Below are 288358 nucleotides of genomic sequence, written 5' to 3' on the forward strand. Positions count from 1 at the left end.
ATCACAAAAACAATAACTCAGGGAAGAGACTCAAAAAAGGATAAGAAGCTAATATTCTCATTAAGACCTTTTGGGGTGAGGGTCCCCAAAACAGCAATCCACCTTGCCTCACAACGGGCCAAAAGTTTTTTAAGGTTTCCACCCCTGTTGCCACCATGAATAACATCGATACCCCTCACCTTTAATGAACTAGGGTCACAATTGTGATGATTCAAAAAATGATGTGGCAAAGTCTTAAGAAGAGAGGCATCTTCCACAGACCTAGCTGCCCCAATATCCCTCACATGCTCCCTCACCCGTACCCGGAGCTCACGGGACGTGAGACCGATATAGATGAGGGAGCATGCACATGTGGCAAAATAGACCACATGGGTTGTGCCACATGAGATATGATGTCTAATCCCATAGACACGTCCGCCATCGGCGGAGTGAAAATTGGCACTACGGAGGACATTGGGGCACGCTACGCAGTGGCCACATGGGAAGCAACCATGATTCGGTCCCCGACTACCAAAGGGATTCCTAATGGGGGGAATGTAGTGGCTGTGAACCAGTACATATCGTAGATTCGGCGCCCTCCGAGAGGTCATAGATGGAGAGTCAGTAAGGAGACTAGATAGGACAGGGTCCGTTCTAAGGACCGACCAATGCCGTTTAAGGACAGAACGCATAATGTTCCACTGTGCATTGTAGGTACTAATGAATCTAATCACCGGATCTTGCGTAGAGGTTCTCTTTTTATACTGCAATAACTCGTTTCGAGGAGTATTTTTAGCTCTTAGATACCCATGTTTAATATTGCGTTTACTATAACCTCTATCCAAAAAACGGTGACACAAATCAGTTGACTGTACCTCAAATTTTTCCGGAGTGGAACAAATGCGCTTCATGCGCAAAAATTGGCCAGTGGGGATGGCCCGGATGGTCGAGGGGTCATGGGCTTAGGATGCATGTAAAAATGCATTAGTTGAGGTACTCTTCCTAAAAACAACCGTTTGTACCATATTACATGAGTCCACCGCAATGTTGATATCAAGAAAATCTATATGGGTTTTGCTAAATTTATACGTTAACCTGATACCAAAATCATTGCGGTTAAGATTCTGCATAAAAAGCTCAAGCTCCTCCATTGTGCCCTACCAAATCATAAAAATGTCATCAATAAAACACAGCCAGCACTGCACATGGGCACTGGCCTCCACGCCCTCGTCACCGAATACCAACCTCTCCCAGAACCCCAGGAAGAGGTTGGCGTACGAAGGCGCACAGGCCGCGCCCATCGCAGTGCCGCGCTGCTGAAGGTAAAAGACATCCTTAAAAACAAAAAAGTTGTGCGTCAGGGCAAAACGGAGGAGCTCCACGACCAAATCGACCATCCCGCCATCACGACCAGCAGCCTCCAAGTAAAAACGCACTGCTGCCAAACCATCCTCATGTCTGATGATGGTATACAACGTCTCCACATCTGCTGTAACGAAATACATATCATCCTCCACAAAGACACCATCAATCCTGGTTAGGACGTCCGTAGTCTCCTTGACAAACGAGGGCAGTGTGTCCACTAATGACTTAAGATGGAAGTCGATGAATTTACATACAGGATCACACAAACCCTCGATGCCAGACACTATCGGACGCCCCGGCGGAGTGACGGCATCCTTGTGGATTTTCGTAAGGAGATAAAATGTGGGAACACGAGGATATTTGACAGCAAGGCCCTCAGCCATTTTTTTTATCAATAATACCATCATCCACAGCTTTAGTGAGGATCCCTTCCTTTTTTTTTTTTTTTTTTTCATTTTAATTATGTGCAGAAGATCTGATCTGTAAGTAAGGCTTTTGCTGTAAGATGACAGGAGTAAAAAGTTGACTTTTCACTGCGCAGTATCTATATCACATCTGGTAAGGGAAATTTACAAATGTTATTGTTTACATGAGATTTGATAAAGAATGCTTTTATAAAAAAAAACAAAAAAACAAAAAAGCAAATCCCAAAACAATAGAAAACTGTACAGAAATGTTTATTATCTTCAGTATTTATCTATCTAGATAGATAGATACTAAAGATAATAAACATTCCTGCGCAGCGATCTATCTATCTATCTATCTATCTATCTATCTATCTATCTATCTATCTATCTATCTATCTAACTTTTTTAAAAGATAAAACTCATGATAAAACTCACCTTTAACTTAATATTTTGTTGCACAATCTTTAGAGGCAATCACTGCAATCAAACGATTCCTATAACTGTCAATGAGACTTCAGCACCTCTTCACAGGTATTTTGGCCTACTCCTCAAGACCAAACTGCTCCAGATGTCTCGTGTTTGTGTAAAACCCCGGGGTCGAAGTGATTTTCACCCGACACGTCGCCGGGCCGGGGGTGCAGATCCTCTGCGTCGTCACGGGCTGGCCTGGCCCGGTTTCGTGATCCCCAGATGGATAGGAGGGAGGAAAGGCAGTGGATGGGAGAAAGGATGGTAGTTGGGGGTGGTAGTGACGGTTATGAAAGTCTTTTTAAGTCATGACGCCACCTGTGGCACGTGGCCAGGGATGGGTCGCCGCTGCGGGTGCTGCTCTCTGGGGCTGATGGTGAGGGTCGCAGCCGGGATGGTGTCGCTCCCCACAGGCGGAGCGGGATTACCTTGGGGAGAGTGATGGAGGATGGACGGGAGTGGTGGTAGTCCCCGTTGGCGCCGCAGCACTGGGTGCCGGCGCCATTAAAGGAGAGGCAGAGACAGGGGCTGCGGTTCCAGGTCTTTTTACTCACAGGTAGTTTAGGCGCTGCCCCAGAGTACCGGTCTTTGCCACGATGGGCTGCAGCCGATCCCAAATCCGTGGAATGTCAGATCCTATGTGTGTCAATCTATGGACCCTTCCTCCTTTGATGTGCAAAGTATCGGATCCCCGTGGCGTGAATCACTTGGTGATCCCAGTGTCATTAAAGTGTCCCGTTCTGTATGCTGATAGCGCGGTTGCGATGTGGGGCCGGTTGAAGACCTCAGCCCTTGATCTTATGTGCTATTTAGCTGCAGACTCAGTGGGACAGGTCCGGTGACTTTTCTAGTCGTTGCCGCAACCCTTGCAGAGTTGGTAGATAATGTGAAGCATGCCTGCCCTAGGGTTCTGTACCCCGACAGCGCCTGTCCTGTAGAAGCAGCCACCTACTTCTCCCCAGCGACTGTGTTGAACGCCTTGGCCCACAGAGCTGCTCGCAGCACGTCCGCTCTGCTCTGTGTCTGAACCGGTTCTCTCCTAGTTTGTTGTAGTTTTGTGTGTTCCAAGCTGTTGCACCCAGCCGCTGCCACTGGCTGGTTCACTACTTTCACTAGGTTAACCTGCTCTTCCCACTGTGTGCTCCTGACTCCCCCTGGTGGTTGCTTCTCCCTGACCCTGAGTCCCCGATTCCAGTGGATCGGGGAGCCCCTGGTGCGGTAGCATCCTGTAAACCCAACCGCTGTAGTGATCCCATACTGTGACCCGATCCTGGCCTGGTCCCCATTGGGGAGGGCAACCCAATGGTACTGTGTGTATGTGTGAGTGGAAACCGGTACCGACCTTCCTTGAACCCAGGATAAGTACTACACCCTGATGGAGGTGCAGTACCCTGTGGCGCCTGAAGCCTCAGGGGCACCACATTGCACAATCTTTAGAGGCAATCACTGGAATCAAACGATTCTTGTAACTGTTAATGAGACTTCTGCACTTCTCCACAGATATTTGGCCCACTCCTCACGACCAAACTGCTCCAGTTGTCTCATGTTTTTTAAAGGTGCCTTTTCCAGATGGCATATTTCAGCTCTTTCCAAAGATGCTCAATAAGATTTAGGTCAGAGCTTCATAGAAGGCTGCTTCAGAATAGTCCAATGTTTTCCTCTTAGCCATTCTTGGGTGTTTTTAGCTCTGTGTTTTGGGTCATTATCCTGTTGCAAGACCCATGACCTGTGATGGAGACCAAGCTTTCTTACACTGGGCAGCACATTTCTCTCTAGAATTCCTTAATAGTCTTGAGATTTCATTGTATCCTGCACAGAGTCAAGATACCCTGTGCCAGATGCAGCAAAGCAGCTCCAGAACATAACAGAGCCTCCTCCATGTTTCACAGTAGGGACAGTGTTCTTTTCTTGATATGCTTGATATGCTTCATTTTTCCTTCTGTGAACATAGTGCTGATGTGCCTTGCCAAAAAGTTGCATTTTTATCTTATCTGCAATAGGACATTCTCCCAGAAGCTTTTTGTCTTGTCATCATGTAGTTTGTCAAATCCCAGTCTGGCTTTTATATGTTTTTTTTTTCAACAGTGGTGTCTTCCTTGGTCGTTACCCATGAAGTCCACTTTGGCTCAAAGGACGGATGGTGCGATCTCACACTGATGTTCATTGAGCTTGAAGTTCACCTTTAATCTCTTTAGAAGTTTTTCTGGGCTTCTTTGCTACCATTCGTATTATCCCTCTCTTTGATTTGTCATCAATTTATATTTATCTCCTGCGGCCACATCCAGGGAGGTTGGCTACAGTCCCTTGGATCTTAAATTTCTGAATAATATGTGCAACTGTAGTCACAGGAACATCAAGCTACTTAGAGATGGTCTTATAACCTTTACCTTTAACATGCTTGTCTATAATTGTTTTACTAATCCCCTGAGACAACTCTTTCCTTCGCTTCCTCAGGCCCATGTTGAGTATGGTACACACCATGTCACCAAACAGCACAGTGAGTATCTGTACCCTATATACAGGCCCACTGACTGATGTTAAATCAAGGTGTGTCCACTAATTAGCATCACAGGTGTCTATAATCTTGTAATCAGTGATTACAAGATTATAGACACTTGTGATGCTAATTAGTGGACACACCTTGATTTAACATATCCCTTTTGTTACATTATTTTGAGGTGTACCATCATTTCTGTCCAGACCTATTTCATGAGTTTTATTATTTTTTTTAAATTTTGTGGAAGCAAGGTTGGAAAACAATGTCTGACTTTCATTTGTTCATTTTCATAAATTGTTTTATTCATTATTACTTTTGTCAGATTCAAGGTATTTCTGTGACCATTGTGGGTTTTTCTTTCATTAAATGAGGGGTACCAACAATTTTGACCACATGTGTATACAGTATATAGATATATATATTTTACATGGAATGGGAGATTGGATGAAGGCTGAGTTTATTCTTTGGCATTAAATAAAGACTTTTGGTTGATAGAACTCTCCAGAGAATGTATTTGAACTGTTTTATGATCAATTCTTTATGAAATAATGATTCTTTTCTAATCGTTTCTAACCCAACCCATCATGGATTATTAGTTGCTTCCCTTAGATATCTCCAATTATACATTTATCTTTTCTAACTTCAGCCTCTGCTGTAATTCTATAGTAAGCGAATATGTCTGGCTCACTGTGTATGCAATAGGTGCCCAGAAAAAATAGGAGTCAATCAGAAAAGTAATAGTTCTATACTATAATATATATATATATATTATATATATATAATAATAATAATAATAATAATAGTTCTGGCACACTAAGAGGAATGAGGACATGAAAAAAACTTTTTCTTGAATGCAGAATCAATTTTATTAGTGCAAAAAACAGGACTAATTCATCCAACGTTTCGACCGTCTTAGTCGTTATCAAGGATAGAATTATCTACCAAAGAAAATCATAGAAAATACATCAATACATGATATTACAAAACATATACAAAAGAATTCTTTCACAGTAAGCATCATAAAATGGCTGATGCCATTAACAAACAAATCATCTTATGTAGCACATGATTCTTGGTGATATATGAAAAAAGCGTTACAATGTATGCATTACCTATTGGGCTAAAAAATGCATGATGTTAATAATATGAGTACAGCAAGCATAAACCCACCTATATCATAAGGGGAGAATGTACGTTCAATAGAAAATGGTCATCACCATTAGGTATGAGAGATCAGGAGGTTACGATCCTATGTCTAAAAACAGGGAATGAAAGATATGTGACACATCACAAGACTAGAAAACTAATAAGACACATTCTTGTCGGTATATGACGTCCAGCGAGTGAACGGATAAAAATGTCTATACCTCTTGCACTGGTCTATGGTAACGAGCAAAACCAAGCTGGAGGCAATCTATGGTTGTAGTTGTTTCTAGATGGGGTTTAACATGGATATAAACATCACTCAGGTGTACAGTACAGTGGACCATATGATGAAAGAGGTAACGTGTAAGAACATACAGTCAGGGCCAGAAATATTTGGACAGTGACACAAGTTTTGTTATTTTAGCTGTTTACAAAAACATGTTCAGAAATACAATAATATATATAATATGGGCTGAAAATGCACACTCCCAGCTGCAATATGAGAGTTTTCACATCCAAATCGGAGAAAGGGTTTAGGAATCATAGCTCTGTAATGCATAGCCTCCTCTTTTTAAAGGGACCAAAAGTAATTGGACAAGGGACTCTAAAGGCTGCAATTAACTCTGAAGGCATCTCCCTCGTTAACCTGTAATCAATGAAGTAGTTAAAAGGTCTGGGGTTGATTACAGGTGTGTGGTTTTGCATTTGGAAGCTGTTGCTGTGACAAGACAACATGCGGTCTAAGGAACTCTCAATTGAGGTGAAGCAGAACATCCTGAGGCTGAAAAAAAAGAAAAAATCCATCAGAGAGATAGCAGACATGCTTGGAGTAGCAAAATCAACAGTCGGGTACATTCTGAGAAAAAAGGAATTAACTGGTGAGCTTGGGAAGTCAAAAAGGCCTGGGCGTCCACGGATGACAACAGTGGTGGATGATCACCGCATACTTTCCTTGGGGAAGAAGAACCCGTTCACAACATCAACTGAAGTCCAGAACACTCTCAGTGAAGTAGGTGTATCTGTCTCTAAGTCAACAGTAAAGAGAAGACTCCATGAAAGTAAATACAAAGGGTTCACATCTAGATGCAAACCATTCATCAATTCCAAAAATAGACAGGCCAGAGTTAAATTTGGTGAAAAACACCTCATGAAGCCAGCTCAGTTCTGGAAAAGTATTCTATGGACAGATGAGACAAAGATCAACCTGTACCAGAATGATGGGAAGAAAAAAGTTTGGAGAAGAAAGGGAACGGCACATGATCCAAGGCACACCACATCCTCTGTAAAACATGGTGGAGGCAACGTGATGGCATGGGCATGCATGGCTTTCAATGGCACTGGGTCACTTGTGTTTATTGATGACATAACAGCAGACAAGAGTAGCCGGATGAATTCTGAAGTGTACCGGGATATACTTTCAGCCCAGATTCAGCCAAATGCCGCAAAGTTGATCGGACGGCGCGTCATAGTACAGATGGACAATGACCCCAAGCATACAGCCAAAGCTACCCAGGAGTTCATGAGTGCAAAAAAGTGGAACATTCTGCAATGGCCAAGTCAATCACCAGATCTTAACCCAATTGAGCATGCATTTCACTTGCTGAAATCCAGACTTAAGACGGAAAGACCCACAAACAAGCAAGACCTGAAGGCTGCGGCTGTAAAGGCCTGGAAAAGCATTAAGAAGGAGGAAACCCAGCATTTGGTGATGTCCATGGGTTCCAGACTTAAGGCAGTGATTGCCTCCAAAGGATTCGCAACAAAATATTGAAAATAAAAATATTTTGTTTGGGTTTGGTTTATTTGTCCAATTACTTTTGACCTCCTAAAATGTGGAGTGTTTGTAAAGAAATGTGTACAATTCCTACAATTTTTATCAGATATTTTTGTTCAAACCTTCAAATTAAACGTTACAATCTGCACTTGAATTCTGTTGTAGAGGTTTCATTTCAAATCCAATGTGGTGGCATGCAGAGCCCAACTCGCGAAAATTGTGTCACTATCCAAATATTTCTGGACCTAACTGTATAGGCATACTACCTGGAATAATGCGTAATAATTGATAGTAGAAAAAGGGAAATAATAGGATTCCCTCACTGAATAGTTCTCAGTTACCTCCAAGACATGCATATGCTGAAAGTAACATGTACAAGAAAGGAGATTCATACAAGGACAAGTAGCACCAACATGAGATACATTTGTACAGGTCTATACCTCTTGTGCCGGTCTATGGTAACCGAAAAACAGAGCTGAAGGCAATCTATAATTGTAGTTGTGTCTAAAAGGAGATCAACATGGATATAAATATCACACAGGTGTACATCAGATAGCATGACAGGGAGGGTAACATATAAGCAAGTATACGAGATAAACATACTACCTGGAATACAGTGTAATAATTGATAGCAGAAAAGGGGAACAAAGAGATTCCCTCACTGACTGGTTCTCAGTTACCTCCAAGACATGTAAATACTGAAAGTGACATATACAGGAAAGGAGATTCATACAAAGGCAAGTAACACCAGTATAAGGTACATTTGTATAGGGATACGCTGAGCAATTAATCTATATTACCTTTATGTGGCAATCAGGGGGAAGCCATAAGGAGCTGTTACCATAAACAGAGGGATATATGTCCCTGTGGGACTAAATAAGGAAACCTTGAATAAGAGATTCAGTCAAGAATCATATACAGAGAGCAGGAAAGACCCAGTGACATGGCACTAAAGGAAGCACATACCTGGAGAAATTCACTGGACAAAATAGGTAAACTGTCAGGCAGTAGGGTGAAAAAGCTTCTAGGGGGAGATAAAGGACACAATAAGTGGTAACCTGTCAGGCCGAGGTGAAGGGGAAAGTAGATAACACATACCTTGTGATGGTGGCATAGGGTATAGGCCCCTAGAGAAAGTGCGACCTGCTGTGTCGCGGGGGCTTATTTATATCAAGAGGAGGTAAGCGTCCACAACCCTACTTCCTGGTTGTGGAACGCAGTGTGCTGCCCGTGGAACACACGCCGCGCATGCGCAGTGCCGGCATCAGCACCGCGCATGCGCAGGGGGCGAACCGCAGGACGGGGAGGCGGACGGAGAGCAAGGGGCGTGTGTGCAGGCATACTGGTTGTGAGATGAGGGTGAGCTGGCCTGTGGATTGCGTGCAGCTTCCGCGCCGTGCCTGGCTATTTGCACAACGCACGAGCCGGGCACAGAGCACAGGTCAGAGTGTATGGCTGTTAATAGTGTCAAGGGATAAACGTTACAGCTACATCCATAGTGCCTGGTGACGTTCTTTCATAGGTGAAGGTGGTGATTATACTGTGGATAACCGATGCTGGTGCCAATGGGTGAGGGGTCAAGTAGAAGGTGCCTATAAACAAAGAGAAAGAAGGTTAGAGGCAAAGTTTCTATATGTAAATACCATATCATGATTCAGTCCTTATACTGGAGTTTTACAGTCCTTATACTAACATCTGACAGTCAAATATATAAAGAACATTCTGAGTTACCATCAAATGCACTTAAATATCGCAAGACCCCATAGAAGGTGTAAGTGTCACTAGAAATGCAGAGGGAGTTTCATCTAACCATCATAAGCAAAGGGGACAAAATTGCAGAACACATAGCATCATAAACACATATCATGTTCCCTATTGAGACCTTTGGGTTCTAGAGTATTCAGGTTAAAAATCCAATAAGACTCCCTCTCCTTAAGGGTGCGTATACGGTTACCGCCCCTTCTGGAAGGAGGGACGTATTCAAGTACCTGGTACTTGAGCGATGGTGTGACCATGTGTGATGAAATGGTATGGGATGGGTAAAAGGACTTGTTTGCATCGTATCGTGGATTTGTGTTTACTAATGTGGTCTCAGACATGTTGGGTAGTCTCCCCAACATACCCGAGACCGCAAGGGCATTTGATCAAATAAACCACAAAGGAGGATTCACACGTGAAGAATCCACGTATAGGAAAGATGCGGCCCGACAGAGGATGAGTGAAGGTGTCCCCCTTGGTGAGATTGTTACACTGTACGCAGTGGTGACAAGGAAAGTTTCCCTTTCTGGGGGTACCAAGGAAGGTTTGTTTCAATATAGATTTATTGGAACCAATGTCAGCCCTGACAAAGTTATCCCGGAGATTGCGGGGTCTCTTGTTGCAGAACAAAGGAAGTGAATCAAATTCCCTAACATCAGGGTAGGATTTACCAAGGAGTGGCCAATGTTTACATATAATACCCCTAATCAAGGGAGAGAAAGGATGATAAGTATTAACGCATGTGATGCGAGGAGCCATCCTATCACTAGTGGGTCTATGGGAAGATTTCCTATCCGCAATCTCAACTGGGTATTCCCTTTGGAGGAACTTTTCACTCATCTCTAAGGCTCTAATACCCCGTTGTACCAGATCAGACACTATCCGCTCAACCCGTCTATGCTGGGAAATGGGGAGTCCTTGTTTCGTGTGACGGGGATGGCAACTAGTGTAATGTAACAGGCTGTTGCGATCGGTCGGTTTAACAAACAAGTCAGTGCTAAGGGAACCCCCTGATAGTATAACCATGGTATCAAGAAAATTAATTCTGTGATCGTCATGATGTATGGTGACGGAGAGGCCTTGCTTAAAGGAATTCATGTCAGTGTAGAAATGCAGTAGAGAAGTAAGGTCACCACGCCAAATCATGAAAATATCGTCTATATACCTTTTCCAACTCACAGAGTGTTCCAACCACAGGGTATGTTGGTAAACGAAAGATTCCTCAAAATGTTCCATAAAAATGTTAGCATAGGGGGGTGCTAAATTTGAGCCCATGGCGGTACCCCGTTTCTGTAGATAGAATTGATCTTGGAAAAGAAAAAAGTTATTCTCCAAAACCAATTGGAGAAGATCCAGGCAAAATCTATTCTGTGAGGAAGAATAGGTACTATGTTTGGTAAGAAACCACTTCACTGCCTGTACGCCATCATGATGTTAAATACTGGTGTAGAGGCTATTAACATCAAAAGAAACTAAGAGACAATCGGGTGGTAACGGTCCAATGGATTGCAAGTGTGACAAAAAGTCAGTCGTGTCCCTCAGATATGACTTAATTCTAGGTATGAGAGGGGTGAGGATTTTTTCAACAGTAATGGCGAGTAGAGATAAGACAGACTCGGTTGAGGCCACAATCGGGCGTCCAGGGGGTTGATTCATGTTTTTATGGACTTAGGGTAGTGTGTAAAATACTGGTATTACAGGGTGGATTTTAATAAGAAAATCGGCCAATCCTTGGTCGATGGTATTATTAATGAGATAAGAGTCTACAATACCCTTGATGAGTCCTTGTATGCGAGAAGTGGGGTCCCGCTGAATGGGTAAATAAGTGTCAGTGTCCCCAAGTTGGCCCAGAATCTCATTGATATAATACTTCTTATCAAGTACCACAATGGCCCCTCCCTTATCCGCCGGTTTGATAACGATTGTGGAATTATTCCTAAGATCCTGAATGGCACGGCTTTCCTCAATAGTGAGGTTGTGTTTAATTTTGAAATGCCCATCATTAATTGACTTCAGTGTGTGGTCAATATCTCTGGAGACTAGGGTAACATAGGTTTCTATCGGATGGTAGGATTTAGGGGGACTAAAAGAGCTAGGGATCCTAAGATCCAGCTGTTTAAGTCAAAACATGTTATCAGAATCAACGTGAGTAGTGACCGGGTTAGGATGTGTGTGTCCGCCAGTGCTAAAATGGGCCTTTAACCGAAGGGACCTAAAAAATCTCCTCATCTCCTGATTCAATGCAAATGTGTCAAGAGATGGAGTAGGACAGAATGAAAGACCTTTCTGCAATACCAGAGACTCCGTGACAGACAAATTATAGGATGAAATATTGTACACTAGGTTTGTACCTGTGACCGTGTTTGTACACGGTATGTCGATGCGGGTCCCGCGGCCCCTCTTACTGCGCCTCGTTTTCCTCTTTGACTGGAACGCTGGGCTAAAAAATGAGGTGGTCGGGAGGTATACTGGTCTGTGTCGGATCCTGATGATGATTAGTCTTGTTTTTTGCACTAATAAAATTGATTCTGCATTCAAGAAAAAGTTTTTTTCATGTCCTCATTCCTCTTAGTGTGCCAGAACTATTACTTTTCTGCTGTAATTCTAACTGAAGCGCTGGACTATTAAATGGATGATTAAGGAAGAGAGTAAAATTTGAAACCTTCCAAGAAATGGGTCGTTCTTAGTAGATGCTATAGAAAGGACCTATATTTGGATGGTTTCAGTTCTAGTGAGGACTTTGAGGGCTTTGGAAGTGGAGAGGTTGATAACTCATTCACTATCGCTTCTCCTGATGGAGGGAATAAGGGAAAGCCATTTTTTACATCCGAAGATATGGACAAGTTGCTAATGTCTATCATGTCCACTAAAAATACTGAAGATCTGAAATAATCTAGGTGTAGACAGAATGTTACGCTTGGAGGATTATAAACCAAAAGTAAAAGGTCATTTTTTTTCTTCATAAAACTGTTTCTGCCTTGATCAAGAAGGAATAGAAAAGAGCAGTTAAAAGGGCTTCATTCCAAAAAGTGTCTAAGGCCTAAAACACACTTCCGCAAAAAAAATGTCCGTGTGACACGGTCCGTTTTTTGGGTCCGTGTTCCGTTTTTTTGGGGCGTTTCTCCGGTACGTATGGCATCCGTGTTATGGCGTATGCGAGCCGTGTGTACGTGTAAAATGTCCGTGTTTGTGTGTAAAATGCCCGTGTATGTGTACGTGGAATGTCCGTGTGGAATGTCCGTTTGTGTGTTGCACAATGTCGTTGATACATGTCGGCTGACAGCAGACAGAGTTGCGCGATGAGAATGAACTCGGGTGAACTTCACCCGACTTCATTGTCATGCCGCGGCTCTGTCTGTGTGCCGCGTACTGATTAGCGGTCACCTGTGAAGGATTCACCAGTGACCGCTAATCCCCCGAGTGACTGAAGTGAGCAGCCCTCTCTCATACTTACCGCTCCCCGATCACCAGCGCGGCGAGGAACAGCTGTGCAGAGAATACGCGGCAACAATTACTTTGAATATGCCGGCCGCTCATTAATCAATCTCGTATTCCCTGCTTTCCCCACCCACAGACGCCTGTGATTGGTTGCAGTCGGACACGCCCCCCACACTGAGTGACAGCTGTCTCACTGCACCCAATCACAGCAGCCGGTGGGCGTGTCTATACTGTGCAGTAAAATAAAAAAATAAATAATTTAAAAAAACGGCGTGCGGTCCCCCCCAATTTCAATACCAGCCAGATAAAGCCATACGGCTGAAGGTTGGTATTCTCAGGATGGGGAGCCCCACGTTATGGGGAGCCCCCCAGCCTAACAATATCAGTCAGCATCCGCCCAGAATTGCCGCATACATTATATGCAACAGTTCTGGGACTGTACCCGGCTCTTCCTGATTTGCCCTGGTGCGTTGGCAAATCGGGGTAATAAGGAGTTATTGGAAGCCCATAGCTGCCAATAAGTCCTAGATTAATCATGTCAGGCGTCTCCCCGAGATACCTTCCATTATTAATCTGTAAATTACAGTAAATAAACACACACACCCGAACAATCCTTTATTAGAAAAAAAAACACTTTTGCCTTGTTCACCAATTTAATAAGCCCAAAAAAGCCCTCCATGTCCGGCGTACTCCAGGATGGTCCAGCGTCGCTTCCAGCTCTGCTGCATGAAGGTGATTGGAGCTGCAGAAGACACCGCTGCTCCTGTCAGCTCCACGCAGCTAATGAAAGGAATAGCGCGATCAGCTGTATTCAGCGTTGGCCGCGAGTAACCTCAGTGACAGCTCAGCTGATCGCGCTATTCCCTTCATTAGCTGCATGGAGCTGACAGGAGCCGCGGTGTCTTCTGCAGCTCCGGTCACCTTCATGCAGCAGAGCTGGAAGCGACTCTGGACCATCCTGGAGTACGCCGGACATGGAGGGCTTTTTTGGGCTTATTAAATTGGTGAACAAGGCAATTTGTTAGTGTTTTTTTTTCTAATAAAGGATTGTTCGGGTGTGTGTGTTTATTTACTGTAATTTACAGATTAATCATGGAAGGTATCTCGGGGAGACGCCTGACATGATTAATCTAGGACTTATTGGCAGCTATGGGCTTCCAATAACTCCTTATTACCCCGATTTACCAACGCACCAGGGCAAATCGGGAAGAGCCGGGTTCAGTCCCAGAACTGTCGCATATAATGAATGCGGCAATTCTGGGCGGCTGCTGACTGATATTGTTAGGCTGGGGGGCTCCCCATAACGTGGGGCTCCCCATCCTTAGAATACCATCCTTCAGCCGTATGGCTTTATCTGGCTGTTATTGAAATTGGGGGGGACCGCCCGCTGTTTTTTTTTAATTATTTATTTATTTTACTGAACAGTATAGACACGCCCACCGGCTGCTGTGATTGGGTGCAGTGAGACAGCTGTCACTCAGCGTGGGGGGCGTGTCTGACTGCAACCAATCACAGGCGTCTGTGGGTGGGGAAAGCAGGGAATATGAGATTGATTAATGAGCGGTCGGCATATTGAAAGTAATTGTTGCCGCGTATTCTCTGCACAGCTGTTCCTCGCCGCGCTGGTGATCGGGGAGCGGTATGAGCCGGGGGAGAAAAAAACCAAGCGCCAATGTAAGTATGACTGAGAACAGCAGAAAAAAAGGTAAGTATACTGACTTTAATTTAAAAAAAAACAAAAAATAAGATCGCTAGTGTAAAAACGCACACGCACGAAACGTGCTGAACACGGACATACTCCGTGTGCGGTACGTGCAGGCACGGACCCATAGACTAAAGCGGGTCCATGCCTGCGTGCTGCCGGCCAAAAACGGACACGTCATCCATGTAGAAAAGCGCACACACGCACTTACCACACGGTCACACGTTCCGTGTGATTTTACGTGTGTGTGCCATCTACCATTGAATAACATGGGTCTCCGTGTGTACGTGTTTCCGGTACGTGCAAATACGTACCGCACACGTACAAATTAAACGGATGTGTGTTGCGGGTCTAACATGAATCATTGCTCAATTTGAAGAAAAAGTCTCAGCTATCTGGGAAAGGGCTTCAAAGATTGATTTCCCATTTCCAAAATTTCAAGGAAGATATTCCTTCCAGTTGATTACATAGGATTACTTAGGAAGCCCATTGAGAGGAAGGTAAAAGTTTTCTGAGGGGTGCTTGTGAATTTTCTTTTAGAACTAGTATTTGTAACTGTACATTTGCCAACTCAAAGAAAAAACCCTAAAAACAATATCTTTACTAAATAAATGTTAAAAATAGTGGACACTAAAAACTAGACACTTTGGAGTGTAGGCAAGCAGTGAAAGGATAGAAACATTCAAGCGTCAAGAGGCAAATAAACAATATGTCTAATGAGGTAGTGTAGATATGGAAAAGGGAGTATATTTTTAAGTATCCCTAGGAGTGTCCCTACCTAACCGTTGAAGTTGGAATCTTAAGATAGTGATACGACACCCCCACTCGATGTTGTCTGACATTGAGTGGCCCTAATGAAAGACCTGTTGACCAACTATTACCCCTAAAGAAAGCATGAGGAATATAATGAACTCTTATGTGCATAGCAGGGACCCAAATTCAACATAAGTATCTGTTACATCTCGTGGCTCTCCTGAGGCAAGGACTGAGGCAGTCTCCCATTCCTTGCCTGCCACGAGCACTCCTGCTCAGCAGCGCCGAAGGTCGGCCAGACTGCGCAGTGTGCAGGAGATACCTTCTCATAGAGGCAGCAGAAGGGTGACACCTAGTGGTTCTCCTGTCGCAAGGAGTGAAGCGGTCTCCCATTCCTGGCCTGCCTCAGACTCTCCTGCTCAGCGGCCCCGAAGGTCTGCGAGGCTGCGCAATGTGCAGAGGTGTACTGCTCAGGGAAGCAGTGAGATTCCCGTTATCTCTGCACATTGTGAGACCGAGGATCCCGCCTCTATTTCCCAGAGGCAGGAGGGTGAGCATGTGCAATGCGTGGTGGGTCCTGATTCGCTCACTGACGTCACATGGCTTGATGACAAGGCTGGTGATGTGGTGAATCCTGACTGGCCAGGCTGGGACGTCGTGGACCCTGATTGGGTCAGGTCCGTCATCTCCGCCTCGCGCCCGCCCTCGGGTGGAGCTGCACCTCCTTAAAAGCTCCCCCTGCCATCATGGCGGCGCGCAACCGTCCTTCTATGTTTGGATGTCTGGCAGCGTGCTGCCACGCCACTGCTCAGGCATTACTGTCTCTTGTGGGCTTGGCCCTTGCTGCTCCGGCAGTACCTCGTTTGCAGGCCGTGTTCCTGCCTTGCTGCTCCGGCAGTATCCCCTTCAACAGGCCGTGTTCCTGTCCCAGGTGAGCTCCTCGAGTCTCCACTGGACTCACCTGGTTATTGAAAGCACACGTGCGTGGGCACCTCTGTGCTACCCTCGTGCCATATTCTCGTGACTTCCACTGGCACACGTGCGTGGGCACCTCTGTGCTTCCCCGTGCAACAGGTACACCGAGCCGTGAGATCCGTGCCATACAACCCTCACGGGTTAGGGCAGATCGGTGTACATAGATCGTCTGTGACATTCCAGACGATCGCTAGCAGCAACCCGCTCACTCTTCACCCACCATAGCGGCGGTCCCTTACACCGCACAGTGGACCTTGACCGGCGGAAGCTGTCCATTTCCCATCTTGGCACGCTTCCCCGGGTCCCCCTCGTAACAAGTATCTCCATGAACCGATTAGACAAATGGTGAAAGACCAATAGATATAAATATTCACAGTAAGTGTAGGCTATCACATTAATGTTTTCATAACTAACAAGATGATTTCATGCCAGTATAAAAAGTCGAGATGAGTGAACCCGAACTGTTTATGGCTGGCTGCATGTTGGCAAAGAGCTGAACTGCCCAATTAGTGATTTCCAATGAGGCTCAGGTCAAGTTCGGCTCCAATGAGGCTCGGGTCCAGAACAGAATTTTATCTAAAGTTTGGCTGAACCAGCGTTTGTGATTCCAAGCAGTCAGACACTCTGTCACACAGGGTGGGGGCGCGGGCTGACTGCATTAAATCACAGATGTCGGGACTGCCGGTGGGTGGGAGAAGCAGTGCATATACATGAGGATTAAACGGAACCTGTCATCAGAAATTTAGCTATAAACCTAAAAGTTTCCCCCTCTGCAGCTCCTGGGCTGCGTTCTACCAATGTTCCTGTACTTTTTGTGGCCCCTTTTAAACCAAATTAAATACTTTATAAACTTGTACCTTTTGCTATGTAAATTTTGTAAATCGTCCATGGGGGCGGGCTCTCTGGTGACCGTTGCTGTTCCTCCAGCAGATTTACGCCGCCCCCAACGCTGAATTTCATATCTCAGGACGCCGCCCCTGTTCGCCCGTGGTCCCGCGCATGCGCTGTGCGACTGTAGCGGGACTGTGCACTGTGTGCACATGTGACCGCTGGTGACGTTTTGCGCAGGCACGAGGTTATGGGCGGCGCTGTGAGTGTCATCAGCAAGTGCCACCCATAACCTCGTGACCGCACTTTCCCCTCTTCCTCCAGCGTTCTGCGCAAGCGCTTGCTGGCAAGATGATCGGACGTCACCTCCTTCCCATCCTGCCCTGCTGCAGGGTAAGATGGGAAGGAGGTGACGTCAGGTCATTTGGCCGGCGAGCGCTTGCGCAGAACGCTGGAGGCAGTGGGGGAAAGCACGTCTACGAGATTATGGGCGGGCACTTGCGATGCAATCACAGCGCCGCCCATAATCTCGTGCTTGTGACACACGTCACCAGCGATCCTGGCGTGGGCGGCACCTCGGGCGCAGTGGGCGGCGTCCTAATGGATGAAATGGAGCGTGGTGGGACGGCATCAATGTGCTGGAGGAACAGCAACGGTCAGCAGAGAGCCCGCCCCCATGGACGATTTACAAAGTTTACATAGCAAAAGGTACAAGTTTATAAAGTATTTAATTTGGTTTAAAAGGGGCCACAAAAAGTACAAGAACCTTGCTAGAATGCAGCCCAGGAGCTGCAGAGGGGGAAACTATTAGGTTTATAGCTAAATATCTGATGAAAGGTTCCCTTTAATGAGTGGCCCCGGAAATAGTGTTAAAGTCATGTGGGAGACTCGTAAGTATAATGTGCCAGCTCTAATCCCTCGAGTCCTTTCTACCACCATTTTAAAGCGCATGATTTAAGTCCCCATAGACCTATATGGTTATCGGCATCTAGGTAGATTTAAAAAAAAAAAAATCTGGTTGGATTTGGCAATGCCAGATATCTGCGGGTTCTTCCATCATTATTAGCTAACAGAATTTAGATTCTGAAATTTCATTTGCTGGCAGGAGCATAGATTTAGCAAGCAGTATTTAAATGCTGAAATGTCTATTTGTGCCAGGAGCACAGAGTTATGAATGTTAATTTATCTGCAGTGATATCTATGCTGCAGGAGCACCCTCCCTAATCTGTCACAGTCTCAAAATGGCGCCAACGCTGTACGTCCGCTTCTTATATGCAGAAGGACATGTGACTTAGGCAGCCAACAACACAAACCCTTGTGTCTGAATGTTGTGAATGTTTTTTGCGCCCTGATTGGCTACCGGAACAACCACACGATAAGTTAAGAAAAGAAAACAAAAAACTGTCCTCTGCTCTTCTGACAGCTCTCAACTCCCTCCCCTCATCAAACACCTCCCCCCTCATCATACAGCACCACTATCCTAGCCAAAGTGATTATACGTTAAAAGAAAATCATTAGTGCAAATGCGAACAGTTACCAAGCAAAGGTCTAATTTTACCGATTTTGAGAAAAGTGCTCGGGAATTCGAATCCGAATGGGCAAGGCTCGTGCTGAACTTGAGATCTGTGAACCTTTTTCGAACATATTCGCTCATTTCTACTCATAATCTTTTAGCCCTTCTAACTTCCTAACAAAAAAATAGCATTTCAGAAATGGAGCTGATGTAAAGTAGATATGTGGGAAGTATTATTTATTAACTATTTGGTGGGACATAATTCTTTGGTTTAAAGGCATACAAATTAAAATTTAAAAAATTATAACATTTACAAATTTGTCACCAAAATTCCGAGATTTTCACAAATAAACATAAACAAATGTCAGTAGGTTTATGTTAAAGGGAATCTGTCACCAGTTTATTGGTAGATAATCTCAGGGCACCATAATGTGGGAGTAGGGTTTCTGATTCCAGTGATGAGTTACTTCCTGTGCTTTGTTTTGCCGTTTCAATACAATCAGTGTTTTATCAGCAGGAAATTATTGCTACAGGACAACTGGGCTCATGCATCCTAGTCCAGCCACACCCTCACTACTGATTAGCAGCTCTCTGTCATTATACAATGTACACAGAAAGCTTTGTTGTGGGCAAGGTTAAACACAGCTCAACTAGTGAGCTGCTCTGCTAGATCTGCAGTAGAGAAAACTGCAACTTTCATAATTGCTGCATCCACTATACTAAGTGATGCATCACTGGAATCAGGGTCTCTCTCACTTCCTCGGGGTGCTGTGACATTACTTAGCAAAAACGTGCTAACATATCTGTTTAAGGCCTCCGACACACTCACGTGAAAATCACGCATGTGCCGAGAGACACGTATTTCCCCTGCATGTTGCGTGCAGGTAAGTACGTGTCTCTGGTACGTGCGGGCCACGTGTGTTCTCCGCATGCTATCCGTGATAACTTACGGAGAACAGGTTATTTACATACTCACGTGGTCCTTCCTGCTGTCCGTGGTGCTGATCTTCGGTCTCCAGCCCTGCCGTCTCCCCGCTGCTGCTGCTTCCAGTCGCAGTGAAGTCAATATTAAATGAGAATACTGAGCGGCGGTCGGCAGCAAGTGGCAGCAGCGGCAGAGACAGGAGGGCAGGGGAAGGTGAGTTAAGGTTTTGTTTTTTTTCTCTGACGTGTGTTTTCTCCGGCGCGTGTCACACGGGACCGCATCCACACTACACCCGTGTGGTACGGGTGCGGGCCGTGTGACACCCGTGCTGCCGGAGAAAACACAGACATGTCAGCGTGTAGAAAAACGCACACACGTACAAACGCACACGGACACACGTTCATTGTGGTTTTATGTGTGTGTGCCTGCTACAATACGGTAGCATTGCTGTACGTGTCTCCGTGCCGCTGGTACGTGTAAAAAATGGCAAACACGTCCTGGCGGCACGGATGTGTGTCGCAGGCCTAAGACTGATTTTTATTAAAGCTCCCTGTCCAATGTCTTTTGTTAAAAATCATGCCCTGGATTTGTAGCGCCCTTGAACCCATGAGGAGCTACAAGGTACTGCAACCTATCAAAGATGCTGGGCCTACCCCCAGGAACCTGGAAGACCAGTGTCGGTAACACCAAAACATACTATAATGCCAGTTTTCCCCCCATCCCCAAGGACTGGTGACAGACTAGAGTTGGACTCAATGGATGTTTTTATACACAAAAGATTGCCCAATCAGTATTATTTCCCCACATCTGTGGTAGAGCTTCAAATTAATCATTAAACACCAGGTTTGAGTAAAATATATCAAACCAATAAAGCTACAGAAATAGATCAGTATATTTAAAAATATCAAATTTTATTCAACAAAAATTATATTAAAATTGTATAAAATTCATATCAGGTGATACCACATTATAACAACCAGGAACGTAGACAAATATAAAACATAATGGTTTAGAATGACAGTGATAATATCCAGCAATATACCAAGTGTAAATATATGAAAAATTGCAAAGAGCTTAGTAAAATGACATATATGTGCAGGTTGCAAAGTGTACAGTGCTGATAGCTCTCAAAATGATCAGTAATATACTTATAAAGTGAGCAGTGCTTATAGGTATCAGCAGCGTGTATTGTCAGATCCCTATAGCCTGTTACAAGAAAAGTGCTAAGTGCCGTGTTTGGATCACTGGAAATCAACCACCCCGTTTTAAATGGCAAGGTATGCCGATATTCATGCTCTGCCCTGTTTCAGGTAAATAACCCAGCCATATATGATCATAGAACATGGGAGATGCAAAGAAAGGCATATACCTACTCAAAGTTACTGCAGTCCACATCCCGTCACCCCAACATGTTTCGCCACTGCTTCTTCGGGAGGCGTAATGGATGGCCACCTAGGGGTGGAGCTGATCCAGTCCATTAGATGACAACCAGGTGGGGGCAGGCAGTCAGTAGAGTCAGTGGCGACCTAGGGGTGGAGCTGATCCAGTCCATTAGATGACAACCAGGTGGGAGGGGGCAGGCAGTCAGTAGAGTCAGTAAGTGGAAGTGAGAGGAGACGGACGTAACCGCACTGACTGGAGTGTGTGATGGTGACCTGAGGGCCCAGGTGTGTGGTTGCCGGGGGAGTACGATGGAGTACTCCTGGAACATAGCACTGACAGGATACAGAGCCCTAGGTCAGGAAAACGCTCCAGGCAGACCTGATAAAATCTGCACAGTGAGGGGACCATCCAGGACTTCACTGACCGTAAAGTCCGGGGGCTCCTGGAATGACGGGAGAACCAGGGATCGGAACAGAACACCGACCCTACAGGGTTCAAACTGCCACCATACAGACTAAAGACTCAGAGACAACTAGCAGGGGACCCCATAGCCCTGGGGCAGTACAGATTCTAATCTGCCCATTAGTTTTTATAGTTGAAAGGCTGGATCCATGAAGGGTTTTGTAGTACCATTCTTAATGGAATAGATGTGTGTATGCTTACCCACCCCTCAAATAATTTTCTATGAGAGTGAGAAAGCAGTGGGCTAATTCCACAAATTCCATTGACAATTAATGTACCTGAGGTCAAGCTGCAGAGCTCCTTTCATAAGGTTTTCCAGCACTGTTATTGAGATCAATGAAGGTCATAGCTGTTAGACCTCTAGAGATCACCAACATTTTTTTTTTTAGAAATAACTTTTTAACTGGAGAAAATTAGAAAGTATAGCTGAATTGATTAATTATAATTATAATTAAAGGGAACCTGTTAGGTGATTTATGCTTAGCAAACCACCAAACCACAAGCAACATGAATCACAGGCCAGCTCCTGCAATATAAATGTAAATATTTACTTCGAAACTCAGCGATGTTTCAGATCAAAATATAGTTGATTTGAATGTGTGATCAGGAGGACTAGTCTCAAAGGCAAGTCTCCTCCAGTTTTTCCCACCTGCTCAGCTAGACTGATAGTTGTGTGTGTGTGTGTGTGTGCGTGTCCGTGTATGAGTGTTTGTGTGTGTGCGTGTCCGTGTATGAGTGTTTGTGTGTGTGTGTGTCTGTGTGTGTAGAGAGATCTGTCAGTCTAGCTGAGTGTGTAGGGATACATTGATGGGGTTATACCTCTGAGACTAGTTGCCTCATGCCTGGCTGAACATTTAACTTTGTTTTTCTCTGAAACATCACATTTATGTAAAGTAAATCACAGATGTTTGTAATGCAGTCTCTGATTCATGCTGCCAGTGGTTTGGGTAGCATCAGCCAGCTGACTGGTTCCCTTTAAAGAAGTTAACCACTAATTTGAACAATTGTTTTTGGGACCTGATCTTGTGATACTTGAATGTAGCCATGCAATGTAGTAATTCTTTCTAAGGTCATGTTCATTTATATTTTTTTGCTCTGTTATAAAAACATGAATAATGAATTCACACCTGGAAAAAGACAATCAACTGGTGGACCACATCGTCTATAATGGATCAACTGTCCATGACACGTCCATCAGTTTTCTGTCGTGGTGTCTGCCAATATACCAGAAAAAATATAAAATATTGCTCCATGCAGCATTATTTTGTAATTTACCTAATCTAGCCTGCCATATACAGTGGCATGCAACAAATTGGCACCCCTGGTCAAATATACTGTTTATGTAAACAGTTAAAGGGAACTAACCAACAGGTCTTTAACATATAAAGTACAGGCAATACCATACTGGTGCTAGGATGCTGATTAATGTCATACCTTCAGTTTAGAGATTGCATGCTTGATTGCAGAAAAATCCTTTATCAAAGCTTCATATATGACACTATTGATGGACTGGCTGGAGCATCGGGCTGGTGCTGTGTGTGTCGAGTCAAGTGTAAATATTCATCCCCTATGTATTTAGCTTGCAGTTATGTAAATTTTTCTCCTCCATTATAGTTATGGCCGGCTCGTGCTCTGTAGAATCTTGACTTTTTCCAGGAACTCTTCAATTAAATGACATCAGAGTTAGCACATATCCATACCATTATCTCAGGAGCCATTTTATTGAAGACACTGTCCTCCTGTTTTTGACTTGTTGAATGATCATTCTGTGAACTGTTGTGGCTGCGCACGCTCCCATGGTGTTGACAAGGGCAGAGGACACCAGCCCGTATGTGCTGACCATGACATGAGCATTCAACAAGTCAGAAACAGGAGGACAGTGTCTTCACTAAAATGGCACTGGTGATAGCGGTATGCACATGCGCTGACTCCAATTCCATTTTATTGAAGAGTTCCTGTAATACTTAAAAATTATACTTCATATGCACCGGCCATAACTATAATGGTGGTGCTGGAGGGGAGAAGTTTACATAACTGCCAGCCAAGCATATAGGGGAGGAATATTTACACATGACCCGACCCACATAGTCCCGCCCCAATGCTCAAGCTACTGCACCAATAATGTAATTTCGGATGCTTTGATAAGGGATTTTTCTGCAATCAAGCTTACAATCTCTAAGCTGAAGGTATGATTTGATTCAGCATCCTAGCTGGTTGGATCCCTTTATGCAAGGTCAAGATAAAATTATTTCTAAAAGGCATAACGTTAAAGATGACACTTTTCCTTTGTATTGTAGGCAAAAAATATATACATTTTTATCTTTAATATTTTTAAATTAACAAAAAAGGAAAATGGACCAAGGCAAAAGTTTGAGCACACTTCATGGTTAGTACTCACCGTAGTAGCACCCCCTTTGGCAAGTATCATAGCTTGTAAATGTTTTTTTAGCCACCAAGAGTCTTTCAATTTTTGTTTGAGGGGTTTTATTCCATTCTTTTTTAGAAACGTTTTCCAGATCTGTGAGATTCCAGGTCGTCTTGCGTGTACTGCTCTTTTGAGGTCTAGCCACAGATTTTCAATGATGTTCAGATCTGGGGACTGTGAGGGTTATTGTACACCTTCAGTTTGCACCTCTTGATATAGTCTACAGTATATGTGTTTAGGGTCATTATCCATTTGTAGAAGCCGTTATTTTTTCAACTTCAGCTTTTTTACAGATGGTGTTAATGTTATATCCAGAATTTGTTGAAATTTCATGGAATACATTCTTCTTTCTACCCATGAAATGTTCACCATGCCACTGTACCATTGTATGCAACACAACCCCAAAGCATGATTGATACTCCCCCATACTCAATGGTTGGCGAAATGTTCTTTTCCTGAAATTCTGTGCCCTTTTTTCTCCACGCATACCTTTGATCATTCTGGCAAAAGTTCTATTTTAAACTCATCAGTCCACAGGACTTTTTTTTCTATAATGAATCAGGCTTGTTTAGATGTTCTTTCGCATATTTCTAAAGCTGAATTTTATGGTGAGGGTGCAAGGGGGCAGGTTTTCTTCTGATGACTCTTCCATATAGGCCATGTTTGTGCAAGCTATCTCTTAACAAAACAATGTACCCCAACTTCAGAGTTTAATATATCTTCCTGAAGGTCTTTTGCACTCAAGTGGGGGTTCTTCTTTGCGTCTCTAGCAATCCTACAAGCATCTCTCCTGAAATTTTGCTTGGTCTTCCAGACCTTATCTTGACCTCCACTGCTACTGGTAACTGCCATTTCTTAACTACATTTCGAACTGAGGAAAGGGCAACTTGAAAACACTTTGCCATCTTCTTATATCCTTCTCCTGCTTTGTGGGCCTTTACCATTTTCATTTTCAGAGTGCTAGGCAGCTGCTTAGAAAAAAACATGGCTGCTGTTTTTTGTAACACAAGATTAGAGGAGACTGGGATTTTATGTAGCTGGGAAATTTGGATCACCTGGCCGTTCCTATGAATGATAGTGAAGATGCCATAACTCTAAAAGGCTAATTAAGGTCTGAACCTTTTGTCAAAGTTATCTGAGCACACAAATCTCCAAGGGTGTCTAAACATTTGCATTGGCCCATTTTCCATTTTGTAATTTTTAAAATGACAAAGATTAAAATATATGTATATTTTTTGCCTAAAATACAAAGGAAATGTGTCATCTTTAAATTTATGCTCTTTAGAGATCATTTCCTTTTCATCTTGCTTAACTGTTCCCAATAACAGTATTATTTTTTTTTTATCAGGGATGCCCAAACTTTTGCATGCCACTGTAACTCTGAAGAGAGCCTAACATGATATAATGTGACAAGTAATGTATTTTACAATTAAGCTTTGAGACATAAGATTTTTTTTTATCACCCTGCGGATATAAATAATTTGTACTGAACAATATAATATTAAAGATAATGTTCACCAAACTACTACCATTATTATTATTAGTAGTTAGACTGTATATTTTACAATTAATTCATAAAATGTAAAATCTGAAAAAATATGGCCATGAAATGAGTTACTAACCATTAACTCTCTGTGCTTTTAGGTTTTTTTTTTGTTATTTTTATTAAAGCGACTTATTCATGGATTTGTGAAAGAGAAGGCTTCTTGATACATAGACAATCTTGCCCTGGGATCTGATCTCTTACAATGGATGTCTATGCAAGCCAATTGCTCTTTATTCATAATGAAATTCCACGCTGTTATGCTATTTTAATTCCGTCATTAACCCTTAGCATTCTGAATAGGATATTAAACCAACGTGTTTCAGGAACATCCAACAGCATCTAAAGAGACCACAATTTTGATCACATTATAGCTTTATATGAGGGTAATGGAGCAAGACAATGCCCAAATGTCAAATTAAACTGCACAGCTCTGTAATCACTCAGTCTGACATGGCATAAAAGGATAATTAGTAGTTCATTACATGGAACCTTGTTTGTTCAGCTAAATTGATTTCTCAGCTGCCCATGTTTTCTGTTTACTTAGTAAGTGAACTGTGCACATTTATATTTGAGAGCTAGGAAATCCCTACCCCTGGACTTTTTTTTTTGATCAGCGGCGGTGCGTGTGTTTTTAAATGTAGGTAAAGGTGGTTGAACCTGAGAAATTGCATACAGGTGTACAGTAACAATCAGCAGTGCAGATTGATCTCTGATACAAACAAGCTGTGGTTAGGGATCTGCGTGACTGCATGGAGAGAACCCAGCTCACCCATCTGCTTTGTAGGTGGAAATTCTTTTGTTATTTGTTTGCTTTTCAACTTACAGTGAACTTCCCTCTCAGAAAAGGCTGTAATCCCTCACCACTCAAAACGGAAATTCTGCTAGTTTAAACAGAGCGCGCAACAAAGTCTTCTTAAAACCTCAGTTTTGCACATTAATGCCAGTATAAATGGGATGGTTCTTGTTTTAAATATTCTTTCTTTTTCAGTTGGCTTGAGAGAAACTATAAACACCTGACTTCAAAGGTTGGAGATCTTGCTACCTCATAAAAATGTAAATATTAGTTTCTTAGACGCCAGGTCCATAGGTAAAGTGTAAGTGGATACATCAAGTTGGTCATGATAGAAGCTGCTTGTTTCTTTACATTGTTCTACCAATGTCGGAGACTGAATCAATTTATTTTGAATCTGTGATATTACTGTATGGATCCCCACTGCTTTTGACCATTTTGAACCTTTGTACTGTAGACCTGTATTGCAATCTATCTCATTGCACCCGCTTACATGCTTTATATTCTAGGCGATGAATCACAAGATCTCCACCCAACTGTAGTACTTGTGCATGTCTTGTACTGCCAGACATATGTAACTGAAGAATGGGATGTATTTAGGCCTGCAAGAGTTTAACTGGCAAGCTTATTATAAAATCAAGTCTTCTTTGAAGGGATCTCATTTTATGGAAGTGGGAGCAAATAATAAGTAATTATTTAGTATAGCTACTAAAAGCACAGTTTGACAGCATCTGGAATATGCAAGAAATAGATCTATGCTGCTGATGACATTCCACCTGGACAATAGTAATCTACAAATAATTAGCTCTCAATCTATCTTGGCAAGAACGTGATTGAGGAAAGTGACGAAATATCTATGTGACTCTAATACGCATCCTTGAAAAGTGATTCCACCTGACACTAACATTAAAGTTGTAAAGAGGAGACTGAACTCTTATTTTAATTTTACTTGCATATTCTGAGTTAATTCCTTGTTTAGGATCCTCATCTGTTGGCCAGAGTAGAAAGCAGATACAAAATACATCTCTTAAGGCCATGTCTCACTAAGCGACATCGCTAGCGACATCGCTGCTGAGTCACGGTTTTTGTGACGCAACAGTGATCTTGCTAGTGATGTCGCTGTGTGTGACATCCAGCAACGACCTGGCCCCTGCTGTGAGGTCGCCAGTCGTTGCTGAATATCCTGGACCATTTTCTTTAAAGTCGATGTCCTGCTGGGCAGGACGCATCGCTATGTTTGACACTGTGTGACAGGGTCCCAATGACAGCAGAGATCTTTATACAGGTCGCTACTGCGACCTGTATCATTGCTGAGTCGTTGGTAAGGTCTGACTATGTGACATCTCACCAGCGACTTACCAGCGATCCTTATCAGGAAATATTGTTGACGGGATGGCTGGTAAGTCGTTGTGTGTGACTGGACCTTAAGGGCGGCTTTGCATGCACGTGCGATGTCGGTGGGGTCAAATCAAAAGTGACGCACATCCGGCGTCACTTTCGACATCGTAGGGTGTGTAAATCTTAGATGATACGATGAACGAGTGCAAAAGCGTCGTTATCGTATCATCGGTGTATTCTCCGACATTTCCATAATGCCAGTGCCGCGACAGGTACGATGTTGTTCCTCGTTCCTGCGGCAGCACACATCGCTGTGTGTGAAGCCGCAGGAGCGAGGAACATCACCTTACCTGCCGCCGGCAGCTATACGGAAGGAAGGAGGTGGGCGGGATGTTTACATCCTGCTCATCTCCGCCCCTCCGCCGCTATTGGCCGCCTGCCGTGTGACGTCGCTATGACGCCGCACGACCCGCCCCCTTAGGAAGGAGGCGGGTCGCCAGCCAGAGCGACGGTTGCAGGGCAGGTGAGTGCATGTGAAGCTGGCGTAGCGATAATTTTCGCTACGCCAGCTATAACAAGATATCGTACCTGCGACGGGGGCGGGGACTATCACGTGTGACATCGCAGCATCGGCTTGCGATGTCATAACGTGCAAAGCCCGCCTTAGTCTAGATGACCCATGCTGTCCTGCATTGCACAGACAACCCATTTACATTTTGTGCACACTGTGTAAGGCTTATTTTCCAGGGAGGCTGACCAGCCATGGTGGTGAGTACATCGGCATTTCTGCTGAAAGGAGGAGGTGGGACAGTGCAGGGATGTTGGCATTACATCGCTAATCAACGCGTCTCAGTGCCAGCTGCAAAGCTGGAAGTGATTAGTGATTAGCGGAGTGAAACTACATAGCTTCTCCAACTGTATAGTGGTTGTAGCAAGGTATTGCACATACACCCCTATTAAAATGAATATGCGTGGATGGTCAGTTCCTGGGCACTACCACTATAGAATTGAAGGTGTGTAGTGCCGCTCCACAAGTGAGCACATCCGGCCATGGCCGGCATTGTGAGCTGCTTATTGGTGGGTGTGTTGGGTGTTGCACCCTCACCAATCTGATACTATTGACCTATCTTAAGAATAGGCCATCATTAACCCCTTCAGCCCCGGGGCACTTTCCGTTTTTGCGTTTTTGTTTTTTGCTCCCCTTCTTCCGAGAGCCGTAACTTTTTTATTTTTCCGTCAATCTTGCCATATCAGGGCTTGTTTTTTGTGGGACAAGTTGTAATTTTAAATGAAACCATAAGTTTTACCATATGGTGTACTGGAAAACAGCAAAAAATTCCAAGTGTGGAAAAACTGCAAAAAAAGTGTGATGGCACAATAGTTTTTGGGTTGTTTTATTCACGGTGTTCACTATATCGTAAAACTGATATGTAGGTATGATGCCTGAGGTCAGTGCGAGTTTGTAGACACCAAACATGTATAGGTTTACTTGTATCTAAGGGGTTAAAAAAATCACAAGTTTGTCCAATAAAAGTGGCGCACGTTTTGCGCCATTTTCCGAAACACGTAGCGTTATCATTTTTTGGGATCTATGGCTCAGTGACAGCTTATTTTTTGCGTATCGAGCTGTCGTTTCTAATGGTACCATTTTTGCGCAGATGCTACGTTGCTACGTGCGGCGACCAAAAAACGTAATTTTGGCGTTTGGAATTTTTTTGCCACTACGCCGTTTACCAATCAGATTAATTGATTTTATATTTTGATAGATCTGGCATTTCTGAACGCGCCGATACCAAATATGTGTATATTTATTTATTTTTTAACCCTTTAACTTTCAATGGGGAGAAAGGGGGGTGATTTGAACTTTTAGGTTTTTTGTTTTTTTTTTTTATTTTTAAAACTTTTTTTTCTACTTTTTTTTTATTTTACTAGTCCTCCTAGGGGGCTATAGCGATCAGCAATCCGATCGCTCTTAGGCTAGTTTCACACTTGCGCTATTTTGACGCAAACGGAATCCGTCACTAATGTAGTACAGTTCATTTATTTACAGTGGAAGCACGTTACTATGGCGCATATGTGTGTCATGCAGTACCCGCTTGTGTCCACATGATGTCGCACTTCCACTGTAAATAAATGAATTGTACTACATTAGTGACGGATTCCGTTTGCGTCAAAATAGCGCAAGTGTGAGTGAGCACTTATCTATCTGCTGATCACAGCTATACAGCTGTAAACAGCAGATTCAGTCGCTTTCTGTTTCTCTCTGCTCACGGCTGAGGGAAAACGAAAGTGAAACATGATATGACCCTGTGCTACGATGGCAACCACCGAAAGTCACGTGATCACGCACGTGACTTCCGGTGGGGGCGGCGGTAAGTAAAAAACATGGCCGTGCGCATATAAATCTTGCTGTCTTTGGCAGCGAGATTTAAAGGGTTAATGGCCGCGGGTGGAAGCAATTCCACCCGCGGCTAGCAGGCACACATGTCAGCTGTTGAAAACAGCTGATATGTGTGCCGACCGCCGCCGCCTGCCCGCAGGGGGCGGGGCTTAACGGGACACGCTCCATGACGGATATATCCGTCCATGGTCGTGAAGGTTTTAAAAAGTACTGGACAACCCCTTTAAGAGCCTATTTCTTACCATAAATATGTCATATTTTTTACTAGGTGTAAATATGATCTCTTGAGTAGTGATTAGCGAACCCGGACTGTAAAAGTCCATATTATGATACCCAATGCAGATAAAGCATAAAGCTGAAGGCTGCATCCCCCAGCTGTGTGCTTCTCTTGGCTTTGGATCAAAATAAGAGGGACCCCATGCGTTTTTTTTAAATAATTTTAAAAACCAGTATGTGTCCTCCCAGCCATGATAAAACCAACAGTAGGGTGCTGGTATCCTCAGGCTGGGGAGTCCCATGGTTATTGGGCACCCCCAATCTCAAAATAGCAGCCTGCAGCTTCCCAGAATTGTCACATCCATTAGATGTGACAATCCTGGGACTTTACCCAGCTCATCCTGATTACCCTGGTGAAGTGGCAATCAGGGTAACAAGGGGCTAATGACAGCTCACAACTGCCACTAAGCTCTACATTAGTAATAAGGAGGGTTTATGAGACCCATCATTACTAATCTGCGGTGTTTTTTTAAGTCACTTTACTTTTTTATCTTGTGGTATTAGTTGCTGCTCATAGCACGAAATTTATCAAAATGGTGCACATGATTTGTGAATATGGCACAAAATTAAAAATATGCTTTCTTTTTGTTTTGAACTGTTTTTATTGCAAAAATACACTGGTAGGGTGACTGGTGCGAAGTTCTAAATTTTCCAACTTTTTAAAAAGTCACAAATTGATGAATCAGGCTAAAATAGTTGGAATTGCTAGACTATGCCCACAAAGGGGAAAATAAAGATACAAGTGAAAATAGACTTAAAAAAAGGCACAAATAGAATAATTAGGTGCAAACAAAAAAAGGTGCAAAATAAACAAAAGTGCAAAAAAACAGAAGCAAAAGCAATCAGGGCTTTGCAATAGATGAATAGACTTTATTGGCTAGATCTACTGTAAAGAAAATATAATGAGAACTATTCTTCAAACATACCGTGCCTTAAAAAAGTATTCATACCTCGTGAACATATTTTTTCACGTTACACTCACAAACTTAAATGTATTTTTATTGGGATTTAATGCGATATACCAAAACAAAATAGCAAGTATTTGTGAATTGGTAAGGTAAATTAGACATGATTTTCTAAATATTTTAGATATATAAATCTGAAAATTGTAACATACATTTGTATTCAGCCCCCTGTAGTCTGATACCCCTAAATAAAATCCTAATTGACCAATTGCCTCTAGAAGTCGCCTAATTAGTAAATTGAGTCCACCTGTGGGTAATTTATTTTCAGTATAACTAAAGCTCTTGTGTGTTGTGTGAAGGTCCCAGAGGTTTGTTTGAGGACATCAGGTATCAAACAGCATCATAAAAATCAAGGAACACACCAGACAGGTCAGAGATAAGTTGTTAAGAAGTGTAAAGCATGGTTAAGTTATAAAAAAATAGCCTAAGCTCTGAACATCTAACAAAGCACTGTTAGATCCACAACTGCAAGCCTACCTAGATATGACCATACACCTAAACTGACATCCTAAGCAAGATGAGCAGTAATTAGAGAAGCAGCCAAGAGGCTTATGGTCACTCTAGAAGAGCTGCAGAAAGCTCAGGTATGAGAATCTGTCTGCAGGACAACTATTTGCTGTAGACTCCACAAATCTGGCGTTTATGTAAGACTAGCAAAAAGAAAGCCATTTTTGAAAGTAAGCTATAAGAAGTCTCATTAGTTTGGAAAAAGGCATGTAGGAGACACAGCTAGGATGTGGAAGAAGGTGCTCTGGTCAGATGAGACCAATGGAGAAGTTTTTGGGCTAAATGCAAAACATTTTATTCTGCAGAAAACTAACACTGTATATAATCCTGAAAACACCTTCCCTAACAACAATCATGATGGTGGCAGTGTCATGCTGGGGGGATGCTTTTCTTGAGGAGGGACATGTATTTTGCAAAGAAGAATGGGCAAAAATTTTAGTCTCTAGATAAGCAAAGAGGCATACCTCCAAAAACTTGCAGCAATTGCAGTTAAAGGTGTATGTACAAAGTATTGACTGAGGGGGCTGAATATAAATGCAAGGCCCAATTTAAAATGTTTAGAGAACCATGTATCATTTCCTTTACATTCACAAATATTTGCTACTTAGTGTTGGCACATCACATAAAATCCCAATAAAATAGATTTAAGTATTGTGAAAAAGTGTGGAAATGTTCATGGGGTATGTATATGTGGCGCCCTGGACTAGCCAGGTCATCACAGGTAACACTCAAACACCCCCACCCCCACTAGACAGTAACATTAGCCAAACAAAAATCCTTGTTGCCTCCCTCCAGGGTCTGATGTCTACACCAGGTGGGGCAGAGCCAAGCAGTTGGCCCCACCCACCGAGGAGTTCACAGGCCTGGAGACGGGAAAAGAGTCAGTTCAGTTCAGGAGTTGAGTGGAGTTGGAAGTGTGAGGAGCAAGCACTTGAGTGTCTGGGTTTGTGGCCCAGGCACTGACAGCAAGGTTGGCAGACAGTGGTGGCCGTCTGCAGGAGTGGTGAAGCAACGCAGAACCGTAGGACCGGGGTCGGGCGTTGGCCCGCTGGTACCGACCGGGGAGCGAAGTGAAGCGAGCACACACAGGCAGGGCCATCGGACCCTGACCAGGCTTGGAGCCGCCGACAATAGTCAAATCCGAGTGTGACCGGAACCCCAGGGGTTTCCTAACAGCCAAAGACCCGATAGAAGGCAACCGCCCACACCGTGAGGGTATACAGCTACCGCCTAAGGCTAGAGACCCAAGGGCCAGCGCCTGCGGGCAAGCGGGCTCCTCCGGTATCCATACACCGGGGAGCGGACTACCGTTGGGGATCCATAGTAGTCAAACAAGTACATCAAGGTGCAGGGAAAGACAGCCGCCATCACCTGTCCGGGGAGAGACACTGCAGCTGCGGGACCCGTCCATCCAGCCGTTTGGTTTACCGAGGATTTTGTGCACTTCTTACTGAATGAGTACACCCGTGCCATCCGGCACCGCGCCGCGCTGTCCCTGCAACCCTGCACCTCACCAACCCTGCCTCCCCGTCACATCATCGGGCCCCGGGACCACCGACCCCTACCCACGAAGGGGGAAAAACAACATCCCAGCTGCTCCCTACCATCGCTCCCGGGATCCCTGTCACCAGCAGCGGTGGTGCCTACCTTCACCACAACCCGTGGGTGGCGTCACGGACTAAATCCCCCAAACCAACCACCCTTTTCACTCACGGGCGAGGAGCGCCGCTTGAGTCCCCGGATCCGGCACACCGCTCGAGCCACCGAGCAGCAGCAGTAGCAGCGCCGGACCCGAGCGTTAGCGAGCGCGCAGCGGCGGCGTCCTCCCCGCCCGCGACATATACTCTTTCAAGGCACTGTACATAGGTCCATGAATTCCCTGTGCAAAAAGCTTATCCATGGGTGCTTACATTTTTAAAACAAATAAGTCAAGAAGTTACTTAAATCAAATGTAATCTTATATTCTAATAAATTACCACAGAGACAAAAACTAAAAAAAGTTAGGTACCGTATTTTTCGCTTTATAAGACGCACCTGATTATAAGACGCACCCCCAAATTTGGTGAAGGAAAAGAGAATTTATTTTTTTAATGTTAAATGGGGTCCGTCTTATAATGCCAGTGTCCGTCTAACAAATCATATAGGGTATATGTCTCTTATAGCCCCCCCATCCTATAATTAGCCCCCTTAATCTGGATATGGCCCCCTTATATTGAATATAGCCCCCTTGTGCTGGCACACATGCAATACAGCTGGCACAGGTCTCATATTGCTGGCACATATGCAATAAAGCTGGCACAGGTCTCCTATTGCTGGCACACAAGTAATACAGCTGGTACAGGTCTCCTATTGCTGGCACATATGCAATACAGCTGGTACAGGTCTCATATTGCTGGCACATAAGCAATACAGCTGGTACAGGTCTTCTATTGCTGGCACATATGCAATAAAGCTGGCACAGGTCTCCTATTGCTGGCACACAAGTAATACAGCTGGTACAGGTCTCCTATTGCTGGCACATATGCAATACAGCTGGTACAGGTCTCATATTGCTGGCACATATGCAATACAGCTGGTACAGGTCTCATATTGCTGGTGTCGCGGGCGGAGAAGGGGACGCTGCGCTCTCCCACTGCTCGGGTCCGGCTGCCGCTGCTGCTGCGGCCTCTGCTGCTCGGTGGCTCGAGTGATGGGCCGGATCCCGGGGACTCGAGCGGCGTTCCTCGCCCGTGAGTGAAAAAGGGATCGGTTTTGGGGATTTATTGTCCGTGACGCCACCCACGGTTGTGGTGATTGTGTGGACACCACCGCTGCTCTGTATGGGGATCCCGGGAGCGGTGACAGGGAGCAGCTTTGTTGTTATTTCTCCTCTCCGTGGGTAGGGGGTTGGTTGTTGGTTGGATGGTTGTCCCGGGACCCGGTGATGGGGTAGGGATGGCTGGCAGGCCGGGTGCGAGGCCTGTTGAGGTGCAGGATCGCGGGGGCAGCGTGCCGGTGGTACTCACTCAGCCTGAGACGTTGACACAGTTCTCGGTAAAACACACGGCTGGAAAGACGGTTCCCACGGACGGCTGCTGTTGCTTTTCCCCGGTAGTTAACGGTGACTGTCTCTTTCCCTGCACCTTGTGTAATGTTGGTAGCGATGGGTTCCCACCGGTAACCTGCTCCCCTACTTGGATATGGGCCGGAGGAGCCCCTCTTTGCCCGCAGACGCTGGCCCTGAGAAACTGGTGCCTTGGCGGTGTCTCTCTCATACGGTTGTACTGTTGCCTTCAATCGGGACTTAGTTGTTTGGAGACCCGGAGTTCCCCTTCACTGACGGATTTGGCAAATTCACGGCGACTCCTAGCCTTGCCGGGATCCGAAAGGCCCCTGCCAATGGTGCTGGCTTCTCCTTGTGTACCGGTCCGGTACCGCCGGGCCACAACCCGTCCACGGTCCTTACGGCACCTCCGATTATGGCCTTCGCACCTCCACTACTCGAGGAGACGCTCGAGCGGGAACTTTTCGCGCCAAAGATGGCGGCTTCTGAAATTTTTTGGCCGGACACCTCTGGCGGTAACAAGGCGCACCTCCACCAGATGTCAGAGCGGTAAGATCCTGTTCGTGACGCCAAGTTGTCGCGGGCGGAGGAGGGGACGCTGCGCTCTCCCACTGCTCGGGTCCGGCTGCCGCTGATGCTGCGGCCTCTGCTGCTCGGTGGCTCGAGCGATGGGCCAGATCCCGGGGACTCGAGCGGCGCTCCTCGACCGTGAGTGAAAAGGGGATTGGTTTTGGGGATTTATTGTCCGTGACGCCACCCACGGTTGTGGTGATTGTGTGGATACCACCGCTGCTCTGTATGGGGATCCCGGGAGCGGTGACAGGGAGCAGCTTTGTTGTTATTTCTCCCCTCCGTGGGTAGGGGGTTGGTTGTCCCGGGGCCCGGTGATGGGGTAGGGATGGATGGCAGGCCGGGTGCGAGGCCTGTTGAGGTGCAGGGTCGCGGGGGCAACGCTGTGCCGCACGGCACGGTGGTACTCACTCAGCCTGAGACGTTGACACAGTTCTCGGTAAAACACACGGCTCGAAAGACGGTTCCCACGGACGGCTGCTGTTGCTTTTCCCCGGTAGTTAACGGTAACTGTCTCTTTCCCTGCACCTTGTGTAATGTTGGTAGCGATGGGTTCCCACCGGTAACCCGCTCCCCGACTTGGATATGGGCCGGAGGAGCCCCTCTTTGCCCGCAGGTGCTGGCCCTGAGAAACTGGTGCCTTGGCGGTGGCAGTGTCTCTCTCATACGGTTGGACTGTTGCCTTCAATCGGGACTTAGTTGTTTGGAGACCCGGAGGTCCCCTTCACTGACGGATTTGGCAAATTCACGGCGACTCCTAGCCTTGCCGGGATCCGAAAGGCCCCTGCCAATGGTGCTGGCTTCTCATTGTGTACCGGTCCGGTACCGCCGGGCCACCACCCGTCCACGGTCCTTACGGCACCTCCGATAGGCCACTCCTGCAGACGGTCATCGCCGTCTGCCAACCTTGCTGTCTCAGTCCGGGGCACACACCCGGACCAACTTCAGGCTCTGTTCCTGTCACTTTTCTCTTTCCACTACAACTCCTCTCACTTGCTCCTCTACCACTCAACTCAAACTTCAAAACTCCTCTCCTGGTTTTCCCGCCTCCAGGACTGTGAACTCCTTGGTGGGCGGAGCCAACCACCTGGCCCACCCCCTGGTGTGGACATCAGCCCCTGGAGGAAGGCAACAAGGATTTCTGGTTTAGCTTAGGTGTACCTAACCGGGGTGTAGGGTGTGGTGATGTCATTACCTGTGACCCCTGGCTTGCCCAGGGCGTCACACTGGCACATATGCAATACAGCTGGTACAGGTCTCATATTGCTGGCACATATGCAATACAGCTGGTACAGGTCTCCTATTGCTGGCACATATGCAATACAGCTGGTACAGGTCTCATATTGCTGGCACATATGCAAAACAGCTGGTACAGGTCTCATATTGCTGGCACATATGCAATACAGCTGGTACAGGTCTCATATTGCTGGCACATATGCAATACAGCTGGTACAGGTCTCATATTGCTGGCACATATGCAATACAGCTGGCACAGGTCTCATATTGCTGGCACATATGCAATACAGCTGGTACAGGTCTCATATTGCTGGCACATATGCAATACAGCTGGCACAGGTCTCATATTGGTGGCACATATGCAATACAGCTGGTACAGGTCTCATATTGCTGGCACATATGCAATACAGCTGGTACAGGTCTAATATTGCTGGCACATATGCAATACAGCTGGTACAGGTCTCATATTGCTGCCACATATGCAATACAGCTGGCACAGGTCTCATATTGCTGGCACATATGCAATACAGCTGGTACAGGTCTTTTATTGCTGGCACATATGCAATACAGCTGGCACAGGTCTCATATTGCTGGCACATATGCAATACAGCTGGCACAGGTCTCATATTGGTGGCACACATGCAATACAGCTGGTACAGGTCTCATATTGCTGGCACATATGCAATACAGCTGGTACAGATCTCATATTGCTGGCACACATGCAATACAGCTGGTACAGGTCTCATATTGCTGGCACACATGCAATACAGCTGGTACAGGTCTTCTATTGCTGGCACATATGCAATACAGCTGGTACAGGTCTCATATTGCTGGCACACATCCCCGTGTTAGATATGGCCCCCAGGCTGCTGCCCATAGTAAAATAGACTCTTTCCTTACCTTCTCCAGCGCTGTAATCCCTCGTGTCTTCCTCTGTGGGGTTGAGCTCCTCCTCTACTTCCTGGTTCTCCTGCCGGTCATGTGATCGGCACAGCAGAGTGACATGATCTCTGCATGCCTGATCACAGACAGCAGCAGTGAGATCGGGGAGACACCGGGAGACACGCTGGAGGGGGTAAGTAAAGAGTTTTTTTTATTTTAGAATGGCCAGCAGCATGGGGGCCATATCTAACATGGGGGAAGGGGGTATGTGCGATCAAAGGAGGGCGCAGGCAGATATAATATGCGCTGCTCCCCCTGCCCATCGCCGTGGTTCAGTTTCAGCACCACGGTGATGGACAGCGGCTGTGCATATTATATGAGCGGGAGCAGGAGATCTAACACTGCTGCCCGCAGCTTCACAAGCCTCTACCAGCCTCCACCAGCCCCCCCCAGCAGCCCCCAGCACCGCTCCAGAGTTGCCTTTACCTCCCCTGGACCCGTATATTCGGATTATAAGACGCACCCCCTACTTTCCCCCAAAATTTGGGGGAACAAAAGTGCATCTTATAAAGCGAAAAATACGGTAATTGTAATATTGTTATTCCAAAGACTCTTTTTGACAAAGAAAAAACCTACAACCACCGATGACTAAGATGGCCTAATGTGCCCCTTAGTTAAACTTTCTGAGAGCTAATTTCACATGGTCAGACAAATTATAGAGCCTGAACTTGAATAATTTTGCCCTCGGCGTCAACCTTCTGGTGCAGTCATAAGGCGTATGTGGTGGTAACTCCTGACTTCCTTTCTTCCCCTCTGAGAACACATCACTAAAATCAAAGAGGGGACCAGGAAGAATTGTGGTAACCACCGAAGCACAGGTTCCCAGACAGTGGTCTTTACACTATGTGCTCCATTTTATTATCTCTTGAGTTTGCCAGTCAACAGTGGGGTTATATAATGCTAAAAAGGGAAACCCCAATACAATTTGTGCATGAAGGTCCTTGAGAACATAGCATGATATGAGCTCCAAATGAAGAACCCCTATACGGATGTTATGCCCTTATGAGCATCCCTGCACTGTCTTGCCACCCTGCCTCGGCAGGGATGCTGGCACTCTCACCTTCCTGGCCACACAGCGGAGGCTACTCCAACTCTGGTCCCTGCCGCTGTCTAATGGGGCCTGTGCATGTTGCACAGGCCTCCTGAGAGTGCTCTTGGGGCGCGCACACATTGTCTTGAAGGGCCGGTACACCCTAAACCCGATAGTGCCTTTCAGCCTATTGCTGAGAGACATGAGGTATTTAAGGCATCTTTCCCTTTTGGGAGGAGCCTGGGCAATGAGGTCTATACGTTGCTAGTTCTCAGGTCCCTAATGCTGCTGCTGTTTAATGCCATGTTCCACATTGGTAATAGCTGTTCTGTGTTCCAGTAACTGATGTATCTGCTGCTGCATAGTACCATGTCAGCCAAGTCTGCTATACCGTCTGATGCTGCACCATACCCAACCAACCCAAGTCTGCTATACCAGCACTACTGCATTGTAACCCATTGGTCAAGTCAGCTGTACCGAATGATGCTGCATTGTACCTTTTTGGCCAAGCTTGCCGCATCAGCCATCCTGGCTGCACCTACCATATCAGTGACTTTCATGTCCATACCTCTGGTGCTAGCTGCTGAGGTATTGACAGACTCTGGTGGCTATCTATCAGCGCAAGCCTATTCCCACCACCTGTGGCTTAGTGAAGTCTCAGTAACCATTCAAGTACGCTCCCCCATGCCAGAGATCGGTGTCTTGGTCCAGTGTGTTCACTCCCCGCTTGCTTCCACGACCTTTACAATGGAGTCTCTAGCTCCTGCACACACTCAAAAAAGCCCCCTGTGTAAGAGGTGACAAATCAATGGCAAATATCTGCACTGGATTTGATATTGCCTTAAAATCTAACCCTGAGGAATGAGCAAACTGTTCATCAATCATTTTTGCCCCTGAACCACTATCAAGAAAATAGACACTTCAAGGACCCCAATCTTAAGCCTTTTGGGTATTAAGCATTGAGACACCATTGTGGAGAATATGCCTTAAAAAAATTCTCTCTGTCATTATTCTTGCATTTGGAAAATATAAATAACTAACTGTAGTACCCGGGCGTTGCCCGGGATAGTTACTGTCTCTCTGTCTCTCTCCCAGTCTCTGTCTGTCTCTTTCTGTCTCTGTGTGTCTGTCTCTTTCCCTGTCTTTCTGTGTGTCTGTGTCTGTCTCTATTCATGTGGGTCGTTTCTATTCATGTCTATCTGTCTGTGTCTGTCTCTCTGTGTCTATCTCTCTGTCTGTCTCTGTATCAGTTTCTCTGTCTCTCTCTATCTCTGTGTCTATCTGTGTCTGTCTGTCTCTCTCTATCTCTGTTTCTGTCTTTCTGTCTCGATCTCTTTGTCTGTCTCTCTCTTTCTCTGTGTCTGTCAGTCTCTTTCCCCATCTGTCTCTTTCCCTGTCTGTCTCTTTCCCCGGCTGTCTTTCCCTGTCCGTCTCTTTCCCCGCCCGTCTCTTTCTCCGTCCGTCTCTTTCCCCATCCGTCTCTTTCCCCATCTGTCTTTTTCCCCATCTGTCTCTTTCCAGGTCTGTCTCTTTCCCGGTCTGTCTCTTTCCCTGTCTGTCTCTTTCCCTGTCTGTTTCTTTCCCTGCCACTGTCTCTTTCTCTGCCTGTCTCTTTCCCTGTTTGTCTGTGCCTGTCTCTTTCCCTGCCTTTCCCTATCTGTATCTGTCTGCCTCTGTCTCTTTGATTGTCTCTCTCTGTCTCTTTCCCTATCTGTCTCTTTCCCTGTATGTGCCTGTCTTTCCCTGTCTGTCTCTTTGAATGTATGTCTGTCTCTCTCTCTGTCTCTCACTGTCTCTCTCCCTGTCTGCCTCTTACACTGTCCGTTTGTCTCTCTGCCTGTCTCTTTCTGTCGCTCTCTATCCATCTCCCCACTGACATCATATTACCTCACACATAAGCTTCTTATACTATAAATGCCCTTTGTTCCTATAGCAAGCAGTCACAGCTGCTATTAATAACTTTTAGATCGCAGCTCCATTGATATTAATGGAGGCAGGTTTTTTTGGAGAGTAACTGTAAAGCGCTGGGTTAAATTTTACCATCAAAACATAGACTATGACGTTCCCTGAGTCACATGGGGCGTCTCTGCAAAATTTCGTGATTGTAAATGCGACGATGCAGATTCCTTTAGCGGACATAGATACACACACACACACACACACACACACACACACACACACACATACGCTCAGCTTTATATATTAGATTTTGGTAATCCCAATTGACCTAAAACAGGAAAGGTTTATACTGATTTCATGTCAGATAGTGAGAAAAACATGCATATGTGTCTTTTTAGATAGTGTATGTAAACTTCTGGTTTCAATTGTACATAGACACAGGTTGGGATCCACCAAACAACTGGAGTCTAGAAGTTTTCTGGCTGCTGTCTTTCCTTGGGCACTGAGGGACAGGCAATGACAAGTTATCCGTTTTTGCCACAGGAAAACAAACACTACCCTTTTTAATGGAGTGGAGTTTCTTCCCCCACAGGACGTCCCTCCAAAATGCATGGGTTCGGGTGAGGCCTCCAGAGATGATAGTACAGAAACATCTTCCCACAAAGTTTTGGTTTCATGGGACCTCTGATGAAGTCCGCGATCAATATGTATTACCAGAGACATGGCGCACTCTAAAGAAGAAGTGTCATACATAACTAATGCTTCCTTTACCCTCTCATACAAACCCTGGAAAAGCTAGCTTTTAAGCAGAGGGTCGTTCCACTGTGTGTCTCTGGACCAGCGCCAGAATGCAGAGCAATAATCCTCTGCAGGCAGAATCCCCTGTTGTAGTGTATAGATTTTAGACTCAGCTAAAGATTTTTTATCCGAATCACCATAGATGAGACCGAGTGCCAAGAAAAACCCTTCCCCCGTCAAGAAAAGGTCAGAGGGCAAGGAAAAGGACCACACTTACGGGTCTCCACTCAAGAGTGAGACAATAATTCCAAACCGCTGTTCTTTACCACCAGAGGAGTTGTGACATAAACTAAAGTATAAATTACACACCTCTTGGAAAGTAACAAACCAGCTACATTCCCTGGAAAATCTTTCCGGGAGAGGTAGTTTGGGTTCAGATGATCCAGCTACCAGGCATGATTGCTTATGTGTGATGGACTGAGTTTGCTGCTATACCGCCCTCTTTAATTCAACCACCTGAGCAGACAAGGTCTCCAGTTGTCTCACCAGTGCAGCAAATGGATCCATGCTGGAATGGAAAAAAGGTTGGGCATCTATAATGTCACAATGTGACTGTAGGAAAGAGAGGGACAGGGGCTCTTATGCTGTCCCTAAGGCCTCTTTCACACGTATGTGCCTCCGGTACGTGTTTGGCAGTTTTCTCACGTACCGGAGACACGTACACACGTAGACCAAGGTATTCCTATGGTTTTGGACACACGTAAGTATTTGCGCATGGAACGTGTCTCTGTTCCATACTTACGTGTGTCCGTGTGTTTCTCACGCCGACATGTCCGTTTTCTCTCCGGCATCATGGGTGTCACACGGAACGCAAACATGTCGGATGTGTTCCGTGTGACATGCACCGGATTGAAGACATGTGTCTGTGAGGAAAAAAAAACAAACTTTTACTCACCTTCTCCTGCCCTGCTGTCTCTGCCGCTGCTGTCACTTGCTGCCGACCGCCGCTCATTATGCTCATTGAATATTCACTTCACTGCGGCCGGAAGCAGCAGCGGGGAGTCGGCAGGACCAGAGACCGAAGTTCAGAACCACGGACAGCGACGCCAGGGATAGGTGAGCAGAAAGTTCCATTCTCCGTGTGTTATCACGGATAACACATGGAGAACACACGTGTGCCATAAACACATCTCACGGAGGGCAAAACGCACCTCTGACACGTCCATGAAAAACGTGCATGGTTTTTCACGGACATGTGAGAGAGGCCTTAAGCTGGGCGGTGCCTAGACTACCCCTAACCTCAGGGTTACCTCTAATGGTGGAGATACCGGAGACCCGTGCCTGGCTAAGCTCCTGACCAGAACTGATTTGATAACTTCCTCCCACCAGGAAAGGAAGGGGTAGGAGCAATGAAAAGACAGATAAAGGTTAACGGAGGAAAACCAAAACTCTGCCAAACTGCAGACAAATAAGAACCAACAATGAGAGACTCAGGTGAACAGCCAGAACAGGAAGGTAATGACAAAAAGACAACAAGAGTTAACTCTACAACTGCACACAACACCTAGTACTACAATCACCAGTTAGTCTGGATCACAACACATCACCAAACCAGCTAAGATAAGCTATAGCCGGTATCAATGGATGTGTCCAGCCAGCATATATAGGAGGGGAGCAGATGTGATTGACTTCTCCACAACACGTGATCAAAGATGACTAACAAGCAGACCAGCAGAAATTAACTCTTGCTAGCCTGCTTATGAACTACCAATCTGTTTGACTCACGAGTCAGCCTGCGCTGATTATAGATCTCAGAGTAGTTATCAGGCGGAGTGTTAGAATCAATAGTATGAACAGCTTCCGATGTCGCCATGACAGTCAGCGATGTTTGTGAAAACCTCTTTGTGACACTTGCCTGGTTTTTCAGTACACAGGGGAGCTTGTTCTGCTTGTGTTCTCTATTAGAGCTGCTGCCAGACATCTCTGGCGGCTTAGAAAACAAAAGTATTGTCAGTCCAAATTGGGATATACCGGATTTTTGTGCCCAATAGCCCAGTTTCGTCCCCCTTTTCAGAGTTAATAAAAAATGGCGTGAGGTAGCCTAAACTGACATAATTTTAGTACAGCCTTATTTGAGCTAAAATGTTGCAATTTTGTAAAGCTTTTTACACCAGAATATTAATGTAAAAGCTTTGATGAAGTGGGTCCATTTTTTACAACTTCCAAAGACACTTGCTAGGATCCCAAGAAGTAAGAGCTCCTTGTACTGATGTAAAGCATAATGATTAGTTCTGCGGTATAATACATTTAAAATGTACTATTTTACTGTGGTAAAATGTTTACTAAAATGTACTCAAATCATCTAGACTTCAAGACTAATTTTTTTGTGATGAATTAAAATTGAACTTTGAAACACATATTAGTGGATGATCGCATGTAGTATTATCACATTCACGGGCTTGATGAGATTCATTCCTTTAATTAAAATAATGAAGGTGAGAAACAGAGTAATAAAACAATGTATTTGATTACACCTAACCATTTATAAGCATTTATTTCATTTTGTGCTAAACTGATTTATACTTGTCCCTTTCCTGGCAGCTAGGATCCATCACTGGGTCCTAGTTGCCATCTTACTTATATGAATACACATCTTTTGCTCTTGTTCGTGAGTGACAACAATGGACAAATTACTCTACTTTCAGGCAGGTTCAATAACAGACACCAGGGCAGTAGGCACAAGGAAACAAGCCATACACAATCCAGTTGATAAAACAATTTAGTATCTTTAATATGACCACATAGGAAAAACAACACATCATATCGGCACTCAGGGAGAGCAATTCTTCTCTTAGGGAGGAGCTCAGTGTTTGATCCAAAAACACGTAACAAGCTTTCATCTTGCAAAGTTGTTCTTGGTTCTCTCTTTTATTATTTCAAACAAAGCCGGTCTCATTGACTCATCTAGAACAGGTGCTGACAAAAGTTTAGGTTTCTACTCAGACCCTCCACAGTTCCCAGTCCACTGCCTTTTTCTTCCTCCAGATTTTGTAGTCTCAACCCACCTTCTACAGAATATTGTGGTCTCTTAATCCACACTCAATGGCCTTGTTGTCACTATCCTTACTACAGCATAAGAACAATTTTTGCACGAATCAGCTTGGATTTTCCCGCAGGTGTTGTCTTCCATTCCTTACACGCTTAGGCCTCATTCTGTGTTGCAGGTACGCTTTGTATCATTTTTTTCACGGATGCAACACGTAACCATTATTGTATATGGTGCTATTCACATGTCCGTGCTTTATCAAGATTGTCTGTCCATGCAAAACTCACAGTGACATGTCTTTTTCTGGTATCATGGATAAAAAGTATCACTATAAGGGCGCTTTTCCGCTTGCGTACCGCTTCCGATGCGGGAGCATCGGAAGCGATATACTAATGACTTTCTGCTGCGGTGTCAGACGAGGGTTATGCGACTGTGATGCAATTTTGCTATTGTCAGCCGAGGGTCATGCGACTGTGATGCGATCTTGCTATTGTATCAAATATTTTTTTTCCCAACTGAAGGTGTGTGCTGCAGTCCAGCAGGCTTGTAATGTGGCGCTGGGTGGTATCCTTGGAAGAGGTATCTGTCTCTTACGCCCCAGCATGTTACATGTTGTTGATGGTCCTAGCCTGGTGTGTGGACTTGTATTACAGGAGTGTTATGCCCTTCCAAACTGCATGATGCCAGTGAGGGAGACCACCAGTTCTTTAAAAACAGTGTTTTACTAAACAGCCACTTGACGACAACTACCGTATGTACAATAGACAGCAAGTACATAACTTTTCATGCTCTTCCACAGAGAGCATTTCTGGTACACAGCTCCTCTATGTCCTCAAATTCAATTAGTCCTGCCTCCACCAGACTCACTTGCATCACCAGAACCCAGCTTAAAGGGAACCTGTCAGCGGGTTTTTCTCTTATGAACTGCGTCGAACACCAGTGAGCTCTTATATACAGCATTCTAGAATGCTGTATATAAGAGCCCAGGCCGCTCTGTAGAACATAAAAAACACCACTATTGTACTCACCTAGTGGGCAGTCCGGTCCGATAGGCGTTGTTGGTCTTAGTCCAGTGCCTCCTCCTCCATCTTGTGCAATCGCTATCCTCTTTCCAAGCCCCATGTGCATGACGTGTCCTCCTTTTCTTCCATAGCCATAGCTTTTTTATTTTTCCATCAATATAGCTGTATGAGGGTTGCTTTTTGAGGGACGAGTTGTACTTTTGAATGACAGTATTCATTCTGCCACATATTGTACTGAAAAATGGGAAACAAATTTTAAGGGCAGTGAAATTGCAAAACAGTGCAATTTCACAATAGTTTTTGTGGTTTTATTTTTACCATGTTATCTTTATGGTAAAACTGACCTGGTAGTATGATTTGCCACATCAGTACAAGTTTGTAGATACCAAACATGTATAGTTTTTTTTTAAATTTAAGTGGTGAAAAAAATTCTGAAATTTGTCCAAAAAAAGAATTGCGCTTTTGACATCATTTTCTGAGACCTGTAATGTTCTCATTTTTCATGATCTGGGGATGTGTGAGGCCTTATTTTTTTGTGTCATTATCTGACATTTTAAATGATTAAATTTTGGTGTAGATATGATGTTTTGATAGCCTCCTACAGTCATATGAAAAAGTTTGGGCACCCCTATTAATGTTAACCTTTTTTCTTTATAACAATTTGGGTTTTTGCAACAGCTATTTCAGTTTCATATCTAATCATATCTAATAACTGATGGACTGAGTAATATTTCTGGATTGAAATGAGGTTAATTGTACTAACAGAAAATGTGCAATCCGCATTTAAACAAAATTAGACCGGTGCAAAAGTATGGGCACCTCAACATAAAAGTGACATTAATATTTTGTAGATCCTCCTTTTGCAAAAATAACAGCCTCTAGTCACTTCCTATAGCTTTTAATGAGTTCCTGGATCCTGGATGAAGGCATATTTGACCATTCCTGTTTACAAAACAATTTCAGTTCAGTTAAGTTTGATGGTCGCTGAGCATGAACAGCACGCTTCAAATCATCCCACAGATGTTCAATGATATTCAGGTCTGGGGACTAGGATGGCCATTCCAGAACATTGTAATTGTTCCTCTGCATGAATGCCTGAGTAGATTTGGAGCGGTGTTTTGGATCATTGTCTTCCTGAAATATCTATCCCCTGCGTAACTTCAACTTCGTCACTGATTCTTGCACATTATTGTCAAGAATCTGCTGATACTGAGTTGAATCCATGCGACCCTCAACTTTAACAAGAATCCCGGTGCCAGCTTTGGCCACACAGCTCCAAAGCATGATGGAACCTCCACCAAATTTTACTGTGGGTAGCAAGTGCTTTTCTTGGAATGCCGTGTTTTTTTGCCTCCATGCATAACGCCTTTTTGTATGACCAAACAACTCAATCTTTGTTTCATTAGTCCACAGGACCTTTTTCCAAAATGTAACTGGCTTGTCCAAATGTGCTTTTGCATACCTCAGGTGACTCTGTTTGTGGCGTGCTTGCAGAAGTGGCTTCTTTCGCATCCCTCTCCCATACAGCTTCTCCTTGTGCAATGTGCGCTGTATTGTTGAACGATGCACATTGACACCATCTGCAAGATGAAGCTGCAGGTCTTTGAAGGTGGTCTGTGGATTGTTCTTGACTGTTCTCACCATTCTTCTTCTCTGCCTTTCTGATATTTTTCTTGGCCTGCCACTTCTGGGCTTAACAAGAACTGTACCTGTGTTCTTCCATTTCCTTACTATGTTCCTCACAGTGGAAACTGACAGTTTAAATCTCTGAGACAACTTTTTGTATCCTTCCCCTGAACAACTATGTTGAATAATCTTTGTTTTCAGATCATTTGAGAGTTGTTTTGAGGAGCCCATGATGCCACTCTTCATAGAAGATTCAAATAGGAGAACAACTTGCAAGTGGCCACCTTAAATACCTTTTCTCATGATTGGATATGTAACGACTGAATGCCAGTTGTTATGACTATTAAGATACGATGGCACTATAGAAAACCCAGGGACACAAAGATGGGGGATAACAATTTTCATTATAAAAAAAAACAGTTCTCTTACAATGTATGGGCCACAACAGCCTGGAATAAACAATGACAGTTTATGCAACTCGGAGGACTTCAAGTGTCGGTCTGTAGGGATGAACTGGACTATATTTCCCCCCCCCCACTATACCGATCCCTCCCTTATCTATTAATGGGGCTTACCCGGGTGCACTACTACAGATAATGGCACGTGATCCCTCCAAGGATATAATCTTACAACCACCTCCCCTTATGTTTACAATTCAATCAGGGTACCCGGCCACCTTCCCATATACAGTCAGAAACAAGTAAATATATGTACATGTACCTTTATACCTGTACCTCTATTCAATATTCGGTACCTCACTGCCGCAGACAGTGTGAGGAAGCAAAATATCTATCTGTCCCTGACTGACTATTATACACCGATCGGTCTCAGGTCAATTGTTACTCATTGAAGTCTTTCACTCAAGATGGCGTCCGTCCCCTCAGACTGCTTCTGATTCACTCTTAGTTGATTTTGTCCAAACAGTTTCTGGAGAAAAATTCACTCAGATGAATTCCCCTCGTCAGGGGCAGTAGGAGTTCAAAAAAAACAAATAAGCAGTCCATAAAAAGAAGGAAAAAAAACAGGCAATCCTACAAATCCGAACACGGAAAAATGACAGACGTCTTTCTCTTGCACAGTCCCTCAGATCCTGACTGAAATTTTTTTCAACTGTCTCTCTGTGTCTACGTTACCAGGGAAACCTAATGTAACTCCTTACTGTCTAGCAGTGTGCCTGCCCTCTAGTGACACCTAGTGACCATTTAAGTTATAGCATAAATATATATATATATATATATATATACACATTAACAAACATGCAAGTTTATCTTATGTACATTTTCACCCTGTTACACTCCACCCCACTTAAGATTTGGCGTCCCGACAAATCAATTTCTACATCTTACATGCAGTACATATTCTTCAGGGTTGTACCGTATCGGAGGAACACCAGCCGTACTCCTTTCAGATCTTCGTAATTCAGTACCTGTTGTGTTCGTGGGGGCGATTTCCATGTCTGGCGGAGCAACGACACTTGGAGGTAGCTCTGGAGCAACTGGAATCTGCAATGTCGGATCTTGGTCATCTGGTGCCCTGTTGCTGAAATCATCACAGCAGTCACACACAAGGTTATTTAGTGGACCTGTGATTGGTGGTTCAGGCGAGACAGGTGGGCATGTAGGTGTGTCGGAGATACACCTTTTCAACCAGTTCCGGTGCAACGTACGACGGGGCCCGACACAGCCTTCAGGGATCACAGTGAACACACTTCCCCCTGTAAATGGTCTGTCCACCACAGTGTAAGGTGTAGCCTCCCACTGATCGTCCAACTTTCCACCTGGCCGAGTAACTCGTACAAGCACCCTATCGCCCACTAGGAACTCATCTCCATGCACCAGTCTACGATCTCGATGGGGATGGTCCCGTACTCGTTCCCCCACTATCCTGTGGATTTCCCGCAGCTTCCATTCGTGACTCTGAACCCATTCACTGGCTGTGCGATACTCGAGTTCCCCAGGTACTGACAAGTTCAGTTACTCGACCTCCCTCCCAGGCCGCCCAAACATCATCATGTAAGGGGTAAACCCGGTAGTGCTATGGACTCTATTGTTATAAGCCCACACAAGTTCAGGGATGAACTCAGTCCACCTCGCCTTCTGTTGCTGTTCAAGCGTCCTCAACATCTGTAGCAGCGTGCAATTGAACCGCTCACAGGCCCCATTTCCTTGCGGATGGTAGGGTGTCATTCACGATTGTTTGATGCCATAGACCTGCAGAAACTCAGTCATGAGTTTACCCTGGAAGCAAGCCCCTTGATCTGAATGTTGTGGACACCCGTAGGTCGGGATAAAATGTTTACAGATTGCTTCTGCTGCGGATTCAGCGGTTTGGTCCTTGGTGGGGACAACCCCGGCAAATTTTGTGAAGTGGTCAGTCATCACCAGGCACGAAGGATGCCCACTCCTAGAATACTCAATTGTCAGGTAATCTACCATTAACACCTCCAGTGGGGCGGATGTCACGATGGTTTGAACAGGAGCCCTTTGTTCAGGGGACTTATTCAACTCGCAGGGTCGGCATCTAGCACACACCTCCCTTACAACTTCTTCTAAGCCAGGAGTGTATACAAATCGGTGCAACCATCGATACGTTTTCTCAGGCCCAAGGTGAGCACCCTGGGTATGGGCCTCGTGAGCAATGTCTGGAGCTGCCGAGGATGGGATTACCACCTGCCATCGGTATCCTAACTCAGCCGGCAAGTAGATCCAGCGATACAACACTCCCTCCGCTATTGTCAGTCTGTCCCACTGCCGTAACAACTTTTGCTCCTCCGAGCTTAGCTGAGCTCTAGTTTTCACATCAAGCCAGGTTTTCTGATTCACCCACCCCTTTACTCTTGACAGCCCAGGGTCTGCGTTCTGTAGATCAGCCCATTCTTGACAAGTCATCCCAAGCAATCTGGCTACTCCTGTCACCACCCCACTTGAACGTGCCAGATCTACAAATTCAGGCAATCGCCTCAGGTCAGGAATCTCGGTATCCTCGAGATCTTCGTCTACCTCATGCCCTGGCGCATCTCGCGTTACCCATGACAGGGCATCTGCGTTGGAGTTCTCTTTTCCGGACCGGAACCGAATCTGGTAATTAAATTTGGACATTCGCACCACCCATCACTGTTCTAACGCTCCCAGTTTGGCGTTCTCCAGATGAGCTAGCGGGTTGTTGTCTGTCATTACAAGAACCTCTGACCCTGCTAGATACTCAGAAAATTTTTTGGTCATGGCCCACACCAGGGCTAACATCTCCAATTTGAATGAACTATAGTTATCAGGGTTGCGCTCAGTGTCCCGCAAGGACCGGCTGGCATACGCGACAACCCTCTCCCGTCCCTCTTGCTCTTGGGCCAACACTGCTCCCAGCCCATGCAGACTTCCGTCTGTATACAGAGTAAAGGGTCGGTCAAAGCGAGCATATGCCAACAGAGGTGCCTGTACGAGAGCGGCACGAATTTGATCGAACGCCTGTTGTTGTCGGTCGGTCCATCGAATAGGCTGATTCCTGGGGCCCTGAGATGTCCCCCTCAATAACTCATTCAATGGTTCAGACATCTTAGCGAAGTCCTTCACAAACCGACGATAGTATCCAGCCAAACCAAGGAAGGCCCGCACGTCTCTCACAGTCCTGGGGGTGGGCCACTCCTGGATAGCCTCTATCTTGCTCTCGGTCGGACGCACCCCATCCGCTGACACCACATGTCCCAGATATTCAATCTGAGTCCGGAACAAGCGACACTTCTTGGGTTTGATCTTGAGGCCATTGTCTTTTAGCCAGTGTAGCACTTGCCGGAGCTTCCTAAGGTGATCCTCAAACGAATCTCCAAATATAATTACATTGACCTCCAAGTGTCGTTGCTCCGCCAGACATGGAAATCGCCCCCACGAACACAACAGGTACTGAATTACGAAGATCTGAAAGGAGTACGGCTGGTGTTCCTCCGATACGGTACAACCCTGAAGAATATGTACTGCATGTAAGATGTAGAAATTGATTTGTCGGGACTCCAAATCTTAAGTAGGGTGGAGTGTAACAGGGTGAAAATGTACATAAGATAAACTTGCATGTTTGTTAATGTGTATATATATATATATATATATTTATATTTATGCTCATTAACAAACATGCAAGTTTATCTTATGTACATTTTCACCCTTTTACAGATACACCTGCCTATGAAGGTCAAAGCTCAATGAGGTTACAAAATCAATTTAGTGCTTTAGTAAGTCAGTAAAAAGTAGTTAGGAGTGTTCAAATCAAGAGATTGATAAGGGTGCCCATACTTTTGCACCAGTCAAATTTTGTTTAAATGCGGATTGCACATTTTCTGTTAGTACATTAAACCTCATTTTAATCCAGAAATATTACTCAGTCCATCAGTTATTAGATATATGAAACTGAAACAGCTGTTGCAAAAACCCAAATTGTTATAAAGAAAAAAGGTTAACATTAATAGGGGTGCCCAAACTTTTTCATATGACTGTATTGCATTTCAATGCAATTTATGTGATAACCAAAAGACTGTAATTCTGGCATTTCGATTTTATTTTCTTTTTATGCCTTTTTCCAATCAATAACTATTATTTTTTTTATATTTTGATAGATCAGGCATTTCTGAACTTGACAATACCAAATATATGGGTTTTTTAAAGCTGTTTTATTTTCAATAGGACAAAAAGGTGATGATTTCAATTTTTTTAAAATTTATTTATATTTTTAAAACCTTTTTTTTTTACACCTTTTATTGTTTTTTTTTTAAGTCTTCTTAGGGGACTTGAAACTGAGATCTTCCGATTGCTTGTGCTCTATAGAGCAGTGCATCAGCACAGCTCTGTACAGCACACATGCTGTCTTCCTATGAATGCCGGTGCTTAGACAGCGTTCACAAGAAGTATGTCATGACAGACAGAAGGGTCATGAGCTGACTTCTGGCTGTCATGATAACCCATTGACGCTCTGTGATCACATCATGGGGCCACCGATAGGAGAGGGGAATAATGCACTCCCTGTCGACGTGTGTTCATTCCCGCTGTCAGAGATTGACAGATAGATTTAACTAGTCAACAGGCGCAGTTGGATCTTTGATCCACAGCGCCTTTTAGAGGCACATGTTGGGTGATCAGATAAGCCAACATGTAAGGAAGCATGTAAAGAAAATGCCACGTAAGCCAGCATCAAGAGGAAGTTCACGACCTATGAGTTACCAGTACGTCTTAGGTCATGAAGGGGTTAACATACATAAAATAAAGAAGTAATTCCATTATTCATGCTATCTTGCTGGCACAAGACCCTTGGTAACTCTGTCGGACTTATGATACGCGATGGGGGTTCATTCTCAAGGAATTCAGAATCAATATGTTCAGTGAGGGGTGGCTGAGAGTCAACAAGTTCATGTCGTGGGTAAAAAGCTTGTGGATGAACCACTACAAACAAGGACCAAATGGCCAGCCAACAGGAAACATATTACATTTACATCCTGTAGCTGTCTCTGACCTTTCAGTGGGGGTACCTTTGGAATGGCAGTCTTTGCAGGATTCTCCCTTGGATGGGCTCTGAAGTCATCTTGTGGATGTTTGGTGATGTCATGTCTGCTGTCATATCTGGAGGGACTGACTAGAGTGTACCACCTTGGTTGTCTCTTCATTCTCTTTAAAGATTGTGTAAAATTTTACTCCAGGTAGAGGGATAGCTTGAATAATAAGGGCTGGTATCCCACTTTTCATCTAGCTTGCTACTTTGATGATTCCTCCTAAACCAGACTAAACTATTGGCACACGGTGTCTGGCTCAAAACTTGTCAAGTGTCAGACCTACACAGCATAGTCTGACACTGCATACGATGCTGATTTTGAATTGCACAGACAGGGTCTGGCTTCGACCGGCTATGCTCTTGTTAGCAATCTGACTTGCAGGAATTTATTTCTGCTAGCCTGTGGATTACTGCTTGAATCACATGTGGCAGGAGAGCTATCACAGTTGCCTTTGCCCTTTTTAAGATGGTGAAGCCTGGACCCCCATGCCGATGATAGCTTTATGTGATCCCGGTCCTTGTGCTTGGAGATCCGGTTGATGGTGAATCTCTGTGTGCTGTTTGGTGTGTTATGGAAATACTCTTCTCTGATTATTTCCTCCCTTCCTTTACTTTCCTGCTGAGCATATATTGTCTATACATCTGTGAGTGATTTGCTGTGACTTTGACTTTTGTTTTTTTCCTCGGTCTGTTTATATTTGCGGGATTCATCACTCCTGTCCCAGCCCTCTCATGGGTGGAGGGAGGAATCCACTACACCAAGGTTGTTCTAGAGATAGGGTTAGTAAGGCGGCCCAAATATCGTCACCTTCAAATGTATCTTTGGGGTAAGGGTCAGAAAAGGTTCCCTTAGTCTGAGGGCAGTTTAGGCTCCCATGTTCCTAGTAATTCTGTCAGACCCCATGACAGATATGCAGTTATCCACACTTACAGCCATAGAAGCTACATAGTTCTGGCGCAATTTAAATTCAAATGCACCACCTCTATCAGTTAAAATCTTTTCTGGGTAGCCATAAATTTGTACTTAAGTCTTCCAAAAGATTTTGGTTGTTGTTTTGCTGTAAGATCTTTAACTGACTGCAGCAGCAAATTTGGCATAGTGGTCTATGATAGGCAGGGAGTGGAAAACACCAGTTGCACTAGGCTGTAGTTTCACATGATCCAATGCAACCAACTCCAAAGGCTTGTGAGTGACTATTTTGTGCAAAGGTGCTTTATGGTCAGAACTTTCTCCAATCTCAAGGTACAAGTAATACATTCTTAGCATCATTTGTCTATATCGCTTCTTACCCCAATACAATAGAATCTCTTTTAGATATTAACCTCGGTCTTGTCACAACCAAAATGTCTGGATTTGTCATGATAGGCTTCTAGGATAATTTTGGCATTTTGTCTTGGTACAATGATCTAAACTGCTCACTCATGGCTTTGTAGGACATTGGATCCTTGAATATGTAAAGGGAGATTGTCTGTGACGCCACCCGTGGGTTGCGGTGATGAGATGGTGGCACCGCCGCTGCCTCTGGGGACCGTGCCTGGGACTGATGGTGTAGGGGCAGCAAGGTGGGATCCCCTCCACGGGTAGGGGAGTTTTAGTCCCAGGGCCCAATTGGGAGTTGTGGTGGGGGCAGGGCTTGCAGGGATCAGCACACTTACAGTTCTCTTGTCCTGGTGTTGGATGAGGCTGCTTTCATGTGTAGAGTCAGGAAACACAGAATCTGTTTTTTCAACCAACTTGCTAAATGGCCGGTCACCTTTGGCGGCTGTCTTCGGGTCCCACAACCAGATGTACAGCCAGGGCCCTTCTTTCCACACTCGCTGTCTGTCTCTTTCTTGTCTGGACTAGTCCGTTTGAACGGCCTCCGGATCGGGTCCCTCTCCCAGCACTGGCAGGCTACAACCCTGTCCCGGATGCCTCAGGATCCCCGCGACCAGATCTCCATCGCCTGTGGCCCTCACAGCCACCTAGTCTGGTAGTCCAGGGTTCCAACCCCAGCGACCACCTTCTCCCGGGGAGCTCCAAGCTTCCCTTGTCAGCGCTTCACTGACTACTGCACAACTGAAACTAAAACTCTCTCCACTTCCTTCGCTCCTCTCGCCCGCCCTCCCTTTTCCTGGGGAGGGGGTGAGTAGGGCTTGATTGGCTAGTGTACATCTGTGTGGGGATTGTGTAGCTGCCAAGGAGGATTAACTCTTTCTGTGACTACCTGGTTTTGCCAGGGCATCACACTCCCCCTTGGTTGAATACACCACCATGGCCACTGACGTTTATTTTAACGGGAAAAGAAAAAGTTAACACATTACAACCATACATCTACCCACATCGGGAGGTACGTTTGCTTAACCTTTAACTATCCTGCCACCCCCCACCTGCTGTGCAGATGGCATCCTCCGGGAACTTGAGGACGTTCAACAGGGGTGACAGTCCATAAAACAGTCATTCTTTAAACTTGCAGGTAGCCGTCCATGTTCCGCTACCACTGCTGCTGCTGCCGCCACTCCCAGTACGGGGCATGGGTTCTATGCTCTACCTCCTGCTCAGGAGCCATTCCCAATCGGATGCCCTCAGCGCCGGCTACAACCGGCCTTGCTAACTGCTGAGGGCCCCATCGCTCAGTGGCCTGCTCCTCCTCTCTGCAGGTGCACTCCGGCTGCTCCACAGCCGGGACGGGGCATTTGGGAGCTGCTGGCGCTGCAGCTGGGGGCGATTTCAGGATGGGTGCTGCCGTCATTGCGGCCGGCCGGACTGCCAGAGCCGACGTCATCACCGTTGCGGCCGGGCGGACTACCGGAGCCGACATCATCACCGTTGCGGCCATGCTCGGGGCCGGGTGAGATGTCACCCGGATTGCAGCCTGGCTCGGGGCCGGACGGGATGTCATCGGGGTTGCAGCCTGCTGTGACATCTTGCCGCTCTTGTGTCCAGGAACGGAATTTTGCAGAGTCCTGGCGTCCCTGCACTTTACAATTCCGGTTACATGCCACCGCTTCTCTGCCCGCCCCCCCTTGGTCTTTTGCGAGCACTCCTTCCACCCGTGTTCCCAGGGGGCGGGGCTTCAACTTTGCGCCATTTTCAGGGAAGAAGAAGATGGAGCCGTTGTTTTGGTGCCAAAACTAGCAGGCAAGATGGCAGCAGGTCAAAATTTTTCAAACAGTTCACACAGTACTCAGAACCGGGCCAACTGGGTCGCTTCTAGAGGTATCACGGTGGCGTGACCCAGTCTGTGATCCCAGGCTCCCCAACAAAAGGGGAGTATGTAAGGGGAGATTGTCTGTGATGCCACCCGTGGGTTGCAGTGATGAGATGGTGGCACCGCCGCTGCCTCTGGGGACTGATAGTGTGGGGGCAGCAAGGTGGGATCCCCTCCACGGGTAGGGGAGTTTTAGTCCCGGGGCCCAATTGGGAGTTGTGGTGGGGGCAGGGCTTGCAGGGATAAGCACACTTACAGTTCTCTTGTCCTGGTGTTGGATGAGGCTGCTTTCATGTGTAGGGTCAGGAAACACAGAGTCTGTTTTGTCAACCAACATGCTAAATGGCCGGTCACCTTTGGCAGGTGTCTTCAGGTCCCACAACCAGATGTACGGCCAGGGCCCTTCTTTCCACACTCTCTGTCTGTCTCTTTCTTGTCTCGACTAGTTTGTTTGAACGGCCTCCGAATCGGGTCCCTCTCCCAGCACCAGCGGGCTACAACCCTGTCCCGGTTGCCTCAGGATCCCCGCGACCGGATCTCCGTCGCCTGTGGCCCTCACAGCCACCTAGTCTGGTAGTCCAGGGCTCTAATCCCGGCTACCACCTTCTCCCGGGGAGCTCCAAGCTTCCCTTGTTAGCGCTTCACTGACTACTGCACAACTGAAACTAAAACTCTCTCCACTTACTTAGCTCTTCTCGCCCGCCCGGGGGTGAGTAGGGCCTGATTGGCTGATGTACATCTGTGTGGGGATTGTGTAGCTGCTAAGGAGGATTAACTCTTTCTGTGACTGTCTGGTTTTGTCAGGGCGTCACACAGACAACAGGTGGAAATCTGGCATCTTTACTTCTTCCCTTCATCACCTCTTGGCTCTTGACAAGTAGGAAGGTGGGATAACACATCAGAACTTGTGTTAGATCTTCCTGCTCTGTTTTTGATAGTGAATTGATAATTCACCAGTTTTGATGCCCATCTCTCCTCTGGGGCTTCTAGTCGGGCGTGTTCAGGTGTGAAAACTGGGTAGTTTTCTATTAAGAATATGAAGGGAGTAGCTGCCAAGTAGTCTTTGAACTCTTCTGTAACTGCCCATACTAATGGAAGGAACTCAAGTCTGAAGGAATGTCGTTCTCTAGATTTCTTCTGTTGATCTGAGGGAGCAACTCACATATGCATTTACCTTCCCATATATCTCATATACTGGGTACCTACTCTAACACCTCTCTCTAAGGCCCCTTTCACACGTCAGTGATTCTGGTACGTTTGTGCTTTTTTTTAAACGTACCAGAATCACTGACATACACAGACCCATTATAATGAATGGGTCTGCTCACACGTCAGTGATTTGTCACTGCACGTGTCTCCGTGCAGCGTACCCGCGTGTGCGTGATTGCCGCACGGAGACATGTCCATTTTTTTCTGGCATCACTGATGTTCCACGGACCACGCAGTGGTGTGGTCCGTGAAACACGTGCCAGAAAAAAACGTGCATTTAAAATAATAAACATTTTAACTCACCCGGCTTCAGGCGCGCTCTCTGCAGCCCGTTCTCCCTGCTGCTTCTATGCCGGCTGATTACTGTCGCACATATTCATTATGCGCGACACAGCCGACCTGGAAGCAGCTGCTGCAGGGGTCACCGCCGGCCGGATGCTGCACCGCGGGAGGATTCAGCACCAAGGACAGCGGGAGAGGGCACAGGTGAGTTGATTTCTAAGTGCAATCACGGGCCACGAATAACGGAGCCCGGATTGCACTTAGACAACCCACGTGTGCCGTGATTCACGGCACACGCAGGGACATGTGCGTGTTTTACACGCCAGTGAAAAACGTCACTGTTTTTCACTGATGTGTGAAACGGGCCTAAGTTAGAAACCTCCTGTGTATGGGCAACTGGGAACCTGCTATTAGAAAATAAAATCACCTGTGTCTAATGGTGGAGGGGTGCACGGTCAGAGGGCATGACTCCATAAAAAAGACTAACATAACTTCTAACATGCAGTCTGATTTCCTAGATTTCCATAAGCAGTAATGCATGTCTATATTCTCACATTCATGGTTTGCATGCTTTAGCATTTCAGAGTGCAACTGTCTTTTTTTGTTATTATATGTCATGTTCAGTTTTCTACCTGTTCAGACTGCATGTTGGGAGTGCCATCAGTTTTTTTGTCTAGATTATAGGGTCATGCCTTCTGACTGTGCACCCCTTCCCCATTAGCCACAGGTGATGTTAATCTCTAGTAGCAGGTTCCTACTCACCCATACACAGGAGGTTTTTAACCCAGAGAAAAGCGTTACTGTAGGTACCCAGTATACGAGATATGCCTTGACGTGGCTACTGGGCAGATATAGAAATGGCAATTTTTGTATGCTAAATATCTCAATTTTTCCTAGATTTCCTTAAGCAGTAATGCATGTCTATATTTTTACATTCACGGTTTTCATGCTTTAGCATTTCAGAGTGCAACTGTATTTTTTTGTTACTTTAATGGGTGTTTATTCTTTGAATTACTGGGCTAGTAATGTGGGTGTCTGATAGTCACCTGTCCAATACTAACACCAGAGCTTGATGTTAGCTGTGTTTTTGGACACTTCACAGCTGACATCAATGCCAAGTAACTTTACCCCAATTGCCAAGGCACCAGGGCAATCAGGAAGAGTCTAAATGAAGTGCCAGAATTGGAGCATCTGATGTGATGCTCCATTTCCTGGGCGGCTGATGGCTGGTATTTTTAGGCTGGGAAGAGCCCAATAATCATTGACCTTCCCAGCATGATAATAGCTCACAGCTGTCTGCTTTACCTTATGGGTTGGACTCCATGTTGTTTGTTTCATTTAACTATTTATTTGGTTAATACCTATTATATTTGCCCATCTTTAAAACATAAAAATTAGTCATTTCTTGAATGCATTTATTTCTGGAACGTTTCACATTGACAGCACACGGATTTCATCCATGTTCTGCATGTATTTACATAGATCTATTGACTTGTCTGGATCTGTATTTTCTGGACATGGACATGGACATGTAAGTAACCTCATAGATTACAATGGGTACTCGTATATGTACCACCCTGAGAGGGGCCCAGCCGCTTCCTCCGCTTGCTCAGGCCGAGCCGCTCGAGGTCCGGACTCGGGTTGTCGGTGGCACGAGCGCCTCCGGACCGGGGGCCACGTCGCTCTGTTAGAGGGGAGAGGTAGTGAGGTGGTGGTGATGGGACGGGGCGCGCAGCCGGGGAGAGCCGCGCTGTCGTCTGACGGGTCGTGACGCCACCCACGGGTCATGGTGATGGGATGAACCACCGCTGCGGCTGAGGCGATGGCGGGCTCGTCCGAGATCGGTGTTGCGGCCGCAGCCGAGATGGTAGCCCCCTCCGTGGGTAGGGGCGGTGTGTCCCGGGGCCCGGCTTGGGGGATTGCAAGCGCTGATGTTGTTGTCGGGGTACAGGGTGCCGTGCCGCGGTGTAGTGTTGTGCCCGGATGGCACTGGTGTACTCACGATTAATTCACACTCAGAGTCACTGGTAAACCAAAGTTCGGATGTGGTCGGTTCCCGCGACCGGATGCTGATGTCCGCTGTGGGGTTGATGGTGGCCCCTTTCCCGTGCACCTCTGGTAGTTGTGTTTCGACTCCCCTGCCTGGGCAGTGGTAGCCCGCTCCCCGGCGTTGAGCTGCCAGAGGAGCCCTTGGTTGCCCGCAGGCACTGGCCCGTTGGGTGTTTGGCCCTTGGCGGTGGTGCTCACCCGGTCTCGGTGGGCTTTTGCCTTCTTTCGGGACTTTGGGTGTGGATGAACCCGTGAGGTCCAGCCAGCAGTCAGTCAATTTGCCTATACTCAGTGGCTTCTAAGCTAGGACGGGGTCTGAGTACCCGGTTTCTGGTGCTCCGGTTCGGGACCGGCGGGCTCCAACCCAGGCCTGGTCTGTACGGTTCCGTCGGTTGCTGTACCGGTACTCCTGCAGATGGCCACCACCGTCTGCCTGCCTGACGTTTCAAGGGGGCCCAGGCTCCTACCCGGGTCCCTGACAGCTGCTCCACTACCACTGACTGTCACTTTACAAACTCTACTCAAAACTGTTTGTGTTCCCTGCCTCAGGCCAGTAGTCTCCTCGGTGGGCGTGCCTTTCCACCTGACTCCGCCCACTTGGTATGCCCTACTGGCCCTGAGGGAGGCATCAGGTCTCCCTTTCGGGTGACTGGTGTGTGTCCTCACAGGGGGTGGGGGTGTGTGTGTAAGTGGTAGGTGTTATTACCTGTGACCCCAGGGGTCCAGGGCGTCACATATATATGTGTCTCCAGTACATGTGAAAACAGATGCCATAGGTACCGGAATAATAGACATGTGAAGGGGGCCTTATACACAGTTTTCCAGGTCGTGCTTGTAGTCATTCAAGATTTCCCTTTGCTTACAGCAAAGGGATTATAATCTGCACCGGTCATATGCATTTGATGATCACACAGGTGCACAGCATATCACGCTCTGCAGATTTGCAAACATTTCTGTAATCAAAAATCAGTTCTATTCATCCAAATAGGGCTGATTTCTGCAAGTCCTATTAAGATGAATAGGATTCACCAATATACATAATTAACCGATAATCAGACCTGCAGCTGTGTGTCCATCACATGACCAGGACAGATTTTTTTACTCACATTGAAGGTGTTTATTGAATGACTGCAAGTAAGCAGAAATATTGAAAACCATGAGAAATTAGTAAAAAAAAGTATATTGGAATCTCTTCCATTAAACTCAATAATAGTTGTTTGGAGAATTCTAAAAGTTGATCTCTCTAAGTATTACAGGTTCTTCTCCAACTTATTAGTACACCCTGCAGAGATACTGGCCACAAAATGGCCACGGATGGGGTGACCTGTCCATCAGTCTCCTCCAATAAAAATAACCCGTCACATATAAAAGGAATTATCTGCTATTTTGAGAATAGGAGAGCTTTGTAGTCTGTAAGGAAAGTGTCACTAACAAGTGCAGGATGAGAACCTTTATACTTAAAGGGAACCTGTCATCAGAAATTTAGCTTCAAACCTAAAAGTTTCCCCCTCTGCAGGTCCTGGGTAGAGATGAGCGAACCGGTCCCGGTTCGGCTCGAGGTCGGCTCGCTGAACGGAGGTCCCGTTCGAGTTCGGCTCGTCGAACGTTCGACGAACCGAACTCGAACTGCATAGGAAACAATGGCAGGCAATCACAAACACATAAAAACACCTAGAAAACACCCTCAAAGGTGTCCTAAAGGTGACAAACAACTCACAACACAACACAAACACATGGGAAAGTGACAAGGACATATACTCATGCGAAAACAAAAGAGCAGGACAAGGAAAAAGAGGAGACACAGATATAGATATGGCACGCCCTTCTAAAATCATGTAAAACACCGCAAGGTGACTCCAAGCGTAGTCTCCCTTTTTTTCCAAAAATTGTGCCCCACACACACCCACCCATTCAGTGGCAGCACTTGTGCCCTAGTTGTGCACTTCACAGCTAGATTTGCATCAAGCACATTCAAAAATACGCTATTCTTAACCGTCCCCAGGATGACACCAGGGTAGGTAGCAAAGTCTTTCCTGATCCCAGCTCTGTTCATCTTGGCTTCTTTTAAAAACACAGCAAGCAAGGGTTACTCCAAGCGGAGTCTCCCTTTTTTTCCAAAAACTGTGCCCCACACACACCCACCCATTCAGTGGCAGCACTTGTGCCCTAGTTGTGCACTTCACAGCTAGATTTGCATCAAGCACATTCAAAAATACGCTATTCTTAACCGTCCCCAGGATGACACCAGGGTAGGTAGCAAAGTCTTTCCTTATCCCAGCTCTGTTCATCTTGGCTTCTTTTAAAAACACAGCAAGCTAGGGTTACTCCAAGCGGAGTCTCCCTTTTTTTCCAAAAATTGTGCCCCACACACACCCACCCATTCAGTGGCAGCACTTGTGCCCTAGTTGTGCACTTCACAGCTAGATTTGCATCAAGCACATTCAAAAATACGCTATTCTTAACCGTCCCCAGGATTACACCAGGGTAGGTAGCAAAGTCTTTCCTGATCCCAGCTCTGTTCATCTTGGCTTCTTTTAAAAACACAGCAAGCAAGGGTTACTCCAAGCGGAGTCTCCCTTTTTTTCCAAAAACTGTGCCCCACACACACCCACCCATTCAGTGGCAGCACTTGTGCCCTAGTTGTGCACTTCACAGCTAGATTTGCATCAAGCACATTCAAAAATACGCTATTCTTAACCGTCCCCAGGATGACACCAGGGTAGGTAGCAAAGTCTTTCCTTATCCCAGCTCTGTTCATCTTGGCTTCTTTTAAAAACACAGCAAGCTAGGGTTACTCCAAGCGGAGTCTCCCTTTTTTTCCAAAAATTGTGCCCCACACACACCCACCCATTCAGTGGCAGCACTTGTGCCCTAGTTGTGCACTTCACAGCTAGATTTGCATCAAGCACATTCAAAAATACGCTATTCTTAACCGTCCCCAGGATTACACCAGGGTAGGTAGCAAAGTCTTTCCTGATCCCAGCTCTGTTCATCTTGGCTTCTTTTAAAAACACAGCAAGCAAGGGTTACTCCAAGCGGAGTCTCCCTTTTTTTCCAAAAATTGTGCCCCACACACACCCACCCATTCAGTGGCAGCACTTGTGCCCTAGTTGTGCACTTCACAGCTAGATTTGCATCAAGCACATTCAAAAATACGCTATTCTTAACCGTCCCCAGGATTACACCAGGGTAGGTAGCAAAGTCTTTCCTGATCCCAGCTCTGTTCATCTTGGCTTCTTTTAAAAACACAGCAAGCAAGGGTTTCTCCAAGCGGAGTCTCCCTTTTTTTCCAAAAATTGTGCCCCACACACACCCACCCATTCAGTGGCAGCACTTGTGCCCTAGTTGTGCACTTCACAGCTAGATTTGCATCAAGCACATTCAAAAATACGCTATTCTTAACCGTCCCCAGGATTACACCAGGGTAGGTAGCAAAGTCTTTCCTGATCCCAGCTCTGTTCATCTTGGCTTCTTTTAAAAACACAGCAAGCAAGGGTTACTCCAAGCGGAGTCTCCCTTTTTTTCCAAAAATTGTGCCCCACACACACCCACCCATTCAGTGGCAGCACTTGTGCCCTAGTTGTGCACTTCACAGCTAGATTTGCATCAAGCACATTCAAAAATACGCTATTCTTAACCGTCCCCAGGATTACACCAGGGTAGGTAGCAAAGTCTTTCCTGATCCCAGCTCTGTTCATCTTGGCTTCTTTTAAAAACACAGCAAGCAAGGGTTACTCCAAGCGGAGTCTCCCTTTTTTTCCAAAAATTGTGCCCCACACACACCCACCCATTCAGTGGCAGCACTTGTGCCCTAGTTGTGCACTTCACAGCTAGATTTGCATCAAGCACATTCAAAAATACGCTATTCTTAACCGTCCCCAGGATTACACCAGGGTAGGTAGCAAAGTCTTTCCTGATCCCAGCTCTGTTCATCTTGGCTTCTTTTAAAAACACAGCAAGCAAGGGTTACTCCAAGCGGAGTCTCCCTTTTTTCCAAAAATTAGGCCACACAGACACCCCATCAGTGGCAGCACTTGTGCCCTAGTTGCAAACATGATGTTTTGATTTGCATCAAGCACATTCCAAATCCACAAGCATTTACTCTCCCCAGGATGACACAGGGGTAGTAAATTCCTTCTGGATCCATGACTTGTTCATTTTGATGAACGTCAGTCTGTCCACATTGTCACTGGACAGACGCGTGCGCTTATCTGTCAGCACACACCCAGCAGCACTGAAGACACGTTCAGAGACAACGCTGGCAGCTGGACACGACAAAATCTCCAAGGCGTAACTGGAGAGCTCTGGCCATTTTTCTAGATTTGAAGCTCAAAAGGAGCAAGGCTCCATTTGCAAAGTCATGGCATCGATGTTCATTTGGAGATACTCCTGTATCATCCTCTCCAGCCGTTGACTATGTGTCAGACTTGTTGTCTCTGGTGGCCTTGCAAAGGAGGGTCTAAAAAAATTATGAAAAGATTCCATAAAATTGCTGTTACCAGCACCAGATACGGTCCTACTGGTACGGGTAGACTGTTGAAGATGACGAGACCGTCCCATGTTTGTCAAGTTACAACTGGGAGATTCACTCCCTGCACCTGCACGGTTGTTTGGTGGAAAAGCCGAGCTAAGATCGAGTAACAGCTTCTGCTGATACTCCTGCATACGTGCGTCCCTTTCTATGGCTGGAATTATGTCACAAAATTTGGACTTGTACCGGGGATCTAATAGTGTGGCAATCCAGTAGTCATCATCACTTCTAATTTTGACAATACGAGGGTCATGTTGGAGGTAGTGCAACAAAAAGGCACTCATGTGTCTTGCGCAGCCATGCGGACCAAGTCCACGCTGTGTTTGTGGCATAAAGGTGCTAACCGTTCTTTCTTCCTCTGACATCTCCCCCCAACCTCTTTCAACTGAAATTTGACCAAGGTCTCCCTCATCCGCTGAGTCTTCCATGTCCATGGACAGTTCGTCCTCCATTTCTTCATGTTCTCCTGCACCTTCCTCAACATTTCGCCTGCTACTATGCGCCCTTGTTGATCCCTGTCTCCCATGGTCCCATGCCTGCTGCGTTGGTGATGATGAACGTCTGGACCTTGGTGATGTTGTTGTTCCTTGCGCATATGAATCCTCCTGTAGTTCCTCCCCTTCCTGTTGTCCCACCCCCTGACTCCGAATAGTGTTTAGCGTGTGCTCCAGCATGTAAATGACTGGAATCGTCATGCTGATAATGGCATTGTCAGAGCTAAACATATTCGTCGCCATGTCGAAACTGTGCAGAAGGGTGCATAGGTCCTTGATCTGAGACCACTCCATCAGGGTGATCTGCCCCACCTCTGCATCTCGTTGGCTCAGGCTATACGTCATGACGTATTGCACCAGGGCTCGGCGGTGCTGCCACAGTCGCTGTAACATGTGAAGAGTTGAATTCCAGCGTGTCGCCACATCGCATTTCAGGCGATGAACCGGCAGGCCGAAAGACTTCTGGAGCGATGCAAGTCGCTCAGCTGCGGCGCTTGAACGGCGGAAGTGAGCAGACAGTTTTCGTGCCCTGTTCAGAAGGCCATCTAGGCCGGGATAGTGTGTTAAAAATTGCTGGACGACAAGGTTCAACACGTGAGCCATACAAGGTACATGTGTCACCTTGCCCAGGCGAAGGGCCACACCCAGGTTTGCAGCATTGTCGCATACGGCCTTACCAGGCTGCAGGTTGAGTGGAGACAACCATTTATTAAACTCGGACCGCAGAGCTGACCACAACTCCTCAGCTGTGTGACTCTTATTCCCAAGACATGTCAAGCTAAAGACCGCCTGATGCCGTTGCGCTCTGCTGCCAGCATAGTAATGAGGAGTGCGTGATTCCTTCTGCGCAGTGAGAACGCTGGTGGCCTGACCAGGCAGGCTTGGGGCGGAGGTGGAGGACCCAGATGAGGTGGAGGAGGCAGAAGCAGTGGCGGAACTTGGACAGACAGAGGATTGACACACAAGTCGTGGGGACGGCAAGACTTGTGCAGCAGACCCTTCACCATCTATCACCATAGTTACCCAGTGCCCAGTCAGCGACATGTAACGTCCCTGTCCATGCTTACTGGTCCAAGTATCGGTGGTGAAATGCACCCGTTCACACACAGAGTTTCTCAAGGAAGCGGTCATGTTGTGTGCGACATGCTGGTGTAGCGCGGGCACACCTTTCTTAGAGAAGTAGTGGCGACTAGGCATCTGGTACTGGGGCACAGCGACAGACATAAGGTCTCTAAAATCCTGTGTGTCCACTAGGCGGAAAGGCAGCATTTCGGTAGCCAAGAGCTTACAGAGGGATAGAGTCAACCTCTTAGCTTTGTCATGGGTCGCAGGAAGTGGCCTTTTATTTGACCACATCTGAGGGACAGAGATCTGGCTGCTGTGTGTAGACGGTGTTGAGTAGGGTGTCCCTGGAAAAATGCAGGTTTGTGAGGAAAGTGCAGGCGGAGACATGATGTTGCCTTCATCCAACGTTGGTGCTATCGATGTCTGAGAGAGCTGTACACACTCACTTGTTTCCCCTTCCAAACCAACTGACGACCTACCAAGCAAACTGCCTGTTGCGGTTACAGTGGTGGAAGTTGTGCGTGGAAAAACAGGTGTGACAGCTGTCCCCACAGTCCTAGAAGATGAAGAGCGCGCGGATGCACTGGAAGGGGCAGGCCGTGGATGGTTCGCTCCGCTAGGCCGCATTGCAGCACAGTGAGCTTCCCACCGGGACCTATGATATTTATTCATGTGACGATTCATGGAAGAAGTTGTCAAACTGCTGAGGTTTTGACCTCTACTAAGAGAACCATGACAAAGTTTACAGATCACATAATTTGGGCGATCTTTTTCTATGTCAAAAAAGGACCAGGCTAGGTAAGGCTTAGAGGCCATGCGACCTGTTGATCCACCCCGAATAATGCTCATAGGCAGAGTGGTGGCTGAGGATGCAGTTGTAGACGTGCTACCAGTGCTCCGACTCTGTCCAGGAAGGCGCAAGGTAACTTCGTCGTCGGTTGCATCCTCCTCCACCGCCTCTGTTGACCTCCTCGAGTGCCTGACTTGGGGTTGACAGTAGGTGGGATCTAGAACTTCATCATCAATTGTTGTGTTTGCACTCCCCTCCCCCTCAGACCGAGCCTCTTCTTGCCCTGACCGAATATTTAAGTTGTCATCCCAATCGGGTATCTGCGTCTCATCTTCATCAGTATGTTCCTCATTGTCTATAACCACAGGTGTTACAGTTTGTGACAAAGGGTCAACATTATGCTCAGAAACTTGGTCCTCACGGCCTGAATCAGAGTCACAAAGGTTCTGGGCATCACTGCAGACCATTTCCTGTTCTGTACTCACTGTAGCTTGGGAGCAGACCTCTGATTCCCAGGCTATAGTGTGACTGAACAGCTCTGCAGACTCAGCCATCTCAGTTCCACCATACTGTGCAGGGCTGATGGAGACTTCAGAGCTGGGAGAAAGCAAGTTTGATTGGGATGACAACTCAGAGGACTGGTGTTTTTTGGATGCGGTACTTGAAGTGGCTGAGAGGGCACTTGTTGGACCACTTGAGATCCATTCAAGCATTTTCCTTTTTTGGCCATCATCTACCTTTGTTCCTGTTGTTCGTGTCCGTAAAAAAGGGAGCACATCGGATTGTCCACGGTAAGTAGTAGACATCTTACTTTTGCTGGTAGATGGTCTATCTTCAGCAGATGATAATGGAGCTTTGCCACCTTCCCCACGGACAAAACCTTTTTTTCCTTTTCCACCACGCCTCTTCCCCTTTCCACCAGCATCTGTCAGTTTGCCACTCATGTTGATTGCGACAAGATTGTGCACTTAAAATGTGGTAGTAAAAATTGAGAGGTGGTGTAGATTGCAGCGGTGGTCTAGCTTTATTAACAGCAGAATAATAAAGAATAAATATCCCTGACAATGCAACTACGGCCCTTAAACTGGCAGCATCAATTGCTAGTATAATGGCTTAGTTATAATGAGTTGGAGTGTGCAATGCAGGTAGAGGTGCTGCAAATGTCTTTGCACTAGTGGGACTATAGCAAAGTCCAATAGCCACGTTTAGGATGCCACTAGGTACACTGAGTGTTTGCTAGTATAATGGCTTAGTTATAATGAGTTGGAGTGTGCAATGCAGGTAGAGGTGCTGCAAATGTCTTTGCACTAGTGGGACTATAGCAAAGTCCAATAGCCACGTTTAGGATGCCACTAGGTACACTGAGTGTTTGCTAGTATAATGGCTTAGTTATAATGAGTTGGAGTGTGCAATGCAGGCAGACGTGCTGCAAATGTCTTTGCACTAGTGGGACTATATCAAAGTCCAATAGCCACGTTAAGATGCCACTAGGTACACTGAGTGTTTGCTAGTATAATGGGTTAGTTATAATGAGTTGGAGTGTGCAATGCAGGTAGAGGTGCTGCAAATGTCTTTGCACTAGTGTGACTAGACAAACGTCCAATAGCCACGCTTAGGATGCCACTAGGTACACTGAGTGTTTGCTAGTATAATGGCTTAGTTATAATGAGTTGGAGTGTGCAATGCAGGTAGAGGTGCTGCAAATGTCTTTGCACTAGTGTGACTAGACAACAGTCCAATAGCCACGTTTAGGATGCCACTAGGTACACTGAGTGTTTGCTAGTATAATGGCTTAGTTATAATGAGTTGGAGTGTGCAATGCAGGTAGAGGTGCTGCAAATGTCTTTGCACTAGTGTGACTAGACAAAAGTCCAATAGCCACGTTTAGGATGCCACTAGGTACACTGAGTGTTTGCTAGTATAATGGCTTAGTTATAATGAGTTGGAGTGTGCAATGCAGGTAGAGGTGCTGCAAATGTCTTTGCACTAGTGTGACTAGACAACAGTCCAATAGCCACGTTTAGGATGCCACTAGGTACACTGAGTGTTTGCTAGTATAATGGCTTAGTTATAATGAGTTGGAGTGTGCAATGCAGGTAGAGGTGCTGCAAATGTCTTTGCACTAGTGGGACTATAGCAAAGTCCAATAGCCACGTTAAGATGCCACTAGGTACACTGAGTGTTTGCTAGTATAATGGCTTAGTTATAATGAGTTGGAGTGTGCAGTTGCAGGCAGAGGTGCTGCAAATGTCTTTGCACTAGTGGGACTATAGCAAAGTCCAATAGCCACGTTAAGATGCCACTAGGTACACTGAGTGTTTGCTAGTATAATGGCTTAGTTATAATGAGTTGGAGTGTGCAATGCAGGCAGAGGTGCTGCAAATGTCTTTGCACTAGTGGGACTATAGCAAAGTCCAATAGCCACGTTTCGGATGCCACTAGGTACACTGAGTGTTTGCTAGTATAATGGCTTAGTTATAATGAGTTGGAGTGTGCAATGCAGGTAGAGGTGCTGCAAATGTCTTTGCACTAGTGTGACTAGACAACAGTCCAATAGCCATGTTTAGGATGCCACTAGGTACACTGAGTGTTTGCTAGTATAATGGCTTAGTTATAATGAGTTGGAGTGTGCAATGCAGGTAGAGGTGCTGCAAATGTCTTTGCACTAGTGTGACTAGACAACAGTCCAATAGCCACGTTTAGGATGCCACTAGGTACACTGAGTGTTTGCTAGTATAATGGCTTAGTTATAATAAGTTGGAGTGTGCAGAGGACAGGAGGGTACAGTGCCAGGATTGTGGGGCTCTGGGTAGAGGAAAGGAAGCCTGCCTTTCTATTCCCTCCTAATAGGGAAATGCAGGGAGGAAATCCCTGACCTTTGCTACAAAGACGCTGTCGCTGTTTTCAGGACCTGTCACCTATGGCTCTGACCCTGCCCTAATAGGACTGATGGAAAGTGCTATCCCTATGCTGTCCAGCGCTGTGTATGGAGCGCATACAGCTGTATCAGTGATAGGACTCAGGACGGAGCTGCGCCAGTGATGTCTGACACCAAGGACGCAGAAGAGATAATGGCGTCCTGGAGGAAAATGTCCGGTTTTATAATGCAGGGACATGTGACATGGACATCCTATCACACATACCGTTGCTTCTCTGGCTAAAAGTCCACTTAGCTGTGTGTGTGTCTGGGATTGGCTGACATGCTGGCCCGCCCCACAAGACGCGCGCGCTTAGCGAAGGAAGACAAGGAAAAAAAATGGCGATCGCCATTATACAAACAGGAGTGATCTGAAGGCGCTGTTCACGCACACTATACACTGAAATGTCATAATAGTGTGAGTCACAGAGTGACTTACACTATTACAGCGGAAAGCCAGCTAGGAATTAGCTGTTTTTTTGCTGCTAGAACCGTTCTCGAACGTTTCTAGAACTATCGAGCTTTTGCAAAAAGCTCGAGTTCTAGTTCGATCTAGAACAGGCCCCAAAATCACTCGAGCCTAGAACTGGAGAACCACGAACCACGAACCGCGCTCAACTCTAGTCCTGGGCTGCATTCTAGCAAGGTTCCTGTACTTTTTGTGGCCCCTTTTAAACCAAATTAAAATACTTTATAAACTTGTACCTTTTGCTATGTAAATTTTGTAAATCGTCCATGGGGGCTCTCTTATGACCGTTGCTGTTCCTCCATCACATTGACGCCGTCCCCCCACGCTCCATTTCATCCATCAGGACGCCGCCCAGTGCGCCCGAGGTGCCGCCCACACCAGGATCGCTGGTGACGTGTGTCACAAGCACGAGATTATAGGCGGCGCTGTGATTGCATCGCAAGTGCCCGCCCATAATCTTGTGGACGCGCTTTCCCCCACTGCCTCCAGCGTTCTGCACAAGCGCTCGCCGGCCAAATGACCTGACGTCACCTCCTTCCCATCTTACCCTGCAGCAGGGCAAGATGGGAAAGAGGTGATGTCGGGTCATCTGGCCAGCAAGCGCTTGCGCAGAACGCTGGAGGAAGAGGGGAAAGTGCGGTCACGAGGTTATGGGCGGCACTTGCTGATAACACTCACAGCGCCGCCCATAACCTCGTGCCGGCGCAAAACGTCACCAGCGGTCACACGTGCACACAGTGCACAGTCCCGCTACAGTCGCACAGCGCATGTGCGGGACCACGGGCGCCCAGGGGCAGCATCCTGAGATATGAAATTCAGCATTGGGGGGCGGCGTAAATCTGCTGGAGGAACAGCAACGGTCAGCAGAGAGCCCACCCCCATGGACGATTTACAAAATTTACATAGCAAAAGGTACAAGTTTATAAAGTATTTAATTTGGTTTAAAAGGGGCCATAAAAAGTACAGGAACCTTGCTAGAATGCAGCCCAGGAGCTGCAGGGGGGGAAACTTTTAGGTTTCAAGCAAAATTTCTGATGACAGGTTCCCTTTAAATTTTATTAAATGCCACAAAATCATATCCCAAGCACATTTGTTAAAATATTGATAGATTGGTCAGCCTATTTAAGTAATGACTTGGTCAAAACTTTGGTAATACTTGCCAAATTTCATGAAGTGTCTTGGAGTAGCCTGGAAAACTGGGAGGCCTCGTGGACTCTTAGTTGAGTTGGCAACTCTCCTGGGAAAACTGCATTGTGGTGGAGCATAGACCCGGTGGGCTCCCTTCTCTTTTAACTATTCCAGCTAGCCCAAGAATGCATTATGTCTCTTAACTGCCAGAAGTCCTTTGTTCACGTCGGGCTTTAAGCAGTGAGATGGTGCCACTCCATTGCATGACCTTGGCTGGCCACAGACTGCAGGGTACAGAAACATCCTGTGGAAGATATCACTGCTCATCATAGGAGCAGGGTGAGGTGAGTTTACATTTTTTACTATGTGAGGACACAACGGGTGAATATTATTGTATGGGGGCACAAATGGAGGACATTGTGGTTGAACAAAAGGAGGACGTTACTGTCTGTGGACACTATATTTACTGTGGTGGCATAAGTTGGTGACAATACTCTGTGGAGGCACTATTATTGTGGGCGCATAAATGGGGGACTGATATGGTGAAGAGCTAATATTTTGTGGGGGCACACATAGTTGACATTATTGTACAGTTGACCATATGGAGGACAATACCATATGGAGACATTATTATTGTGGGAAAAAAATGGGAAACATGATTATGTGAAGATACTATTATTGAGGGAACATAATTCGGGAACATTAACATGTAAGGATACTATTATTGTCTGGGGGCACAAAAGTTGTACTATGACCACATAGAGGTACAGAGAGTGCATTGTTAATACACGGAAGCACAGAAAATGCACCATCACTGATGGAGTAGGGCACTGTTACCATGCAGGGCACAAAGCAGGCAATTTTGCTATGTAGGGGTACAAAGGTTGTTCTATTTCCATGTAAGGGCACAGATATGTCACTATTACTATTTGGGTCATAAAGTGGCTCTTTTACCCTATGGATACACAAATGGGACACTACTACAACAGGAGGGTACTATTGTACTATTACAATGTAGAATAACAGGCAACCATCCATTATTACTGCCTTAGGTACTGCCAGACAAATCATTAATGCAAAATGTAGTGCAAAATGTCCTATTCAAAAATAAAAAATGACCATAATTGGTATTGCCATTTCTGTAAAAGGATGAGCTATCATATTAAAGTTGAAATTATTTAAATTATATGCTAAAACAATGTAAAAGAAAAAAATGAGATGCGAAAATGTTTTTTTTTAATCTTGGTCCCATTATCCCTAAAAACAAAGCGGTAAAAATTGATTAAAACGTTGTATGTACTCCAAAATAGTACCAATAAAAACTACAGCATTATCAACAAAAAATAAATAAAAACATTAAAATACAAAAAAAAAAGTTCTATCGCTATAATCATATGGACCTAAAGAATCAGATTGAACAGTCATTTTTACTGCCCATTGAATGCTGTAAAAGTTAAGCTCAAAAAACAAAGTTGGCAAAAATGCATTTATAGTAAAGTTGATTGTTTCCTCAAAACTACAAATCGTCCTTGCAAAATGATCTCTCATTTGGTTATATCAACACAGAAATTGAAAAAACTTTTGGTACTTATGGAAGGGGCAGAAAAAAGTGCAAAATGTAAAATGAGATCAAATGATAAGAGGTCAATATATATATATATATATATATATATATATATATATATACAGGGCCGGACTAAGGTTGGTGGGGGCCCCTGGGCAGAAAATCTGGTGGGGGCCCCATAACGTTAACATTTTTAGCCATAACAGTAAAGCGCGAACTGTAGCATTTAGATATAAATCCAATGAACATGTGTCTTATCCTGTTCTGCCACATTCAGATTTACAGTACTACAATACAGACACAGTCCAGGATCACTCACAGCTGTCCACTTATACACAGAAAGATCGAGGATCGCGCTGTTCCCTGCCGCCATCGGTGGCCCCTTGACACGATCACGGGAAGTCGATGGTTGCTATGGTAGCGGCAGGCCATGTAATGACCCCTGTTGCTATCATGACATATTTTCTGACACAGTCGATAGAGCGCCGACTCACACAGGAATGCTGTATTTCTGCTAATCAGAGCTGTACAGCTCTGATCAACAGGGATGCACAAGCGATCAGACTGCTGATCCTTATAGCTCTCAAGGGGACAAGTAAAATAAATACAAAATGTAAAAAAATAAATAAAAAGTTCAAATCATGCCTCATTCGCCCCACTGAAAATAAAACAGTTAAAAAAAAATACACATATTTGATATCTCAGAGTTCAGAAATGCCCGATCAATAAAAATATAAAATCAATTAATCAGATCGGTAAATGGTGTAGCGAGAAAAAAATCCAAATGCCAAAATTATGTTTTTGGGTCGCCACAAAATTTTTAAAAAGATCCAATAACGGGCGATCAAAAAGTAGCAACTACATAAAAATTGTATAATTGAAAACACCAGCTCAAGACGCACAAAAATTAGCAGTCACTGAGCCTCACATCCCAAAAAATTAGAACACTACGGGTTTCAAGAAATGGCACCAAAAGCACAATTCTTTTTTTAACAAACTTCTGAATATTTTTTAACCCCTTAGATAAAAGTAAGAGTATACCTGTTTGGTATCTATGAACTCGGCATCATACTGACATGGTAGTTTTACAATATAGTGAACATGGTGAATAAAATAACCCAAAAACAATCGTGCAATTGCACTTTTTTTGCAATTTTATCGCACTTGGATTTTTTTCCCTGTTTCCTAGTACAATATATGGTAAAACTGATGATTTCACTCAAAAGTACAATTTGTCACGCAAAAAATAAGCCCTTATATGGCAAGATTGACGGAAAAATAAAAAAGTTACGGCTCTCAGAAGAAGGGGAGGAAAAAAACAAACAAAAAAAAAAAAACAGAAAATCGGGGTGAAGGAGTTAAATTTTGAGTACTATAATACTATGACAAAATTTTATGAAGTCAATATGAATAACAAAACTGATAGCTGTCAGTGAATGGCACTCAGCAATACGTCTGGCACATGTACATGGAAAGAACACATTAAACTCCGGGGGGGCATCATTTTACTGCAAGGGGTGTATGTAATTATACTCCAGGAGGCGGTTATATCACAATAAGTTAGTGTATGAATATACTATATATATAAAAGGGGATAATGATTATACAGTAGTCAAAGGGATGGGGGACATTATTCTATGATTATACTCCACTCTAGGGAGGGGGCGTTATTTTATGATTATACTCCATTAGTGAGGTGTTTTACTCTATTATATTCCAGGGGAAGGAGGGGGCATTATTTTATGATTGCTCTCCAGGTGAGGGGAGTGTTATCCTATGATTATACTCCAGTGGGGGAGGGGGCATTATTATATGATAACAATCTAGTGGGGGAGGGGGCATTATTATATGATTATAATCTAGGGAAGGGGCTTAAATTCTGATTATATGAAAAGGGAATAGTGCAATTAAGGAGGTGTAGGTAGGCTTAAACAATGATGGGTGTCAGTGACTATACTGCAATGTAGCTCCTATGTAGGTCATTCATACACACTTCACCTCTTGCAGTAAAATGACACCCCCCCTCCCCCCCCAACTCCAGGAACAGAATATACACCACTTGCAATAAAATGTCCCTGTCTCCACCTTTCATGTGCAGCTATATACAGTTATTCCCCCTTACTGATTGCTCTGTTTTGGAGTTACTTGGAGAGCACTGTAGCCCCCTCTACACCCCCCTCCCCCTGCCCTGCTGAGTGACCTTACTCTCACAGCTGACATCCCGCGCGTCCTTCTATCACAGCCTGCATCTCTCATGGACGGTTCAGGCTCTAGCTGCATCCACAGCAGCAGAATGGCCGTGCCACATCAGAGACGATGAATTTCCCGCCCCCACAATCCTCTCGGGCAGATAACAGCCGCGGCAGAGAGGAAACACGCAGTGAGGGAGCAGCAAATCAAAATGACATCTGTCTCCCTGCACCGCCCCCCTCTGGAGCCTGGCGGACGGCACACTGTGCAACTGCACTACTCACATATAGACAAAGCCAGCTATGATCATGGGGGCCGCCAACACAGGGAACGGAAGACAGATGGTGGTGGGGGCCCCCTTGGAGGTTCTTGTGGTGGGGGCCCCTGGGCGGCAGCCCCGCCTGCCCTGCCGATAATCCGGCCCTGTATATATATATATATATATATATATATATATATACACAGTACAGACCAAAAGTTTGGTCACACCTTCTCATTCAAAGAGTTTTCTTTATTTTCATGACTCTGAAAATTGTAGATTCACATTGAAGGCATCAAAACTTTAAATTAACACACGTGGAATGAAATAGTTAACAAAAAAGTGTGAAACAACTGAAAATATGTCTTATATTCTAGGTTCTTCAAAGTAGCCGACTTTTGCTTTGATTACTGCTTTGCACACTCTTGGCATTCTCTTGATGAGCTTCAAGAGGTAGTCACCAGAAATGGTCTTCCAACAGTCTTGAAGGAGTTCCCAGAGATGCTTAGCACTTGTTGGCCCTTTAGCCTTCACTCTACGGTCCACCTCACCCCAAACCATCTCAATTGGGTTCAGGTGTGGTGACTGTGGAGGCCAGGTCATCTGGCGTAGCACCCCATCACTCTCCTTCTTAGTCAAATAGCCCTTACACAGCCTGGAGGGGTGTTTGGGGTCATTGTCCTCTTGAAAAATAAATGATGGTCCAACTAAATGCAAACTGGATGAAATAGCATGCTGCTGCAAGATGCTGTGGTAGGCATGCTGGTTCAGTATGCCTTCAATTTTGAATAAATCCCCAACAGTGTCACCAGCAAAGCACCCACACATCATCACACCTCCTCCTCCATGATTCACGGTGGGAACCAGGTATGTAGAGTCCATCCATTCACCTTTTCTGCGTTGCACAAAGACACGGTGTTGGATCCAAAGATCTCAAATTTGGACTCATCAGACCAAAGCACAGATTTCCACTGGTCTAATTTCCATTCCTTGTGTTCTTTAGCCCAAAGTCTCTTCTGCTTGTTGCCTGTCCTTAGCAGTTGTTTCCTAGCAGCTATTTTACCATGAAGGCCTGCTGCACAAAGTCTCCTCTTAACAGTTGTTCTAGAGAGGTGTCTTCTGCTAGAACTCTGTGTGGCATTGACCTGGTCTCTAATCTGAGCTGCTGTTAACCTGCGATTCTGAGGTTGGTGACTCGCATAAACTTATCCTCCACAGCAGAGGTGACTTTTGGTTTTCCTTTCCTGGGGCGGTCCTCATGTGAGCCAGTTTCTTTGTAGCGTTTGATGGTTTTTGCCACTGCACTTGGGGACACTTTCAAAGTTTTCTCAATTTTTCAGATTGACTGACCTTCATTTCTTAAAGTAATGATGGCCACTCGTTTTTCTTTACTTAGCTGCTTTTTTCTTGCCATAATACAAATTTTAACAGTCTATTCAGTAGGACTATCAGGTGTGTATCCACCAGACTTCTGCACAACACAACTAATGGTCCCAACTACATTTATAAGGCAGGAAATCCCACTTATTAAACCTGACAGGGCACACCTGTGAAGTGAAAATCATTTCTGGTGACTACCTCTTGAAGCTAATCAAGAGAATGCCAAGAGTGTGTAAAGCAGTAAGCAAAGCAAAAGGTGGCTACTTTGAAGAACCTAGAATATAAGACATATTTTCAGTTGTTTCACACTTTTATGTTAAGTATTTCATTCCACATGTGTTAATTCATAGTTTTGATGCCTTCAATATGAATCTATAATTTTCAGAGTCATGAAAATAAAGAAAACTCTTTGAATGAGAAGGTGTGTCCAAACATTTGGCCTGTGTTGTGTATATATATATATATATATATATATATATACACACACACACATACATACTGTATATATATGCTAGACTAGAAACAGGCCCGATGATATCGCGTACAGAGTGCGGTGAAATGAACATCTGTCTATGCTTAGTGGTGCTGACAGGAACAGTGGTGAGGGGAGCTGGGGGCATAACAGATTTGGTGGGGGGCTGGTATACAGATTTGGTGAAAAGGGCTGGGTGCATACAGATCTGGTGATGAGGGGGCTGGAGCATACAAATCTGGTGAGGGGCTGGGGGCATACAGTTCTGGTGGGTGTGGCTGAGGTGGGGGGGCTGGAGGCACACAGATCTGATGGGGGGAGCATACAGTTCTGGTGAGGGGTGGCTGGTGGCATACAGATCTGGTGAGGTGGGCTGAGGGCATACAGATCTGGTGGGGGGGCTGGAAGTATACAGATTTGGTGGGGCGGCATACAGTTCTGGTGGGGGGGTTAGAGGCATACAGATCTGGTGAGGGGGGGGCTGGAGGCATACAGATCTGGTGGGAGGGGACTAGGGACATACAGATCTGGTGGGGGGCTAGGGGCATACAGGTCTGGTGAGGGGGCTAGGGGCATACAGATCTGGTGGGGGGCTAGGGGCATACAGATCTGGTGGGGAGTTGGGGGCATACAGATCTGATGGGGGGGCTAGAGGCATACAGATCTGGTAGGGGGAAGTAAGGGGCATATGTGCCGCCCTGGTGTTAGTCAGGCTGCTCGGGCCGAGATCATCGTGGCTGGAGGGTTCCAGATCCGGCTTGGCGGACACTCTTATCCGTAAAAGAGGGATATTTACAGGGGGAAAGTTCGTGACGCCACCTGCGGGTTGCGGTAATGGGAGTACCGCCGCTGCTGGAGAGAGGACAAGGGCAGATGGTGTGAAGCTACAAGGTGTCAGTCCCTCCGCAGGTAGGGAAGGCCCCGGGCTCAGGTGGTTGGTACCTTTAGGAGGACAGGGTGCAGGGACCAGGGTACCCACTACGGGTAGTCGTGGTGTTGGATGAGGTGGAGAAAGGAGACACACACACTGTAGGTAAACCAAAGTCTCCGAGTACAGCTGCCGCTGCCGAAAGTCTGTCCAAGTACCCGGTCCCACCGGTGTCACTTAGTGATTCAGAGCCTGCCTCTGTGCACAATTTGTTGTCCGTTGATGGTCTCCTTGGCTTGAAGCTGTTGGGGGCCCTGCTCACTATGTATAGTGTAGCCATGCTTTTAAGGGCTGGAACTTGGGACCTCAGTGGGTTGCTGTGTCCGGAAAAACCCCGTCCCCCTCGTTGTGCTGATGCCCTCAATCTCTGAGCAATTAGGGAAGTCCTTGAAGATCCTCTCCCTTTCAGGTGAATTGTCAGGACGTTGAATCGGCTCCTGAGCTAGGGTCCTGTACCCCGTGATGCTCGGTACCGGTCAGTTCTGTTGGGCCCTTCTGGTGCCGACAGTCTCTGAAAGACTACGTCCGTCACTCCCCTGTCGAACGTCCCTGCAACCAGTCCCCGACTCCTCTGGACCCGGATCACTGCTTGTGATCCAATTAGTTTTCCTTAGCTCCCCAGGAGCTAACTCTCCCAGCTCCTCACTCTCTGGAGCTCACTTCTTCACTTCCCCTTTTCAGTCTGCCCAGTTCCCTAGTGGCTGGCACATTTTCCAGCTAGTCCAACCCCCCTGGTCTGTCTGGCAGTGGCTGATGTGAGAAATTGGGTTTTGTGATGCAGATGGGAGTGACACCGGTTTCTTGGGTACCTGGAACCATGGAGGGTAGGCCCTGTACCCTGGGTAAGGATGCAGTTCCCTGTGGCACCCTGATGTATTCAGGGGCACCACACATACACATCTGGTGGGGGGGGCTGGAGGCATACAGAGCTGGTGGGGGCTAGGGTCATACAGTTCTGGTGGGGGGGTTTAGGGGCATAGAGATCTGGTGGGGGGCTGGGATCATGCAGATCTGATGTGGGGGGACTGGGGGCATTCAGATCTGGTGGGGGGGCTGGAGGCATAAATATCTGATGAGGGGGGCTGGGGGCATACAGATCTGGTGGTGGGGGGGTGATGTCTCCTGCAGTAATGAGCCCATTGTTTAGTAATGTGCTCCTGCTGGTTCCCTTCTGTCCCCTATTATGCCGTGTCTCACCTGTCCTCCATGCCCTTGTAGCCTCCAGCTGCAGCACACAGACTCCTCCATGATAGCGTCCGGTATACGGAGCGGCCGATGACAGATATTGTCATGGCTTTACTGCAGTTGAATGCTTTACGGCGCTACAAAGCATTCAACTGCAGTAAAGCGCTGACAGCTGAAGCGGCGGCTGCGGCCCTGGACAGGTGAGTATACAGCAGTGTGTGTGTGTTCAGTGTATACATGCATGTGCGCTATGTGTGTGTATGTGCTCGGTGTATCCATGTGTGTCTGCTATGTGTGTACGTGTGTCTGTTTGCATGCAGTGAGGTTCTGGAAGCCGGAGGATCATTTGAACTGTGGCTGCGCAACTGACAGTGCCACGGTGCATGATGGAATAGGTGGACAGACACAACTGTAGATTATGTATGTAGATATATATAAAAAATATATATAATTTTTTTTTATTTATTTTTTATTTTTTTTTAAATATGGTACATATAAATTCCTGAATTATGAATAGTATCTTTAGTATCTTCTTACCCCTTTGATACAAATTTTAACACCCATAAATAGAATTACACACCAATATTGGTAGTATGTGTACCCGTGTTCATAAGTGCATATTACCATTCAGGCAGGTTAGAGGAATTGTCTACACACTATTTAATTGATTTTTTTATGGCGGTGAGATAATCCTGAATGAAAAGTGTCTGCTTAGTTTGTTTGCCACAATATTCAAAAATCTGAATAAATTAGTCAGTGTGTGTTTCTTGTCCTACCTAGAAAAGTTCAATGGGGTTATCCATGCTGGCAATTTGCCCGGTAAAATATCAAAAGCCTCCTCAGATACAAAATTAACAATAGGCTGAATAAATATATTTTTTTATCCCAAGCATGATGGTTTTGGATATAGCCCAAGGATTAACTCTTTATGTTGCATTCTAATTTCACAGTATGTCACCTCTGAGACTTTTCATCATTAATCACTGACATGATTGGAGGCTTCAGACAAGCCTAGAGGCTTTCCCAGGATCTCCTGCTGTTAGGCAGGTGATAGATTCAGGGCCAAGGGCTCCTGAAATGGAGCCCAGGTAAAGGATAGCTGTGGGTCATTCTCATAGCAAATCTAAAGAAAACCACTGGAAATCCCTCTCCCCTAATAAAATTTGAAAACCTTTCTCCCGCCTCAGGGGTCTGTTTTTCCAGCATTGGCGTTCTGAAGTGCGTTTGTGCTTGGAGTGGAGTTGACGCTTTTTTAGTGTTGTTAAACTTGCTCAGCTCCAAGTTCTTTTTTAACTACTTGATAAAATAATAGGGAAGGTGAAAAAAGACAACAAGCTGGTTCTGTACGGGGGTTGTGAGCGCTGTTGTGAGCACATTTTTAAATCTCTCAGCAGGAATACTGAAGTTTTCCAAAGCATCACCTAGCAACAAAACCTCAGCATAACATTAGGGAAGCCTCTGTACTGTGGCCATGCCTGGAAGTAATGCTTTGCTGGCGGCTGATCTCTGGAGCGGATGTTTCACAAAGTTTAACCACTGCAGAGGACTGCTCTGTCTGTGATATTCAGGCAGAGACATTTTTGGAATTATTAGAGAGCTAAATTTCAACATTAGGAGCACAGTCACATGGTCATAAAGGGGGCTTTACATGCTACGATATCACTAAAGCGATCTCATTGGGGTCACGGAATCTGTGACGCACATCCGGCCACTTTAGCGATGTCATTGTGTGTGACTCCTATGAGCGATTTTGAATCGTCGCAAAAACGTTCAAAATCGCTCATCGGTGACATCCCCCCCCTATTCCCAATTGTCGTTGCTGGTGCTTGGACGATGCAGTTCGTCGTTCCTGCAGCAGCACACATCGCTATGTGTGACACCGCAGGAACGAGGAACCTCACCTTACCTGCGGCCGCCCACAATGAGGAAGGAAGGAGGTGGGTGGGATGTTACGTCCCGCTCATCTCCGCCCCTCCGCTTTGATTGGGCGGCCACTTAGTGATGTCACTGTGACGCCGAACGAACCGCCCCCTTAGAAAGGAGGTGGTTCGCCGGTCACAGCGACGTCGCTAGGTAGGTAAGTAGTGTGACGGGTCCTAGCGATGTTGTGCGCCACGGGCAGTGATTTGCTTGTGTCGCAAAAACGATGGGGGCGGGTACGCACGCTAGCGATATCGGTAACGATATCGCAGCGTGTAAAGCGGCCCTAAGACTCGTCGGAGGATTGCACTGGCAAGCAGCTCTGCTGACCTGAGCCCAGGGTCGAACTGGGGTGTGTGGGGCCTACAGGAGAAATTGACTCTTGGGATCCACTCTACAGCTATATGCAAATACCTGTTAGCCATTATCTCCATTATAGTGGAGCGTCGAATGAAAAACATAGGAGACTCCTGCACATCTACTGTGTGAACACAATAACTGGAATGTACAATTCTGGTGATTTGCGTTAAAGGGGTTATTTGGTGAAAACAAGTTATCACCAATACATGGGATCCATAGGATCGGTGATAACTTATTAATTTGTGCAATCTGACCATTGGTAATTATACCGATCAGAAGAACACAACACTTTTATCCCTGACATGGCACTTTTAATCCTATTTTAAAATACAGCTGCATGTCGGATGTCTGACCACTGCTCCATTGGCAGATACAGCCTCTTTCTACAGTTAGGTCCAGAAATATTTGGACAGTGACACAAGTTTTGTTATTTTAGCTGTTTACAAAATCATGTTCAGAAATACAATTATATATATAATATGGGCTGAAAGTGCACACTCCCAGCTGGAATATGAGAGTTTTCACATCCAAATCGGAGAAAGGGTTTAGGAATCATAGCTCTGTAATGCATAGCCTCCTCTTTTTCAAGGGACCAAAAGTAATTGGACAAGGGACTCTAAGGGCTGCAATTAACTCTGAAGGCATCTCCCTCGTTAACCTGTAATCAATGAAGTAGATAAAAGGTCTGGGGTTGATTACAGGTGTGTGGTTTTGCATTTGGAAGCTGTTGCTGTGACCAGACAACATGCGGTCTAAGGAACTCTCAATTGAGGTGAAGTAGAACATCCTGAGGCGGAAAAAAAAAAAAAATCTATCAGAGAGATAGCAGACATGCTTGGAGTAGCAAAATCAACAGTCAGGTACATTCTGAGAAAAAAGGAATTGACTGGTGAGCTTGGGAACTCAAAAAGGCCTGGGCGTCCACGGATGGCAACAGTGGTGGATGATCGCCGCATACTTTCTTTGGTGAAGAAGAACCCGTTCACAACATCAACTGAAGTCCAGAACACTCTCAGTGAAGTAGGTGTATCTGTCTCTAAGTCAACAGTAAAGAGAAGACTCCATGAAAGTAAATACAAAGGGTTCACATCTAGATGCAAACCATTCATCAATTCCAAAAATAGACAGGCCAGAGTTAAATTTGCTGAAAAACACCTCATGAAGCCAGCTCAGTTCTGGAAAAGTATTCTATGGACAGATGAGACAAAGATCAACCTGTACCAGAATGATGGGAAGAAAAAAGTTTGGAGAAGAAAGGGAAAGGCACATGATCCAAGGCACACCACATCCTCTGTAAAACATGGTGGAGGCAACGTGATGGCATGGGCATGCATGGCTTTCAATGGCACAGGGTCACTTGTGTTTATTGATGACATAACAGCAGACAAGAGTAGCCGGATGAATTCTGATGTGTACCGGGATATTCGTTCAGCCCACATTCAGCCAAATGCCGCAAAGTTGATCGGACGGCGCTTCATAGTACAGATGGACAATGACCCCAAGCATACAGCCAAAGCTACCCAGGAGTTCATGAGTGCAAAAAAGTGGAACATTCTGCAATGGCCAAGTCAATCACCAGATCTTAACCCAATTGAGCATGCATTTCACTTGCTCAAATCCAGACTTAAGACGGAAAGACCCACAAACAAGCAAGACCTGAAGGCTGCGGCTGTAAAGGCCTGGCAAAGCATTAAGAAGGAGGAAACCCAGCGTTTGGTGATGTCCATGGGTTCCAGACTTAAGACAGTGATTGCCTCCAAAGGATTCGCAACAAAATATTGAAAATAAAAATTTTTTTTTTGGGTTTGGTTTATTTGTCCAATTACTTTTGACCTCCTAAAATGTGGAGTGTTTGTAAAGAAATGTGTACAATTCCTACAATTTCTATCAGATATTTTTATTCAAACCTTCAAATTAAACGTTACAATCTGCACTTGAATTCTGTTGTAGAGGTTTCATTTCAAATCTAATGTGGTGGCATGCAGAGCCCAACTCGCGAAAATTGTGTCACTGTCCAAATATTTCTGGACCTAACTGTAGTTGAAAAGCTCATCATATCGTACAATTCCACCATACATTGCAGTGACTGAATAGTACCACATACAAGAGAGAAATACAGCCAAACCATGATCAGACCACATCATATCACCACATAGTGACCAAATAATAGAATACTGATCATGAATTGAAACCACAATAATAATAACACTAATTACCACCATTAAACACGGGAGCTCTAAATATAGTGAATAGTATACACAGGGGTGGACATATCATTGATGCAACCTGCAGAAAATAACACATACACATCTATAACCAGGGGCATAATGTTCACAGTCGCAGAGATCACAACCACGAATGAGCCCAGGGAAAACAGTGGCGTGCATCAACTGGATGTGCACTCTTGGAAATGCATTGCAGCACAGAGACCTGTTGTGTCCCTGTGCTGAAATATGAGCTGCCAGCCTGCAGTTGACATCGGCGGTGGGGGTTCATGGCGGTTGGGAGTGCATGTCAATGATGTCATGTGCCATGGCATGCACTCTGATGTCACCTGCCAGCCACTGCGTGCTAACTACAGAGGATGCTGTGTGACGTGCGAGTGGAGGGAGGTATTTTTTTTATGCATAAGAGATAGAACGGGCAATGTATATATCAGGAAGGCGCCCAGAATAAGCAGATATATACCAAGATGGACTTAGGATGGGGAGCATATATACCAGGATAAGCCCAGGATGGGGACATATATATCAGGATGGGCCCAGGATAGAGACATATATACTAGAATGGGGACATATATACCAGGATTGGGGGAACACAATGAGGACATATATACAATGGGCCAAGCATGGGGATATACAGTCATATGAAAAAGTTTGGGCACCCCTATTAATGTTAAACTTTTTTCTTTATAACAATTTCAGTTTTTGCAACAGCTATTTCAGTTTCATATATCTAATAACTGATGGACTGAGTAATATTTCTGGATTGAAATGAGGTTTATTGTACTAACAGAAAATGTGCAATCCTCATTTAAACAAAATTTGACCGATGCAAAAGTATGGACACCCTTAGCAATTTCTTGATTTGAACACTCCTAACTACTTTTTACTGACTTACTAAAGCGCTAAATTGGTTTTGTAATCTCATTGAGCTTTGAACTTCATAGGCAGGTGTATCCAATCATGAGAAAAGGTATTTAAGGTGGCCACTTGCAAGTTGTTCTCCTATTTGAATCTCCGATGAAGAGTGGCATCATGGGCTCCTCAAAACAACTCTCAAATGATCTGAAAACAAAGATTATTCAACATAGTTGGGAAGGATACAAAAAATTGTCTCAGAGATTTAAACTGTCAGTTTCCACTGTGAGGAACATAGTAAGGAAATGGAAGAACACAGGTACAGTTCTTGTTAAGCCCAGAAGTGGCAGGCCAAGAAAAATATCAGAAAGGCAGAGAAGAAGAATGGTGAGAACAGTCAAGGACAATCCACAGACCACCTCCAAGACCTGCAGCATCATCTTGCTGCAGATGATGTCAATGTGCATCGGTCAACAATACAGTGCACGTTGCACAAGGAGAAGCTGTATGGGAGAGTGATGCGAAAGAAGCCGATTCTGCAAGCACGCCACAAACAGAGTCGCCTGAGGTATGCAAAAGCACATTTGGACAAGCCAGTCACATTTTGGAAGAAGGTCCTGTGGACTGATGAAACAAAGATTGAGTTGTTTGGTCATACATAAAGGCGTTATGCATGGAGGCAAAAAAACATGGCATTCCAAGAAAAGCACTTGCTACTCACAGTAAAATTTGGTGGAGGTTCCATCATGCTTTGGGGCTGTGTGGCCAATGCCGGCACCGGGAATCTTGTTAAAGTTGAGGGTCGCATGGATTCAACTCAGTATCAGCAGATTCTTGACAATAATGTGCAAGAATCAGTGACGAAGTTGAAGTTACGCAGGGGATGGATATTTCAGCAAGACAATGATCCAAAACACCGCTCCAAATCTACTCAGGCATTCATGCAGAGGAACAATTACAATGTTTTGGAAAGGCCTTCCCAGTCCCCAGACCTGAATATCATTGAAAATCTGTGGGATGATTTGAAGCGGGCTGTCCATGCTCGGCGACCATCAAACTTAACTGAACTGGAATTGTTTTGTAAACAGGAATGGTCAAATATAACTTCATCCAGGATCCAGGAACTCATTAAAAGCTACAGGAAGCGACTAGAGGCTGTTATTATTGCAAAAGGAGGATCTACAAAATATTAATGTCACTTTTATGTTGAGGTGCCCATACTTTTGCACAGGTCAAATTTTGTTTAAATGCGGATTGCACATTTTCTGTTAGTACAATAAACCTCATTTCAATCCAGAAATATTACTCAGTCCATCAGTTATTAGATATATGAAACTGAAATAGCTGTTGCAAAAATCAAAATTGTTATAAAGAAAAAAGGTTAACCTTAATAGGGGTGCCCAAACTTTTTCACATGACTGTATATACCAGGATGGGGGACATATATACCAGGATGGGGAAATACATAGCAGGATGATCCTAGGTTGGGGACATACATACCAGAATGGGCCCAGGATGATGACATATATACCAAGCTGTGGATATGCATACCAGGATGGGAACATATATACCAGGATGGCCTCAGAATGGGGATATACATACCAGGATGGTGAAATACTGTCATGGGGTATGATACAGTAATTAGGAGTAGGAGCACCTAAACTGGCCCTCAGACTAGTGACCCTAAGCTGTCCCTTATTCCAGAGGTATGCCAGATGGCAGCAAGGTCTAGACTGCCAGCGTAGCCCTGACTTTCGAATTGCCCTGATCTAACACCCTCGAAGAGGGCTAGGACAGGAGTAATGAATACCACAAATACCGAGAGACAGGAGAAAGCCAAGACTCAAACTGACTGCAAGCACATACTGGGGTAAAGGCAATATGTGCTTAGGGAGAAATAAAGTACAGGGATGAAATAAACAAACAACAATGATATTTCCACCACACACCAAATAGTAAACAACAGTTTACTAACAACTGGATCGCCACGTACAAAGATCAATATCGCCGGAGCAAAGCTAGAGCTATAATCGTCATGAGGCCCAGGTTACACCGTTTTTTAAAGAGTGGAGCCGAGACGGCTGTGATAGGTTTTCAGCAACCTGTATACTCATCAGCAGTTCACAAGCCAGCAGGAATTAACTCTGGCTGGACCGATCACCAGTGAGCACAAAATCGGTCAACACCTAGCTCTGACAGAGTAACTCAACAGTACCCGGTGTTGTGTCAGACTCTCCAGTGTAAGCAGAGTCTGAAGATGCCAAGACACCTGATGAGATTAGAGTAGAACACCACATGACACATACATACCAGGATTGAGACATACATACCAGGGTGGGCCCAACATGAAAACATATATACACGAGGATGGGGACCAAAATAAGGACATATATACCAGAATGGGGACATATATACCAGGATGTGGTCATAGATAAAGGATGGGGACAAATATACCAGGATGGGGGACATATATACCGGAATGGGGCCTAGGATGGGGGACATATATACTAGGATAGGAAACATAATGCCAGGATGGAGGACTTACAGTATATACCAGGATGGGCCAAGGATGGGAGACATATATACCAGGAAGGGTTCATATTTCCTAGGGTGGGGAACATACATACCAGGATATAATTCATATACCAGGAAGGGGGACATATACTGTATATCAGGATGGGGACATATTTACTAGGATGTGGCCTAGAATGGGGAATATATATACCAGGATAGGAGACTTATATACCAGGATGGGAGACATATATACCAGAATGGGGACAAATATACTAGGATGGAGGACATATTTACCAGGATGGGGGATATATTTATCAGGACGTGGCCCAGGATGGGGGATATTAGTACAGGGTGCGGGTTATTACTACATATTGAAGGGGGAGGGGGCACTCATATGTCTTTATAGGATTGAGAATGCTACAATTGTCCATACATCTGACTAACATGTGACAGGGGCAGGCCAAACTCCGCACCGGGGCCCATCGGACTTTTGTTACACCACTGTCTATAGCTGTGCTAGATAAAGAAAAAAGTGACAGTGCCGCCCTGCACAGTAAGGCTATGTTTACACATTGCGTTTCTTTAAAATATAAATTAAATGCTGCTTTTTTCAGCACCAGGAATACTGAATTGGAAACCTGCTGCGTTTTTGAAAACTGTTATATGTCAATTCTTTCAGCATTTTTGTAGTGTTTTATCACCAGATGTAGAAAGCAATGAATGTGCAAAAATTGTGCAAATAATGCAATCATGCGGTTTTGCTTCTTTTTTGGTGAAGTAAATTAACTTTATTAAACATGTACTGTAGACAAATGACACATAATCTGTATCAACAATGCAGCAAAAAAACAGCAAAACCTGCTTTTTATAAGCAGGTTCTTTACTACCAACAGAGGAGGTTTTGCCTGCAGCAAAAAAGCAACATGTGAACATAGCCTAATAGGAACTCCCTTTTGTCTACCCAATGAACAGTATCCTCAAAGTAAGGGCTCACTCACATGCACATACTCAAAAGAGTGTTAGCTGATGTTACAGTATATCTGATAGTACTCATTCCAATGTTATACTATGGGAAAGTGCCGACCAGCACTTTTTTTTTCATGCTGCTTCAACATGAGAAAAAAAATTGCTGCATGCTGTGATTGGCAGCTTATTTTGGACAGCATGCACCCATAAAAGTGTATGGGTGTGTGGCACCCCAGTGGTCACGGGAGCCACAGTGGCATTGTTCTCCTTACCGGGATCAATGCTATACTTGGAGACAGCGTGGGGACCTCTCCTTGTCAGGAACATCACATGCAACATCGCCTACTCCAGGCCAGCAGGGGGAGCTCATAACCTGTTTTGAAGGGAGCCTCTCTGTACATGCTGACCTGGGGGAAGGGTTAGAAGGAACAGGAAGGAAGTCAGCCAGAAAAGTGCAGGCGAGCAGAAAGGGCAGTCGCTGCTGTTTGACAGCTTATGTGTGAGCTTTCCAGGACCGAGCGCTAGAACGGGACACCAGGGTCCTCTGTTACTGGGTGCTAATGGCCCAGTAGCAAAACCCGGAGGGCAAGAAATTCTACATTCCTGGCCCACCATGGTTCCAAGATGAAGCCGCAATACAGAACCCGGGATCGCAGTAATACAAGCATTCACGCTGCCCATCACAGGGGACAGTCATCTTCAAGTAGATAGAGAGAGAGAATGGGACGCTGGGCTGCTCCAGGCCACAGTGGCTCCCACCAAGAGCGCATTAAGGAAAGCCTCCAACCCGTCAGGCAAGGAGAGACCCACACTGCTTCTGGGCTGACCAGACCACTGTAAACCTGGACCATAACATCTGACCAGTAAAGGTAAAGAGGAAACTACCACCTTGTGTCGTTCAGTTTCTCCGGGAATCCCAGCCCTGTACCCAATTGCACCACTACAACCCTCACCATCCTCCTGAGGCCCACTCCACCTGTGGGGAGTGATCACACCTGAGCTGCACTACCACCAGCCCCAGAAAGGAACCCTGCAGCGGTGGCTAATCCCTGGCCATATGCTACAGGTGGCATCACGACAAACCCTCTCCAAATACCCCGCTTCCCCACCGATTACTGTATGCCTCGGGGCAACGGAACTGGGCGAGGCCACCCATGACAGCGCCTAACTCGACCTGAACCGGCCCGGCAAAGCGTAGGTTAACTACCTGCCCCGTGGAACGCTACAGGTGCATGTTAAACATGTGACTGCATTGATGCCATCCAAGAGCAGTCCGATATATGACAAGACAAGTAATGGAGAAGACGGAAAAACTAAGATCTCTATCTTCCCTGCATTTGTGATCCGATTCTGGCATGCCAGAGAACTGGAGCACAGTAGACTGACACTCGGTTCACTCTCGAAGCAGAGTTTGAGCAAAGTGTCATTTGCACATAGCATCCGATTTTCTTGCATGAGAGAACATAAGCCAGTGTGAATGGGCCTTAAAATATATTACATCAGATAAAATGTCTCCTAATTGACCCCTACAGTAATTATGTACTCCAAAGGCCACCAGAAACTAATAATATATGTCCCTCATCCTAGGCCTCTTTATTTATTAATGTCCCTTATCCTGTAATAATGTTAAAGGACTTGTCCAGTCTATAGTGAAAACTCTGCAGTCACTCTCTCTGCCACTATATGTGACTGCAGACTTGTGAATCCTCCCAGTGCACAGGGCCAGGAATGTCGTCCAAGTATGTTACATCCACATTTCCTGCCAGAACCCGACTAATGGACGCAAGATCACCCAACGCAAGTGTAGTCCCCCATTGACAGTATTAGCCATCACATAGCCCTCTATGTAAAGTATGAGCCTACACACAGACCCGTATAAACAGCCTGGGCCCCCACATAACCCCACTATATACAGTATGATCCAACACAAAGCCCCCTATATTCAGGTTGAGCCCACACATTGTCCCCTAGATACAGTATGAGCCCCCACATAGACCCTCTATTTACAGTATTAGCCCCCACATAGCCCACTATATACAGTAAGAGCCCCCAAATAGCCTCACTATATACAAAATGACCCCACACATAGCCCCATATAAAATATGAGCCCTACATAGTCCACTATAGACAGTATTATCAACCACACAACCCCTATAAAAAGCATGAGACCTCATATAGCCTCCTAAATACTAGGACACATATGGGAAAAAAACCCCAGAAAATAAAAACAACACCTTGCTCCTATTCTCGAGCGGTGTCCTCTTGCTGGTTCAAATCCAGCTAGATTGTTAAGATGGTCACTGTCATATCAGAGGCCAGTGGCTGATGTCAGTGCTGGGTGCATGGCAATAAAGCCACTGCCATGTGCCACCCACTGACATCGGCTGCCAGCCTATAGGCCGTTAGCTATTTTAATAACCTAGCAACAGTTAGCGGTTGGCCCCCTCTACGTCTGGCTTGGGGGCCCACCAGAGTATTGTCCAATGTCCAGGTGGGTCAGACCAACGCTGCTCTACCGTGTCAGCTGCATAGAAATACATGCTGACATGCTCGGGTCAAGAGAGCCAGTCCGAGCATTGCTATGCGATCATCAGACAAATCATACATCCATGTGTCTGTACCCTAAATATGATACACGCAAGGTTAAAGCGCACCAATCAGCAGGATCTTCCTATATAACCTAAAGCCAGTGCTATACTGTCTCTATCATACTGATTCTATACACACCTTTACACTGTGTGCAGAATTATTAGGCAGGTTGTATTTCTAGACAATTTTTTTTATTATTGATCAACAACTATGTTCTCAATCAACCCAAAAGACTCATAAATATCCAAGCTTAATATTTGTGGAAGTTAGAGTGGGTTTTTTTAGATTCGGCTATCTTAGGAGGATATCTGTTTGTGCAGGTAACTATTACTATGCAGAATTATTAGGCAACTTAATAAAAACCAAATATATTCCCATCTCACTTGTTTATTTTCACCAGGTAAACCAATATAACTGCACAAAATTTAGAAATAAACATTTCTGACATGCAAAAACAAAACTCAAAAAAATTAGTGACCAATATAGCCACCTTTCATTATGATGACACTCAACAGTCTACCATCTATAGATTCTGTCAGTTGCTTGATCTGTTTACGATCAACACTGCATGCAGCAGCCACCACAGCCTCCAAGACACTGTTCCGAGAGGTGTACTGTTTTCCCTCCCTGTAGATTTCACATTTTATGAGGGACCACAGGTTCTCTATGGGGTTCAGATAAGGTGAACAAGGGGGTCATGTCATTATTTTTTCATCTTTTAGACCTTTACTAGCCAGCCACGCTGTGGAGTAGTTGGATGCATGTGATGGAGCATTGTCCTGCATTAAAATCATGTTTTTCTTGAATGAAACCGACTTCTTCCTTTACCACTGCTTGAAGAAGTTGTCTTCCAGAAACTGGCAGTAGGTCTGAGAGTTGAGCTTCACTCCAACGTCAACCTGAAAAGGTCCCACAAGTTCATCTTTGATGATACCAGCCCATACCAGTACCCCACCTCCACCTTGCTGGCGTCTGAGTTGGAGTGGAGCTCTCTGCCCTTTACTGATCCAGCCTCTGGCCCATCCATCTGGCCCATCAAGAGTTACTCTCATTTCATCAGTTCATAAAACCTTTGAAAAATTGTGACGCTCTGGCCAGGCCAGGTAGTCACAGATAGGGCCCCGCATTACACCGTTCCCTAACAGGTGACAGCAGCCAAACACAGAAAACCCTAGTCACCTCCCTCAGTGCTTGATGGACCCACCAAGGGGGCGGAACCATGCGGTTGGAAGACACCCACCCAGGAGTCTCAGACAGCCTGAGGCGGGAAAGTTTAGTTCTGTTATAGAGTTCAAGTCTAGAGGTCAAGTGGAGAGGTGTGTGGGCTGGAGCTGTGTGCAGCTCCAGCAGAGGAAAGACCCAAACTGAACTGATGCCAGGGTAGGAGCCCTGGTACTGCTGGCTAGGAGGCAGACGGTGGTCTCCGTCAGCAGGAGCCGGGAAGATGGCTCGGTGGAACCGTGGTGGACCAGGACAGGGTAGTGGCCTGCCGGTACCGACCTGGGGAACCGACTTGGAAACCGGAGAACAAAGGGGGGTACTCAGACCCTGAAGCTAGGTCCAGAAGCTACTGGGGGCGGCCAGGACTAGAGGTCCTGTCCCACCCAAAGTCCCGACTGAAGGCAACAGCCCAACGAGGGGGTTAGAAAGCCACCGCCATGGCACAAAGATCCCATGGGCCAGCGTCTGCGGGAAAAAGGGCTCCTCAGGCAACCACAAGCCAGGAGCGGACTCCTGAAGTTGCAAGCGCAGGTAGTCCACCATCACAAACAGGTGCAGGAGAAAGACAGAGACCACCAACCGGGTGGGGGACCAGACTGTGGTCGGCTGCAGGCACCGACCACCATCACCTTGGTTTACCAGAGACTCATGTGTTTACTAATAGTGAGTACATCAGTGCCCTCTGGCAGCCCATCTCCTTGCACCGCCAAACATCCCCCAACGGGTCCCGGGGCCACCATCCCTGCCCACGGAGGGGTTAACAACTTGCTGCGCAACATCTCCCCCGGGTGCCCTGTAACTGCAGCGGTGGTGTCCACCTTCACCACATCCCATGGGTGGCGTTACGAACTTAACACAGCTCCGGCCGTACACCTATGTCCCCAAACCCCTTTTTGATTGATGTGACCGCAGGACCCCCGGGTCCAGAGACCCTCGAGCCACCCACTGAAGGTCCGGACTCGAGTGGCTTGGCTGCCGAGCATGCGGCGGTACAAAATCAGTCTTAAGTTATTTCTTGGCCCAGTCTTGACGTTTTATCTTATGTTTCTTGTTCAAAGGTGGTCGTTTTTCAGGGTTCCTTACCTTGGCCATGTCCCTGAGTATGGCACACTTTGTGATTTTTGATACTCCAGTAATGTTGCAGCTCTGAAATATGGCCAATCTGGTGGCAAATGGCATCTTGGCAGCTTCACGCTTGATTTTCCTCAATTCATGAGCAGTTATTTCGGGCATGACCGGCTTGGTTGGTGGGCGTGGTTATGTTTCCCCTATAATGATACAAAGGGGGGCTTTGTCCCCCCTGCAGCCCCACATAGGGGTCTTACTCCCAGACCCCTGATTCTATTATAATCAACTCCATGCCCACGTGGACTTGTATCAGCTCTGTTGGTGGAGGCCCCTTCTGGTCATATGGGTATGATATCAGCAAAGTCCTTCTAGTCATCTTAGTGAAGATATTAGGAAAAGGTGGCTAAAATGACCTCTGCTGATGTCATACCCATGTGACCAGAAAGGGCAGGGCCTCTGCCAACAGAGCGGATATCAGGAAGCAACCTTATTTTTCTAAGTTTACATGGGTATGGAGTTGATTATAATACAAGTAGGCGTCTGAGGGTAAGACCACAAGATGGGAGGTTCCAGGTGGTGGCAAAGCCCCCCCTTTGGATCATTATAGTGGACGGAAGGAAACATCACCATGCCCATTAACCAAGCCGGTGATGCCCACTAACCAAGCCAGTCACGCTCACTAACCAAGTCAGTCATGCCCAAGGTACTGCACTTCACTTAAGGTGCAGTATTCATCTCGGGTAAGGAGGGGGTTAACCACCGGTGTTTCCACATTTCACCTTACATACAGCTTAGGTACCCTCCCACTAAGGACTGGACTAGGGTAGGCTGGGGGGTGGCCATCACGATGCATGGGACTTTTCCGGTCACTAGGACAACCACGTGGGGGGCGGGCACCACTTGGGGTAGAAGTAGGAGCAACCTGGATACAATCTTCAGTCAAGTTGGGACTTCAGTTCTGGCAGCACGACACCACTCTTCTTTTTTTTCTTCATGGAGCCCGAGGCTTGCATCGGGAAGCTCTGCCCGGGTTCCTCACTTCTGAAGGGACATCCCTTGGGAACGTACACTTTCAAATACTGGTGGCTACCTCTAACTTATGTGGGATCGGCTGGAGCCCATCATAGCAGAGACCGGTACCCCCGGGCAACCAAACGACAGTGAGTAAAGACCTGAAACTGCAACTGCTGTGTCTGTCCTTCATTGCTGGCACCGCCGCCTCGCGTTTCGGCGCCAATGGCCACTACTACCACCATCATCCTCCCTGGGGCCTAGCTTTGCCTGCAGGAAGCTGAACAACTCTAGCTGCGACACCATCCACCCCAGAGGACTCCGACCGCAGAGGCAGCTAATCCCTGGTCACATACCTTAGGTGGTGTCACGAGATAACTATCCCCATCATCCCATCCTCCATTCATCCCTTTTATTGTACACCTCGGGGCCACGAAACCGGACAAGGGCCACCTGTGACATCCCTCTGACCTGACATCACCCTCTCGGTGATGAGTACTACAACCCCTTACCCCGTGGGTGCTATACATACAGTATATATATATATATATATATATATATATATATATATATATATATATATGTATATATATATATATATATATATATATATGACGCCCTGGACCCCAGGGGTCACAGGTAACAACACCTACCACATTACACACACACCCCCATCCCCTGTGAGGACACACCCGTCACCCGAAAAGGAGACCTCTCTCAGGGCCAGTAGGGCACACCAGGTGGGCGGAGTCAGGCGGAAAGGCACGCCCACCAAGGAGACTACTGTCCTGAGGCAGGAAGCACAAACAGTTTTAGAGAGGAGTTGTAGAGTGACAGTGAGAGGAGTGGAGTGACAGAGCTGTCAGGGACCTGGGTAGGAGCCTGGGACCCTTGAAACGTCAGGCAGGTAGATGGTGGTGGTTGCCTGCAGGAGTACCGGTACAGCAACCGGCGGAACCGTAGGGACCAGGCCAGGGTTCGAGCCAGCCGGCCCTGAACCGGGGAGTCAACCGTGTACCGGAGCACCAGCGACCGGGTACTCAGACCCCGTCCTAGCTTAGAAGCCACTGAGTTTAGGCAAATTGACTGATTGCTGGCTGGACCTCACGGGTTAATCCACACCCAAAGTCCCAAAAGAAGGCAAAAGCCCACCGATAACGGGTGAGAGCCACCGCCAAGGGCCAATCATCCGACGGGCCAGTGCCTGCGGACAACCGAGGGCTCCTCCGGCAGCTCAACGCCGGGGAGTGGGCTACCACTGTCCAGGCAGGGGAGCCGAAAAACCAAAACAAGAGGTGCAAGGGAAAGGGGCCACCATCAACCTCACAGGGGACATAAGCAGCCGGCTGCGGGACCTGACCATACCCGAACCTTGGTTTACCAGTGACTCTGAGTGTGAATTAACCGTGAGTACACCAGTGCCATCCGGGCACGACACTGCACCACAGCACGGCACCCTGCACCCCGACAACAACCCCGTCGCCAGCGGTTTCCCCCAATGGGCCCCGGGACACACTGCCCCTACCCACGGAGGGGCTAACATCTAGGCTTCAGCTGCAACACCGATCTCGGACGAGCCCACCTTCACTCCAGCCGCAGCGGCGGTGCATCCCGTCACCACGACCCGTGGGTGGCGTCACGACCCGTAGGACGACAATGCGGCCCACCCGGCTGCTCGCCTCGTTCCACACCACCACCACCCCGTTGCCTCCCCTTTAACAGAGCGACGTCACCCCCAGTCTGGAGGTGCTCGTGCCACCGACAACCCGAGCCCGGACCTCTTTATATATATATATAAAAACATTGATTCTTTATTGTTCCTCTATTTTGTACTCCTCTAATGGGATTTGAACCACATATCATATATTTGTTGAATATACTGTGATACCACATTATATAGAAGTAACAGTCTCCTCCTGGCAGTGAAGGGGACCTTCTGGATCCAACCATAAGAATAATTGTTCACCAAAATGTTTTTTTTTGTGATCAAAAATGTTTTTCATAATGGAGATTTTATTTGTTATAGAAGATAAAAAAAAGATAGTTTTGATGTTAGCAGAGATCGTAAGGCAATGTTCACCTGAGACTTATCCACTATGAATTTTTCTTCATCAGTAAATACACAGACCAAGTGTAATTATATAATTCGCACCAAATTATTAAAATTTTACTCTAGAAATGCTGCGGATTTACAACATACTGTATTTCATCATGTGTGAATGAGCGATGCTACAATTAATACTGACATTGGCATCTATGGAGTTGCTGTAAATAGCCAGTTGCAGGTGGCTGACAGCTGTTAAAGCGGCTTGCACCTGCCATGTTAATGAGGGGGTACCCAAAAATAATGAGAATTATTTTCTGTAAGCAAGTGGATTGACAGTGCTGCCCTCTCTAACTAAGGTAAGTGTCGCGGGCGGAGGGGCCGCGCACGCTACGCTCGGGTCCGGGGCTGCTGCTGCTCGGTGGCTCGAGCGGTGGGCCGGACCCGGGGACTCGAGCACCGCTCCTCGCCCACGAGTGAAAAGGGGGTGGTTTGTTTGGGGAGATAGTTCGTGACGCAACCCACGGGTCGTGGTGATAATGGGCACCACCGCTGCTGGTAACGGGGATCCCGGGAGCGATGGCAGGGAGCAGCTAGAATGTTGGTTCCCCCTCCGTGGGTAGGGGTTGGTGATCCCGGGGCCCGGATGGTGGATACAGGGAGGCAGGAAGGCCGGGGTGCAGGGTTGCAGGGGCAGCGCGGCGCGGTGCCGGATGGCACTGTTGTACTCACTCAGGCACAGATTCACAGAGTCTCTGGTAAACCAAACGGCTGGATGGACGGGTCCCGCAGCCGGCTGCAGTGTCTTTGCTCTCCCCGGACAGGTTGATGGTGGCTGTCTTTTCCTGCACCGTTGTGTATGTATTGACTCCGATGGTTGCCCACTGGTAGTCCGCTCCCCGGCGTGTATGTACCGAAGGAGCCCGTTTTGCCCGCAGGCACTGGCCCTTGGATCTCTAGCCTATGGCGGTGGCTTTTTATCCTCACTGTGTGGACGGTTGCCTTCTGTCGGGTCTTGGGTGTGAGGGAACCCCTGAAGTCCCGGTCACTATCTGATTTGACCATTGTCGGCGGCTCCCAGCCTGGTCGGGGTCTGATGGCCCTGCCTTTGTGCTTGGTACAGATCTGCTCCCCGGCTCGGTACCGGCGGGCCACCGCCCGTCTCCGGTCCTACGGTTCTGCTGACTTGTACCACCTCCTGCAGACGGCCACTACCGTCTGCCGACCTTGCTGACAGTGCCTGGGCTCCTCCCCAGACACTAACAATTTCTGTCCTCTCACTTTCAACTCCAAAACTCAACTCCCTCCCTACTGAACTGAACTAACTGTTTTTCCCGCCTCCAAGCCTGTGAACTCCTCGGTGGGTTGGGCCAACCGCCTGGCTCTGCCCCATCTGGTGTGGACATCAAGCCTGGAGGGTGGCAACAAGGATTTTGTTTGACTCTTGTTGCCTAATGTTGCCTAACCAGGGGAGTTGTTGTGTGTGGTGTTATGTCTGTGACTACCTGGCTAGTCCAGGGCGTCACATAAGCTTCCCAGACACTACCACTGATCAATTGGTCAAGTAGCGTTCATGAGAAATCATCAAAGCGGACAGTGTGATTGTTTTCTTAAGCCCTTCCCAATGCTCTCAGCTATTTTTTGATGACAAACTTCAAGGAGCAACACTCCAACATTAAATTTTGATTCCTGTTAAAGAAAACAGGGGCAGTGTACCGTCTGATAGTGGGTCAGTGATTGAAAGAAGAGGCACAAACTGAATCTGATTTTTTTGTTACCACAGGGGATGAATCTTGGTGGTACGACTATGATCCTGAAACAAAACAGCAGTCCAGCCACTGGAAGACAACTTCATTGTCCAGACCAAAAGAAGCACGGCAAGCGAAATCAAATTTGAAGGTCATGAAAGTTTGTTTTTTTAAAGGAGTTGTTTAGGAGTTTGTTCCTCATGGCTAGAGATGAGCGAACCGGTCCCGGTTCGGCTCGAGGTCGGTTCGCCGAACGGAGGTCCCGTTCGAGTTCGGTTCATCGAACGTTCGACGAACCGAACTCGAACCGCATAGGAAACAATGGCAGGCATTCACAAACACATAAAAACACATAGAAAACACCCTCAAGGGTGTCCAAAAGGTGACAAACAACTCACAACACAACACAAACACATAAGAAAGTGACAAGGACATATACTCATGTGAAAACAAAAGAGCAGGACAAGGAAAAAGAGGGGGAGACACAGATATAGGCATGGTACGCCCTTCTAAAATCATGTAAAACACCGCAAGGTGACTCCAAGCGGAGTCTTCCTTTTTTCCAAAAATTGGGCCACACACACACCCACCCATTCAGTGGCAGCAGTTGTGCCCCAGTTGTACAATTCACAGCTAGGTTTGCATGAAGCACATTCAAAAATACGCCATAATTAACCGTTTCCAGGATGACACCAGGGTAGGTAGCAAAGTCTTTCCTGATCCCAGCTCTGTTCATCTTGGCTCCTTTTAAAAAACACAGCAAGCAAGGGTTACTCCAAGCGGAGTCTCCCTTTTTTCCAAAAATTGGGCCCCACACACACCCACCCCTTCAGTGGCAGCAGTTGTGCCCCAGTTGTACACTTCACAGCTAGATTTGCATCAAGCACATTCAAAAATACGCCATAATTAACCGTCCCCAGGATGACACCAGGGTAGGTAGCAAAGTCTTTCCTGATCCCAGCTCTGTTCATCTTGGCTCCTTTTAAAAAACACAGCAAGCAAGGGTTACTCCAAGCGGAGTCTCCCTTTTTTCCAAAAATTGGGCCCCACACACACCCACCCCTTCAGTGGCAGCAGTTGTGCCCCAGTTGTACACTTCACAGCTAGATTTGCATCAAGCACATTCAAAAATACGCCATAATTAACCGTCCCCAGGATGACACCAGGGTAGGTAGCAAAGTCTTTCCTGATCCCAGCTCTGTTCATCTTGGCTCCTTTTAAAAAACACAGCAAGCAAGGGTTACTCCAAGCGGAGTCTCCCTTTTTTCCAAAAATTGGGCCCCACACACACCCACCCCTTCAGTGGCAGCAGTTGTGCCCCAGTTGTACACTTCACAGCTAGATTTGCATCAAGCACATTCAAAAATACGCCATAATTAACCGTCCCCAGGATGACACCAGGGTAGGTAGCAAAGTCTTTCCTGATCCCAGCTCTGTTCATCTTGGCTCCTTTTAAAAAACACAGCAAGCAAGGGTTACTCCAAGCGGAGTCTCCCTTTTTTCCAAAAATTGGGCCCCACACACACCCACCCCTTCAGTGGCAGCAGTTGTGCCCCAGTTGTACACTTCACAGCTAGATTTGCATCAAGCACATTCAAAAATACGCCATAATTAACCGTCCCCAGGATGACACCAGGGTAGGTAGCAAAGTCTTTCCTGATCCCAGCTCTGTTCATCTTGGCTCCTTTTAAAAAACACAGCAAGCAAGGGTTACTCCAAGCGGAGTCTCCCTTTTTTCCAAAAATTGGGCCCCACACACACCCACCCCTTCAGTGGCAGCAGTTGTGCCCCAGTTGTACACTTCACAGCTAGATTTGCATCAAGCACATTCAAAAATACGCCATAATTAACCGTCCCCAGGATGACACCAGGGTAGGTAGCAAAGTCTTTCCTGATCCCAGCTCTGTTCATCTTGGCTCCTTTTAAAAAACACAGCAAGCAAGGGTTACTCCAAGCGAAGTCTCCCTTTTTTCCAAAAATTGGGCCCCACACACACCCACCCCTTCAGTGGCAGCAGTTGTGCCCCAGTTGTACACCTCACAGCTAGATTTGCATCAAGCACATTCAAAAATACGCCATAATTAACCGTCCCCAGGATGACACCAGGGTAGGTAGCAAAATCTTTCCTGATCCCAGCTCTGTTCATCTTGGCTCCTTTTAAAAAACACAGCAAGCAAGGGTTACTCCAAGCGGAGTCTCCCTTTTTTCCAAAAATTGGGCCCCACACACACCCACCCCTTCAGTGGCAGCAGTTGTGCCCCAGTTGTACACTTCACAGCTAGATTTGCATCAAGCACATTCAAAAATACGCCATAATTAACCGTCCCCAGGATGACACCAGGGTAGGTAGCAAAGTCTTTCCTGATCCCAGCTCTGTTCATCTTGGCTCCTTTTAAAAAACACAGCAAGCAAGGGTTACTCCAAGCGGAGTCTCCCTTTTTTCCAAAAATTGGGCCCCACACACACCCACCCCTTCAGTGGCAGCAGTTGTGCCCCAGTTGTACACTTCACAGCTAGATTTGCATCAAGCACATTCAAAAATACGCCATAATTAACCGTCCCCAGGATGACACCAGGGTAGGTAGCAAAGTCTTTCCTGATCCCAGCTCTGTTCATCTTGGCTCCTTTTAAAAAACACAGCAAGCAAGGGTTACTCCAAGCGGAGTCTCCCTTTTTTCCAAAAATTGGGCCCCACACACACCCACCCCTTCAGTGGCAGCAGTTGTGCCCCAGTTGTACACCTCACAGCTAGATTTGCATCAAGCACATTCAAAAATACGCCATAATTAACCGTCCCCAGGATGACACCAGGGTAGGTAGCAAAATCTTTCCTGATCCCAGCTCTGTTCATCTTGGCTCCTTTTAAAAAACACAGCAAGCAAGGGTTACTCCAAGCGGAGTCTCCCTTTTTTTTCCAAAAATTGGGCCCCACACACACCCACCCCTTCAGTGGCAGCAGTTGTGCCCCAGTTGTACACTTCACAGCTAGATTTGCATCAAGCACATTAAAAAATACGCCATAATTAACCGTCCCCAGGATGACACCAGGGTAGGTAGCAAAGTCTTTCCTGATCCCAGCTCTGTTCATCTTGGTTCCTTTTAAAAAACACAGCAAGCAAGGGTTACTCCAAGCGGAGTCTCCCTTTTTTTCCAAAAATTGGGCCCCACACACACCCACCCCTTCAGTGGCAGCAGTTGTGCCCCAGTTGTACACTTCACAGCTAGATTTGCATCAAGCACATTAAAAAATACGCCATAATTAACCGTCCCCAGGATGACACCAGGGTAGGTAGCAAAGTCTTTCCTGATCCCAGCTCTGTTCATCTTGGCTCCTTTTAAAAAACACAGCAAGCGACTTCCGGTTCCGGTCCTGGCCGCGGTGGAGGCATAAAGGAGAAGCTCCTGCCCCCCCCGAGAAAAGCAGTCAGACAGCAGCCCCCCCGCATCGGAGTCCGGGACGGGAGGGACCCAGCCTGAAAGCGGAGATCTGCAGCTATGGACAGATACCTGCTGAGGAGCGCCAGCGGCGGTGAAGGGCCCGGGAGAGGCGGCGACGCTGCGGACATGAGGGGAATGGAGGAGAGGAACATGGCGCCGATGAGTGGGCCGGGGGCGGAGCCAGAGGTGCGGGGAAGAGACGCGATGGAGCCGGGTCGGAGCGAGGGATTAGCAGAGGACACGGCTGCAGAGGCAGAGGACTGTGGAGCTGGAGACAGGTGGCTGCAGGGGTCGGAGGAGGGCAGCTCACAGTGGGAGGACGAGGGGGAGGTGGGGGGAGAGACTGGAGAGGAGGACGCTGGCGTTATGGAGGGGAGCTATGGAGGAGCAGGAGGGCTGGAGGAAAACGAAACCCAGCGAAGTAGAGGGCCCAGAGGGAGACAGCCGCAATACAGGAGGAGATCAACCTCAGGCACCCCCTGTAAAGGAGGAAAAAAAAAACAACAGCAGGATCCAATGACATCTCAATTTTACAAGACATCTGAGGGAGGCAGAGGCTCAATGCAAATAAGCAGATCTAAGAAAGCAGCTCCATCTGCTGACCAAAACAAGCAAGTGCAAGAGTTCCATATGGATTACAAAAAACTGGCAGTAGAAGTAGCATCTCACTTGTCCAAAGACATAAAAATAGCTATTGAGGTAGCCGTACAAACTTCACTAGCTGCCATGCAGAAGCAATTGGCTGATCATTCAAAGAGACTCACAGAAGCAGAGCAAAGAATCTCTAACTCTGAGGAGACAATCTTGACCATGCAAGCACAGATAGCAACTCTTGTAAAATCTAATGATTACCTGAGAGACAAGGCAGAGGACCTAGAAAACAGATCGAGACGAAACAATCTTCGCATTGTGGGGCTGCCAGAATCGGTAACACTGGGACAGCTGGACAATATTTGTGAGGCGGAACTACCACAGGCGCTGGGCATAAAGGCGAAATTTAGAGTGGAGAGAGCCCACAGAGTGGGACCATTGAGGCAGCAAGAGGCGAAGGAGGGAGAAGGGCAAAATTCAAGCAATAAACCGCCCACAAGAGCCAGACAGGTGATAGTCAAATACCTTGACTACAAGCACAAAGAGGAAATTCTGAAAGCCTTTAGAGAACGAAAGCGACCTTTACAATACCAAGGAAATAGACTGCTGATCTTTGGGGATTATTCCGTTGATGTGTCCAAACGGAGGAAGGACTTCAGTAAACTGTGCACATTTCTGTACAATAAAAGAATAAAATGCCAACTACTCTACCCGGCAGTGCTGAAGGTCAGGAACTCCAATGGTTCGTTCTCATATTATAAAGATCACAAGGAGGCGGAAAATATTCTCATGTCAGAACATAAAGGGAACCGGACGGAGGGGCAGGAGAGGAGATCCAGTGGAGGAGAAAACTTCAGAAAAGGTTCCCCAACGGGTTCGAGAGGAGAGGGTGGACAACGAGGAAGGCAAACACAACCTGAGGCCAGTGGAGAGGGGAGATGCAGTCCAGCCCAGCAGTTTAGCCCAGGGATGGGACCCAGGGAGCAGCGTTCTTGAAAGACACCAAGACACAAGATGACTCTTGAACTGATCTCTACTGGCCCTTATCGATCTACCCCCCTGAGTGAGGAAGGTGGCCGAGCCGAGGGGGACGAGCCAGCGTGAAGGGGACGGAGGGGAGACTGAACAAGTCACCTACTCTCCCTCCCCCTCCTCCCCTTTTTTTTTTTTTTTTTTTTTTTTTTCCTTTCTCCCCTTTTTCTCCTCTCCCCCTCTCTTCTTCCTCTCCCTCTCTCTTTTCTTCCCTACCTCCTCCCTTCTCTCCCCTAATTTGTCTCTGGTGTGTTCTCCCTTCTTTTCTCTTTCTCCCTTCCCCTCTTTTCCCCCCTCGGTGCTTCCCCCCTCTCTCTCTCTATGCCCTCCCCGGTTCTACCTCTCTTGCCTTTTTTCCAATACTACTCCTCGCTTCTTTCTTCTCTTCTCCTCTGCGCTGTTTCTTCCCCTCTCGTGCTTCTTGGCTATGATATCCTTTATCTATTTCTATGCTGGGCTCTTTTGTCTCTTTGTCTCTGCTCCGTTGTTCTTCTCTCTTTGTGGATTGCTTTGCAGGTCCAAATACAGTGGGCACGAATGGGTCAGCAGGAAGGTCCCACGAAACTAGGACTAACCCAGTAGATGAACTCTCTTTAAGGTCCTACCACTTATAACATAATGTTTTAATCTCTGTATATTACTTCAGATCGTTATGTTTTACGCGGGGGATAGAGCTCTGAATCTGTCTATTGGGGGGGGACTAGGGAGACTCATATTTTGGCCAGGAAAAAGGGAAGCCACTAGCATGGCAAAAAGTGCCGAAAGTCCCACCAAAGGGACAACTTGTTATACTGTTGTAGGATTTATACTTTGCATATGTTGTTTAAGAGTTTACACACAAGTTGGGGAAAAGAAATGCCATTCTGGGGAAACCACGTGTGAAGGATATAATGATAGTCGTGTCTCTTCTACAGCTGGGGACCTGGGGGGTGGTATTGATAAGAGCAAATTACCCAGACAAACATGGTGCAACTAACGACATGGAATGTTAAGGGCCTAAGATCACCTAACAAACGAGCAATGGTACTAAGACACTTGAAAAGATTAAAAACAGACATTGCTCTATTACAAGAAACTCACTTGGGGAAGGAAGATTTCTTTCGCATGAAAAAATACTGGGTGGGCTCAGTATATGGGGCAGCGGCGCAAGGAAGGAAGGCGGGCACAATGATTTTGATAAACAAGCAACTTAGACATGAAATAGTGGCTCAGGAAGAGGATGACCAGGGAAGATGGCAGCACATAATAATTAATAGCCCAGCGGGGACACTCAGCATATATAATATTTATGGCCCAAACTCGAAGCAGAATCAGTTTCACGACACCATAAAAGCCATAATTCTCTTGGACAAGGAGCCTAACATCATAGTGGCGGGGGACTTCAATGCAGTGCCAGACTCGGTGGAGGATAGAAGCAAGGGAGAGGGGGAGCCAGGATCCGGGGATAAGGGAACAAATCACAGAGATGTATCACTGGAGGATGTAGGCCTAAAAGACATCTGGAGACTAACTCACCCGCACGATAGAGAGTATACGCACTTCTCTCACCTGCACAACAGTTGGTCTCGCATAGACCAGATCTGGTTATCTATGGAACTTGCGAATGGTGTGCAAAACTGTATGATTGAGAATATGGTAATCTCAGACCACAGCCCGGTGAGAGTGGACCTTAGAGAAAAATTCAAAAGGGGATCAGATATTATTTGGAGATTCCCGACGTTTCTCCTTAGACAGGACAATTTTCGCAGGATAATAAAAGAATGGTGGGAGGAGTTCTCAGAGGATAACAAGGATCACAGGGTGACCCCGATTTTGTTCTGGGAAACTGCAAAGGCGGTCTTGAGAGGACGCTTGATGGGGTATGCTGCCATGGTCAAACGGAAGACGAATGCGAAATACAACTTGCACAGTGAGGCAGTACGTCTAGCGTATACTAATTATCTGTCAGACAGGTCTAGCAGGGCAAGGGAGAGGTGGCTGGCAACCAAGAGAGATTTTGACGAGTGGGCAAAAAAAAAGGAGCAACTATTTTGGTCACATAAAGAGGCAGATCTTCATAGATTTGGTAACAAGGCGGGGAGGATGTTGGCAAATCTAGCAAGAGGCAACAGAAAAATGACAGTAATTTCTTCATTGAAAACGAAGGATGGGGGGATGACTTCGGATCCTAAAGAAATTAACAAGGTGCTGGGAGAATATTATAGAAAGTTGTACGGGCCAGGACAGAATGACATGACTGACGAATCGGAGTGGCTACGACAAGCCCAACTACCTAGCTTAACGGAGGAGGAAAGGGAGGCCCTAAATACAAACATCACGGAGGAGGAGGTCTCAAGAACAATTGGGGAACTTAGCACTAACAAGGCGCCAGGGCCCGATGGTTTTAATAGTGAATTTTATAAAGCCCTCAAGGACCAGATTTCGCCGGATTTAACCTCAGTCTTTAATGCGATACTGGGAGGAGCAGAAATCCCTAAAAATGCAAATATAGCGTACATTAAATTAATTCCTAAGGGAGCCAAGGACCTGGACGACCCCTCGAGTTATAGACCCATTTCGCTCATCAACCAGGACTTAAAAATAATGTCTAAAATCATGGCTGACAGATTGGCAGCAGTCTTACCTAGATTAATTTCAGAACACCAGGTAGGGTTTATAAAAGGAAGAAATGCAGTGACCAATATTAGAAAGACGATTTTAGTGGTTGATGCGGTTAGACTGGGGCGTACAGAGGGAAAGGCAAGCCCTGCTTTAGTCACGCTTGATGCTGAGAAAGCGTTCGACAATGTTAACTGGAACTGGTTGGACAAGGTGATGGAGGCCGCAGGGATAGTGGGTAGGATGAGACTTTACATTAACAATTTGTATGCCAACTCGGGAGCAAGGATCCACACACCGGGATTTTTGTCTGACGTGTTCCCCCTGATGAAAGGGACGAGACAGGGATGCCCGCTATCCCCCCTACTTTTTAACCTTGCAATAGAACCCCTATCAAGAGTGCTGCAGGGTCACAATAGTTTTAAAGGGATCAAAATAAGGGGAAAAGAGATGAAGTTAGCGCTGTTCGCCGATGACGTGATTTTGTATATGGGGGACCCTGTTGCGGACCTACCCTGGACACTTGATATGATTGGAAAATTTGGTGCCTTTTCAGGCTTTAAGTTAAACAAAAAAAAATGCGAACTCTTATTCCTGAGCGGAGGTAAAGGACCAACTGTGGGAAGCCCAAGTGAGGGTCATGTGAATGGGATCCCTATAGCGCACTCATCAGTAAAGTACCTGGGAGTACATATAGGGAGGACGACGGAATTAATTTATAAATTGAATTATGGTCCATTGATTAGAAAAATCATTAACCAGTTGAGGGGCTGGAAGGGGCTGCCCCTGCCACTATTGGCACGATGTCACCTCATAAAAATGATGAGCTTCCCTAGGCTGTTGTACCCCTTTCAGACGATCCCGCTATTGATAACACTGAAAGACGTCAACAGACTTAATTCAGCGTATGCAGACTTTGTTTGGAGGGGAAGGAAACCCAGAATAAAGCTGCGCACGCTGATGAAGTCAGTGGAGGAGGGTGGGATAAATTTCCCGGATGTCAGAGGGTATAACATTGTATGCATTATGAGACATGTGATTGACTGGCTGAGAGGAACGAGCAGGCATTCAGATTATGGAACGGAACTCAAGTATGCAGAACCATGGGACCTGACGTCCATTTTACACTCCCCAATGTCTAAGGTTGAAGGTCATATAAGAAACTCGGTTATATTTCGAGACACCATGTTGGCCTGGAGATTGGTTAGACGGAAATTGGGACTCTCCTGGAAGGTATCAAAATACCTAAATCCTTGGGCGTCACCAAACTTTCCCCAGGGGAGAGAGAATAAATTATTCCTCAAATGGAAAGAGAGAGGCATTAGGAGTCTGATAGATGTCATGAATGTGGAAGAGAGAAGATGGATGACAGGTCGGGAGGTGCTTGATAAGTACAATCTCAACGGCCTCCACATTATGCAGTACGAACAATTGAAACATGGAATACTGAAAGAGCTTGGTGAGATTGGAAGGGAATTGAACAAGAGCATGATTGATGAGCTCATGGGATGTAGCGTAACAAATGTAAATGTTTCCCGAATATACCAAACATTTAGAGGTGTGCTAATATCCAGGGAAGATAGTCGAACACTTCTAGCATGGGAAAAACAACTGAAAGGACAGGAAGTAGTGGAGGTCATACTGAAAGGATGGGTTCAGATGAGGAAACAAGTCACTAACGAGAGCTGGAGGGACACCCAATTTAGGATATTACACAGGGCGGTTTTGGGCTTCAACATTCCGGGCAGAGTGGCACGGTGTCCTAAGTGCCACAAAGAAAAAACAGACATGCTGCACGGTTTGTGGGAATGCAGTCCAATAAAGAGGTTTTGGAACCAAGTCAGAGCGTTAGTTCAAACAACATGGAAAATTTCCTGCAAACTAGAACTAATGGTGTGGATCTTCCACTTTTTGGAGGGTGGAGTTAGAGGGGGATTGAACGCTCAGGACAAAAAACACATTTGTAATAATACATGACATAGCCATGATAGCTAAAAGATGCATCCTAAGGAACTGGATACAGGAGGAGGCCCCAGCCATAGGGGAAGTCATCAGTGAACTGCACAACCTTTTGAGGCTGGAGAAATTAGAAGCAGAAAGGGACAAGGATAATTTGACAACCAAGTTTTTTAGGAGGTGGAAAACTTTTATAGAAGTTCATTACAAACAGGCGGACATAAGCCATTTAGTGGCACCCTTCAGACATACGGAGTGGTACCTCATAAATGAAATCCAGGATAGTCTGGGAAAGCTGAGGACTAATTAGCAGGGACCCAGGTGAGGGACAAAGGCGAGACAATATGACGTCATCAAGACATGACATTGGCACTAGAACTATTAGAGAATGGCACAGGGGTTCAGGGATTTGTTTCATTTATGTTATTTTTTAACTCTGATTCATTATTTGTCAATGCAATCTGAAGCGGGATTGGAGATAGAGAGGGGATTCTACCCCTTCCAATGATACTTATCGACAGCTGCAATCTTGTCTTTTGTAAATCATACTACTTTTGATACGATATTGAAATAAGTTTGTAAAATCAATAAAAATTGTTTTGAAAAAAAACACAGCAAGCAAGGGTTACTCCAAGCGGAGTCTCCCTTTTTTCCAAAAATTGGGCCCCACACACACCCACCCCTTCAGTGGCAGCAGTTGTGCCCTAGTTGCAAACAGGATGTTTTGATTTGCATCAAGCACATTCCAAATCCACAAGCATTTACTCTCCCCAGGATGACACAGGGGTAGTAAATTCCTTCTGGATCCATGACTTGTTCATTTTGATGAACGTCAGTCTGTCCACATTGTCACTGGACAGACGCGTGCGCTTATCTGTCAGCACACACCCAGCAGCACTGAAGACACGTTCAGAGACAACGCTGGCAGCTGGACACGACAAAATCTCCAAGGCGTAACTGGAGAGCTCTGGCCATTTTTCTAGATTTGAAGCCCAAAAGGAGCAAGGCTCCATTTGCAAAGTCATGGCATCGATGTTCATTTGGAGATACTCCTGTATCATCCTCTCCAGCCGTTGACTATGTGTCAGACTTGTTGTCTCTGGTGGCCTTGCAAAAGAGGGTCTAAAAAAATTATGAAAAGATTCCATAAAATTGCTGTTACCAGCACCAGATACGGTCCTACTGGTACGGGTAGACTGTTGAAGATGACGAGACCGTCCCATGTTTGGCAAGTTACAACTGGGAGAATCACTCCCTGCACCTGCACGGTTGTTTGGTGGAAAAGCCGAGCTAAGATCGAGTAACAGCTTCTGCTGATACTCCTGCATACGTGCGTCCCTTTCTATGGCTGGAATTATGTCACAAAATTTGGACTTGTACCGGGGATCTAATAGTGTGGCAAGCCAGTAGTCATCATCACTTCTAATTTTGACAATACGAGGGTCATGTTGGAGGTAATGCAACAAGAAGGCACTCATGTGTCTTGCGCAGCCATGCGGACCAAGTCCACGCTGTGTTTGTGGCATAGAGGTGCTAACCGTTCTTTCTTCCTCTGACATCTCCCCCCAACCTCTTTCAACTGAAATTTGACCAAGGTCTCCCTCATCTGCTGAGTCTTCCATGTCCATGGACAGTTCGTCCTCCATTTCTTCATGTTCTCCTGCACCTTCCTCAACATTTAGCCTGCTACTATGCGCCCTTGTTGATCCCTGTCCCCCATGGTCCCATGCCTGGCGCATTGGTGATGATGAACGTCTGGACCTTGGTGATGTTGTTGTGTCTTGCGCATATGAATCCTCCTGTAGTTCATCCCCTTCCTGTTGTCCCACCCCCTGACTCCGAATAGTGTTTAGCGTGTGCTCCAGCATGTAAATGACTGGAATCGTCATGCTGATAATGGCATTGTCAGCGCTAAACATATTCGTCGCCATGTTGAAACTGTGCAGAAGGGTGCATAGGTCCTTGATCTGAGACCACTCCATCAGGGTGATCTGCTCCACCTCTGCATCTCGTTGGCCCAGGCTATACGTCATGACGTATTGCACCAGGGCTCGGCGGTGCTGCCACAGTCGCTGTAACATGTGGAGAGTTGAATTCCAGCGTGTCGCCACATCGCATTTCAGGCAATGAACCGGCAGGCCGAAAGACTTCTGGAGCGATGCAAGTCGCTCAACTGCAGCGCTTGAACGGCGGAAGTGAGCAGACAGTTTTCGTGCCCTGTTCAGAAGGCCATCTAGGCCGGGATAGTGTGTTAAAAATTGCTGGACGACAAGGTTCAACACGTGAGCCATACAAGGTACGTGTGTCACCTTGCCCAGGCGAAGGGCCGCACCCAGGTTTGCAGCATTGTCGTACACGGCCTTACCAGGCTGCAGGTTGAGTGGAGACAACCATTTATTAAACTCGGACCGCAGAGCTGACCACAACTCCTCAGCTGTGTGACTCTTATTCCCAAGACATGTCAAGCTAAAGACCGCCTGATGCCGTTGCGCTCTGCTGCCAGCATAGTAATTAGGGGTGCGTGATTCCTTCTGCGCAGTGAGAACGCTGGTGGCCTGACCAGGCAGGCTTGGGGCGGAGGTGGAGGACCCAGATGAGGTGGAGAATGCAGAAGCAGTGGCGGAACTTGGACAGACAGAGGATTGACACATAAGTCGTGGGGACGGCAAGACTTGTGCAGCAGACCCTTCACCATCTATCACCATAGTTACCCAGTGCCCAGTCAGCGACATGTAACGTCCCTGTCCATGCTTACTGGTCCAAGTATCGGTGGTGAAATGCACCCGTTCACACACAGAGTTTCTCAAGGAAGCGGTGATGTTGTGTGCGACATGCTGGTGTAGCGCGGGCACACCTTTCTTAGAGAAGTAGTGGCGACTAGGCATCTGGTACTGGGGCACAGCGACAGACATAAGGTCTCTAAAATCCTGTGTGTCCACTAGGCGGAAAGGCAGCATTTCGGTAGCCAACAGCTTACAGAGGGATAGAGTCAACCTCTTAGCTTTGTCATGGGTCGCAGGAAGTGGCCTTTTATTTAACAACATCTGAGGGACAGAGATCTGGCTGCTGTGTGTAGACGGTGTTGAGTAGGGTGTCCCTGGAAAAATGCAGGTTTGTGAGGAAAGTGCAGGCGGAGACATGATGTTGCCTTCATCCAACGTTGGTGCTATCGATGTCTGAGAGAGCTGTACACACTCACTTGTTTCCCCTTCCAAACCAACTGACGACCTACCAAGCAAACTGCCTGTTGCGGTTACAGTGGTGGAAGTTGTGGGTGGAAAAACAGGTGTGACAGCTGTCCCCACAGTCCTAGAAGATGACGAGCGCTAGGATGCACTGGAAGGGGCAGGCGGTGGATGGTTCGCTCCGCTAGGCCGCATTGCAGCACGGTGAGCTTCCCACCGGGACATATGATATTTATTCATGTGACGATTCATGGAAGAAGTTGTCAAACTGCTGAGGTTTTGACCTCTACTAAGAGAACCATGACAAATTTTACAGATCACATAATTTGGGCGATCTTTTTCTATGTCAAAAAAGGACCAGGCTAGGCAAGGCTTAGAGGCCATGCGACCTGTTGATCCACCCCGAATAATGCTCAGAGGCAGAGTGGTGGCTGAGGATGCAGTTGTAGACGTGCTACCAGTACTCCGACTGTGTCCAGGAAGGCGCAAGGTAACTTCGTCATCAGTTGCATCCTCCTCCACCACCTCTGTTGACCTCCTAGAGTGCCTGACTGTGGGTTGACAGTAGGTGGGATCTAGAACTTCATCATCAATTGCTGTGTTTGCACTCCCCTCCCCCTCAGACCGAGCCTCTTCTTGCCCCGACCGAATATTTAAGTTGTCATCCCAATCGGGTATCTGCGTCTCATCTTCATCAGTATGTTCCTCATTGTCTATAACCACAGGTGTTACAGTTTGTGACAAAGGGTCAACATTATGCTCAGAAACTTGGTCCTCACGGCCTTAATCAGAGTCACAAAGGTTCTGGGCATCACTGCAGACCATTTCCTGTTCTGTACTCACTGTAGCTTGGGAGCAGACCTCTGATTCCCAGGCTATAGTGTGACTGAACAGCTCTGCAGACTCAGCCATCTCAGTTCCAACATACTGTGCAGGGCTGATGGAGACTTCAGAGCTGGGAGAAAGCAAGTTTGATTGGGATGACAGCTCAGAGGACTGGTGTTTTTTGGATGCGGTACTTGAAGTGGCTGAGAGGGCACTTGTTGGACCACTTGAGATCCATTCAAGCATTTTCCTTTTTTGGCCATCATCTACCTTTGTTCCTGTTGTTCGTGTCCGTAAAAAAGGGAGCACATCGGATTGTCCACGGTAAGTAGTAGACATCTTACTTTTGCTGGTAGATGGTCTCTCTTCAGCAGATGATAATGTAGCTTTGCCACTTTCCCCACGGACAAACCCTTTTTTTCCTTTTCCACCACGCCTCTTCCCCTTTCCACCAGCATCTGTCATTTTGCCACTCATGTTGATTGCGACAAGATTGTGCACTTAAAATGTGGTAGTAAAAATTGAGAGGTGGTGTAGATTGCAGCGGTGGTCTAGCTTTATTAACAGCAGAATAATAAAGAATAAATATCCCTGACAATGCAACTACGGCCATTAAACTGGCAGCATCAATTGCTAGTATAATGGCTTAGTTATAATGAGTTGGAGTGTGCAATGCAGGCAGAGGTGCTGCAAATGTCTTTGCACTAGTGTGACTAGACAAAAGTCCAATAGCCACGTTTAGGATGCCACTAGGTACACTGAGTGTTTGCTAGTATAATGGCTTAGTTATAATGAGTTGGAGTGTGCAATGCAGGTAGAGGTGCTGCAAATGTCTTTGCACTAGTGTGACTAGACAAAAGTCCAATAGCCACGTTTAGGATGCCACTAGGTACACTGAGTGTTTGCTACTATAATGGCTTAGTTATAATGAGTTGGAGTGGGCAATGCAGGCAGAGGTGCTGCAAATGTCTTTGCACTAGTGTGACTAGACAAAAGTCCAATAGCCACGTTTAGGATGCCACTAGGTACACTGAGTGTTTGCTAGTATAATGGCTTAGTTATAATGAGTTGGAGTGTGCAATGCAGGCAGAGGTGCTGCAAATATCTTTGCACTAGTGGGACTACAGCAAAGTCCAATAGCCACGTTTAGGATGCCACTAGGTACACTGAGTGTTTGCTAGTATAATGGCTTAGTTATAATGAGTTGGAGTGTGCAATGCAGGTAGAGGTGCTGCAAATGTCTTTGCACTAGTGTGACTAGACAAAAGTCCAATAGCCACGTTTAGGATGCCACTAGGTACACAGAGTGTTTGCTAGTATAATGGCTTAGTTATAATGAGTTGGAGTGTGCAATGCAGGCAGAGGTGCTGCAAATATCTTTGCACTAGTGGGACTATAGCAAAGTCCAATAGCCACGTTTAGGATGCCACTAGGTAAACTCAGTGTTTGCTAGTATAATGGCTTAGTTATAATGAGTTGGAGTGTGCAATGCAGGTAGAGGTGCTGCAAATGTCTTTGCACTAGTTTGACTAGACAAAAGTCCAATAGCCACGTTTAGGATGCCACTAGGTACACTGAGTGTTTGCTAGTATAATGGCTTAGTTATAATGAGTTGGAGTGTGCAATGCAGGCAGAGGTGCTGCAAATGTCTTTGCACTAGTGTGACTAGACAAAAGTCCAATAGCCACATTTAGGATGCCACTAGGTACACTGAGTGTTTGCTAGTATAATGGCTTAGTTATAATGAGTTGGAGTGTGCAATGCAGGCAGAGGTGCTGCAAATATCTTTGCACTAGTGGGACTATAGCAAAGTCCAATAGCCACGTTTAGGATGCCACTAGGTACACTGAGTGTTTGCTAGTATAATGGCTTAGTTATAATGAGTTGGAGTGTGCAATGCAGGCAGAGGTGCTGCAAATGTCTTTGCACTAGTGTGACTAGACAAAAGTCCAATAGCCACGTTTAGGATGCCACTAGGTACACTGAGTGTTTGCTAGTATAATGGCTTAGTTATAATGAGTTGGAGTGTGCAATGCAGGCAGAGGTGCTGCAAATATCTTTGCACTAGTGGGACTATAGCAAAGTCCAATAGCCACGTTTAGGATGCCACTAGGTACACTGAGTGTTTGCTAGTATAATGGCTTAGTTATAATGAGTTGGAGTGTGCAATGCAGGTAGAGGTGCTGCAAATGTCTTTGCACTAGTGTGACTAGACAAAAGTCCAATAGCCACGTTTAGGATGCCACTAGGTACACTGAGTGTTTGCTAGTATAATGGCTTAGTTATAATGAGTTGGAGTGTGCAATGCAGGCAGAGGTGCTGCAAATATCTTTGCACTAGTGGGACTATAGCAAAGTCCAATAGCCACGTTTAGGATGCCACTAGGTACACTGAGTGTTTGCTAGTATAATGGCTTAGTTATAATGAGTTGGAGTGTGCAATGCAGGTAGAGGTGCTGCAAATGTCTTTGCACTAGTTTGACTAGACAAAGTCCAATAGCCACGTTTAGGATGCCACTAGGTACACTGAGTGTTTGCTAGTATAATGGCTTAGTTATAATGAGTTGGAGTGCGCAATGCAGGCAGAGGTGCTGCAAATGTCTTTGCACTAGTGTGACTAGACAAAAGTCCAATAGCCACATTTAGGATGCCACTAGGTACACTGAGTGTTTGCTAGTATAATGGCTTAGTTATAATGAGTTGGAGTGTGCAATGCAGGCAGAGATGCTGCAAATATCTTTGCACTAGTGGGACTATAGCAAAGTCCAATAGCCACGTTTAGGATGCCACTAGGTACACTGAGTGTTTGCTAGTATAATGGCTTAGTTATAATGAGTTGGAGTGTGCAATGCAGGTAGCGGTGCTGCAAATGTCTTTGCACTAGTGTGACTAGACAAAAGTCCAATAGCCACGTTTAGGATGCCACTAGGTACACTGAGTGTTTGCTAGTATAATGGCTTAGTTATAATGAGTTGGAGTGTGCAATGCAAGCAGAGGTGCTGCAAATATCTTTGCACTAGTGGGACTATAGCAAAGTCCAATAGCCACGTTTAGGATGCCACTAGGTACACTGAGTGTTTGCTAGTATAATGGCTTAGTTATAATGAGTTGGAGTGTGCAATGCAGGTAGAGGTGCTGCAAATATCTTTGCACTAGTGGGACTATAGCAAAGTCCAATAGCCACGTTTAGGATGCCACTAGGTACACTGAGTGTTTGCTAGTATAATGGCTTAGTTATAATGAGTTGGAGTGTGCAATGCAGGCAGAGGTGCTGCAAATGTCTTTGCACTAGTGTGACTAGACAAAAGTCCAATAGCCACGTTTAGGATGCCACTAGGTACACTGAGTGTTTGCTAGTATAATGGCTTAGTTATAATGAGTTGGAGTGTGCAATGCAGGCAGAGGTGCTGCAAATGTCTTTGCACTAGTGTGACTAGACAAAAGTCCAATAGCCACGTTTAGGATGCCACTAGGTACACTGAGTGTTTGCTAACATAATGGCTTAGTTATAATGAGTTGGAGTGTGCAATGCAGGCAGAGGTGCTGCAAATATCTTTGCACTAGTGGGACTATAGCAAAGTCCAATAGCCACGTTTAGGATGCCACTAGGTACACTGAGTGTTTGCTAGTATAATGGCTTAGTTATAATGAGTTGGAGTGTGCAATGCAGGTAGAGGTGCTGCAAATGTCTTTGCACTAGTGTGACTAGACAAAAGTCCAATAGCCACGTTTAGGATGCCACTAGGTACACTGAGTGTTTGCTAGTATAATGGCTTAGTTATAATGAGTTGGAGTGTGCAATGCAGGCAGAGGTGCTGCAAATATCTTTGCACTAGTGGGACTATAGCAAAGTCCAATAGCCATGTTTAGGATGCCACTAGGTACACTGAGTGTTTGCTAGTATAATGGCTTAGTTATAATGAGTTGGAGTGTGCAGAGGACAGGAGGGTACAGTGCCAGGATTGTGGGGCTCTGGGTAGAGGAATGGAAGCCTGCCTTTCTATTCCCTCCTAATGGGGAAATGCAACGACGAAATCCCTGACCTTAGCTACACAGACGCTGTCGCTGTTTTCAGGACCTGTCACCTATGGCTCTGACCCTGCCGGTACGAGCCCTTAAAAGGACTGATGGAAAGTGCTATCCCTATGCTGTCCAGCGCTGTGTATGGAGCGCATACAGCTGTATCAGCGATAGGACTCAGGACGGAGCTGCGCCAGTGATGTCTGACACCAAGGACGCAGAAGAGATAATCGCGTCCTGGAGGAAAATGTCTGGTTTTATAATGCAGGGACATGTGACATGGACATCCTATCACACATGCCGTTGCTTCTCTGGCTAAAAGTCCACTTAGCTGTGTGTGTGTCTGGGATTGGCTGACATAATGGCCCTCCCCACTACACGCGCGCGCTTAGGGAAGGAAGACAAGGAAAAAAAAAAAAAATGGCGATCATGGCCATTATGGCCATTATACAAACAGGAGTGATCTGAAGGCGCTGTTCACGCACACTATACACTGAAATGTCATAATAGTGTGAGTCACAGAGTGACTTACGCTATTGCAGTGGGAAGCCAGCTAGGAATTAGCTGTTTTTTTGCTGCTAGAACCGTTCTCGAACGTTTCTAGAACTATCGAGCTTTAGCAAAAAGCTCGAGTTCTAGTTCGATCTAGAACAGGCCCCAAAATCACTCGAGCCTAGAACTGGAGAACCTCGAACCTCGAACCGCGCTCAACACTACTCAAGGCACCAGAGTGAACCAATATTGCTATCTGAAAGTGCTGAACTTGCTGAAACGATTGCGTGAGGCAGTAAGAAAAACACAATCTAAATTATGGAGATCAATTGTGACTGGCCGCTTCATCATGACAATGCGCCTGCTCGCACAGCATTGAAAATTAATCAGTTTTTGGCAAAAATGACAACGGTTTTGCACCCGACCTTACTCGCTTGACCTAGCCCTCTGTAACTTCTTTTTATTCCTAAGAATGAAGAAAAATGTAAACGTAAAGCATTTTCAGGATGTAGAAGAGGTTAACAAAAAATAGAATCCCTTAGCAGCATTAGTTCAGAAGAACATAAAAACATGCTTTGAACAGGGAAAAAACTTTGGGACAAGTACATATCATCTAAGGGACAGCATTTTGAAGGGGATCAAAGGGGTTATTCACTACTTTAACTTTGATGGCCTATCCTTAAGATAGGTCATCAATACATGATTGGTCGCGGTTCAACACCCAGCACCTCCACTAATCAGCTGTTCTTGGTGCCGACAACAGTAGTAGGTGGCCAGAAATACTCAGTTCCGGAGCTGCCCCATCTTCTGGTAGCGGTTGAGAACAATTGCTCAGAATAACTTCAGAAAGTGTTTAACTTCTACATATCCAAGCACAGAAAAGCACTGCATTAATACTAAAAATACAGAATGTATGCTTGGTCCAGTCATCTAAAAAGCTGGCTGTCATGACATGAACCTGCTTGAGAGCCTATAATCTTGCCCATGTCATGCCAGCCAGCTTCATAGATGAGGTAAAAGGGCAAGATAAGAGCACTCCGCTGATGGATGGGGCTCGGTGGTGGATATTCTGGACGCATCAGTTTTGCAGACTTTGAGTACTGTACTTGAAATTCCATTTATATGTATCAATGGGGAAAAAAACATTATTTTAGCAGCACCTTGGAGGCTGTCTTATCAGCTACTTCTAATGGAATCTTTTTGTTCAAAGTAGACACATAAGGTATTACTTCGTAGACTTAAATTCATGACCTAAATATCACATAAAGTCAGGCTAATGCATTTTTGCCATAATAAGCTCTAAAATAACTTACGTACGTATGGGAAACTCACCAGGTTATTTAATGTGCAACTGAAAATGAAATAGGATTTTAAAGCAATTTTCTGTTATAATGACGTAGATCTTCAATTAACATGTTATACATAAAACTAATTGGGAATTTCTACTCCAGAGAGATTTATACAGTAATGCATAGTAGTACAGCAGTTTCATAAAAACATAAATGATTAAATATACATAGGTAATACATCAGCCATCCTTGTCAGACAGATGCCACATTTTCTTTTTCTTGTACTGACCTTTAATACTCTATGTTAATAGAATTACATGATTCAGATTTATAAATGCAAACTTGCAAGGAATTTAAATGTGGAAATCTAGTGAGTAAGGAAGTAAAAAGTATTTAATAGAGAATTGCAAAAAATTTTGCTTTTTAGTCTATTTAATTCAAAATGATTTTAATGTAAAACATAATTTTAAATTCTTAGTCAAACAAAATAACAGAATAAAGGTCACGACATTTTCATTTTGGAGGGAAAGGGTAGGGAAATAACTTGTTTTGAAATGTTACTGTCATGATTCCTATGTGCAGAACATTCTGTATTGTTCTGCTATGCTTTCCTGCAGAGCCGTTATATGTTGCCTATGGTGCAGAGTGTTTTGCAGGATGTTAGCTTAGGATGCCGCTAGTCATATTTCCTGTTTACAGTTGTGCTGTTGGCTCCTGTGGTGCTCAGTTTAGAGATTTTGGTCTCTCGATACTGGACTGTTGTTCACCCATCTCTGCCTGTCCTCCCCTGTTTCTGTTATGACTTCCCGGCTTCTGACCTTGGACTTCCTCCTGACCATGTCCCCACCTGCTCCTTGTATTTTGTACATACTCTCCTGGAACCCTGACCTTCAGCTTGTATCTTGACCTAGTCTCTGTCTGCCCCCCCCATGTACGATCGTGCCTTTTTTGTTTATGCTCTCGGCCTGTCTGACTACCGCTGCATTTATGGCATACAAGTAGTGTCTAGTGCCACTTTGTGACAGTCGTCATAGTTACTATATTACAAAGGAGGCAAATATAAGTGTTCTTGCAGTACAAGCCCATATGGTGGTACTCTGAGTAGGTACAGCTCAGTATGATGGATCTATAGGCACTCTGTGAGCAGCAGTATGGTATCTCTAGAATCCCTAGAATCCATAATGTTTCGATCATGTCTGAATTTTCTCACAGATTGTGAATTTACTGCACAGACAATGCTCAGGTCAATAGCTTCTATGGAAAAAGCTTTTGAGATCCTTGAGATAGAGTTCTTAATTATGGCCTTGTGTTTAAAGCCTTTTTAAAACAATCACACTAAACTAATTTGATATTTCAATTGCTGGGTAGTATCAGTATACCATGTAATGTTTCCAACTTGTTTGTCACTTGTTGCATGACCAACTGAACTGAGAATGTAGATCACATTATTAAAAGTAAATGCACAACAGTAGAATAAAAACAAAATGAAATGTGTTGTTTTGTGTAACCGACAGTTTCAATGAGAAAGCCCCTTAAAGGGGCTGTTCACTACTTGGCAACCCTTTCTCATTTCCCATGCTTGGCCACATTAAAATAAAAAAGTTTATACTCACCTCCCATGCCGGCACCATTCCAGCAGTGTCGACGGTCTCGTTCCTGGGGCTCATGTAAGATTGTACATCGCGTGAGCTGCGGGATTAATCACCGCCGGCTTCTCTCTTCCCACTTTCAGATGTTTAAGTAATTAACAGGAGGTGAGTGGCCAGCTCTAATATCCTGTTGATTACTCTTACGTCTGAAGTCAGGAAGAGAGAAGGCGGCGGTGATTAGACGCAGGCTTCGAGTAATGTAACAAATTCACATGAGCTCCAGAAATATTAGTGCTGACAGTGCTGGAACGGCTCCAGCACTGGAGGTGAGTATAAACTTTTTTATTTTAATGGCGCCAAACATGAGGAATGAGAAGGTGTGTCCAAGTAATGGAGTAGTAGTTAAATAGGAAACTCGCTTGTACCTCTCTATTTAAAAGTTCACATTTACTAATATTGAATATTAATATTGCAGATTTAATTACTGCATTAAAACACATCTACAATAAAACCACAAAGAATATGGGTAATGTAACATAGATGCAAAACATATGAAAGATATAACCTTTAAAGATCAAGTTGGTCAATTTTTTTCAATCTAAAATATTTATATTTTTAGATAATTATCTAACACAAAAACCTTTTTGTAAGTTACGGTACGTTTTAGAAGAGTATTTGGTGTTAGATTTTGTAAGATTTTGCAAAAAGAAAAAATGCCTGAAACTGTCAGAGATTACAATATCTGTCATGGTTTCTTTCCAGTCTGCCTCTTATTTACTGAATACCGGTATTCATAGAAGATCTGCCTCCAGCTGTGGCACATTATGAGAGCGCTGTACTGTAAAAATGCATTGCATTCATGATGGAGAAGCATTCTATCCAGCATTTTATAAACCAGCTAAATAGAGACCTGTTCCCAACCTGCTAATGCCAGCCATGACCTGACCCATCTGACCACCGCTACGTGAATTTGCTCCACAATAGGCTTCTAATACTCTAATAGTCAGTGTTGATTCGGAAAGGTTTACCTTCCACCTGTAGAAAAATAAATGCATAATACATTTTAACATGTGATGTATATAAAAGGTCTTATATAGTTACTGTCCTAATACCAGTTATCAAATATATGAGCAGCGCAGAAAAAAAGTTGTAGAAAAAAATATCAACCTGGTGGAAATAATACAGTGGCGCAAAAATGATAGACATATTCACTCCTTACATTTAAAGGGAACCTGTCACCAGATTTGGCGATTATAAACTGCGGCCACCACCAGTGAGCTCTTATATACAGCATTCCAGAATAATGTATATTAGAGCCCAGGTCGCACTGTATAATGTAAAAATCACTTTTATAATACTCACCTAGGGGGCGGTCCGGTCTAAAGTATGTCGCTGCTTTCTGGTCCAGTGCCTCCTCTCTGCTGCGATTGCCATCCTCCTTCCTAGCCCAGTATGGATGATGCATCCTACGTCATCCACACAAGCCGGCACTGCCGTCTTGCACAGGCACACTTTGATCTACCATGCTCAGGGCAGATCAAGGTACTGTAATGCGCAGGCGCGAGAAAAGGTTAAAGACCGCCAGTGCATGCACACTAGAATACTTTCATCTGCCCTGAGCAGGGCAGACCAAAGTGCCCCTGAGCAGGACCGCAATGCCGGCTTGTGTGGATGACGTAGGATGTATCATGCACATGGACCTCAGAAGAAGGAGGATGGCAATCGCAGCAGAAAGGAACAGAGAGCAAGGACACCCATCAGACCGGACCCCCCCCCTGATTTTTTTGCTCAAATTTAGGACTCTAGGAGTCCCACTACCTAACAGTTAACAGAATTGTATTAAGCCCTCCTTTATGTCTAATACAGGGTTTATTGGAGTCCCTCTTCCTTCTAATTTTTGGCTCAGTGCTCCTCCTTCATAAATTAAACAGAATGTGTCTGACCATGTCACACACACCACATGCCCAGATAAGGTAGTAAAATGTTAAAATTAGATTTTCCAGTGACTACCAGTGGGTGTAGCATTATTTCCGCCTTCAATTTGTCAGCTACTATAGTCATATGAAGTCAAGAAGCCATTATCTATCCCCCATGATATGGCTGGATTGTCATTGTAAATAAGCACTTGTACCTTGCCCCTCCCCCCATCTCATTGTAGATTGTAAGCTCTCACGAGCAGGGTTGCCATTTTTCCTTTTAAATATTGTATCTTCTATAATTGTTACTTGTTTGTATATGTTTATGTATATGATATGTATATGAGCCTCCTGAATTGTAAAGCGCTGTGGAATATGTTGGCGCTATAGAAATAAAGATTATTATTATTTATTCATATGTCAAGGGGAAATACAGTGAGAGATGGTCCTGCTATTAAGTTGCATTTTTGCTGCTTCTCTTTTGCAGACTTTTTTCCATGAATTTTATGCTAATTAAAAGCTGATTTTTACAGTACCAGCAAAAGCTAGGAGATTTCATAAATGTAGTGCATACAATTTTTTTTTCTGCCTGAAATGAAAAACAGCTGTGTTTTTTAAAGAAGCAGCATTTCAGCTCTTTCTGCATTTTTGCAGCTTTTTTGCAGCATTTCGTCAACATTGAAAATAATTACAAAGTGCAAAAATGCTACAAAAACCCTGCAAAAACATAGCCTAAGGGGTGAAGGAAGTTGTTTGTTTTTTTTCTTCTCTCTTTTTTTATTTTGCCTTATAAACAAAGCATTATACAGGAAGACAGGAGATGAGCATATTTGGTGATCACAGCTGTGATCTGCAGATATGGAAAGGGATCAGACTGCTGATCCTTATACTCCCCTAGGGGTACTAGTAAAATAAAAAACAAAAACAAAAAAAAAACCTTTTGAAAAATAAAAAAAAATAAACCTAAAAGTTGCAATCCCCCCCCTTTCGCTTCATTGAAAATTAAAGGGTTAAAAAAATAGAACATATACACACATTTGGTATCGCCACGTTCAGAAATTCCCTATCAATCAAAACAAAAAATCAATTAATATGTTTGGTAAACGGCATAGTGGCAAAAAAAATTCCAATTGCCAAAATTACGTTTTTTGGTCGTGGCCAATTTTGCGCAAAATGCAATAACAGGCGATCAAAACATAGCATCTGCACTAAAATGATACCATGAAAAACGTCAGCTAGAGACGCAAAAAATAAGCCATAACTGAGCCCCAGATCACAAAAAATGAGAACGCTATGGGTCATGGAAAACGGCACAAAACGTGAGCCACTTTTTTTTGGACAAACTTTTGATTTTTTTAACCCCTTAGATAAAAGTAAACCTATACATGTTTGGTGTCTACAAACTCGCACCGACCTGAGGCATCACTCCAATGCATCAGTTTTACCATATAGTGAATGCAGTGAATAAAATAAAAACAATCATGCAATCACACTTTTTATGCAATTTTTCCACATTTGGAATTTTGTTGCCTTTTTCCAGTACACTATATGTTAAAACTGATAATTTCATTTAAAAGTACAAATTGTTCTGCAAAAAACAAGCCCTCACATGGGTATATTGATGGAAAAATAAAAAAGTTACAGGTCTCGGAAGAAGAATGGCAAAAAAAAACCCCGGAAAGCGCAAAATCGGCATATGGAATATGTTAACAGATCACAAAGCAGATAATACAAGTGCATCTCAATAAATTTGAATACCATCAAAAAGTTAATTTATTTCAGTAATTCAATACAAAAAGGGAAAGACATATATTATATAAAGTCATTGCAAACAGAGTGATCTATTTCAAATGTTTATTTCTGTTAATGTTGATGATTATTGCTTACAGCCAATGAAAACCCAAAAGTCATTATCTCAGAAAATGAGAATAATTACTACAAAAAACCTGGAAAGGCTTCCTAAGTGGGTAAAATGGTCCCTTAGTCTGGTTCTGTAGGCTACACAATCTTGGGGAAGAATGCTGACTTGACAAATGTCCCGAAGGCAGTCACTGACACAGTCCACAAGGAGGGTAAGCCACAAAAGATCATTGCTAAAAAAGCTGGTTGTTCACAGAGTGCTGTATCCAACAATATTAATGGTAGGTTGAGTGGAAGGAAAAAGTGTGATCAAAAAAGGTGCACATGCAACCGGGATAGTCGCAGCCCTGATAGGATTGTTAAGAAAGGGTCATTCAAAAATTTGGGGGAGATTCACAAGGAGTAAATTGCTGCTAGAGTCAGAGATCAAGAGAAACCACACACAGTCGTGTCCAAGGACATTATTATTATTATTATTTATTATTATACCGCCTTTTATTCCATGGCGCTTTACAAGTGAAAGAGGGTGTACGTACAACAATCATTAACAGTACAAGACATGCCCTATAACTGCTGCGTTCCTTGTGTAAAGCCACTCATGACCAATAAACAACGGCTAAAGAGTCTTACCTGGGCCAAGGAGAAAAAGAACTGGACTGTTGCTCAGTGATCCAAGATGTTGTTTTCAGATGAAAGTAAATCTTGCATTTCATTTGGAAATCAAGGTCCCAGAGTCTGAAGGGAGAGTGGAGAGGCCACAATCCAAGCTGCTTGAGGTCTAGTGTGAAGTTTCCACAATCAGTGATGGTTTGGGGAGCCATGTCATCTGCTGGTGTAGGTCCACTGTGTTTAATCAAGACCAAAGTCAGCACAGCCATCTACCGTAATTTTTTTTATAGCACCTCATGCTTCCCTCTGCCGACAAGCTTTTTGGAGATGGAAATTTCATTTTCCAGCAACACTCGGCACCTGTCCATACTGCCAAAAGTACCAATACCTGGTTTATTAACCACAGTATCACTGTGCTTGATTGGCCAGCAAACTCACCTGACCTAAACCCCATAGAGAATCTATGGGGTATTGTCAAGAGGAAGATGAGAGACACCAGACCCAACAATGCAGATGAGCTGAAGGCTGCCATCAAAGCAACTTGGGCTTCCATAACACCTCAGCAGTGCCACAGGCCGATCCCCTCCATGCCACGCCGCATTGATGCAGTAATTCATGCAAAAGGAGCCCCAGCCAAGTATTGAGTGCATTTACTGTATATATTTTTCAAAAGGCTCCAACATTTCTGAGTTTCAAATAATTTTTTTTAGTTGGTCTTATATAATATTCTATTTTTCTGAGATAATGACTTTTGGACTTTCATTGGCTGTAACCCGTAATCATCAACATTAACAGAAATAAACACTTGTAATAGATCACTCTGTTTCTAATGACTGTATAAAATATATGTGTTTCCCATTTTGCATTTAATTACTGAAATAAATTAACTTTTTGATGATATTCTAATTTATTGAGAAGCACTTCTATATTGTAAGGGGCTGATTTTTATTTTTATTTCATATTAGATAGGCCTGTGTATGTAAGGGAAACGTTTTTGTAATACATAGGTGCAATGTTTTGTTAAACTAGAGCACATGGAGAACATTGGTCAGCATGTATGATTCTGCAAGTATTAGAACAAGACGATCACTCTGTTCCCTGCATCTTAAGAAGCATTTCTTATACACGTAATTACAGGCAGGTAATCCTTGTAAAAGGGAGAGTTAATACACACAGTTTAATGCCTAAACTACTAAAACTCACCAGGAGAACTTGGAATAACATTGTCTACTAATCAGGATTTGCAACTTAGTTAAAAAAGAGCTATTAGTCTTAAGAATCCCAAATTTAATTATCTTCTCTTCTGGCAAGGGATAAACAGTAATCTCAATACCAGTGTGAGTGTCCCACACCTGGAATGGTCACAGTGCTCCTGCAAATAGTGCTCATCTGCAAAGATTTGTCTGTGAACAGTTCAACTCCAAACATGGCAGAGTTATATGACTATAGCTCTGAACCATTACTAAGTCTATGACACTAATCACCTCTATTTTACTTTAGAAGCTAATACAGACTGAAAAGGCATGTGACCCTATATTGGAGCATATAGAGATTATATAGGTCATCATCACAAACTCACAGATATAGTGCCTCCATAATGCCGCATGTAACATGCCATTTTTTGGGTCTCACATGGGTATAAAATTATGAAACATGGGTATAAAATTAGAGGCACATAGCAGTACAGAATGAGCCTATAGCGACCCAAGAAATATGTTTTATAAATTTCTACAGCTTGATTTCCTAATACAATCATGTCCACCTTTGTTAACTTAAAGGAGTTGTCAATTCATGAAACTGAGATAAAAAAATCCTTCAGCTTGATGTACACTAAATATTAAAGCATACTCACCTCACCAAACTCCTATTGCCAGTCTCTGTCACTTCTCATTTTCCCGGACTGACATGCTGTTTACTTATTTATTACACTTAAATACATAGTGTAGCACCCCTGAAACCATCAGGGTGCTACAAGGTTCTGCATCCCCGCAAGGATGCAGGGCCTACCCCCTTAGGGACCAAGAACCGGTACCATAAAAAACCCAGGTTATCCCAGTATTCCCCAACAATGCCCCATACAATGGTACCCAGCGAGGGTGGGACCAACGGATGGCCGCCTAGAGGTGGAGCCAATCCAGTCCACTAGTTGATCAGGTGGGAGGGCCAGACTGTGGAGAGTAGTAAGTGAGTTGACAGCAGTAGGAGAGTGAAGGAGGAAGCGAAGCGACGTCCTGACTCAGGTTAACAGTAACCTGGTACCCAGGAGAGTGGTTGCCGGTGGAGTACTCCTGGAATTGACGGGGTACAGGACCCTAGGACAGGAAAGTGCTCCAGGCCAACCTGTTAACACCTGCACAGCAAGGGGACCATCAAGGACCTTGCTGACCCTAAAGAATCCGAAGACTTAGTAGCAACGGGAGAAGCATGGACAGGACCAGAGACTCCAACCCCACAGGGTTCACGCTACCGTCAGGCGGACAGAAGTGGACAAACCACAGAATGGGGGACCCCCAGTTCTATACCACGGGGACCCACTTACCAGAGACAGGTGCAGGGGAAGAAGGTACCAGAGAACCGAACTGGCAGTGGGACGAAGGGGACCTGGAGGCGAAATCAGCTGGCCTCGGGCAACCAGTCAACATCTACCAGCAGTGAGTAAAGAAGTTGCACTGAATACTTGTGTGGACTACCTTCTTCCGACGTGCACTGCACCATACACCCTCTGGGGCAAAACCCTACTTGAGGAGGGTCTACCATTCTAGCTGCCAATACCACCAGCCCCAGTAGAGACATTCTGAAGCAGCGGCTCTCTACACTTAGCTGCAACACCGCAAGTGGTGTCACAAGTGAACATTATCTTATTCTCCCCTGTAAATATCCCCATTACAAAAAGGGCCCAGGGCATGGAACCGGGTAACGGCCACCACCATGACTTCCCCAAAACATGTACTGCCCGGAACTGAGTATCGTATATCCCAGGGTGCTACATATAGCAAAAACATATTCCGCAGCATTTTACAGACATTGTCTTTACTGTCCCCATTGGGGCTCAGAATCTATTTGTTTTTAATCAGTATATCTTTGTTTATTGAAGGAAACTCACATAAGCATGAGCAAGACGTATTGTTATGCATTGCCTATATAGCCATCATATTCTGCAGCGCTTTACAGATATCATCATGATCACTGTGCTCATTTATGATCACAATCTAAATTCCCTATCAGTATATCTTTGTAGTGTGGGAGGAAACCAGAGAAGCTGGAGGAGACCCACACGAACACAGGAAGATATGTAATTTTCACTATCATGTAGGTTTTGCCAGAACAGGAGTACTTAATAGTTGTCATAGCTCGACTCCAGGGCTCATTACGATGATATCTTGTTGTGTGGTCGGTGTACCTATCTGTTGGACCACAGCCTGTTTTGTCTCAGTCCAACTGCTGTTAGCTCGCTTGTCTTTCCTTTCCTGTGCCTTCTGTTTTATTTCTATTCAGGTCTGTGGCCTTCCTTGTTTTGTTTGCCTTATCACATCTTGGGAGGAGCTATTTATACTCAAGAATCCCAAGATGAGAAAAACCGGGCAGGAGCCAGGTGCACGTCCCAGGGCATAGACCATGTGTAAATCCAGAGGGAGACAGAAACTGGTGGCACTCAATGGCATCCAGATGAAGGATTTATTCAAAATTCATACCAGGGGGTACAGGTGGTGGGGGAGGGGGAGGACAAAGTCACAACGCCAGACAACGGCGACCCGTTTCGTTTCCTTGTTTTATTTGCCCTATAACATCTTGGGAGGAGCTATTTATACTCAACATGCGCATGCCTTAAGTGCTGGCTATGTTCTAAGGTTCATGTATGTTTGGAATCTCAGCTCGGGGGATGATCAAAAGAAATCGGGTTAAATGCTGCGCTAAAAACCACAATCCAAAGATATATCGTGAATTCCTTTTCTTTATTTTCACAGGTCTACGCGTTTCAAAGGCATCTCCACCTTCTTCATCAGGACAAAAGTCAGAAAAGAACAGCATAACGTTATGCTGTTCTTTTCTGACTTTTGTCCTGATGAAGAAGGCGGAGATGCCTTTGAAACGTGTAGACCTGTGAAAATAAAGAAAAGGAATTCACGATATATCTTTGGATTGTGTTTTTTAGCGCAGCATTTAACCCGATTTTTTTTGATCATCCCCCATCCTGTTGCAATATCGGGGCTGCAGCTGACCACTTTTGTATTCATTTACCATTTTCCGTGCTGACAAGGAGTTGTGCCTGTCACAACTGAAGCAGGTGAGTACCTGTCCTATTCCCTGCACCTATCTCTATCGGTTAAAACCCTATGTGCGCTTTCTTTCCACAGTTTTTGGAATCTCAGCTCCTGAGTTGAGAATATACTTGCTGAGTAACAGCTTTTGCTTTTCCCTGCGATTTGTTTGTGTGTTTTCCTCTTTCCTTTCTACTTATTCCACAAGTCTTTTTAGGTTTTTTCTTTTAGTTTGCCCTGCCTTCCCTGTGCGACTGTGTGAATAAGTCTTTAGTCCTATGTCTCACCCTCTACCTGCGTACACTTCTTTTATGTTTACTGGTGTTTTGTGTTACACTTGGTTTATAGTTTAGAGTACAGTTAAGGTCACTAAGGATCAGCCGATGTTGAGTGGGGGCGCCATTGCGCAACTTTAGAGTGGCAACCTCTGCGATTAGGCATAGACAAAAGAGGGTCAGGTTTTGGATACTCTTAATCTATATAGGGACCTGTGGTTAACAACTCCCCTGGTTTGTTCATCCTCGAGTGAGTGGAAGCGCACAGTCGTAACCGTAATTCACTTATCCTGAGTAGCACTATACTTTAGAAAATAGATTTCTGCCCTGCTTATTAACCAGTTCAGGACTGGGCCATTCACCCCCATTTTTTTTCTTTATTTTACAGCGAAAGGGCTAGTAACAATTATGTTTGACAGTGGTTATATTATTTATTTTTTACTTGCTATTTTGTAATCATTTATTTATTAAGTTATTTTACACATATTTTACACATCCTCACCCATATAAGAAATATAAGAATTTTGGGGGCATTTCGATGTTGATATATTTTTATTTTCATATTATTTACATTGTAACTTGGGCAGATTTATTAGCTCCAGTTACAGGGGAAATGCACTCTTCTGGTTGCATAGCAGATCTGACTGGTTCTTCTATGACCTAGCAGCTCCAACTGCTTTCCTTTACAGAAAAATCAGATGACCACTGCTAAGTAGGAGGAAGTTGTCAGTGCTTTCTATAAAGCTGGGTTCACACATAGCGACAGCGACAACGACGTCGCTGTAACGTCACCATTTTCTGTGACGTAACAGCGACCTTGTAAGTCGCTGTTATGATCGCTGCTTAGCTGTCAAACACAGCAGAAGCAGCAGCGATCATAACGACGCTACATGTGCAGAGAGCAGGGAGCCGCGCACACTGCTTAGCACTGGCTTCCTGCTCTCCTAGCTACAGTACACATCGGGTTAATTAACCCGATGTGTACTGCAGCTACATGTGCAGAGAGCAGGAGCCGGCAGCACAGGCAGCGTGAGAGCGGCGGAGGCTGGTAACGAAAGTAAATATCGGGTAACCACCTTGGTTACCCAATGTTTACCCTGGTTACAGCTTACCGCAGCTGCCAGATGCCGGCTCCTGCTCTCTGCTCGCTTCATTTCGTCGCTCTCTCGCTGTCACACACAGCGATCTGTGCGTCACAGCAGGAGAGCAACAATAAAAAAAATGAACCAGGGCTGTGTGTAATGAGCAGCGATCTCACAGCAGGGGCCAGATCACTGCTCAGTGTCACACACCGCGAGATCGCTAATGAGGTCACTGCTGCGTCACAAAAACCGTGACTCAGCAGCGATTTCGCTGTGTGTGAAGCACTCCTTAGTACACACACAGTGTTTGTTCAGTGCTGTGTATACAGTGATAGAGAAGACACAGATGGTAATAAACAATATGTGCCTTCTCTATGGGAACCCGGCTGTCTCTGACTGTCAGATCCCCAGCTCCCGTAGATGCATGATTGCAGGTAGCTGCTCTAATCTGCAGTGATGCTTTATAAGTAGTTGAGTTATTCTTTAACATGCTCATACACATGAAAAAGTTGTCTTTGCTGACAAGTACACTATCTTTTTCAACTTACCCAATGTTCAGCCAAATCTTCATGCTTTGACCAAGAAAAAAGGACAGAGATACTGCCGAGTGTACCTCACTGTGGCCCATATCTCCTCAGAATAAAAACTATCCTTTGCTTTGAATATCATTTGTTGGGAGGAAGTTGATATATATGAGGTTATTCTAACCTACACACATGATCAAAATTGTTGGTACCCCTCGTTTAATGGAAGAAAAACCCACAATGGTCACAGAAATAACTTGAATTTGACAAACGTAATAATAAATTTAAAAAATCTTTGAAAATGAACAAATAAAAGTCAGGCATTACTTTTCAACCATTCTTCCGCAGAATTTTTAATAAAATAAAACTCCTGAAACAGGCCTGGACAGAAATGATGGTACCCCTAAAAATAATGTGACAAAAGGGACATGTTAAATCAAGGTGTGTCTACTAATTAGCATCACAGGTGTCTACAATCTTGTAATCAGTCAGTGGGCCTGTATATAGGGTTACAGATACTCACTGTGCTGTTTGGTGACATGGTGTGTACCACACTCAACATGGACCAAAGCAAGTGAACGAAAGAGATGTCTCAGGAGATTAGAAAGAAAATTATAGACAAGCATGGTAGAGGTAAAGGTTAAAAGACCATCTCCAAGCAACTTGATGTTTCTGTGACTACAGTTGCACATATTATGCAGAAATTTAAGATCCATGGGACTGTAACCAACCTCCCTGGACATGGTTGCAGGAAAATTGATGACAAATCAAAGACACAGATAATACAAATGGTAACAAAAGAGCCCAGAAAAACATCTAATAGATTAAAGGTGAACTTCAAGCTCAAGGAACATCAGTGTCAGATTACACCATCCGTTGTTGTTTGAGCCAAAGTAGACTTCATGGGAGTAGGAAATCATTGTTGAAAAAAAATCATAAAAAAGCCAGACTGGAATTTGACAAACTACATGTTGACAAGCCACAAAGCTTTTGGGAGAATGTCCTTTGGACAGATGAGACAAAATTGGAACTTTTTGGCAATGCACATCAGCTCTATGTTCACAGATGGAAAAATGAAGCATATCAAGAAAAGAACACTGTTCCTACTGTGAAACATGGAGGAGGATCAGTAATGTTCTGGGGCTACTTTGCTGCATCTGGCATAGTGTGTCTTGATTCTGTGCAGGGCACAATGAAATCTCAAGACTATCAAGGGATTCTACAGAGAAATGTGCTGCCCAGTGTCAGAAAGCTTCATCTCAGTCGCAGGTCATGGGTCTTGCAACAGGATAATGACCCAAAACACACAGCTACAAATACCCAAGAATGGCAAACAGCATCTTTGGAAAGAGCTGAAACATGCTGTGTGGAAAAGGCAACCTTCAACCTGTCGAGAAGTGCAGAAGTCTCATTGACAGTTACAGGAATCATTTGATTGCAGTGATTGCCTCAAAAGGTTGTGCAACAAAATATTAAGTTACGCGTACCATCATTTCTGTCCAGGCCTATTTCATGAGTTTTATTTTTTTTTAAAAATTCTGTGGAAGCATGGTTGAAGAGCAATGTCTGACTTTCATCTGTTCATTTTCATAGATTTTTTATTTATTATTACTTTTGTCAGATTCAAGTTATTTCTGTGACCATTGTTGGGTTTCTTTCATTAAATGAGGCGTACCAACAATTTTGACCACTTGTGTATATGTGGGGCCTTTTATTTTTGTATAAAATTTCTAACTATATACTTATGTGAGGAAGTTGCAATCACCAATAGTGTTAGTAAGGCCTTTATATTGTCTTATGATGCAATTGGCAACGAACTCAAGATTTTTATTACTTCTTTTAAGCCCAAAATGGGATAAATAGTTTAATCTGTGAACTAGGGTCTTCTTTCAATCTTATTATATCCTTTATTTAGTTACATGTTTTTAAACATTTTCTTAAAGTAACAGAATCACAAACATGATGCATAGAGCAAGTTTGTTTTTTACTACCAACAATTATATTTTCACATTGGCTCATTTTTTACATAGATTTCAAAAACATTAAAAAGGGGGTAACATTGCACAGACATGCTTGATGTGAACAAGTCATAAAATGTCAGTGTGTGACGCCCTGGAGTAGTCAGGTCGTCACATGGTTCTGCACAATCTTTCTCTCCCCGTGCAGGGCTCAACCCCCCATGGTTCTAGGTCCCTATCTTGCGGTACTGCCTCCACCAGCATCCACAAATCCTAGTTACACCTCACACCACACCCTGTCAGGCACACCAGTGGAATAAGGCCACCCACGTAGGGGTCGGCAGGGAGGTGGGAGGTGACAAGTCAGTTGAGTAGTAGCCCTCAAGCTGTGAGGAGCTCAAGGAAGCTGGGAGTTGGAGCTCCCAGGGGAAATGCAGACTGGGTCGCAGACGGTGGTCTGGACACGGAGGAGTCGGAGACCCGGTCGCGGGAGATTGGGACTGGGTGCTTGGCTAGTCTTGGAGGATAGCCAGCAGCCTCAGTTCTATAGCCGGCCGGGACCGAAGGCACGTCGGGGTACATAGACCCTAGGTCGGGGAGAAGCTTCAAGCAACCCGGCAATTAACCTGCGGCGGAGAAGGCCTATATGAACTGTTCCCATGAAGCTCAGAGATCGGGGGCACTAGTGCAACGAGGGGATAGGGCTTTCCAAGCAAAGCAGCCCACTGTAATCCCAAGCGTGAGCTACTGAGAGCAAGCTCCTCTGCTACTCCTAGCAGTAAGCGGGGCCCGGAAAGCTCCAAGCTGTCGGGCCAACTGAACACTCTAATATACAGTGCCAGTAGGCAGGCCACGGACCACCAGGCAGTACAGCAGGGGACCCGGACGAGCTCCCCAAGATTACAGCGGCACTCAGAGACTTGGTTTACTACGTTGTCAGCGTCTGCTTTCTTGCTGAGTGAGTACCTGATTAACCCCTGCTCCCAACTAGCCCTGCGCTCCCCCTGCACTGTCGCCAACCATCCAGAGTCCCAGGGCCTTTCCCTACCCGTGGAGGGTAACATCATCTGGCTGCCCCACTCCATCACCGCCAGATACTCCCTACGGCAGCGGCGGTACTCCCTATTACTGCACGCCATGGGTGTTGTCATGAACTATATCTCCCCTGTAAATACCCCCCTTCTTCATTCGGGTGTGACCCTTTAGCCCCCAGGTCCGGAGACCCTCGAGCCACGAGTAGCGATGTCCAGATCCAAGTGGTTTGACCGCTGCTGGAGCTTTAAAAGTGTATCTGTAGCACAATAACTAGAAATAAGTGAATCTTTTGAAATCCAAATTTTTGAGCCTTGCCAAATTTCTCACAGAAATATTATTTGTGAGGAATCAATTTTCTTCAAATTTAGAGTATTTCAAAGCCTCCAATTGCCGAGAAAAGATCAGTATGGCATTCTAAGGTCCACTGCAATGTAGAAAAACTCTTTCAAGCCCTTTAACGCAGGCAGACACTGTCTAAGTAATATCAAGGTGAATGTACCCGACATATGTGCCACCTGTGTTAACCAACAGCCAATGTATTATACTGTACCATTCATACCGTTACAAAACCTGGAGGCTGTTCTTCATCACGTAAAAATGATTGAAGTGCCCACATATTCTCCTAGTCAAATACATAACCTTGTCCAAGTGGATATATTTGTTTGAAGAAATGTTGCACAATCAAATTGAGAATGTACACCATGTAGGTAGCATTTGTTACTTTGCCCAAAAACATTACCACCTACTTGTTTCTGACATTTTTGCTTACTAAGTTGACCAGCTGTAGTTTATGGGAAGCCATCCATTGTGACGTTTAATACAATATTCAGCCCTGCTGATATTGGGACAGAGAGGTGTCCATTGAGGAGGATGTGGTGGAGGTACATAAACGCTACCTGGTGTGGAGATGTCCTCATTCACCATCTGGCCTGCTTGCGGTAGTGCATCACTGCCATTCAATATATTGACTCAGCGTGCAATTAAACATATGTGAAATCTCTCGATGTTACTGGTCAGTTGACTTTTTCCATGTGAGCTGGTGATGCAGATTCATGTGCTGCTGTAGAGCTGTAGTTCCTAGTAGATTTGTGCTAGAACCTCAATTTCTTATTTTGTGGCTGCAGATCCTGCACGCTGCAATAGATTTGTTTGGTGCTCTAGTAACATAACATAGAATCCCATACCAAAGATGACTGCCCATAGGACTCACTAGTACTACTACCACCAACACAGACCGTGATCACTGGTTTTAGGCTATCTGCCCCTGGAAGATCATCTAGACGGATGTCTTCACTCTCCATTGCCATTGCCATCACTCTCTTTCTCTGATGACATCATGTCTTTGTCACCAAGATCTAGTTCTCAGTTCCTGTCAATCTCATCATCATCATCATTACCTTCATCCTAGACTTGTCTGTCAGTTGTCTCAGTGTGGGAAAATGCCTGAACTCTTTGCCCCCTCCTGATAGTGTTCAGAAAAAAAAATAGCAATGGTTTTGATGGCAGTGAAAGTCTGCAATCCCAAAAATTGTTAAGGTGGCAGCCACAGGCTGCATTATTGGTGTCGAATTCAAAACATCACTTCAGCATTTATTTTTATTCCACTGCTGGAGTGGTGCTTTAAAATCTAAGTCCCCAAACTCCTGTCTTATACTCATCCACCGGCAGCTTCATCTTCTATTACTGCTGCTCTTGTTGGTCACTGGTGATTTGTTACCTGCCGGCAGCTTCAGTGTTTACTGTAGAGCACTGGAGATCACAAATCAATACAAGTCTATGACAGCCTTTTTCTGTCTCTCATATTGTTGTATTGACAGCTTGTGACGTTACTTCTGACTTTGGACAGTCAGAATTTACAGTTAAAAGATGGTGCAGTGGGACCGGAACGACTCCAACAAAGCATGAAAATGCTGGCGGATGAGTATAAGACAGGGGGCAGGTAGCTTACATTTAAAGTGCCACTCAAGCGCTGAAAAAAAGGCAGGAGTGGTGTTTTAAATATCAAAAGTGATGTGCAAAAAAATGGTAATTTGTGACATGTATTAAAGTGAAGGGAAGGTTTGGAGAAACAATTTATATAAATAAACCCTTAAAACATCATTTTATTGGTAAGCCTAAAACATCCAAATTACACACAATGTAGAACCTAAAGTGCACAGGTGGAGAAGGGAGGAGGGTAGAGAATAAAAACCCTAAAAGTAAGCCTCCCTCCTGTCCACTACCTCACGCGGGGGTTGGCACCCTAAAGACACGATATGGCGCCCCCACTCACCGATGGCTATCCTTGACCTGCCCTAAATCACCCTACCGGCAGGTATGAATAAGTGCTCAAAAAACTGATAAAGTGCAAGAGTGCGGATAGCCAGTGAGGTATAAAAAGAGGATCGTGTATGTCAAATTGCCTCGTGCCCAAGCTACCTCACATTGATAGATAGGTGAGGTGGGTATGGCTTTTGACAGAGGTCAGGCGGGAGTACGTCAAAAAGGGGGGGACCCTAATACCTGTCTCCTGACTACTCCCTACCTCAAGCGGGGGTCGGCACCCTAGACAAACGATACAGTATGGCGCCCCCACACCACGATGGCTACCCCTAAGTGAGTCCCTATTGCACCCTGTCAGATAATACATATACAAATATAAAGTGCCTGTGCTGTGAACCTAAAGTGCATAGTGATAAATGTATAGCAATAAGAAGAGGCACCTATACTGAGATGCAATAATAATTTACAGCAGCATCCAGATCAGAAAGTGCCTGTGCTTAATCAAAATACAGGGTACTAAAAATAGGGTGTACTCATCACTGATACATGATCCAATTGTCGCCTCTGGTTGCCTCAACGCGTTTCTCCCTCCAGGGTCATCAGGAGGCATGATAATCAGCGTGATAGACAGATGTCAAGATGAGCAGATAAGGAAAGGTAGGTAGGGAGTAGTCAGGAGACAGATATTAGGGTCCCCCCCCTTTTTGACGTACTCCCGCCTGACCTCTGTCAAAAGCCATACCCACCTCACCTATCTATCAATGTGAGGTAGCTTGGGCATGCGGCAATTTGACATACATGATACTCTTTTTATACCTCACTGGCTATCCGCACTCTTGCACTTTATCAGTTTTTTGAGCACTTATTCATACCTGCCGGTAGTGGACAGGAGGGAGGCTTACTTTTAGGGTTTTTATTCTTTACCCTCCTCCCTTCTCCACCTGTGCACTTTAGGTTCTACATTGTGTGTAATTTGGATGTTTTAAGCTTACCAATAAAATGATGTTTTAAGGGTTTATTTATATAAATTGATAATTTGTGACATGCACACATTGTGAGCTATTATGAGGCAGACAGTGAAAGTAAAATTTCTGTATGTATAGAATTCTGTTTGTATTTTTTAACACAATTCACACCTTCCCATAAAGGAGTGATGAAGAAATGCTTGGTATGGTATGTATAAATATATATACCAATTTATGCCAAATTAGACTACATACAGTATAAGGTATGGAAAAAAAATCAGTGTTTTGTGACATGCCCACTTTGTGAGACAGTCATAGAATGACATGATTGTTTTTATTCAGTAATACCGATGGCCTGCTTCTGCATACATAAAATAAATTGTAATTGAATTGAACAACAGCAGCACTGTAACCAATGTGATATATCATTGGCAGTTTTCCCTATCTATTTAATCTCTGTAATAGTCTATGTTCTTGACATACTATTTTTTCAAAGTTTTATGGCTTATTTTATTTCCCTATTTAATGGCTAAGCTGTGAGCTGTGACATTATCTCATTATCCAGGTTCACCACAAAAAGGCTGCTGCATTTCTTGCTTCGGCTTTTATTCCTTTAAAGATATTCCTTTCTGATTGGATGTGCTATAACATATGATTTGATAGCTGCAAGGCATTATTGGATAACCTGTCTTGCTGTACCCAAGTCACATCAGCCTTCTGTGGCTGATGTAATTAAGTAATGGGGGCTTTTTATGGCCATTTGCCCAAAATAAATCATTATTTGCTGATTTCAGCAAGTTAAAAAATGACACTAATTCAACTTGCATCAAAATGATTATCTCACGTCTAAAAGTATCTAAACTAATACATCATGAGATGACTGTTTAATGATTTTGACGTAGTAACTCCTTGAAGGTCAGATAGAAGCAATACTGCCCTCTATGTTTTATAGAAGCTGTGCTTCTCGGTATTGTCCATTTTAATACTGCCAATAAAAACTTCCGTAGGACACTGAAGAACAATGAAAGCTACTAACCAAGTGTGAAAAGATACAGGCCAGCTAAGGTTAATCACATGGCTGTCCACTAATAACCTCTCCAGCTCAGAATCTCTACTCTCCAGGCCTTGTAAAGGCCAATCAGGTGGATAATTTCCTGTCGGAGATAGTCTTTAGTACCAAGAATAAAAGCTGAGCTTATTGTGAAAAGAAAGCTCACGGTAGGGGAGGGGGTTATTATTTTTAAGCTCATCTAAACACCTGGGTTTCCCAGTGGACCATATTAAACTACCTCTATTATGTTTAAATTTGCCAATAATTTATACAACAGTACTAAATTAGCCTACGATTACTTTAAGCATAATCCATAATGATGTTAACAATATGATAGGAGAGCAACATCTTTCTTCTGGCTGCACATCACAATTATTTCCTTGCTAAGTAGACAATCCGTATATAATGACTGGTACCTTCTCGTTTTCAGATGTTTATTCCTTTATCCCACCTGTTGCTCGAAGTTACTGGAAGGAGATACTATTAGAGAAAGTAATTAATGTCTTCTCAGAGAAAACATAACAATCGTTGGCATTTTATATTGCTGAGGAAGGGAGCCTGCTAAAAAGGTGGATGTGTAATCATTTACAGGTAACACAACAAAACAAACTTTATACACTTAAAGGGAACCTGTCCCGATGTTCTTGCAGTCGGATCTGTGGACAGCATGGCATAGAGGAAGAGAAGCTGAGCAAAATAAAATATAGGTTTGTTAGAAAAGTTTCAGTACAACTTGTACAGGGTGATGCACTTGCTACTATACCCAGAAAAATTACTGTAAATTCTAAAAAAAGATGGTTGATTGTACTGTATTTTGGACTCTATATACTTTGGTTCATGAGGAGTCAGAGTGGTACGAACCTCAGCGACATTGACAATCAACTTTCTCGCATTGCCGACTTATCACCCCTCTGAATATCTCCACTACAAGATAGACTTGATTCACATGTTTCTGCGCTTTGGTAGTGGGTTTGTAGTACTTACTAGAGTTGAGCGATGTTTGAGGTTTGCCAATTTCATGTTTGAGTGATTTTTGGGGGTGCTCGAGATCGAACTCGAACGCGAGCTTTTTGCTAAAAGCTCGACAGTTCGAATTACGTTCGAGAACGGTTTGATCACCAAAAAGCCTAGCTAGTTACTAGCTGGCTTTTCACTGTAATAGTGTGAGTCACTGTGATTCACGCTATTATCAAATTTCAGCGTATAGTGTGTGGGGGGACGCGGTTTAGATCTGTGGTGCACTGCTGAAAGGATGCCAATCGCCATTTTTTTTTTCCTAAGCGCGCGTGCAGTGGGGCGGGCCAGGATGTCAGCCAATCACAGACACACACAGCTAAGTGCATTTTTGCCAGACAAGCAAGGGCATGTGTCATAGGCTGTGAATGTCAGATGTCCTTGCTGTAATGCTGCCACCAGGGGGAGCCAGAGCTCTGTAGCATAATACACTACACAGAGCAATGAGAACCAGGAAGTGAATTCACAGCGTTCTCATGCATTACCTCAAAGCACAGCTGAGAAGCAGAGCTGCAGAGCATGCAAGGAATAGTCAGACAGGCTGGGTCAAACACCGTACAGGCAGAAGCAGGACCGGAGGAATGAGCAAGAGCGGAGTCAAAGTCAGGCCAAGGTCAGAACCGGAGGAAGCAACCGAGTGGGGAAATAGGAGAGGGGACAGAGGACAGGAGGGACGACCAGGGGATGGAACACAGACAAGGGCACGGGGGCACAGGAACAGACAGATCAGGATATCACTCACAGGACCAGCAATCACAGGCAAAGCAGTGCTAAGCTTATAGCCGGCACTGGTTCACTGGAAATGCCAGCTTTTAAGGCATCCAGGGTCTAGAAGTGAGGCTCGAGAGAAGGCTCCGCCCCCTAGCCATGTAGACAGGGAGACGAACCATGACAGTACCCCCTCCTCAAGGGGGGGCCACCAGACCCCCAGGCTTCCCAGGATACTTCCGGTGGAAAGCCGCAATTAACCGATCAGCCCGAACGGATCGAGCTGGCACCCATGACCTGTCCTCCGGACCGTAACTGTTACGGGGGGCTGTCTGATAATAACCTAAAGGAGTATCAGACAGTCAGGGTCCACCGTGCAAAGACTTTGCTGCAGACTATGGCAGAGTGCAATACCTCTGTTAACTCACAGAAGGATATAATAAGTAAGTAAAGCAATTCCTCCCTTACTTGGAGGGTGTGTGGAATGATCTCTGTTAATAATCACAGAGACAAAGGCAATGTGTGCGAAATGGCACCTACCTAGGTCCGCTCTTCTAGTGGTGCAAAAGAGACGAACAGCAGCGTAAGCCGCACAAAGCTCCTACCTGTGTTCGCTCCACTAGTGTGCGAGGACACGAACCACTAGATATGGCACCTGCCTAGGTCCGCTCTTCTAGTGGTGCAAAAGAGGCGAACAGCAGCGTAAGCCGCACAAAGCTCCTACCTCTGTTCGCTCCCCTAGTGTGCGAGGATACGAACAACTGCCAGACGCAGTATAAGGAACGTTACCCTAGCGGCAACGTCCACCTACGAGTCGAATCACAAGGCCCAGCCAGACCATGTGCCTCAGGCACCTGCCTATGTCCGCTCCCCTAAGAGGTAAGGATACGGACAGCAGCCGAAGCTGTAAGGTATAAGAACGCTACCCTGCCGGTAGCGCTCACCTAGCATAGACAGAGGAATGCCTAGAGGAACGCGCACAGAGCGTCTACTTTTATGCATGAACCAAGAGGACTGAGCGCCATGCGGCGTGTGTCAGGGTCTTATATAGACTCTGTGCCTCATCCAAGATGGAGGACACCAGAGCCAATCCGCTGCCAGAACGACAGGAGTGACATCATGCTGGCCTATCACCGAGCAAGGTGTCACAAGCACATGACCAGCGACCAATCGGCATAGAAGGTGTCAGAGACATGTGACCTCGTGTCAGCGATGATGTCACCCGCACATGTGCAATGGCTCCAAGATAGGACTTAGTCTCCGGCGCTCGCACATGTGCAGTAGCAAGAAATCTGGACTTAGTCTCCAGCGCTCGCACATGTGCAGTAGCAAGAAATCTGGACTGTCTCCAGCGCTCGCACATGTGCAGTAGCAAGAAATCTGGACATAGTCTCCAGTGCTCGCAGCAACCGTAACAGTAACCCTTCCAATGGATCAGATACTGGAGGGAACGACGAACCCAACGAGAATCGATAATACGCTGGATCTCGTACTCCTCCTCACCGTCTACCAATATCGGAGCCGGAGGGGTCTGAGAATCCACCACCGATGGAACAAATGGCTTAAGCAAGGAGGTATGAAATACGTTAGGAATACGCAAGGTCTGGGGCAGTTGCAACCGAACGGCCACCGGGTTGATCACTTCGATGATCTCATAGGGACCTATAAACTTAGGACCCAACTTAGCAGATGGAACCCTAAGCCTAATATTCCGAGTGGACAGCCACACTTTGTCCCCCACCCGAAAGGGGGGTCCCAGAGAACGGCGTTTGTCCGCTTGGCGTTTCTGGGACTTTTGAGCCATCTCGATGCACCGTTGTACCTCCTTCCACACCTTCCCCAGATGCTGAACGACGGACTCGGCCCCTGGACACCCTGAATCCACTCTAGAGAAGGTCCCGAAGTGAGGGTGAAACCCGTAATTACAGAAGAAGGGAGAAGTTCCTGTAGACTGATGGACTCTGCTATTGAATGCAAACTCTGCAAGAGGCAAAAACATACACCAATCCTCCTGCTGAGCAGAAACCAAGCACCGCAGGATTTGCTCAAGGGTCTGATTCGTCCTTTCCGTCTGCCCATTGGACTCGGGATGATAGGCGGACGAGAAGGACAACTCAATTCCCAACCGCCTGCACAAGGCCCTCCAAAACCGAGAAATGAATTGTACCCCCCTGTCAGACACAATATTCAGGGGCAACCCATGTAACCGAACCACCTGGTCAATAAAGTGGTTGGCAAGGGCCGCAGCATTAGGTAGACCGGAGAGGGGAACAAAATGTGCCTGTTTACTAAAACGATCCACCACCACCCAGATCACAGTCATACCATTTGAGACAGGGAGGTTCGTAATGAAATCCATGGACAAGTGGGTCCATGGTCTTTCAGGAACAGGTAATGGAACCAGTTCCCGGGCCAGCCGGTTACGACATACCTTTGCATGGGCACATGTAGCACAGGCAGACAAAAACCGAGCAACATCTGAGTGAAGAGATGGCCACCAAAACAGTCGAGCAACAGCCCTGCGAGTGGCTGTAATTCCAGGATGGCTGAGTACGGACTCATGGAACTCTTGAAGTACCCATAATCGGAGGTGCAAAGGGACAAACAGTTTAGTATCTGGAGCGGAAGATGGCGCTGAGGACTGGGCCTCCCTGACCTCAGCCTCCAACTCGGATGACAAGGCAGCGACCACCACCCCTCGCGGAAGAATGGAGGAAGGAGGCTCTGGAGGTGACACCGGGTCCAAACTACGGGACAGTGCATCTGCCCTCACGTTTTTAGACCCCGGCCGAAAAGTAATACAAAAATGGAATCTAGAAAAAAAAAGAGCCCACCTTGCTTGTCGAGGCGTCAATCTCTTGGCGGACTCAATATACGCGAGGTTTTTATGATCGGTGATGACAGTAATACGGTGAACAGCACCCTCCAAAAAATGCCTCCATTCTTCAAATGCCAATTTTACTGCCAATAATTCACGGTTACCCACATCATATTTCCTCTCAGCCGGAGTGAATTTATTGGAGAAGAACGCACATGGTCGCAGATTAGTCAGAGTAGCAGGGCCCTGAGAGAGAACAGCTCCCACCCCCACCTCTGAGGCGTCCACCTCCACAATAAACGGCACCTCGAGGTCAGGCTGTACCAGGACCAGGGCGGACATGAACCGGTCCTTTAGCTCAAGAAAGGCCTGGACAGCCATTTGCGACCAGTTCTGCAGATCCGCCCCTTTCCGTGTAAGGTCAGTCAATGGCTTGGCAATTTGAGAAAACCCCTTAATGAACCGTCGATAATAATTTGCGAAACCCAAAAAGCGTTGTAGCGCCTTGATATCCCTGGGTTGCACCCAATCCACGATAGCCTGCACCTTTCCTGGGTCCATTTTAAACCCATCACGGGAAAGGAGTAACCCAAGAAAGGTTATTTCCTGAACAGAGAAAACACATTTTTCAAGTTTAGCAAACAGATGGTTATCACGTAATCTCTCTAATACTGAGCGAACATGCATAATATGCGTATTCTTATTGGCAGAATAAATCAAAATGTCATCGAGATAGATGACCACAAAACGACCAAGAAAATCAGAGAAGATATCATTGATGAAATTTCGAAATACCGCAGGGGCATTTGTTAGACCAAAAGGCATCACCAAATTCTCGAATAACGCCTCTGACATCAGAAAGGCCGTTTTCCACTCATCCCCTTCTCTAATACGGATAAGATTATAGGCCCCCCTGAGATCTAGTTTAGTAAACCACCGGGCTTCAGAGAGTTGGTTGTAGAGATCAGGGATGAGTGGAAGCGGATACGTGTTTTTCACAGTAATTTTGTTAAATTCTCGGAAATCGAGACATGGCCTTAATCCTCCGTCCTTCTTCTTTACAAAAAAGAACCCAGCGGCCACAGGGGAAGAAGAAGGACGGATATGCCCTTTACGTATACTCTCAGATATGTACGATTTCATAGCAGCCCTTTCTGGACCCGAGAGGTGATATAAACGGGCCTTGGGCAATTTGGTATTGGGAAGCAAATCGATGGCACAGTCATATGGGCGATGAGGTGGCAAAACCTCAGCCTCTGTTTCTGAGAATACGTCTCTGTAGTCCCTCAGGTATTCCGGAAGACCCTCAGGACTTACGGAGAACACAGGTACCGATTGTAAACATCTTTTATGACAAGCAGGACTCCATTTGACTATGGTACGACACTCCCAATCAATAACGGGATTATGTAATATCAACCATGGATACCCCAACACTAATCCAGCAGGGAGATTGGCCATTACAAAACAAGAAATCATTTCAGAATGCAGAGACCCGATCACAAGAGTAATTTTTTCAGTAGCAAACCAAATGAGGTTTTGAGGCAGCGGTGTTTTATCAATTGCCAGGAGTTGAATGGGTCCTTCTAACCTTCCTGTCCCTAACTCTAATCTTTTGACCAACTCAGAGCCAATGAAGTTCATAGCGGACCCACAGTCAACAAAGGCAGTAGCAGACCAGACCGACTCCTTGACCCGGAGGTCAATATTCAGAAGTATCTTATTGGAGGAGAGGAAAGGTACCTGATAGTCTGGGCAACCTCCTCGACTGTTACCCAGACTTAGAAGTTTCCCGATGACTGTTTAACGGTGGGGCAAGCCGGGCAGTCTTTCCTCCAGTGTCCATGGTGTCCACAATAGAAGCACAGCTTGAGATCCCGGCGTCTTCTCCTCTCCTTCTCATCCGGACTGATGGCTCCAACTTCCATGTGTTCTGTAGCCGGCAAAGAAGGTGCCCTGGGTAGAGGGGGCGGAATCTCACGCATGGTGCCCCTTCTTCCCATAATCTGCGGTCCATACGAACTGCCTCCGTCATCGCAACATCCAAGGTGCTGGGAGGTGGGTGCAGAGCCAAAGCGTCTTTCAGTGAATCCGAAAGACCTCTCCGGAATTGGCACCTAAGTGCAGAATCATTCCACCGTACCTCAGTGGACCACTGCCGAAACTCAGAACAATATAGCTCAGCAGTGTGATTTCCCTGAGTGAGACACATGATCCTGTCCTCAGCCACTCGTACATGGTCTGGTTCGTCGTATATCACCCCGAGGGAGTCAAAGAAGAGGTCAACCGAATGCCGTTCCGGGGCCGAAGGGGGTAGGGAAAACGCCAAGGTCTGGGGACCCCCTCTAAGTAATGACATGATGATCCCCACCCGCTGGGTCTCATTCCCCGAGGACCGAGGACGGAGAGTGAAAAGGAGCCTGCAACTCTCCCTAAATGTCCAAAATAGGTTTTTCTCCCCCGAGAATTTATCGGGGAGCATCACCGTGGGTTCGGGGGAGGTCAGTTGGACATCCGTGGGACTATGCTGTCCTACAATTTGTGAGGTAGCTGCCATTGAGGTGGCCCTCGCAGAAGCGGAGACCTCACTCTGCAGCATATTGTGTGAAGCTACCAGGGTGCGATGCTCTGCAGCCAAATCCTGCACCAGCTGCGTAAGGTTGGCTACTTGCTCGCACAAGGTACTGAGTGGATCCATTACAGTTTTTTATGCTGTAAAGTTGGATCCCACTACCAAGAAATAAATGTCTTTTTTTTTCCCCTATGGGAGATAAAGCCTATAGAGGCCGGCTATACTGTAATGGTGCCACCAGGGGGAGCCAGAGCTCTGTAGCATAATACACTACACAGAGCAATGAGAACCAGGAAGTGAATTCACAGTGTTCTCATGCATTACCTCAAAGCACAGCTGAGAAGCAGAGCTGCAGAGCATGCAAGGAATAGTCAGACAGGCTGGGTCAAACACCGTACGGGCAGAAGCAGGACCGGAGGAACGAGCAAAAGCGGAGTCAAAGTCAGGCCAAGGTCAGTACCGGAGGAAGCAACCGAGTGGGGAAATAGGAGAGGGGACAGAGGACAGGAGGGACGACCAGGGGATGGAACACAGACAAGGGCACGGGGGCACAGGAATAGACAGATCAGGATATCACTCACAGGACCAGCAATCACAGGCAAAGCAGTGCTAAGCTTATAGCCGGCACTGGTTCACTGGAAATGCCAGCTTTTAAGGCATCCAGGGTCTGGAAGTGAGGCTCGAGAGAAGGCTCTGCCCCCTAGCCATGTGGACAGGGAGGCGAACCATAACACTTGTCTTATAAAATACGGCCATTTTCCCTGTCGCCGCCATTATCTCCTTTGTGCGTGTGGGTGACAGTCACCGCTCACGCGGCTGCCGCCAATCCTGCTGTGTGAGCTATAGACATAGTGCAAGCTACACAGCACTCTAGGGATTAGGGACTGATCGTTATTTCAGCCCTTTTCAGGGCTGATTTCCAGGCGTTCATAGCCATAGCTGCTAGGCAGGGCCGTGCAAACGCTGTGTACAGCTTTAGATAACAGCATCTGTGTACCTCAGCTCAGGGAATTCCTTGCTGCATTTCATCATTAGGAGGGATAGAAAGTGAGGCTTCCTTTCCTGCCCTGGTACCCACAGAATCCGGGCACTGTACCCACCTGCCCACTTTTGCCACGCAATTTTATTTGCCCAAAGAGCTGACACTTTTGCTGCCATTCTAAAAGTGTCTGGAATACTAAGTTACTGTTCCTTTCCTATCCACTGACCCACAGAACCCGGGCACTGTACCCACCTGCCCACTTTTGCCACACAATTTTATTTGCCCAAAGAGCTGACACTTTTGCTGCCATCCTAAAAGTGTCTGGAATAGTAACTTAGTTTTCCTTTCCTGTCCTGGTACCCACAGAACCCACCTGTCCATTTTTGATACGCAATTCTAATTGCAAACTGTGCTGCCACTTTTGGGGGCATACAAAAATTGTCTGTGATAGTCAGTGTTGATTGTTCAGCTGTCTATAAAGCTAGACCACCTCTGCATTGTACACACCTGTCCATTTTTGATACGCATTTCTAATTACAAACTGTGCTGCCACTGTTAGGGGCATACAAAAATTGTCTGTGATAGTCAGTGTTGGTTGTTCAGCTGTCAATAAAGCTATACCACCTCTGCAATCTACACCAACTCTCAATTTTTGCATCCACATTTTAAGTGGCCAATCTTGTTGCTAACAAAATGAGTGGCCAAAGGACAGATGCTGGTGGAAAGAGGAACAGGCATGTTGGAAAAGGAAAAAAAGTTTGTGTCCGTGGGGAAGGTGAGAAAGCTCCATTAACATCTGCTGAAGATAGGCCATCTTCCAGCAAAAGTAAGATGTCTACTACTTTCCGTGGACAATCCGATGTGCTCCCTTTTTTACGGACCTGAACAACTGTAACAATGGTAGATGATGCACAAAAAAGAACATGCTTGAATGGATCTTAAGTGCTCCAACAAGTGCCCTCTCCTCCACCTCAACTTCAACATCCAAAAAACAACAGTCCTCTGAGTTGTCATCTCAATCACACTTGCTTTCTCCCAGCTCTCAAGTCTCCACCCGCCCTGCAGAGTATGGTGTAACAGAGATGGCTAAGTCTGCAGAGCTGTTCAGTCACACTATATCCTGGAAATCAGAGGTCTGCTCCCAAGCTACAGTGAGTACAGACCAGGACATGGTCTGCAGTGATGCCCAGAACCTTTGTGACTCTGATTCAGGCCGTGAGGACCAAGTTTCTGAGCATAATGTTGACCCTTTGTCACAAACTGTAAAACCTGTGGTTATAGACAATGAGGAACATACTGATGAAGATGAGACGCAGATACCCGATTGGGATGACAACTTAAATATTCGGTCAGGGCAAGAAGAGGCTCGGTCTGATGGGGAGGGGAGTGCAAACACAACAATTGATGATGAAGTTCTAGATCCCACCTACTGTCAACCCCCAGTCAGGCACTCGAGGCGGTCAACAGAGGCGGTGGAGGAGGATGCAACCGACGACGAAGTTACCTTGCGCCTTCCTGGACAGAGTCGGAGCACTGGTAGCACGTCTACAACTGCATCCTCAGCCACCACTCTGCCTCTGAGCACTAGTCGGGGGGGGGCTCAGCAGGTTGCATGCCCTCTAAGGCTTGCCTAGCCTGGTCATTTTTTGACATAGAAAAAGATTGCCCAAATTATGTGATGTGTAAAATTTGTCGTGATTCTGTTAGTAGACGTCAAAACCTCAGCAGTTTGACAACTTCTTCCATGAATCGTCACATGAATAAATATCATAGGTCCCGGTGAGAATCTCACCGTGCTGCAATGCGGCCTAGCGGAGCGAACCATCCACGGCCTTACCCTTCCAGTGCATCCGCGCGCTCTTCATCTTCTAGGACTGTGGGGACAGCTGTCACACCTGGTTTTCCACGCACAACTTCCACCACTGTAACCGCAACAGGCAGTTTGCTTGGTAGGTCGTCAGTTGGTTTGGAAGGGGAAACAAGTGAGTGTGTACAGCTCTCTCAGACATCGATAGCACCAACGTTGGATGAAGGCAACATCATGTCTTTGCACTTTCCTCACAAAGCTGCATTTTTCCAGGGACACCCTACTCAACACCGTCTACACAAAGCAGCCAGATCTCTGTCCCTCAGATGTGGTCAAATAAAAGGCCATTTCCTGCGACCCATGACAAAGCTAAGAGGTTGACTCTATCCCTCTGTAAGCTCTTGGCTACCGAAATGCTGCCTTTCCGCCTAGTGGACATACAGGATTTTAGAGACCTTATGTCTGTCGCTGTGCCCCAGTACCAGATGCCTAGTCGCCACTACTTCTCTAAGAAAGGTGTGCCCGCGCTACACCAGCATGTCGCACACAACATCACCGCTTCCTTGAGAAACTCTGTGTGTGAACGGGTGTATTTCACCACCGATACTTGGACCAGTAAGCATGGACAGGGACGTTACATGTCGCTGACTGGGCACTGGGTAACTATGGTGATAGATGGTGAAGGGTCTGCTGCACAAGTCTTGCCGTCCCCACGACTTGTGTGTCAATCCTCTGTCTGTCCAAGTTCCGCCACTGCTTCTGCCTCCTCCACCTCATCTGTGTCCTCCACCTCCGCCCCAAGCCTGCCTGGTCAGGCCACCAGCGTTCTCACTGCGCAGAAGGAATCACGCACCCCTCATTACTATGCTGGCAGCAGAGCGCAACGGCATCAGGCGGTCTTTAGCTTGACATGTCTTGGGAATAGGAGTCACACAGCTGAGGAGTTGTGGTCAGCTCTGCGGTCAGAGTTTAATAAATGGTTGTCTCTAGTGATGAGCGAGTACTAAGAAGCTCGGGTGCTCGAAGCTCGGGCCGAGCCTCCCAAGATACTCGTGTACTCGGCCCGAGCAACGAGCCCAATGTTATCCTATGGGAGACCCGAGTATTTTTGTGAAATGACCCCCCGGCAGCATGGAGAAACCCTAAAAATGTCACAAAAGTCTCAGAAGAGTGCTCAAATGACATGGCAACAGCATGGGGAAGACCCCTTGAAGCATTTATCACTGAAAAGTCACAGCTGTGAACAATTTTGTCCGTGTTTTACGCCATTTTTACGGACTCACCAGAAAACCTTCCAAAATGACCCCAAAATGATTTTTCATGGCGGAAATGTTAAGGGCACATACCCAATAGTGAGATAGAGCTGGTGTATGTTACTTTTTGAGATTAATACATGAAAGATTTTACGTGAAAACATTGTGTGGCACTCCGATGTCCCTGAGAAGAGACGTACATGAAGGCCTCTTGAGTCTAATGTGCCCATTTTGAGGAAGTGAGTCTTTGTAGTATTTTCCTTTGCCAGGGCAGTCCAAAATTGTGAGGTTCACCAATGCCCCTGCATACAGACGTGCATGAGGGCCTGTAAACCTGAAGTGCCCATTGTAAGGAAGTGGGTCTATTGTAGTATAGCCCTTAGGCAGGGCAGCCAAAAATTGGGAGGCTCCACATTGTCCCTGGATAGAGACGTGCATGATGGCCTGTAAACCTGAAGTGCCCATTGTAAGGAAGTGGGTCTATTGTAGTATAGCCCTTAGGCAGGGCAGCCAAAAATTGGGAGGCTCCACGTTGTCCCTGGATAGAGACGTGCATGAGGGCCTGTAAACCTGAAGTGCCCATTGGAAGGAAGTGGGTCTATTGTAGTATAGCCCTTAGGCAGGGCAGCCAAAAATTGGGAGGCTCCATGTTGTCCCTGGGTAGAGACGTGCATGAGGGCCTCAAAACATTAAGTGTCCATTGTCAGGAAGTGGGTGTATTATAGTATAGCCCTTAGGCAGGGCAGCCAAAAATTGGGAGGCTCCACGTTGTCCCTGGGTAGAGACGTGCATGAGGGCCTCAAAACATTAAGTGTCCATTGTCAGGAAGTGGGTGTATTATAGTATAGCCCTTAGGCAGGGCAGCCAAAAATTGGGAGGCTCCACGTTGTCCCTGGGTAGAGACGTGCATGAGGGCCTCAAAACATTAAGTGTCCATTGTCAGGAAGTGGGTGTATTATAGTATAGCCCTTAGGCAGGGCAGCCAAAAATTGGGAGGCTCCACGTTGTCCCTGGGTAGAGACGTGCATGAGGGCCTCAAAACATTGTTCCCATTGCAAAGGAGCAGGTCTCCTGTCGTTGTAATGTCCATTCTGCAAAGAATGGGCGAAAAAATTTACCACTGGGGGTATACCTGAAACAAAGGCCTAAGTATTGCAATTTGTAACGGTCATCATCATGGTGGCGCATGAGGAGAAGGAGGAGCAGTCCAGCGATTATCCAAAGTCCAGAAGTGTGTACCCATGGGTGAGTGGAGGTACATGGCAAACTTTAAATTCCGCTCTCATTTGCTGGTGGTGTGGTGAAGTCTGGCCCAATCCAACCCTTGTTCATCTTGATCAGAGTCAGCCTGTCAGCATTTTCAGTTGACAGGCGGGTGCGTTTATCTGTAATGATTCCACCTGCGGCACTAAAAACACGCTCTGACAAAACGCTAGCAGCAGGGCAGGCCAGGACTTCCAAGGCGTAGAGAGCCAATTCATGCCACGTGTCCAGCTTGGATACCCAATAATTGTAAGGCACAGAGGAATGTCGGAGTACAGTTGTTCGATCTGCAAGGTACTCCTTCAGCATCTGGGCAAACTTAGGATTTCTTGTGGCACTACCCCGCACCTCAGGGGCTGTGGTACGTGAGGGGCTGAGAAAACTGTCCCACATCTTAAAGACTGTTCCCCTACCTCTGGCGGATTGGACTTGTGCCTCTCTCGGCTGTACGCCTCGGTTGTCCACTGATTCATGACCTATGCCGCTAGCGTTTTGTGAGGGGAATGCTTTGCCTACTTCCGTGACTATGGCCTTCCGGAACTGCTGCATTTTGGTTGACCTCTCCTCCATGGGAATAAGAGACAAAAAGTTCTCCTTGTAGCGTGGGTCTAACAGTGTTACCAACCAGTAATGATTGTCGGCCAAGATGTTCTTAACGCGAGGGTCACGAGACAGGCAGCTTACCATAAAGTCAGCCATGTGCGCCAGACTCTTAACAGCCAGGACTTCAGTAGCCTGACCAACAAGATGACTGAACATGCTGTCCTCCTCCTCCTCCTCTTCCTCCTCCTCCTCATCTACCCTGTCCTCTGGCCAGCCACGCTGAACCGAGGATATGACTGGTGTGCATGTCATATCCTCAATTTGGCCGGAGAGTTGCTCCATGTCTTCATCCTCCTCCTCGTCATAGTCCTCCACTGCACGTTGTGATGAGACGAGGCTGGGCTGTGTGTTATCATCACCCACACCCACTACTGTTTCTTGCTGCAACTCATCGCGCTCCGCCTGCAATGCATCATGTTTGTTTTTCAGCAGAGACCGTTTTAGAAGGCAGAGTAGCGGTATGGTGACGCTAATAATGGCGTCATCACCACTCACCATCTTGGTGGAGTCCTCAAAGTTTTGGAGGATGGTGCATAGGTCTGACATCCATCTCCACTCCTCAGGTGTTATGTGTGGAGTTTGACCCATTTCCCGACGGCTTAGGTGATGCAGGTACTCAACAACTGCCCTCTTCTGCTCACATATCCTGACCAACATGTGCAGAGTTGAATTCCAACGCGTGGGGACATCACACACCAGTCTGTGAGCCGGAAGATGCAAACGGCGCTGAAATCCGGCAAGGCCGGCTGAAGCAGTAGGTGACTTTCGAAAATGTGCAGACAGGCGGCGAACTTTTACCAGCAGATCAGACAGCTCTGGGTATGACTTTAGAAACCGCTGAACCACGAGGTTGAGCACATGGGCCACGCATGGAACATGTGTCAGCTGGCCTCGCCTCAAAGCCGCCACCAGGTTCCGGCCATTGTCACACACGACCTTTCCTGGCTTTAGGTTCAGAGGTGTGAGCCAGTGATCTGCCTGCTGTTTCAGAGCTGTCCACAGCTCTTCTGCATTGTGGGGTTTGTCACCTATGCAGATTAGCTTCAGCACAGCCTGTTGCCGCTTCGCCGAGGCAGTGCTGCAGTGCTTCCAGCTTGGGACTGGTGTGGAGGGTACAGTGGATGAGGATGCGCAGGAGGAGGAGGAGGCTGAAGAGCATGACATTCCTGAGCTGTAGAGTGTGGGTGAAACACTGACTGAGGTAGGGCCTGCAAACCTTGGTGTGGGAAGGACGTGTTCCGTCCCTCGCTCAGACTGGGTCCCAGCTTCCACAATATTAACCCAGTGTGCCGTCAACGAGATGTAGCGGCCTTGCCCACAAGCACTTGTCCACGTGTCTGTGGTTAGGTGGACCTTGGGTGAAACAGCGTTGTTCAGGGCACGTGTGATGTTTTGTGACACGTGGTTATGCAACGCGGGGACGGCACACCGGGAGAAATAGTGGCGGCTGGGGACCGAGTAACGTGGGACAGCTGCCGCCATCAGGTCACGGAATGCTTCTGTCTCCACCAGCCTAAAAGGCAACATTTCCAGCGCAAGCAGTCGCGAAATGTTAGCATTTAGAACTGTGGCATGTGGGGTGTTGGCAGTGTATTTGCGCCTGCGTTCAAAGGTTTGCTGAATGGATAACTGAACGCTGCGCTGGGACAAGGACGTGCTTGATGATGGTGTTCTTTCTGCGTAGGCAACTGCAGGTGCAGGAGTGGAGGAGGCTTGTTCGCAGGCAGCATGGACAGGGGATTGGCTCGCATGCACAACCAGCGAAGACGTAGCAGTGACATCAGCAAGCACTGCTCCTCGACTCTGTTGTACTTCCCACAAAGTCGGGTGCTTGGCTGACATGTGCCTGATCATGCTGGTGGTGGTCAGGCTGCTAGTTTTGGTACCCCTGCTGATGCTGGCACGGCAGGTGTTGCAAATGGCCTTTTTTGAATCATCTGGATCCAACTTAAAAAACTGCCAGACTCGGGAAGACCTAACATTTGTACAGGCACCTTGTGTCGTCGTGTTGTTCCAGGGAACGGTTGCCTGACTTCTGCCTGGGGCCACCACCCTGCTTCTTACTGCCTGTTGTGATGCTACGCCTCCCTCCCCCTGTGCACTGCTGTCCTCGCTCTGCATATCCTCCTGCCAGGTTGGGTCAGTTACTGGATCATCCACCACGTCGTCTTCCTCTTCCGCACCCTGCTCCTCCTCCTGACTTCCTGACAATTGTGTCTCATCATCGTCCACCACTTGTTGAGACACGTTGCCAACTTCGTGAGAACGTGGCTGCTCAAATATTTGGCCATCTGTACAGACGATCTCCTCATGACCCACTTCAATATGAGCTGGCGAGAGGCCAGAATGTGTGAATGGAAACGTGAACAGCTCTTCCGAGTGTCCAAGTGTGGGATCATTAATGTCCGAGGAGGACGTGTACTCAGCCTGGTGGTAGGAAGGAGGATCAGGTTCAGAAATGTGCGGTGCAGTATCACGGCTACTGACACTTGACCGTGTGGAAGACAGAGTGTTTGTGGTGGTGCCAATCTGACTGGAAGCATTATCTGCTATCCAACTAACAACCTGTTGACACTGGTCTTGGTTCAAGAGCGGTGTACTGCTGCGGTCCCCAAGAATTTGGGACAGGACGTGCGAGCGACTAGATGTGGCCCTTTGTTGTGGCGAAATTAGAGCTTGCCCACGACCTCGGCCTCTGCCTGCACCACCATCACGTCCACTTCCTTGTTCCTTGCCAATGCCCTTGCGCATTTTGCAATGCTGTGCACTGCTGACGTGTATATTCACTACTTGTGCGTTATATCAAAGTTTGTGGAAATTGCACACAAGTGCACCTGTACGCTGCCACCAACAGGCACACACGTGCGGTTTTAAAAACCAAGCACGGACGCAATAAGAACCTAACAGGTTTTTTTGGGGAGCGACAATTGCAGACAAGTCAGACACTATCTGGACTGTTTTACACTGTGTACACCAGCCCCAGATATGATGAAGGCTGGTATACGGTCACCACTACCCTGCCTGCCTGCCTGCCTGTATACTGGTACAATAGTCCTGACAAGGACTCTTCTGGTCACTAGCCTGTATTCAGACCTGGCTATACCCTGCCTGTATATAGCAACAATAGTCCTGAGAAGGACTCTGCTACTGTACTCCGACCTGGCTATACCCTGCCTGCCTGTATACAACTAGAATAGTCCTGAGAAGGACTTTTGGTCACACTGTTTGCAGCCCTGCAACTGAAAAAGCTATAAAGGGCCGCAAAGCTTTCCCTGAATCAGCGACACTCTCCCTGCACTGACTGTCTGGATAGCTGTGAGCAGAGCACAGCGCGCCGGCCGGTATAAAGGCTCGGTCACGCTGTGCAGGCCGGCCAATCACTGCAATTCCACAACTAACAGGGCTGTGGCATTGCAGTGGTCTGCCAGCCAATCCCTGCATGAGGGCTGGCTCTCAAAAGAGCGCCAACATGCAGAAATGAAGACCACGAGTACAGCACGAGTATCGCGAGATTACTCGGTCCCCGCCGAGCAGCCCGAGTACAGCGATACTCGTGCGAGTACCGAGTAGTTACAAGCATGCTCGCTCATCACTAGTTGTCTCCACTCAACCTGCAGCCTGGTAAGGCCATGTGCGACAATGCTGCAAACCTGGGTGCGGCCCTTCGCCTGGGCAAGGTGACACACGTGCCTTGTATGGCTCATGTGTTGAACCTTGTCGTCCAGCAATTCTTAACAGATTCTGGCCCTGATGACCAAGATTCTGAGCAATGTACACCCTCATTCCCAAACTGTAACACCTGTTGGTGGAGACAATGAGGAACATACTGATGACGATGAGACACAGATACCTGATTGGGATGACAACTTAAATATTCAGTCAGGGCAGGACGAGGTTAGGTCTGAGGGCGAGGGGAGTGCAAACACAACTCTTGATGATGAAGTTATAGATCCCACTTACTGTCAACCCACAGTCATGCACTCGAGGAGGTCAACAGAGGTGGTGGAGGAGGATGCAACTGACGACGAAGTTACCTTGCGCCTTCCTGGAGAGAGTTGGAGTACTGGAAGAACATCTACAACTGCATCCTCAGCCACAACTCTGCCTCTCAGCACAAGTTGGGGTGGCTCTGCAGGTCGCATGGCCTCTAAGCCTTGCCTAGCCTGGTCCTTTTTTGACCTTGCAAAGGATCTCCCAAATCATGTGATCTGTAAAATTTGTCAGCAATCTATAAGTAGAGGCCAAAAACTCACTAGTTTGACAACTTCTTCCATGAATCGTCACATGAATAACAAGCATAAGTCCCAGTGGGAAGCTCACCGTGCTGCAATGCAGCCTAGCGGAGCGGGCCAAACACCATCTGCCCCTTCAAGTTCCTCCGCGCGCTCTTCATCTTGTATGACTGTGGGGACAGCTGTAACACCTGTTTTTCCACGCAGACCTTCCACCACTTTAACTGCAACAGGCAGTTTGCTTGGTAGGTCGTCAGTTGGTTTGGAAGGGGAAACAAGTGCTGGTGTAGAGCTCTCTCAGACATCGAGAGCACCAACTTTGGATGAAGGCAACATCATGTCTCCGCCTGCACTTTCCTCACAGACCTGCAGTTTTCCAGGGACACCCTACTCAAAACCATCTCCACACAGCAGCCAGATCTCTGTCCCTCAGATGTTGACAAATAAAAGGCCATTTCCTCCGAGCCATGACAAAGCTAAGAGGTTGACTTTGTCCCTCTGTAAGCTCTTGGCTACCGAAATGCTGCCTTTCCGCCTGGTGGACACAGAGGATTTTTGAGACCTTATGTCCGTTGCAGTGCCCCAGTGCCAGGTGCCCAGTCACCACTATTTCTCCAAGAAAGGTGGGCCTGCGCTACACCAGCATGTCGCACACAACATCACCGTTTCCTTGAGAAACTCTGTGTGTGACCGGGTGCATTTCACCACCGATACTTGGACCAGTAAGCATGGACAGGGGCATTACATGTCGCTGACTGGGCACTGGGTAACTATGGTGATAGATGGAGAAGGGTCTGCTGAACAAGTCTTGTCATCCCCAAGACTTGTGCGTCAATCCTCTGTATGTCGAAGTTCCTCCACTGCTTCTGCCTCCTCAACCTCATCTGGGTCCTGCACCTCCGCCCCAAGCCTGCCTGGTCAGGCCACCCGCATTGTAACTGCGCACAAGGAATCCCGCACACCTCCTTACTATGCTGGCAGCAGAGCTCAACGGCATCAGCCTGTCTTTACCTTAAAATGTCTTGGAAATAAGAGTCACACAGCGGAGGAGTTCTGGTCAGCTCTTGCGAGCGAGTTTCGTAAATGGTTGTCTCCACTCAACCTGCAGCCAGGGAAGGCCGTGTGCGACAATGCTGCAAACCTGGGTGCGGCCCTTCGCCGGGGCAAGGTGACACACGTGCCTTGTATGGCTCACGTGTTGAACCTTGTTGTCCAGCAATATTTAACCCACTATCCCAGCCTAGATGGGCTTCTGCACAGGGCACGGTCACTCTCTGTTCATTTCCACCGTTCAACCGCCGCTGCTGACCGACTTGCATCCGTCCAGAAGTCTTTCGGCTTGCCGGTTCATCGCCTGAAATGCGATGTGCCGACACGCTGGAATTCGACTCTCCACATGTTGCAGCGACTGTGGCAGCACCGCCGAGCCCTGGTGCAATACGTTATGACGTATAGCCTGGGCAAACGAGATGCAGAGGTGGGACAGATCACGCTGCTGGAGTGGTCTCAGTAGTGAATAGCTGAATCCAAGAGGAGCCAAAAAGAGTGGAGTGGTCTCAGATCAAGGACCTATGCACCCTTCTGCATAGTTTTGACATGGCGACGAATATGTTTAGCGCTGACAATGCCATTATCAGCATGACATTTCCAGTTATTTACATGCTGGAGCACACGCTAAACACTATTCAGAGTCAGGGGGTTGGACAAGAGGAAGGAGAGGAAGTACAAGAGGATTCATATGCGCAAGGGATACCAACATCTACAAGGTCCAGACGTTCAGCATCACCAAGGCGGCAGGCATGGGATGGTGGGGGAGAGGGATTAACAAGGGCGCATGGTAGCAGCCAAAATGTTGCGGAAGGTGCAGGAGACCATGAAGAAATGGAGGACGAACTCTCGATGGACATGGAAGACTCAGCAGATGAGGGAGACCTTGGTCAAATATCGGTTGAACAAGGTTGGGGGGAGATGTCAGCAGAAAAAAGCACGGTTATCACCTCTATGCCACAAACACAGCGAGGACTTGGTCCGCATGGATGCGCAAGACACATGAGCGCCTTCTTGCTGCACTACCTCCAACATGACCCTCTGATTGTCAAAATTAGAAGTGATGATGACTACTGGGTTGCCACACTATTAGATCCCCGGTACAAGTCCAAATTTGGTGAAATAATTCCAGCCATAGAAAGGGACGCACGTATGCAGGAGTATCAACAGAAGCTGTTACTCAATCTTAGCTCGGCTTTTCCACCAAACGCCAGTGGTGCATGGAGTGAATCTCCCAGTTGTCACTTGCCAAGCATGGGACTGTCTCGTCATTATCAGTCAAACCGTACCAGCAACACCGTATCTCGTGCTGGTACCAGCAAGTTTATGGAATCGTTTCATCATTTTTTTTTAGATCATCCAATGCAAGGCCAGAAGAGACAAGAAGTCTGACACATGGTTAACGGCTGGAGAGGATGATACAGGAGTATCTCCAAATGAACATCGATGCCATGACTTTGCAACTGGAGCCTTGATCATTTTTGGCTTCAAATCTTGAAAAATGGCCTGAGCTCGCCACTTATACCTTGGAGATCTTGTCGTGTCCCGCAGCCAGCATTGTCTCTGAACGTGTCTTCAGTGCTGCTGGGTGTGTGCTGACAGATAAGCGCACGCGTCTATCCAGTGACAATGTGGACAGACTAACGTTCATAAAGATGAACAAGTCATGGATCCGCAAGGACTTTACTACCCCTGTGTCATCCTGGGGAGAGTAAAGGCTGGCGTATTTTTGAATGTGCTTGATGCAAACCAACCTGTCCAGTTTGCAACTGGGGCCCAAGTGCTGCCACTGAAGTGGTGTCTGTGGGGCCCAATTTTTGGAAAAAAGGGAGACTCTGCTTGCAGTCCCCTTGCGTTGTTTCTAAAAATGAGCCAAGATGAACAAGTCATGGTTCAGCAAAGATTTTGCTACCTACCCCGGTGTCATCCTGGGGAGAGTAAAGGCTGACGTATTTTTGAATGTGCTTGATGCAAATCAACCTGTCCAGTTTGCAACTGGAGCCCAAGTGCTGCCACCGAAGTGGTGTCTGTGGGGCCAATTTTTGGAAAAAAGGGAGACTCTGCTTGGAGTCCGCTTGCTGTGTTTTACATGATTTTAGAAGGGCATGCCATGCCTATATCTGTGCCTCGTCCTCTTTTTTCTCATCCAGCTGTTTTGTTTTCGCAGGAGTATTTGTCCTTGTCACTTTCCCATGTGTTTGTGTTGTCTTGGGAGTTGTTTGTCCCCTTTTGGACACCTTTGAAGGTGTTTTCTATGTGTTTTTATGTGTTTGTGATTGCCTCGCATTGGTTTCAATGGGGTTTGAGAGGTTCGTCGAACTGTCGCGTGCGAAGGAGGAGCTCCTCCATCATAGCCTCCATTCCATACACCCGGGCGACCGCAGCTACCTCCTCCACCTCCGCGGTCCACTGCTCCAGCAGCCTACATATCTGACTCCGGTAGCGTCGGCAGATCCCTGCCATTCGGGCCCTGAGCCACGCCGCCGTTCCGGGCACCAGCTCTGTAGCCTCTGCGTAGCTGGGTGGGGCAGACATACTTTCCAGGAACCAGCAGATCGCAGAGTCCCGGCGTCCCTGCTTCTACAGCCGCGGCTCACATGCGGCCAGACGCCATCCGTCCCCCTTAGTCTTTTTCCGGCTCCTCCTCTACAGGGGCGGGTTTCGGTTTTCGCGCCTCCACTACTCGGGAAGACGCTCGAGCGGGGATTTTTCGCGCCCAAAATGGCGGCTTCTCCAAATTTTCGGCCGGACACCTCCGGCGGTCACAAGGCGCACCTCTACCAGACGGCAGAGTGGTAAGATCCTGACACCAAGTTGTCACTGGTGGAGGAGGGGATGCTGCGCTCACCCACTGCTCGGGTCCGGCTGCTGCTGCTCGGTGGCTCAAGCGGTGGGCCGGATCCCGGGGACTCGAGCGGCGCTCCTCGCCCATGAGTGAAAGGGGGGGGTGGTTTGGTTTAGGGATATTGTCCGTGACGCCACCCACGGTTGTGGTGAGGTTGTGACACCACCGCTGCTCTGGACGGGGATCCCGGGAGCGATGACGGGGAGCAGCTTGGATGTTGTTTTTCCCCTCCGTGGGTAGGGGGGTTGGTTGTCCCCGGTGAGGGAGGAATGACAGGCGGGCTACGGGGCCTGGTGAGGTGCAGGGTCACGGGCGCAGCGCAGTGCCGCACGGCACAGTGGTACTCACTCAGCCAATGAGAATGCAAAGTCTCTGGTGAAACAAACGGCTGGATGGACGGGTCCCACAGATGGCTGCTGTGTTTCTCCTTCCGGTAGGTTGATGGTGACTGCCTTTCCCTGCACCTTTGTTGTGTTGACGGCTCCAATGGCTTCCCACTGGTAACCCGCTCCCCAGCTTGGAGGGCTGCTGAGGGAGCCCCTTTTGCCCGCAGGCTCTGGCCCTGGGAACTGTAGCCTTGGCGGTGACTGTGTTTCCCTTTACGGTTTGAGCTGTTGCCTTCAATCGGGTCTTGACTGCTGGGAAACCCCGGAGGTTCCCTTCGTTAACGGATTTGACCGGTTTTACGGCGAATCCTATCCTGGTCGGGGTCCGTAAGCCCTGCCGAATGGTGCTGGCTTCTCTCTGCTCCCCGATCCGGTAGTGGCGGGCCACCGCCCGTCCCCGGTCCTTACGGTTCACTTCAATCAGCCTCTCCTGCAGACGGTCACCACCGTCTGCCAACCTTGCTGTTCCGTCCGGGCCGCACACCCGGACGCCTTCAGTCTCCTCTACTACCACTTCACTCTCCAAAACTGATCTCACTTCTCCCTTCCTTTTTCCCGCCTCCAGGACTGTGAACTCTTCAGTGGGCGGGGCCAACTGCCTGGCCCACCCCCTGGTGTGGACATCAGCCCCTGGAGGGAGGCAACAAGGATTTGTGTTTGACCTAGATGTGCCTAGCCGGGGTGTGGGGTGTGTTGTTGTAGTACCTGTGACGTCCTGGCTTGTCCAGGGCGCCACAGAATGACTCCAGGCGTTCAGCATCACCAAGGCGGCGGCATGGGACGGTGGGGGAGAGGGATTAACAAGGGCGCATGGTAGCAGACATAATGTTGAGGAAGGTGCAGGAGACCGTGAAGAAATGGAGGACGAACTCTCGATGGACATGGAAGACTCAGCAGATGAGGGAGACCTTGGTCAAATTTCGGTTGAACAAGGTTGGGGGGAGATGTCAGCGGAAGAAAGCACGGTTATCACCTCTATGCCACAAACACAGCGAGGACTTGGTCCGCATGGATGCGCAAGACACATGAGCACCTTCTTGCTGCACTACCTCCAACATGACCCTCGGATTGTCAAAATTAGAAGTGATGATGACTACTGGGTTGCTACACTATTAGATCCCCGGTACAAGTCCAAATTTGGTGAAATAATTCCAGCCATAGAAAGGGACGCATGTATGCAGGAGTATCAACAGAAGCTGTTACTCAATCTTAGCTCGGCTTTTCCACCAACCGCCAGTGGTGAACGGAGTGAATCACCCAGTTGTCACTTGCCAAGCATGGGACTGTCTCGTCATTATCAGTCAAACTATACCAGCAACACCGTATCTCTTGCTGGTATCAGCAATTTTATGGAATCCTTTCATAATTTTTTTAGACCATCCAATGCAAGGCCAGAAGAGACAAGAAGTCTGACACATAGTTAACGGCTGGAGAGGATGATACAGGAGTATCTCCAAATGAACATCGATGCCATGACTTTGCAACTGGAGCCTTGATCATTTTGGGCTTCAAATCTTGAAAAATGGCCTGAGCTCGCCACTTATACCTTGGAGATCTTGTCGTGTCCCGCAGCCAGCATTGTCTCTGAATGTGTCTTCAGTGCTGCTGGGTGTGTGCTGACAGATAAGCGCACGCGTCTATCCAGTGACAATGTGGACAGACTAACGTTCATAAAGATGAACCAGTCATGGATCCGCAAGGACTTTACTACCCCTGTGTCATCCTGGGGAGAGTAAAGGCTGGCGTATTTTTGAATGTGCTTGATGCAAATCAACCTGTCCAGTTTGCAACTGGGGCCCAAGTGCTGCCACTGAAGTGGTGTCTGTGGGGCCCAATTTTTGGAAAAAAGGGAGACTCTGCTTGGAGTCCACTTGCTGTGTTTTACATGATTTTAGAAGGGCATGCCATGCCTATATCTGTGCCTCGTCCTCTTTTTACTCGTCCAGCTGTTTTGTTTTCGCAGGAGTATTTGTCCTTGTCACTTTCCCATGTGTTTGTGTTGTCTTGGGAGTTGTTTGTCACTTTTTGTACACTTTTGAAGGTGTTTTCTATGTGTTTTTATGTGTTTGTCATTGTCTTCCATTGGTTTCAATGGGGTTCGAGAGGTTCATCGAATGGCTCGCCGAACCGAACTCGAACGCGGCCTACGTTGGATGAACCAAACCGAACTCGAGTCTCTAGAGGGTGGCTCATCTCTAATGCTGAGTGCTCTCACAGGCTCTTTTCGAAGAGTACCTACACATACCCCCTTTTTTTTGAATACCCAAAAAAAGAGTCTGATGCAGTGGACATTAAGGGCGGCATCACAATCTACGATATATCGGGCGATATGTCGTCGGGGTCACGGATTTCGTGACGCACATCCGGCATCGTTGGACATATCGTAGGGTGTGACAGCTACGAACGACTGTGAACGAGCAAAAATACTCACCTTATCATTGCTCGTTGACACGTCGTACATTTTCAAAATGTCAGTCCTCCTTCTGTGCTCTGGTTGTTCATCGTTCCCGAGGCAGCACACATCGCTCCGTGTGACACCCTGGGAACGACGAACACAGCTTACCTGCGTCCCGCCGGCAATGAGAAATGAAGGAGGTGGGTGGGATGTTACGTCCTGCTCTTCTCCGCCCCTCCGCTTCTATTGGCCAGCCGCTGTGTGACATCGCTGTGATGCCGAACGTCCCTCCCCCTTCAGGAAGAGGATGTTCGCCGCCCACAGCGACGTTGTCCGGGAGGTAAGTACGTGTAACAGGGGGGTTTAACGACTTTGTGCACCATGGGCAACTAATTGCCGGTGATGCACAAAGGACGGGGACGGTTACGATCGCTCGTGCGATCGCACGATAGGTCGTACCATGTGACGCCGGCCTAAGGCCACAGAAACTGTTGCACAATGGCCAAATAGAGTTTGTTATATATTAGCCACATATGGCTTGTGAAGAGAACTGAAAGCTTTTTCAGAGATTAAGCCTACAAAAACGCGTGCATATTGTCCCCACAGAACATTTTTGGATATTCAACCCACAAACTGGTGCACAGTGGCCATATAAAGCTTATTATAGATTAGCCACACAGTGTACTAAATGCTTTTCTGAGGCCTCCTACACACATTTGTTAAAAACGTGCGTGATTTGTCCGTTTCCGTATATACCGGAGACACGGACAAACGTGCACCAATGTTAATCTATGTTTGTGGTCAAACTTGCGTTTTTCATCATGTCCGTGTGTCCGTGATCCGTATGTGTTTCCATTTTTCACGGCAGCATGTCCGTTTCCTGCACAGAACACGCACACACGGACACCATGAAAGTCAATGGTTTGGTGCGCACAAGTACGTGACACAGATGCATCTCTGTATGCTCCGTGTACGTTTTGTGCTTTTTTGTAGCGGTGTCGGCTATTCTTTCTTTTTCTGTCTCTGTCGGTCAATCTCCCTCAGTCCGTCGGTCGGTCTCTCTCTGTCGGTCGGTCTCTCTCTGTCTTGTCTGTCCCTCTCTCTGTCCGTCGGTCAGTCTCCCCCCCTCTCTCATACTTACCGATCCCCGGTGCGGCGCTGCACAGCGTTCACACTGCTCTGGCGGCTTTTATTATTTTGAAAAAGCCGGCCGCTCATTAATCAATCTCGTATTCCCTGCTTTCCCCGCCCACCGGTGCTTATGATTGGTTGCAGTGAGACACGCCCCCACGCTGAGTGACAGCTGTCTCACTGCAACCAATCACAGCCGCCGGTGGGCGGGTCTATACTGTGCAGTAAAATACATAAATAAATAATTAAAGTCACACGGCTGAAGGCTGGTATTTTCAGGATGGGGAGCTCCACGTTATGGGGAGCCCCCCAGCCTAACAATATCAGCCAGCAGCCGCCCAGAAATGCCGCATCCATTAGATGAGACAGTTCTGGGACTCTACCCGGCTCTTCCCGAATTGCCCTGATGCGTTGGCAATCGGGGTAATGAAGAGTTAATGGCAGCAGCCCATAGCTGCCACTAAGTCCTAGATTAATCATGTCCGGCGTCTCCCCTACATACCTTCCATGATTAATCTGTAAGTTACAGTAAATAAACACACACAACGAAAAATCCTTTATTTGAAATAATAAAAACCCTCGTTCACCAATTTATTAAGCCCCAAATACCCATCCATGTCCGGCGTAATCCACGGAGGTCCCGCGTCGCTTCCAGCTCTTCTACATGAAGGTGACAGGAGCTGCAGAAAAACACCGCCGCTCCTGCCAGATCCACACAGCAACTGAGGTGAGCCACGCGATTAGCTGCGCTGTCACTCAGGTTACTCGCGGCCACTGCTGGATCCTCCAACTGTGACAGCAAGTCGCCCGAGTGACAGCGATAAAGTCACAGGTGAGTTGCGGTCTCGGGTGGAGGATCCAGCTAGCCGCGGGTAACCTGAGTGACGGCAGCGCTAATCGCGCTGTTCACTTCAGTCACTCAGGGGATTAGCGATCACCGGTGAGTCCTTCACGGGTGACCGCTAATCAGTATGCGACACCCAGACAGGGCCGCGGTACGACAATGAAGTCGGGGGAAGTTCACCCGAGTTTATTCTCAGCGCGCGACTCTGTCTGCTGTCTGCGGGAAAGCATCAACGACATTTTACATCACACACACGGACATTTCACACGGAAAACACACTCACACGTCAGTTACAAATCTCACGCACACACGAGCACTACACACGCACACACGGCTAGCATACGCCGGTCACACAAATGCCACACGGACCATAAAAACGGACACAAAATCGGGACACGGACCCGAAAAACGGAACATAACACACGTGCGTGCATTTTCACGGATGTGTGTCGGAGGCCTGAGATGAAGCCCACACAAACTGGTGCACAGTGTACACACATAGCTTTTTTGGACATTCAGCCCACAGAAACTGATGCACAGTGGCCAAATAGAACATGTTATAGATTAGTCACACAGGGCATGGTGCAGTGTACACAAGCTTTTTCTGAGATTTTGCGAACAAAATTTGGTGCGCAGTCACCACACAGAACCTTTTGTAACAGCATACTACACTGGAACCTATCACTGTCCATCACTCCAACAGCATCATAATCCCTGCGCTAGAAAAAGAGGATATGAGGGCACCACAACTCAATGTGCGGGATCAATCCAAAAGTACACACCAATATAATATAAGCCAAAACAAAGTGCCCCTATTTTCCTTGAGGAAGCTGCCACTAGGGTAGTGATACGCGGTGGGGGGGGGGGGGGGGTTGTTTTGGTTTCCTCCTTATGATGGTTATTCTACCTTACACCTGGGACTTGCTCTGGATTGGTATACTTCCATCTGATCTTTACAGAATTAATATTTTCTAATTTCCATCTGCAATCTATTGTACCTGTATCTTTAATTGTGTTTGCTGCTTAGCATTTCCCATGGTGCTGTTATACTGCATGCAGCCATACTTGCTGCTTTATGTCATGGTCAGTTTATATGCATTATTTTTCCTTCATGCTTGCTATATTGCTGCTTTTTTGATTGTATATGGTGCATTTCCTACAGGTAGTATGACATTTCTTTAAGGAGGAACTCTGGGATTTATTATGCCTTATTGTATGCAAACCCCAGTATGCTTGTTCACTTTTGGAGTGTTTTAAATGTTTTTAACATATTTTTTGGTGTATTTTGTCAATAAAATATTTTCTATTTGTGAAATATTTGGTGATCTCATTTGTTACACATCCTCTTTTTCTTTGTTTTGGTTTATAATCCCTGCGCTATTCTCAGCAAAATGGCTGCGCAGCCCATAATCCGACCTTTATACTGGCCAGGTCAACCAATGTTGGCCAATCACAGGCATGCCAAAACTTGGCATGGCTGCAATGGCTTATTAATAATAATAATAATAATAATATTTATTCACTCATATAATACTAATTATTCCACAGCGCTTTACATACATTAGCAAGTGCCCACAGCCTAAAAGCTTGGTGATTGGCTGTTCTGCAGCCTTTCAACAAGCCTTATGTGGATGGCAAACCCAAACAGCAAGACGGACATACAGATAAAAGTCCATGTTCGGTTCCAAGAGCCAGACACCTGGTGTTCAGTGCAGACACCAAACTTAACAGTTTGGGTTCCCTCATCACTAACCACTTCATAAAGTGACAGTGGTCAGAATTAAAAAAAATCACCCCGTCAGGAAGGTGAAAACCAGGCTCAGGGTTGAAGGGGCTAAGGCATTTCAAAACTTTCACTTTTTTCATCTTTAATAGTGATGAGCGAGTATGCTTGTTACTACTCGGTACTCGCACGAGTATCACTGTACTCGGGCTACTCAGCGGGGACCGAGTAATCTCGCGATACTTGTGCTGTACTCGTGGTCTTCATCCCTGCATGTTGGCGCTCTTTTGAGAGCCAGCCCTCATGCAGGGATTGGCTGGCAGACCACTGCAATGCCACGGCCCTGTTAGTTGTGGAATTGCAGTGATTGGCCGGCCTGCACAGCGTGACCGAGCCTTTATACCGGCGGGCGCGCTGTGCTCTGCACACAGCCATCTCATATTCCATGCTTTCCACGCCCACAGGCGCCTATGATTGGTTGCAGTGAGACACGCCCCCACGCTGAGTGACAGGTGTCTCACTGCACCCAATCACAGCAGCCGGTGGGCGTGTCTATACTGTGCAGTAAAATAAATAAATAAATAATTAAAAAAACCGGCGTGCGGTCCCCCCAATTTTAATACCAGCCAGATAAAGCCATACAGCTGAAGGCTGGTATTCTCAGGATGGGGAGCCCCACGTTATGGGGAGCCCCCAACCCTAACAATATTAGTCAGCAGCCGCCCAGAATTGCCACATACATTAGATGCGACAGTTCTGGGACTGTACCCGGCTCTTCCCGATTTACCCTAGTGTGTTGGCAAATCGGGGTAATAAGGAGCTATGGCAGCCCCCCCCCCCCCCCCCCCTCCCCCCCCCCCCCCACCCCCCCCCCCCCACCCCCCCCCCCCCCCCCCCCCCCCCCCCCCCCCCCCCCCATAGCTGCCACTAAATCCTAGATTAATCATGTCAGGCGTCTCCCCGAGATTCCTTCCATGATTAATCTGTAAATTACAGTTAAAAAACACACACACACGAAAACTCCTTTATTAGAAATAAAAAACACTAACAAAGTCCCTCATCACCAATTTATTAACCCCGACAAACCCTCCATGTCCGGCGTACTCCACAGTCCTCCAGCGTCGCATCCAGCTCTGCTACATTCAGGTGACAGGAGCTACAGAATACACCGCCGCTCCGGTCAGCTTCACACAGCAACTGAGGTGAGTAGCGCGATCAGCTGCTGTCAGTCAGGTAACTCACAGCCACCGCTGGATCCAGCGGTGCCGCGATTAACCTCAGTGACAGCAGCTGATCGCTATACTCACCTCAATTGCTGCATGGAGCTGACCGGAGCGGCGGTGAGTAGCGCGATCAGCTGAGCTGTCACTGAGGTAACCCGCGGCCACCGCTGCATCCACCGCTGGATCCAGGTAACCTCAGTGACAGCTCAGCTGATCGCTATACTCACCTCAGTTGCTGTGTGAAGCTGACCGGAGCGGCGGTGTATTCTGCAGCTCCTGTCACCTTCATGCAGCACAGCTGGACGCGACGCTGGAGGTCCGTGGATTACGCCGGACATGGAGGGTTTGTCGGGGTTAATAAATTGGTGATGAGGGACTTTGTTAGTGTTTTTTATTTCTAATAAAGGATTTTTCGGGTGTGTGTGTTTTTTAACTGCAATTTACAGATTAATCATGGAAGGAATCTCGGGGAGACGCCTGACATGATTAATCTAGGATTTAGTGGCAGCTATGGGCTGCCATTAACTCCTTATTACCCCGATTTGCCAACGCACTAGGGTAAATCGGGAAGAGCCGGGTACAGTCCCAGAACTGTCGCATCTAATGTATGCGGCAATTCTGGGCGGCTGCTGACTGATATTGTTAGGCTGGGGGGCTCCCCATAACGTGGAGCTCCCCATCCTGAGAATACCAGCCTTCAGCCATATGGCTTTATCTGGCTGGTATTAAAATTGGGGGGACCGCACGCCGTTTTTTTAAATTATTTAATTATTTATTTCACTGCACGGTATACACACACACACCGCCTGCTGTGTTTGGGTGCAGTGAGACACCTGTCACTCAGCGTGGGGGCGTGTCTCACTGCAACCAATCATAGGCGCCGAAAAGCAGGAAAGCAGGGAATACGAGATTGTTTAATCTCCGGCTTTTTCAAAAGAGGAAAAGCCACCGGAGTTTAGTGAACAGCTGTGCAGCGCCGCGGCAGTGATCGGGGAACGGTAAGTAAGAGAGAGGGGGGAGACTGACCGACAGACTGTGAGAGGGGGACAGACAAGACAGAGAGAGACCGACAGAGCGAGACCGACCAGATAGAATGAAAAAAAAAATGACCGACATCGCTAGTAAAAAGCACAAAACGTGCGTTTTGGACATCGGAGTGCCACACAATGTTTTACGTAAAATCTTTCATGTAATAATCTCAAAAAGTAACATACACCAGCTCTATCTCACTATTGGGTATGTGCCCTTAACATTTCCGCCATGAAAATTCATTTTGGTGTCATTTTGGAAGGTTTTCTGGTGAGTCCGTAAAAATGGCGTAAAACGCGGACAAAATTGTTCACAGCTGTGACTTTTGAGTGATAAATGCTTCAAGGGGTCTTCCCCATGCTGTTGCCATGTCATTTGAGCACTCTTCTGAGACTTTTGTGACATTTTTAGGGTTTCTACATGCTGCCGGGGGTCATTTCACAAAAATACTCGGGTCTCCCATAGGATAACATTGGGCTCGGTGCTCGGGCCGAGTACACGAGTATCTTGGGATGCTCGGCCCGAGCCTCGAGCACCCGAGCTTTTTAGTACTCGCTCATCACTAATCTTTAACCATTCATTTGTAGAATTTTGGATCTTTGTCTTGCTTCATGACCAACATTCTTTTGAGAATAATCTTATGGACAAGTGTCTTGATATTGTACTTTAGTATTGGGTGGTATAATTCAGAATTAATTGTTCCTTCAATAATGTATAGTTATTTTGGCTCAGATGTATGTATAGTTATTTTGGCTCAGATGTAGCAAAACAGGCCCAAACCATAATGCTACTACTAGAGATGAGGAGATCTGAGGAGATTCATTTGCCAAATTGCACAGATTTTACTGATGAATTCAATTTGCAGCAAATTTATACTCCAGTAATTGAATGTCCCTTATAATGTTTTGACATATACAGTGACCCCTGAGCATAATAAATGAAGATGTGAAAAAAAAACCCTCACCTAACTGTTCAACTTTCCTGCTCACTGTCCTCTTTAGGCTATGTGCGCACGTTGCATTCTGTACCTTGCAGAAATAAACTCATCCTCTAGCAGAATTTGACAATGTAAAATTTGTTTTTGACCACAAAAACGCTTGAAAAACGCATGCGTTTTAAGTACGTTTTCAGTGCGTTTTAGGTGCGTTTTGATTGCTTTTCACATACGCTTTACTTGCGTTTTGGTAGTTGCGTTTCTAAAACATTGTCATGATAGAATAAAGCTTCCAGAAATGAAAAAAATAAAATAGACATCTACTGATGTCATTTCATGCTACCAAACATTCAATACATTCTGTTGAATACAGAGAAACCAAGGGAAAAATTGTGAAAACATACCCTGCTGTAACTAAATAAAAGCATAGTGCATATAAACATAGGGTACTTAGTAAACACTGTTTTTGATCAAAAAAAGCATAAAGCTATCCCACCAACGTCAAGGTGTACCCAGTTGGGATAGTACCTACACTCTCTAATATTAAAACCTTACCATGGGTCTAAAATAGGCCTCAATGTGGCTAAGGGCTGAGAGCGACCGGTTGTTTTATTCTGTTGAATAGGTAGAGTCTCTTAGAAAATGTCTTTGCAAAATGGAACTCTAAGTTAGTTGAGGATGTGATGTAATCAGGGAAGCCCTTGAGCTCACTACCAGCCAAAAATTGATGCGTTTTTGTTGACAAATATACATGCAGATCGCATTAAAAATGCAAGTAAAATGCACTGATTTGAATTTAGGATGCGTTTTGATAATTCTCATTGACTTCAATGTTAGCAAAATGCTGCCAAAATGCTCAAAAGAATTGACATGTTGCTTTTTCAAACGCAGGGATTTTGACAAAATTTTGTCACAAAAAACGCAGCGTTTTTGGAAGCATAGTGCGCACAATATACGCCTATTTCTCATTGACTTTGCTTGGAAAACAAAATATGCATTTTGGCATTAAAACGCTGCAGTTCAAAACTCTGCGGAAACGCATGAAAAAGCGCAACGTGCACCCATGCCCTTATGGTCTTTGGTGCATCTTCTAAACCCCTGACATCTTTACCTTAGGCCAAGAAATCAGGCCACCGCTAGGCCTGGAATGCACTGTTGCTTAGGCCTGGTTGTGGTTGGAAGTCCCAGGTAAAGTTCAGATCATAAGATCGCGGTGCACGTTGTTACATCTCAATGAATATCACCACAACCTTACTTAAAATGTGCATTCTACATCAAGACTTCTGACTGTGACTAGACCTGGGAGGTCACTGCACATGTTCAGGGACCATCCTAGCCTGGTCATTCCTGGAAGTCCAAGCCCAGTGTGAAGAAGCCTTATGCCAGCTGGCCACCATTTTGCTGAGTTCGCATAGAGCTAATTACAGCAAATCTGCATTATAGAGACTACAGAGATTTGAATAATTTAAATAAAGTTAAATTCCACTGGAAAATATTTGCCCAATAGCTACCACCACAGTGTTTCATGGAGAGTATAAGGTTTTAACTGTGTAATGCCGTGTTTTTCTATTGCCAACATAACGTTTCTCAATAAACCAAAAATATCTATTTTGGTCCCATCTGTCTACAAAATATTTTTTTCAATTGCCTTCTGGCTTGTACAGGTGATCTTTAGCAAATGGCAGATCGACAGTTATGTTCTTTTTGGAGAGCATTGACTTTCTCCTTTCAATCCTGCTATAGACACCATTTTTGTTCAGTTTACTCCTTATAGTGGGACTGAGGAATATTCACGGTAGCTGATGTGAGAGAGGCCTTTAGTTGTTTAATTGGTACCTTGATATCCTTGATGACCCTGTGGATTATAATATACAGTCATATGAAAAAGTTTGGGCACCCCTATTAATATTAACCTTTTTTCTTTATAACAATTTGGGTTTTTGCAACAGCTATTTCAGTTTCATATATCTAATAACTGATGGACTGAGTAATATTTCTGGATTGAAATGAGATTTATTGTACTAACAGAAAATGTGAAATCTGTATTTAAACAAAATTTGACCGGTGCAAAAGTATGGGCACTCTTATTAATTTCTTGATTTAAACACTCCTAACTTCTTTTTACTGACTTACTAAAGCACTAAATTGGTTTTGTAACCTCATTGAGCTTTGAACTTCATAGGCAGGTGTATCCAATCATGAGAAAAGGTATTTAAGGTGGCCACTTGTAAGTTGTTCTCCTATTTGAATCTCCTATGAAGAGTGGCATCATGGGCTCCTCAAAACAACTCTCAAATGATCTGAAAACAAAGATTATTCAACATAGTTGTTCAGGGGAAGGATACAAAAAGTTGTCTTAGAGATTTAAACTGTCAATTTCCACTGTGAGGTACATAGTAAGGAAATGGAAGAACACAGGTACAGTTCTTGTTAAGCCCAGAAGTGGCAGGCCACGAAAAATATCAGAAAGGTAGAGAAGAAGAATGGTGAAAACAGTCAAGGACAATCAGGGCCGGACTGGGACTGAAATTCAGCCCTGGAACTCAAACCAAAGCAGCCCACATGTGGTGGCGCACTGGCGGTATAATACCGGCGGCGGCCAGCAGCATTGAAAATTGGCGGCGGGGGCCGCTCACCGGACCCCGCCGCTATAGTGGCGGCCGGCGGGTGGCGGCAGCCACAAAATAATTTTAAACAGCAGGCAGTGCGGGCAGGGCTGGCTCCAGGTTTTTGTGGGCCCCGGGCGGAAGAGTCCCAGTGGGCCCCATCCACACGCAGACACACACATACGTACACATACATATACATATTTAAAGACAAACTCACAAAAATACATATAGAACTGACACATCTATACAGTCATATACACTGACATACATAGATACATATCATACATGCATACAGACACACACAGCTCTGCTGCATACATACACACATAGCTCTGCTGCATACATACACACATAGCTCTGCTGCATACATACACACATAGCTCTGCTACATACATACACATATAGCTCTGCTACATACATAGCTCTGCTACATACATAGCTCTGCTACATACATACACACATAGCTCTGCTGCATACATACACACATAGCTCTGCTGCATACATACACACATAGCTCTGCTGCATACATACACACATAGCTCTGCTACATACATACACATATAGCTCTGCTACATACATAGCTCTGCTACATACATAGCTCTGCTACATACATACACACATAGCTCTGCTGCATACATACACACATAGCTCTGCTGCATACATACACACATAGCTCTGCTGCATACATACACACATAGCTCTGCTACATACATACACACATAGCTCTGCTACATACATACACACATAGCTCTGCTGCATACATACACACATAGCTCTGCTACATACATACACACATAGCTCTGCTACATACATAGCTCTGCTACATACATACACACATAGCTCTGCTACATACATACACACATAGCTCTGCTGCATACATACACACATAGCTCTGCTACATACATACACACATAGCTCTGCTACATACATAGCTCTGCTACATACATAGCTCTGCTGCATACATACACACATAGCTCTGCTACACACATACACACATAGCTCTGCTACATACATACACACATAGCTCTGCTACATACATACACACATAGCTCTGCTGCATACATACACACATAGCTCTGCTACACACATACACACATAGCTCTGCTACATACATACACACATAGCTCTGCTACATACATACACACATAGCTCTGCTACATACATACACACATAGCTCTGCTACATACATAGCTCTGCTACATACATGCACACATAGCTCTGCTACATACATAGCTCTGCTACATACATAGCTCTGCTGCATACATACACACATAGCTCTGCTACATACATACACACATAGCTCTGCTACATACATAGCTCTGCTACATACATACACACATAGCTCTGCTACATACATACACACATAGCTCTGCTACATACATAGCTCTGCTACACACATAGCTCTGCTACATACATACACACATAGCTCTGCTACATACATACACACATAGCTCTGCTGCATACATACACACATAGCTCTGCTACATACATGCACACATAGCTCTGCTACATACATAGCTCTGCTACATACATAGCTCTGCTACATACATACACACATAGCTCTGCTACATACATACACACATAGCTCTGCTACATACATACACACATAGCTCTGCTACATACATACACACATAGCTCTGCTACATACATAAATCTGCTACATACACACACATAGCTCTGCTACATACATACACACATAGCTCTGCTACATACACGCATAGCTCTGCTACATACATGCACACATAGCTCTGTTACATACATAGCTCTGCTACATACATGCACACATAGCTCTGTTACATACATAGCTCTGCTACATACATACACACATAGCTCTGCTACATACACGCATAGCTCTGCTACATACATACACACATAGCTCTGCTACATACACGCATAGCTCTGCTACATACATGCACACATAGCTCTGTTACATACATAGCTCTGCTACATACATGCACACATAGCTCTGTTACATACATAGCTCTGCTACATACATACACACATAGCTCTGCTACATACATGCATAGCTCTGCTACATACATGCACACATAGCTCTGTTACATACATAGCTCTGCTACATACATGCACACATAGCTCTGTTACATACATAGCTTTGCTACATACATACACGCATAGCTCTGCTACATACATACACACATAGCTCTGCTACATACATACATACATGAATCTGCTACATACATACACACATAGCTCTGCTACATACACGCATAGCTCTGCTACATACATACACACATAGCTCTGCTACATACATACATGAATCTGCTACATACATACACATAGCTCTGCTACATACATACACACATAGCTCTGTTACATACAGACGCACACGTGGCTCTGAGGGGCCCACACACGCGGCTCTGGGGGGCCCACACACAGCTCCAGGGGCCAGCACATACAACACCGGGGGGGGAGGGGAACGGGGAGGGCACATACCGCTCAGGTCATGGTGGAGAGGGGGCCCACACAGCGCCGGAGAGAAGAGCTGTGCTGGGGGTCGCTAGCTGGCACTGCAACTCCTTCATCTGTGGGACTGAGCAGGCCGGTAGGTAGCTCCGCCCACAGATGAAGTTCAAACCAGGAAGTCTGCGCGCCTTAAAGGGACGGCGCTGCAGAATCCTGGCGAGGACTGCAGACCCCCGGAACTCGGCCCGGGGGCAGCAGAACTAAGGTGAGGGGGCCCCGGCCAAGAGGCACCAGAACTGACGAGGCCGAGTGGGCCCCCCCGGCTCTCCATGGCCCCGGCATTTGCCCAGGTATGCCGCGTGCACTGCTGACGCCGGCCCTGAGTGCGGGAGAGGCGGGGGGCGGCCCCCCCACCCCTCCACCGGCCAGCCCACCGGGAGAAGTCCCGCGCCTCCCGCCTGTCAGTCCGGGCCTGAGGACAATCCACAGACCACCTCCAAAGACCCGCAGCTTCATCTTGCTGCAGATGGTGTCAATGTGCATCGGTCAACAATACAGCGCACCTTGCACAAGGAGAAGCTGTATGGGAGAGTGAAGCGAAAGAAGCCATTTCTGCAAGCACGTCACAATCAGAGTCGCCTGAGGTATGCAAAAGCACATTTGGACAAGCCAGTTACATTTTGGAAGAAGGTCCTGTGGACTGATGAAACAAAGATTGAGTTGTTTGGTCATACAAAAAGGCGTTATGCATGGAGGCAAAAAAACACGGCATTCCAAGAAAAGCACTTGCTACCCACAGTAAAATTTGGTGGAGGTTCCATCATGCTTTGGGGCTGTGTGGCCAATGCTGGCACCGGGAATCTTGTTAAAGTTGAGGGTCGCATAGATTCAACTCAATATCAGCAGATTCTTGACAATAATGTGCAAGAATCAGTGACGATGTTGAAGTTACGCAGGGGATGGATATTTCAGCAAGACAATGATCCAAAACACCGCTTCAAATCTACTCAGGCATTCATGCAGAGGAACAATTACAATGTTCTGGAATGCCCATCCCAGTCCCCAGACCTGAATATCATTGAAAATCTGTGGGATGATTTGAAGCGGGCTGTCCATGCTCGGCGACCATCAAACTTAACTGAACTGAAATTGTTTTGTAAACAGGAATGGTCAAATAAACCTTCATCCAGGTTCCAGGAACTCATTAAAAGCTACAGGAAGCGACTAGAGGCTGTTATTTTTTCAAAAGTAGGATCTACAAAATATTAATGTCACTTTTATATTGAGGTGCCCATACTTTTGCACCGGTCAAATTTTGTTTAAATGCGGATTGCACATTTTCTGTTAGTACAATAAACCTCATTTCAATCCAGAAATATTACTCAGTCCATCAGTTATTAGATACAATATATGAAACTGAAATAGCTGTTGCAAAAACCCAAATTGTTATAAAGAAAAAAGGTTAACATTAATAGGGGTTCCCAAACCTTTTCATGTGACTGTATGTCTTGCCCTTGGCATAATCTTTGTTGGTCGACAACTTCTGGGGAGGATAATAATAGTGCTGAATTTTCTCCATTTGAACACATTTTTTTTTACTGTGGATTGGTAAAGGTTAAATTTTTCCAGCCAGATGACCTCAACAACTCATCTTCTTAGGTTCTCAGAAATTTTCTTTGGTCATAGCCTGATACACTTTATGTGAATATCAGAGTTTGAGGGATCCCTGTTCTTCAAAGGGGTCATCCACTAGTTGGACAACCCTTTCTTAAATACTATATTCCTGTTGTAAAATAAAAATAATAGCTACTCACCACAGATGACGTTATACCACTTCAGCATTACAGCTAATTAGAGTCCATTAATGGGCTGCTTTGCTCCCACTTCCCTCAGACGAAGTCCATTAGATATTGCTGATTAACTAAAGCAGTTACTTGGCTTACATCACGTGTGCACCAGAGATCTAGAGCCGACAGAGCTGGAATAGAAATACATATAAGGGGTTGTCTGAGTAGTGGAAAATCCCTTTAAATAAAAAAAGTTGCCCACTCACACCAGTCATCCCATAGATTGAAAACACCAGAATATACTTCGATCATCTGTGTGAAAATCTGATGTAGTTTTATTTCCAATTAATGCAGAAATCTGAAAAACTCAAAAGGGTTCACGAACTTTCAAACACCATTGAATACTAATATATTCAGGTCTAGTTTTCTTTTGTAAATACCAATAAAAGAAGTTGAGAAATAATGCATTTGAATTGACTATAGCTTATTCTGTTTCACTACTATTAAATCATCAGAGTATTGGAATACTGTCCTATAAGTGATTAATGAATAGGACATGAGTATTAATACAATGTAGTCAATGATAATTAGGAATTGTCCCAGATTTCATAAATATTTTCTCATTTCAATTATTAGATACCAGTATATATATAGTATAGCCCTTTTTATTTCATAGCCCTCCCAAGACTTTAATGCTATTTTTAAATTCGCTGCTCTCCGTCCTAATACCTCTTCACAACTGCTCCGAAATCTAGCATTGCATTCTGTCACAGCTGATCTTCTCTCTCTCTAGGCATTCTTCTTATAATCCAGAGCTCGATATGGATTAGTCTCTCAGTATGAACAACGGATTACCCAAACAGATTAACAACTAACTTAGAAGAATACTGTCCACTCCAGCGCCATTAATGCTGCATTAGTTATTCCACCACAGTTAACTAATTTGGGAGAGTGAGATTACCTCAGGGGGTAGAATGACTTACTTTAAAAGTTATGGAATGTGACTGCTGTCGTAGTAATGGAATCTAAATGCAAAATGAGACAAATTGGTGAAGTTTTCTGTGAATTTTCTTAGCCATACTTTTCTCTATATTGATATTTCTTCACTGTTTTCTATCTAAAGCTTATGAAATCAGACATAAGATATTATCTAATGTGTACCACAATGTCAAAGCTATATGTACTCACATATACACATCTGAATTTATTTTTTTCGAGTATTATATTACACTTCTTTGACATATATCCACTTTGGCATATACCCAGTCCAATAGCTCATCATAATGCACAATTCCATCTGCTTTGGAGATGAAAGTGGGTCCCCTTAATTCTTGGACTCCTGTGAGTCTGGAGAGGTTGCACCAATGGTATGCTTGCTCCTGAAGAGCAGGGTCCCACCATGCAGCTATCCAGATGTGGTTGAAGGTCATGCCTATCTACAGGGGAAAATGAGTGCACCAGTTTGTCAGTTATACCATTGTGATAATTCTTCCCTGATCATTGATGTTTATCTTTAATATTGTATAGATAGTCAAGTAGTGATAGCATGGATGCAGACAAGGGTTTTCATTATAGTAACAATAAATCTGAAATCAGGATCTTCCGACTAGTGTGTTTGGCCCAAAATGTACACCCTAAGGTGGTGTACAATTTTTACAACTGTTGCCTGCATATGTCACTTAGTTTCAACTTTATTGTGTTTGACATACAGTATGTCACAAAACTGAGTACAACCCTCACCATTTCTGCAAATATTTTATTATATCTTCTCATGTGACCACATTGAAGATATAACTAGAGCTGGGCGGACTCTCAGACAACCAAGACCGGTGGGACCTGCTCTCTTTTAAAAAAAATCTGTATCCAGTCCGTAGTAGAAGGGATAGAGGAATGGGAGTGCGTGCAGTGGACTTATCAAGGCTCTGACATGGCTGTTTGCTGCTCCCAGGACCCGCATTCACTGCCTTGGCTGCTGATTACAGTCAGACGTGCAGTCCGACATGCCCCCACCCTGATTGTCAGCATGTCAGCTGATTGCATCCAATCACAGGCGCCAGGACAGCCGGTGGGCAGAGAAAACAATGTAAAGGAGCCCATACACTCTAGCATCTTCCGTGAGCCTAGAATGTATGGGCTCCATCCAGATTAGTGGGCGTGACTGGCTTGGTTAGTGGGCATGGTGATGTTTCCTCTCGTCCACCATAATCATGCAAGGGGGCTTTGCCCCCTGTAACCCCCCTATCTGAGGGTCTCACTTCCAGACACCTGCTTCTATTATAAACACCTCCATGCCCACGTGGAGTTAGAAAAAGAATGTTTATTCTGGCTGTAAACATCAGACGGCATTTTGAACACGCCCCTATCATGTGATAGGGGTCGTGTTAAAATGACATCATACCTGGAAGGAGCCTATACATTCTAGTATCTACCGCCAGTATCGTGGTATAAAAAAAAAAAAAACAAGTGCAGCATAGGCCCGGTATTCTGAAACCTTGCACAAATAAAGCCCACAGCTACAGCCCCAGCCCTGCGCTTACCTTGGCTGTGTATCAAAAGAAGAGGAACCACACATGGATTGTTTTTTTTTATTTAAATAAATAATTTAAAAAAAAACGACGTGCAGTTCACCCCAATTTTGATATCCAGGCAAGATAAAGCCCCACAGCTGGGGGCTGGTATTTTCAGGCTAGAGAGATCGAGCCAAAAAATATCAGCCTCTAGCCGCCCGGAATCACCGCATCCAATTAGATGTGACAAGCCCGGCGCTTTTCCAGCTCTTCTCGAATGCCCTGGTGTGGTGGCAATCGGGGTAATAAGGGGTTAATAACAGCGCAAAGCTACTACTAAACCCTAGATTAATGATGGCAGGCATTTATGAGACACCCCCCGCATCATTTAAATGAAAGTAAACAAACACAAACACCGAACAAAATCCTTTATTTGGAATAAATTACTAAAAAATACTCTTTTTCACCTCTCTATTAACCCCCAACACTCTGCAGGTCCGACGTAATGCACACAATATCCCATGACAATTCCAGCTCTGCTACATCTGAATCTCATAGTGTGTGGCCATTGAACAGGACCGCCCGCTGTGAGTACAGAGAATGAATGATCCGCGATGAGTGATAACTGCAGGCAGACACCATCACACAGGCTGGGGGCGTGTCTGACTACAACCATCACAGAGGCCAGGCCAGCCGGTAGCCATGAAAGCCAAGCATGTGACATAACAGAGAAATGAGGAAACACTGGCACCATTCAGCGAGCTAGCCTCTCAATCTTCCTATTTCAGGTTTATACACGCATTATATGGCTTATAAAATTCCTTGCATTCTGGCCACGGTGCTCATTCCAAAAGACAACAATCCATACAGTCCATGTGAAAAAAAACGGAAGGCACTCACCAGGAATACGGTAAAAAAAAGCTGTTTTATTTGACCATCAGGTCAGGGGGAAAGGCGTGAGGGAGGTGGGAACACACAATCCGTCGGACCACGGCCGTTTCGCGTCTTTACAACCGACACTTCCACGAATCCATATAATCTGAAAAAAGAATTGTTGCTCTGCATGAAAATGGCCTAGGCTATAAGAAGATTGTCAACACCTTGAAACTGAGCTGCAGCACAGTGGTCAAGACCATACAGCAGTTTAACAAGTTATTCGCAGACCATATGCTGCATACTGCATCAGAAGGAAGCATCTTTTAAAGATGATGCACAAGAAAGCCTGCAAACTGTTTTCTGTAGACAAACAAATTGAATACATGGATTACTGGAACTATGTCCTGTGATCTGATGAGACCAAGATAAACTTATTTAGTTCAGATGATGTCAAGTGTGTATGGAATCAACCTAGATGAGGAGTACAAAGAAAAGTGTCAAGGTGTAGGGCTCCATGGCTGTTACTTGCTGTGGATAGTTAAAAATCATTGAGGGAAACATGAATGCCAACATGTACTGTGACACACTGAAGCAGAGCATGATCTCCTCCCTTTGGAAACTGGGCCACATGGCAATATTCCAACATGATGACGACCCCAAACACAGCTCCAAGACAACTACGGCCTTGCTAAAGAAACTGAGGGTAAAGGTGCTGGATTGGCCAAGCATGTCTCCAAACCTAAACTCTATTGAGCATCTGTGTGGCATACTCACATGGAAGGTGGAGGAGTGCAAGGTCGTTAACATCCTTCATGATGTTGTCATGGAGGAGTGGATGAGAATTCCAGCGGCAACCTATGAAGCGTCATTGAACTCCATACCCAAGAAGCTTAAGGCAGTGCTTGAAAATAATGGTGGTCAAACAAATATTGGTACTTTGAGCACAATGTATCCATTTTCACTTAGGGGCATACTCACTTTTGTTGCCAGCATTTTAGACTTTAATGGTGTGTGTTGAGTTATTTAGAGGGCACACCAAATTTACACTGGTATACAACCTGTACACTTTTTTGATATACTGCATATGCCCATATTCATTATGACTGTTGCTTGGCATGGCAGTCTAAATCATAAGAGCGCTGTAGTAAGATGTGCTTAATAGAAATTGGAGAACCCACAGATGTTCGGATTCGACGGTTCTGGCCAGAGTTAAAAAAAAAGTCCGGTTTGGGACCGGACTTGAATCTGAACATCTGCCTGGATGCGGAATCTCATGTAAGTCTATGGGCACCTGAACATTGGCTGTGAAATGGTGGTAAAAAGGGCTAGGGAGCTGTAAAACAGGACCGTTATACTTACCGAATCTGCTACAAGGTTGTCACACTGCTTGTGGGTATGATAATTAACTCGCATATATATTCACGGCTTCCTGATCCCACTGTCTGTCCTGGCGTCTGTGATTGGTTGCAGTCAGACTGCGCCCTCGCCCTGTGTGAGCATCTATGATTATTTGTAATCACACACACTGTCTGTGTCCCTATAGTGGCATAAAAAAAATAAAAAAATTGGTGTAGGGTATTGTGATACCCAACACAGATAAAGCATATGGCTACAGACTGCAGCCCCCAGTCCTATGCTTATATTGTTTCAAAATAAGAGGGACCCTATGTGCCTTTTTTATTAATTATTTAAATAATAAAGAAAAACAGTGTTCATTCCCCCAATTTTGATATCCAACCAAGGTAAAGGCGACAGCTGGGGGCTAGTATTCTCAGGCTGGAGAGCTCTACAGTTATTGAGCCCCCCCGCCTAAAAATAGCAGCCTGTAGCTGCTTGAAATTGTTACATCAATTAGATGTGACAATCTCGACACTTTACCCAGTTCATCCCGAATGTGGAATGTAATATAAAGGTGTTAATGACAGCTCACAGCTGCCACTAAGCCATAAATTAGTCATAGGTATGGATTTATCAGATTCCCCCATTACTAATTTTGTAAATGAAAAGAAATAAACACCGAAAACATCCTTTATTTGAAATAAAATACAAAAAAACCCAATGTCTTTCACCCCTTTGTTAACCTCCAAACTATCCTTGGAAATCCGACGTAGTTTATACGAAGTCCCTACATACTGAATCTGCAGCACGCTGGCACAGAACATGACCGCCTGTTGCAGCTTCAGACGGAGATTGACTGAGCCACAGCTGTGAGCGGTGACATCACTGAGTTTACCAGTGGTCAGATATGGAGGTTCAAACGGTTCCACAACTGTGACCGCAGGTTAACTCACCTCAATGAAACTCATGAGGTCACTCGTTGAACTCACCTTTTTGCCAAGAGATGCAGATTTGGTGCTGAAATGTATACACCAAATTCTTACACCAATACTGCATCTCTTGGCAAAAAATGAGTTCAATGTGTGACATCACGAGTTCCACTGAGGTGAGTTTACCTGCGGTCACAGGTAGCAATCCATGGGAACCTCCAGCTGTGACCACTGGTAAACTCAGTCTCAGTACTGTCACCACTCACAGCTGTGGCTCAGTCAGTCTCTGCTAGAAAATGCAGTGGGCAGTCATGTTCTGTGCCAGCGCACTGTAGCTTCAGTATGTAGCACAGCCAGGATCTTCATTGCACCTCGTGTGGATTACAGTGGATCTGGGTGTTTGGTGGATTAATAAATTGGAGAAAGAGGGTGTTTTTTGTATTTTATTTCAAATTATGGATTTTTCTAGTATTTGTGTTAATTTCTTTTCACTTACAGGATTAGTAATGGGGGTGTCAGGACTCTGGTTTTTCTGTTTATCCTTTTTGGGCTTTTTGCCCTTTTCCAAGATGGTGTCCCTGCTTCATTCTTCTCCATGTGTTCTGTGTCCTCTTGTCTTTAAAATCCCTGTCCAGCCTCTAGTCCTCTGCTTGAGTATTCTGCCTGGTTTCCTACTCCTAGTGGCATCTCAAGTTACTTCAGCAAATCCTGTGTGAAACTCCTGTTGCTGCTCATCAGAGATTCTGCTCACCTGCTGCTGATGACTAGCCCCTGCTGTGGTTCTAGTCTGACCTGCTTTGGATTAAAAAAAAACATGTATAGACTGCTAATGTGTGTTATATATATATATACATATATATATATATATATATATATATATATATATATATATATATATATATATATACAGTCAAATGAAAAGGTTTGGGCACCCCTATTAATGTTAACCTTTTTTCTTTATAACAATTTGGGTTTTTGCAACAGCTATTTCAGTTTCATATATCTAATAACTGATGGACTGAGTAATATTTCTGAATTGAAATGAGGTTTATTGTACTAACAGAAAACGTGCAATCCGCATTTAAACAAAATTTGACCGGTGCAAAAGTATGGGCACCTCAACATAAAAGTGACATTAATATTTTGTAGATCCTACTTTTGAAAAAATAACAGCCTCTAGTCGCTTCCTGTAGCTTTTAATGAGTTCCTGGATCCTGTATGAAGGTTTATTTGACCATTCCTGTTTACAAAACAATTCCAGTTCAGTTAAGTTTGACTGTCGCCGAGCATGGACAGCCCGCTTCAAATCATCCCACAGATTTTCAATGATATTCAGGTCTGGGGACTGGGATGGCCATTCCAGAACATTGTAATTGTTCCTCTGCATGAATGCCTGAGTAGATTTGAAGCGGTGTTTTGGATCATTGTCTTGCTGAAATATCCATCCTCTGCGTAACTTCAACTTCGTCACTGATTCTTGCACATTATTGTCAAGAATCTGCTGATATTGAGTTGAATCCATGCGACCCTCAACTTTAACAAGATTCCCGGTGCCGGCATTGGCCACACAGCCCCACAGCATGATGGAACCTCCACCAAATTTTACTGTGGGTAGCAAGTGCTTTTCTTGGAATGCCATGTTTTTTTGCCTCCATGCATAACGCCTTTTTGTCTAATCAAACAACTCAATCTTTGTTTCATCAGTCCACAGGACCTTCTTCCAAAATGTAACTGGCTTGTCCAAATGTGCTTTTGCATACCTCAGGCGACTCTGTTTGTGGCGTGCTTGCAGAAATGGCTTCTTTCGCTTCACTCTCCCATACAGCTTCTCCTTGTGCAAGGTGTGCTGCATTGTTGACCGATGCACATTGACACCATCTGCAGCAAGATGAAGCTGCGGGTCTTTGGAGGTGGTCTGTGGATTGTCCTTGACTGTTTTCACCATTCTTCTTCTCTGCCTTTCTGATATTTTTCGTGGCCTGCCACTTCTGGGCTTAACAAGAACTGTACCTGTGTTCTTCCATTTCCTTACTATATTCCTCACAGTGGAAATTGACAGATTAAATCTCTAAGACAACTTTTTGTATCCTTCCCCTGAACAACTATGTTGAATAATCTTTGTTTTCAGATCATTTGAGAGTTGTTTTGAGGAGCCCATGATGTCACTCTTCATAGGAGATTCAAATAGGAGAACAACTTACAAGTGGCCACCTTAAATACCTTTTCTCATGATTGGATACACCTGCCTATGAAGTTCAAAGCTCAATGAGGTTACAAAACCAATTTAGTGCTTTAGTAAGTCAGTAAAAAGAAGTTAGGAGTGTTTAAATCAAGAAATTAATAAGAGTGCCCATACTTTTACACCGGTCAAATTTTGTTTAAATACAGATTGCACATTTTCTGTTAGTACAAAAAACCTCATTTCAATCCAGAAATATTACTCAGTCCATCAGTTATTAGATATATGAAACTGAAATAGCTGTTGCAAAAACCCAAATTGTTATAAAGAAAAAAGGTTAACATTAATAGAGGTGCCCAAACTTTTTCATATGACTGTATGTACAGTCATATGAAAAAGTTTGGGCACCCCTATTAATGTTAACTTTTTTTTTTTTAGAACAATTGGGTTTTTGCAACAGCTATTTCAGTTTCATATATCTAATAACTGATGGACTGACTAATATTTCTGGTTTGAAATGAGGTTTATTGTACTAACAGAAAATGTGCAAATTTGCATTGAAACAAAATTTGACAGGTTCAAAAGTATGGGCACCTCAACATAAAAGTTACATTAATATTTTATAGATCCTCCTTTTGCAAAAATAACAGCCTCTAGTCGCTTCCTGTAGCTTTTAAGGAGTTCCTGGATCCTGGATGAAGGTATATTTGACTATTCCTGTTTACAAAACAATTCCAGTTCAGTTAAGTTTGATGGTCGCCGAGCATGGACAGCACGCTTCAAATCATCCCACAGATTTTCAAAGATATTCAGGTCTGGGGACTAGGATGGCCATTCCAGAACATTGTAATTGTTCCTCTGCATGAGTGCCTGAGTAGATTTGGAGCGGTTCTTTGGATCATTGTCTTGCTGAAATATCCATCCCCTGCGTAACTTCAACTTCGTCACTGATTCTTGCACATTATTGTCAAGAATCTGCTGATACTGAGTTGAATTCATGCATAGTTACATAGTTACTTAGGTTGAAAAAAGACCTAGGTCCATCTAGTTCAACCTTCCTCCACCAGTTCTACATTTAGTCACTAAGTCATTTATAACCAACAATGTTTTGTGTACTGAGGAAATCATCCAGCCCTTTTTTAAAAGCTGTTATAGTATCTGCCATTACAACCTCTTGTGGTAGTGTATTCCACAGTCTGACCACTCTAACTGTAAAGAACCCTTTCCTATTTAGGTGTCGGAATCGCTTTTCTTCCACTCGCAGTGAGTGCCCCCTGGTCCTTAGTATTGTTTTTGGAAGAAATAAGTCATGTGCCAGTCCTTTATATTGACCACACATGTATTTATACATATAAATGAGATCTCCTCTGAGACGTCTTTTTTCTAAGCTAAACATATCTAACTTTTTCAACCTGCCATCCGATCCTCAATGCTGCGATGCGATCCTCAACTTTAACAAGATTCCCGGTGCCGGCATTGGCCACACAGCGCCAAAGCATGATGGAACCTCCACCAAATTTTACTGTGGGTAGCAAGTGCTTTTCTTGGAATGCTGTGTTTTTTTGCCTCCATGCATAACGGCTTTTTGTATGACCAGACAACTCAATCTTTGTTTCATCAGTCCACAGGACCTTCTTCCAAAATGTAACTGGCTTGTCCAAATGTGCTTTTGCATACTTCAGGCGACTCTGTTTGTGGCGTGCTTGCAGAAGCGGCTTCTTTTGCATCACTCTCACATACAGCTTCTCCTTGTGCAACGTGCGCTGTATTGTTGACCGATACACATTGACAACATCTGCACGAAGATGAAGCTGCAGGTCTTTGGAGGTGGTCTGTGGATTATCCTTGACTGTTCTCACCATTCTTCTTCTCTGCCTTTCTGATTTTTTTCTTGGCCTGCCACTTCTGGGCTTAACAAGAACTGTACCTGTGTTCTTCCATTTCCTTACTATGTTCCTCACAGTGGAAACTGACAGTTTAAATCTCTGAGACAACTTTTTGTATGCTTCCCTTGAACAACTATGTTGAATAATCTTTGTTTTCAGATCATTTGAGAGTTGTTTTGAGGAGCCCATGATGCCACTCTTCATAGGAGATTCAAATAGGAGAACAACTTGCAAGTGGCCACCTTAAATACCTTTTCTCATGATTGGATACACCTGCCTATGAAGTTCAAAGCTCAATGAGGTTACAAAACCAATTTATTGCTTTAGTAAGTCAGTAAAAAGTAGTTAGGAGTGTTTAAATCAAGAAATTGATAAGGGTGCCCATACTTTTGAACCTGTCAAATTTTGTTTAAAAGCGGATTGCACATTTTCTGTTAGTACAATAAACCTCATTTCAATCCAGAAATATTACTCAGTCCATCAGTTATTAGATATATGAAACAGAAATAGCTGTTGCAAAAACCCAACTTGTTATAAAGAAAAAAGGTTAACATTAATAGGGGTGCCTAAACTTTATCATATGACTGTATATATACATATATATATATATATATATATATATATATATACATACACACACACACACACATATATACACATATATATATACACATGTATGTATACACGCATATATATACACACACACATATATATATATATACACACTATATATATATATATATATATACTAGAAGGTGGCCCGATTCTACGCATCGGGTATTCTAGAATTTACGTATTGTGTAGTTCATGTATGATTTTTGTTATATATATATATATATAGAGAGAGATGTTGTTGTCTGTAGTTACCAAGTGTTTGTGTAGGGCGCTGTACATGTTCTGGGTGTTGTCTGGGTGTGACGGGGGGTGAGAGCGGTGTTGTATGTGTGTTGCGTGTGTTGCGTTGTTTGTGGAGCGCTGTGTGTCTGTAGCGTTGTGTGTGTGTTGCGCGGTTTGTGTGTGTGTGGTGTGTTTTGGGGGGAGGTATGTTTTGTGCAATGTGTGTGTTGTGCGGTATGTGCGTATATTTGTGTGTGCCGCGGTGTTTGTGTGTTGGGTGTTGTGTGTGTGCAGCGTTGTCTGTGTGTGTGGGTGTCTGTGTAGGGCAGTTGTTTGTGGTTCCCAGTGTGTGTGTGTGTGTGTGGTGTGTTGTGCAGTGCGCGCGCGCGTGTGTGTGTGTGTGTGTGTGTGCATCAGCCTCTCTTCTCTCAGCCTACCTCTCCCAGCCTCCCTCCTCCCAGCCTCCCTCAGCATCAGCCTCCCTCTCCCAGCCTCCCCAGCATCAGCCTCCGCCAGCATCAGCCTCTCTCCTTCCAGCCTCCTCCAGCATCAGCCTCCCTCTCCCAGCCTTCCCCAGGATCAGCCTCTCTCCTCCCAGCCTCCGTCCTCCCAGCCTTCCCCAGCATCAGCTTTCCCCTCCCAGCCTCCCTCAGCATCAGCCTTCCCCAGCATCAGCCTCCCGTTCCCAGCCTTCCCCAGGATCAGCCTCTCTCCTCCCAGCCTCCTTCCTCCCAGCCTTCCCCAGCATCAGCTTTCCCCTCCCAGCCTCCCTCAGCATCAGCCTCCCTCAGCATCAGCCTCCCGTTCCCAGCCTTCCCCAGGATCAGCCTCTCTCCTCCCAGCCTCCTTCCTCCCAGCCTCCCTCAGCATCAGCCTTCCCCTCCCAGTCTCCCCCAGCATCAGCCTCCCCAAGCATCAGCCTCCACCAGCATTAGCCTCTCTCCTTCCAGCCTCCTCCAGCATCAGCCTCCCTCTCCCAGCCTTCCCCAGGATCAGCCTCTCTCCTCCCAGCCTCCGTCCTCCCAGCCTTCCCCAGCATCAGCTTTCCCCTCCCAGCCTCCCTCAGCATCAGCCTTCCCCAGCATCAGCCTCCCGTTCCCAGCCTTCCCCAGGATCAGCCTCCGTCCTCCCAGCCTTCCCCAGCATCAGCTTTCCCCTCCCAGCCTCCCTCAGCATCAGCCTCTCTCAGCATCAGCCTCCCGTTCCCAGCCTTCCCCAGGATCAGCCTCTCTCCTCCCAGCCTCCTTCCTCCCAGCCTCCCTCAGCATCAGCCTTCCCCTCCCAGTCTCCCCCAGCATCAGCCTCCCCAAGCATCAGCCTCCACCAGCATTAGCCTCTCTCCTTCCAGCCTCCCCCAGCATCAGCCTCCCCAAGCATCAGCCTCCACCAGCATCAGCCTCCCTCGTCCCAGCCTCCCCCTCCCAGCCTCCCCCAGCATCAGCCTCTCTCCTCCCAGCCTTCCCCATGATCAGCCTCTCTGCTCCCAGCCTCCTCCAGCACGCCGTGCTCCTCTGCCGACACTCACACACCCGATCGCATCCACTCACACACACCCGATCGCATCCACTCACACACACCCGATCGCATCCACTCACACACACCCGATCGCATCCACTCACACACACCCGATCGCATCCACTCACACACACAGACACTGACGATATCGCACATACGCGCTTATACTCACAACATCCGGAGGTATCACATGCTTCTGGCCATGTGATCCTCCGGCAGGTCCTGGAAGATCACAACAGCACAGTATCGAGGCCGAGAAGCAAGCGATATCCCAGGATGTTGTGAGTATTTGGATGCGATGTGATGTGTGAGGTGTGTGTGAGTGTGATCTGATTTGTGTGTGTGCTGTTAAGTGTGTGCTGTTATGTGTCTGTATTTTCCGCAGCTGCAGGACCTTGATGTGTGGATGCAATGTGATGTGTGTGTGAGGTGTGTATGAGAGTGAGTGTGAGCCGGTGTACACTGGTAACTATGATACACATCGGGTAACTAAGGGACCTTAGTTACCCGATGTGTATAATGGTTACCAGCTTTCACGGCCTCCGTGAAGATCCCAGCATCGCAAGGTTATGTGTGGCGCTGCCGGGATCCTGACGGAGCCGGTGTAGAAGCAAGAGATATCCCAGCATGTTGTGATGTGTGAGGTGTGTGTGAGAGTGAGTGTGAGGTGTGTGTGAGGTGATGTGTGTGTGTACTCACCTGGGAATCGGGGCTCCGTGTCAGTTGGGCCAGAGCGAGCGTGGATTGCGTGAGGGGGGCAGGGCCTGCAGAGAGCCAGGGCGAGAGGCCAATCCGTGTGGGGGGGCGGGGCCATGGCGAGCCCAGCGGCCAATCAGCTTTGTGTCACCGTAAGGACACAATTTTGGAGCATGACAGACAGACAGACAGACAGACAGACAGACAGAATAAGGCAATTAGATATATATATATATATATATATATATATATATACATACATATTACACACATTAGCAGTCTATACATGTTTTTTTAATATTTTTAAATTGATTCTGCTACAGTTTTTGTATTTTTTGACTGTTGTAGTAAAATGTGTTATATGCACTACTTATATGGTGAGCCCTCGTTTTGGGCACAAGATTTTCCTTTTTCCTGCCAGCTTATCTACTTTCCCCCTCACCAGCTATTCTTCCTCTTCATCTCCGGTGTCTTCAGCTCACACTGACTGGAGCCACCGTTATTTGCCGCCTGGGCGGCTACGACGCTGACGAAGGACGTCAGTAATGTGATTAGCTGACCTGATCACATGGTTGATGTCGCTCTGACCCGGAAGTGCCGGCGGTCACCGCTTCAGTTGTACTGGCGTCTATGGTAATAGACGCCAGTACAATTGGTCAATGAGACCCGGTGCCCGCACTTTCACTTTTCATGAGTGCTGCAGGGCGGGCGGCAGGCCAAGCGGACCCAGCATCTATTAACCCCTTCAGCCCCTGGGCACTTTCCGTTTTTGCGTTTTTGTTTTTTGCTCCTTTTCTTCCGAGATCCGTAACTTTTTTATTATTCTGTCAATCTTGTTATATAAGGGCTTGTTTTTTGCGAGACGAGTTGTACTTTTAAATGAAACCATAGCTTTTACCATATATTCTACTGTAAAACAGCAAAAAAATTCCATGTGTGGAAAAACTGCAAAAAAAGTGTGATCGCACAATAGTTTTTGTCATGTTTTATTCACCGTGTTCACTATATGGTAAAACTGATGTATCTATGTGATGTCTCAGGTCGGTGCGAGTTTGTAGACACCAAACATGTATAGGTTTACTTGTATCTAAGGGGTTAAAAAAATTCACAACTTTGTCCAATAAAAGTGGCGTACGTTTTGCGCCATTTTCCGAAACACGTAGCATTCTCATTTTTTGGGATCTATGGCTCAGTGATTTTGGCGTCTTGAGTTAACATTTTTAATGGTACCATTTTTGCGCAGATGCTACATTTTGATCGCCTGTTATTGCATTTTGCGTAAAACATGCAGCGACCAAAAAACGTAATTTTGGCGTTTGGATTTTTTTTTCCACTACGCCATTTACCAATCAGATTAATTGATTTTATATTTTGATAGATCGGGCATTTCTGAACACGGCGATACCAAATATGTGTATATTTATTTATTTTTTAACCCTTTAATTTTCAATGGGTTGAAAGGTGGGTAATTTGAACTTTTAGGTTTTTTGTTTTTTTTTATTTTTAAAACTTTTTTTTACTTTTTTTTTTATTTTACTAGTCCCCCTAGGGGACTATAGTGATCAGCAATCCGATCGCTCTTATCTATCTGCTGATCACAGCTATACAGCTGTAAACAGCAGATTCAGTCACTTCCGGTTTCCCTCTGCTCTGTGCCGAGGAAAAACGAAAGTGAAACTTCGTAGCTGCAGGCGTCATCACATGACCCTGTGCTACGATGGCAACAACCGAAAGTCACGTGATCACTCACGTGACTTCCGGTGGGGGCGGCGGTAAGTAAAAAACATGGCCGCTGCAGCGAGATTTAAGGGGTTAAATGTTGCGAGTGGAAGCGATTCCACTGGCAACATGCAGGCACACATGTCAGCTGTTGAAAACAGCTGATATGTGTGCCGACCGCCGCCGCCTGCCCGCGGCAGGGGGCGGGGCTTAACGGGACACGATCCTTGACGGATAGATCCGTCCAAGGTCGTAAAGGGGTTAAAGATTTCATGCGGATTATAATGGGGGCAATTTACTTTCTGGAGCATGGGCCCCCCTGGTGCCTCGGGCGGTAGCCCAGATTGCACTCATTATAATCCGCCTATGGCTGTGAGCTGTCATTAACCCCTTATATTATCCCTATTGCCACCGCACCAGGGCAATCTGGATGAGCTGGGCAAAGTGCCTTAATTGTTGCATCTAATGGATGCAACAATTCTGAGCAGTTGCTGGCTGCTATTTTTAGGCTGGGGGGCAAAATAACCTTGAGCCTCCCCACCCTGAAAATGCTAGCCTCCAGTTGACGGCTTTATCTTGACTGGTTATCAAAATTGGGGGGACTGCACACCATTTTCTAAAATGATTTATTTAAATAACTAAACAGCCACATAGGGTCCCTCTTAATTTGATACACAGCCAAGATAAGCATACAGCTGGGGGCTGCAGCCTGTAGCCATATGCTTTATTTGTGCTGGGTATCCCAATATGGGGGGACCCTAAGCCAATTTATTTATTTTTACACCACAATAGCGACGCAGAAAGCATGTTTGATTCCAACCAATCATATGTTGTCTCACAGGGTAGGGGCGCAATCTGACTGCAACCAATCACAGATGCAGCGACTGACAGTGGGTGGGGGAGGCAGTGAATATGTATGACAGTTAATTATCTTACCTGGAAGCAGTGTGACAGCTGTGGGAAAGGTAGGTAAGTATAACCGTCCTGATTTATTCCTTATTTTCTTTATTTTTCCTTTACTTTCTTTTAATTATTCGGTTGGCCGAACCTGTACAGTAACACGGTCTTCCCTGAGAAGACCATGCTCAGGGTCCTTGCACAGACACTAGGTATCTGGTACGAACCCTGAACCTTACAGTTTGTGTTTGTCCATCAATAGTGCCATGATTGGTCTGAAGTTAATGAACTAGTAAAATTACAGCATTCTTGTAAAAACAAGCAAGCTTGTAATGCACCCCTTATTATAATCCTCTCCGATCAAGAATTGAAGATTTTTTTTAAGGAAACCTGCCATTTAATTAAAATTCTATTAAGGCCTCTTTCACATGTCCATGAAAAACCACGCGCGTTTTTCACGGACGTGTCAAAGGTGCGTTTTGCCCTCCGTGAGCCATGTTTATGACACACGTGTGTTCTCCGTGTGTTATCCGTGATAACACATGGAGAACGGGAACTTTCTACTCACCTGTCCCTGGCTTCGCTGTCTGTGGTGCTGATCTTCGGTCTCCGGTCCTGCCGACTCCCAGCTGCTGCTGCTTCCAGGCGCAGTGAAGTGAATATGCAATGAGCATAATGAGCGGGGGTCGGAAGCAAGTGACAGCAATGGCAAAGACAGCAGTGCTGGAGAAGGTGAGTAAAGTATTTTTATTATTTTCTCAGACACGTGTGTTTTCTCCGGTGCGTGTCACACGGAACACCTCCGCGTGGTCCGTTTGCATTCCGTGTGACACCCGTGATGCCGGAGAAAAACGGACATGTCTACGTGTGGAGCACACGGACACACGTATGCTCCACACTTACACATGGTCCATGGCAGAATTCGCACGTGAGCGCAGACCCATTGATTTAAATGGGTCTACGTGTGCCCGTGTCTCCGGTACTTGAGGAAACAGACCAAACATGTGCCGGAGACATGGACGTGTGAAAAAGGCCTAACCTGGAGATATGGGTTAAATCTGCAAGTTAATAGCGTTCTATAACTAACGGCCACCGCAATGGAAGCCCAGCTCCCTGGGAGGAAATTAAGTTTATTCTTTTCAGCAGCCTCTTGCTTTCAGTCATAGCGCATAACCAGAGCAATTTTAGTCACCACACAGTAAGGGTATGTGCGCACGTTGCTTTTTACCTGCTTTTTACCTGCTTTTTTTCTGCTTTTTCTTCTGCGCTGTTTAATGCCAAAATGGATGTGTTCTTCTATTCAAGCAAAGTCTATGGGAATTTGGGTTTCTTGTTCACACTATGTTGTTCAAAATGCTGCCTTTTTGTGGCAGAACTTTGGTCAAAAACTCAGCTTTTCAAAGAAGCAACATGTCAATTGTTTTTGCCATTTGGGTTTTGCACTGCAAAGCTGAGTTTTTGACCAAAGTTCTGCCACAAAAAGGCAGCATTTTGAACAACATAGTGTGAACAAGAAACCCAAATTCCCATAGACTTTGCTTGAATAGAAGAACACATCCATTTTGGCATTAAACAGCGCAGAAGAAAAAGCAGCAAAAAAGCAGGTAACAAGCAGGTAAAAAGCAACGTGCGCACATACCCTAAGTAGTGAGCTGCGGCTGTAACCACGCCCAACACTGAGTGACAACCGGCTTTGCATTGCATCAGTGCTGTGCCAGCTCTGGTGGAAAAAATTTGTAATTGATGGAACTATGTCTTTTTTCAACCTATATAACTATGTATAAACAAGAAATTTTAAATACAAATGTAGATTTTCTAATGATAAAAAATATTTATTTTGAAAATGTATTTATTTATATTTAAAAATGTATTTACTTTAATGTCAAAATTTCTATATGTAATGTAAGCTTAAATAATTGCAATATAATTATTAATAAAACAATTATTCAAGTTTTTTTTCAAAAAATAAAGTTAATTTAAAGGTTAATTTTAACCAATAGATCTTGTAATCATAATAATAAGTTCCACAATTGGATGTGTTTAGAAAAAATGTTCCTGAGCTGTGATAATTTTATAAATGCGCCCCTGCTATGTATTGTGTAATGGCCGTGTCTCACCGCGCAGGAGCATGATCTGAACATACCATATCTTCTGGGCAGGGGAGGACACAAAAGAGTATACAAACATTACAGCACAAGGTCATATTTGATTCTTTCTGTGAGGTAAAACATTTTTCTACTGGATTTTTTAAAAATGTTTTACTGCAAATAAATTATTATTTGTGATGCTGTAATGTGTGCATACCTTTTTACTTCCTTCCTCCTGCCCAGGATGTGTGGTATGATCAGACCATGTCCCTATACAGTCGGAAACAGCAATTTCACATGACATAGCAGGGGCATATTTATGGGATTATCTCAGCACAAGAACATTTCATAACCCCTTCTCTCCCGAACTGGTTTTCACTTTCCTCACCAGGCCATTTTTTTTAAATTCTGACCAGTGTCACTTTGACAAGTTATAATTCTAGAACACTTCAATGGATCCCAATGATTATGAGAATGTTTTTCATGACATATTGTACTTCATGATAGTGGTAAATTGAGTCTGTTATTTTTTGCATTAATTTGTGAAAATATCGGAAATTTGGTGAAAATTTCCAAAATTTAAATTTTTATGCCCTTAAATCCGAGAATTATGTAACACAAAATGGTTAATAAATAACATTTCCCAAATATCTACTTTACATTAAAGCAATTTTTGAAACATATTTTTTTTGTTAGGAAGTTAGAACCTTAGAAGGGTTCAAAGTCTACTATCAACAATTTCTCATTTTCCCAACAAAATTAACAAAACCATTTTTTTAGGGTCGACATCACATTTGAAGTGACTTTGAGAGGCCTAGGTGACAGAAACACTGTACAATTTGTTGTGCAATTTCTCTTGAGTATGCCTATACCTCAAAAGGGGTAGATTTCTACTGGTTGAATGCATGGCAGGGTTCGGAAGGGAAGGCGCAACATTTGAATTTTTGAAAGCAAAATTAGCTCCAATCATTAGCGGATGCCATATCGTGTTTAGACACCTCAGGGGCTCTCCAAATAGTCAAGCTCCCAAAGAAGTGAAACTCGAAACTCGACCCCTCAAGTAATTTATCTACACCGTGTGCAGAATTATTAGGCAAGTTGTAGTTTAGAGGATTTGTTTTATTATTGATCAACAACTATGTTCTCAATCAACCCAAAAGACTCATAAATATCAAAGCTTAATATTATTGGAAGTTGGAGTGGTTTTTTTTTTAGATTTGGCTATCTTAGGAGGATATCTGTGCAAGTAACTATTACTGTGCAGAATTATTAGGCAACTTAATAGAAACAAAATATATTCCCATCTCACTTGTTTATTTTCACCAGGTAAACCAATATAACTGCACAAAATTTAGAAATAAACATTTCTGACATGCACAAACAAAACTCAAAAAAATGAGTGACCAATTAGCCACCTTTCTTTATGATGACACTCAACAGCCTACCAGCCATAGATTCTGTCAGTTGCTTGATCTGTTTACGATCCACATTGCGTGCAGCAGCCACCACAGCCTCCCAGACACTGTTCCGAGAGGTGTACTGTTTTCCCTCCCTGTAGATCTCACATTTTATGAGGGACCACAGGTTCTCTATGGGGTTCAGATGAGGTAAACAAGGGGGCCATTTCATTATTTTTTCATCTTTTTGACCTTTACTGGCCAGCCACGCTGTGGAGTAGTTGGATGCATTTGATAGAGCATTGTCCTGCATGAAAATCATGTTTTTCTTGAACGATACCGACTTCTACTGGCAGTAGGTCTGGGAGTTGAGTTTCACTCCATCCTGAACCCGAAAAGGTCCCACAAGTTCATCTTTGATGATACGAGACCATACCAGTACCCCACCTCCACCTTGCTGGCATCTAAGTTGGAGTGTAGCTCTCTGCCTTTTACTGATCCAGCTTCTGGCCCATCCATCTGGCCCATGAAGAGTCACTATCATTTCACCAGTCCATAAAACCTTTGAAATATCAGTCTTAAGATATTTCTTGGACCAGTCTTGACGTTTTATCTTACGTTTCTTGTTCAAAGGTGCTTGTTTTTCAGTCTTCCTTACCTTGGCCATGTCTCTAGTATGGCACACCCTGCACTTTTTGATACTCCAGTAACGTTGCAGCTCTGAAATATGGCCAAACTGGTAGCAAGTGGCATCTTGGCAGCTTCACACTTGATCTTTCTCAATTCATGGGTAGTTATTTTGCGCCTTTTTTGCCCAACATGCTTCTTGCAACCCTGTTGGCTATTTGCCATGAAATGCTTGATTGTTCGGTGATCACGCTTCAAAAGTTTGGCAATTTCAAGACTGCTGCATCCCTCTGCAAGACTCCTCACAATTTTGGACTTTTCAGAGCCTGTCAAATCTCTCTTCTGACCCATTTTGCCAAAGGAAATTAAGTTGCCTAATAATTAAGCACACCTTATACAGGGTGTTGATGTCGTTAGTCGTTACACTACACCCCTCCTCATTACAGAGATGCACATCACCTGATTTAGTTAATTGGTAGTTAGTGCTCAAGCCTATACAGCTTGGAGTAGCCCAACATGTATAAAAAGTATCATGTGATCAAAATAATCATTTGCCTAATAATTCTGCACACGATGTAGATGGTTGGTGAACACTTTCAACCCCCAGATGCTTCACATAATGTTATAACGTTGAGCTGTGAAAATAAAAAATACATTTTTACCACAAAATTGTTACTTCAACCAGATAGCTTTCTTCACAAGGGTAACAGGAAAAAATGCACCATACAATTTATTTTGCAATTTCTCCTGAGTACGCAGATACCTCATATGTGGAAGAAATGTACTGTGTTTTTTTTTTTTATGTTTTGCCCCTTTTCCACTAGAAAAACAATTTTATAAAAAAAAACCCCTGTTTTTGCATGTTTTATCGGATTGCACTAGGACTTAAAAAAATATGGCTGTTTGCCCCTGTCCTTAAACTGTACTACTAAAACAGCTAAGAAAAAAGGTAGTTTTTTTTTTTTTACATATTTGTTTATTTTACTTTAACAAAAATTGCATAACCCTAAAAAGCTATGCTGCTACTTAAGTACACATATAGAAAGTACCATATTTTTGCTTCAACAGGCAACAGACATTATTATTGTAGCATATGCAAGGAAAAGCCAGCAATCCAGTCCACGGAAATTCTTTCTTAAAATCACAATCTTTTATTCAAAATTCATATTAAAAAGTCCATGACAAAGTCAAACATGCCCAAAGGAGGACGCGTTTCGAACACAACATGTTCTTAATTTGTCTCTTATTGTTGTAGCACGTATGCTTGTTAAATTGGACTAGTAAAACGATTATGTGAAAACTAACTTTTTTTGTATTCCTTTCTATAGGTATTTTTTGTTTAAATCTCCCTCCCTTAAAAAAAATTCTGTAATTGTAAAAAACTAAGTTGCTAGGTAGGTACATGCATGGAAAATAATTTGAAACATTAACTAGCAGTATTGATGTGTTGCATACAGTTGTTAAATTTGCAAAACCTTAAAGGGGTGTTCGTTACAAAGCATAGTGGCCACATCGATGTAAAGCTGCGACAGAAGGCTTTTTCCAAATACCTTCTGTTTTCCATTCTGCCTGTGAGTGGCGCTATCGCTGTCTGCTACCCCCCCATAACGTGACCTGGACTGCAGTGACCTCTGATGTCTGGTGATGTCACGTCAACTTCCGGAATTGAAAGTTGACCCGTCATCACCGAGGTGGGACCCATTATCCATGAGGGACTGAGCTGTGGGTGGAGTTTCTCTGCACATCACAGCCCAGCATCACTCATGCTTGTGTGACGCTCCTGGACTATCAGGTCATCACAGGGTATTGCACAATCTACCCTCCCGTGCAGTATCCACCTCCCTCTTGGTTATGGGTCCCTAACCAAATGGTGTAGCCTAGATCAGCAAATCAAATCCTAGATACATCCTGCACCACACCCACCAGACACGAGCTGTGAGGAGCTCAGAGAAGGTCGGGAGCGTTGACTCCCATAAGGAAACTGTCTAGGTTGCAGACGGTGGTCTGGGCCTAGAGGAGTCGGACCCCCGGTCACAGGGGATCATGGCAAGGGGCTCGGATCTGTTGAGCAGGACAGCGGCCTTACACCATCATTGGTCCGGGACAGAGGCACGACAGGGTACGTGGACTCTTGGACGGGGAGTAGCTGCATACAACCCGATAATTTACCCGTGGAGAACAGAGCTTTCAAGATTTGTTCCCAACCGCTTCAAAATCGGGGCACTAGCGCAACGAGGGGGATAGGACTTTCCACTCAAAATGGTCCAGAAAATCCCAAGTGTGAGCCCTGAGAACAAGCTGTTACACTTAGCCACAGTGGGGAGCAGGACCCGGCAAGTTTCACACTACCAGGACCACCAGAGAAGTAAACTTAGTGCCAAGAGGCAGGTCACGGATCACCAGGCAGCACCATTGGGGATGGGACCCGAACTAGCTCCCCTCAGTGGCAGCGGTGTCCAGAGGTTTGGTTTACCCGGTTGTCGGTGTCTGCTTAATGGACTGGGTGAGTACCAGAGTGATCCCTGTTTCCCACAGCCTTATCCTCACACTGAGTCCTGGGGCATTTCCCCTACCCGTGGAGGGTTACAACACCTGGCTTCCCCCCATCATCACCCCGGGCACTCCCCAACGGCAGCGGCGGTATTCACCCCAGTTACCATGCACCACGGGTGGCATCACAAACTCTATAATCCCCTGTAAATACCCCCTTCATGTGAGTGGCCGCACGACCTCGAGAGAACCTGTATCCGAGCAGCTCGGCTGCTTCCTCGGGGGCGGCACACTTGCAGCACTCGGCGGTGAAGGGGCGAACGTGTGAGATGATGGGTTGTGATGTGCCCTGAAACTCCACCCACAACATAGTCACTCACAGGCAGAATGGACAACAGAAGGTATTTAGAAAAAGAATTTGCCATATGGGATGGATTTTATGATTTTTCACGGAATACTATTCATTTTTTAGATATCGAATTGAAAGGCAACATCAGTACTGGTTCTATAGATACCTGCATATATTGTAAACCAGTGAGTGGAAATACCTTAGTCCATGCAAAAAGTAGTCACCCAAATCATACCATAAAATCCATCCCATACGGCGAATTCTTAAGAGCAAACCACATATGCTCAAGGGAGGAGGATTTTGAAAGAGAAAGTAATATTGTAGCTACCCAATTAAAATGTAAAGGATATACTAAAAATAACATAAAAAAAACTCACTGCGGAAGGTAACAAAATCTCAGATGTAATGAAATACCCAGAAAAATAAAAATACAGTGCATGTGAAATCTAATAACCAAACCCCAACTTTTAGTGCTCAGTACAGTTGTCAGTACCAGAACATTAAAAGGATTATTAATAAAAATGTCGCTATCCTGGATAATGGACACAGAGTAGTTGCCAAAAGAGGCAACAGCCTCAGTGATATCCTCTCCCCTAGCCTTTTTTGTTAAAACAAAGAAAAGAAAAGAACTTGGTTATCTACCACAGGTTTTTTAATTGTAGGAAAAACTGCAAGATGTGTCCGTTTGTTTCTAAAAAGAAAAACTTTATAATGCCCAACAGCAAAACATACAATATACCGTATTTTTCGGACTATAACGCACCGGACCATGAGACACACCCTGATTTTAGAGCAGGAAAATAAGAAAATAAAATTTTAAGCAAAAAATATGGTCATGACACACTGTTATGGGGCGAGGATCTGCTGCTGACACTGTTATGGGGGTAATGTCCCCAAATTCTCTACTAAGGTACCCCATCCTGGTAATAATCCTCCTGCCTTGTATATGATCCCCATCCTTGTATATATGTCCCTCATCCTGGTATAGCCCCATCCTGCTATATACCCCCATCCTGCTATATACCCCCATCCTGATATATACCCCCATCCTGATATATACCCCCATCCTGATATATACCACCATCCTGCTATATACCCCCATCCTGCTCATAATATACCCTTATCCTGCTCATAATATACCCCCATCCTGGTATATGCCCTAATCCTGCTATATACCCCATCCTGATAAATACCCCCATCCTGCTATATACCCCATCCTGCTCATAATATACCCCCATCCTGTTATATGCCCTCATCCTGCTATATAACCCATCCTGCTATATGGCCTGCATCTTGTGGCACAGAAAAAAAATAAACATTTATACTCACCTTTCCTCACTCAGCATTAGCGCCACTGACCTGTGTGGAGCCGTTCTCCTGCAGCATCGCGATGTCCTCCTGTCTGCCGGCTCGCTGATGTGTGTGGAGACTAACGGTGTGCACAGCGATGACGTCATCGCTGTGCTCACCGCTGTCTACACAGATCAGCTGGCCGGCAGACAGGAGGACATCGCGATGCTGCAGGGTGAGTATACCATACTTATTCACTGCCCCCCGCGCTGATGATGATACGTGGGGGACAGGGAATACAGCCGCACATGATCACTCCAGGCTGTAGCTGCCAGGGGTGATCATTCGGGCCGGCTGTTTACTATGCGCGCACCCCCCGCCCATCATCCCGCCCACCTGTCAGCGCCGGCTTCAGCTCTGAGAGATGATGGAAGGGAGGATGGGCATGCATATGAAATGAGCGGGCCCACGTGGTCATGGCAGGCGCTGCTACAGCCTGCTCGTGCCACCGATGACACACTCCACTGCAGCACCCTCATTCCTGGCAGCCCTACATTCAGACTATAAGACACACACACCCCTCTTTCACCCAACATTTGGGGGAAAAAAAGTGTGTCTTATAGTCCGAAAAATACGGTAACTTGTTTCATGAACTGTGATTACGATTACCTAACCTATTGTGTAGAGTGCATGTACCGCCTTGAGAGGGGCTCGGTCGCTCCCTGGCTGGGCCGAGCTGCTCGAGGTCCGGGCTCGGGTTGTCGGTGGCTCGAGCACTTCCGGACCGGGGGCCACGTCGCTCTGTTAAGGGGAGGCAGTGGGGTGGTGGTGTGGGATGAGGTTCGCAGCCGGGGGCCGTGTTGTCGTTGTACGGGTCGTGAGACCACCCACGGGTCGTGGTGATGGGATGCACCATCGCTGCGGCTGGAGTGAAGGGGGCTCCCGGGATTGGTGTTGAAGGCGCAGCCTGGATGTCAGCCCCTCTGTGGGTAAGGGTGGTGTGTCCCGGGGCCCGGTGGGACGGGCGATGACGTCGAGGTGCAGGGCGCCGTGCTGCGGTGTGATGTCGTGCCCGGATGGCACTGGTGTACTCACTATTAATTCACACTCAGAGTCACTTGTAAACCAAAGTTCGGGTATGGTCGTGTCCCGCAGCCGACTGCTTGTGTCCCTTGTGAGGCTGATGGTGGCCCCTTTCCCATGCACCTCTTGTTTTGACTTTTGGCTCCCCTGCCTGAGCAGTGGTAGCCCGCTCCCCGGCGTTTAGCTGCCGGAAGAGCCCTTGGTTGCCCGCAGACGCTGGCCCGTCGGATGTTTGGCCCTTGGCGGTGGCTCTCACCCGGTATCAGTGGGCTCTTGCCTTCTTTCGGGACTTTGGGTGAGGATGAACCCGTGAGGTCCAGACTGCAATCAGTGAATTTGCCTAAACTCAGTGGCTTCCAAGCTAGGACGGTGTCTGAGTACCTGGTTACTGGTGCTCTGATTAGCTGTTGACTCCCCGGTTCCTACGGTTCCACCGGTCGCTATACCGGTACTACTGCAGGTGGCCACCACCGTCTGCCTGCCTGACGTTACGGGGATCCCAGGCTCCAACCCGGGTCCCAGACAGCTTTTCTCCTCCACACCTCCTGTCAACTCCAACTCTCCAACTCCACTCTCTACTACTCCCTGACTCCTCGGTGGGCATGCCTTTCCGCCTGACTCCGCCCACCTGGTGTGCCCTACTGGCCCTGAGGGAGGCATCAGGTCTCCCTTTCGGGTGACGGGTGTGTCCTCACAAGGGATGATGGGGGTGTGTGTGTTGTGTGGTGGTTGTTGTTACCTGTGACCCCTCTGGTCCAGGGCGTCATATTCCCCCTTGGTTTAATGCAGATGGTCCGTGGGCTGCTCGACCAACTCCAGTTTATTTTTGTTTTCTTTTAACTGGAAAAATGGGAAACATTGTTACAAGTATAATAACATTATTACAACATATGGTTACTGAAGGTCTTGCCATAATGGGAGGCATTTTACTTTAACGTTGCATAACTTTTATTAACGGAACGGGTTCATGTCCTTCCGCCTTTCCTACCCAAACAACCTAGCCTTGATGCTGCCCCCAAGAAACGGGCAGCACCCCTTTTCCCCAGTCCGGAAACAGGAATACAGCTAGATCACCCAGGCGGGAATGGGTACGGTGCGGCGCACCCAGCAGTTGTCAAAGGGCTCCCCGGAGGATGGTCACCGGTCCCTGTGGTGACCGGACCCCAGCCTGCTCTGCTGCGGATCCTTCCTCCAATCTGCCTCTCCGGAGGCTAACGGAACGGGAAGGCATGTAAAGGGGGCAGGATGGGGAAATATATACAAGCCCAATAGTTGTTGGGTGGCCAGCAAGTCCACGGCCTTGTCCATGAGCAGTCACTCACGCAACAGGGGTTAAACAGGGTCAACATACAGTGCCTACAAGTAGTATTCAACCCCCTGCAGATTTAGCAGGTTTACAAATTCGGAATTAACTTGGCATTGTGACATTTGGACTGTAGATCAGCATGGAAGTGTGAAATGCACTGCAGCAAAAAAGAATGTTATTTCTTTTTTTTTTTTTTTTAAATTGTGAAAAGTTTATTCAGAGGGTCATTTATTATTCAACCCCTCAAACCACAAGAATTCTGTTTGGTTCCCCTAAAGTATTAAGAAGTATTTCAGGCACAAAGAACAATGAGCTTCACATGTTTGGATTAATTATTTCTTTTTCCAGCCTTTTCTGACTAATTAAGACCCTCCCCAAACTTGTGAACAGGACTCATACTTGGTCAACATGGGAAAGACAAAGGAGCATTCCAAGTCCATCAGAGACAAGATCGTGGAGGGTCACAAGGCTTGCAAGGGGTACAAAACCCTTTCCAAGGAGTTGGGCCTACCTGTCTCCACTGTTGGGAGCATCATCCGGAAGTGGAAGGCTTATGGAACTACTGTTAGCCTTCCACGTCGTGGACAGCCTTTGAAAGTTTCCACCCGTGCCGAGGCCAGGCTTGTCCGAAGAGTCAAGGCTAACCCAAGGACAACAAGGAAGGAGCTCCGGGAAGATCTCATGGCAGTGGGGACATTGGTTTCAGTCAATACCATAAGTAACGTACTCCACCACAATGGTCTCCGTTCCAGACGAGCCCGTAAGGTACCTTTACTTTCAAAGCGTCATGTGAAGGCTCGTCTACAGTTTGCTCATGATCACTTGGAGGACTCTGAGACAGACTGGTTCAAGGTTCTCTGGTCTGATGAGACCAAGATCGAGATCTTTGGTGCCAACCACACACGTGACGTTTGGAGACTGGATGGCACTGCATACGACCCCAAGAATACCATCCCTACAGTCAAGCATGGTGGTGGCAGCATCATGCTGTGGGGCTGTTTCTCAGCCAAGGGGCCTGGCCATCTGGTCCGCATCCATGGGAAGATGGATAGCACGGCCTACCTGGAGATTTTGGCCAAGAACCTCCGCTCTTCCATCAAGGATCTTAAGATGGGTCGTCATTTCATCTTCCAACAAGACAATGACCCAAAGCACACAGCCAAGAAAACCAAGGCCTGGTTCAAGAGGGAAAAAAATCAAGGTGTTGCAGTGGCCTAGTCAGTCTCCTGACCTTAACCCAATTGAAAACTTGTGGAAGGAGCTCAAGATTAAAGTCCACATGAGACACCCAAAGAACCTAGATAACTTGGAGAAGATCTGCACGGAGGAGTGGGCCAAGATAACTCCAGAGACCTGTGCCGGCCTGATCAGGTCTTATAAAAGACGATTATTAGCTGTAATTGCAAACAAGGGTTATTCCACAAAATATTAAACCTAGGGGTTGAATAATAATTGACCCACACTTTTATGTTGAAAATTTATTAAAATTTAACTGAGCAACATAACTTGTTGGTTTGTAAGATTTATGCATCTGTTAATAAATCCTGCTCTTGTTTGAAGTTTGCAGGCTCTAACTTATTTGCATCTTATCAAACCTGCTAAATCTGCATGGGGTTGAATACTACTTGTAGGCACTGTAAGTCCCAACGGGGATGGGTCCTTTTATAGCCAACGCACTACCAGCTCTTTATTCGGTGGGATACTCCTCTTCCACCTCCACTTCGGGGCTGTACGGTGGAGGAGGGGGCTGCCTGCCGCTACGGACATCCAGGGCAAACCAGCCCCTCTCCCCTCGGTGCTGGGTGTAGTGCACCAAATCACCGGGCAGGAGGTCGCGGTCAGGGTACCCGAACGGGAGATGGGCATTTACATCCCGCCTGGAGAAGAAGACCTCACCTTCCAAGTTGGGGTCATACAGGAACCCCCAGCCTTTGTCCCGGTTGAACCTTCTGACCTGGCCCTGGTAGGTCAGGCCCCGCACCCAGTATCTGGCACTCCTCATATGCTCCTTCCCTTCGATGGTACGGGCAAGGACCTCCTCCTCTTCTCCCTGGTTGCGATTTCCCGGCTTAGTTGGCTAGGCTGCTGCTCCCAATACAGGGCATCCGCATGCCCGGGGCCTACTTCAGTGGGGGTCTGGCCCAGCCGGCGCTCCCCGGTGTCGACTACGATCGGCACTCTCAAAGGGGAGACCCGCTGTGTCACGGCTGGCTCTGCTGCCTTGCAGCTGCCTCCCCTCGGAACCTCAGCCGAGGCCCGCGATCCTGGAGCAGCTTGCTTTGCCTTCTGGGCCTACTTGGCCGGGCGGCCTACCGGGCCAGTGCGCGCTTGGGCGTGGTCACTTACGGAAAAGCCGGTGCCGCTTCGGGATCAGATGCTGGCCAGGAACGGGTCTCTTCGGACAACGGGGACAGTGCAGCCGGATTCCACAACAGGTCCAGGCCAGCCTCCCCAAGCAGCTTCCCAGGAGCACCCGGGACAGACTCCGCCACCGGTGTCGGGGGTGGGGATATGAGTAGAGGAGCAGTGGCAACCACTGTGGGGAATGGAGGAGGCGGTATGGCGGGCAGCAGCAGACCGAGCCCCTCAGCCGCGATGGCCGACCCCTCAAGGGCATAAGGACGTGGGTCGCCTTCCCACCCGGCCAACACCGTCATCCTCTCACGGGCCCACACGGCAGCCACTATCTCCCCATCTCCACTGCCCAGTGCTCTACTAGGAAGCTTTCCTGGTGCTGGAGGCGGCGGCACATCTCCTCCATCCGGGCCTTCACCCACGCCGCTGTTCCTGTCGCGCGCTCTGGGATCTCGGGACTCTGGACTGGAGTTGCCATGCTGCTACTGCACTGTTGGGATCCAGGAACGGAACGGATGCAGGGTCCTGGAGTCCCTGCCTTTTTGTCTTCTCTGTCACATCAGGCAGCCTCTCCGCTCTCCTACCCCCTTGGTTTTCTTCCAGCACTTCTCCTCTTGGGGGCAGGGCTTCACCTTCGCGCCTTCACTGCTCGGGGAAGACGACTCAAGCGGGAAACTTTCGCCCCCAAGATGGCGGGGCTTCAACTTTTTCGGCAGGATGCCGCTGACGGATACGTCCAAGGCGCACTTCCACAGGTGAGTGGACTACCCAAATCCTGTTCGTGACGCCAGAAGAGTCGATGTGTACCGCCCTGAGAGGGGCTCGGCCGCTCTCTGGCCAGGCCGAGCTGCTCGAGGTCCAGGCTCGGGTTGTCGGTGGCTCGAGCACCTCCGGACCGGGGGCCACGTCACTCTATTAAGGGGAGACAGTAGGGTGGTGGTGTGGGACGAGGTTCACAGCCGGGAGCCGCGTTGTCGTTGTACGGGTCGTGACGCCACCCACGGGTCATGGTGACGGGATGCACCACCGCTGTGACTGGAGTGAAGGGGGCTCCCGGGATTGGTGTTGAAGGCGCAGCCTGGAGGTTAGCCCCTCCATGGGTAGGGGTGGTGTGTTCCGGGGCCCGGTGGGACAGGCGATGATGTCGGGGTGCAGGGCGCCATGTTGCGGTGTGATGTCGTGCCCGGATGGCACTGGTGTACTCACTATTAATTCACACTCAGAGTCACTGGTAAACCAAAGTTCGGGTATGGTCGGGTCCCGCAGCCGGCTGCTTGTGTCCTTTGTGAGGCTGATGGTGGCCCCTTTCCCTTGCACCTCTTGTTTTGACTTTTGGCTCCCCTGCCTGAGCAGTGGTAGCCCGCTCCCCCGCGTTTAGCTGCCGGAAGAGCCCTCGGTTGCCCGCAGGCGCTGGCCCTTCGGATGTTTGGCCCTTGGCGGTGGCTCTCACCCGGTATTGGTGGGCTGCTGCCTTCTTTCGGGACTTTGGGTGAGGATGACCCCGTGAGGTCCAGACTGTAATCAGTGAATTTGCCTAAACTCAGTGGCTTCCAAGCTAGGATGGGATCTGAGTACCTGGTTACTGGTGCTCCGATTAGCTGTTGACTCCCCGGTTCAGGTCCGGTGGGCTGCAACCCTGGCCTGGTCCCTACGGTTCCGCCGGTCGCTATACCAGTACTCCTGCAGGTGGCCACCATCGTCTGCCTGCCTGACGTTACGGGGATCCCAGGCTCCAACCCGGGTCCCAGACAGCTTTTCTCCTCCACACCTCCTGTCAACTCCAACTCTCCAACTCCACTCTCTACTACTCCCTGACTAAAACCAAACTATTTGAATTTCCTGCCTCAGGACAGTAGTCTCCCCGGTGGGCGTGCCTTTCCGCCTGACTCCACCCACCTGGTGTGCCCTACTGGCCCTGAGGGAGGCATCAGGTCTCCCTTTCGGGTGACAGGTGTGTCCTCACAAGGGATGGGGGTGTGTTGTGTGGTGGTTGTTGTTACCTGTGACCCCTGGGGTCCAGGGCGTCACATGCATACAATGCAATCTACGTTATATAGAGGGTGCCACAAGAAAAATTAAAAGAGAATTTCGAAACACCTATATAATATCTCCAAAAACAATAACACCTACTCAGTGGTAGCTAAACATTTCGTTGACATACATAGAGGAGATACTACTGGTTTGCAATTTTTCAGTATGGAAAAAGTTACATGTTCAATACGAGGAGGGGATTGGAAGAAAAATATTTTTTTAAGGGAAATGCACTGGATTTTAAAACTGAACACCAAACAACCAAACGGAATGAATTTCCGTAATGACACTATGGTTTTATATTAATTTATATTCATGTTTCATAACTTAATATGTTAAGAATTATCTTGGAATTTTCCCATTTGTCGTTTGTGCTTTTAAATGTGGCTATACAGCTGCTACCTTGTATCTATGATTAAGTCCTCTTTCACATGTCAGTGAAAAACACCCGTTTTAGGCCCCTTTCACACGTCAGTGATTCTGGTACATTTGTGCTTTTTTTTAAACGTACCAGAATCACTGACATACGCAGACCCATTATAATGAATGGGTCTGCTCACACGTCAGTGATTTTTCACTGCACGTGTCTCCGTGCAGCGTACCCGCGTGTGCGTGTTTGCCGCACGGAGACATGTCCATTTTTTTCTGGCATCACTGATGTCCCACGGACCACGCAGTGGTGTGGTCCGTGAAACATGTGCCAGAAAAAAACGTGCTTTTTAAATAAAAAACATTTTAACTCCCCCGGCGTCCAGCGATGTCCTCTGCAGCCCGTTCTCCCTGCTGCTTCTAAGCCGGCTGATTACTGTCGCGCATATTCATTATGCGCGACACAGCCGACCCGGAAGCAGCTGCTGCAGGGGTTAGCGACGGCCGGATGCTGCACCGCAGGAGGATTCAGCACCATGGACAGCGGGAGCGGGCGCAGGTGAGTTGATTTCTAAGTGCAATCACGGGCCACGGAGAACGGAGCCCGGATTGCACTTAGACAACCCACGTGTGCCGAGATTCACGGCACACGCAGGGACATGTGCGTGTTTTACACGCCAGTGAAAAACGTCTGTGTTTTTCACTGACGTGTGAAACGGGCCTAATACTGATGTGTTAAAGATGCATTTGGCTCTCCATGTGCCATGATATTGCACACGTCAGACACTCCTGGTGGTGGTGCTGATGTCTCTGGCTCTTCTGTCTCCGGCCACTGCTGTCTCCGCTCTGCTGTTATTTCTGGGTTGCGGTGTAGTGAATATTCATGAGCATAATTAGCCGGCCTGGAAGCAGGAGACAGCAGCAGTCAGAGACAGAATTGCTCGAGACAGGTACAGTAAGTATAAAAATAATTTTATTTCAAAGGCAAGTGTTTTCTCAGGTATGTGTCACATGAATCACACCACTGAGTGGTCCATGTGACATCAGTGATGCTAGAGAAAAACATACTATATATAAGAATAAGGCTGCACATCAAACTTAGATAATGGTATAATGCCTCAAGCATATGGAAAAATATTGGAATATACAATGAAAAATGCTACTTGCTAATTTGAACATGTGAATAATGAATTGCATACCTGCTATGAATATTAGGAAAAAGGAGATATTTAGCAATCGCATTGATCAATGTAACTGAGCCCCAAAACCTCGTCAAGGTACATCTCTATATTGGGGTCCCTAGCTCTGTGACCCTAACTGTGTGTCATCTCATTGCAATTAAAAACTGCTATGGGTGGAGAGGGGTAACTAAGGACTTTCTTATATAGGAGATGGAAAAAACATGGCCGAAAGGGGCGGAGCTGTGTTCACATTCAGAAAAAAAAACTACATATAACTGAATAGGATAACTGAAGTGAGCACTAATATATATATATGAGTGCAAGCCAAAAATACATACTATATATAAGAATAAGGCTGCACATCAAACTTAGATAATGGTATAATGCCTCAAGCATATGGGAAAATATTGGAATATACAATGAAAAATGCTACTTGCTAATTTGAACATGTGAATAATGAATTGCATACCTGCCATGAATATTAGGAAAAAGGAGATATTTAGCAATCGCATTGATCAATGTAACTGAGCTCCAAAACCTCGTCAAGGTACATCTCTATATTGGGGTCCCTAGCTCTGTGACCCTAACTGTGTGTCATCTCATTGCAATTAAAAACTGCTATGGGTGGAGAGGGGTAACTAAGGACTTTCTTATATAGGAGATGGAAAAAACATGGCCGAAAGGGGCGTTCACATTCAGAAAAAAAAAAAAAAAACTACATATAACTGAATAGGATAACTGAAGTGAGCACTAATATATATATATATGAGTGCAAGCCAAAAATACATACTATATATAAGAATAAGGCTGCACATACTATATATACGGATAAGGCTGCACATCAAACTTAGATAATGGTATAATGCCTCAAGCATATGGACAAATATTGGAATATACAATGAAAAATGCTACTTGCTAATTTGAACATGTGAATAATGAATTGCATACCTGCCATGAATATTAGTTACCCCTCTCCACCCATAGCAGTTTTTAATTGCAATGAGATGACACACAGTTAGGGTCACAGAGCTAGGGACCCCAATATAGAGATGTACCTTGACGAGGTTTTGGGGCTCAGTTACATTGATCAATGCGATTGCTAAATATCTCCTTTTTCCTAATATTCATAGCAGGTATGCAATTCATTATTCACATGTTCAAATTAGCAAGTAGCATTTTTCATTGTATATTCCAATATTGTTCCATATGCTTGAGGCATTATACCATTATCTAAGTTTGATGTGCAGCCTTATTCTTATATATAGTATGTATTTTTGGCTTGCACTCATATATATATATTAGTGCTCACTTCAGTTATCCTATTCAGTTATATGTAGTTTTTTTTCTGAATGTGAACACAGCTCCGCCCCTTTCGGTCATGTTTTTTCCATCTCCTATATAAGAAAGTCCTTAGTTACCCCTCTCCACCCATAGCAGTTTTTAATTGCAATGAGATGACACACAGTTAGGGTCACAGAGCTAGGGACCCCAATATAGAGATGTACCTTGACGAGGTTTTGGGGCTCAGTTACATTGATCAATGCGATTGCTAAATATCTCCTTTTTCCTAATATTCATAGCAGGTATGCAATTCATTATTCACATGTTCAAATTAGCAAGTAGCATTTTTCATTGTATATTCCAATATTTTTCCATATGCTTGAGGCATTATACCATTATCTAAGTTTGATGTGCAGCCTTATTCTTATATATAGTATGTATTTTTGGCTTGCACTCATATATATATATTAGTGCTCACTTCAGTTATCCTATTCAGCTAGAGAAAAACAGACTTGTCTCTGTACAGAACACATGGACACGCGTGTGCACTGCACAGAAACATGATCAGTGAGAAATCACTGATGTGTGCACAGACCCATGTCAATGGGTGTGTGTGTCCGTGATTCCAGTACGTGTAAAAACAGCAACATACCTACCAGAATCACTGGCCTAAGGGCGCATGAGGCACCGGAAATGCGTCAGAGGAACGGCTTCCATGAGCCGATGTGGCTGCTTTAAAAACCATGTTCTAATAAAGAAGAGAGTTTTTATACAGTAGTTCTTTCATTCATTTTTCCTTTTTGGAATATTTTTTCCATAACTTTATATTGTTGTATTTTTTCACTATCCTATTCTACAAGAAATTCTCTTCTCACCTGAACTTGTTAAACTTGGATATGTGAATTTAGAAGAGTTAAATAACATACCTATATATCGTATACATATTGTGAATGCAAAATAATCAAGTGTGTACATTTATTATGAGATTCAAGAAATTATACAATTTAAGGTGTAGTTAGATTCATATGATCTTGATACTCTTTTTATGTGAACGTCTCCCCAAGTATCCGGATACTAGTTGTTTGCTCAACATTGGAGATCACGATCGATTCACTGCAATAAACAGGCAAATAAACAAGCACCTAGTTTTCTTTCAAAGTTTTTTTTAGTTACAAAATACCCATTATTAGGGAGAAAAGTCCACAGCTTTCAAGTCATGAGTGCTTTGTGGGTGCAGCTGTATAAGAAACCAGAATGATCAAACAATTTTGGTGAGTAAACTGTAATGTGTGCCTCATTGCTATTCCCCGAATGTAAAGTCCAGCTTATGCTGATCAGCATGACTTAGAAGCATGAAGCTCTAAAAGAAGTCTTTCTTCTCCTCATCTCCAATTCTCTCCACCCTTTCAAATTTACATTGAATCTCTGCCAATATCACATTGCCTTAAGTCTTTCTGTGACATTAAGATGAAGCTCTTTTGACCCTCTCCCTACCAATCTTATGCTTTGCCTGGCCACCATGCAGCAATTTTAATAACTGAGATTGAAAAGTTTCTTGTTTCTTCATATGATCCCATCCAAGATTTAATTCAGATTTTTTTTCTTCTATTCTTTAGAGTAGGATTGGGATTCATGGTCCTGTTTTCGTCTAAAGGTAAAAACAGCCTGCTAGCCAGCAGGTGCAGAACCCCGAACCAGCTGCTTGCTGTACTTGAGCTGAAGCGTCTTGGTTCCCCCCTCTGTGCCAAGAGCACTTCACATAATCCTCTCATGCAATTCACACTGTAATTGCACAGATCCAGACTGCTAGGGCTCAATTTATTATTATTTTTACTAACAAGATCTTCTGCAAACAGGGACTAGTCATATTAATTAGTCTTATGGAGCCAGGCTGCTCCAGTCTTATCAAGACTTTTTGTTCAGCTTATTTCCAATCCCTGAGTCTGCCCCCTCCCTTGGCCCTCTTGAAGACCACTCAGAGAGGAGCACATGTGGAACTTTCAGCTTCTATAGGTCCTTTTCATTGCGTTGCCTCAAACACTTCTTGAGGTGAAGCCTGGTGGATAGACACTGGCACCAAAGATTATTTCGTTGAGGACCAGCTTCCCTTGACAAGGTTGTGCTAGTTACATGATTAATTACTAGGGTGCAAGAGCCCTAAAAACTATTGTGTAACTTCTTAGGCAGCATTAGAAAAACCTAGCGGATTGCAAAAAATGTGCATATTCAAGGGCTATGAACCCAGCTTTGCTTTCCAAGGAGGATATAGTATAAAATAGAGCAATATTAGATTCGAATTGGAACCCAACATTTTTCTTACCCAACAAATAGCTATTGTGCCTATTCCAGGCCGTCATTATATCAGTGGTTAGATATTTGTGGTCATGAATTCAGTATTAAGAAGTCAGTGATGACATTAACCGTGAACCATTACAATCTTAGCACTATACACTTTCTCATTATAGGAAAACCCTACAGTGGACGATACCTTGTGGTGTTGTAACTATTTTAACAATGTGAATAGCACAACAATGCGAACCATGTTTAACCCCTTCGCCCTGGGCGATTTTCCGATTTTTGTTTTTTCCTCCCCTTCTTCTAAGAGCCATAACATTTTAATTTTTCCATCAATATAGCCATACGATTGCTTGTTTTTTCCAGGTCGAATTGCACTTTTAAATGACACCATTTATTCTGCATCGTATTGTACTAGAAAACGGGAAAAAATTCCAATGCGCCATGAATTTGCAAAAAAAGTGCAATTCCACAATTGTTTTTTGGGTTTTTTGTTTACCATGTTCACTATATGGTAAAAATGACCTGGCAATATGATTCTCCAGGTCGGTACGAGTTTTAAGATTCCAAACATATAAAGTTTTACTTTTATCTAAGTGGTGAAAAAAAATCAGAAATTTGTAAAAAAAACCCCAAAAAAACAAAAAGAATTGTGCTTTTGCCACCATTTTACGAGACACATAGCATGCTTTTTTTTGGATCTGGAGCTATGCGAGGGCTTAATTTAACCATCATCTTGAATTGACATTTTAAATTTTAGAATTTTGGGTAGATACAATCTTTTGATCGCCTGTTATTGCTTTTTAATGCAATGTTGCGGCAACCAAAAAACCATAATTCTGGTGTTTTTTTTTTTTTTGCTGTCTACGCCCTTTGCAGATCAGATTAATTGATTTTATTTTTTGATAGATCAGGTATTTTTGCAGCAATACCAAATATGTGATCCCTTTTATTTTTTTGTTTTTAATGAGGCAAAGGGGGGCGATTTGAAATTTTAAGTTTTATTTTTCATATTTTTCAAAACTTTTTTTTATTTTTTTTATTGAATTTTCTAGTCCTCTTAGAGGACTTTATGCCGACACTGTCTGATCGCTTCTGTTGATAAGAATGATGCTTCAGCATTGCTCTGAACAGCAGAAATGCTGACCTGTGAGTGCTGGCGCTCTGCCGGCATTCACAGGAAGTGAGCCATGAAAGCGACAGGGGTCATCATCGGTCCCCACACTGCCATGGTAACCTATTGGTGCCTCATGACTGCAAAATGGGAGCGCCGATGGCGGCGGATAACAGTGCGATCCCTTTTGGCTCATTTTCATGGACACATATTGAGGAAAACTGATAATTGTAATGTAACTGTTACAATCCATGCACCTGTGATCATGACATGACGAGCATTGATTTTTACCCACTGAAAGTAAAGAATGTTCCTTTTGAATGAATAGACCTATCGAAAGTTTGAAAACTGTAAGAAGTTGCTAGAATAAGAATATTGGAAAGTGTTTTTGAGTTATACAAAAAAACTCTAGTTTCATAAACTGAAATACCTCTTTATTGTTTTGCAGTCAAATCTAAAATTCTGAATATCAAATGGATCTGAGGCTCCTTTGTATATCTCTGTGCTTTTGAGCTATTGGCGTGTTGGTTGGGGCACAATTTTATACTAACATAAGGGAAACATCATGAAAAAAGTCAAACTTTATAAGTGTAACAAAGATTTGAAAATCTCTGGTAAATATAAGTGTTGGGTTGTTCTCTTAATCAATTTTTAGAAACGTTGAGTGGTCAATGTAACCTACCTTCTGTGATCAAGGTGGCTACCATCTCAGATCCAGAAAAGTTGATACCCTTCAAAATGGAAAACCTTAACACATATGCTGTAAAACCTACCTTTTCTTTTATGAGGGGCTGCTGATAAGTCTTTGGCTTTGTAATCTGTTTTTGTTTCTATGGTAACGAATGTTACATCACATGAAAGTCACATCTATCTAATATGTTTTCAAAATGTTGTGTTTGTTGCTTACGGCAATAGTGTTCTACGCATGCGGGAAAACAAAATGGTAGAGTCTAATGCGATATTCACAGCAACTGAGAGCAGAGGAGTGATAAAATTCTTCTTTCTGCAATGAAAGCCCCTGAAGAATATTCATGGTGATATGTTGCAGACATTGGGGATCAATGCTTTTCATATTCCACTGGGTTTCCAAATTTAAAATGGGCCACTTCAGCACCAATGATGAGAAACGTCCTGGACGATAGAGAGTAGTTATTGTTCCGGAGATCGTCGATGCTGTGCACAACCTCATACTGGAGAATCAAAGAATTTCTGCTAAAGCAATAGCAGACATCAGTGAACATGTTGTGTCATTATCCATGAACATTTGGACATGAGGAAGCTATCTGCAAAGTGGGTCCCCAAATGTTTGACAACAGATCAGAGAAGCATGAGAGTAAAAACGTCCCAGTCCATTTGTCAGCGTTTCCGTACTGATAAGAGCTTCCTGGATAGACTGGTCACTTGGGCTGAGACCTGGATTTATTTGTATGACCCTGAAAACAAGGAGCAGTCAAAAGAGTGGAGATACAGTGGTTCTCCTCGTCCAAAGAAGTTCAGGGTGCAAAAATCAGCCACTAAGGTGGCGTCTGTGTTCTGGGATAAGAAGGACGTGCTGCTAGTGGACTACCTAAAAGGGTTCCACCATAAATTGAAGATATTACATTGAACTTTTGGACCAATTGAAGGCAGCTCTGAAGGCCAAAAGGCGCGGCAAGCTGTCTAAAGGAATCTTGTTCCTGCAAGACAATGCCTCTGCTCACACTGCACAAGCGAGCACGGCAAAACTGGCAGAGCTGGGATTCCAGCTAGTTGACCACCCACCTTATTCACCAAATCTAGCTCCCTCTGACTATCATCTGTTTCCAAACCTGAAGAAACACCTTAAGGGTACCAAATGTCACACCATTTCTCATGCCATGGCTGCTATGGATGCCTGGTTTGAGGCACAACCGAAATCCTTCTTTTTCCTATGCTTACAGAACTTGGAATACCGATGTAAGAAGTGTGTAGACATCAGTGGAGAGTATGTGGAATAAATGTAAAGTTTCATTATCCTATCTCGTTTCTTCCTGGGTAAAGCCAAAGACTTATCACCAGTCCCTCGTATTTTGGTTTCCAAAGAAGCAAATCTGTGCAAAAAGCATAGAGATTACCTTAACCCTTAGCCAAACAAGCTCTGCCAAGGATTTTATAGCACATCTCTGGCAAATCTACAGGTTATATTTGAAGGGTGTAATGTGGTAAGCCTATGCCATAATTTCCAAACTGAAAATCAACAGCAAACCCTTGAAGTCTGAGTGGCCATATGGTGATTTTATTGTCTTTTTACCGAACTTTCTCATGCACAGATATGACTAGATTTTAATTTTTACTGATGTTTCAATTAACAATTGTCTAGAATGCTTAAAGAGGTTGTTCAGTCTAAAATGACAAGTCTGCAGTCACTCTGTTTGTCATTCTATGTGACTACAGATGTGTGAATCCTCATATCGCGCACACTGTATGCAGTGAGGAATCTCTATTGCCTTCGCCAGAACCAGGGTCTTGTGACCGCATATACACTGTCCACCCATAGCCTGCCACCGCCATTACCTTGAGAACGGCGGCAGCTATAGGTATAGAAGTGGTGTCAAGTATACTAAAGTTGCCATGCGCTACACAATGAAACCATCTATAGCACCACCTGGTGGAAAACAATGGAGTTAGCATTATTATCTCAAAAACGGAACGAGATAGAGAAAAAAAGTGAATTACAAAGTTGTAGGGCATCATCAATGCAAAATGAATCGACACCTTGCATACAGAAATGCTATGATTAGAACGTGTAAAACTCGCAAGGCTGCTGACGGGAAGTGATACCTCATGGATACCTTCCTACAAGTTATTGGGTATGGTGGCTGTGTGGAGTGGCCTCTACGCTCACCTGACCTGACCCCATTGGACATCTTTTTGTGAGGTCACATCAAGCAGCAGGTGTATGCGACCCCTCCACCAACATTGCAAGACTTACGATGATGTGCAAACGTGTCACCTGCCATATTGCACAATGTGCAGCAAGATACAGTATGCTGTCCAGAGTCCAGATGTGCATTGCAGCTGACGGTGGCCACTTTGAGCATCAAAGTTAAATGAATGCCATATGCGTGACCATCATTTAATGTTTTGGGGAGGTCATGGGTTTCATATCATAGCATTTCTGTATGCAAGGTGTCGATTCGTATTGAATTGATGATGCCCTACAATTTTTTTCATTCACTTTTTTTCTCTATCTCGTTCCGTTTTTGAGATAAAAATGTTAACTCCGTTGTTTTCCACCAGGTGGCGCTATAGATGGTTTCATTGCGTGGCGCATGGCTACTTTACTATACCTAGACACCACTTCTATGCCCATAGCTGCCGCGGTTCTCAAGTTAATGGCGGTGGACAGGATATGGGTGGACACACTGTATACTCCTGATCAGAATCCGGCTACACTGTTTCCAGCCTTGCGCAGTACACTTGCACTAAGAGCATCGGAAACAATCTACTTAGATTATGGCTGGAAACATGGATATCGCATACTTACGGTCACGTGATTGCCATTCCTAGTGCTGACACAGAAGAATCAGGGACTGAAGTTTAGCCATAGCATGTAAAAGTACATAGGCCCGTAATACTGCTCTACATACACTTCCCCTGATGGCGGTGGGGTATGGTCTCTATTACAAATTTATCCTACCTCACATTGAAAGAAGTCTAGATTTACTGCAAGACCAGTATTACCCGAAATACTGCTATGTAAGTTTAAATAATACTAGTATCTGTTGACAAAATAATGGCAGCATATTAATCATTACCAAACAAGACAGTATCAGGACAAATATTACCAATACTGCATGTACAGTGTACCATCTGTATTAAGTTATTTCCCATGGGGATTTTTATGTCCTGGATGTGATGTCTATCACCCCCCTGTTTTAACGGAATGTGAATAAAGTTTATTGTTTTTTATACTTTAGACGTGGATGCTGGATCCCTTTTTGTTCTTGGAGTGCATGTACAGTGTATGTAGTAGTAAAAGCAGCATAAATAAATATAACTAATCACTAACCATAATTACTGTACTAAAACTGATATTATCACTATATAGTGACCACATAATGATCCATATTAGTTGTACACGAATGCTCTACAGACCAATTTAGTGTTTAGGATATAGATAAATCTTGTGACTCACCAGAGATGTTCTCACTGATAAAGTCATTCACTTTCTCTTTCCTCTTCTATTGGCCCAGACCTCCATGACCACTTCTTTCATCCATGACCATGACTCATTTCATGACTCAGAGAATGTAACACACAGACATCTTTGTTTTTTGCTATTTCAGCACCCTCTTCACATTTCCTAACCTCTATCCAAACAATATAATTCTATAAACAGTGCCCTAGAAAAGTAATAAAGCCCCTTCTGTGCTTTCACATGGTAATAGTAACCCTCTTTGCCTCCTCTTTATATTATTACCCCTTAACAACCTATGATGTGCTGGTACTTTATAGGTTGTGTCCCTTGGTTTGATGTAGGCTCATATGCCTAGCTTGCATTTTTCCCTGCACATGTCGACTGATCTGATTAGCAGATATGTGCCTTATGTAACTGAGGGTGGATCGGAGATAGGCCCGCGGCTCTTAACCAGTAAATTCCAGCTGTCAATTTTTGACAGTGGGATTTAACACGCGTCAATAGGAAGCACGCATTTCCCCACTCCCATCGGCACTCTCGTAACATCATCGCGGGGTGCCGATGGGTTGTCATGATGGCCAGGAGTCAGCTGATGACCCCTACATCTATTATGGCACTAATCCTGTGAATGCCGGCTGCGAGTTGACGTTCATAGGAAATCGTGATTTCTGCTGTACAAATCAGTGCTAAAACACAGCTCTGTATTGCAGAAGAGATTAGATTATCACAGCTTCAAGACCCCTAAGGGGACAAGTAAATACACTAAGAGGTTATAAAGAAAAGTTTTAAAAATATGAAAAAAATTTAAAAAATTAAAAAAACACAAAAGTTCAAATCATCCCCTTTTTGCCCCATTGAAAATAAAACAATTAAAAAAAATACAGATATGTGGTATCACTGCATTCAGAAATGTCAGATCTATTAAAATATATAATAAATTAATCCTATTGGTAAATAAAAAATTAAAAAAAATTCAGAACACCAGAATTACTTTTTTTTGGCGACCACAGCATTGCAGTAAAATACAATAATAGGCGAGTGAAACATTATATTTACCAAAAAATGGTTTCAGTTAAAATGTCAGCTCAGGATGCCAAAAAAATAAGCCATCACTCAGCCCCAGATCCCAAAAAAATAAAAATATTACAATTCTCCTAAAATGGCGACAACAGCGAAATTCCTTTTTTGACAAACTTCAGATTTTTTTTTCACAATTTAAATTAAAAAAAAGAAACATTTTTGCTATCTCCAAACTCGTACTGACCTGGGGAATCATATTGACAGCTCAGTTTTACCATGTAATGAACATGGTAAATATAAAACCCCAAAAACACTGAACTTTGAATTTTGTTCCCGTTTTCCAGTATACTATATGGTAAAATAAACCCTCATACTGCTATATTGACAAGAAAATAAAAAAAATGATGGCTCTTGAAAGAAGGAAAGAAAAAAGAAAAGGACAAAAACAAAAAAGCACAAGCTCATGAAGGGGTTAAAGACTTTGTTATAATAATGCCCAATTACTCCTCTTTATAGTAGTAGTAATTCTCTCCATTGCTCCTCCTTCTAATAATGTCCTCATTGTGCCTCATTATAATAATTCCTACCATTGTGCCTCATAATGTATTGTAATAATGCATAAATTACACTTCTTTATTGGAAAGCAGCCATTCCTTCTTCCCATAGTGCCTTCTTATAGTAATGCTCCCACTGTGCCTCCTTGTAGATATGCCCCCCCATTGAACCTCCTTATTGTAGTAAAGCCCCCATTGGTCATTATTGAATTAATATAGTCCCAATGTTGCCTCCTTATTGTAGTAATATGTCCCTCATTGATCCTTATGGTGGTAATTTTGAGCCAATTGTATCTCCTTATTGTTGTAAAATTGGCAAAAAATAAAACTATATACTACTAACCTCACAGCTCTCCCTACCGGTGCGGTGATGTGCTCCTCTTCACTTCCGTCCCCAACCTCGTGCAGGAAGCTTCGCCTAATGTTCTTTGTATGGTGCTAGCCTCTTGCAGGCCACAGATTTGAAGATACCTACTGCTTGAGTAACTGGTGGAGCAAGGAGCTCATAGCTCTCTGCTCCGCTACAGTTGTAAACAATATATGAGCACGTCGTTACTGATAAAAGTGTAGCAGGTTATGTGGCTCACTGCCAGAATTGCCAGATGGCCAGTCCATCCCTGTTCAAGGCTTAGATAGGAATAGTTGCTTCTAAGTTATTCTGTTGGGTAGCTGTGCAAAACTGTTTCTGTAACTTCCATTTATTTCGATGGTAGTTATGCTCACCTGTTTTTGAACCTGGAACCTATAAGCAGCTATATACAGTATGTCTCATCAATTAAAGGTAAATAAATAATAGGGATCGGCACTCGTAGATTTTTCATTCTTCTTTTCTTTATTTTAAATCATAGTGCATAAAACACCAAATAGTGTGACGCGTTTTCGGTCAGAGGGATAACATGACCTTTCTCAAATTCAGCCTGAGTTTGAGAAAAGTCATGTTATCCCTCTGACCGAAACGCATCACATTATTTGGTGTTTTATGCACTATGATTTTAAATAAAGAAGAGAAGAATGAAAAGAGAAATCTACGAGTGCCGATCCCTATTATTTATTTGAGTTATGGAGACCGTCCAGCGATACGTGCACCGCAGTATTGGGAGTGCCTGCCTGTCTCTTTCAAGTGATCAATTAAAGGTAGAGATGGGATAACCCTTTATTGTCTTTATAGTGTAGGTAATTAAATCATGGTAACTATAGAAAACTTTAGGAAATGTGTTGTCTCTGCATATGATAATAATAATAATAATATTTTTTATTTCTATAGCGCCAAGATATTCCGCAGCGCTTTACAATTCAGAGGGGACATGTACAGACAATATGAGACAATACAAAATAACAAAATTCAGATATCAAGAGGAGTGAGGGCCCTGCTCGTAAGCTTACAGTCTATGAGGAAATAGGGGAGGCACAAAAGGTGAATGGGGGGGGGGGAAAGCTTGTCATATATGGTCCAGCCATCGATTTAATAGAGTATTCAAAACCAGCTGCATGAACCCGTTGGCGAGAATTTATACAGGTACAGAGTGTAAAAAAGTACGTGAAGATGAATGCAATTAGAAGATACAGGGGACAAGAATTGGAAGTATATTTTATGAAGGGCAGTATGGGACTAGATTAGATGAGGGCGGTGAGATGATAGGCTAGTCTAAAGAAATGTGTTTTTTACATGATGTCACTTATCCTGTGCCAGACTATTCACTGGCCATAATTCTGCGCTATATCATATCTCAGCTACCTCCACGGTCCAGTGTGTCTCTCTAGTGTTCAGGAGTAAAGGCGAGCCAAGGCCAAGGACTACGGCGCCATAATCAGGAAGTTGTCTCTGATCCGCTTGACCACAAGACCCTTTTGGCACATGGCTCTGTTCTCTCTCGCTGCTGCTCACAGAATAATTACACATTTACCACTAACAATACAAAATTGATTTGAATACCTTTTGCCAAAAACAAAGTCACGTTCCCTCAAGGACTGATCCTGCGCTGTATTTTCTAACATACAAGTGCGTGGATTCAGAGTTGAGACAACGCTTTGCATGGTAATTTGGGGTATATTTTTAAGATACGCTTCAGTCATCCTTCTTAAAAAAAAGTCTGCTGCCCCATTCTCCTTCTGTGCAGCCCCCTTCCCAAGCCTCTGAGATGACACAGATCATTGATGCATCTCCCCTCATTAGCATTTCAGCGGCCTGGCTCAGTGGGTTCAGAGGCAATCCGTCATGAGAATACTGAAGAATGTGCCCTATTTGCATGATTCTGTGCCAGAATGCAACTTTTTCTCAGCTTCTCATTGTGCAATTGTCCCTTCAACATTAAACTTTCCCATGAAGTGGTGAAATCATATTATGGATTTTACAGCCCAGCTGAATATGTCTATAGCTCGGGGTTTTATCAGCTATTCCAACCTCTCCGTATGAAACTTATACACGTGAAGTAACTTGTACATTTTAGGCTGTAATTGTCAGAAGTAACAGGAGGAGCAGCTGCTAAAGAAAATTACACCTTCATTTTCCAAGGATGCACATTGTCTATTCAGAATACCTTAGTGAACACTTAGCCCAAATTAATCTTTAGACCATCTTAAGTTAATTTTCTTCGTTCTAATTATCCATCCCATTTGTGAGTCAAGTGTTACTGGAGACTGCTCCTGAAAGCGGAGATTTGTGTACAACTGGATAAAAATATTTGTCGCTGATATGTTTTTTTTTTCTTTTTGTAGTAATTTTATATCCAGGAAATATAGGACATGTTTTTTACCATTAACCTTTTATAGACAGTGCTCTGAACTTTACTACATAGCTTTTATTTTAAAGGCCCAGTCAGTTGATTTTTTTTGCCCATTTGTTTAGTATCATATATGCTAGTAACATACTCATCAGTGTTCTCCCAGTTTCAGCGGTGCTCCGGTCGGCTCTGAAACCACAAGACATCTATCCCAGGCAGATCACTCTGTGGAGCACTGGTTACTCTCTCAATGTAACTCTATGAGACTCAGAACAAACTCTGTGTCCTCGTTCTAAAGCTGGATTCACATAATGGTACGGATGCAAGTACTTCAGATGCGATATGCTTATGACCCTATGCTGCCAGCGTGAGCCGTGTCATACAACTGTGATCCGATCCTGCAATCAGATCATAGCTGCAGAGGAGAGGAAGGTATTAATCTCTCCATCTCCTCCATTGTCAGCTGATGCGATTATCACAGTGTACTCGGATGTCATCTGAGTGCAGTCCGATCTTTCACTCGCACCCATAGACTTGTATGGGTGCAGGTGACATGGCTCTCGCTGACAATCGCAGCATGCTGCAACTTTTCTCTCATACAGAATCTAGGTAAGAAAAAAAGCTGACTATCTGCTCTCCCTCATTGAATAACATTGGTCTGAGTGCAATGCGAGATTTTCTTGCATTGCACTCATACGATTCATACGCTCGTTACCCTAAGGGGTACTTTGCACGCTGCGACATCGCTAGCCGATGCTAGCGATGCCAAGCGCGATAGTACCCACCCCCGTCACACATGTGATATCTTGTGATAGCTGCCGAAGCGAACATTATCGCTACGGCAGCTTCACACGCACTTACCTGCCTAGCGATGTCGCTCTGGCCGGCGACCCGTCTCCTTCCTAAGGGGGCAGGTTGTGCGGCGTCACCGCGACGTCACTAAGCGGCCGGCCAATAGAAGCGGACGGGCGGAGATGAGCGTGATGTAAACATCCCGCCCACCATCTCCCTTCCGCATTGCCGGTGGACGGCGGGTGCAGGTAAGGAGATGTTTGTCGGTCCTGCGGCTTCACACACAGCGATCTGTGGAGCTACAGGAACGACAAACAACACCGTATCGTTGCTGCTGCGAAATTATGAAAATGAACGACGTGACACAGATCAGCGATTTTTGACTGTTTCACGCTCGTTCATCTTCTCTCCTAGGCTTTACACGTTGCAACGTCGTTGCCGGCACCGGATGTGCGTCACTTTCGATTTGACCCCAACTATATCGCAGTAGCGATGCCGCAATGTGCAAAGTACCCCTAAGGCCCGTTCTTCACTGATGTGTAAAACACGCACATGTCCCTCCGTGTTCCGTGATTCACGGCACACGTTGGTTGTCCATGTGCAATCCATGATCCGTGATCCGTGATTGCACATGGACAATACTCACATGCCTTCACTACTGCTGTCCATGGTGCTGAAGTCCTCGGCTCTGCAGCATCCGCCCACCGCTCTCAGCACCTACTTCCTGGTCGGCAGTTCCTGCTTTGATGAATATTCATGAGCCAGGCAGGAGCTGCCGAGAGCGGAGCAGGCACAGCGAATCGCAGGCAAGGTAAGTTGAAAATATTTAATATTTAATATGTCCGTGATATTCTGGTACGTGTTTCACTGATCACACATGGATCACACCATAGTGTGATCCGTGGGTCATCAGTGATGCCATAAAATAACTGACTTGTCTCCATGCAGAATCACGGCCACGGGTGTACGCTGCACGGAGACACGTTCAGTGAAAAATCACGGATGTGTGAGCAGACCCATTGATTATAATGGGTCTGCGTATGTCAGTGATTCTGGTACGTTCAAAAAAAGGCACAAACGTACCAGAATCACTGACGTGTGAAGGGGGCCTAAGTCTCAGACTTGCAATTTGAAACTTCAAAAAGTGACCTCCATTCCACATAGCAACCACTGGGTAATTCAGCAGCTTCCATATGTGGTGCAGGAATGGATCTGGTGCCAATGAATCCAGAAGATGCATATGAAGGCTATGGGTGGTCAATTACTGAATGGCACAAATGTAACCAGGCATGCAACAAACAACAATGTCCACTCTGCAAAGTTGACAACAGATAGTGTTTAGCATGAAAAAAAAAATCCAGTAAAAAAATAAGAAGAATGTCAAAGCGGCACTCGCCATAAGTGTGACGTAATTTTAGTTTATATAAAAAATGTGGCAGCTAGGGTACAGCAGGAGGAAGCTGATGCATGTAGGCCGGGGGTGACCGGTGACTATGTTACTATATGCATGACTTGTACACACATGATCCATAATAGGGTCACAACCACCAGACCCAATATGAAGCATTTTTCTGAATGTATTATGGCCAAAAGTCCCAGCCCAACAGTAGATCTAATGATCCAAACTGATAGAGTAATGTATTATGCTGAAAGGATTTTTCATAACACTTTATCTACCATTCATTCTAAATGAAGAGTAATAGTATATATTACAGCTGTTTTCTCCGTATTATACATAGGCATTAGTGCCATGCTTGAGCAGTCCAGAGAAGACTAATCTTCACATATTTGCTATACATGACCAATCTCATTTAATAGATAATATATTTATGTGATATTTACTGTTCAAGATGTAGCTCTTATATATTAGTGACATTAGTGTATTTGGGCTTCAAATTCACAATGCAAAATTTTAATGTAATAGTAAAACAGACTTATAGGGAATCTGTCACCAGGTTTTTGCCACCTCATCTGAGAGCAGCATAACATAGAGGCAGAGATCCTGAATCCAGCGATGTTTCACTTACTGGGCTGTTTAGTGTAGTTTTGTTGATCTACTGCTGATTACACAGTGATTTTATCAGTAGAGAACTACTTGGCGTGCTGCCAGGAAGTCCAGCATATTCATTAGCTTTGTATAACTCCTAGATCTTCAGCAGAGAAAACAACGATTTTATCAAAATGACAGCAAACAGCTCAGTAAGTGACACATCGCTGGAATCAGAGTCTCTCTACATTATACTGCTCTCAGATGGGGAGCAAAAACCTGGTGGCAGATTCTATTTAAGCTTAATCATTTAAAATATTTGTGATATTTTCATAAACTGACACAGGATATGTAGTCCGTTATGTGTTTCTATTATATAATTTTAGGGATTGAAAACATTACCTATAGTATATCACAAAAGTGAGTACACCCCTTCTATTTTTGTAAATATATTATTGTATCTTTTCATGGGACAACACTGAAGGTATGACACTTTGATATAATGTAAAGTAGTCACTGCACGTCTTGTATTACAGTGTAAATTTGGTGTGCCCTCTAAATACTCAACACACAGCCATTAATGCCTAAACTGCTGGCAGCAAAAGTGAAAATGTCCAAATTGTGCGCAATTGGTATTGCTGCAGAGGTTAAAGGAGTGGGAGGTTCAGCCTGTCAGTGCTCAGACTATATGTGGTGCACGGTATGAAATTGGTCTGCATGCCTGTTGTCCCAGAAGGAAGCCTCTTCTAATGATGATGTAAATTTGAAACACTAATACACTATTGTTACTAATACATAGGCAGCTGCATCTTGAATAGTAAATCACATAGATATATTATCTATTCAATTAAATTGGTCATGTATAGCAAGTTCGTCAAGATTAGTATCTTGGTTGCAGCAAAAGAAGTGCCAAATATTCTATTTATTCACTGTCATCAAGATTAGTATTCTCTGAACTGCTCTGTACTTTAAGCAGGGAACTAATAATACAAATAAGGAATTTAGTTCAGCTCACCACTCCAAAGCAGGTATCTCCAACTTCTGGTCCGGTGCACGAAACAGGTGGTTTGGCTTCCACAGCTGAATAATCAGTCACATCAAGAGGAGGAGGGGAGGAGAGAAGATCCAGCATTAACGTATTAAAAAAATTCTTTATTCAAAATTCATAAAAAAGGTAATTCCAACCAAGTGCAAAATATATTTACGCTTGATGTGTTTCGGAGAAAGTAGACTCCTTATTCATAAGCAAACATTGCAACATTAACAATAATGTCTACTTTCTCCGAAACGCGTCAAGCATAAATATATTCTGCACTTGGTTGGAATTACCTTTTTTATGAATTTTGAATAAAGATTTTTTTTATTACGTCGATGCTGGATCTTCTCTACTCCCCTCCTCCTCTTGATGTGAGGGAACTAATAATGCCTGTGTATAATATGTAGAAAGCCACTATAATATATACTATTAAACCATATGCACACTGCGTGTTTTTGTGCAGTTTTGTCACAAATCTGCATGTCTAGCTTTATATCAGTAAAGTCAAGGACAATCCTGTAGTACTGTGCACATGTTGCTTATTTTGCCTTGCAAATTTGGTTGCAGAAGAAATCTGCATGTCAATTTTTGGTGCATTTTTGCTGGCGTTTTTAGCCCTGCCACCCACTAACTTCATTATGGCATTCATTCATGGCAAAAAAAGAAGCAAAAACATCTCATTTTTGGTGCGTTATTTTCTGCCAGAAGATGCAGATTTGGTGCAGAAAGTTTTGGCACCAAATACTCAGCATGTGCAGTCACATAGCTTAAAGCGGGCTTTACACACTGCGATATTGGTCCCGATATCGCTCGTGTGGGTACCCGCCCCCATCTGTTGCGCGACACGGGCAAATCGCTGCCCGTGCCGCACAACATCGCCCAGACCCGTCACACATACTTACCTGTCCGGCGACGTCGCTGTGACCGGCGAACTGCCTCCTTTCTAAGGGGGTGGTCCGTGCGGTTTCACAGCGACGTCACTGAGCGGCCGCCCAATAGCAGCGGAGGGGTGGAGCTGAGCGGGACGTAACATCCCGCCCACCTTCTTCCTTCCGCATAGCGGCCGGGAGGCAAGTAAGGAGAGGTTCCTCGTTCCTGCGGTGTCACACGGAGCGATGTGTGCTGCCGCAGGAACGAGGAACAACCTCGTTACTGCTGCAGTAACGATTTTTGAGAATGGACCCCCATGTCACCGATGAGCGATTTTGCACGTTTTTGCAACGATGCAAAATCGCTCATCGGTGTCACACGCAGCAACATCGCTAATGCGGCCGGATGTGCGTCACCAATTCCGTGACCCCAACGAGTTTGCATTAGCGATGTCGTAGCGTGCAAAGCCCCTTTTACTCTATGTTTAGGGTAAATGGTGGAAGAAGTGTCATGAAAAATCTTTTTAAATAGGATTTTCCAAATTATTCTTTAATGTGAAGCAATCTTAAAAGGAAGAAAATCATAGAACAGCAAAGGAATTCATGGACTGAGCAAAGTGGACTGAAGATGAGTCTACTCAGTAATGAGTACTCAAGATCGAGGAACCCATAAGGAATTTCTGCCTGAATGATAAAGCTGATCAAAAGACTAAAGGCTTTGGTTAAAAAAAAACAAGAAATAATTCCATTCTAATTACATACTACCTATAAACAAATGATGATAACAATTTCATGCAGATACTTTTTCATCACTTGTCAACTGGTCTTCAGGATATTGCATGCTCACTGAAGAATCTTCTGCGTATCCGCACTATGGACACATGTCCTAAGGCCAAACTCACCCATTCCGTTTTTCATACTCGGACACTCGGAAGGCTGCGGTCATACACGGTGAGTGCAGACTTTTTGATCACAACACAGGACGACCCCTTTAATTTATGACATATTTAAGATATTTCAATATTGGTATATTAAAAGAAGCATCGTACAATATGTACAGTTTATTTATTTAATTGTAGTCATACTAAATAGAAAAAAAAAAAATGACATTTTTCACTTTTTCTTAACTTTCACCTTTCACCATCTTCACCTTTGTGTCTTTATATTTTGGATAGAATGCTTGAAATGGTAGAAATTGTGATAAATGAATCATTTGAATGCAAACAATATATTTGTTCCTAAGTGCAGACTAATGATCTCAGGCTCTTTCTCATGATAAAGTCACTTGAGGTTTAAACAAAACCTGGGTTTTTCTTTTCCAACTTGTTTACATTTTCCCCTTCCCCTCTCTACTATGGCCTATGTGGAGTTACAAAAAGCTCATGGGGAGTTAGAAAAAGCACTTGTAGGAATACCCATACATTATAATGGAGAAGAAAGACGGGGATTAAACGCTTGTTTACTTAAACCACAAAACACTCACATTTTGTAACCTATGTCACATCAAGAATAGTCTGAATTTGTCATTGAATTTTTGAGACTGCACTACTGATACACAATGGTGGAGGTGAAAGGGAAAAGCAGGTCACTTACAATGCTGCAAAATCTAATATGAAGTGGACTGACATTATAAGTTTTTTTTTTCCTTTATTTTGCTCTAAGCCTGATTCTGATTAAGCATGGGAGGTCCCATGTTTCTGTAATACCCAAAAAAGCACTAGTATTACGGCAGTCTAAAAGCAGCTTATTGTGTAGGTATTTTTATAGAACTCTTCAATAAAAACTTTCTGTAGCTTTCATTCAAGTGTGATAAATCCTAGTGTATCCTATATTGAAAGTGATCTGTCAGCTGAATGTGCCACGCTATGTTAGGACAGCATATTACAGTTAAGCGGGCTTTACACGAGACGATCTATCGTGTGATAGATAGTCGGGGTCACGGTTTTTGTGATGTACATCCGAAATCGCTTGCGACGTCGGCCTGTGTGACACCTCCTAGCGACGCAGTATCTCTGACAAATCGTGAGTCGTGTACTCGTCGCTAGGTTTCATAAAATCGTTTATGAAACATGGCGCCGGTTGTTCATCGTTTCCGTGGCATCACACGTTGCTCCGTGTGACATCACGGGAACGATGAACATCGCTTATCTGCATCCCGCGGCTCCCGCCGGCTATGTGGAAGGAAGAAGGTGGGCGAGATGTTTACATCCCGCTCATCTCCGCCCCTCCGCTTCTATTGGCCGGTTGACGCGTGATGTCGCTGTGACGCCGAACATTCCTCCCACTTCAGGAAGTGGATGTTCGCCGCCCTCAGCGACGTCGCACGGGAGGTAAGTACGTGTAACGGGGGAGTTAACGAGTTTGTTTGCCACGAGCAATCAATTGCCCGTGACGCACAAACGACGGGGACGGGTACGATCGATCGTGAAATCGCACGATCGGTCGTCCCGTGTAAAGCAGGCTTTACTTGTCCGGCACAATAAAACTTTTGGCTATCTGTCTAATAGGAGCAATGAAAGCAGCCAGAGTTTTGAGGGGTCGATGTTGAGGGGTGCTCCAGGCAATCTGTAAGCTGTTTTTTGCTGCCTCATCTGAAAGCAGTGTAATGTAGGCAAAGAGGCCCTGAATCCAACAATCTATCTCTTTGATTACTAGGTGCAGTGGTTATAACACAATCAAAAGTTTTAGATTTAACAATCCAGCACAGGTCAAAGAGCTGCCTCTGCCGAAACCATGCTCTGTTTACAAAGTCAATAGACATTGAGCTGCTAATTACAGAAGGGGGCATGTAATCCAATTTTCCACGTGCCCGCTAGTCACCACAATGTTAAGCTATTGGTACTAAAACAAACATTCTAGGTAAAGAACAACACACAGTGAGATAATATACTCATGGCTGAAATCTCTGTGTTCACTTGAGATGGGCGAGCCCGAACTGTAAAGTTTGGGGTCTGTGCCGGATACCTAGAGGAGATGCAGTGAAACAAGAAAAACAAAATCAGCTCACCCAGATCACATGGAGACTCCAATGAAGGACAGGTGCACGGTGAAGCCGGCCCGGCCAAGAAACTCCAGAAGACAGAAAAAAATCCAGCACTCGTGTCCAGAAAATATATTAAAACTTGCTTTTTTATTCAATATTCATGGTAAAATGGAAATGGATCATATCCACAAGGTATAAAAAATCCCCATAAAGATGAGATAGGATGACAGGGTACGCGTTTCGAGCTACATGCTCTTAATCTCAATCTTGGATGGATTGGATTGAGATTTAGATTAAGAGCATGTAGCTCGAAACGCGTACCCTGTCATCCTATCTCATCTTTATGGGGATTTTTTATACCTTGTGGATATGATCCATTTTCATTTTACCTTGAATATTGAATAAAAAAGCAAGTTTTAATATATTTTCTGGACACGAGTGCTGGATTTTTTTCTGTCTTCTAGAGGAGATGCAGTATTATTGCAGGAATTTGGTGTATAAATTTCAGCACCATAACTGCATCTCTTGGCAAAAAAACGTGGTTTTCTGCCAGGAGATGCAGGTGTCATTGAAGAGTTCATCTGAGGTGAGGTCACTGAATTCAATGAAATTCAATGAGGTCACCTGAGGATAGTTTACCTGCGGTCACAGGTGAGGTGCCATGGGAACCTCCAGCTGTGACTGCAGATAAACTCAGTGAGGTCACGGCTCACAACTGCAGTTTAGTCAGTCTCTGCCTGAAATCACAGCGGGCGGTCATGTTTTCTAATGTGCCTGCATGTTTCGACTTCAGTACATAGCAAATCTGGGATCATCGTGGCACTTCGTTTGGATTACTTCAGACCTGGGTGTTTTGGGTTCATAAATTGGAGAAAGAGGGTGGTTTTTTTATGTATTTTATTTCAATAAAGGATATTTCTGTGTTTGTGTTTATTTCTTTTCACTTACAGTATTAGCAATTGGGGAGTCTCATAGACGCCTTCCATTACTAATCAGGGCTTAGGCTAGTTTCACACATCCGGCTTTTCGATGGTTTGCCGGATTCGGCGCACTCCAGTACAGTGTATACAGACAAACAGAACAGCTATATGGAATGAGCATCCTGGACATTCTGTTTTCAATCAGTAGTAGATTGGTGCCACTGATTTACGAGCAGCGGTCGTCTGATTTCCATTTGCTATTTAATTTTAGATCAGAAGTAAAAGTTCTTCTACAGGTCATTTTTTTCCTGTTTTAGAAAACTGACACAATTTGGAAACTAAAGCAACCAAACATAAATCAATGGGGCCCATCTGCTTCCATTTCAAGAATAAATGCACAGGATTCTAATTCTGTGTATCTCTTCAATGCTATAGTTAATTGCACATGTGAACAGAGTCTCATACTAGAAATAGGCCCGATGTTATCGCATCGGGTGCGGTGAAATGAACATCTGTCTATGCTTAGTGTTGCTGACAGGAGCAGTGGACATGTGTCACACTGTTTGCGCTTTCCAACATATCTGTTGTATGTCATCCCTCCGCATTTGTGTATTGTATGTGTTGTGCCATTTGACCTCTTTCACTCCTGTGCACTGTCTCTTCCTTGTTGTGTGCTGTATATTGGTATCTGGTGTTGTGTTTCTTGAGCTGTGTTCACTTTGTGGTGTCTCCCCTGTGTGCTGTGTGTGTATTTACACTATATCGTCTCTTGTAAGCTGTTGTGACTATAATTGGCGATGTCAGGCAAGGGCGGACATACCCGGCCATGCCTCAGTCCTTACTGCTCTGTGACATTGCAAATGTGTAATTTAAAACACCAACACCTAATTATACCTGGATGTGGTATGAATAGCACAGTGTTATACTGGGAATAGAATTGTGCTTACTCAGCCCACAATTTTGGTTCCACCTGTACTGTTGTCCTTGGACACCATGTCTATGATGTAGGCTCGAACTGCGGCTGCTTGACTGACAGTGTCACAGTGCATTGTGGGATAAAGTTACATCTGCAACTGGCAATTATGTATGTAGAAGTGTAGTCCTTTACTCCAAAAACTACAAAAATGTCCAAATATTCTCCCTTTGTTTTAAGTTGTAACAAGTTTATGAAGTCGTATGCAATAGTTTCAGCAATTAAAACAATGAGGCAGATTTATAAATGTATTTACACCAGTTTCTGGTGCAAATATGTTGTAAAATATAGCATTTATAAAGCCTTCGTACCAGTTATCTGCCATGTGAGCTGCTACCATAAATAATTCAATCACTAACATTGCTATTAGAATCACAGCATTGATTTTAGCCTTAGTCAAATTCATAAACAGGGTGTGTTCTTAGTTCCCTGAATGTAAGACCTGATACTGGTGCACTAGTCGCAGTGTTAGGGTGCGCTCACACAAGTGTATAAATCGGAAAAGTGCAACGCCAGAAAATCTTGCATTGTACTAATGTTATTCAGTGAGGGAGAGCAGATAGTCAGCTTTTCTCTCATCTAGACTCTGAATGAGAGGAAAGCTGCAGCATGCTGCGATTGTCAGCGAGAGCCAAGTCACTCGCTCCCATACAAGTCTATGGGTGTGAGTGAAAATCGGACTGCACTCGGATGACATCCAAGTTCAGTGCAATAATCACATCAGCTGACAGTGGAGGAGATGGGGAGATTAATCCCTCCCTCTCCTCCGCAGCTGTGATCTGATTGCAGGATCGGATCACAGTTGCATGACACAATGGGAGCTGAGGGTCATTAGCATGTCGCATCCATTGCACTTATACAATCGTGTGAATCCAGCCTTAAAAGGGGTTCCCTGGACTCTAATATTGACAATCTCTTCTTAGATTAGGTAATCAATATCAGCTCAGTAGGGTCCCTTGTTGCTGCGCACCCACTGATCAGCTGATTGATGTGGATAAGGTACCCTGAAAAAGGCACAGTTCCGTACATTCTGCAGTGGCCATTAATTGTAATACTAGCTCTCTCTATTCACTTGTATGGGAACAGGTGGCAGTACCATTCATGGCCACTGCACAAAGTATAGCACTATCATTCTTCAATCAGCTAATTAGTGGCAATGCCAAAAGTCTGATCTCACCAATCTGATATCAATGACCATTCTTAAAGACAAATCATCAGCCCCTTTAATAAACCTCCCCCAATATTTTTGATAAAGGACTTTAGGGTAGTGTATCAAGACTTATAGGATTAAAAAGCAGCAAGGATCCTTGGTTTGCTCGTGCCACATTTACTAAAATAGTACTAAATTATTGACCTCATTTTCCGACACTGGCAAAGCAATCACTGTATGCTGATCTATCACATATATTTTTTTTCCTATAAATCTCTAATATTCATTTTCAGACAGCAGTAACTACACTGTCATGAATTTTCCTCAACACAAACATTAAAATAAAAAAAAACCTGACATGCTGATTATATATCAGGGTTATTTCTTCACATAAATCCATTAAAAGTTGTTCCCGTTGTCAGGTCTGCATTATGAAATGACTTACTTGCTGCAATAGCAAGCACAATAGTTTGATAAATTCTGTCGCTAAACCAGGAACTAACTAGAAATATAAGCTGAGAAAAACTTTGCCAAAATAATCAGATAAGTTCCTGTATAAACTTATAGATGGGCGCAGAAGGTTATACGGAAACATAGGGAGAATACGCTGCTAATTATAGGTGGCGGGTTTGTGGCGCTCGGGCCTGCTCGCATTGCACTCTTCCCCTGGTCTGTCTTATACTGTTGTCTAACCTTTTTCCCTAATCCATTTCATCTCCAGTTGATGGGAACTACTTTCATTCCACCTCTTTCCGAGGTACAGAAACAATCTTCCTATTCAGATGCTTGGCCTGAGCCAGCAAAACACGCACACACATAGAGAGAAAAAGAAACGAGGGTCCTGATTAATGGCTGCTAATTAGCAATGTTAATGACCAGGTGTCCCTGAGCATGGCCAGCTCCTCTCAGCATGTAGTGATCCCTCAATGAGGGCCTTGCAAATCCATTCCCAGTGACCCTAGCCCTCAGCTGCCAGTAATGAAGCACAGTTCTCTCATTATATCCAGGAGAGGCTCAGAGGGAGGCCACTATCTACAACGCAAACCTTTCCCTGTTATTCTAGTGGATCATCCATTAATTAAAGCAGCAGCCCCTCTCACCTCGTTTTTTTTTTTATTGCATTTATGTCTTTTGCTCCTTCATTTCAAACAAAAAGATAAAAAAAAATAAACTATAGAGCAACTTAATCATTATTTTATTTCTAGCCTTACCGTTAAAATACAACGTGCTGCTGTATACTTCTCAGCAGCAGATCTACTGAACTTACCATCTGTCCTTTATTCTTCAAGTGTATTCCCGATTTTTATTGTTGGTTCTGGGAAGTTAATAGAGGACACTTACTTAACATACGTGTTCATGCTCAAGTTATAATCAAAAACCCGCTAGAGTAAGGAAGGGCTCTTTCAGATGTCAGCCCGTTTTTGACGCTCGAGAAAAATCATTGAGTGTCGTTAGTGGTTTTGATCAGGTGTTCATCAGAGTTTGGAAAATTATGGAAATTTCTCAAGCTTTTCCTATCAAACAGTCCTAAAAAACAGGCAGCGCACAGGTGACATCAGGGTGCTGTCCAATTTTTTTTTCACGGGTCAACAGACTTGCATTGGCGAGTTTGATCCGTGTCTTGGAGCACAATTCGACATCTCTACATATTTTTGGGGTGTCCAGTCAGTCAAGTAAACATACACAGCATGTTAATAGCCCTATAAACTGTAGGTATGAGTTTTTAATATGAAAAGCAAAGAGAGGACACGTACGTCACATATGTGAAAAACTAACTTTTTAATGAGCCAAGACATGAATTCATTTTATTAGGAAACGCACGCCTCTGTATTACATTTGGCACATTTATGGTATTTCATGTTCCACAAACTGAAATCTTCATGATTTCTGCTATAACATAGTCTACTTAATGTCATAAATTATAGCAAATCCATAAGCCTTGGAAAACAGTCAAAGTGACAAAAATAAGACAAAAAGGAGCACATTTTTATATAAGTATGGCTTCTATGAAAAGAAACTCATTGGTTCTTCAAATGTCTAGACAGCCAGCTCAAATGATATACCGCCGTCATACACAGATTGCCTTCATTGCAGATCTGAGAAAGGCCTGCCTCGGCCTTGAGGATAGGCTACATAATTTTGAAGTTTAGGAACAGACAGAAGCATAATGATTCCAGTCGTAGAGAGTGTGACTGCAGGAGGGGGAACCTGAAGGGACCTGCCATCAACAGCCCCATTTTAACTGACTGTGCATCCTCCGACACACACACATTCAGCTAAAATGTATTGCAATGTAGAAAGACACCAGCTCCCTCTGCCGTAATAGCCATAGTGGCCTTTGGCCTATTGGCGGACAGTATTTGCATTGACATGGCCATCGTAGGCATCGCATCATGTTACTGTCATTGAAAGCCTTTCTGCACCAGCATGGAGGAAAAAAGCACTGCTCGCCTCTTGCAAACTGACAGGTCAGATTAATCTTTTTTCTGTGTGTTTAAAACTGTTTAAGGAGAACACCATGGTGGGGTCATTATTAAAGAATAGGGCTAGGATGGGGAACAATATTAGATAAAGGGCTCAGGATGGGTGCCATTATTACAAGAAGTGGCTCATAAGGGCAGCCTTTAATACATAACATGGCATTGACCACTTAGGTTCCCACCATGATAAAGCTAACACTCCTCGCGAAACGCGCGTCTGATGGAGACCTTCGGTGTTCTGTAGGGACTCACCCTGACCTGGGACTGTGCTGGGGCTGCTGCCACCTGGAGCACACTTTGGAACTCATATACTGCACTTGCACTTTAGGTAAGAAAGTGAGATACTGTTGTGTGCTTCCTAACTGGTTGTTTTTTTACCACTTATTTATACATATTTTATGTGATTTTCCAGCCACGGTGCCCCATTTATCATCCCCACCGTTTCTCTATACCTTTGGTCGGAGAATTCGTGATGAATTGATGTTGTTGTACCCCCACCACAGTCCCTGTCCTTTAAATTTTACTATCTACATATAGTCCTAAATTTATTCTGTCAGCCACTATTCTGCATAAGATCTAATACTCATATTCTGATTCATATTCGTGGGCTGACACTTCCCCATTGTACCTGGACTGTTGTTCTTTTTTTTCCCTATTTGATATGGTAGTGCACCATTTTAAATTGTTATATCTTTCTCTGTTGTGTATGTCCTAATAAAGTAATTGAATTTTGCACTTTACTCTTGTCCTCCATTATATTATAACGTGGCATAAGATGGAGGACATTGTTATAGGAAAGGACCCAGGATGGTGAACATTATTACAGTAAGGAGCCCAGGATGGGGGAAAATATCATATGATTGAGGACATTACTACAGGAATAGATCAGAAAGGGGAACATTATTAAATAAAGATGCCAGGATAGTGGTCATTGTTACAGGATGAGGCCCAGGATGGGGGAGAAGATTATAGAATGGGGCCGAAGATTGTGGACAATAATGCAGGAGAATGCATTACTACTGGAAGTGACCAGATTCGGACTATTATTAAATAAAAGGGCCAAGATGGGGGGCATTATTACAGGAAGGGACCATTATTACAGGATGGAGGGCAGGAAAGGAAAATTATTACAGAGGCCCATAGATCTGACCAACATGCTTATGGGGGCCCTTCCCCATATTTTGAACCTGGGCCCAAAAGACTCCAAGTACACCCCTGGGAGCAGATAAATGGAAATTCAAGGCAAAAACAAATGTGTTTGCTAAGTGTAGAACTGGAAGCAGAGGGCCACAATGGTTATCGTTTTTTTGAAATGGAGGAAAATTTCTGCACAATGTGCTTTTTCTTCTGGTTTAAAAAAACTGATACCAAACGCAAACCAGATGGTTTACTAGCAGTCCCTCTGCTTTATGTTGCATCAGACATCAAATGGGTTAGTTTTTTGTATGAAATCTGTTTGCTTTCATGGAAATGTGATATTGGCCCAAAGTTCTTATCTTAATTTTTTTTCTAAACAAAAGATCTATTTACATTACAGTTAAAATGTAGAAATGCAATGTGACCACAATTGTGACTCTGATTATTGAAGCTCTAGTTACCTACAGGGAAGTGGGCATAAATTGGGTAAGTAGTACCTTCATTTAGGGACCCCAATCTTTTTAGTGATAAACATTTGCCATTGGTGTCTGACGGCGGCGTACTTCCTTATTACCATACAGAACTGTACTGCCCCCATGCCAGTGGCCGAGCCGCTCGGATCCGGGGCCGCAGTGGCTCGCAGGATCTCCGGACCCGGGGGTTCGTGCGGACACTCGAGTTTGAAAAGGGGAGTATGTACAGAGGAGTTAGAAGTTTGTGATGCCACCCACGGTGCGTGGTAAGGTGAGATACCACCACTGCGGTTGGGGAGAGGGGGAGCCCAGTGGCAATGGTATGGCAGCAAGGTGTTTAACCCCTCCGTGGGTAGGGGGTTTGTGCACAGGGGCCCGTTGATGGTGGTGAAGGCGTGAGGGTACCGTTAGTAAAAGGAAGGTTTTCTGCGTACTCACTCAGCCCAAGAATACTGACACCGACAGCTTGTAAACCAGAATTATGAGCACCGCTGCAGCAAGGAGGGAGCATGCTGGGTCTTTGCCCTTGGTGTTGCTTGTTAGCCTGTGGCCTTTTCCATGGCACCTTGTTCACTGTTTGGACCCTGTAATGTGGAACTAGTCAGGTCCCGCTCACCCATATGGCTTGCGGAGTGAGCTTCCTCTCAGCGTTCACGCTCGGGATTTCTGTGGACTGTGTCAGAGAAAGTCCTATCCCATCGGTGCGCTAGTACCCCGATTTTGGAGCGGGTGAAGGATGAATCTTGAAGGCTTCACCCCCGTCGGGTAAATTACTAGGACGCTTGAAGTTACTTCCCTGCCTAGGGTCTGCATACCCCGTCGTGCCCTGACCCCTGCCCGGAGAGGGCTCAAGGCCGCCGGCTGCCCTCCTCGGCAATCCGTGCCCCTTGACATGATCCCCTGCGACCGGGGTTCCAGCTCCTACCAGGCCCAGACCAAAGTCTGCCACCTAGTACTCAAGGAGCCCAGCTCCTAACCTGTGATCTCTCCTCTTGAGAGTTACCACACAATTATCCTACTTCTTTCACCTTGTCACTTTCCCCTCCCAACCCCCATATGGGCAGCCCTATTCCCTTCAGGCCCCCCAATGGTGTGTCTGGTGGGTACGCTGCAAAGTGTTCCTAGGCTTTTGATTGGCTAAGCTGTTAGCAACACCAAAGGACCAGGAGCCCGTAACCAAGGAGGATTGGATACTGTGCAGAAGGGCAGATTGCACAATACCCTGTGACGACCTGATAGGCCAGGGCGTCACAAAACAAATCTTAAATAGATTTTTAAATGAAGCACTTTGTATACCCTTCTCTCTCCTCTGTATATCTAATAAATGTATCCTCATCACATCGATATCCTGAGAAGGTCAGTTTTCTTACATTTAAGGGGAGATAGTTGTTCATTTTCACTTTCTGATATTTATATCCAGCCTACAATCTGATATAGTGGGCTCCTTATATTAAGAGATGTTAGCTGAGAATAGCAGCCTCAGCAGTTTATTAAAGGTGTAACTTGTAGCTCCGGATCCCCAATGTATTTGCCCAACAATCTGTAACAGGAGGATGAGAGCAACCTGTATCCCAACAAGTATGCCACTGTAGACCATGGTTCATTCAGGAGAGCAAATAATGAAAGCATTGATATTAATTTGACAAAAGTCCATGTCCATTCAGGTTCCAATTTTTGAACTTTTCCTTAAAGGGGCTTTCTACTACTATGATATTGATGACCTTAGACTAGGTCATTGAGATCGCATTGGTTTGGGTCCATCCCCCAGCACTTCTAATGATCAGCTGTAAGCACTAGTGATGCGTGAGCACTAAAATGCTCTAATGCTCGTTGCTCGATTCGCGCTGGTCGTGTGTTTGGACGAGCTTGACGCGATTAACAAGCATTATGAAAAGTCTATGATTGGCCTGTTTAGCTCTCCACCCACATACAGCCAGCAATAATCAGAGCATTTCCGCCAGGAGGGAGGGTGTTTTTTTTTTTTCCTTTTTGGTCACACTACTTCTGAGAATGTAGTTTTATCCCCCGGAGAGCCATCTAATGACTGTGACTGGCTGTCTCAGAGGTGCCTTCACGCATCATGCAGTGAAGCAAGCCTGTGCATCATGGTTGTTGTTTCAGACAAAATATCGGCGCCCCTGCGATACTTGGCTGGGCTCTGCAAGAACCCAAGCATGCTCGATCGAGTAAGAAGTAGTGCCGAACACGCTCACCCATCACTAGTTATTACGTCTGGTGAGGCCGGATGTACCTTCAGCAGAACACCACAGCTCCATCATACTGTTTAGTGGGTACTGCAGACATGCTCCTTTTATTTTCATTGAGCCAATATACCAATACTAATGTTATTTTTTTTTTAATATTACTGAAACTTCTGTATACTTGTATGTTACTTCCTTCTTTGGGGAATTGTCAGACATGCTTTTGAAACCGCCAAATTTTCCCTGATGACTAAACTATGTGTTCTGCCATAGTCGTATGATTCAAACCCTTTCATTAAGCTTCAATAGTAGATAATAGCTTTTGAAAGATGTAAATTCCAAAGTGGAAGTTTATTTCACTGACAAGATATTTATTTTTTTAAATACATGATATCTACCTATCAACTTGCATTTACAGTGTCTTCAGGATTGTAATACTATAAGTTTCTCAGGCAAGTTTTGTTAGTATAGAAAGAAAGGTTTTATTTGGAGGTTTTATTAAAATAATAAAAAATATCTCCTGCAGTCACTTGCCCCAATAATGAAGTGATACTGACTGTTTTCACTGCTTGGAGGATTTTGCTAACCCTTAACTTTCGATAGGCACTTCAAAGGGTTATCAGAATTTGGTCAGTGTGTCTTACCATCAAAATTTAGTCAGATTGTGCTTTATGAAAAAAAAAATAATTATGGAGATTTCTCTAGTTTTTCCTATCAGTCTGTGAATAATGGACAGTGCATACATGGCATTCGAGAGCTGTCTGACTTTTTCATAGACCAATAGGACTTGCATTGATGATGAGTTTGATCCATGACTCCGATAAAAAATGGACATGCTTCCGTGATATAGTGCGGACCATTCTTTCTTCAAAAAAAATATCAAATATTCAAAAATACACGCAAATGTTAACAGCCCCCTAGACTATACTAAGTATGAGTGCCATCCGTGAAAAACACAGATAGAACTCTTGTGTGAAAAATTAACATCTGAATGAAGTCTTAGGCAAAGATGCCACTGTAGATTACTATGGCCAAAGCGATGGCATCTGAAGTGATGGAACCTAATTATTTTAAAAAGAAGTCAACTGTATAAAAATACTTAAGTAGCTACAAAAAACAAATCTACTATTATGTACTGTGAAGACATTGGGTTCTGGTTGTAGCAGAAAGAAAGGAATAAAATAAAAAAAAATCTATTTTGTATTTAAAAATGTTTTGTCAGATTCCATCTATCTGAGGGTCCGACACACATCCGTTAAACAAGTGCATGTTTGGTCCGTTTCCGTATATACCGGAGACACGGACAAACGTGCACCAATGTTAGGCTATGTTTGAGGTCACACGTGCGTTATTCCATAATGTCCGTGTGTGCGTGTACGTGATCCGTATGTGTTTCCGTTTTGCACGGAAGCATGTCCGTTTTCTGCATGGAACACGCACACACGGACCCCATGAAAGTCAATGGGTCTGTGCGCACAAGTACACGGCTGCATCTCCGTATGCTCCGTGTACGTTTTGTGCTTTTTTGTAGCGATGTCGGTCATTCTTTCTTTTCCTGTGTATGTCGGTCAATCTCCCTCAGTCCGTCAATTGGTCTCTCTCTGTCTGTGTCTCTCTCTCTCTGTCTTGTCTGTCTCTCTCTCTGTCTGTCGGTCAGTCTCCCCCCTCTCTCATACTTACCGATCCCCGATCACCGGCGCAGCGCTGCACGGCTGTTAAATAAACTCAGGCGGCTTTTACTATTTTGAAAAAGCCGGCCGCTCATTAATCAATCTTGTATTCCCTGCTTTCCCCGCCCACCGGTGCCTATGATTGGTTGCAGTAAGACACGCCCCCACGCTGAGTGACAGGTGTCTCACTGCAACCAATCACAGCCGCCGGTGGGCGGGTCTATACTGTGCAGTAAAAAAAAAAAAGATAAATAATTAAAAAAAAACGACACGCGGTCCCCCCCATTTTGATACCAGCCAGGGTAAAGTCACTCAGCTGAAGGCTGGTATTCTCAGGATGGGGAGCTCCACATTATGGGGAGCCCCCCAGCCTAACAATATCAGCCAGCAGCCGCCCAGAATTGCCGCATCCATTAGATGTGACAGTTCTGGGACTCTACCCGGCTCTTCCCGAATTGCCCTGGTGCATTGGCAATCGGGGTAATAAGGAGTTAATGGTAGCCCGTAGCTGCCACTAAGTCCAAGATTAATCATTGCAGGCGTCTCCCCGAGATACCTTCCATGATTAATCTGTAAGTTACAGTAAATAAACACACAACGAAAAATCCTTTATTTACAATAATAAACACTAACAAATAACCTCGTTCACCAATTTATTAAGCCCAAAAACCCATCCATGTCCGGCATAATCCACGGAGGTCCCGCGTCGCTTCCAGCTCTGCTACATGAAGGTGACAGGAGCTGCAGAAGAACACCGCCGCTCCTGCCAGATCCACACAGCAACTGAGGTGAGCCACTTGATCAGCTCTGCTGTCACTGAGGTTACTCGCGGCCACCGCTGGATCCTCCACCTGTGACAGCAAGTCGCCCGAGTGACAGCGATGAAGTCACAAGTGAGTTGCGGTCTCGGGTGGAGGATCCAGCTAGCCGCGGGTAGCCTGAGTGCCGGTAGCGCTAATCACGCTGCTCAATTCAGTCACTCAGGGGATTAGTGGTCACCAGTGAGTCTTTCACAGGTGACCGCTAATAAGTATGTGACAGCCAGACAGAGCCGCGGTATGACAATGAAGTCGGGTGAAGTTCACCCGAGTTCATTCTCAGCGCGTGACTCTGTCTGCTGCCTGCGGGTATGTATGAGTGACATTGTGCATCACACACGGAACATTTCACACGGAGATCACACTCACATGTCAGTTACGAATCTCACACACACACGGGCATTACACACGCACACGCGGTTAGCGTATGCCGTACACACGAATGCCACACGGACCATGAAAACGGACATAAAAACGGATCACGGACCTGAAAAACGGCCCGTATTACACGTGTGTGCGTTTTCACGAATGTGTGTTTCAGGCCTGATAGATACTAGTAGATTGGTAAGAGTCTGACTACTGGGACTCCCAACAAATACATGAGGAGGACATCCTGTGTTCACTGTGTGAATAGAGTCATGATTGGGCATGAGCTCTACTACTTCATTCACTGCCTATGGGATGACTGAAGACAGCAGATTAAGCCACGTGGCTATCTTCAGCAGTCTAAGGCCCCCTTCAAACGTCAGTGATTCCTGCAGGTATGACACCGTTTTTATATGTACTGGAATCACGGACATACACAGACCCATTAAAATCAATGGATCTGCGCACACATCAAAGATTTCACATGGACCGTGTGTCCATGTGGCGTACATGCGTGTCCATGTGTTTCGCATGGAAACAAGTCAGTTTTTCTCCGACAGCACTGATGTAACACAGACCACATAGTGGTGTGCTCCGTGTGACACTTACCGGCTAAAACGTCTCTTTCAAATAAAATTAATTTCTATATTCACTTGTATCCAGAGATACTGTCTTCGGTGCTGCTGTCACTTCCGTGCTCGCTCATTATGCTCATTGCCTATTCACTGCACTGTGGACCTGGAAGCAAGTGTGACAGCAGCAAAGGAACCATCAGCACCAGACAGCAACATCGGGGACAGGTGAGTAAAAAATTCCTGCTCTCAGTGTGTTAGGCTGCTTTCACACTACGTTTTTTCAACATGCGTCATGAACGTTTTTTAAACGCAAAAACGGATCCAGTACAAATGCGTTTTAATTTCAATGCATTTGCAATGGACTCACGTCCACATGCGTTCACATGCGTTTGCGTGCAGTTCAGTCAGGATCCAGCGACTTGCAGTAATTTAACTTTCTTCAAAAACACTACTTGTAGCGTTTTTATACTTGCGTCCAAATACTGCAAGTCGCTGGATCCTGACTGAACCGCATGTACTCGCATGTAAACGGTGGTATGCTGATAGAAAGGATCCTGTTTGCTCTTCTGAGAATGCCCAGAAGCCAGTCTGGCCTGATCTCTCTCTCTCTCTCTCTCTCTCTTTTACTTCCACTGACTCACGATCACATGACTCCAATGCCTGCCCATAAACTTCATGTGAAAGGATCCTGTAAAATTTCATTTGCGTTTCCATGCGTTTCTCTTTGGAAAAACAGAATCCGCTTTGGCTGCAAAAAAATGTTCAGGATGCGTGTTAAAAAAAGCTAGTGTGAACACAGCCTTATCACTAATGTTGAGCGAGTAGTTAACTATTCGTACTCGCTATACTGTTAGCGAGTACTGTCTGCTACTCGCATATTCGTTACGACTAGCAGGCACAATGTAATTCAATGGGAAATACTCGCTAAGTGGTGAGTAACCCAAAAGCCGTACTACTTGTATTCACTACCCGCAGGAAAAGTACGGCTTTTGGGTTACTTGCTACTTAGCGAGTATTTCCCATTGGCTTACTCGTAACGAGTATGTGAGTAGTGGACTGTACTAACTAACAGCATAGTGAGTATGAATAGTTAACTACTCGCTCAACACAAGTTATCAAGGATAACACGGAGAACACACGTGTGCCAAAATCACAGTACACGGAGGGCCATACGCACCTTCATCATATACGTGATAAATGTGTGTGTTTTTCACTGACATGTGAAAAAGGCCTAATAAGTGTGACGCCCTGGACTAGCCAGATAGTCACAGACATAACACCACACACACCCCCTCTGATGTCCACACCAGGTGGGGCGGAGCCAGGCAGTTGGCCCCACCCACCGAGGAGTTCACAGGCCTGGAGGCGGGAAAAAGCAGTCAGTTTAGTTGAGAAGTAAAGAGATTCGTTTTGGAGGTGAAAGTGTGAGGCGTAGAAACTGCAAGTGTCTGGGTCGAAGCCCAGGCACTAACAGCAAGGTTGGCAGACAGTGGTGGCTGTCTGCAGGAGTTAGTGGATCTCTGCGGAACCGTAGGACCGGGGTGGGGCGGTGGCCCGCCGGTACCGAATCGGGGAGCAGAGTGAAGCTAAGCACAAAGGCAGGGCCATCGGACCCCGACTAGGCTTGGAGCCGCCGACAACGGTCAAATCCGAGTGTGACCGGAACCCCAGGGGTTTCCTAACAACCAAGACCCGACAGAAGGCAACAGTCCACACCGTGAGGATACACAGCCACCGCCATAGGCTAGAGATCCAAGGGCCAGCGCCTGCGGGCATAACGGACTCCTTCGGTACCTATATGCCGGTGAGCAGACTACCGGTGGGCCACCACAGGAGTCAAAACATTCTACACAGGTGCAGGGAAAGACAGCCACCATCACCCTGTCCGGGGAGAGCACAACACTGCAGCCGGCTGCGGGACCCGTCCATCCAGCCATTTGGTTTACCAGAGACTCTGTGCATCTGTTTCTGAGTGAGTACAACAGTGCCATCCGGCACCGCGCTGCCCCTGCATCCCTGCACCCCAGCCATCCAACCTCCCCGTTACACCACCGGGCCCCGGGTTCACCAACCCCTACCCACAGAGGGGACAACATCCTAGCTGCTCCCTACCATCGCTCCTGGGATCCCCGTCGCCAGCAGCGATGGTGCCTATTATCACCACGACCCGTGGGTGGTGTCACGAACTATCTCCCTAAACAAACCACCCCCTTTTCACTCGTGGGCGAGGAGCGCTGCTCGAGTCCCCGGGTCCGGCCCACCGCTCGAGCCACTGAGCAGCAGCAGCAGCAACCCCGGACCTCGAGCGTAGCGAGCGCGGCCCCTCCACCCGCGACATAAGCAGTGAATGAAGCTATTCTCCAGGTGATTCACATGATAGGTGATAACTGGTTGATTGGTGGGATCTAACCACTGAGACTATCTACAATGTATCATCTATCCTATGGAAAGGTGAAGATAGGTAAAAGCACTTTATGACTATAATATCCCATTAAATAAGTCTAAACAGTATACTCCTTGTGGTATGGAAGAAAATGTTACTTTTTCGGGACAGGTTGGTTGATGTTTTATAACAAAAAAAGACAACTGCAGTCTGAAATGCTAAAGCATGCAAACCATGATTGTAAGAATATAGACATGCATTACTGCTAAAGGAAATCTAAGAACAAATTGAAATATTTAGCATACAAAAAATGTCCATTTCTATATATGCTCAGTAGCCATGTCAAAGCAATTTCATATTACTGGGAACCTACACTGAACAGAAACCTCTCTCTGGGTTAAAAACCTCCATGTGTATGGGCGAGTAGGAACCTGTGAAAAAAGTCACCTGTGCCTAATGGGTCATGTTCAGTTATGCACCTGTTCACACTGCAAGTTTGGGAGTGCCATCAGCTTTTTTGTCCAGGGGTCATCCCTTCTGACTGTGCACCCCTCCCCCATTAGCGACAGGTGATTTTATTCTCTATAGCAGGTTCTTACTTACCAATACACATGGAGGTTTTTAACCCAAAGAGAGCCTACAGTTCAGTGTAGGTTCCCAGTAATATGAGATTGCCTTGACGTGGCTACTGGGCAGATATAGAAATGGCCATCTTTGTATGCTAAATATCTTAATTTTTTTTTAGATCTTCATAAGCAGTAATGCATGTCTATAGTCTTACATTCATGGTTTGTATGCTTTAGCATTTCAGAGTGCAGCTGTCCTTTTTTGTCACTATATGTCATGTTCAGTTATGCACCTGTTCATACTGCAAGTTTAGGAGTGCTGTCAGTGTTTTTGTCTGATTCATGTTTTATGGCCCAGAATCAAGTAAATCATTAATTTTCATGCCCCCTCTATAAGGTGATGCAGGGTGGTAGTCCTGGGCGAGGGCAACCTCCTTCAAAAAGCTGGTCCTGCCTGGGTATATGGACTTGTGTTGTGTGGGCTGTGAACCCATGGAGTCGCATGTTGCCACTGACATTGGCTGGCCAGGACCAAATGCTGACTCGTACTCACAAGGAGACCATCCGATTGTTTTAATCAACAGTACTTTACTCAATGGATCATTCTCAGCAACAACCTTACATCTGGGATAGTGAGCACATATCTTTCAGCATATTATAATTCTATAAAGCATATTCAGACACAGATTTGGATCCCACTGAGTTGCTGCAGATTTTACGGGTCCTGTGAGTTCCAGCACAATACAGCCTAAAGCCCCCGTCACATTTAACGACTTACCAGCAATCCCGAAAATGATGCGACCTGATAAGGATCGCTGGTAAGTCACTGGGAGGTCGCTGGTGAGATGTCACACAGTCAGACGTTACCAACGACTCAGTAACGATACAGGTCGCAGTAGCGACCTGTATAACGATCTAGGTAGTCACTGGAACCCTGTCACACAGTGTCAACCATAGCGATGCGTCCTGCCCAGCAGGACATCGCCTTTGAAGAAAATGGTCCAGGACATTCAGCAACGACCGGTGACTGCACAGCAGGGGCCAGGTCATTGCTGGATGTCACACATAATGAGATTGCTAGCGAGATCGCTGTTGCGTCACGAAAACAGTGACTCAGCAGCGATGTCGCTAGCGATGTCGCTTAGTGAGTCGTGGCCTTAATGCTATAGTCCAATTAGGGACGGCCACCTTCTCTTGCAGCTGCTCCACATCTATTCTCCTTACATTGGTGATGATTGAGGTAGACGGCTGCGCTGACTTTGGTCTTGATAAAACACAGTGTACTTACACCAGCAGATGACATGGCTCCCAAACCATCACTGATTATGGAAACTTCCCACTAGATCTCAAGCAGCTTGGATTGTGGACTCTCCACTCTTCCTCCATCTTCTGGGACCTCAATTTCCAAATGAAATGCAAAATTTACTTTCATCTGTAATCAACACCTTGGACTATTGAGCAAGAGTCTAGTTCTTTTTCTCCTTGGCCCAGGTAAGACGCTTCTGGCATTGTCTATTGGTCATGATTGCCTTGACACAAGGGATACAACAGTTTTAGCCCATGTCGTGGATACGTCTGTGTGTGGTGGCTCTTGAAGCACTAACTTCAGCAGCAGTCCACTCCTTGAGAATATCCCCCAAATTTTAGAATTTTTGAAAATGCCTTTTCTTAACAATCCTATCAAGGTTGTGGTTATGCCAGTTGCTTGTGCACCTTTTTTCTACCACACATTTTCCTTCTAATTTTCCATTAATATGCTAGGATACAGCACTCTGTGAACAGCCAGCTACTTTAGCAATGACCTTCTGTGGCTTACCCTCCTTGTGGAGTGTGTCAATGACTGCTTTCTGGACATATGTCAAGTCAGTTTTCCCCATGATCGTGTAGCCTATTGAGCCAGACTAAGGGACAATTTTAAACTCTTAGGAAGCCTTTGCAGGTGTTTTGTGGTAATTATTCTCATTTTATGAGATAATGACTTTTGGGTTTTCATTGGCTGTAAGCTATAATCATCAACATTAACAGAAATAAAGACCTGAAATAGATCACTCTGTCTGTAATGACTCTATATAATATATGTGTTTCCCTTCTTGTATTGAATTACTGAAATAAATTAACTTTTTGATCATATTCTAATTCATATATATATACAGCCACGGTTTTCCTTTATTAGTAATATTCTTTTAACATGAGCCAACAATGAGCCAAAGGGACATTTTGTGCCCCTAGTCTACGCAACCACCAGTTGATTGCAGCCACAGCGCCTACTATAGTTATGCCCTAGATTTTGCTCGTAAGCCTGCAAAGTTGTATTAGCAGCACTAGGCTATTATATGTCCATAAATCAGGTCAGTATAAGGTAAGTAACACACTTTCTGTATATAGATTGATTCAACATATAAAAAGGTGAAGATGCACTTTAAATCTTGTATTTCAAAATTAGATTTTCTTTTTTGTTCTGCAGAACGTTTAAAAGAGACCCTCCCTTTATTTTCTGGAGTAATGCAGATTTTATTCAATAAAAGACATTCATCCAAAAGATAAGCAGAAGAAGATGTAATAGTGGGAGCATTAGTTTCACATCATTCTAAAAAACAGAATGAGTTTTGAATCTCCCATGCGTTCCATATATTGGAGGATAAATTCTAGAGCTGGCAAAATGTATTAGGCACCTTAGGTTCTCAGTCTTGATCTTTCATAGAATTGGAATAATAGGAAATCACGTAGGATTTTTTTCACAATACTGGTCAAGAAGAATGATTGCTAATGGCTATGAAATATGGGGTTACATTAGGTGGGGTTGATCCATTAGAGACATTTATGGCATATTTATAGGATATGCCATTAATGTCTTATAGATGCAGGTCTCACTGCTAGAACCCTTATCTGTCTTAAGAACAGACCCCAGGATGTGATACCAGGAAGAAGAGCTGCATGCGCATGCGCGTTTTTTTAATTTAATTCTATGGGAGTCCAGGAAGCATTTACAGTTTTTACATGAAATTTTACAAAACTAAGTCTTAGAAATCTATATTTGCTCATCAGCTCTCACTGTATTATATATAGTCGCGTAGTATATGGAGTCATCTCACAATGTACATTGGCCTCAGTATAAAGAAGGGGATTTTTATAAAGCTAAATGAACCAGAATTCTTGCATAACTTGCCAGCAAATATGTCTTTTATCATCTGCGTTATATATATAGCATGCTTTTTAATGTTCTTGCCTCAATTGATCGGGATGTTACCATGTCAAAAAGGAGCGTGACTTATCACGCAAAAGCAAGTGGCTTAACATGAGATACCATGCTCAAAAAATATGCCCGAAATGCAGCAGACATTTCTGGTACAAAGTAAGGGGCACTTTGCACACTGCGACATCGCAGGTGCGATGTCGGTGGGGTCAAATTGAAAATGACGCACTTCCGGCATCGCATGCGACATCGCAGTGTGTAAAGGCTGGATGATACGATTAACGAGCGCAAAAGCGTCGTAATCGTATCATCGGTGCAGCGTCGGCGTAATCAAGGATTACGCTGACGCGACGGTCCGATGTTGTTCCTCGCTCCTGCGGCAGCACACATCGCTGTGTGTGAAGTCGCAGGAGCGAGGAACGTCTCCTACCGGCCTCACTGCGGCTTCCGTAGGATATGCGGAAGGAAGGAGGTGGGCAGGATGTTTACATCCTGCTCATCTCCGCCCCTCCGCTCTGATTGGCCGCCTGCCGTGTGACGTCGCAGTGACGCCGCACGACCCGCCCCCTTAACAAGGAGGCGGGTCGCCGGCCACAGGGACGTCGCATGGCAGGTGAGTGTGTGTGTGAAGCTGGCGTAGCGCTAACTTTCGCTACGCCAGCTATCACCACATATCGCTGCTGCGACGGGGGCGGGCACTATCGCACTCGGCATCGCAGCATCGGGCTGCGATGTCGTAGTGTGCAAAGCCCGCCTAAGTCATCAGTACATTAATGCATTACCAGAACCATCATCAATATATTAATGCATCGCCTGAACCTTAACAGGTTCATAAGTACATCACAATAACCACTGTGTCATGATGACATTGGGAGCGGGAGTGTGCATGGTCACACCAGAAGTGGAGTCCACCCCCTGAAACAGCTGATTGGAGGACGCAACAGACCGGAGAAACAAGCCGACAGCAGCATGCCAACGACATAGGCACCGGATTGCACGGCATGGGGTCAGGTAAGGTAAGTTCACCATGGACTCACCTAACCCCATGACGTCAGTGCCGCTGTGCTGGCACAGTGTCCTGGCAAGCTGATGTGCTGGCACGGTGTCCTCTTCTGCAGCTAATCACATCCTCCAATCAGCTGTTCTCCACTTCTGTTGTGACTGCACGCTCTCCCAGGGTCACAACGAGAGCAGACGATGTGAGGGTGCATGCGCCGCTCTCTCAGCTGCAAGAATAGAATAGCAGGGGGTAACATGATCTTCACAAAGATGGTTCCGGAAATAAGCGCTATGCGCAGGCGCCAACTTCGATGACATCTTAGTGAAGAAATTAGTGAATAGTAAAATTAACATAGAGAACAAAGAGAGGGAGGAACAACAAGCAGGGGGGGCAGTAATCCATATGAATGCCCACTCAGTTATCTGCATCGTTGCAGCTACCACTCAAGCAGCTCCCGATTTTTTAAACTTTGCTTTGTTGGATTTGAAAATCGAAACATCCGAGCTGACCACTAATGGTATGTAGATAATCTCCACTGGCTTTGGTTCCCTCTAATGATTCCCTCTTTATCTGCCATTATCAGCTATAACCGCCACTCATCCACCCTTATGAACCACATCCTATGCCATGGCTGTCTCATCTCCAATGACTTCCCTTACACTCTCTATCTTTCCACACTATCTCCCCTTCTCTATTGCTGTATTCACAGCGCTAAGCCAACACTGATGGCGCGTCTTCCTCCATTCACAGTGGTCAAGTAATTACTATGTATCATGAGGGTGAAGGAGCTGCTTCATCATAGGAGAACAAGACATTTTAACTATGCAGCCAGGATGCTGTTTTTCCTCTGTAACTGGGGCTTATACACCAGCCCCACTTACAAGAGAAAGAATATGAAAATATAAAGATTTAAATTTTGAAATGCTCCCCACTTGTGTGACCTGATGTGAGGCAAAATGGGTATAATAAATGAAACGTAAATAAAGTGCATAAATTAAATAAAAACAAAATATCAGGTAAATAAATAAATATATTAAATAAATAAATGCAAGTTCCACTGTAAATCCAAATTGCTACTAAAAAAACTTCCTACTCTCATAATAAAAAAATGTGTTCAATATATAAGAATACTTGTTACAGAATGGGGAACAAATATTTACATGTATGTTATTGGTCCTTTGTTGATCTAAAGAAATAAACAAATTTACAGACAGGCAGTTATTTTCCCAACAATATCACCCGATATCACCAAGAAAACGGAATATGACAGCGATACAAAAATTAAGCTGTGATGTAGCTTAAAAAATTGATGCAAAAGCTACTTGAATATTTGAACAAAATCACAATGTACAGATTTTAAAACCACAGTAGAAAAAAATGAATATGTACCTGGTCATGGTAAATGGCCGGTCTTGAATTAGTGAAATTCAACCTGTCATAAAAAGATGCTTAATCTGTTAGTTAATAGCATCGTAAAGCTATGTAGCTGCTCCACTGAACATCCAGCTACCTAGAGAAAATTGCCTTATTCCCTCCCGGCAGCCTCCAGGTTTCAGTCATAGACGCACTGCCCGAGTGGCTTTAGTCTCTGCTCAGTGTGTAGTGACAGCATAGTGTACCCATATCCGCAATGACTAAGAGCTGGCTGCAGGCAGTTCAGGGCATTGCTGTTTACTATGCACTGAAATCTGTCAGAAGACATGCTGACTGTGCCTATGTGACTGAAAGCTGGAGGCTGCCAGAAGGAATAAATTTAATTTCCTCCCAATAGCCAAATTTTCCGTGTGGCAGCCGCACAGCTTTTGAACACTGTTAACTCATATATCATTTATTATATCTTTTCATGGGACAACACTGGAGATATGACACTTTAATACAATGTAAAGTAGCTAGTGTACAGCTTGTATAACAGTGTAAATTTGGTGTGCCCTCAAAATAACACAACACACATCCATTAATGACAAAATCGCTGGCAAAAAACGTACGCCCAAAAGTGAAAATGTCCAAATTGGGCCGAAAGTATCAATATTTTGTGTGGCCACCATTATGTTCAAGCACTGCTATAACTCTGATGGGCATGGAACTCACTTGAGTTTCACAGGAACCACTGGAATCTTCTTCCACTCCTCCATGTTGACCTCACAGAGCTGGTGGATGTTAGACTTCATGCCCACGATTAGGGTTCCCAGTATTTTGAACGCAGTGTATTTTGGCGGTGTCCAAAATGCTGAGTTGGACAGTACAAGTACAGTGAATGGGATATTTACTGTAGAAATCCCATGCCCACTGTGCTTGTTTTTACCTCAGAGAAAACTGACCTGTGGTGCGGCTTCCCAAGTCGCAGCATCTCAATTTCTTGCTGCAGAGACGTGAGTGCTCTCCACAGGTTTAACACAGTGAGAGACCGCCACTGCCCGAGTCTGGATCAAGGGCAGGAGCAGCTGTGGTTTCCTGCAGAGGAGGCTCGTGGCTATACAGGTCAGGACCTGCCGTGTCCAGGACACAGCAGGTCCTGATCATGTGCACATACCCTTAGAGACCTTATGCTCCTCCACCTTCCACAGATGGTCAATAGGCTTTAAATCTGGAGACATAGGTGGCAAGTCCAGCATCTTGAACCTGATTATGTCCCTTGGTTTGCATTTTTTCTATGTCTTGTTTCAAGTATTTATTGTAATGTTTTGTATTTTTCTAAAATAAAATAGAGTTCCGGCATCTTGACCCTTAAGGGTACTTTACATGCTGAGACATTGCTAGCGATTGCTACCGATGTCGAGCGCGATAGCACCCGCCCCCGTTGTTCGTGCAACATTTGGTGCTCGCTGCCGTAGCGAATATTATCGCTACGGCAGCGTCACACGCACATACCTTGTCAGCGACGTCGCTGTGACCGCCGAACAATCCCTCTCTCAAGGGGGAGGTGCGTTCGGCGTCATAGCGACGTCATTGCGGCGTCACTAAGCGGCCGGCCAATAGAATAGTCGTGCCGCAGGAACGACGAAAAACATCGTACCTGTGGCAGCAGGGATATAAAGGAAAGGAGCGACGTGTCAACGACCACCGTTTTTGAACGATTTTGCGATCGTTGATCGTTGCTCCTTGGTGTTACATGCTGCGATGTCGCTACCGGCGCTGGATGTGCGTCACTAACAACGTGACCCTGACGATATATCGGTAGCGATGTCGCAGCGTGTAAAGCACCTTTTAGTTTCTTTAGCAAGACTGTGGTCATCTTGGAGGTGTGTTTTTCGTCCTAATTATGATGGAGTACTGCCCTGCATCGCAGTTTCTGAAGGGAGGGGATCATGCCTTGCTTTAGTATGTCACAGACCACAGGACATGGTTTTAGCAATCCATGTCCTTAGGCTGGGTTCACACATAGCGACAGCGACAATGACGTCGCTGTTACGTCACCATTTTCTGTGACATAACAGCGACCTAGTAAGTCGCTGTTATGATCGCTGCTTAGCTGTCAAACACAGCGACGCAGCAGCGATCATAACTTTGCTATATGTGCAGAGAGCAGGGAGCCGCGCACACTGCTTAGCGCTGGCTCCCTGCTCTCCTAGCTACAGTACACATCGGGTTAATTACACGATGTGTACTGCAGCTACATGTGCAGGGAGCAGCGCACACTGCTTAGCGCTGACTTCCTGCTCTCCTAGCTACAGTACACATCGGGTTAATTAACCCGATGTGTACTGCAGCTACATGTGCAGAGAGCAGGGAGCCGGCACTGGCAGCGTGAGAGCGGCGGAGGCTGGTAACGAAGGTAAATATCGGGTAACCACCTTGGTTACCTGATGTTTACCCTGGTTACAGCTCACCGCAGCTGCCAGATGCCGGCTCCTGCTCTCTGCTCGATTCATTTTGTCGCTCTCTTGCTGTCACACACAGCGATCTGTGCGTCACAGCGGGAGAGCGACGACCAAATAAACGAACCAGGGCTGTGTGTAACGAGCAGCGATCTCACAGCAGGGCCAGATCGCTGCTCAGTGTCACACACAGCGAGATCGCTAATGAGGTCACTGCTGCGTCACCAAAACCGTGACGTAGCAGCGATTTCGGTAGCGATCTCGCTATGTGTGAAGCACCCCTTAGTCTGCTGGTCTTTAGCAAACTGTTTGCTGGCTTTCGTGTGCATCTTTTGAATGACAGCCATGCTGAATTTGATGCAGTGTGCGGTGTATGGTCTGAGCACTGAAAGGCTGATCCCCCCACCCCTTTAACCTCTGCAGCAAAGCTGGCAGCACTCATACATCTATTTTGAAAAGACAACCTCTGGAAATGACACTGAACATGTGTACTCCTCTTCTATGGTCAATCATGATGAGGCGTGTTCTGGGTGGAGCCTGTTTTGTTAAACCGCTGTATAGTTTTCGCCAGCATGCTGCAGCTCAGTTTCAGGGTGTTGGCAATTTTCTTATTGCCTAGGTTATCTTTATATAAAGCAACAATTATTTTTTCAGATCCTCAGAGGATTCTTTGACGTGAGATGCCATGTTGATCTTCCAGTGAGAGTTTGTGAGCGATAACACCAAATTTAACACAATTGCTTCGTTCACATCTAAGACCTTGTAACACTAACATGTCACATGATACCAGAGAGTGAGAATGGCTAATTGGGCACAATTTGGTCATTGTGACTTAGGGATGTACCCACTTTTGTTGTCAATGATTTAGACATTAATGGCTGTGTTGAGTGATGTAGAGGACACCAAATTTACAATCTACACGGTTACACAAGCTGTACACTATATCTTCAGTGTTGTCCCATGAAATGATGCAATAAAATGGGAGGTATAAACTCTCTTTTGTCATATACTATACAGTTAGGTCCAGAAATATTTGGACAGTGACACAAGTTTTGTTATTTTAGCTGTTTACAAAAACATGTTCAGAAATACAATTATATATATAATATGGGCTGAAAGTGCACACTCCCAGCTGCAATATGAGAGTTTTCACATCCAAATCGGTGAAAGGGTTTAGGAATCATAGCTCTGTAATGCATAGCCTCCTCTTTTTAAAGGGACCAAAAGTAATTGGACAAGGGACTCTAAGGGTTGCAATTAACTCTGAAGGCGTCTCCCTCGTTAACCTGTAATCAATGAAGTAGTTAAAAGGTCTGGGGTTGATTACAGGTGTGTGGTTTTGCATTTGGAAGCTGTTGCTGTGACCAGACAACATGCGGTCTAAGGAACTCTCAATTGAGGTGAAGCAGAACATCCTGAGGCTGAAAAAAAAGAAAAAATCCATCAGAGAGATAGCAGACATGCTTGGAGTAGCAAAATCAACAGTCGGGTACATTCTGAGAAAAAAGGAATTGACTGGTGAGCTTGGGAACTCAAAAAGGCCTGGGCGTCCACGGATGACAACAGTGGTGGATGATCGCCGCATACTTTCTTTGGTGAAGAAGAACCCATTCACAACATCAACTGAAGTCCAGAACACTCTCAGTGAAGTAGGTGTATCTGTCTCTAAGTCAACAGTAAAGAGAAGACTCCATGAAAGTAAATACAAAGGGTTCACATCTAGATGCAAACCATTCATCAATTCCAAAAATATACAGGCCAGAGTTAAATTTGCTGAAAAACACCTCATGAAGCCATTTCAGTTCTGGAAAAGTATTCTATGGACAGATGAGACAAAGATCAACCTGTACCAGAATGATGGGAAGAAAAAAGTTTGGAGAAGAAAGGGAACGGCACATGATCCAAGACAGACCACATCCTCTGTAAAACATGGTGGAGGCAACGTGATGGCATGGGCATGCATGGCTTTCAATGGCACTGGGTCACTTGTGTTTATTGATGACATAACAGCAGACAAGAGTAGCCGGATGAATTCTGAAGTGTACAGGGATATACTTTCAGCCCAGATTCAGCCAAATGCCGCAAAGTTGATCGGACGGCGCTTCATAGTACAGATGGACAATGACCCCAAGCATACAGCCAAAGCTACCCAGGAGTTCATGAGTGCAAAAAAGTGGAACATTCTGCAATGGCCAAGTCAATCACCAGATCTTAACCCAATTGAGCATGCATTTCACTTGCTCAAATCCAGACTTAAGACGGAAAAAGACCCACAAACAAGCAAGACCTGAAGGCTGCGGCTGTAAAGGCCTGGCAAAGCATTAAGAAGGAGGAAACCCAGCATTTGGTGATGTCCATGGGTTCCAGACTTAAGGCAGTGATTGCCTCCAAAGGATTCGCAACAAAATATTGAAAATAAAAATATTTTGTTTGGGTTTGGTTTATTTGTCCAATAACTTTTGACCTCCTAAAATGTGGAGTGTTTGTAAAGAAATGTGTACAATTCCTACAATTTCTATCAGATATTTTTGTTCAAACCTTCAAATTAAACGTTACAATCTGCACTTGAATTCTGTTGTAGAGGTTTCATTTCAAATCCAATGTGGTGGCATGCAGAGCCCAACTCGCGAAAATTGTGTCACTGTCCAAATATTTCTGGACCTAACTGTATATAAGGACTTGCTTTATCGATAATACTTATCTGCTTAATTTTATTTTAAAGTTCATTTTGTATTATTTTGACTTGATATCTTGAAACTTTGAAAACCATTACTATTTTTCCAGAGTTGTGTGCCTAAACAAAACCTGTCATGTGGAAAAATGTTATTAACCTGCAGATATAACATTAATCTGCTGGGTAACAGTGTGGTGAACCTGTCTAAAGGCCGCTTTACACACTGCGATATCGTTACCGATATCGCTAGCGTGCATACCCGCCCCCATCGGTTGTGCGACACGGGCAAGTCACTGCCCGTGGTGCACAACATTGCTCAGAACCATCACACTACTTACCTGACTAGCCACGTCGCTGTGACCGGCGAACCGCCTCCTTTCTAAGGGGGCGGTTCGTTCGGCGTCACAGCGGTTTCACTAAGCGGCCGCCCAATAGAAGCGGAGGGGTGGAGATGAGCGGCCGTAACATCCCGCCGACCTCCTTCCTTCCTCATTGCGGGCAGGACACAGGTAAGGAGAGGTTCCTCGTTCCTGCGGTGTCACACATAGCGATGTGTGATGCCGCAGGAACGACAAACTACATCGTTACTGCAGCAGCAACGATAATCGAGATTAGGGGGGGATGTCACCGATTAGCGATTTTGAACGTTTTTGCAATGATTCAAAATCGCTAATAGGTGTCCCACGCAACAACATCGCTAACGCGGCCTAATGTACATCACAAATTCCGTGACCCCAACGAGATCGCTTTAGCGATGTCGTAGCGTGTAAAGCGGCCTTTACTCATGCACTTTGAGCCCCTTTGCTGGAAGGAAGTTAACTTTATTACTTCCGCCAGTGGTCCACTTCTAGTCATCGAGATGGAGTCGATGCAAGTTCAGTCACTGCTCAGTGTATATTCAGTGACGTTTGTAAATGTGCGAACCACACTGACTAACAACCAGCTCTATTTTTACGTTTAGCTGTCAGTCAGTGCAGGGGGCACAATTCCAGCTGCCACTCACTGTATACTGAGCGATCATTGAAACAAACCGCGCTGGTGTCTCCCCGATGACAGGAAGCTAAACGCTGCCAGGATGAATACAATTAATTTCCTCTTGGCAGCGGGGATCTAAGTGAGTGGGCAGGCAGGTTCACAACGCCATTAGCCGGCAGAATAACCCCATATCTGCAGGTTACTAGCATTTTTTTACATGACTGATTCCCTTGAAGTTATAATAATTGTACCATACAATGATCATCACAAACCAATTAATGAGATGCCACTGTGCTACTGTACTGCCAGTGGCATAACTAGAGATCAATGGGCCCCGGTGCAAAGTTAGGACCTGAACTGAGCTGTCAGAGTGCAGACACAGCGGGAGAATGATGAGAGAGGGAGTGCGCCGTTCACTCTCACATGATTGGTTTCAATTGAACCAGCATATGAAATGCCAATACAATTGAAACTGCGGTGCCAGTGTAAGGGGTAGTCGGACCCCTGGTAGTGAAGGAACGTTTTCCCCCCCTGAAGACGCCACATAGTATGGTGGCAAATGTTAAATGTTAATGGTAAAATGTTACCTGTTGTTGTAGTGATTAAACAGTTTCCCCACTAGGTGCCAGTGTAGAGCAGTGGTTCCCCTGGTAACAGTGGCAGGGAAGGAAGGGAGGTCTCTGAATGCAGAGCAGTGTGTGCAGGACAGTGTAGTAGTCGGATGTGACTGAAGAGAGGGGTCTGAGGTGCCGGGGCAGAGTGTGGAAGTGGTGCAGTGGCAGAAGAAGTGGAAGAGTCAAGACTAGTCCCAAAGCCGGTGGTGTGTACTAGAGTGGAGTGCAGCTATCAGGGGGATAACAAGTGGCCCCTGCAGGCGAAGGTTAGTGCCCTGACAAAGAAGTGGAGAGGTGAGAACTTATCCAGAGCCGGTAGTCTGTGCTAGATCTGCCCTATAGATCCGGGTTCAGTGTGCAGCTACTAGAGGGTTAACGCATGTCCCCTGCAGGCGAGGGAAAGTTACCGGGGAAAGAGGAAACCGTCAGCAAGAAGTGTAACCTGTAAACCGATGTGACTTGATGCTGAAAGGTGTAAAGAGGAGTGGGAACTCATCCGGAACCGGTAGTGTGTGCTAGATCTGCCCTGCAGTAATTCAGGGTTCAGAGTACAGCTACTAGGGGGTTAACAAGTGTCCCCTGCAGGTGAAGGAGAGTGACCGTCAGCAAAAAAAGGGGAAACCGTCAGGAAGGAACGTAATCTGTAACATTAAAGTGAAGTACTGAAGTAACTTGCTGCTGAGAAGTGTAACAGAAAATGGAAGCCTCGTTCAATAAAATGTTTCTTAGTTTACCAGCTGCCTGTCAGTGGCTCTTTTCTGTAACTGATGAAGGGGCTGGCGAGCCAAGGGAAAACGGCGTCACGGAGAACTCAGGTACCGGCACGAACGCGTCCCTGCCACCCACACTCTGCCCCACAAACAACACCCCTGTTTTAATAGTGACGGCCGGGCCGGGGGTCAGCCTGTCGCCCAAAGGGGCCACGACTACACCCCCTGAGGCGCCCCCTGCCCCCGTTACACCAGCGCTGGCATCGGGCCCTATAGCGGTTGCATGGTCTGCCGCCATTGGCGGTGTGAAACTGGTTGAGGTCCTCGGGCCTCCTGAACCCCCGGGTTCAGTCGCGATGGCGACTCCTGCAACTGCGATGGTTCCACCCTTGTGTACTGCTCTTAAGGGGGCTTTACACGGTAGCGATATCGCTAGCAATTTGTAGCGATAGCGAGCGTGTAAGTACCCACCCCCGTCGCGCATGCGATTGTTTGTGATCGCTGCCGTAGCGAACATTATCGCTACAGCAGCGTCACACATACTTACCTGGTCGGCGGCGTCGCTGTGACTGCCGAACAATCCCTCCTTCAAGGGGGAGGGACGTTTGGCATCACAGCGACGCCACCGCAACGTCACCAAGCGGCCGGCCAATCAAAGCGGAGGGGGGGAGATGAGCAGGACGTAACATCCCGCCCACCTCCTTCCTTCCGCGTTGTGGCCGGCGGCAGGTAAGGAGACGTTCCTCGCTTCTGCGGTGTCACACACAGTGAGTGATGTGTGCTGCCGCAGGAGCGACGAACCACCTGGATAAAAAACCCTTACCGATTTTTGAGTTTGGGACGACCTCTCCATGGTGAACGATTTTCACCATTTTTGATGTCGCTTAAGGTCGCTGGTCAGTGTCACACGCTGCGATATCGCTAATGACGCCGGATGTGCGTCACTAACAACTTGACCCCAACGACAAAACATTAACGATATCGTAGCGTGTAAAGCCCCCTTTAGGATGACACTGGAGAGCTGACATATCAGTATTATAAAAAAACCTATTGATTACTAAAGGACCTTGTCATTTCAATACCGTGGTTTACTTATGATATTTTAATATTTCAGGATAGATTCTGCTTTCAAAACTGTATTGGAGGCTTAGTTTGGAGTCTTCAAAGATACTAATGATTTTTGTTGGAGAAAAGGCGCCACATGCGGTAGTATTTTCCCAGCAAAGCCATAGACATTTGTTCGAACCTTTCAGTAGGGATCATCAGATGGCACTTGTGTCTGATATTGGATGGAAATGATGCAGATGTCAAAGAATACAGTTTGAGATCTTACTATCTTTGGCCATCTTTGAAAAAGAACATAATTGTTACTATTGTTTGTGTATAAGGTATCAAACTGTATCAGGAACAAACACTTGACATTACAGACACATGTACAGATATGAGGAGAGGGAAGCACGGTGTCTGTGTACATTATTATATCATTCCTGAATGGCTATTATTTCATTCCTGAACATGAAAAGTATAAGATACAATCTGTATTTATTATGAGTGCAATCTTGAAGGGGGATTTGAAAGATAAGAGTTATATGGTCTACAAAGTTTTCCAGCCTTTGATCAGCTCTCTAAAATATTGTATTATATATATATATATATATATATGATACATAGCAACCAAGCAAATAAGACTTAGTAGAGCAATCAAATTATATTCCAAAACCATTATACGAGATACATTTCTGCCAGAAATTTTTATTCTAGCAGAAACTAGAGATAAAAAACATGACATTCTTCCTGCTATTTGTAAGGACTTACAACAACTATGTAACCTGCCATCCAAAATGCTTAATCTGATGCCCCTTCATGTATAAACTGCAGTTATTAATCCATTTCTAATGTAATATGTTTGAGAAAGAACAAAAAACAAATAACCCCATCTGGGGTGTTGCTAGGGTGCTAAAAGATCAAAGGCCCAAGTCCCAAAATACATGTCTCCCCATACGACCCCCTCCCACTACTTAAAGATGATCTATACATATATAAATATTGTATGCCACTGCTAATCCTAAAACACACTATACAAGAACCAATATTATCAAAATTACTACTATAGAAGACCAAAATAATACCGCTACACAGTGTCTACTACCAATAGGACTACATAGTGAATAAATAATATTATATAACATGACCATTATCTCTATATAACAAAACACACTGTACAAAGACCACTAAGATCACCTTACACTTTCCACTACATGACTGAAGTACAAGAAACTGTTACTCAGAGGCAAATCTAGGTTTTCCAGCATCCGGCACAAAAATTCTGTTTTGTGCTCCCTCCGATACTTAGCTTAAGTGGTTTGAGTAGTCGTCATATGAGCACTCATTTGCAATTTGCACACTTAGAGGCACTGACACTAAAGCGGGCTTTACACGCTACGATATCGTTAATGAATTATTGTCGGGGTCAGTTGTTTGTGATGCACATCCGGCGTCATTAACGATATCGCAGTGTGTGACACTTATGTGCGACCTTAAACGATCGCAAAAGCGGTCAAAATCGTTTGCCGTGGAGAGGTCGTCCTGAAACAAAAAATCTTTTCTGTTTATTAGCGATGTTGTTCCTCGTTCCTGTGGCACCACACATCGCTATGTGTGACACCGCAGGAGCGACGAACATCTCCTTACCTGCCTCCACCGGCAATGAGGAAGTAAGAAGGTGGTCGGGATGTTACGTCCCGCTCATCTCCACCCCTCCGTTTCTATTGGACGCCTGTCATATGACGTCGCTGTGATGCCATACGAACCGCCCCCTTAGAAAGGAGGCGGTTTGCCGGCCAGAGCGACGTCGCAGAGCAGGTATATGAGTGTGATGCTGACGTAGCGATAATGTTTGCTACGGCAGTGATCACACAATATCGCACGTACGACGGGGGCGGGTGCTAGCGATGTCGCAGCGTGTAAAGCCATCTTAAGAGGCACTGACAAGCTGTTCTTCCTACTTCTCTTCATGTTCAGTGGAAAACGAAGTCTCTTGTGTCATTGAGAGAAGCTTGAAGAGAAGCTAGTCAGCACATGACCGTAAGTAAGAAAATCGCATATGACTGGGCACATGATGGCCGGTGGAACGGCTGTAGATTGATCGCTGTCAATCAGTGCCAAGGCTTGCTTATAGCTGCCACTCGCTGTGTGTTGCTTGGTGATGGATAACGTGCTGGATCGCCACCATGACTGAAAGCCAAAGGCTTACAGGAGGAATAAAGTTCATTTACTGCCAGTAGCTAGCTTTCAGATTGGACACTGAACAAATTTGGAACACTATTAACCTGCAGATTAACCTCATATCTGCAGGTTAAGAGCATGTGGGGATATGACAGATTCCCTTTAAGTGTCCCGCCCCTCCATGCTGCCCTCTTAACATACTGTGACCCCACACTTTATCCTCCTTATACTGCTGAGTCTCTATACTGTTCAATCTCTTCACATCCCTCCTCTTCATACTGTCACTTTCTTGATGCCCACACTCTATACTAACCCCCCACAGCACCCAGTCTCTATACTGTGATCTCTAACACTTTCTCCACCCATATTGTCCCCTTACACTCCCCCTCTATACTGTCTTCTTACACATTTCCCCCATACTTTCTTATAACAAGTTCTCCCCCCATATAAAACTCTATATCTTTGACTCCAATTGGAACATTTATCTCATCACTGGCACAGGAGGATCACTTAAGGGTGCTTTACACGCTGCGATATCGCTAACGATTTATTGTTGGGGTCACGGTGTTTGTGACGCACTTCCGGCGTCGTTAGCGACATCACAGCGTGTATAACGTACGAGCGACCTTCAACGATCGCAAAAGTGGTAAAAATCGTTGGTTTTGGAGAGGTTGTCCAAACACCAAATATCGTTGTCAGGTGAGTAGCGAGGTTGTTTGTCGTTCCTGCGGCAGCACACATCGCTGTGTGTGACACCACAGGATCGAGGAAACTCACCGTACCAGCGTCTCGCCGGCAATGAGGAAGGAAGGAGGTGGGCAGCATGTTCCGGCCGCTCATCTCCGCCCCTCCTCTTCTATTGGACTAGAAGAAAAACTAGTAGTCTATCAGGATACAGCAAAGCCACCACTAGTGGAGGCATCACAGGTGCAGGAGGAGCAAATCACTCACACACTTCCAAAAAATGGAGGGGGCGATTGCTACATGATAAAACTGCACACTGATGGCTTGCATAGAGCGCTGTTCACAGATGCAGATGCACAGTCACAAGCCTGCAGCCTATTAAGTGACGCCCATACTATTAGATCAGGCGGGCTGCCAAGCCGTACTCCATCTGTGCATCATACAGGGACAGGAACTCTAATATGCAAGGGGAATGGTCAAATTCTATTCCCAGTGTGTAGCAAACCGCTGCTGCTTGGGAGACACCTTACCCTACCTCTCGAAGTATAGCACCCAGAGAAGGGGGTACTCGGTCCTGGGCGGTAACAAATGGGACTGTCACTCTGGTGGCCGTAGCCCGGTCCCGTGTTCTGGGCCCCTTTTGTTAATGGGGTGTATTTACAGGGGAGAGAAGAGTTTTTGTCATGTGACGCCACCTGCGAGGTGCGGTTAATGATGGAGAACCGCCTCTGCTCAATGTGGGTACTCCCAGGGCTGGTGGTTGTGTCAGCTGTGATGGTAAGCCCTCCGCAGGTAGGGCTGTGCCTGGGAGATGTAGTTGGGCAATAATGGAGACTACACCAGGTTGTCTTTAACAGTCTCTACTCACTGTGGACCCAGGGGTTGCTGTTTCAGGTCCACGGAGGACAAGAACCAATGTAGTGACTCAAGTTGCTCTGTTCCCGGCACTCTCTGTAGATTGACTCCCCGTAGCATGGAGCGTTTGGGGACCCCGACTGTCCCTTTTGGGGTACAGTCTACTTCTCCGTACGGCAGGCAGTGCGGAACCCGCGGGGAGGTAAGTGTCCAAACCCCGATCCTAGTTTACTGCTGATGCGCCCAGATTATTTGGTTCGGTGAAGTCCGTGAAGGTGTCCTCACCGGGCAGGTATTTGCCAAATAGTCTAAACTTGCGCTTGACATAAGGCCCTGTGCCCAGTGCGTGCTCCGGTCCTAGCGGTATCTCGGTACCTGTCCTGGCGACCTCTCTACTGTGCCCCTGGGGTCACCGTCACACGGACCCAGCTCAGGCACGTCCACACACCTCTCTTGTGTGCTCTCGACTCTCTGACCACTCTCTGACTGACTGACCCCCTCCCACCAGGCTGGCTATACCCAGGGACTCGTTCCCATGGCGACCATCCCCTTACGTGGGTAACCCTCTATACCCAGTGTGGAGAGGAGAACTAGAATTTAGATTGTGACGCCCCTGGACTAGTCAGGTCATCACAGGGTACTGCACGCTCTTTATCTCTTCAAGTCTGTAGGACTCAACCCCCCCATGGTTCTGGGTTCCCAACCTATAGTACTGCCTCCATCAGAATCCAAATCCCAACCACACCTCACACCACACCGTATCAGACATACCAGTGGGCTGCTGACCTGGAATAGGGCTGCCCACCTAGGGGTCAGGCAGACTGGTGGGAGGGAAGTAAGTCAGTGTAGTGGTAGAGAAGTGAGGAGCTGGGGAGTGTGTGACTCCCTGAGAGCGAGAGGTTGGGTTGCAGGCGGTGGTCGGGGACCGGAGGAGTTGGAGACCCGGTCGCAGGGTATTGAAGCTGGGTGCGTGGACCCGGTCTTGGAGAACGGGAGGTATCTGAGCCTAATAACCGGTCCAGGACCGAAAGCACGGCGGGGTACTCCCTAGGTCGGGGTGTAGCTTCAGGCAACCCAGCAATTAACCTGCGGAGGATAGTGACTTTATGGACTGTCAGGGGCACTAACTAGCGCAACGAGGGGGATAGGGCTTTCCAACCCAAGCAGCTCACAGAAATCCCAAGCGTGAGCCCTTGAGAGCACAGCTCCACTACCAATAAGTAGGGAGCGGGGCCCGGACAGCTTTATGCCAACAGGCCACCAGAACACTTTAAATTTGTGCACGGAGGCAGGCTTCGGACCACCCGGCAGTACTATAGGGGACGGATACCCGGACGGGCTCCCCCAAGAGGGCAGCGGCACCCAGAGACTTGGTTCACCTTGTTGTCAGAGTCTGCTTTGCGGCCCCATCATCACCAATACTGTTTGAGTCTCTGATTAATCTCCCGTTTTGTCTCTGCTACTCTGGCTGGATTTTTAATATTTTTACACCTTCTAGTCATTGAGGAACACCGCTGGATTTGCCTCTGCCTTTTTCTACTTTAAGCTTTCTTGGATTGCTTCCTCCTAAATCATGAGCGGGTCCCGCCAGTTGGAAAACTGAAACCAGCAGCTGATACAAGGGTAAGACTGCTCCTCCATATTATTTATTTGTTTCTACATGGACCTCCCCTGCTTCCAATCTGCACCACGCTCCCCAACACCCCCATCCAGAGTCCCGGGGCCTCCCCTACCCGAAAAGGGAAACGTCATCTAGCTGACCCCCCTCCATTTCCCCCGGGTACTCCCATCAGCAGCGGCGGTACTCCACTTACTGTGAGCCACAAGTGGCGTCACAAACTATTATCCCATGTAAATACCCCCTTTTACATTCGAGTGGCCGCAGGCCCCCGGGTCCGGAGACCCTTGAGCCACAGCAGACCCCCCCGGATCCGAGCGGTTCAACCGCTGCAGGGGTGGCACAAGATTGTGTTTTGGTGAAAAAGACACCGATACTCCAGGTCCCAGGGGACAGAAGCATGCCTTTGCTGTTACCAAATAAATAAGAAACACGCTCTTAAAAAGATTGATATTACTACTATACGATACCTATATAGTGGTAGATACGGTACCAGTCCATATAAGTGATTACTGTTCAAGTATATACAGTATAGTGAGTTACAGCTGACCTTCTTCTTGGTGACAGTGTTCACTTTTACAATCTTTTCTATCTGGCACAGACTGACATAACAGCTTCTTTCAGTTACGACTGATATCCAGCGCAGATAAAGCATACAGCTACAAGCTGCAGCCTTTAGTCGTGTGCTTATCATGTACTGGCTGTGTATCGAAATAAGAGGGACCCTATGCAGCTTTTTTAAAAAATTTAAAAAACGGTGTGCTGTTCCCCCAATTTTGACACCAAAGCCAAGATAAAGCCGACAGATAGGGGCTGGTATTCTCAGGCTGGGGAGACCTAAAGTTATTGGGCCCCCCAATCTAAAAATAGCAGCTTGCAGCCACCCAGAATTGTTGCATCCACTTTACCTGGCTCATCCTCATTGCAATGGCGCAATGACAATCAGGATAATATAAAGGGTTAATGACAGCTCACAGCTGCCATTATGCCCTAGATTAGTACTGGTTAGGGTCTATAAGACACCCCCATCCCTAATCCTGTAAGTGAACAGAAATATACCCAAAAAAACCAAAAAAAACAAAACACGACCCTCTTTCTCCCTTTATTAACCCCCAAAACACTCAGGTCCGACATAATTCACACAAGGTCCCACGACCATCCCGACTTTGCTACATCCTGAAGTCGCAGTGTGAGGGCACAGAACCTGACCACCTGCTGTGGCTGGAGGTTGACACGGACTGAGCCACAGGTGTGAGCAGGGATGTCATTGACTTTTTTTATATGCTAAGTACCTCAAATTTTATGTTTTTTTTCTTAGCAGTAATGCAAGTTCATATTCCTGTATTCATTGTTAACATATCTTAGTATTTCAGAGTACAACTGTCTCTTTATTTGTACGAGGTAATGGCACCCAGTGCCAGAGGCAACCAATCAACTCCGAAACATCTTTGAGCCTTCACCATATTTGACTCCAGGTACTGTATTCTTTTTTTTCTGGGCCTCATTCCATTTTTGGTAAACACAGTAGAATCATATACTTTACCAAAAAGCTCTATCTTCCCCAGACACTTTCCCTGAAGGATTTTGGCTTATGCGGGCGTCACACGGTACGATCTATCGTGCAATCACACGAGCAATCGTACCCGCCCCCGTCGTTTGTGCGTCACGGACAAATCGCAGCCCGTGTCGCACAAAGTCAATAAACCGCCGTCACACGCACTTACCTGCTGAGCGACCTCGCTGTGGGCAGCGAACATCCTCTTCCTGAAGGGGGATGGATGTTCGGCATCACAGCGACGTCACACAGCCGCTAGCAAATAGAAGCGGAGGGGCGGAGATGAGCGGGATGTAAACATCCCCCCCACCTCCTTCCTTCCGCATAGCCTGCGGGTGCCGCGGGACGCAGGTAAGCTGTGTTCATCATTCCCGGGGTGTCACACGGAGCGATGTGTGCTGCCCCGGGTACGATGAACAACCGGCGCAAAGAAAAATAAACGATTTTTTAAAAATAAGCGACGTGTATACGATTCACGATTTGTAACCGATTTGCAAACGTTCAGTGTTGCTCGGAGGTGTCACACTAAACGACGTCTCAAACGATGGCGGATGTGCGTCACGAAAACCGTGACGCCGACGACATATCGCACGATAGATCGTCTCGTGTGACGCCCGCATTAGTCATGTACATTTTGGCAAACTGCAGTTTAGCTTTTTTTGTCTTTGTGTCAGCAGTGGGGTCCTCTTGGGTCTCCTCCATAGCATTTCATTTCAAATGTGGACATATATTTTTCACTGACACTGATGCATCCTGAATCTGCAGGACAGCTTGAATTTCTTTTTGAAGTTGATTAGGGCTCCTTATCCACCATCCGGATTATCCTGCATTGGAATGTTTCATCAATTTTTCTCTGCCATCCACGTTCAAAAAGATAAGCCACAGTGCCATGGGTTGTAAATTTCTTGATTAAGTTGGGCACCATGGACAAAGGAACATAAAGACTTCTGAAGATGAACTTTTAACCTTGAGATTGTTGATATTTTTCAACAATTTTGGTTCTTAAGTCCTTAGACAATTGTCCTCTCCTCTTACTGTTCTTGATGCTTAGTGTGGCAAACACAGACACAATGTCATGGGTGTGTCAGTCATGTGGTTTCTAGCAGTAGAAGGTTATAACATTTGTCTGCGTAAAATGCTCCTTGACTTTGTTGTTCCTGCTGTTAGTATTCATTGTACTAGGTAGCTTTTCTGCTGGATTTTCATCTATTCCCCTTTAGGACCCAGGGGAGCTAAAGTTTAGTCCAGCTGCTGATCATCAGTTTCCCCTTATGCTTAAATACTCCCATCTTTCCTGGACATGTGCTGGTGACATTATTCAGTTCACACAAGCTCTGGTTGCAAACAGGTGGCTTGTACTCATCTGTGGTATCGTTGCTGAAGCTTTGCTGAACTTCTGCCTGAATCATCTGTGGATAAGTAGTTGATGTACTTTTCCCCTGTGTGCCCTCCTTGTGCCTTCCATTAGCATTTAGGGGGGTTGATGAAGAGCTCATCCCACCCATTTCCTATTTATGGTCTAACACCAGGATTACCTAGGGTCAGATACCCATAGGTGCGGAACCTATCTGGGGTGGTGAGGGACCCCATAGACCAGCAGTAGGTTTGGTCCGGGGTCACCATCTCCCCGTTGCCTAGACGCAGGGATCCCCTTTCCTTCTTACCTTTTTCCGCTCACTTGGTACTTCCCTGTACCTAGCAGGACACACACAATGCAAAGATTGAGTCAATTTCTCCCTTTTTTTTATCTGATTTCAGGTGTGATTTTCCTATTTCCCACACCTGTTACTTGTCACTATCGCCCTATCACCCTGCAGCTTTCAGTACCTCTGCAACCTGTTTGTGGTCTCCAGAGTATTTGGCTGTCTGCAGCTTCCAGTTCTTCAGCTACTTATCTGCCTGCAGCTTTCAATGCCTTGGTACACCATGTACCAGGGTGAGCGCCCCAAGATACAGCAAAAACAATAATAAAGAAAATGGCAAGACACGAAGGATGTCAATGAAATTATTTAGTAAAGAACTTTGATAAAACACTTTTCAAATAAAAGTAAGAGTACAAATGGATTCACACAATCCAAGGATCTCAAAAAAAGTAATTGCTGCTCTACATAAAGATTGCTTAGGCTAAAAGAAGATTGCCAACACCCTAAAACTAAGCCGCAGCATGGTGGCGAAGAACATACAGCTGTTTAACAAGGCAAGTTCCACTCAGAACAGATCTCGCCATGGTCGACCAAAGAAGTTGAGTGCATGTGTTCAGAGTCATATCTTCAGTGTTGCCCTATGAAAAGATATAATAAAATCTTTACAAAAATGTGAGGGGTGTACTCACTAATGTGATATACTGTAAATGGTGCGCCATATTTCCCATCATCTCACATGCCACCCCACTGGAGGCTGGAGTTCCTGACATACCTCCCCAAATGAAATTGTCCTGCGCATAGCAGCAGATGGGTCCCCTAGGTCTCCGAACATCAGAAGTACCTATTTCAGATGGCCCTTGCACCTGAGTTATGGCAGATGAAGGAGCGCAGAGAGCTGGGGCTGTCTCTAAAAGCTGAGTCAGTATCTATTGTAGCTAGCTAAGACACTTCCAACCGAAGGTCTTTCAGTTCTGCTTGCAGAGACTGAATCACATCCTTCAAAGACTCCAAATATTTGGACCCAAGCTAGCTTCCCGTCACGTGGGTGCTACTCACTGCTTTCTCAGCCACAGACTTGGACTCCTCCTTCCTCTATATTGTGGCAAGGTAGAAACATCAGGAAATCCATCATCCAGGTCATTTCTTTCAACTTGTTCTGTAAGAACTTGCTGGCTAGCCATGATTTGACCTGGTCTTGCAACAGCCTGTCCACCTACCGGAAAACCCTCATTGCCTTTGGACCTTGTTGTTGTACTTAATTCAATGTCTCCTACAAAGCATTGGAGAAGATACCCCATCTGGACCAGGGCTTCGTGAGATGGGGTTGGCACCTGTGCTGGGGCCATTGGCACTAAAGGATTGTTTCCCTCCACATTCCCATCCATGGCAGTCACTGTATCCTTCGGACTATGCCAAGTTGTAGTTGTACAGGGGTTTGTTAACCGATCCATGTGTCTGTTCTAGCAACCTTAGTGACTGTCCTTGTCTAATCTACCTTATGCAACCAACTCAGCCATACAACTCTATGGAGACCAGTCAAAAACAGATAGAAAAGAAGACATTTATTTTATGTAACACATCTGCCAGAAATGAAACATGTAGTAAGACGACTTAGTAGTGACACTGAAAGGTATTACTTGGGTGAGAAACATGGAGATGGAAGAGGAATGGGTAAGCAGACAGTAATACAGAAGTTCAAAGTAAACAAATCGAATCACAGTTGGCACATTTCACAGTTACCCTTTATTGATCAGGTGCATACAATCACTGGAGATGATCATGAACAAATTCCTATAACATTACCCCAATCCCGGACCTTCCATCAGGGGAGTATTGGTGTTGCACTACTTGTAATCACAATATACAATTAAACAAGGAAACCTAAACTCTACATAAACATTTCTACGTCAACAGTACACTAAATTTGCACAGTGGTGCTGTAGCTCATTATACCAACAGTTAACTCTGGTAATTGGTTATGCTCTGACTCAGTATATCACATCAAGGCGGGAAGTAACAGCCCAACTCACTTGGATGCTGTACCGGAAAAATATTAATGTCTCAGTCTCTGATTCTTGATATCCAATCTTTGGTGTTTGACTGCTTAGTCTGTTCCTCTTCTGACGACCATCTTCAGTCTTTGGGTTCCTCTGGTAATGGTATTCTTTTTTTGGGTTCCTCTAGCAATGCTATTTGTTTTTCAGGCTTCTTAGGTAACAATATTCAGCCTTTGGGTTCCTCTAGGCTCAGTGAACATCCAGAGGATTCCACTGGCGACGTCACGGGCCAGCAACGCTGTGTACACGTCTAGTCCCCTGGATGTCTTGGCGCCAATATTGCCTTCTTGCTACTGGCCCAACTTTTTACATTTTGTAAGTGTGCTTTAGTTGTCACACCCTTTGCAGCTTAGTTCTTAGTGACCCCAGTCTACCGGCAGATGGTGGTGTTGATGTACCAATGCCATGGAGCACTGAGTATAAGTATCTTCCTCTTGCCAGCCCCTTACATTTACCTCAGGTTTTCACTTCTTTTGATGGCCAAGTGTCTGGCAAAAAACGTTTCAGACCGATTACCTGATTCAGTTTTTAAAAAGACATGAGGGAAAAATGGATGCAAAACGGGTAACACATAGGAGAAAACTGGTCTGTTTTGTAAGATGTAAAAACGGGAAAGGATTTGTGAATGCAGCCTGAGGATCATTAAATGTCATGCACTGATGTTTCAAAAACAAAGCATTACAGTAAAGAAAGAGGTTGTAATTTTTGCCATTTAAGAAGTAAATTTACCTTTACTAATACACTGTAAACTTAAATAAACTCAGGGAGCTATTGATGCAAAATAGCTGCAGGCAATTAAAAAAAAACCCGGCCGTGCAGTGAGGTCAGCCTAATTGCTTTAAGAGGAACTTCTCAAGACGATGTAATTATGGATCTCCTCACTTAGTGGGCTCTCATTTTCTTGTTCTTGTTCTACCCTAGTGCCCTTCATCCTAAAGCCTGTGTTCAGTAGAGGACAGGAGCCGTAACCACAAATAAATCAATTAGCAGGTGTTGTGTGCGAACTGTTTACGTCCAACATAACATCTGCCTCCTTATTATGCAGGAAACCAGCGGCTGTCATTGCTGCTCTCTTCACCTCCCCTGTTGGACTTGGTAAAATAAAGTTTATAACTGACAATATTTGGTTGTGAACATGGGATAATCTGATTCTTAGTAGCTCAATTAGAAAACCCATAATTCATTGAATATTAGTAACATGTTCATACCAAGCAAAAGAGAAAAAGAGCGATGCCTCCATTAAAACTGCAACTTCGGAATTTACTGGTCACTGGATTACTACATTGGAGAATTCATAAGGTGCATTTACACTGAAGATCATTGTGAACAATCCTTCTTGAGAACACTTGATCACGATAAACTTTCAGTGTAACGAGGCTGAAAATTACCTTATAATTGAGCAAAGCTCTTGTTTGTCTGGTATTATTATTTTTAAGCAATGTTAAAATTCATTGTTGCTATTAGCATATCCTGCTGTATAAAAAAGACTTGTGCTGCTGAGAAAAATGGCAGCCTATGCACCAACAGCGATCTATTACAAATACTTAGTATTATTGCAAGGGTTGCTGAGCAGGCAAAGCTGTAATTTAAGTGCAGGCTGCAAGTAAGTGCATAGTTGAACACAATATCATAAATCTAATAACTGTGGAACTGTTTAAATTGTTTGGAGTATTGTCTTTCTGTGCTATCTCTGTTCCTGCGAAAAAAAAGGGGGCAGGCCTTGTGATTTGTGTCAGGTAATTCATTTTTTGCATTGCTATCTGGTTAGGAAATCACAAATCCCAGCCACACCAAGCAAGGGTTGCTGAGTGGGAGAGGCTGGAATTTGAGTGCAGACTGCAAGTAAGTGCATAGTTGAACACAATTTCATAATTTGACACAAAAGCATAGTTTTGTATTACCTTTCTAGTTTTTCATTGTTTTTGTCTGTACTGTGTATCCCCATTTAATATGTGCTCCATGGACAATGCTACCAAATGTGTGTCTTGTGAGATGTATGCATGCCTGGAACAGCCATTCGAGTGTGAATATGTTTGCACTCGATGTCAGCATGTTGCATATTTGGAAACCCAGGTAGTGGATCTAAATATGCAGCTTGCAACTCTAAGCAGCATTGAAAACCTGGAAAGAAGTTTAGAGCTCACTGAGCATGCTCTGGCTGGGGCCAGTGCTAAGGAGGAGGGTGGAAGTGGGGAAGTTCAAGACCCAGAAGCAGGTGCTGAGTTAGAAGAAGTGGTAAGGGGAAGAGTGTCAAGGATCCTAATCCTGATCTGGCACAAACTAGTAAATATGCCTGTTTGGCTGATATTTGGGATCCACGCCCAGGACTGGGATCACTACAGCAGGAGGTTGCTCCTAGCAACTAGGAAAACAAGTGCTGTAGGAAGGAGAGAAATAGGAGAACAGGAAAGGCCAGACGGTTGGTGGTAGGCGACTCTATAATTAGATGGACAGACAGATTCATCAGTTGCCAAGACCGTGAATGTCGAACAGTGTCTGCCGGGTGTTCGGGTTTGGCATATTATGGAATGAATAGACAGATTGTTGGGTGGGGTTGGGGAAAACCCAGCAGTCATGGTGCACATTGGTACTAATGACAAAATTAGAGGGAGCTTGAGGGTCCTTAAAAATGATTACAGAGAATTAGGAGAGATGCTAAAGTCCAGGACCTCCAAGGTGGTGTTTTCAGAAATACTACCGTTGCCACAAGCATCACTAGAAAGACAGCAGGAGCTTAGAGAGATACATATGTGGCTTAGAAATTGGTGCAGGAATGAAGGGTTCGGGTTCATGGAGAACTGGCTCGACTTCTCTGTCGGCTACAGGCTCTACCATAGGGACGAGTTGCACTTCAGTGTGGATGGAGAAGAAGCTGTGCTGGGGGGAAAAATGGTCTTACGGATGGAGTAGATTTTAAACTAGGATCTGGGGGGAGGGAGCGTACGTGTGCAAAAAAGGGAATAGATAAAGTAGACAGAGAGAATGAGACAGTGGGGTCAAAGCAGTTTCAGGGTGGGCAGGGACATGCAAGGAAATTAGGGAGGCAAAGTGTAAGATATGTAATCATAGTATTAAATATCTGCTGGCAAATGCAAAAAGTATTGTAAAAAAAATGAATGAGTTGGTGCACATTGATATAGTAATTACCATATGTCTTCATTAAAATAGTGCTGGAGTTTAAGCATGCGCGAACTGTGATCTACGGCACCATTTTATTAAAGACACTGAAGTGAAGACTATGAGTGGCAGGGGTGCGTGTGCAGATGTAAAAAAAAAAATCTGCGCACGTGCTGATGCCTCTCATAGCATTCACCACAGTGTCTTCAATAAAATGTTGCCGGAGATTACAGTTTGCGCATGCACGGACTCTGGCGCCATTTTAATGAAGACAGAATTACTATATTAATGCACACACGCCACTGCCAACAGCAATGGTGGTGCAATATTCAAATAAAGAAAAGGGAGCACATCATAGAGGACACATGGAGAAGAACTTTACAGTGAGGACCCGACGCTCGAAGGCCCACTCCAGTTGCACTCGTCGATCAAAGTGTAGTGCATTTCTGCCACTTTGATTAAAGATATTTCTGCAACCAAGCATTGGATCTTTCTACAATAGGTATGACTGTATTCAGCATCTTACTGCCTGTATGGCATTGCCTTTACCTCATATAGAAAAATCCTGGTGGTTGGTCCTCTTTAACAAACCTCCCTCATTGACTTTCATCAGGCTATATTGTCACATTTGTTAATTTGTCATAGTAAAATCTGTAATGGATATCTTTCAAAGAATCTGTCACATAAATATGAGGCTGAAAGTTTGATTTCTGAGACACATCTTATGTAACTTAAAGGCTACTTTACACACTGCGATATCGGTACCGATATCGCTAGCGTGGGTACCCGCCCCCATCTGTTGTGCGACACGGGCAAATCGCTGCCCGTGCCGCACAACATCGCCCAGACATGTCACACATACTTACCTGCCCGGCGACGTTGCTGCGACCGGCGAACCGCCTCCTTTCCAAGGGGGGCGGTTCGTTTAGCATCACAGCGGCGTCACAGCTGCGTCACTGAACCGCCGCCCAATAGAAGCGGAGGGGCGGAGATGAGAGGGACGAACATCCCGCCCACCTTCTTCCCTCCGCATAGCGGCCGGGAGGCAGGTAAGGAGAGCTTCCTCGTTCCTGCGGTGTCACACGGAGCGATGTGTGCTGCCGCAGGAACGAGGAACAACCTCATTACTGCTGCAGTAACGATTTTAGAGAATGGACCCCCATGTCACCGATAAGCGATTTTGCACGTTTTTGCAACGATGCAAAATCGCTCATAGGTGTCACACGCAACGGCATCGCTAATGCGGCCGGATGTGCGTCACCAATTCCGTGACCCCAACGAGTTCGCATTAGTGATGTCGTAGCGTGTAAAGCCCCCTTAATGCTACAAATGAAACTTAACTCATTCTTGCCTCTATCATTATATTTATTTCCCAAGGTCTGAAGCCTAGGAAGTGAGACAAAAACATTTTTTTCAAATCTTTTACACATCCCATGACTAATTCATGTCTTTTGTATCTTTATCAGAGTTAATTTTTCCAACTAGACAGGTCAGAATCTAAATGACGATAAACTTCACTTTTCTACTGCTTGAGGGAGCCAAAGCCATTATTTGGATTTTAGTTTCCAAGAACGTGCCAACTCGCATGCCGTTCTGTGGTGACAAGTACAACAAATAAAAAGCCAAAACATTTTCCTGCATATTATTTCATCCTGAACATGGATCACAGAGCTTTTTATCATCTTACTTCCCAAGTTTCTCAATCCTTATTACTGAAAGCAAATGAGATAATCTGTGAGTTAATCTTACACTTCTATTACAAAATCTTCAGTATTTGCATAGTTAATGCGGAGCACATTAACTCCGGCTTTAATATAATTCAGGCAGATAGAAGAGAGGTAATAGATTAATTAATATCTAGATGGCATGTTGAATTTTTTTCTCGTAGACACATATTGTGCTGTTCACCCATAATAATTGTAGCGTTTGTGAGGGACCTGCCTTGACCCCCGTGTACATTGTTCTGTCACCCATGAAAATCAGGTCAGATGTTTTGTTCACATAATATGTGCCTGTTCCGATGCATTAGTGATGTCACTGTCAGATGGAGAAGTAAAACTGATAGAGGAAAACAAGGCGGACAACAAATTCAGATAATCAGAATCTAAGTATAAAAATTAAATGATGATTTAAGAAATTAATCTTATTACATGGATGTAAGGATTCTTAAAGGGAAGATATTCTAAAGGGTGCTTTACACACTGCGACATCGCTAGCGATCTCATTAGCGATGTAACACTCTAGATCGCACATACGATTTGCCAAGATCGCATATGTGACCGGCGCTACAAAAAATGACCTATGTGCGATCTCGGCAAATCTTATCTGCGATCTGGCGTGTCACATCGCTCACGAGATCGCTAGCGATGTCGCAGTGTGTAAAGCACCCTTTAAAGGTTTGTACAAAACAGTAGGAGCTGATTCTGCTGTTCTCAGCAGCGGCTGCTACACATCGAAGAGAGTTATACTGTTCCAGTCTTTTTACTGTTTGCGTGTGGTCGCTGCGGGAGGTAATAACAGCTGATTGGTGGCATTGCCAGTCCCCACTAATGTAATATCAGTGACCCATTTTAAGGATAGGTCATCAATACTGCCCCTTTATTGCAAAAGGTCCAAAATTGAAAACTAGGGTTCATGCTCATATGGTTCTTTAGGCTTTAATTAGTTGTGTAGGGTCCATTGGACTGCAGCAAGTTTGTTTTCATCATGTTTCCGTAAGGAGAAGGGTAGGTAATTGTCCCTTTCAGCATCTTCCTAGCTCGGGCAGCTCTCCATCCTCAGTACATCACAATTCGGCTACACGTGCCACCGTGTCTTCAGGCAACTAATAGAGTAAATATTTAGGTGCCACCAACTGAAGATTAATGTATCCTCAATCCTAAGATACTTACATAGTGCATGTGCAGTTGGTTCAACTGCATCAGGTTACATAAGAGATGGAGGGCAGTCCCCATTGGGTCACGTAGGACTTTTCAAATCAAGTATGGGCGGATGGTCCACCCTCGGTATGGTCAAATATTTAATTGAACCTTCACACCTACTTATTTTCTTTCTATTTCCACCCCTCCTCATTTTTTATTGATAGCTGGGGCTCCATAGAACAAGAGAAGGGTGGAGGTGGATAGAAAATAAACAGGTGGGGAGCTGCACTTAGATGTTTGGCCACACGAACAGCACAGCAGGTGGCAGTAATTGATTTGAACAGTCATTCTGGGTTGTCAGACGCCTTTGTGACCCAATGGTGACTGCCCTCCATCTCCCATGGAACCCAATGCAGCTGAGCCATCTGCACATGCCGTAAGCCCACCCCGGTAAGTATCTCACGATTTAGGATGCATTAACCTTCCTTTAGTCACACCTTAAGGTGTCTATGCTGACAGAGACAGAGTCCTTTTAACATCATTGCAAACGCAATACAAATAGAATGGATAGTTCTGATCTCTCGTCTCTCCTTATCGATCCATCTCTATCTATCTATCTATCTATCATCTATCTATCTATCAATTATCTATCCTATCAAGCTAAGGTTTTTTTTTCCAATAAAGTTATTGAAAAACAACTGTACAAAAACAATTACACTAATCAATTTTTTAAAATACACTTTTTAAATAAAGAGCACACAACAGTAAATAGCATAGGCATATCTAACATGCTTGTAATTGTCACACCATAAAATACAGTGAACACATAATTTCTGGAGATTGGTAATTGACAAATTAAAATTATTTTTTCTCTGAATTTAACCCACAAAGAAATTTCTTATAAATGTAATGTCATATTTGTGTGTGACAAATTGGTGTTGAATAAACTACAGCTCATCTTGCAAAACACTTGACCATACAGTTGGGTTTAGTAAAAATAAAAATTAAAAGTTTTAGTTGTCAACATTATAAGTGTAGGAAGCTGAAAAATAAACTCTTCTGGCTGCCTCAAGTACAGCAACAACATTTCAATAAAGAGAATAAATTACAAACTTTGTGGCATAGATATGCCTCTTTTTTTTACAGTCTTTTGTACAAATTACAGAAAAATATTCGTAATGCCTTTTTATATTTGTATGTAATGATTTTATACAGTGATTTGCAAAAGTATTCACCCCCTTGGCATTTTTTGTGTATTGCTACCTCACAACACTGTTTTTTTTAAGGTTTGCATCAGTTCATGTAAAGAACATGCCTACACCTGTGAACATTTGGTTTTCTTGTTATTGTGAAGCAAACAACAAATAGGACAAAATAACTGAAAACGTCAATGTGCATAACTATTCACCCCCCTAAAGTCAATACTTTGTAGAGCCTCCTTTTGTGGCAATTACAGCTGCATGTCACTATGGATTACTCTCTATGGGCTTTCAATATCTTGCCACTGTGAGTTTTGCCCATTCTTCAAGGCAAAACTGCTCCAGCTCCTTCAAGTTTGGATGGTTTCCCCTGGTGAACAGCAATCTTCAAGTCTCACCGCAGATTCTCAATTAGATTAAGGTGTGGGCTATGACAAGGCCACTCCAATATATTTACATGTTTCCCTTTAATCCACTCGAGTGTTGCTTTAGGCTGGGTTCACACATAGCGACAGCGACAATGACGTCGCTGTTACGTCACCATTTTCTGTGACGTAACAGCGACCTTGTAAGTTGCTGTTATGATCGCTGCTTAGCTGTCAAACACAGCGACGCAGCAGCGATCATAACGTCGCTACATGTGCAGAGAGCAGGGAGCCGCGCACACTGTTTAGCACTGGCTCCTTGCTCTCCTAGCTACAGTACACATCGGGTTAATTACCTGATGTGTACTGCAGCTACATGTGCAGAGAGCAGGGAGCCGCACATGACTCGCCCACCCCAGGGCTATGGGACACCCGGTGCCGGGCCGGACTAGTCCGGGGGACGTCAGTGGTGGCGGGGCCCGACTCCGTGGCCCTGGTGGGTGTCAGTTGTAATAGGGCTGGTGACTTGGGAGCAATTAAAGTATATGTTTCGTGACGCCACCTGTGGTCTGCGGCTATTAAGTCGCCGCTGCTGTGTGAGGCCTCCGGGGTGATGTTATGGCAGCAATGGTGGTACTGCTCCCCACAGGTGGAGCGGAACCCCGGGAACACTGTTAGTGCTCGTGAAAGTCTATGGTGTTGTGTGGCTAACACGGTGCAGGGCCGACAGGCAATGAAAGAACCAGGCACAAACAACAGTCTCTTTACCTTTTCCTCTTTTACTTTAGGAACAGTCCAGTCCTGGGAGACCGTCACAGGTGGTGATGGGGATCCGGTCGGCCTGGATGTAGTTGGGGTGATCTTTCTGGCCAGCTGAGTATGAGGCCTACTCCTGTGCTTTTCTTTGTTATGATAGGACCCTGCTTCTCTGAATCCAGCAATGGCCCTCTTTGCTGCTGGGACCGATGGTACGTTCCTTTCCCTCTGTAGTAGGCTGCGCAGGCCCTCTCTGGTGCTTCTCTGCTGGAGTCCACACCGGGCCCTGATGCTGCAGCTGTACCTTCGGGCTGTTTATGGGCCAGGTGCTTGCAGCTCTCCTGCCCTTCGGATTCGGCTACCAGGGAGTATTTTAAGCCCTGGTGGCCACAGACTCCGATGTCCGAGTCTCTTCGCTGCCTCTCTGCTACTCCTGCTTCCCTGGGCCAAGCTGCTCTAGCTCTAGGCCCCAGATCCACAGGACAGCCCACTCTGCGTCTGCTCACTATCACTTCTCCCTACAGACTGAACTCTACTTCCTCCCTCAGGTCAGGCTTGAGGAAGGTTCCCTGGAATTCCAGGTTCAGAGCTCCCCCTGCTGGCCGGAGGGAGAACTGCGGTGGATGTTAAACTTGCTGGCCAATGGACCTCCCCATTACCTCCAGGCTCATCATTAACCCTTTGGAAGGGCAATGCTGTTGTGGCGACCAGGTCCTGGGGCGCCACACACACACTGCTTAGCGCTGGCTCCTTGCTCTCCTAGCTACAGTACACATCGGGTTAATTACCCGAAGTGTACTGCAGCTACATGTGCAGAGAGCAGGGAGCCGGCACTGGCAGCGAGAGCGGCGGAGGCTGGTAACAAAGGTAAATATCGGGTAACCAGGGAAAGGACTTCCCTTGGTTACCCAATGTTTATCTTGGTTACAGCTTACAGCAGCTGCCAGATGCCGGCTCCTGCTCCCTGCTTGCTTCATTTCGTTGCTCTCTCGCTGTCACACACAGCGATGTGTGCGTAACAGCGGGAGAGCGCCTTTGAAGAAAACGAAGCAGGGCTATGTGTAACGAGCAGCGATCTCACAGCAGGGGCCAGATCGCTGCTCAGTGTCACACACAGCGAGATCGCTAATGAGGTCACTGTTGCGTCACCAAAACCGTGACGTAGCAGCGATATCGGTAGCGATCTCGCTATGTGTAAAGCACCCCTTAGCAGTATGCTTTGGTTCATTGTCTCATTGGCTCATTGTTGGAAGGTGAATCTTGAATCACTGACAGACAGAAACAGGTTTTGCCCAACAATATCCCTGTATTTCGTACCATCCATCGCCTCCTTGACTTGGACCATTTTCCCTGTCCCTGCTACCTAAAAACATCCTCACAGGCACCACCATGTCTCACTGTGGTCTAGTATATTTGGAGTGATGAGCTTTGTTGTTTTGACACCAGACATAGCGTTTATGTTGGTGGCCAAAAAGTTAAATTTTGTTCTTATCTGTCCACAGCACTCTCCTCATACATTTTGGGAGTTTCCCACATGTCTTTTGGCAAAATGAAAATAAGCCTTCCAATTTCTGGCTTTAAGTAAAAGCTTTATTCTAGCCTCTCTTCCATAAAGGTCAGCTCTACAGTGTGTATGGCTTTTTGTGGTCATATGGACAGATGCTCTCTGCTTGTGAACTCTGTAGCTCCTTCAGGGTTACCTTTGGTAACCTTGCTGCCTCTTTGGTTAATGCCCTAATAGATAAGTGTTTTGGTGGGCGGTCCTTTCTTGGCAGGTTTGTTGTGGTACCATGCTCTTTCCATTTGATTATAATGGTTTTTATGGTGCTCTGGGGATCTGGGGAGATGGGTATATTTTTTTAAGAACCCAACCCTGACTTGCACCAATCAGCACCGTTGTCTCTGACTTGTTTGGAGATCTCATTGTTCTTCAAGGTCTTGTTTGGTTAGTGGGGCCTCTTGCTTAATGGTGTTGCAGCCTCTGTGGCCTTTCAGAAAAGGTGTGTGTGTGCCGCCCCCGTGTCAGCAGCCGGTGCTGCTCGCATCCGGGCCTTCAGGGGTGGTGGCTCGAGGGTTTTCGGACCCGGGGGTCTCGTGGACACGCCGATTAATGGGGGGACGTAAACGTACGGGCTGGGCCATATTAAGCTCGTGACACCACCCACGGTGTGTGGTAAGGTGGGACACCACCGCTGCTGTTACGGGGCACCCAAGGGAGATGTTGTGCAGCAAGTTGTTAACCCCTCCGTGGCTACAACCCTGTCCCGGTCCACCTCGGTTCCACTGAGCCATCTTCCCATCTCCTGCTGACGGAGACCACCGTCTGCCTCCTAGCCAGTGGCACCAGGGCTTCTACACTGGTACCATTCAACTTGACTTCACTGCTGGAGCTACACTTAGCTCCAGCTCACACTCCTCTCCAAACTGAATTTCAGACTACAACTGACTGTTTTCCCGCCCCGGGCTGTCTGGACCCCTGGGTGGGCGTGTCCCAACTGCCTGGTCACGCCCACTGGTGTGTCTATTGTACCGCCCCGCGGCCTTGGCTGCAGCCGCCGAGCCACTCGGGTCCGGGCTCGAGCGCCTCCGGATCTGGGGGGTCACATCGCTCTGGAAGGTTGTTTTGGCGCTGCGTACGGGGGAATGCGGGTGTTTGGTTTTGGGATGATTGTTCGTGATGCCACCCACGGGTTGTGGTGACGGTGGACACCACTGCTGCAGTGAAGGTACGGGGACTCCCGGGAGTGGTGTAGTGGCGCAGCTAGATGTTGACCCCTCCGTGGGTAGGGGATGTTGGTCCCGGGGCCCGGTTGTGTGAGGACCGGGGTGCAGGGCGCAGGGCTGCAGTGCGGCACGGTGCCAGATGGCACTGGTGTACTCACGATTAAACCACACAGAGTCACTGGTAAACCAAATGAAGGTATGAACAGGGCCCGCAGCCGGCTGCAGCTTCCTAGTCGGGTTGGGAATGTCCGCCTTTCTCCTGCACCTGTGTTTGTAGTGTGACCACTGTGCCTGGGCACTGGTAGTCCGCTCCCCGGCGTGTATGTGTCGTAGGAGCCCCTTTTGCCCGCAGGCGCTGGCCCTTGGATCTCTGGCCTCTGGCGGTGGCTACTATCTGGACGGCTTGGGCTGTTGCCTTGAAACGGGACTTTGGTGGGAATGAACCCCTGAGGTCCAGACCGCAATCAGTTAATTCGACTATGGTGGTGGTGTATAGCCTAGTTCGGGGTCTGAGTACCCTGCCTGGTGCTCTGGTATCCTGTTGGCTCCCCGGTTCGGTTCCGGTGGGCCACTACCCTGTCCCGGTCCCTTACGGTTCCACCGGAGGTATTCCCGGTCTCCTGCAGGCGGTCACTGCCGTCTGCCTGCCTGACTGATCTGGGGTACTAGGATCCAGCCCAGGCCCCAAGCAGAACTGTACTCCACTCCGCTGTACTGAACTGGACTGTTTACTGTTTTCCTGCCTCGGGCCAGCAGACTACTCGGTGGGCGTGTCTTTCCACCTGACTTCGCCCACCTGATGTGCCTGTCTGACTCTGAGGGAGGCAATCAGGTCTTTGTGGTTGACTGGTGGTACCTTTCTAGTGTGGGGGTGTATGTGGTGAGTGCAGTGACCTGTGACCCCTGGGGTCCAGGGCGTCACATACCCCCTTGGTTTAATGCATACCATCTGCGGGCTGCCCGTCCACACCGGTTTTATTTTTCTGTAAGATAAATAACAAGTAAAACATTCAAAAGCATTTTTTTTTCTTCCCTTACGGGAGGCACATCACTTGAACCGTTGCAAATGGGAAAAACATTTTAATAACATTAACGGGAACGGGTCCATCCGCTTTCCCACCCAAGCAACCTGAACCTTGATGCTGCCCCTAAGAAACAGGCAGCACCCCTTTTCCCCAGTCCGGAAAATGGGAACTGGCCCAGGCCACCCAAGCGGGAACGGGTACGGTGATACGCACCCGGCAGTCCTTCAGAGGCCCCACGTCTAAGGGGACCTGTGACCCAGAGGATGGTCACTGGTCCTGGTGGTGACCGGACCCCAGCCTGCTCTGCTGCGGGTCCTTCCTCCAACCAGCCTCTCCGGGGACTGGCAATTGCGGGAAGGGGCAGTTGGGGACTATTTACAAAACCAATAGTTTTTGGGTGGCTTGCGAGTTCTCAGCCCTGTCTTTGGGGGGAAATGGGGACAAAATCAGTCCCAACGGGGACGGGCACTTCAGCAGCCAACGGGCTACCATAAACACTTTAGAAACTCCGCTGCCGATGCAGCCTCTTCCAGTCACTTTCCCCTGTCCACCACAGGGCAGCACGGGTCCCCACTGCCATGCTCACTCACTGCGGCACTGCCAATAACGGCCCCGTCTTCCACTGCCTTCAGTGCAGGTACGGTGGACTGGGCTCCATTTGTAGCTGTCCTCGCTCCTCTAACTCCCTGCCGTCCTCCACCAGGGGCTCCGACCCCTGATGGCGCCCACTGGGGTTCCAGCCCCAGCGATGTTCAACAAGTCAGGCAGGGTCCGGCTCCTTCCATCCGGCATACCGGATGGCGCCCCACGGGAACATGGGGGCGTTCAACAAAGGAAGACTGGAATGCAGGAATGAGACCTTTAAAACTTCAACTTTAAAATGTTAACTTTGAACTTCAACAATCATTTTGCAGCTTTAAGGTTCGGCACCGCTGGGGCACACTCTAGCAAAGTGCCCGGGTAAGCTGCAACACCTGCAAACCGGGACCAGCACGGCGGGTGGGAACTCATCTTCCAAGACAGAATCCGTATCTGCTTCATCCAGTGCTAGCACATAATATACCCGCGGTGACAAAGCCATTCGGTAGCCGTTCCCGCCGTCTCACAGGATATACGTGGCCACCGGGATGCTGCTATCAGAGTCGCCGCTCTCTGATTCCAGCCCCTCAGGTGCAGCCAAGCGGCCTACCGGTGCCTGCTCCGTTACCGTTGCAGGCTCATCATCACCACCGGCGGGTCCTTCGGCGGGTGCCGCTGTGCTTGCTGGCATCCCCAGGACATCTGCTCCTGTGACTGGAGCGGCAGCCGCCCGCTGGCTAGCTGGTTTACCTTCAGGCCCCGCCACTCCGGTGACGGGTGCTGCTCCGCTCACCTCCTTGGACGCAGACATTCTCCTTTTTGTCTCCCGCGGGCATCAGCAGCAGTCGGCTCCTGTAGGCACAGACATCTTCTTCCTGTCCCCCTTGGTTTTGCTACAGCACTTCTCCCTTTGGGGGCGGGGCTTTGCTTTCGCGCCTCCACTGCTCGGAGAGGACGACTCGAGCGGGAAACTTTCGCGCCCAAGATGGCGGATCTTCAGATTTTTCAGCATGACGCCGCTGACTGGAACCACAAGGCACACTTTTATCGGTAAGTAGACTGGTTCTATCTTGTTCGTGACGACAGAAGAGTCGATGTGTACTGCCCCGCGGCCTCGGCTGTGGCCGCCGAGCCACTCGGGTCCGGGTTCGTGTGTGTCGGTGGCTCGAGCGCCTCTGGACCCAGGGGTCACATCGCTCTGGAAGGGTGTTTTGGCGCTAGACATGGGGGAATGCGGGTGTTTGGTTTTGGGATGATTGTTCGTGACGCCACCCACGGGTTGTGGTGACGGTGGACATCACTGCTGCGGTGACTCCCGGGAGCGGTGTAGTGGCGCAGCTAGATGTTGACCCCTCCGTGGGTAGGGGATGTTGGTCCCGGGGCCCGTTTGTGCGAGGGCCGGGGTGCAGGGCGCAGGGCTGCGGTGCGGCACAGTGCCCGATGGCACTGGTGTACTCACTATTAAACAACACAGAGTCACTGGTTAACCAAATGAAGGTATGAACAGGGCCCGCAGCCAGCTGCAGCTTCCTAGTCGGGTTGGGAATGTCCGCCTTTCTCCTGCACCTGTGTTTGTAGTGTGACCACTGTGCCTGGGCACTGGTAGTCCGCTCCCCGGCGTGTATGTGTCGTAGGAGCCCCTTTTGGCCACAGGCGCTGGCCCTTGGATCTCTGGCCTCTGGCGGTGGCTACTATCTGGACGGCTTGGGCTGTTGCCTTGAAACGGGACTTTGGTGGGAATGAACCCCTGAGGTCCAGACCGCAATCAGTTAATTCGACTATGGTGGTGGTGGTGTATAGCCTAGTTCGGGGTCTGAGTACCCTGCCTGGTGCTCTGGTATCCTGTTGGCTCCCCGGTTCGGTTCCAGTGGGCCACTACCCTGTCCCGGTCCCTTACGGTTCCACTGGAGGTATTCCCGGTCTCCTGCAGGCGGTCACTGCCGTCTGCCTGCCTGACTGATCTGGGGTCCTAGGCTCCAGCCCAGGCCCCAAGCAGAACTGTACTCCACTACTCTCCACTCCACTGTACTGAACTGGACTTTTTACTGTTTTCCTGCCTCAGGCCAGCAGACTCCTCGGTGGGCGTGTCTTTCCACCTGACTCCGCCCACCTGGTGTGCCTGTCTGACTCTGAGGGAGGCAATCAGGTCTTTGTGGTGGACTGGTGGTACCTTTCTAGTGTGGGGGTGTATGTGGTGAGTGTAGTGACCTTTGACCCCTGGGGTCCAGGGCGTCACACTATCCCTAGGGGGGGTGACTAGGGTTTCTGGTTGGCTGTGTGTTTCCTAATGAGGGAACGGTGTTGTGCGGGGCCTAACTGTGACTACCTGGTTTCGCCAGGGCGTCACATGTGTATACTGAAAGGCTATAAGACACTTAGATTACACACAGCTAGACTTCCTTTCACTAAGCATGCAACTTATGAAGGTAATTTCTTGCACCTGAAATTTTTGGACACTTCATAGCAAAAGAGGTGAATACATATGCACCAGGCAATTTATATTTATTTTATCCCATAAATTTACTTTTTGCCTATATTTTTCTCACTTCAATTCCCTAACTTAGACTATTTAGTGCTGATGAATTACAGACAAATCAGATTACAAAAATATTTCAACACAGGTTGTAATGTAATAAAATAGGTAAAAATCCAAGGGGGTGAATACTTTCACAAGGAATTGTACATGTGATGTGTATATGCATGTATAATGAATAAATGCCTTTGTTATATACAGTGGAACCTTGGTTAAAGAGTAACTTGGTTTGAGAGCGTTTTGCAAGACAAGCAAAGCTTTTTACAAATTTGTAACTTGGTTTAAGAGCAATGATTTGTAATAAGAGCAAATACTCACTGTGCACACTTCTGTTCTGTCCTTTCACCGAGCTCTGAGCGCTCTGGAGGTAACTTTCTGTACATATGTACTGTATACTATATACAGTATACCATTGTACTGTACAGTATATACTATATAGCATTTCTATTAATTTGCATTTGTGCATACAGTACTGTACTTTTTCGGCTAACCATTAGAGCACATTACTTGTACTGTACCTCCCGCACACCTACAATTCTATTGTAAGCTAATGTGCAATTTAATTTGTTTAATGTTTTTACTGTACTGCACAGTATTTGCATTAGTGTAATGTAATAATTTTATATGAGTACAGTACATTATATTGTATTACTGTAATACGTTTGTATAAATACAGTAAATATTTTTTGGGTTGTGGAATGAATTGTCTGTGTTTCAATTATTTCCTATAAGAAAATTCGCTTTGATATAAGAGTAACTTGGTTTAACAGCACAATCCCGGAACCAATTATGCTCGTAATCCAAGGTTCCACTGTATATGAATGTGCTTATTTTAGTTATGTGTGTGCCTAATATGAACATGCATGTGTATCTGCATAGTATGTGCTATATACTGGGACAAAAAAGCAACCCTGGCACACAAATTCCACCAGCCCACATATTAAAACACCCATCACCCCTGATCAGTGAATTTTTCTTTTACTTGGTCATGCCACACACCAATCTCTTAAAGGAGTTTTTTTAAGAGTCACATGTGAATGGCCGAGCACTGTGAGTGTGAGCAACCACAGCTCCATTTACAAGGTGCTCTTCATAGGCTGAGGTTCTCGGGATTGTGGGGGTCCCAGCGGTCAGATCCACGGCGAAAAGAAGGTTATCCCTTATCCAAAAGATAGAGGATAATTTCCAAACTTGGGATAAGCAATTTAAAGAACATTTAAATATTGACAATCCCCAAGATCAATAAAAAATAGGACAGAACAAGTGATACTTTGCATCATATACTGTATATACAGAATAATACAGATATAAAATGAAGGAAAAATGTCAGCACATCCAATCCAGGATAGATAAAAAAAACTATTTTATTACAATAACATTTAAAAAACCGGCAGGAACTGATGCGTTTTTGGAAGTCAACGCTCAGGAAGTCAACGCTAGACGAAACGCGCGTCCGGCTGAGGACTGACGAGCTTCACGGACCCTACACTAGGTATCTATCATATCCTCCATTATTCCATACGTAAACCTTCATGCTGTTTTCCCATTTGAAATTCCATTAGGCAGTACAGCACTTTACTATTTATTTTGGTCCTCTTACAATTGGGACATACTTTTTGCCGCATGCACTGATATTTATTTATTTATTGCTGCATTTAAATATAAAAAAAATGTTTTGGGATATATTTATTGATCATTGTTGGATGGAGTTGTAGCATTTGACTTTAGTGGTCCCTCTGTTATTTATTGTCCCTTTTCTATCCTCTTTGGAGTAACCCTGTCTACAATATTATTATTGTTTGTTCCCACTCACTATCATGACTACTTTCATTCAAAAAAAACTTTATAACCAATTAATTTATTTAATAAAATATATATATATTTTATCAAGATCTTGACCTTTGTGAACAGCTTTATGCCACATATCTGTTCATAGGTTTTTTTTTATAGTATATGGCTATATGCCACAAGGGTGAGCTCAATAGATCTGTGTTTAAGGCCCTGTGCACACTGGAAAACGGAATTTTCTTAAGAAAATTCCACAGGGTCTGAAAGATTACCGCCCCCGCGGTAAAAAACGCGGCAAACCGCACCGGAAAACCACATGTGGTTTGTCGCAGTTTTACCGCGGTATTGTTTGCGGTATTGCCGCATGCGGGTTGGTACATGTGTTTTAATGCATTCAATGCAATAAAGCAGATTGAAAAAAAAAAAAGAAAAAAAAAGTAATTTCCTTCTGAGATAGATAGTAGATAGATAAATAGATAAATAGACAGATAGAAGAATAGATAGAGGAATAGATAGATAGAGTCCCTGTGAGCACACGCTGCATTTCTCCCGAGCGGTAATGTGTTGTTCACATTACCGGCCGTGGGAAATGACCTGTGGTTACCTCTGCTGTCTCGTTACGAGGCTGCATTCAGTACAGTGTCAGTCGCGGCTGGAAGCAAGCATCGCAGGACGTGGATTACTCCGGAGCTGTGTGTTTTGGGAGGGGTTAATAAAGTGGTGAAAGAGGGGGCTTTTTTGTGTTTTATTTAAAATAAAGGATTTTTCGGTGTGTGTATTTATTCACTTTACTTACCGGTTGATCATGTCAGCTGTCACATAGACGCCGTCATGATCAAGCCTGGAGTTAGTCGCAGAGATCTGCCGCCATTAACTCCTTATATTACCCTGATTGCCACCGCATCACGGCAACAGGAAGAGCCGGGACACTCCGGTACTGCCGCATAATGGATGCGACAGTCCCGGGATATGTGTGTGTTTACTGATATGTGTGTGTTTACTCTGCTCCGCTTCCTCTTCCTGTCATAATGACATCACTTCCCTGCAATACTTCCCAATACAAGGCACAGACAGGTACAGGAGGATAGAGTAGGGCAGGACTGGTGCTAAGAAGCAGAAGCTACCTGTCATATGAGCAGGGGTACAGGACATCACCCTCCTTGCTGAAGAAGCAAGTGAGCTGACTGCACACCGTGGAGTGTGTGCGTCAAGTCACACCAGTGAGCCACCCCATGATGCTGCCTGTCAAGAGCCTGGGTTACGTGAACTATCCAAAGATGATGCCGATCAAAACCCTGACGGGCGACGTGGTCAAGCAGCAGACGCCGTCAGTCAAAACACCGAGCCTGAGCTTTGTGGTCAAGCTGCAGATGCTGCCGATCAAGATCCCGAGCAGAGTTATGTGCCAAGCCACAGATGCCGCCTTTCAAGAGTGCAGCCACGGAGTGGCCTGGTCTTTGAAACCTGCTGGGTTTTGCAGTATCTGAAGGCGTAGTATCCATTTAAGGGTAACACTAGTTATATTCAGGTATCTCATGCTCAGGGTGATAGCTGAAGTGACTCTGCTTATTACCTCTCAAGTAAGGTGACCGGATTAGTGGGTGACCTGACAGTGGTTAAACGGGTTACATCTTCATCTATTAAGGGAGTGTTTTTCCGGGGTGGTTTTCATGGTAACATGCTGATAAGAGTTAGGGGTACTTTGCACGTTGCGACATCGCTAGCATCGGCTAGCGATGCCGAGCGCGATAGTACCCGCCCCCGTCGCACATGCGATATCTTGTGATAGCTGCTGTAGCGAACATTATCGCTACGGCAGCTTCACATGCACATACCTGCCCTGCGACGTCGCTCTGGCCGGCGACCCGCCTCCTTCCTAAGGGGGCGGTTTGTGCGGCGTCACAGCGATGTGACCAATAGAAGTGGAGGGGCGGAGATGAGCGGGATGTAATCATCCCGCCCACCTCCTTCCTTCCGCATAGCCGGTGGAGGCAGGTAAGGAGATGTTCCTCGCTCCTGTGGCTTCACACACAGCGATATGTGTTGCCGCAGGAACGAGGAATAACATCGTATCTCCTATTGGTGTGACATTATGAAAATGACCGACGCTACACAGATCACCGATTTTCAACGCTTTTGCGATTGTTTATCGGCGCATCTAGTCTTTACACGTTGCGACGTCGTTACCGGCTCCGGATGTGCTTCACTTTCGATTTGACCCCGACGATATCGCACTAGCGATGTTGCAGCGTGCAAAGAACCCTTTAGGGTCATTGCATGTATAACCTGAATCCATGTTTATTGAGTGTGTTTAAGCAAATATACTGTATCTCCAGGAGCTTACAGTATATTGAGTTCCCAAACCCTACTACATTAACCTATGTAAATACTAAATATAGTTTAAATTCAGCACTGCATCATCCCTCTCTGTGTTGCATTCCAGGCCTGTTTGTTACACTTGGCATAGTCAGCAGGGTGAAACACTCCGGCACAGACATGTCAGATCAGTCCATGACCGAAGTGACTGCAGACCTATCACAAACTTAGCAACCCCTTTAATGCTTCTAACATAAATAAAAACATAGTAACCCTTAACTTGATGGCACAATACTTTATTAACATAGCCATGTCTAACATAAAGTTACAAGTTATGGACTGTTACATGTGTACAAGATCATAACTAATAACAGCACAAAACTACATGACCAGAAACACACCATTACAACCTTCATGAGTACAGAAATACATCACAAGAACCACCATCAGTACATTGTACATCAATTTTAATGTCAGGTCATATCCATATACATTTTTATTGCATGAAATGACAACTCCCAGTATGTCCTTAACAATGGTAAGGTGATACAGGGAGTTATTATTAGTCATCATCAGACTGCTGATCATACAGGAATCACAGTACTGATGAGAATTTGTAAGTATCACAAATAAACGTTTACAATTGTAATTGTAACACCCCCTGGACTATCAGGTCATCACAGGGTACTGCACAAGCTGCCCTTACATGCAGTATTCCACCTCCCTCTTGGTTCTGGGTGCCTAACTAAATGGTGTTGCCACCAATAGCAAATCAATCCCAGATACACCCTGCACCACACCCACCAGACACACCAGTGGCCGGCTTGAGTGGAATAGAGTCGTCCACCTTGGGGGGTCAGGGAGGAGAGGTGAGGAGTGTAGTGAGTTGAGTTTAAGAGTTGAAGGAGAGAGGTTGGGAAGTAGCCCTCGAGCTGTGTGGAGCTCAGAGGAAGTCAGGAGTGGTGACTCCTGAAATAACTGTCTAGGTTGCAGACGGTGGTCTGGGCCTAGAGGAGTCGGACCGCCGATTGCAGGGGATTGTGGCGAGGTACTCGGACCTGTCGAGGAGGACGGCCGGAGCCTAGCACTATCACTGGTCCGGGATCGAAGGCACGATGGGGTACACGGACCCTAGGTCGGGGAGTAGCTTCAGGCAACCCGATAATTTACCTGAGGAGAATAGAGCCTTTATGATCTGTTCCCACCCACTCCAGAATCGGGGCATTAGGGCAACGAGGGGAATAGGACTTTCCAAATCCAAAACAGTCTAGCAAATCCCAAGCGTGAGCCCTGAGAGCAAGCTCCCATACTTAGCCATAGTAGGGAGCGGGACCTGGATAGTTTTACGCTACCAGGCCATCAAGCTGAAGTCAAACTAAGTGCCAGGAGGCAGGTTACGGATCACCAGGCAGCACCATTGGGGACAGGATCCGGACGAGCTGCCCTCAGCGGCAGCGGTACCCAGAGACTTGGTTTACCCAGTTGTCAGCATCTGCTTATGAACTGAGTGAGTACAAGACTGACCCCTGCATCCCACGGCACCCCTACACCGAGTCCCGAGGCCTCCCCTTTACCCGTGGAGGGTTACAACACTTTGCTGCCCCACTTCATCACCCTGGGTACTCCCAACGGCAGCGGCGATACTCCCCAAATTACCGTACACTACTGGTGGCGTCACAAACTATACATCAACTCCCCAGCAAATACCCCCCTTACATTTGAGTAGCCGCACGACCCTCGGGTCCGGAGATCCTCGAGCCACCGTGAACCCGGATCCGAGCAGCTCGGCTGCTTCCACGGGGGCAGCACATAATAATAGTACTTTCTCTCACCCAGCTGTCAGCTTGACAGCCGATTCAGAAAACAGCCGACTTCCAGACAAACTGCAACTGCCAGCGAGACACATTGGACCATTGCATTAGGTATGGCCAGATGGACCCATCCCTGCCAACTGTGCTCGGGGCAAATGCCCCGCCTGCTCTTACTGGATACAGTGCTGTGATAGTAGCCAATAGCCCATTTTATAACATAGTGCACTAACAAACTTTTCATGTTTTTGTTTTTTTTAAACAGTGAAAAAAATTATTCTTTTTAGTCAACTATGATCAGTCAGACTATTCTGTGCAGAAGACTGTATCAAACTGACTATGCCACTGTTTGAAGTAACATCTTGCTGTGATTTAGATGAGTGATTTGTTTTATATTCCTGAACGCCCTCGGATTCCTCCTCCTCCATTCCACTTAGGTAGTACTACTGCCTTGGACAGCGGTTGTGGTGCTTTTACTGCTTCTAACAGCTCCCACATTCTTCGTTGTGACATGCTTTTTTTTCTTTTACACTAGCCTGTCTTTTGTTATTGCCGCCTTTTCTTTTACCATACATATTCTACAACACTATAATTAACTTTTGACAATCTTTTCAATCTTAATTATTCAATCTTTGCCACAGAGGATGTAACAATAAATGCTAGGTAGGTATATATGCAGAAAGCAAAATGTTGCAGCAGGCCGCAATATAGATGTGACATGTACGGTTTTCAAATTGGACAGGTGTGCATTGTGCAACAACAGATTTCCACAGTTAAACATGTACATTTTTTTCAATATGAAGATGTCGCAGGTGGGGAGGATGCCGCCGCCGCGAGCTCGCTA

Source organism: Anomaloglossus baeobatrachus, chromosome 3 (genome assembly GCF_048569485.1).
Source record: "Anomaloglossus baeobatrachus isolate aAnoBae1 chromosome 3, aAnoBae1.hap1, whole genome shotgun sequence".
NCBI classification, from domain to species: Eukaryota; Metazoa; Chordata; class Amphibia; order Anura; family Aromobatidae; genus Anomaloglossus; species Anomaloglossus baeobatrachus.